This window comes from Dermacentor andersoni, chromosome 2 (genome assembly GCF_023375885.2).
Source record: "Dermacentor andersoni chromosome 2, qqDerAnde1_hic_scaffold, whole genome shotgun sequence".
NCBI lineage: Eukaryota > Metazoa > Arthropoda > Arachnida > Ixodida > Ixodidae > Dermacentor > Dermacentor andersoni.
Genome location: NC_092815.1, coordinates 30,873,045 through 31,161,402, shown reverse-complemented (window position 1 = coordinate 31,161,402; position 288,358 = coordinate 30,873,045). Strand labels below are relative to the sequence as shown.

The window sequence follows — 288,358 nt, the reverse complement described above, 5'->3', positions numbered from 1 at the left end:
TCTGGGCCGAGGTATAGATCAGTTCTGAAATCTCAAATACCACTTCGTATGGTGTGCGCCGCAGGGCTGATAGCAAAGACTGCAGTGGTGCCTTCGAGTCGCTCAATATCGACCACCTTCGAGGTTGTTTTTGGCTGACGAGACGAAATACTGCTCGAAGAGCTGCAAGTTACGCAACCGACCATGTCGTGGAGTGGCATGTCTTGAAGCTGATGGTGGTGGCTCTTGCTGGGAAAAACCACGACTCCAGAGGAACACTGGAGAGCTGCCGATCGATACGGCTATAAAGGGCACGGGAAATGTGCTTTTATTTTTTTGCATGTCATGGTTCAACGCACGTCTTGCGCCTCCAAGCAGAGTACAATGCTCTTCAATTTCTGCAATTCATTCGTGGGGTACAATATGAGGGATTTGCATATTATTGTTTGCGCTTAGTCAGCGCAAGACTGCGCCCCGTGCAGTTGCGCAGGAAATAGCGTCTCGGTGCTTAGCAGAAACTGTCCTTGTCCATGGTTCTGACGCATCAATGTCGTCATCTGCTTTTATTAAGAAAAAAAAGTAGAAGACTCAGCGAGATGTCACTTGCTGGCTTTTTTCTTTCTTACAGAAGTTTGGGGTTGTAATCTATGTATTACAATGTAAATCTGCGCTTTGTCACAGTTCGTTCACCACCAGTTCAGGAATAATTGCTCGAAGCAAAATAAAAATTATATATTTAGGCTACTGTCAAGGCGTGGAAGCTAAGCCGACCCCACGAAGACACGGGGCATTCTCACTAATTAGCTCTGTCTTTCATATGCGCATTAACAATTTCTCCCTATCTGTGCAATCCATGGGTAGACTGCGCGTTGTTGAGAAAAGCGACATTACTAATTCCTATCGTGGTGCCTCGGCTGCTTTTCGATAGCTCATTTTCAATAACACGATCGATAGAATCACGGTGATGGCGGCAACGTGACAAGATTATATGAGCGGTGCACACTGTGCTTCGAAAGAGCGTACAAAAACAAGGGACTCAGCATGAAACCACATGCGGCCGCTGTTGGTGTTGTCGGCATCTCAACTCCCGGATCTAAGCCGTATCCTGAAGGCCAATGAGCCAGGCATTCGTTACTGCTTTCGTCTATCGCAGTTAACTTAGGCATCACGTTACTTTAGGCTGTCTTACGCAGAACTCAGGTCCTCTTCTATAACACTTAACAAGGCAAATTTTGCGAGCGTGCCGTACAGCGTCAGCAAGATGTTGACACGTGTACATGTTTATCTTTATCGGGTGACCACGTTTCGCCGCCTCACAAATGTTATCGCACAGCGCAGGACGCGTCTGCATGTATAAGAAGTTTCTGGAATGTTATCGATGGTTCCATTCGCAGTCTGTCACCGAACCTTGTGCAATCTGATTGCATGTATGCGCGACGTGATTAGTGTAGAACTTTGTGGAAGACACGCGGGTCCCAGCGATTACTCTGGAACATTCGACGAATGATGTATAAAAGCCGACATGCTTGACTCGCTGATCAAATTTTGACAATCGCCGACTGTGTTCGCCGTTGTCGCCGTTCTTTAAGTGTAGCCTGTTTTTGTGGGCACAGGTTCGCCCAATAAAAGTTAGTTTCGTCTTTCACAGTATTGCTACTGTGTTCTTAGACGTCACTACCACGTGACAATATTTGTAAAATCGAGGTTCAACATGTATCGAGGTTGCAAACATGTAAAGCGAGTAAGGGAACAGCAATGTAACGGGCTAATGCAACGTATAGGCCGCTTGATGAGACCGTATGGCTTTTTTATCCAGCAGGACCTGGTGCAACGCCCTCTCTGTAATCAATCGAGACGGAAAGTAGTAGTGATCAACTGTTTTGGTCTTCTAGGGTGTCTTAGGTAGCGCAGCACTGCAAGTTCTGTCGACTACATGCTAACGATTACAAGCAACCGTTTCATACGTTTCTGCATCCATTTTAATAATAATTTTGGGGAATACGCCATGTTTACTGAACCAGACAAGAAAAGTCAAGCGTACTAAACACGGCACGAGCAGAGGATGCAATAAGTGAAAAGTACTGTTTGCAGGTCAAGTCTCTGCGATTTTGTGTATAAAACGAACACGGACAAATTCCGATCTTTTTCTGTACAAAACATAGATTTACAGTCCACAGTGTTTACGACATCTTCAACAGATACTTTAAATTGTGTGTACATTTTGAGAGATATAGTATCCGGCGATGCTAATAAGAAAGTACTAAGCGGAGTGAAAAACATAGAAAAAGCAAAGATAAGAAAAAGACTACTTCAGCACATTTTGATATACAAAAAAGTGAGGGGGCTGTAGTTTAGTTGAGTTCAGTTTATTACCTTAACAGTCCCCCGCAGGGGCATTACATAAGGGGTGGGGTTTTATAATATAGCGAAAACATCGTGAGAAATAATTGTTTAAGAAAATGGTTGGTTACAAGTTCTGTGAACGAAGATGGTTAATGTGGTCACAGAGGAGTCGCCTTTACCTCAGCTTGAACCTACCAACACCACATCATTTTCGAATCTTTAAACGTATCGCCAGAGGCAGGCCAGTGAATTCCCTTGTCACTATCTCCCTCTCTCCGAGGAAAGGTAACAAAGATAAGAAAAGGTTCCCGTGCCCCAGTGTTCGTGTTTTTCACCGAGATCGTTTGAAGTAAACTAAAGAGGTTTAAAACTCTGACACAAAAGTAAATAAATGGTGGGAGAACAGCGTCCTAATGGATACAGTGGTCATTTCACATTGCGGTTAAGGAGGTGCGTGTTTACATACGTGAATCAAAACAAAAGTGTGTGCCGCCACACTAGTTGTAAGCGTACGTTCGAGTATCGATGTAGTTAATGGTGTCCTTGCGAGGATGATAAGACGACGGAAGTGCAGGTTTCGATGGAAGATATTACAGTCTGCATAAATAAAGAAGGGAGCCGAGGAAGAGAACTTTTGCTGTGTCTGTAGCTTTATGCTGGAGAAAACACACCACAACAGCCTCCTTCGATGATATTTATTGGTCATGAACGAGGTTCGGAAGGAGAGAGAGCGGTGAAGAGGTTTAAAAGGAAAAACAATATAAGCGCGAGCACTCTGCGCATGACAAGAAAAATCGTGCGGGCCTGTCTGCAGGGCATCTCTTCGCGTGAGAAAGCTTGTTTGTTTCAAAGTCCTTGGTATCAGTCTGAACACCTTTCTAACAATGCTTTCGGTCTCAATGGGTCCACGTTCTTTGAATTGGCATTACAGTGTTGTTTGGTTTACGGGCACGCCGCAGAAGCTTTCCTATGGCCTTTGCTGACCGTGGACTGCTGCTTTGTTGCAAACCATCAAAAATACCCGCCTCTGGGACTCATGACAATTCTTCATAAATTTTCATACAAACTTTTCAACTCCACTGCACAGCATTTTTTACTTCACGACAGATGTGCGCTCTCTCTCTCTCTATTGCTTTCATCTTTGAGGTTCTGCACCCTGCCTCGCGAAGGCAGTTCGTACGGAAAAGCGACCTCCGACCGCAGGCTGAAGCAAATTGTGGTAGGCAAGTCGATAACAAGCAAGGTTTCGGCCAACAAGGGAGCTGTTATTGCGGTGAAAAAAAAAAAAACATTGCGAAAGAAAGAAAGAAAGAAAGAAAGACGCCCCTTCTTCAAACAGACGCGCAGAATTTATTCGATAGGAGCTGGCCTTGCGCGGAAACGTACCGGCAAAAACCTGCCTGTCGTAGTCGCCCAGGTAGGCGTACTTGGCCACGTACTCCTTGGGCGCCTGGAGCGAATCGTTCAGCCCGCCGCAGTGAACAGCCGTCGGGGCGAAGTATAGGAAGAAAGGCTGCGGACAAAACCAGGCGGGCTGCTTTAGATGCCTGCATCGCAGGTAACCTTATTTTGCGACGGTTCTTTTCGTCTCCGTACCCTTCTTTTTTTAAATTCTTTCTTCATCATTAGCTTGCAAGAAACCACGCTCCCGCTATCACCCCAATTGGCCGCTCGCCGGAGCGGACGATAAGAAATTAACCACAAACAAAGAAACCTTTGCACGTTAGATGTAGCGGCCATGCTTTCTCAGGGGATTGCATTTTCTTGTTGGATACAAGCTGCTATCTGCGACTGAGATTCACATAGCCGACTCATTTATTTATAGGAATGCTTCGTGCTTACAGGAATCAGGTGCAGGCATAATTTTATTTCTTATAGAAAACAGAACTTTACCATGAGCAGGACTTCAAACAGTGCATGATCTGCTTAATTATTGTTTAGGGACAGTATGAACTATACAGGAGGCAGTCCTTGTATTCCGTTCTGTGATTAAATAACCGGACCGTTTGAGAGCACATTGAAGCAAACTATGTGCTTATATAAATATTTATGCAAATCCCAGAACTCTGGGAGCCGAAGTTATGCGAAGCAATTTGTGGCGTCAACCATGCGGTGGTCTACCTCGACTAGCTCTTTATTTACTCTTACGATGAGCTCGAGCAAGCGTTCATTGTGGACCTCGGACGCACTGAGGGCGAGAAAGAGCGTGGGCTTGCCCAGCAACTCGATCTCTTCCTTTGCGCCCAGTAGTAGCACAGTAGTGCGCCATTCTCTAGTTGATCAAGTAAACGACTGAGGAAATCAAAGACCGATTTGACGCACTCTTTTGACAAATCTGCGACCCTCGAAGAGTTTCTTTGTTAGCGTCAAAAGCCAAAATCATCGATATGAGTTGCTGTAATGAGGCTGCCATGATGGGTTCGGCGCAGCACTATTGTACCCAGCCTCCACGTACAGCACGAAATAGCAAGCAGCGATGCTTGATTAAATGTCCCGCTAAATGATTTGGTGGACGCTTAAGCTTCGCTTTCAAGAGTGGAACGCGATAGCATTCAAAGATCCCTGACTGCTGCTCACGCTTCCCGGCAACTGCAGAGTATGTAACCGTAAGGTTTACCGGCCGATGCTCGCGGTGAACGCTACGCACGAAGGCAGGTTTTCTCGTAGAAACGCGGTTTCTTGCTGGGCCGTGATGCGGCGGAGGCGAGCGCCATCTAAAAGTGTTTCAAGGACGTGGGCGCGCAGCTCCGTGGACTCTGACATATTTACGCGCCGGCGTGCGCAAATGGCGGCCGCCGTCTCCGGTCTATGCATTGTATAAACGCTGGAAAAGTTTCTTTGAGTTTTCGCATAACATAATTATGTTTTCTCGTATATTCAAATTACAATCCGAGAGCTATGATTCTGTAGGTTGTGTGTAAGTCGTAGTTTACGATTTCCTTGCGTATTTTAGCTTGAGATATTCAATTAGTTCAGTAAATTTCTTGCGTCACGTGGAAAACTTGGGTATGCATGGTACGAAAATCTTTTTGCTGAAACGACGTCCAATGCAGGGCGTGGGACGCCGTCGCCGGTTTTTCGGCGACATCGCCTCGTTAACGCTTTCGCGTTAATGCGAGGGGCTCCGCGAAAGCCCGCTGCGGGTGTGGGGAGGAACGAACATGCGGCGCGTTGCTGTCCGGAGACTGGAAATAAACGCACGGGGGAAACTTGCATTTGGATCGCTATTCGTAGGGAGGAAATAACCATCCAGTGTTCTGCAGCCGAGAAGCCCGAATCTTCTTATGCACGCCACTTGGCTCGAATTACGACGCTCGAATGTGGTAGAATTAAGTCACTATAGATGAATTATTTGCCGAAGCTGACATCATTTCCAAGGAAAACCAGAGCAATCCATCGTTTAATTAAGCTACGTACATTAATTCACGTCTTAGTAACAAAGCTTATCATCATCATCATCATCATCATCATTTATTGACCCTAAAAGACCCCTGTTGGGGTATTACATAAGGGGGGAGCATACATAAAAAAAAGAAAGGTTCAAACAGTCATGACTGAAGTAAGGAACAATAACAATAACATTCATAAGGGGTAAAGAAGGTGTAATCAGATGAATGTCAAACACAAAAAGTAATAACCAATGCACTAAAAAATGTGTGATGTAGTACAAATAAGTCAAATCCATTAAGCATCAATACTCAGAAAGTTCGTTAGTATGTTTCGAAACTTGATAGGGTTACGTTCGATTACTACGCGGTCCGGTAAACTATTCCATTCTGCAATAGCTACCGGCAAGAAAGAGCTGTTGGAGGATTCAGTAGAGCCGTGAAGACGTTGAATACTGAGGTTGTTTGAGAGACGGCGTGAAGTACGGTTGGGTGGCAAAAGAAGTGTGTCGCGTAAATGCGGCAAATTGTAATAGAGCTTTTGAAAGAGGCATAAGCATGAGATTTTTCGACGATGTGCTAATGATTGGATGTGGAGGGATGATTTGATGTTTCTAACACTTAGCCGATAGTCGTACTGGGATGTAATAAACCGGGCCGCGCGATTTTGGACGGCTTCCAGTAGCTCAACAAGGTACGCTTGATGGGGATTCCATATTGCCGACTCGAATTCCAGTTTAGTACGGATAAATGTTTCATATGCTAGTTGACGGATCACAGGGGGTGATGATGATAGTGACCGTCTTATGAATCCCAGGGATCGATTAGTGGCAGTAACCAGATTTCGGATATGTTCTTACCATGTAAGCTTGCTAGTGAAGGTGATACCAAGGTACCTGTATGATTCAACCAGCTCAATAGGAAAGGAATGCAAAGAGTAAAAGTATGACATGAAAGAGTGTTTCCGCGACATGCGCATGAACTTAAAGTTTTTGACGTTTAGCTGCACGAGCCACTCTGTGCATCATTTTTGAATTGTAGTGAGGTCACGCTGTAAAAGCAACTGATCATTGTATGAGTTATACGGCGGTACAGCACGCAGTCATCGGCAAAGAGCCGGATGGATGACGAAATACCAGAGGGGAGATCATTAATGAAAATTAAAAACAAAAGGGGTCCAAGGACTGAACCTTGCGGCACTCCAGATTATACTTCGGTGACTGTGGAGGCACGGTGTCCAATCACTGTAAACTGTGGTCGGCCAATTAGGAAGCACATGTTTGTACTAGAAAAGTAAAGGGAATCGTCACAGAAGTCTAGTTCCGTGTTGCTAGATTTCAACACGGCCATGTAGACCGAAAATAATTGCAGGACGCTTAAGCTTCGGCTTTAAGAGTGGCACCCGACAGCATTCAAAGATCCCTGACTGCTTCTCACGCGTCCCGGCAACTACAACTTATGTAACCGCAATGTGTACTGGGAAACGCTTGCGGCGAACGCGATGCATGAAGACGCGCTTTCTGGTAGAAACGCGGCCTCTTGCGTGGATCGATCCTGGAGGTAGTGCACAGTCGCGCCAAAAAAACTGCATGATTTTCAGGCTTCTATTATTGTTTCTCACTGTTGATACCTAAATCTGAGAAGATTTAACATACGTGAAAGCCATGCGCTGACGGTGTGTTGTTTCGTGACATTTGTTTGTTGGCGGTCATTCTCAAAATTCCGAGGAATAACTTCGTCAAGAATGTAAAACAAGGTATGAGCAGCTTTATTTATAGAATGGTGTGGCAATATAACCCGCATACAGCGCGTGTCATATAGCAAGGCGCGGCATTCACGTATACCAATATATATATATATATATATATATATATGTATATATATATATATATATATATATATATATATATACGAAAATTTTCGCTCACGGACAACTCCACCGCCGACGCCTACACCGGAGTTTCTGCGACACGGGTACCTTAACGCTATCAAGTTAAAACTGGCGTCACCGTTTCGTTCACTTAACCTGATTGCGCACGCGGCGCCGCCAAGTACGACATTCTGTCCTACTCCTTTGTCGCATAGAAACGCGGCGTAAAATGGAGCTGTCATCGCACTTCACACGAACCTTTTTCGATTGGCGCAGCGCGCAAGTGCCGATCGGATGTGTTGTCGCCTGAGCAGCAGTAGCGAGACGGAGCGCTTTATGGCGCCGTATAGCCAAGCTACGCTGCCCTATAATGTCACAGCGTAGTTGTACTGCGAGCCGCGCATCGCAGTGCTGCGCGCATAATCGGGTAAATTGAAGGAATAATTGTGTGGCCAGTGATTTCCGTTTACATGGCAATTTCGAAAGGTGCAAAAGCATGGTTAAAGACGTTTATGAGCCAAATTTCTAACATAAACATATGCCGTAAGTCTACTTGTGTGCCCTTCCGGGCACACATGTATATTTTGCTGACGTGTACGAATGAACTGTGTGTTTTTTTTTATTCAAACTTCTTCGCACTGAAAAAGTATTAATAATAATAATAATAAATTGATGTAAATAGAGGCCACACTTGACCTGTGAGTTTCACCCGATGACTGTGCTTGCCAATATTGATGCAATATGAGTGCTCCTGGTGTTCCTGGGCGCTAGTTTGCTAAAACCCTTGACTCATAAATTGTAATGCGCTAATATAATAAACGTGTGAAAGTTATATATTCTATTCTAAGGTGCCGCAGGCTCAATTGAAAGAAAGTCACGATGGTATAATACTACTTTTGGGCTTTTCTTAGTGAGGCCTTACAATTACCGATATAATAAATCTTGATAGAGTGCGTATTCAGCCCCTTCGCCTTTGTTGCGTACAATTTCAATCACTGACTCAAAGATAGGAAAAACGACTTCTTCGCTATACAACAGGTCGGGCAGGGCGCGTCGAACATCACGTCAAACTTGGTAGAGCCTTTTGTAAAGTGGTCGTGTGTGGCATAACTCTGCCGTCTGAAGTGAACTGGAGTAATAGTGGATTAACAGAAGTTTTAGTTAGTTGACCCGTAGTTCAATAACCATGTTTTGTTTTTCTTCTCGCCATTACTGCACAGAACTGGTAAAAGCAAACCACATGCACAAATATGAGTGGTTTCTTTCTTTTTCTTTAGTGGCGCGCGCATTGAGTGGCACTCTTTTTTCGTGCGCAGGATTTCCGGTTCACCTCCTGAGACGACTGGGGACGAAAGTCAAAATAATTCAGAAAGAAATAGAAAGGAGTTATAGAGTACAATATCTATGAGTTTCATTATAGATACGATATGATATGAGAGCATAAGTTTAGTTACAAGTTGATTTACTGAAGTGTCTGGAATAATTAGAAATAATTAGTAATCGCTCATTACCGTACATCAATATACAGAATCGTAGACTTCAGAGACCCGCCATGTGAGCACGACTCTGGCGAAATTGCTGGAAACCCAAAAGCAGAAAGCGGAAGTAATCACCTCACTAATGACGTCACACGCAAGAAGGTGGCATGAGAGTAAACCGGCCAAATAATGGAAAACAGTTGTCTGGCACAGACTGAACATCTGTCTAGCAGAGCGTATGTGACGTCACTACCTCCTCTCTCGCTTCTCCTCTCCCTGCGCGCACCTGTTCGCTCGCTCGCTTGCTCGCAACAGCTCTGCGTGCGCGGTTGTTACGTGCTCTGACGTCAGCACCGGAGAGGGTGCATAAGGTGCGCTTCGTGCGCCGCTCGCTAGGGGGCTACGCCCCGCAAGGCTGTTCGCACTTCGCTTCCTCCTCATTCCCCCCCCCCCCCCCCTCGCTCCTCACCCGCATATCGTGTCAAGGGAAAGACGTTCGCGCGCTTAACGTAAAGAACACCAATGCCGAGGTGCGAGTTCCACTAAGAGACACTTAAGCCAAAGATTACGGTCGCCAACCATTTTGTTATATACACCAAATTAAACAAAAATTGCCTGTGGCAGGTAGCACTATTACCACCCTTGATTACTCCATAATTACTCCATAAGGAGGCCACTCCTTCTCCGATAAATCAAAATGCCTAACTGAATAATTAACAAAATTGCACTAATTATTTTTTAACTAACTAAACTATGATACATGTTTCATTCTACGAACTCTAGCTCGTGAGCTTGCAAAACATACCGACTTGGAACAAATTCTGAGGGTGGCACCAGCTTGGAGATACGCGCCGCCAAAGTTAGAGCGAAACGCATGGTTGTTCCGCTTACTTAGTTAAGAAAACGCATTTTTTATGCATTGAAGTATAAACTTACCTGGAGCACCAATGAACTTCGTCGGACAACTTGAATATTCATATCTCGAAACTGGCGTAGTCCTGAGAATTCATTCTATGTGGATATGGCTTGCGAACTCACCGGCTACAATTAGCAGACTGATATATGTACCGTAAGTTAATTAATGTAATATGTTAATTAGCGTAATAATGTTAAGTATTAAATTAAGCATTTTAATTTCTCGTAGAAGTAATGGCCTCCTCCTCCAGTAATTTAGACCAAGGGATAGAATTATACTAACGGCCACAGGCAATTTTCAAAAATTTGGTGCAGCTGAAGAAAAGACCAGCGTGTGTATTGTGACGAGGTTAAATATGCAGATTTTAACTCACAATTTTATCAGCATTTGGTTCTTCACCATCAATGCAACGTCAAGATATAAGTGACGACTATAGACGCTTGCGTAAGAAATTAAAGATACTTGCGTAAGCCCGTATTGGCAAAGGAGTTCGCATGTAAGAGTCGTTGTCAAGAACAGGCGCCGGCTAAGACTCAAAGCCAACACGTCGTTAGACAAAGCCGGCTGGCCAGTGGCAGATAATTTTTACGAATAAAAAGCTTAGTTTTTCTCACTGTAATCCTTATATCTACTGACGAATGCCTGAGTGACGATTTTTGTTTACCTTACTGCTTTTCTGGCTTCCAATTATTGCAGCCGCTTCTTTGACAAAGAGAGCGGTGAGGTAGCGGCCCATTTCTTCGAGCAGTGGCCTCCGATTCGCCTTCAGCGCGTGCCCAGACATGTCCAGCGACGGCTGAACAGAGTTCAATATAAAATAAAAGCGACGCCACTGGCATCAATATGCGCGTATTGTATCACAAGCATCCACAGAAATGGCATGCAATGGTGATTTGAATAAAATAATAACGCGTATATAGCCCAGTAACATTCAGTCACTTTCAGAGCCTTTCAGTTAAACCTTATAGAAGTTCAAAATGACATTGCGTAAGCTTCTTTTAATGCTACATTTCCTTCTGGAGCGTGCTCAGTGACACGTGGAAGATCATGGACTACGTCTAAATAATGAGACAGCTTGTCGAAAAGAAGTGCTAGCTATATACTCCAAAAGCGGCGCTTAAGACGGCTTCGGGAGTTTTCAATGGCATTTATTTATTTATTCATTTATTTATTTAATTATTTACTTATCGAGGCTGAATCAGGAAATGCAGGGACCGTGACAGGGAAAACCACGCACATGGTATGCACATGATAATTTTATGTTTTGAAATACCTAATATTTCAAGACAATTTTATGCGCGAACTTTAAAGAATTTGCCAGAAGTGAAAGACTAAGATTTTACTAGAAAAATTGAAGATTTTAAAAACTACTGCCAATCATATCGGTTCCAATATTACACTTACCGAACACCTAATTAATGAACCTTTAAATCTCAGCCTTGTTGCGAAATTCAGTTCGTCCTCGATGTGCATTATCATGTTGGACTCTACTACAAATACGCAACGCAAGAAGGCATCGTAACATACAACTTTCGACAGGAAGGTTGAAGGGACAAACACACGTCTCTGCTGAAGTGGGTCCAGTAATCCACTTCGCCATTGTAAACTCCGTAGAACGTGTCAAAGCCCCGGCTAGTCGGCGTGTATTCGTCTTTGCTAAATCCCAGGTGCCACTGCGATATGACAATTAGCCGTTAGTTAGATTCAGAAGAGAGATGCAATCAATCAATCAATCAATCGATCAATCAATCAATGAATCAATCAATCAATCCCCCGTGAGTACTCCGGAAGTTATGCTGTTTCACGCCTATAAGGGCTTTCGGATATGGCCCGGCCGCTTAATTACACACATGGCCTCTGGGATTGGGAGACAAGCTAGAAACTTTGAAGTCAATTATCTAAACATCAACCATGGTATGAGAGCTGGCTAGTTGCTGCACCGTTGCGTGAGGTATTATGACGACGTGGGGCCATGACTAAAATGAACAAACACTGGCGCTAAGTTGGCACATTTATGTTATTGAAGGAAAAAGTTACGATATTACCCTAAGGATGGAAGTACAAGTGACAACGTACGCGAACAAGACCACAAAACGCAAGCGAGGACAACCACGAAATCATAATCATATCATGCCCATTTCAGCACTACTGCATACAACGTGCGCATTCAACCTCCAGAATAAAATTCTTTTGCGATACGTCACACTCTTAAACAAATGTACACCCTTCAGGATGTGTATTTGCCACACAATGATAATCGTTATCTGTCTTGCTTGCGGTTCCTTCCTTCAAAACGCAGCGCTCGCTACTTTCCTGTCGAGAATGCTCTGTCACGCTGATAATGCGTATGCCGTTCATGACTTGGAAGTACCGGGCTCGCAGCGTTAAAGAAAGGAAATGCGGACAAGACAGATGATTATAATCGTTGTGTGGCAAGATACAACCCAAAGGGTGTAATTTTGTTTAAGAGTGCAGCTGGGGCACCATTTTTACATCGTTTTTGCGCACTTTGAACTGCTTTTACTTCCACAATTTAGTGCGCTAGTTGTGCACCATAGACACGCATACACGTTTGTCATGTGGTATGTTGTTGAGTGAGTTGTGTATGTCAGTTTTCAGCGCAACAGTGGCGAAGATAACGACTACGAAAGCGCAGTGCTCTACCTCCAACTATGTATTTCGGAATAAATTTACATGATCTTACAAAAAGGCATCACGGGTAAAAGCAATAAAAAAGAACAGCACAAGAATGCGCAAAGTGTATTCGCAGGAGCCGGGTGCGTACATGACGAAGTTCTATTATCGCTTCTGGTCAAAGAACATTCACTCATCTTCACAAAGTGCTATCGATGGTACTCTGATACACATACCGCCTGCCTTTGCATCTCATATGCGTCTCTCAACTTGCGGGTGATTACGCCATGACATTTTTCAATAACTGATTGATTGATGGTTAGGTTTAACGACCCCAAGGAACAACTGTGCTTTGAGAAACGCCGTAAAGGGCTCTGGATTAATTTTGAACCCCCTGGGGTTTTTTTACCATGCCCCCAAAATTTTAGTACATGCGTGTACAATCTAAGTACAATCTAAGTTGTCAGGTCTCGCGCCCATCTAAATGCGGTCGCTGCAGACGGGTATTGAACCCACGACCGAGCGCTCTGCAGCAGTACGCAATAGCCAATGTGCCATCGGGACGGATTCATTCAAGAATTATGGCGTTTGATAAGATCGACATGCATGCGTACTGTTTAGAGTGATAATGCAAATACATACCCGCTTTCTTTTTTTTTTCAGCGAAAAAATTGTGCGCCCTCGAGCGATCATTTACACACCGGTCGGAATGAACATTGTATATACGTCCGCACCTGAGCGGGATCTGTTACACCACACTGGAGGCACAATCCACAATCTTGCTCATGTGTTGTTGTTATTTTGTCGCAGGTTTCTTTCTTCTTCTTTTTATTGCCACTCTTCGCGCACACGCCAGATAGCTTTCGGTACGCAGAAAATAACCACAACCTAAAGAAGATGACCAATAGATGTAAAGTACGCTATAGTCTTTTCTGGATCCCGTCACATATTTTTTTCTCGATATCACATAGCGCTTGCTACCTGTTACGTTGTACATTTATCATTTCCATTTCACGTCTCATGTGTCAGCTAGAAGCGAGGCCCATATACAGGCCTCGCTTAAGCTAGAGAGCGGCATTTTGCTTCAAAGACCCAATTGAAGACAGCACTGCCCTCTGTAATTAGGGCCACTAAACAAACGTGTCGCGTGAGCGAGTAGTGTTTTATGGCTGCTACTTCTCACCTTGCCAACCATATGGGTTGAGTAGCCTAGGTCTTTGAGGTATTCAGGCAGCAGCTTTAAGTCAGGGTCTAGTCCTGCAGGTTCTGCGCTGCGAAAACTCGAGTGCTGTGTCCCTGCGAGAATTATGCAGCCATACGGGATAAAAAAATTGCGCCACACGTGGGTAGCAAGCGTACATTTTATGCCATCGCCGCCTTAGATGTACCGTTGCGCCTGAATCTGGTGTTGGCGCATGATAGTCGTGGCGGCTGCTACTTCAACAAAAAAAAAAAAAGAAAGAAAGAAAAAGAAAAACGCACTCACTTGCCTAGAAAACATGTGCTTAACTTATTCTCGGAAACTAGCAGAGCAGCATCAGTCACCGTTACTACAAAGCTTGAGTGCCACAATGAATGCGTCATGCAGTCTAAAACAAAGGTTAAGTTAAAGGTCACGTGAACACTATCTGATTTGATTCAGGCAACTTCGTCTCTCTTTGTGATCTAATGCACCTTATTCAAAAGTAAACACTCGCGGAACATACTATAATGAAGTTGCCAGAAAGCATTGCAAAAGACGCTGAATAAAGCGCAAAAAATGGAAAGCTGCAGGCTTATTCAAACATTGCAAGATTTAAACCAGAAGGTGGTTATTAAAGGGTTCAACTTGATCAGCGATGAGTGTGCGATATATTTCGAGATCACATTTTTAATTGTGTTTAGTTTAATTTTGAAGAATTTATTTATTGTTTATTTTCCCCATTCTGGTAGAAAGTGATGATAGTGGTAGCTATAATGAACATTTGGGTGTTCTATACGGGAAATGTGCTTTAACAAAATTTAATCGGTGGTCTAATCAGAAGTGCTAGCCATACTGTGCGTATTAGGTGATACTGAAAACGCTGAAACATAAATAACTGATACCATGCATTGGTTCCTGTCCTTTCTATTTTTTAGAAAGAATTAACAGTCACTCATTTATTTAGTTAGTTATCAGTTGTCACCGCACGACATTTTGTTGCAGCTGTATATGTTAGTATTAGCTGACATTTATTACAATGAATTAACGTCGCGCTCTGATATTTTTTTCTTTAATATGTTACACCTTAAAGCAGCATGGTCGAGTCGCTTCGCTGAGCCAATTTGATCAATACCGCGGCGGTAGCTCAATTGGTAGAGTATCGCAGGTGTAATGCGAAGACGTGGGATCGTTCCGAACCTGCGGCAAGCTGTTTTTTTATGCATTTTCATTTCCTACAATTTATCATTTCTTTAATTCAATCAGTAAGTAGAAGTAATTTCCCCTATGTTGTCCTTGGTGTCATTGTTTGTTGGCTTCTTACGGTGCTCGTAAGAGAGAGTATTATTGCTCAAAGCCAGTAAAACGAAGTCTCTCGGGTCAGCATTTAAGAAAAAAAAATTGTTCGGGAGACAGATAACGTACAGGTCGAATGGAGTGGTCCTAGAAGTGAGATCGCGAAGCCGACGGTTGACTGCGTAACAGCGTTTGGCCACCGCCGGTCGACTCATCCTACAGCAGCTGAATGCGACAGAACACGTGGAACACGCAGGCCACCTCTTTCATCGCATTGGCTCTATCCCATCGTTTATGTTTTTTATTATTTACGCTGATTTCCTGATTGAATTAGTGTTTGGAGGCAGGACACGCTCTTGTCGCTCGCTCTTATTGCAGCACGTTTAATAAGGCGTCTGCAAAAAAGTACATATCAGGTATTGAGGTCGATCGACCGTGTTACCTAAGGGTGGAAGATTGGGCAAGTTGGTGCGGGATGATCTTGTCTTCTCTTTAGTGCAACTCAGGTTGAGTGCAAAGGAAAAGAGAAGAAGACAAACAAGAAACGATGAGAGGCTGTGCGCTGAAACTACGTTTCATCTCTTCACAAAGGGCCTCGCCTGGCGGGTAAAGCTGTTGGGTGGAACATTGATTCGGCATTTCTTGTGAGGCTGTTCAAAACGGAGAACGTGGACAGACGGTGTTGCACAGGATGGATTTTACATGCGTGAAAAAGACATATCGGTCTGTTATGAAAGCACACGCCTGCAGTGATGGTGGATATCTAGGACTTTCCTACATTAACCTAAATGTCACACATATATTGCTTATTTGGCTGAAGTACTACATAGCATAACAACTTTTTCTTAAGCACTACATTTCATACACGCTATAAGAAGTGTGTGCTTGTTTTATGAAGCGTCACTGATGGAGTTTTGAAATATGAACTTACGTCATGCCTTTCTAGCAAGATACGACGTGGTGCGATTAAGACCTCGCTTTGAGAGCATAGTTTGTCAATGACGAAATGACCGAAAAGGACTTCGGTATATATTTTATATTTTTCAGTGTTCGTGTGTCGGGGAAAATGTGCGACATGGAACGTTGGCTATATATATATATATATATATATAGTACCTTATTGCGTCAAATTTCCGCCGTTGCGATGACTGCGCAACCAACGAATTTTGTCGAAAACTGCATCGCGCGTATGTTGGTGCCCAGTTATACCATGGCAATTTGACTCACTCAATACATTACATCGAAGTAATATGCGTCGAGGGTAAAACTTGATATACAACACTTACATGGCTGTGTTTCTCTGCCGTTGCAAAACTCCCGTTCAGCAAACTACTTATATACAGCCCTACTGGGATGTCGAAACTTGTGCTATCCCAGGAGGTAAAAGTTCTCTGAATACTTCAGTAAAACGTGTTCTTGAGCGAGTTGGTCACTTATTGCAGGCATAACTGCAGTGCATAAAAAAACACACAAAAAAGAAAGGAACACTGACAGACATGGACAATCGCTGCACTCACAACTGACTGAGTTGTGAGTGCAGCGATTGTCCATGTCTGTCAGTGTTCCTTTCTCTTGTGTGTTTTTTTTTTGGCGCTGCTGTTATGCGTTAAACTTTCTGGATACAAGGTGCTGGCGTAAGAAGGACTGCGGTGCGAACATCGTATCAAGTTACCATGCCAGGAAGAACGCGTAACGGCGAAATGGCTCAGAGGGAGCTATGCTACGATGGAGTTCAGTCCCAGATCGTTCCAGATTTACGTGCTCCTGATCGGGCACTTAAATTAAAGTACACGAGCGAATTTGCATCCCAACACCATCGGAATGTGGCCGCTGTGGTCTGGAAATGAACCTGCAACCTCGTGATTAGACGCATTAGACGCGACAGAGAGTCCTCGCGATATGGTCACCAAAGACAGACAGACAGAAAAACTTTATTCATAGCAAGTGAGTTTGGACTCCTCTGGGTCCCTGGACCACCGCACGGTCCCGCACTATGTCGAAACGTTCATGCTCCTTTTGTTCATGACGTCGGCAGCCCGAGCCACCGCAGTAACCTGCGATGTCGGGTCCGTCGACGAGAGCAGGACCTCCCAGTCCTCCCAGCTTGAGATGGCGGGCTGTCCCTGCGGGGGAGGATCGGCAGGGCAGCCAAAAAGGATGTGGGAGAGTGTGGCGTGAGGGTCTCCGCATAGGGAGCATGTAGGGGAGATGCCACAGTAGTGGGATAGCAGCTGAGGGGATGGGAGAGAGCGGGTCTGGAGGCGTCTCCAGAGGATCTGTTGGGAGTGCGTCAGGGAGGGGTGGGGAGGAGGGTAAGTCCGACGGTCCAAACGGGGTATTTGCGTGAGCTCCGCAAAGCTGTGTACCCGCTCCCTCGAGAAACCCGGATCGAGGCTGTCCTGAGCCCGGCAAATTAAACCTCGGGCCAATTTATCGGCAGCCTCGTTTCCGGGGTTCCCAGAGTGAGCCGGCACCCACCGGAGCTCAACCCTGCGTGGTAAATTCTGGGTGGGGATGTTCAACAAGTTCCAGGCAGGGCTGTGAATTCTGCCTCTGGCAAAGTTGGACAAAGCAGTCTTTGAATCGCTAAAGATGTATTCAGCATCCGAAAGGGCAAGGGCTAAGGCGATGGCGGTCTCCTCTGCTTCCTCAGGTGTAGAGCCCGAGGGAAGATGGTGAGTTAGGGGTCGGGGTAAGGTTGGGTTGTAAGCAACTGCTACAGCTTTATGCGTTGTACATGCGGCGTCCACCCAGATGGCTTTCTCGACTTGTCCGTAATACTTGTGGAGGGCATTTGCGCGAGCTACGCGGCGAGAGATGTGATATTGGGGATGGACGTTTCGAGGAAGGGGTTTCACTACAAGGGGTGTATGAATGTGTCGAGGAATGGCTATAAGGGTTGACTGATTAGCGGGTATGTTGATGCGAAGGGAGGCGAGGATATGGCGGCCAGTGGCGCTCGCGGCAAGTCTTAAATACTGCGTCTGAAGGTGCGCCTCAACTAGTTCAGGAAGCGTGTTATGCATGCCTAGTGCAAGGAGTTTCGCTGTGCTAGTGCTGCGAGGCAGGTTGAGGGCTGCCTTAGTTGCAAGGCGGATCATGGCGTTCACGCGCTCGGTTTCCGTGCAGTTCAGCTTGAGATATGGAGTGGCGTACAGAATGCGGCTAAGCGTAAAAGCATGTACAACTTTCATGTTGTCTGCTTCGTCTAAACCCTTGTGCAGGGAAGATACGCGGCGTAGAAGCTGCAACACTGATTGCGTGGAGGCCTTCAGTGTTTTAAGGGTATGGTCATTGCGTCCGGAATCCTGCAGGTAGAGGCCAAGGATGCGCATGGTGGGAGTGATGGGGATAGGGGATCCTTGTAAAGTGATTTGGATGGGTGAGTTAGCGGCAGATTTTGGTCTAATTAGGAGGAGCGCGGACTTAGAGGGGGAACATTCGAGTCCGATAGATGATACGTGAGCGGAGATCGTGTCGACTGCTAATTGTAGAGTTTCCTCAATTTCCCCGTCTGAGCCATGAGTGGTCCATGCGGTAATATCATCAGCGTACAGAGTATGTTTTAGGTGTGGGATGAGATTGAGCTTCTGGGCTAAGGGGATGAGAGCAATGTTAAATAAAAGGGGGGAGAGGACCGCGCCTTGCGGGGTTCCAAATTCACCGAGTGTATAAGAGGGTGTGCTGAGCTGATCAATGTGCAAGGAGGCAGTGCGGCCAGAGAGGAAGGCGCGAACGTAGTTGTAGGTCTTAGGGCCTACCTGTAGTTCCTGTAGTTCCCGTAAGATGGCAGCGTGTCGAATTCTGTCAAATGCCTTAATGAGGTCAACCGCCAGGATGGCTTTAGTAAGATGGGGGATGGTATCATCAAGCACATCGTGCGTAATTTGAAGTAGGGCATCCTGCGCAGATAGATGCGCACGAAAGCCGACCATACTGTGGGGGAAAAGGTGATTTTCTTCCATGTACGTTGTCAGTCGGGCAAGGATTATGTGCTCAAAGGTCTTGCCGAGGCAAGATGTAAGAGAAATGGGGCGGATGTTCTCGAGGGTGATGGGCTTGTGAGGTTTTGGGATAAATATAATTTTTCCATGCTTCCAGGGGGCAGGGAGGGTACCTGCCTCCCAGCACTCGTTAAAGTAGGTAACGAGGTGTGATATGGAGACATCATCAAGATTTCGGATGGCAGCATTCGTAATTTGATCTTCCCCGGGTGTGGTATTGCGCAATTTCAATAGGGCTGCGCGAAATTCAGATTCTGTAATAGGAGCGTCAAGCTGTGGTTGGGGTGAGCCCGTGTACTCGGGATGTTTGCAAGGAGGACCTGGGGTGGTATAGGTGCATTTCACCTGCGCGAGGAAGGCGTCGGTGTCCTGCCGATGATTATGAGTGAGGCGGCGAATGCTAAGACGCGTCTGAGTTTTAGATTGCGTGGGATCGAGCATATGGCGTAACAGGTGCCAAGCACGGGTTGTGGAGAGATTGCCTCGGAGGCCGTCACAAACCTGAGCCCAGTTAGCTTTGCAAAGAGTGGCACTATGTTGCTCTATTTGGGATTGAAGCTGGGTGAGTTTGAGTTTTAGTTTCCTGTTGTGCTTTTGAGTTCTCCACCTTCGCGTTATGTTCTCTTGAGCTTCAAGAAGGTGGGCGAGCTTACTGTCGATAACGGGGGTGTCTGGGGTAGTATCGAGCGTTTGGGTATGTTGGCGAATGTCTTTCTGTAACTGAGTAGTCCAGGTGTCTAGGTCGAAGGGGCCCTGTGCTAGCTGCGCTTGCCTAAATTTACGGAGCTGATCCCAATTAGTGTGCCTAGCGGTAAATTTGCGCTGAGGTCGGCGATAGTTCACCGCTATGCGAATCATGTGGTGGTCGCTGCCTAGTGTGGCTTGCGTTCTTTCCCACTGTAGGTGAGCCAAGTTTCTACCAAGCGTGAGGTCTGGGCTAGTATCGGCAGTAACACTGTTACCAACCCGCGTAGGTAGGCTAAAATCATTAAAGATGGTCAGGTGAAGTAATAGCGTATTATTGTATAAAACTGTGCCTCTGTGGTTGGTGCGTCGATAGCCCCAGTCCACGTGAGCGCAGTTAAAGTCACCGGCAACCAGTAGGGGGTTTGATCCGGCCATTTGGGTTACGGATTTGAGGAGTGGAGCAAGTAGGTGAATCGGCTGTCGTGGGAGAAGATAGCAGTTAAGCATGAACAGGGGAGATTGTGCAGGGGTGTGGGGTAAAATTTCGATGAAGGTGTGAGCAATAGGAGAGGTAACGTCGTGCTTCGCGTAATGCAAGGTGTTACAGACGTATGTAACCACCCGAGGAAGATCAGTGGAGTCAGAGGGGATAACAGTGTATCCTGGCAGTTGCCTGCAAACATTGGCATCCTGGATAGCGATAATGTCTGGTGGGGACAAAGAATTGGCGATAATCTGCTGCAGAGGGTCGCGCTTTCGCCGAAAGCCCCTGCAATTCCATTGAATAATTTGTAAGGAATTATGGTGCCTCGGAGGAGCCATGTTGAAGGGTGGCGGGGCGAAGGAGGAGTGCAGAAGGCGGGACTGCGGGAGGAGAGGCCGCTGACAGTCCAGATATAAGGTTAGCTAAACGCTCCTCAACCTTGGCCATGATGCTAGATATGACCCTATCTATTATACCGGTAATGGTAGCTTCAATCATAGTCTGGCACTGTGCAGTGACCTGCGCAGTAATGCGCTCTGTGAACTTGGATTCTAGGTTTTGGGCGAGGTCCTGAAATTTGGCTTCCAGGTCTATAGGTTGGACTGGGCTCTCATCAGGCCTCCTCTTTTTCTGAGGAGGTTGGTCGGACGGGTTGGATGAGGAAGATGGGGATGGTGGAGTGGGGGGTAGAGCAGGGGTGGAGGTAGAGAGGGCTGCCTTGAGCTGCCTTACCTCATCCCGCAGAGCCTTCACGTCCAAGTCCTGGGAAGTCATGATGTTCGTCTTGGCAACCTTGGAAGCCCATGTAGAGGTAGACGGGAGGGTCGTGCTAAGCGGGGGAAAGTCCTTCTTGGTAGGGAACTTTGACTTCTGGGGCGGTGGGCTAAGTCGTTTGGTGGCGGTATTTCTTGCCTTGCACGAGCCTGTGCCCGTGAGGTGCTGCCCCCCACAGAGAATGCAGATCGGGATGCAGGAGGGAACATCTTGCAGCTCATGCTTGTCCCCGCACCGCGGGCAGAGACCACTCTTGGGGTGGGGGCACACGTCGTGTCTGTGGCCCGGTCGACGACAGTTTGTGCACGCGTCTGGACTTCCCTTGTACGCCGTGCATCTATGCACTACACTCATGTAGCGTATGGTGTGAGGGACTGGGCCATGCGCAAATGTAATCAATATGGAAAGGGTCCTACCCATTCTGCGGGCTGCGATGATATCAGCTTCCGGGTTGCGAGTCTGGAGGTCTTGTAGCATCTCTTCCGGTGTTTCCGCCCAGTAGGCTTGCGAGATGACTCCGCGCGCAGCAGCGGGCGGCGGTGCGATGTAGGCGGCGACGGGGTAACTGGTTTCTTGAAGGATCACTTCCTTGATTTGGACGAGGTGAAGGGCCGTTGACTCGTGAGGTGTAGCGACCGTGAAGGTGTTATTCGTCGGGTGAATCCGGAGGTGAAACTCTCCTAGGTCCCGGTCAGCGGCGGTGACTCGCAGAGCTTTCATGAGTGGCTGCGCCATGGCCCCGTTCAAAGCGAGGCCTCCTCTTGGTCGGAAGATTACCCTTATGGTGCCGGGAGGGAGTGAAGCAAGTTGCTTACTTCGCAATGCGATTGCGTGCGTCACGCGCAGCTGTTGTTGTTGAGCACGGTATGTCGGCTTGAAGGTCGCAGGGGCAGTGTCGGCCGGAGCACCGACGGCGGGCGCGGCAGGCTTATCTCGAACAGGGGCTGCATGAGGAGGCACAACCAGCGTTTCCGGGCTTGGTTTGCCTCCCTTGTACGCGCGGAGTATCGTGGTCCACTCACTGGGTCTGAACGTTGTCGGGTCGAGGTCTTCGCCTTGCGATTGCACCTCCATGGCTGTTGGGGGTGGGTGCGCTACCAGTGATTGGCCTAGCCTCTAGCGAGGCAATACCCAGTGCGGCGGCTGGCCAGGAGCAGACTTTCCGACATCGATACGGTCCAAAAAAGTTCGGATGTAGGTTTAGCGGTCGGCAGCGGCGCAAACGGAGGGGATTCGTGCGTATTCCGTGGTGACTGGCACACACAGCGCACGGCACCTCCTCACCAAAGAGTGTTCATACGGGGTGATGCACTGTTGCAACAAGCCTGAAATATACGCCTATCTCTATAGGGTGTCCCAGCTAACTTTAGCCAAGCTGTTCAACGCAAGAAAAAAAGATTTAAAAGTCAAGTTGCAAGATACTCAATAGTCAGTGGTCTGACGAGTAAACACCTCAGGTATTAAAATCGTATCGTGGAACGTGTTTGTTAAATATATTTTCTTTTCGTTGAACAGCTTGGCTAACGTTAGCTGGGTCACCCTGCATACTATAGGGTCAAACGCGGTGTCGCCAGTTTTTGTCTTTTCATGTCTTCCGAGGAATCTCGTACTGTTCTTCTTTCCTAGCGACAGCTCATCCCATTTTCTGATTTAAAGGTAACCTCGGCACTATTTTACCTTAAATAATGTTCACAACCACGCTAGTTTGGGCGTAGATCCCCCTGTGGTCAAAATTATTCCGGAGACCCCCACTACGGCGTGCCTCATAATCAAATTATGGTTTTAGGCCGTTAATCGCCAGAATTCATATTGGCCACTTTTCGCCAGGACCTGAAATATGAAAGGGGACAATCATTTAAGCGGCGAACTGCAGATCAATGCGGCGCCAAGACTCACGTATAACAGGCACAACGTGTAATGTAATGCATAAGGTATATCATGCCGCACGCAGTAGTTGCCTTTATAAATTTAATTGCCTCTATAATTTATAATTTGCAATGCATAACTGAGGTGATTCATCACCTCGGTTATGAATCGCAATCGCACCCCTCTCTCTCTTTCTCACGCGCGTACACACACACACACACACACACACACCCACACACACACACACACACACGCAAATGCGCGTGCGTGTAAAAAAGAACGCGCATACACACGCCAAGCCCTTTGTCAAGTGTTCCAGAGGAGTGTTTTTTGTCTCACAGTCATGTCATGCGGTAAATTTTATATCCGGCCAAACCGGTAATTATTTTTAAAGGCTTGCGCTGGAAGCCTATTTTATCAAAAATAACAGACTGTTGTCTAAGCCGTGAATTGCACTGCACGCATAAGGAAATAATTTTTTTCAGCCTCCATCTTTAATGTACATGCGTCATGGCGCGATATTACCGTATACTTCTTGTGCGCATGCGTTGGATTATGTATGCATACGTAAAACTCCTCCTGCTAATAAACAGTTGTCGTCTCCCCTACTCGTGTGCGCGCCCTTTTTTCTTTCCGCAAGTCCCTTTTAACACCAATACGAGACCAACTAACCCAACAGTTAGCCCTTCTGTACTACTATAAGCTGAAACACAAGCAAAACGCTTCTCTAAAAGGCTTCTTGGAATAACGAGTCGAGGCTGACGGCTCTTGGTATGACACGTGTGTGGCCTGTTGGGGCACAAAATTGCGTATACAAAAGAGTAAAGGAACGGGGAAAACAACATCCACACAAGAAACCTATTCGTCCCTGTCAAGTTACCGTCTTTAGGTGGCGAAGAAACAAAAGAGGATGCAATTGCGTTGCGCACAGGGCAAAGACCTTTCGCGCCCACGCGAACCTTGGCGAGGAATCCGAGCGCATAAGCAAGAGTGTGTCTTATACTGCTGGCGCTAATGAGCGCCTCTGGGACTGCGGACCACTGAAGCCGAGAAAGATTCTACGTCGCTGCCGATAGGAATCTCTAGGGAAGCTTAGTGCACGAACCTGAGATTGGGATTTTTGCAGGTGCGCCTCAGCCGACATGAGAAAATTTCGTTAATGGAGAAACGTGTCGGGGTATCCTCTGTCGAGAAATTGTGCAATATGTAGTGCCTCTGCATGAAAATATGAATGTTAGCCCTGTAATTTGAAACTCCCTTTTACGTCGGATCCCTTCCTTGCTTTATTCAAAAGTGCATCTGCAAATTGAGCTATTGCACAATGTACTTCGAAGACAACCTATGTTGAAACCAGCCTCCATATTATCTGATTTAAGGAATGTCTCGTTAAGAAAAGTAATTCCGTACAAAGTATAATAACTGTATGTTAAATATATACAGTATATAAATCCGCTTTAGGTGTAAAATCAAGAGACAAGGTGTCATTTATGGAATTCATTCGCACATGTGAGCGCCCTCTTCAACCGTTTTTATCCGCTCGACGTTTGTGCTTTGATATTTTTCCTCGTTCGACTAAAAACAGTTATTATGAAGCACCAGTCAGACCATAGTAATAGTTTCTGCGGCCAACTGTTACCTGGCATGGAGGTTTGATGTGCATTGTTTTGTCGTTTTTTTTTTCATTGCAACATACAGCAACAAGAATATGCGCACCAGTACAAAAGAAAAAAGAAGGTTAGTTAGCTTTCAAAGCATCAAGATACATAAAATATACACAAAATTATGAGGCGTGCACTGCCGATCGCTAAACGAACACATCTTATTGGTTTGGGCGACCGGCTATGCCTAATAAAAAGCTCTCCTCGTTTACAAGAGGTTACTTTTGTTTAGTTTCAAAGCGAATAGTCTTGCCTACTGTGGCAAGTTTTTTTTTATTTAATTGGCTGAGGAGAGGCGAGGAGCGCAAAGCAAGGAGAGTGTTTCGGTAGGGCCGAGCAAGGACAGTGAAAGCAGATGACCAGGTGAGGATAGTGGTGCCCCCTTCTCCGATCGACCCGCTTCCCATTGCTTGGCTTGCGGTGGAGTGCAAAGGGGCGCTAAAAGTACGTCCAGAACGGATGCTCGGGGGAGACTTTGCAGACAGATGTCGTATACGTCCCTCAAAGGCTCGACAACCTTATGCTAACTTAAATATTTTATTATACGGGAAGAAATCAATTCTCGCCGGCAGCTCCGAGTAGCCTGCGCCAAAGAAATCGGTGGACAGCCACCTCCTATTCTTTTCGAAACGGGCCAGTCTCCGGCTATTCTAAAGAGAAATCCAGTTTCGATCGGCTTGTCAATACATCTTTAGTACGTACACGTTACTTTGACGTCATGATTTTCGTCGGTTTTATGAAGGTGCATGACAGACACGCAATGGAGACTTGGCGAGATAACGTTTTGATCAATCCTGCGGAAGGCTAACGGAGAAAAAAAGCGTAGAATAGGCAATAAATGTTGCGGTTACCATGACGTCTACACTTTCAAAAATGTTTACACCCTTGGGGCTTATGTTGTCCCCAAACAATTATCGTCATCTGCCTTGCTTGCGTTTCCTCTCTTGAAAATTCGGCGCCCGCTACTTTCCTGTCGAGAATACTGTGTGAAGCTGATAACGAGCAAGCCATTGGTGAGTAGGAAGTACCGGGCTCGCAGCGTTAAAGAAATTAAATTCGGGCAAGACAGATGACGATTATTGTTTGGGGACAAAATACAACCCAAGGGGTATAAACGTTTCTTAGAGTGTAGTGACAGTCCAGTGAAGTGGGATTGGCCCCAAAATTTTTGATGAATCGTGGAGGGCTAATGAAGAAAATGGAATAGAAAGACATTGGAATAACTTTACATTTCAGTGCCCGTGTTCTCGTTACCCAAGTGCTGAAACAACTTTAAAGAAAGTTGTGGAGCTTAAAAGAAAATGTTGAGTTAAAAAGAAAACTGGGAATCGCAGTGTCGGTTAGGCGAAAATTTATTATTTCCGTCTATTGTTGTCACAATTGACAATCGAAGTAATAAAATATAAAAGGATATTTGAACACCAAGTTCATAACTATGTAAGTCGAAAACAGTAGCGCATATTTTACTTATTTAAGGAGATGGTTCACAGATAACCCAATGCTGATAAATATAGCGTTTACCATTTGAAGACAAACACAGAACTGCTGTACGCGCGCTCTGCAAGATTTTTGCGTCCGTAATAGCGGTATTTTTGTAGAACAGAAATTTTGTTCACATTGGATTTTTTAAAAGCTAGATTCCCTATCTTTATGAATTTGAGTATATGTTTTGGATTCAGATGAAGCAGTTTGAAACGTGGTGCTTCGTTTTTTTCCTAAAAATTTTGTGCTTCTCATTAAGTAAAAAAGAAAAATATCCTGAGAGCCTAAATAGAATATCTGCTCCTGACAATCAGTCTAATTTGATTATCTTGAAATGCAACAAGTCATACCAATAGAGCTGATGCATTTGTGCTGTCTACATGTACTTGAATAAGTACAGTGAGCAGTAGTAATTTTTTTAAAAGGAGTCCTGAACCACCCCTCGGGCGTGGTGAAAAATATTGGCTGCGGCTTAATTCTTGTAAACCTAGTTACCACGAGCAAAAGCTCTGTTTGGCTTGGTTTTGGAAAGACTACGTACACAGTGTTTCATTAATGTTAGGCCACGGTCTTTCACACATGTTACACACGCTGCCGAATGGGTTGTCTGAGAAGTCGGGGTGAAACCTGGCCGCCGATGTCGAGCTTGCCGCCAGCCGAAGGGTGAGGTTTGTCAAATGTTCGTTGTGGGTGCCGTTGCTTGTATCCACGGCTTCGTCGCTTTCTCCTTGCTGTTCGTGTTGCTGAACGACGGCGGCGGTTGCAGTAGCTTCGATCTTGGCACGCTTCCGCGCTTGATAAGCTTCTCTATAACGTGCTAATCTGGCCTCCTTTGCTCTGGTGTTTCAGCAGGCAACTTTGCCTTTGTTGAGATTTCGCCGCCTGCCGTCTAGCTATATCTACTGGATGACCGGATTCAGCCTGTCGCTTGCGCTGAAGCGCTCGCACAGACGGCCCAGCCGGCGCGCCATCCATGGCGAGTCAGAGCGACCAAGCGCTCGCGAAGCAGGCGTTAAACTCTCGCCTAGCCACGTGGTACCGCAGCGGCTAGGCTCCGAGCGAGCGCAGCTGCGACGCCTATCCACAGCAGAACACGTGGCGGGACGTCACACCGGTCACAGTTGCGCTCTAGCCGCTCAAGATCATTGTAACGCGATGAATGACCTTGCAAGAAATGACGTAGTAGAGCTTTCGCTCGTAGAGTCCGCGGCCGGATAGCATATACGCGGCTGTGAACCACTCAGCCAAGTTTTGCAGTCGTGCGCGGCGCGTGGAGCTCGCAAGTGGAGCGCGAAGTCACCTTTCTTTCAAACGCTTTCTTTTCCACAAAAGCCCGCTCGTCACTCTTTCTGGACGATTTATTTCGTAATACAGCAGATTCACACATGCGGCTACTATTGGCCAATAGATGACATCAATCAAGAAGGGTGTTTGGATCAGTGCGCTTCTTCTTACTATTTGTGTGTATATTTACTGATGGATGGATGGATGGATGGATGGATGGATGGATGGATGGATGCAAAACTTTAATAAGGTCCTGAGGTACGCGAATCAGTGCGCTGCGGGCTGTTGAAGTTTAATAAACAGGTTGAAGCAGGCGAAAATTTACTTTCGAATGTCGATAATGATTGCTTACTTCCGGAATAAACCTACGATCGTCCGCTGACGATCGGCCACTGCTGCCCTCGTAGGAACTAAATTTTGGCCAGTCTCCTTATTGGTGTCGTCGCTCTAGGGTCTCACTAATTTCGATTAGTTTGGACACTCAACTAGTTTCAAACCACGTGAAACCTAAGGTCAGGCCGCACGCACGCTTGCCAGTGTGCGCGAACTCCTGCCTAAATGCCTTGGCAGACTTCGCTGCGTATTGACCTATTGCCAGCACTTAAAGAAAAACGCTAGTTGGATGTGGCTACTATCTGTCGGTCAAGCTGGTGCAGGACAAAGCCGGTCCACACCACGCAGCATGGCCAGTCTGGAGCATGCGAGCGCGAGCACATGCTGAAGCGCTGTCGCGCACAAAGCAAACGCTTCGCATGCGCACTACATTCGCATGTAGCTGCGGTACGCTACATAGCGTAGATACCACGGCCACCGCGGGGCACCGCGACGAGTCCGCTGGCTGAACGCACTACGGCTCGATGAGGACAACCGTGTCTGGTTTATGTTTGGCGCGCCGTAGGTGCCAAAATCGAAAGTAGTGGCGTCTACGTGAACATCGGAAATCAAATGAGCTGCGCGCCACGGTGACGTTCGGGAGGCGGAGCGTTGTGGGCCCACCTCCCTTCTCAGTAGCTTTCACAGTGCAAAGTATTGAAGACAGAGCGGAAGCACCGCGAAGTTGGGGTTTGATCACCAATAACTCCACATCTGTTGAACGCATTCAAGTACTTTTTGGGGCAAAGTATTTCTGAAATAGTCTGTTTTAACTTTAAATGCACTTCTGCACTTCGATAAAAAGTGGTTCAGGGCCCCTTTAAAAACGATTCAGCCAAACATATAAACAGAAATACCTCTTTCAATGAGAAAGAAATGAGTGAATTAATGAATGAATGACTTGCGGCAACACGCCTGCGTAGTGATGAGTAATTTCCAGAGTGGAAGCCTAAATGACTGGGTGAGTTCGTTGATGTGGCTTGTATTCGGCCCTTCTCTGACATGGTCCGTACGTTCACGAATAAGGCTGACCTTGCATGGCACAGTAAAGTGAGGGCGTGCGCAGATGATTATGACAGCTTGGCTTTGACAGCCTACATGAGTAACTGTGTAAGTGCTCCGTCATGTGCAGCTGACTCGACCTTGGTTATACGTATATACGCCAAAGTGGTCGAAGTAGCGCAAATTTACTGACCACGGGTAAAAAAACTTCCCGTAATTCGTACGCACCCGCAGCCAGTAATCGAGTACATACGGAGCGTATGAGGAGAGCCCTTCCACGGGCTTCAACTGTGTTGTCTCCGTCTTCTCGCTCTTACATAATTTCGCTCCTTCAAACACATATACAAAGAAGAGAGAGAAAAGGCTCCGAAAAGAACAGCGGTCAAAAAGTTGAACCTTAAAGGCACACTGAAGAGCAAATTACGTTTAGCCGTATTAGTGAAGTCGAGGTCTTGACGGAAGCCCGTCTAGTCGGGAGGCGTCATGAAGAAGAGTAAAAAGAGGGACACCGACCACTGAAAGAATACAAGACGTTTCGGCTCCCCTGAGGGCAGCCTTGTTCACAATGTAATCAATGACGCTCGATACTAATGAAGTCGAGGTTTTGAAGGAAGTTCGTCTGCCGTATTAGTAAATTACGATTATGAAATACCAACTAAAGCCACTTTTACTATGATGGTAGACTTAGTAAACCAGAAAATACGTAAAAAGGAAAGACTGATGATGACGCCGCTTGGAAGTTCCCGCACCAGCACAACGTGATATCATTATTTACGCAGTGTCCGCTTAGGCCCAACTTTACTTTTTTTTATCGGTAAAGGTGGATTACAATGCGGTATTTAAGGTAGCCAAAAACCGAACCTGGGAAGTTTCGAACACTTTTACTATGCCACAGCAGCCCGAATATGAGAAAATAGTACACTGATATCCATGACCTCACACTAACAGCACTGAGGTTACAGTGAAGAAAAAAAAAAGAGCAACGGGACATTTACCTGTTGTCTCTACTAGTAAGCGATCGCTTACTGTGAAAGTAACGAAAACAGAGTTTTTAATGAATATTTTATCAGTCTAAACTCAGTTAATAGTGTTTATCTAGCGCCCCTTTAAGTATCGGACGATGAGCAAAACGAGAACAAGATAAAAGCGGGAGCCAACGTTTCGGCAAGTGGACTTGTCTTTTTCAAGGCGACACATGCTTTCCTCGGCTTAGTATACAGGATGCGGCAGGTATTCGAGAACACACATTTCGTGACCCCCATCCTCTACGTACATATTAGCTGCAAACACTTTTTTTGCTGCAGGTAACCATGGCAGAACTTCAGCTAACTCAGCAAATGAAGAGGCATGCAGTTATCGTGTCCTTGGCCGCAGGGTACCCTGATTCAGAGATTGCAAGATTAATGAAGATTGCCCGATCATTCGCGTTCAAAGTTCGGAAAGAACTGGAGGCTGCCAAGGGTGATGTGGACGCTGTTTCACAAAGGAAACGACATTGTCAGCGTCCTGACACACTTAGGACACCAGAATTCATTAGTCGCGTCCAAGGTATCACTGATGAAAGCCCCGGCAAGTCGATAAGAGCCCTCGCCAAGGAGGTGGAGGTTGACGAAGCCACTGTCAGACGTGTGATTCATGAGGACCTTCGCTACAGGTCTTATGCTATGCGGAGATGACAGTCCTTGTCTGAGAAAACCAAGGAGAACCGCCTGACCAGAGCTAAGTTCTCCTGACCAAACTGAAACACCCAGAGGAGCCTGGAATGTTGTGGTTTTTCTCCGATGAAAAAAACTTCGTCCAGGACCAGAAGCTGAACCGCTAAAATGATCGGTGGCTGTTCAAAAACTCCGAGGATGTTCCAATTGTTATGCGCACAAAATTTCCAGCATCAGTGATTGTCCTGGGTGTCGTGAGCAATGAAGGAGACGTGATGCCTCCGCATTTTTTTCTCCAAGGTGCCAAAGTTAACGCTATTGCTTACACTGGAACATGGTTGTGAAGCCCTGGATTGCTGCTGTAGCATGTGAGAGGCCGCATGTTTTCCAACAAGACTCTGCACCATCCCACACAGCCCATACCATACAAGAATAGATGGCTAAAAACCTCCATGACCACGTTACTCCAAGCATGTGGCCTCCCAGCTCCCCAGATCTCAACCCAATGGACTACTTCGTATGAGGCGTAGTTTAGAGGGAGTCCAATGGGCACCTACACAGCACCCTTGAGGCTCTCAGGGGAGCTATTGTTGATGCAATGGTGAATGTTCCGAAGACACACTTCATCACAGCCTGCGGTCGATTTCGGCAGCGTGTGGAGTCTGTGATTGTTGCTCTCGTCGGTTTCATTGAATGATGACATTGATTGCATGCATGGCAACCTATGACCAACGTTAAATAATGGTGAATTATCTGTATCCAGTATCTGGGTCTGTTTGCACCTGGGCGTAACTTTGTTCTCAAATACCTGCAGCACCCGGTTATAAGTAGGGTTCTTCTAAAAAGGGAGAGAGAGTAAGGCGGGTGGGTGAGGCAATGACAGAGGTTGCGTTACCGAGGTTAATGACCGAGGTTGTGTTAGCGGCGAGGGTGTAGAATTGAAAAGAAAGGTATGCTAATCAACGTCGGTGAAGGAAGGTGAGGTAGCGCCCTGTGTAAGCCGGCCGCGTGTCAGCCGGCCGGGTGTTTTTTCCTGGAAGAGGCCTGGACGATGGGGACGAAATAGAGCCTTGTGGGGTGATGTCTGCTTACAGAATAAAGAATTTGGCCCTGTTATTGTAACGCTAGGTTAATTAGAAAATAAGAGCTGGTTGTCCCCAACGAAAATATTAAATTCCTCTGAAAATTGATGGCTTCTCCCAAATGCAATATGCCAGGATATTCAGATTTTCCACTAAAACCAGTAATGCAGAGATACATATAGATAAGTATCTGTCTGGTAAAATAAGCCATGATTAACTAAGGAGGTTCATGAACTCATGGGAAGTGTGCGAAAAGCGCTTCTGCCCTATATTTATCGTTTATTTAGAGTTTTATCGTTGTTATAATCGACCTGTTAAATGTGATAGACATTTAGGCGTACGTTCCCACGACAAGGATGATTTTCCTCGTCTAAGAAAAGGCTGTTACGGTAAGCATGGACCTCGACCTGTCAAGTGTGAGAAGCGTTCAAACAGGCATCCCCATGTCAACATAATTGCACTCTTCTCTGAGACGGCGTCACCCGTTCCCCACTAGCTGACACAAAAGGATGGACGATGAAAGCACTAATACTTCCACAGGCTTCCGAAGAAGACGCCGGCAACCACAGGACCACCAGGGATTATTTAAGGCCATGCTGGGCCCTGTGTTAATCAGAACCGCTCGAGACTCGGATTAGAGTCACATCCATGTACCAATAAAGTGAATACAAACTTTTCTAATTTTTTTTTATCATCACGATGCCCAGCTTCGTGGTCGTTTCCTGATTCTTGCGGTGAAGCCTCACCTCACCCGGTCGATGCTGTAACAACTGGTTTGCAGCGACGGGATACTCCACCCCTCGTCCTGGCTTCGGCAGAGTGGTGAGCGCTTGACTTTTTTTGAGAATTTGCCAAGTTTTAGGTCGTGTGTTTTCTAAAGCTGCAAATTATTTTATGTGCGTGCAGTCTGCTGTGGAAAGCTTCCTCACGTGCCAGCAGAGTACGAAAGTCCTCGTTCGGGATTGACTACGGATTTAAGCAAACGGAAAAAAAGCCGGAGTTGTTATTACTATGTGAAGAGCTGGGAATTGAGGTCGGAAAAAGTCAGAGAGAGCGGCAGCTTGTTGAGGCGATCGAGAAGTGCGGGGCTCCTGAGGACGAAATTTCAGAAGCATGGGAAGAAATAGAGAAGCGAGCTTAGAAATCTGAACAGAAAACTGTAGAAGAAAGGCAAGGAGCTGCAGAGGAAAGCCAAAAAGCTGATCAAAGGGAAGCTGCAGAAAGTGAGGAACGAGAGCAGCAGACTGCTGTGCAGAAGAATTGCAGAAAGCTCACAAACTAAAATTAAAAGAACAAGACGTGCAGCGGGATCTGGCTATGCAATCGGCAAATACCATATCAATAAATGAAAGACGTTCAGGTGAAGGAGGAGTGAAGATAAGGGATCTCATGCCGACGTACATGGTAAACAATGATACGGGATTGTTTCTCGTTAGTATTGAACGAACTTACGAGAAAAATGGATTGGCACTCGATAGTTGGCCACAGCAGATTGTGACCGTCCTTCCTGGCGAAGCAACCGAAATAATTGCAAGGCTAACGACAGACGACGCAGATGACTATCAGAAAGTAAAAACTGCTTTACAAAGCAAATACCGGCTCTCAGCGGAGGCTTTCCGTCATAGTTTTCGAGAGGCAGCTAGAGCACCGGGCGAATCTTTTCAAGATTTCACTTACAAGCTGAAAGCCAATTTAATTGAGTGGCTAAAAGAGGAAGACGCGTGCGGTTGTCACGACAAAGTTGTTAAGTTAATCTGCCTGGAGCAGTTCTATGGGTCTTTGAGCGAAGAGATGCGCCTGTGGATTCAAGATAGGTCGGGCGAAAAGGACTTGGAACGTGCTGCAGTTCTAGCAGATGAATTCGCTGCACGTCGCGAATCCGAGAAAATGCGCATCAGGCCGGTTCACTAAATTTAGCAAAGAGGAAAACAGGCGCCCCATTCACCACAAGAAAGCTGGAGGAGGGACAAAAGACGCGCAGCCCGATAATTCAGGAGAGAATAACACCGCAGTAAAAGACGAAAGAAAAACAGAAGAAGCGTTTGATGCTAGAAAACCGGTCGTCTGTTTCCATTGCCAGCAGCCTGGACACCTTGCGATCGGCTGTCGGACGCCTAGAATTGTTTTTTCTTTCGTGAAAGACGGCGATGACAACTTGGCCCTCTTAGAACTGTACCTCCACGACCTAGTATTGAATGGAATGCCGTGTAGAGTATTTAGGGACTGAGCTGCGACAATGAACATTGTCCACCCTGCGTTTGTGAAACCTGAGGATCTTACCGGGGAAGATGCGTGGATCCGGCAGGTAGTCGAGAAGAATAGTGGTTGCCCGCCCGTAGCCAGTGATGATTGAAGGGCCGTTTGGACTATTGCTAACTGAAGCAACAGTATCGCCAAATCTGTCGAAGCACTATCCCTACTTATTTAAAATTTACATGGAAATGATGTTGAAGAAAAAGGCCCGAGTTTTGGCGACCATACGGCCCAAACTCTAACGCGCTTCAAGGCTCGAGATATCGCGGCTGAGATAGATCATGGCAACGAGGCTAAACACATACCTAGTGACGGAAACACTCAGTGAGCATAGAACATAGCTAGTGAAATCAGTGAAAAAGGCGCTAGCGAGGAGGCATCCGGGACACTGAGAATACCGCAGCAAGGACTAGCAGAGGAATTAGAGATTAATTTGGTAATGACACATTCGGAAAGTTCTTTAGATCTACTGAAGGTTGTTCAAGAAGGAATCGCGGCGGAAGAAGAGAGCAATTACGCCGCGAAAGTAGAAACAAGGACTATCCCGGAGGACGTTCCTTGCGGAGACAAGGCCAGTTTAAACAGCCCCAAAAGATTCAAGGAGGCGCTGAAAACTCCCTCGTACCTCCGCACCTGGATGACTTTCCAGAATCGTCAAAAGGAGAGGAGAATGCCAGGGCGGTCCAGCAGGGCGGGAACCTGAAGCTCGGGAATTTCAGAGGCGCATTAGGCGACCGCCTGGCATAGCGAAAATTGGTTAAACAGCGCGAAATCAAGAAAGTCACCGCACCGCAGTCCGTAAGACAAGAGAACAGGCCATCACGCAGACCTTCAAAAGTCTCGTTGGGGCGGGTGAGAAAAAGGAGGTGTCAACAAATCAGAACGCGCCTCTGTGAGTAGGGTGCGGCTGAAAGGTTCAACCAGGCTGAGATATGCGTGTACGAACAGAGCCAGCCAGAGTGTCCCTGCAGAAGAATCCGCCACGAGAGGAGGGAAAAAAAAAGGCTGGCAATTCTTCCCGCGTCTGCGGCCTGCTTTTAAGGGACGAAAAAGCAAGCCGGGGGCACACAAAGTGGCAGGCGACGACAGAGGGCGGCCTATGCCTAGCGCCCTTTGTTGCCTTCGGCGAGGCCCGAAGGCCTTCAGACAGCGATCCAATCGTGTGCGCATTAAGAGGTAATAATTGTCGAATTAGACGCATCCGTAAGTTTCTTGTTAGTTGTAAAGGGCCCCTTCTCGTTCTTTCCTTTTCTTCGAAGGCGTCTTGTTTGTGCGTTTTGAATTCATGATTAACGCTATTATTGCCGGGTTTCAGCACGTTCTCTGACTCTCAACGACCGTGGCTTTCTCGAAAAAGGAAACACAAAAACATTAGTCATTAGGCTGGTTGAAATACGCACTGCAGTCTGGTTTTCTCCGTTGTTAAGTTTTCAGAAATCTCAAACGAGGCCTGCAGGTGCGATTCTGATAGGGTTTTATGTGAAGAACGTGTGAACTTGGCAGTCCTCGTGGTTAGTTAGGTGCTCTCTGCTTGTTGTGCCTTGGGCTTGGCGTGGTTCATTTCCAGAAGGTGTCACCAGGCAGGTCTTGGAACGATGGGCGAAACTAAGAAAGGGGCACGAGGTCTACCGGTCTCTTCGAGGCGCTTGGATACTGCAGCCTCTTCGAAACCTCCTGTGGCGGCGGACGTGCTGTTATGATCGACCTGTCAAATGTGATAGACGACAAGATGATTTTCCGCGTCCCAGAAAAGGCTGTTACGGTAAAACTGGACCTCGACCTGTCAAGTGTGAGAAGGGTTCAAACGGGCATCCCCATGTCAACATAATCGCCCTCTTCTCCGAGACGGCGTCACCCGTTCCCCTCGAGCTGACGCAAAAGGACGGACGAAGAAACACAAACCAGAGCTCAAGACGGCATCACCCATTTCTCCCCGAGCTGACACAAAAGGATAGACGTCGAAAGCACTAATACTTCCATAGGCTCCCGAAGAAGTCGTCGGCAACCTCAGGAGCGCCAGGGATTATTTAAGGCCGTGCTGGCCTCCGTGTTAATCTTAATCGCTCGAGACTCAGATGAGAGTCACATCTATAGAATAAATTGTCACGGCCTATGGTGAAACAACTGTATTTACATTATTTACAGTAATTAGATCGAATGCAATCCATGATGGACGCTGTCTTTTCTTCTACCTTGTCATCTTCTACGTGCGCCTGCGCTCTCGCATGCTGTGCAGTTGGCTTCTTTTTCTCTAGCCCTTCGAAGAAAGATAAATATTCAATAACATCCATGTACCAATGAAGTGAATGCAAACTTTTCTACTTTTTTTTTTCACCGTCACCGGCTTCGTCGTCGTTTCCTGATTCTTGCGGTGAAGCCACACTTCACCTGGTCTAGACTCTAACATCGTGCCCTTCCTGTGCGGGACATAGTTTCCACTCCAACAGTTTTTTTTTAACCTCTTTGGCGGGAACACTACAACAAACCGTGCACTTTTACGTGCAATCACGTGGGGAGCCACCAGATTTGGCTTCAATGGCGTTGTGGTGCATGCTCCCTCCTATCTTTTTTCTTCCTCCATGATTGGAACAGACACTGCTTTAGGGTTCGAATCTGGACATTCCGCCATTTTCTTCGAGGCGTGACGTAGACGCGACGCGTTCGAAATGGCGCTGATGGCCCCGTTTTGCTTTCGTAACGTGACGCAAACTTGACGTTTTGTCTAAGAAACTTAAATGAAGGCACCGAACCTAACGTTCTTGGTAAAGCAAAACGGTTTTTCTCCTCAGTAAAAAATAAAGCAGCTAGCTCAAAGCCTACGATTACTCCGTCGAAAACGCTTCTCGCTTCCGTCGTATGCTGTGTACAAGCCGTCGTCTGCTTCATTAGCTAGGATGCCTGTACTCGGAAAACGGAATGAGTCATCGTACGTTGACGACAACGCGCTTGTTTTCTACTTTGAGTCAACACACGCGACCTACCAATGGTGATGAGCGCACGTTCTACGCCACGTTATCCCTCTCTCGCGAAACGCAAGTGACTCAGCCCGACTCGAATGGCTGAGAAACGGCCGAATATCACCTTGCGCGTGCCAGAGGTATCCGCTTACACGACGCAAGGGCCGGCGCTGCAATCTCTTGTTCAGTTCGCTGTTTACTCGCACCGCGTTAGGAAACTTCAAGGCGCCGCCTTGCGTACATTCCTTTTTATAAATTAAAAAGACGCCGTTGACATAATTTCTGATTCTGCAAAGAGGCATGAATCTTGCTTACAATTCAAACGCGGCCGTGAAAAGTGGACAACGTTGCAAAAAGTTTGCTAAGTTCAACAAATATTATTTCATATAAACGCGTTGTTTTGAAAATTATGGCCCAAAAGACAAATGCCAACATCACCCGAGAGCGATGCAAATTCTACGAGCACGCGTTATGAAGAAAAAATTTTCATAGTGCTAAACGACAGGGAAAATATGCTTCAGCCCCCCTCCCCCCCCACTGAAATATTTTCGTGCTGTCCATGCACCGCCGACCAAAGCAACCGCCGGCGCCTTAAACCATTCCGGATTTTGTCTAGAATGTCTTTTTCCCGCTCGAAAAGCCATTTCACCGCGAACATTGCGAACTCGGGCTGGATTTAGCGGCAACGCCCATGCCCCGGGAGTCACATAACGCAAGCAGCCCCATCCGAGCACAAAGTTTTAAAGGCGTTTTGATGGCGAACGGGCTCGTCGCGGTATTTCGCGGAGGCTGCGGAATCTACGGAGCGCATGGATGTCAATTCCGAAACTTTATGGGTATAAAGTTCTCATCAACTTTTCATGCGAAAGGTGCATTGACATTTCCAAAGTTGTGCTTCAGATTTTCAATTGCGGAACTTTGTGGGTTTAATGTTATTATAAATATTTGACGCCAAAGGTGCATTGACCTTCTTAAAGTCTTACATCGGAACATACAACGAGTCAAGCCAAACCAATACACTATCAGACAGGTTGACAAAGCAAGCAGCGAGGACTGATGAGACGAAGCGTTGTGGTGGTACATTTGTGCCGTCATGTCACATAAAAAAATATCAATTTTTTTTTTCACCTATAGGCCAAAGCATCCATGCCAAGACACTAAAGCCAGCCAAGGTAACTTCGTTCTTATTTATTTTTTCGACTTTGACTTTTATTAGCGAGGACATATTGAGCCTCTTCAATTCGTTTGTTCTCGCTACCCTACCCGCGGGCTGCCAGAGTCAGCCAGAGCGCATGCGTTTTTCTCGTGTTGCCACGACCACCACGCAGCGCGCTTCGGTGCGCGTTCTGTTTTTCCTGGCCGAGTGGATTTTCGCCTGACAGAGTTTTGGACGCTTTCTGGCTAGCAGACGAGAAAAGGAAACAATGGTCGCTCACCGACATCACTGTCGGCACTCGACGGATTGCACCGCATTCGCTTGAGCGCAACCTCTGGGGAAAGTCTTGTCTCGCCGGTGTAGGACACCGAGCAGTATGCATATGGTTCTCGGTGGACCAAGTGTCTCACGTTTTCTTCGATATTCCTTCGGTAGCCACATTAGGTGCCCAAAGTAGGCATTCGATTGTGGCTAACATACTTTCCTTTGCGTTTTTTTATTATTTCGGAGCCCCCGCCCCACAAAAGGGGGAAAAAATACATTGTTGCGGCGCAGCGAATTGTGGCATGGTGAAAGTTCGATTTTGTTACTTCTTTTGCGAAAAGTAATTAGCCACGGGACGCTTCAGTTGCCGGATACTCTTATTATGTTATTGCTATAGCAATTATATGGACACTCCAGGCGCATTCCTGCCGTCGCCGTCGCCCTCATGTTCCGTATAAAGTCCAAAGGCGATAACATCGTCACTTGAACATCGTGACCGCGCGCCGCATGCTGTATGTGCGAGTGAAAGCGTAGGGAGGGAGTGGAATGGGTGAGGCGACGATGGTGAAGTCTTGTGTGCGCAAAGGAGAAAAGCGGGGAGCAAGCACGCCGCCTTCCGTGGCGCGCGATACATCGGGGGGAGTGTAGGGAGGGGGGTGGTCCCTTAGGGTTCTGTGCTCTCTGAATCTGTGATTGCGCAACATGTTTATTTGCCTTGTTTGACGCGTTATACACATTGACGTTTTCTTAGATACGTAGATTTATTGGAGACTTATACGTATAGTTCAATATCTTGTTGCGAGGTTGGGTGCATACGTGCCGTGAACTTTGTTTCCAGTGACATTTTTTTGCCCTTCATCAAGCTGTATCTTCGCATTTATATATTCCATTGTATATTACATTGCATCTTCGCATTTCTAATGTACGAGGGCGAGTCAAATGAAATTGAGCCTACCCACCCCGCGCAATAATGGTTCGGTTCATTATCTGCGAGGCATGCGCGTAGCACAGAGGCATCTCTCATTTACAAAAGTGACTCGCAGGTATGAGGATAAATGTTCTTTAATGCTCTCATACACTGTGTTGAACATAATTGCGCGACGTAATGGACGCTCCAGAAGTTGAGCAGCGAGGTGCCGTGAGGTTTTTGACAGCTGAAGGCGTTTCCCAAAAAGAAATTAGTCGCCGTAACGCTGCCGTCTACGTTGAACATTGCATTTCATTGGCCACTGTGAAGCGCTGGAGCAAATGGTTCAAAGAAGGACGTGAAAGTTACAAAGACGATCCAAGATCGGGCCAAAGCCATCGTGAAATCACCCCCACCAAAATTGCAAAGGTTTATGAGCTGATGAGACAAGAACGGAGGATAAGCATCGATTAACTGCCAGAGCGTGTGGACATCAGTGACGGTTCAATTCACAGAATAATGCATGAACAGCTCGGTTATCGGCTCTTGTGCGCGCAATGGATGTCCAAGATTTTGAACCACCGGCAGAAGACGGAGAAGTTCGGCGCTACCTTGGCTCATATGATCCGGTATCGCAATGTGGGTGACGACTTCTTGTCTGCAATTGTGATCGGGGCGAACCATGATGCCGCTACTATATGAGCGTGAAACACGACGGCAAAGCTTACGGTGGGAACATTAGAATTCACCACCCCCAAAGAAAGCAAAGGCCGTAATTTCCGACGGAAGGGTGTTGTTGACTTCTTTTCTTTGACTTCGCTCGTCAGGGGCCATTACTGATAGAATTTGCTAAATCTTGAGATACTATCGAGTATGTCCGATATTGTGAAACGCCGGTTCGGCTGCGTGTCGCAATCAAGAACAAACGACGTGGAAAATTGACGAATGGGGTCATCTTGTTCCACGACAATGCACGTCCCTACGTCGCTGATGTGGTTAATACAAAACTGGCAAAGTTCAAGTGGGAAACGCTGCAACATCCGCCATACAGCTCAGACCTGTCGCCTTGCGACTTCCACATTTTGGGGCAACTGAAAGAAACAGCTCAAGGGAACCAGATTTGTGTCGGACGATGACATGAAAGAGTCAGTTGCAGGCTTTTGAAGCAGCAACTTAAGGAGTTTTATAAGACGACGGAATCACACGACTAGTCAGTCAGTTGGACAAATGTCTAAGTGCTCATGGAGACTACTTTTAAATAAAGTACCCCGTTTGTAATATACTTGCATTGGCTCACTTTCATTTTACTCGCGCTCGTATATTTTGCAGAACTCCTGCTTTTTATACGTGCTCTCTGTTGCGACTATAATTTCGGTGCAATCACTCACGATACACGACCGGTGACAGCTGCTCCTGCGTAATACATTCGAACAAATGATAGCGTCATTGCGATTTCTCACTGGCCGTTGCATATGTACAAGAATGTGCACAAGGTTCTTGAATGACAAAGTTTCATTAACTTATTTGTCCTGAACTTGTCCATTTCTCGGCCTTTACATTTTTCATATCAGCGGCATGCACTGCTTTGCTGGTTTCGAACTGCTATAGCTCTAAAGATCGTGTGATATTTACTTTAATTATTAAATAGACAAAAAACATGGAAGAACTGATATCAGGTATTTTGGGCACAATTTTTGGCACATACGAGTATATTCTTTTATGAAAAGATACATATTTTACTTGTTTTGACAGTGCGTAGCGTTCAAGAATTCATTTGCAGCATCGTTGGCAATGGCAATGCAGTTATTATTCACGTATTTGATCCCTCGACAAATTGTTTAAGAGGAAGCTTTAGCTCGGGCCCAACTCCGAGGTGGCCTATTCAAGTACATGTAAACGCAGGAACGCTGTTCTGAGATAACCCCTGGATTGTTTTTATTGAACTTTGTTGCATTTGAGAGAGAAAGTTAAATTATAGTGTCTGTTGGAAGCGGAATTTCGATTTAGGGCCTGAATTTTGTTTAAATATTTTGAAAAATGGGTAAGTTCTGAAAAATAGAAGCACGACGTTTAAAAACTAATAGCTCTGCATCAAGAACAGATATCACGGTTCAGTAAACGGCATCTATTATAACAATCAAAGCGGACACATATTGTGAATTGGTTACGTTGTGTACAAGGGTTCTGCAAAAGCCGTATTTCCATAATACTAAATTTTTTTGAAATTCATGTGGAACATATCAATTTTGTCCGCTGTAGATGTACTATCAGATGCAATTCACAGAATTGTGACATTACATTTTATTGTTGAGCTACAGAGCTTTAAACTTGATACTTCCGTTTTCTGAAAATTTGCGATGTTTTTAAAATATTTAATAAAGAATTGACAACCTAAATGAAAAATTCGATACAAAAGGTAAGTAGAATTTAAGTTTTTCTTTTGATTGGAACAAACCTCGTCAAATTTGGTGCAGTGGTTGCCGAGAAAAACGAATTCTCCTTCTACATGTATTTAGATAGGGGCACCCGAGCTAAAGCTTCCTCTTAAGGAGGAGGCCGAGCTGCAATGTGAGCCCCTCCAAACGAAATTTCTGGCTACGCTACTGCGGTGTGCCTCATAATCAGATCGTGGTTTTGGCACGTTAAACTCCCTAATTTATTTATTTTTAACCAAAACCGCTTTTAGGAAAGAATAGCTTCGTGAAATCGACCTCTGGCACAGCGTTCACAAAGGGAAAAAATCCTTCTTCCGACATAAAACTGTTCACAAAGGAGCAGATTCCAGCCGATAGTCATGTTCGACATAATATTACCCCAGTTTATCGAGTAATTGCGAACAGCACCTGCGAAAGAAAAGCTTTGTGAATTTCACCATTCGGGTCAAATTTATATATGAAGTTTCTAGTTCGTAAGATTTTTTTTTTCCTTCACCGGCCACTTCCGATACGAATGTGTCCAGCGTCACGAAAGAATAGATATTGGGTTTTTAAAAAAAGTCGCAGTTTCACCCGAAAGGCAACGCATTAATAGCAATGACAAAATATTACGGCTATTAATTTTAGCATTAATTATGTATTAATTCCGGAAGTTTGCGGATAAATGCGTTGGCCTTCCAGTTATTGTCTTAACAAAATGTCGTTTTATGCATTCTAGCACAAAAGTAACTCAAACGCCAATGCATTCTTCTGATAAGTTCGGGAATTGATATATCGGAACTGGTGTAATCCTGAGAATTCGTTCCAAGTGGATCCGCCTTGCAAACTATAAATTGTGAATTGCAAAATGGGGATACAGTAATTAGCGGTGAAGTTAATGAGCGACTTTTTGTTAATTAGTCGATCGGTCATTTCAATTCTTATGCAAGTAGTGTGCACCGCTTCGAGTAGACCAACCCATGAACGTGTTCACGGAATACACTGTATATATATATATATATATATATATATATATATATATATATATATATATATATATATATAATGAAGAAGAAGAGTATGACGTACGTTCAAGAAGCAAAGAAGCACAGTATATTTGACTGTCGTTCCGGCTGGTGGACCAGCCTTTGTCAAAGTATATATATATATATATATATATATATATATATATATATATATATATATATATATATATATATATATATATATATATATTGTAGTCGGTGTATTTGAAAGGCATTTCCACTATGCCTTGCAAACACACCGGCTACCAGTTTTATACTGCAATGTGTGCCGCAATGAAGAAGTTATTTAGGGAATTTTTTCAAATTGACGATGGGTTTCAATTGCTCGTGCACCTAATGTCGGCCGCTATGAATAACTTAGCGCAAGAACTGGAATTATGTCATCCTACAACATGCGATATTAAAGAATTCCGTGAAACTTAAATGTTATCACGCCGCATATGCTGTAAGCGTAGGATATGCACCGAGTGCATAGAACAAAGGCGCAACCTATACACCTATGCGTATTTTCATCTTGGAGAGTATTATTTGAGCGTAGACGTAATATAGTAAGGCAAAACAGGTATACAGTGATGTAGCAAAGGCTCTCTCTAAACAGATAGTTAGAGCTACTCTGTTCGTATAGAGGCTCTAATGGTCTCACCGGTGTGTATGGGGTAGTAGCCCGTGAGCAGCGCCGCCCGAGACGGAGTGCAGAGGGGCTGGACGTAGTTATTGGCCAGCACAACGCCGTCCATGGCGAGCACGTCGATGTTGGGCGTCGGGATCTGGTCCGAGCCGTGGTAACTCACGTCGTGCCAACCCTGCGCCGCCGGGCCGTGCCGGGAACAGCCACGCCCGAACAAAGGCCAAGGTTGTACATATACGCATGGCGGAAATGCGCGTCGCTGTGCTCGATGCCAACGCAGCGGAGAATCAAATTACACTAATTTGGTAACACATCATTATTATTACTTTTGCTTTGTTCCAGACAAGCGACATGCGTAGTTCTCAGTTTAGCTCATTTGTTGAGAGATCCTGCAGTGTTTTACCCACCAGCCGGGTAGCTTTGTCTGGTGCGTACGCGTGGAAGACGTGAGGGAATCGCTGTAGCAAGCAACGAACATGGGCCCGTGTTCACGAAGGCGTTCGCGCAGTACAGCGCCTCAAATAAGCAGCGGCAAATGATAAAGAATTCTAACAAACGGAAAGCTTGGTGAATATAAGCTGTAGTCCAGTATCCACGATATGCTCGCTCTAGGACGATAAGCGATAGGTGACACCAGTCAATCGAGGTAGCGAGTGCACAGTTTTCTAAGGCAGCCGTTCGACGACAGGAAATTTCTACGAATGTAAAGACTTTTGAATGTATCCGTAAAGCCCGAGTTCACAAGAGCCTTCGTTCGTAACAGCGTGATGCCAGTGTTAGGCGACCACGGCATATTATGCTGGTTATCACGATTGGTAATATTCCTTTGGTAATACGGGCACTTATTTTAATGGTAGTTCACGAACCAGTGGGGACTGTTGTTTCCATGTAGCGTATTTTGAATAGAAATATTAAACCACACACACACACATACATACACACATTCACACAGACACACACACGCGCGCGCACACGAAATGAAAACATTGATTAGCTGGATAATGAAGCACAATTATCGCCTGCTGGCAAAGCGAAAGAACAGGGTGGAACGCGAAGCTTCACTTCGAAGCACCGAGAATAGTCTAACCGGAATGATCGACAGCCTCGCAAAGAAACAATTATTGTACACTCCAGGCGAATTTCCGCCGTCGTCATCGTCATCGCTGGCGGCGTTACCGTGATGTTCCGTATAAAGTTCAAGAGCGATAATATCGCGACCACGCGCCGTATGCTGCAGGTGTGAGGCAAAGTTCGCGAGAGTATTCGCGGCGGCGCCTTCTCGCGCGCGTGAGCTAGGTGGGGAGGGTGAGCGCCGTTTTCTCAGGCGCACAAAAGGGAAGCGGGCAGATGTGCTTGCGCTAAGAGGGAGAGGGGAATGTAAGTGCGCCTCTCCTCTTATACTCCAGCTGAGGTACTTTCATCGCACTGGGCCAGCAATGGCGGTCGGAGCGCGCTGGAGAGCAAAAATATACGAAAGTGCGACGCGTACTTCCACGTGACCCGGATTGGCCAATGTGGGAGAGGAGGAGGCGAGGGCGACGCTAGGCTTGGAGGAGGAAACGCCGGGGATGGCGGGCTGGCGTAAAGATCTAATGGCGCAAGTTTCGGAAAATTGAGGGGCTTTAGGCTGAGGTGGCTGAGCGCACCCTATGGGGGAGATGTTCCGGCTTAGATTAGATTAGTACTTATATTTAGGTGCGCGTTAAAGAAGACCAGGTGGTCCACATTTCCGGAGTTCCCCACTACGGCGTACCTAATAATCAGATTGTGGTTCTGGCATGTAAAACTCCATAATTTATTTATTTTTAACCAGAAACGGTTTTAGGAAAGAATAGTTGCGTGAAATCTACCTCTGGCCCAGCTTGCCATGTTAATTCTTTGCGGGAGGTAATCTGCTGTGGGTTAGATGGCTAAGCGACCCGATAGAGCTGATGGCTTCGTGTGCGCTTTGTTCTCGCCCGCCTAGTCCGCGTTTAAGCTAGAGCATCACGAAGGGGAACTTGCCCGCCGCAGCTGCCGTTCTTCATCCCGCCAGTGTTCTGACGGCGAGTATCCACGGTCACGTGTGAGATGTGCTTCTGCTTGCCTGTGCATGCGGGGCAATGTGCTTGTTATTTTAGTTGATAAACGAATGTTTACAGCAATTTATTGAACTGATAAGACTGCTAACATTACTGCGTAATGTTGCCTAATATTTTGGCATCGCAATTAGTGTTCTGCCGTTCGTGCAGAACTGCGATTCTTTCTTTGTCTGATTCGTTTAGATTTGTTTTTTTTTTTTGTCGTCTTCAAGGCCGTCGCCCGCATTATGTCAATTATCGGCTAGTGCAATGGTTCTCAGTTTACCGCATGCGCATTATTGACGCCCGTTATACACCGCATATTGAAATTACACAAGCTGCCTCTATACTGAAGTATCTGCGTTCGTATCAGTTAATTGCATTCATGCCTAATGGTGGTAAACATGATGCTACTGTTCATTGGGTCACAGAGCCTATACATCACTTCACCTTCATAGCAGTGACGTTATGTTCAGATATTCACTGGTTGAATCCCCCGCGTACACCCTTCGCAGCGCAGCGATGCCTAGCTTGAGCGTTTAAAGGGGTCATCAGTTTAGCTGAAGGTTTTACCACATGAGCAAGATGACCCTGTCCGACAGGGAATGAATGTCTCTTTTCTTTTTGAGACGAAAGCATCAAATGGCCCGTTGAGCGATAAAGCCGGCTTCTGTGGCAGCGAAACGGCACCTAAATTCCTGCTGACTGCGACGCCACGTCACGTGGACGCATCGACAGAGCATAGTGAGGGCAGAGGCCATCGCCACGACGCCATGTCAGCTTCGCTAACGTAAGTCTGTGTTATCCGCGAGTTATTGACCGATGATACCTTCTTCCCTCCCTCTCCTTTCTTTTCTTCCCTTAAACCTCTTCCCCTGTGTAAGGTAGCATACAGGATGTGCGTCTGGTTGGTCTCCCTACCTTTCCGTTTCCTTCCTTCCTTCTCCATCTCCTCCTTAGAACTGAGGTTAAACAGCGCGAAAAAGACGAGGACAAAAGGAAAAAAATACCACAGACAAGCGCTGACTGCCAACTCGAAGTGTATTTGAAGTTCACCGGACATTTATACCTATTTTCAGCATAGGCATGCGCACATCAGTCACAAGAACATCTGCTAATCAACAACACTACAATCTTTCTTCCAAAAATGTGATTTCTTTTCCCGACAAGGCAAGAGAGGGAGTGCTTACACATTTATCTCCTTCCTTTCTAATTTGAAAGGCCTCTACTATTTCCCTTTCCCTCTTACACTTTCCTTTTCCTGTGAATTTTGTCTTTTCAAATATGGGGGTGCTGTGACACTTGTTAGTGTCCGGCTAAATGACTCCCATAGCCATTGTTTAGGTTACTGCAGTGCTGACGAGCTCTTTCATTGAAGCTCTGTCCCGTTTGACCTATATAAGATTTTGCACAGCTGAGCGGTATCTGATAGATAACGTTGCGCCTGCACTCAGTGAAACGAGTTTTATGATTTGTGGCGCACAGGTGTCTGTCACGCTGGTTCATGCGATTACATATCGAGGACAACTTACACGGGGCACTGAAAACCAAATGAATATTATGTGTATTGGAAACTTTCTTCAGATTGTGTGACAACTTGTGTAGGTATGGCACCACGTGCGCTTGTCTTTTGTCTTTCTTTTCTTTTTGGGAAGTTTCGGAACTTCTTTTCTATTTCAGCAAAATGGCTTCGCATACTGAAGTGATCACATATCGCTTCAGTATGTTTTTGCGACTGATGTGCGCATGCCTATGCTGAAAAAAGGTATAAATGTCCGGTGAATTTCAAATAAACTTCCAGTTGCCAGTCAGCGCTTGTCTGTGGTATTTGTTTCCTTGTGTCCGCGTCTTTTTCGCGCTGTTTAACCCCAGTTCTAAGTATGAACCAACTAGCCCTCATCAAGATTTTACTAATCTCCTCCTTGTCCGCGCAATCTCTAACCTGCGTTGTAACTCCCCCCCCCCCCCCATAATCGCTATAAAGAAATTATTGTATAATAAACAGAATAAATTCGAAAAGAAAAGAAGTTCGACGATTGCGATACTCCCTAACGCAATTTTGAGGGAAGCTGTTTAGGTGTTTGAAGTTCATGATCTAGGTGGCAAAAGAATTTGGTTCTGAACAACAGGGTCCTCTCAGCGGCGGCGCTGAGCCTGTGCTCAGGTAGCTCGTTTAGCAGCCACGGTAGACGAAGCATTTTTGCCAGCTGCGTCGCTCATTGTTCAGAAAGAAAGCGCGAACACGGGAACGCGTGATTAGCATGGAGCACATTCTATAGCGGTGGCGACGCAGACAAAGTAGCGCATGCGCAGTGAGTCTGAAGCACACGCCAGTGCTTTGTTTTCATTTATGGTATCGGCGGATGCGCTCGCCGCGCGCCTGGTCGCCGCCGTGAAGCGCGTCTCGTGCGACACTCCGCGTTCCTCCTCACCCTTTCGCCATACTCTCCTTTTCCGTTTTTCTCCTCGTGCGTCCGCTGCACCCTCTTCCTCCGCTCTCCTACTCGCGCTTTCTTCGCTCTCGCCGTCTTTCATCCCCCGCTGCGCTCCGCGTTCGCTCTTTCGTCCTTCGCTGTGCTCGTTCGCTCGCTTACGCCAACGCTGACGCTAAACGCAGGAGCGGGCGCCTAAGGGTACGTCCACACTAGCGAAAAAAACGCGCGCGACACACCGTGCGCGGCGAGCAGTGCTGTCGCACGCAGCAAGATTCATGAAAAGCGGCAGCAACGCGCGGCAGACGCGCGAATGGCTGCGAGACCTATTCTTTTGCGGCAGCTGCAAAACGAGCACGAATAAGAAGCGAGCCGCGCTGTTGTGGCGCAACCTGTCGCATAAGCAAAAAACCATAATCTATGGGCTCTGAGATTGAACAGTGACACGCACGCTGTAAAATCTCAGAGGCCATTTCCAGTCAAGGGGGCTGTTTTTGTTAAGCCTTCCCACACCGCCACCGAGACGTCGACGAAGAAGTCGACTCGCAATTGAGGCGTTTTTGGAAACCGTTCGCGGATATGCATGCCTCTATGACAAATCGAACGTCGATTGAAAGGACAAGGAGCTGCGCACCAACCGCTGGCACAATATTGGACAGCAGTTTGGCATGACAGGTGAGTAATTGGTGAAATTTTTTGAATGTTGCGGGAACATGTGCGAGCATGTCATTGTGTTTGTACATACCATGCAGGCGAGCAGGCAGCGGGCAATTTAAGAACTTCCGTGACCGCTGGCTCAAAATGGCCCTGGATGGAACACGCATTCGGCAGAACGGAGAACGCGTTGTCACAAGAACTATCGAATGGAATGAGACAACGCGGGACTCCAAGTGCTGTTGCCGCGTGCCGCAAAACGCGACTGCGGACTTGCACTCGCGCGTCTGCCGCGTGGGCGCTTGCCGCGTGCGGCGTGTCGTGCGCGTTTTTGTCGCTAGTGTGGCCGTAACTTAAGAGATGCGCTCTGAAACATTCGCGGTAGCGAGTTGCGAACCTACGACTCCACGCTGAGAAGCCCAGTGTATCACCCACAGTGCTAAACTTAGCCAATCGCCTCAACACGCTCACTTGCCCGCAAGGAGTTCATAACTCGAAGTACCGCTCAGCGGCATTCAATCGGGCGCTAATGCTTTCGCATTCACGACTCATAAGAAGTACTTAGGTGCCCTCAGATTTATTCATTTCTGCAGCAGCTAAATACGGATTGATACAAGCCGGGCTTTGAAATCCAACACGCTGTGCATGGCTCATGCTGGCCACAAGGCTAAGTTTTGATCCTTGTACTGACGCCTTTCTCAGTTGCTTGTAAGATATTGCTAAGATTGTTTAATTTCACCCAATATTTATAAAATTATATTTTAAATACTTAAACTTTCGTTACGGTTGTGCCGCTTGCCACCGGTGATTACCCCAGTTTGCGAAAACGTAAGTTGACCAGAGCAAGATCTCTCCAGCTAGCCCGCAACCTTGCTAACAGTAGGTGTCATTTTGCGGTTGGTACTCAGCGGTGCTGGAAGTACTGAATGCGCATCGTAATTATACTATCGAGGAAATAAATATTTTGTAAACTTTCGCTATTAATATAGGCATTGTGCAGTTACTTCATTCTAAATACGGAGCAGATATATGGATGTTATCCCCTCATATTGTCATATACACTTTCCATTTACACTTGATGACGCTTAGCTTTAACCGCGCCATCAATGTTACCATGCTTTTTTCAATTAAATCAACGCTTTGATTTAGTTCTCACCCGAAACACTCTAACGGCATTGACCTCTTATTGCGATCAGCCTGTCATGATTAGATGTACTTGATGCGAGTCGTATATTCCCGAATTGTCGCTGTGACTGCCGCCTTGTATAGAAAGCACAATGACGCACTTAAAGCATGACTTATTGTTAGCGTGATCGTTGGATGTGACGAATGTGACATAGCTGTTAGTATGACAGCAGCCACTCCCCCAGTTATACTTTTCTCAGAAGGCACAAGTTCACCCAATAAATTTTTTCCTTTTTAGAGTTTATAGTGATTTACACGCCCGCATGGGCCAAACACTTCGATTTTGCAATGCAGCGTTAGTGGCGAAAAGTCTTATTTGTGCTAACATAACCTTCCGATTCACAGGAATGACTACAAATGTCGCACTGTGTGCACGATTCTCTATCGCGCATAAATGTGCTGACGGCCGAATTACCACGCCATCTCCCAATACCTCGCTTTTGTTTCGAGAGCTGTTTACGCGTCCTCTACTGTGAAGGCAAACACGCATTTGTTCCGTTTTCCAATTGTGTTGATTTACGCTGCTCTTCTAGAGACCTATTCCTAGCGGTGGGTAGCGCAACCAGGACTAAGGACCGCTAGGAAAATGTTCAGTTATCCACTAGCCCAGATTTCTGTGTTAATTCAGCTCATTTCTTCTAGAGATATTTCAAGAGAGTTACTGGAGACAAAGTATACAGCGTCCAGACGGTGGTTCCTCCACCTAGAGTGCTACATTTTTCATTACATAGCACATTGCCACTTATATTGGAGATCGCACGCAGCCCATGCAATCTTAAAGTAATTGTCCAGAACAACAGTGAAATACTTAATAGCTTGCCACACCTTAAATGTAAGAACAAAGGTACTAAAAAATAGCTCATCGTCCAAACTTCGTTCCTTCAGTATCACATACATCAGAACTAGTTAGAGCCGGAGTGTTGGTAACTTACACTAAAAAAACAACAACTTTATTTGAGTTCGAATGTCACGTTCTTTCCTAAAAATATCCCCGAATGAAAATATTGACACGTGTACTTATCTTTATCGGGCGACCACGTTTCGCCGCTTAACAACTGTAATCGCACAGCGAGGGACGCGCCTGCATGTATCCGACGTTTCTGGAAAGTTATCGATACTTCTACCCGGCTGTCTGTTGTCGCCGAACCTTGTGTTATCTGATTTCATCGCGTGACGCGAATGGTGTAGGACTTTGTGGAAGGCACGCGGGTCCGAATGATTAGTCTGGAACATTCGACGACTGTTGTATAAAAGCCGACGCGCTTGACCCGCTGATCAGATTTTCGACGATCGCCGACTGTGTTCGCCGCTATCGTTGTGCTTTAAGTGTAGCCTGTTTTGTGGGCACAGGTTCGCCCAATAAAAGCTAGTTTTGTCTTTCACAGTACTGCTACTGTGTTCTTTGGCGTCACTACCACGTGACAATATCTCGAAATCAATTTCACCTTTCTTTTTTGTGGTCGAAATTGCTTGGTTGGACAGTATATTTTGCCCATAATTTGCTCGTTCTTGTGCACCCATTTGTGCTCGCTTTATTATCGCACCCAGCATGAGGCCTTTTCATATTTCTACACCGAGATGATCGATTTACTTCATTTTGAATAACGTTAAACAACAAATCTGATTCACTGCTTGCATGCTAGTTTGCATAAATATGGGACAGGAGCAGCCTAAATCTTTTTGACAATTTTCTTCATAGCAGAGTACTTTCTTTTCAGGACTTTGAGGTTGGCATAATGTGCCTTTCTCTTTTTGCAACTTCTGTGTACCTCCGTAGCACGCCTTAGCAATGTTTCGTAAAAGTTCTGAATAAAAAGAAAAAAAGAGAAAAGAATGTTAAGTAGTTATTTTATGGCACATCGGGCAGATTGCATAGTTGTTTTCACTCACCTGACGGGCGCGAGAAAGTTCTGTAATGTGATGACTTTGTAGATTACAAGCCAAAGTTTGCTTAAATAATTAGAAAGCGTGCTATTCTTTTTTCGTTTTATGTGCTATCCTTTGTATGTGAGCCTTGCTTTGTCATTTGCTCAATTGTGTGATGAGTGAAATTTTCGTGATGTTCAACTGTAAGTTTAAGCATGCATGACAACGTTTATTTTGCGAGTATTTAGGCCTAGTGATGAAAAAAAAAGGACATTCCCGTCATTCGCTTAGACAATTATTTCAGGGGAAGTCGGTGCCAGAATCGCATGATTTTATATAACTAAGAAATGGCAAAGAGTCCGAAATGATGTCCTGCAAAGTCCTTCGTATTACGCTAAATAATGTTGAAGGGGAATGTTTGTTCGGTCTTGTAAACGATCTGTAACGAGGTCCAAAGCAATATATACAGCCTACGCCGTACTGACGTAGCTCGCTTAGAAATACATCATGCTGACTCGAGCCAAATTAATATAAACTTTCTTTTTCTCCGTACGCACTTTCCTCTTATAAACCGAAGTCGTCATGGCGATAGTTAGCTGTTTTATAAATATGCCACTCGCACGGCATTTCGTTGGCATCATATTAAGAATGTATGAAAGAGCAGCTGATATAAGGCCAGAGACTAGCTTTAACTCAGGGAAGTACGTCTAGTGAATGACTTCTAAGGGATAATTTTTGTTTGTTTAAGAAATGTTTGTTTGAAAGCGCGAATGCAAAACGCGTGCGCGGTACCACTATGATCAATGCATCTGCTAAGGAGTTCAAAGCACTTTTTCCATGAATAGAGATCAGTGAAAGCTTAAGTAGAAGACGGTGTGTGAACATTTACCACGGTCACGAAGAGCCACAGGGACCACCTGAATTGGGACATGGTATTGTGGATAAATATATCTATACTATCCCACATCTATCGCTGCCAACAGGAGCGAATCTCGAAGGCAGCGAAGAGTCTGACAAAGCATTGGTGTCGTAATGTATTGTCACTGCTATTGCTGTAAAGTGAGATACACAAGCTCTATACTTAGATGTTTTCACATATCAATGAAAGAGCAATTTTCTTGAACACATATCACTAATGACTAGCTGGCGCCGTCCAGGCGCTGTCTTTTGTAGATTTTCCCAAACCTTTCTTCACGCATGCGTTAAAGTTTACAAAGCGACCGAAATAGATCTGTAGTTAGTGACTTTGCAAACAGCGCACTAGCAAATTATAAGATTGCTTTCCTCAGCGCGATTATTGCAGACGGTTTCATTAGTAGATAAACTTAGTGCTGCATATAGAAGCGTAAGCAGCGCGAGTAAACAAATAAAGAAATAACTAGTGAGCTTCGCTTGCTATTATTTATGTTGCATCGGCGAACACCAGTTAAAAAAAGACTATCGATATTCTAGGCTCGTGGAGGCAGAGAAAACAGCATACTAGCAAATTATCAGATTACATTCCTCAGCGCGATTATTCAGATGGCCTCATTAGAGGCCAACTTCTCTATACAGACAAAAATAACTAAAGATCCTTGCTTACTATAATTTATGCTGCATCAGCGAACGCCAGCTAACTAATACTATCGATAACCTGAGCTCATAGAAGAGCGGAAAACAGTGTACTAGCAAACAAAAAGATTGCATTCCCTAGCGCGAATACTCCAGATGGCCTCATTACTGGCTAAATTTAGTGGTATATACAGACAAGGAAATAACTACTTAGCATTGCTTACTAGTGCGTATACTTTATCAATGTACACCAGTTAACTCAGACTGCCGATAACCTAAACTCACGGAGGCAGGGAAACAATTGATTTCTAAGGCATCATGATGATGCTCCTTAAAGAGCGTTACTCAAAATTGTGCTGAAATAGTGTTTTGTCTGCGGAAAATTATAATGTTTCGTGTCATAAGTTATTAAGTCTGTCCTGCACTGTAATGTATATACATTAATGAAGTTTTGAGTCGGGGTAGAAGCAGGTAATTAAGGATCTTCAAGCGCCGTTTACCCAGACACTTAATATAGAATGAAAGAGCCTAGCGGAGTATTATTCTTTCTTTCTTTCGAGCGTCGGTGTGGGACGGTAGAAATCTTCACGCAGAAGTGTGTTGCTAAAGATCGCTCGCCGCTAACAAAAAAGGATAGCCAACTTAGTTTGTTTGCGTTTGCCTGAACATACACCTCCATCCCTATGATTATTAAATTACGGTTTTGTATATGTATAGCTACTGAAATGACATGCTTAGCTACTAGAACGTTGTCTTGGCGGACTTAACATTTCCAGGAATATTTGTGCATTCTGCTGAACTGTCTACAGAAAAAGCAGAAAAGAAAATGGTAATTACGAAAAAGCAAATATGAGTAAGTTTTTAACCAGGCTCTCACAGCGCCATCTGTAGTCTGACGTCGGGTTCTTTTTTACGCGGCGAGAAAAACATTGCCAATTCCTGCATCAGTCAGCGATTAGTGCTTATGGGTCCGTGTCGGACTACCGTGCAGCACGGAGGGTGATCTCCTATTTCCCGCAGCCCCCGCCTCCATCGCCAAGAGAGCGCTTGCTGCCCTCCTTGGCTTTTGTGACGAGACTCAGCTGAGAGCGCGGCTGTAAGCCCCGCTTTGCTTCTTCTTTAACCTTCTTGGTTTTCTTTTGTTTTTTTCCGCTCTCTTTCATTCTCTCTCTAATCTTTTTCTCCCCACTCCCCTTACCCCGTGCAGTGCTGTTGAGGTGCCCTCCCTTGAGAGACAGTTACGGCACTGCACTTTTCTCTTCTTTTCATCTTAAAATCACTACTACTAGTGCTTATGGGAGAGGATAGGTTACTGCTGTCGTTTCCTTCCTCGGCACAAACTAGGTGCATAATTCCGCCCCTTAATATAACATTTATTCGGTAAAAACCAGGCAAATGCGATGTTGTAACGTAACCACTCAGAATCAATGACGCAAAGTCTAGTCACCAATTGCAGTCCTAATTACCGCCAGTCTACACGGAAATGCCTATTCTTCATGGAGGGAATTCACAGCCTTTCGTTCGTGTTCTTTGCCTCTGGCTGGTCACTTTTGCTGACATTATGGCGAACAGCGGAATTGACTAGAATGATCTCTTACGAACGATTCTAACGTAAAAGCATTTTGTGAATACGGGCCCAGAGGTTGCTAGAGCGAAGCAGTACAAGCGTCCTTGTGATAAGCAGACATCAGAGTAAAAACCTACATCTTAGAAACACAGTGCAACCAGACATGCGGGCAAGAAAATCGCGGCTGTCTGGTCACATCTTTCTTGTCCGTGTATCTGCACTGTAGGTGCCAACTTGCATGAACGCCAGCTATGTTAAAAGCCCACGGACACGCGCAGGTAATCGTTGTCGTCGACGTGCGCTGCATCCACGCACGCGTTGCTTACCAGATCGTCAGCGAGAATCATCACGATGTTGGGATGCTGCGCTGCTCGTGTCAAGGGCAGCAGCAGCGCGACGCAGGCGGTCCACCACTGTAGCCTGCGGGGCATGGTTGGCTGCCGGTAGCGAGATGCGAACCGATGCATACGGTATCCGTTACAAGACCCTTTACGTTGCCCTGTCAATGTTACTCATATTCAATAATATTTAGCATACTTTGTTTTGCTAGTTAAGGGGTTGTGAGGAATTATCTGAAATGGTTCACAAAAATCACTTCTCAAAGAGATGCAAGACGCCGATGTCAGAAGCAATGAACATTGTTCCTTATTCTGAGTAGCACTACCGTCCTGCGCGTAAACATTGTAATAGTGCAAACCACGAACAAGGAAAACATCCCGTCAAGCCGGCGCGTACGCTACTGTTGAAACACTTGTGTCCAAGATTAATTCGACAAAGCTGCTCCAGTCTTCAATTCTTTTTTTATAGGTTGACTAAAAATATCTAGAGAACACGGAAAATGACTGTACGTTAGAAACAATCTTCAACCGTTATTTCTACAGCGCAAAGTACGAATAACTAGTGGAGACAGACAAACCACAGGACCTCGATGTAGTCTTCGTGTTATGCGGGGAAAAAATAAGGAAGGAACACCAACTGAGCCAGTTTACCATTCTGGCAAGGTTTGACCATTTGCAGGCTTCCCCCTGCAGCCAAAGTTCCAGTCGTCTCTCGCTTTTAGATACTTTTACTTGAGGAAAATCAAGTTTATCGAGCAGCGGCACGTAGCTTATTACGAAGTACTAAGCTGACATCGATCATGTTAGCCTGAATATTGGTGGAAAAGAGTAAAAAGAGCAAAAGAGTCAAGTTTCTGTGGAAGCCAGTATATTAACGTACCTTCAGTTGCACCCCTACCGGTTTCTTCTTCTTCTATCTTCTTTTTTTTTACTCTTCATGGTCAAATTCATTAAAGGGACACTAAAGGCAAACATTGAGTCAAGCGAAGGTTATAGATTAGTGCTCGAGAATCGCTAAGGCGTCAATATTATCGCAAAAAGAGGCCTAATAATCGAGAAAGTAAGGTAAATGCAGGACATGATTAGAGGCTCCCCCGGGGCATTCAAGTAGTTGCCCGATGACGAAAGCACCCAATTAAATTCTGTCACTGGTACTCAACGATTCGTTGCAAAAAACATACTTGTGTTCTATTATAAGACGAAATAAAATGATACTTGCGCATTTCTATTTCATTTGTAGAAAAAAGAACTAATCGAAATTAAACTTGACAACGACGCGGGCGATAAAGATTTCGTTCCCGCTCGACTTTGCGCTTCCCACGCTTTCGCGTTTCAGTATTTTCGTTATCGCATAGTGCTGCACTGGTCTTGCTGGCTTGCGAAACTCGCACAAACTGCAAGTAGCAGAGAATTCATTTTCCATGGGATGTCGCGGGATGCCCGAACGGTCTACGCCACTTGACCAAAAAGCAGCTGCAGTGGCCATTCCACAGCTCTGGATCGATGTTATGAGCGTCCACTTTGGAACGGGGCGGTGGGTTGCGCCACCTAGCTCTTGCTATTATACTGCCTAATGTCCTACCTAGGTTAAAAAATAATAATAATAATAAAAAAAACCATGATGAATTTCCATAACCAAATTTTCTAAATCGACTGCTGGGCAGATATCTTCACGATATCTTCACATTCTAATAAAACATACTACATCGTTTTCCTAGCTTTACCGCAGCAAGCACATGTTTCTTCTTCCTTCTTATGTCTCGCCTTATAGGTGCTTGTTCTAAGATATCCTGATCTCGCTTCGAAAAGCAATGAGCTTCCCTTTGAGTTATCATAAATCATTTATTTCCTGATTTCGTTTGTTCCTCTTAAGCTCTTAAGTAGATTTCTACGTGTATATATATATATATATATATCATTTTGTGTGGCACTTTAAATTTCTATTGTTACTTAATTTAGTTCGTCCACTCTTGTATACTAGATCTACACTTGCGTTCAGGTTCAGTCAACCTGATAGTGATCTTAATAATCCCAAACGGTACCATAGTTACCAAGGCCTAAACTACAGTTTTAATGATAACTTAAGTAAAGCGAACTGCAGCTGAACTACCGCATATAAAAGAAAAAGAAGAGGAACATTCTTCAAAGTGGGGAAATGCTATAAAAATGCCATAATGCCGTAAAAAGTTAATAAATAAATATAAAATTTGGGAGAACTCATCTCACGATGACTGTCAGCGGTAATGCGTTTGACATTGAATCAATATAGCGACACAATTTGCTGCCGCTGTTGAAACTAATTATGTATCAGGCGTGTACTGCAGCAGTATTCCCCTATCGTACTTCTCCGAGAGCGCCCGGCGCCATCTAGCGCCGCTGCCGTGAAGCCTGGGCGTTGCCTCGGATATGCATGGCGCGCCGGTGAGTGCGAACGCTGAGGAACGCGTCATGCGCCCACTGGACTCCTCTCTCGCTTTTATTTCTGGACACGCTGCGCCATCTCGTGGCACTGCCGACAAGTCTGCGCGTAGCATCCGAGACGAGGACGGTGGCGCACCGGGGTCAGCGAACGCTGGGAATTGTTCCCTCGCTTGTCGCACACTCAGTGCCACATACTCAGTCACTCAAATTGGCGGGTGGTTTGTTGAAGAGCGACACATACCCATTGTATTCATGGCGTAGCTCGCTAAAGCGCTGGCGTGAAGGTATTTCATCGAAAAGCTGCACATACACAGTGGATTTGTGGCGCAGTATACTAATGCACCAAGTTGCTGTTCCTGAAAAATTGTTGTGACGTGGGTCCGATTCTGCTCAACATTGAATAAACTTAAGGGATCTTTTTCGTGATTGTAGAGCAGCACGTTTCCAGTGGCACATACCTAGTTAGCCAAGTTTGCGTTAAAGACGTTCATTGAAGAGCGGCACGCACTGACAAGGCACATAACGCGATTAGCATTCATTGTGAACTTCACGCCGTTTGGACTCTATGTCTGTGGGTATGAAGTGATGCTCAATGAACGAATAAAGCCTTTATTTTAAGGAAGGAGACGGCTCTAGGCCGCTGTTGGGGATTAGGTGGGGAAGAGATGTGGGTTCCCGGATTGTTGGCTGAAGCACATCTTCATCTCAGTCTTTGATCTTCCGCTTTATGCAGACTCAGGTGCATGTTCAGTTCCGCCGCTCTCGCATGGGCTGGTCGACCCCTTCTACACTACTCGAAAAAAGTCACTTTGTCTGCCATATGTCGCAATGTTTATGCTCAATAAAAGTTTATTTGATTTGATGTAGGGGCCGCGAAAGCCATATTGAGCAGGTTTTAAAAGAAAGCTTATCCTAGCTGCGGAGAGCATGGGCCACTATACGCCGCAGGGCGGGATCTTGGCGTTAACGAGGACAGCATGTGGGATTCCAAGTGTGCTCGACGGCCACTTTCTGTGGGGGAGACGCCTTTGAAAAGAGACTCTGTTTCGACAGTGCAACCGACGAGGGAGGCAAAGACTAAAGCGTCAATGCATTTATCACCCTGGATAATTTTATAAAATTTTCTCTGTTTCAAGATTCTCCAGAACTGACAATTTGAGTAATAGACTTTAACCATTTGGTTTTCCCATAGGACAATCAATGGTGCCTTACACGTAAACCGGAAATCTCCTCACAAAATAGCGCTGCCGTATTGTGATGTGTCTACGTGCCTGAGCACGCGAGATAGTAGTGCCATTAAACAGTCGCCGCGGGAAAGCAAGCGGTTCATCTGAGGCTCGCCGCTCAGAGCAGCGCGTAGATCGCCGATATCTGCTTTGTCACAGAAAGAACACGCATTCTGCTAAAGTCACTGCTCGGCTCAGTAACAGATGAAGAGCTAGCTTTTCCATTGATACTGTTTGTTGGCGCTGCTATTCCGTGCGGGCGGGTGAGTCAGATAAATACGTTTAATTAACGAATTGCATGTCAAGGATTAAAAGTATACTGGCGGAATTGCGCTTACTCCGAACAACATGCACATTGTCTTGTTCGCTCAGTATGATCCGTCTCTTTCTTAAAGCTCGGTGCACGATAGCTATTAAAGTCTTATAAGTGCCATGTGCCAACCGAGGCCAATTTGTGTAGTTCGCAAAGGGCACTAACCCAAAAGCGGCTTCAGTTACGTTCGAGTCTTTTACGGTCCCTTTGCCTTTTTTTTCCATAATAAGCACATATTTTAATAAGGCTCGCTCGCTGCGACGATTCTACCTAACTTTGTTGAACGAGCGGCTTACATCGCACATCGCGTTTTATTTCATTACTTGTGAGTTGCTCGGGTGAGAATAAAGCAGATTAGATGGTATTAGTGTCCTGATTATTAATCCGTAACCTGCAACCTGAATTGAACAACACACAGGCTGTTCCGAATCGAGATGTTTTCCATCAGTTAGTTGGCATTGGTGCGAGAGATTAGGCTTTAAGTCTGTGCTGCCGATTTACTTTCTTGCAACGTGGAACTTTGCTGTCGTTGCATTGGCTGCCTTAAGACAGCAGCAAGAAACGGCATGCTCTTCGAACTTTTTGTGATATGATAAAAACAAGAACAAAACAATTAAAAAGCACGAGAAGTCCTACTGACAATTGTTTTGTGATCAACTGCTTGTGACAATGTGTTCTCTAAAGGAACCGTCTTTCTATACCACGTTAAAGCTAACGACTTGCAACATATCTGGTTAATTCAGGAATTGCAGCACACATTCATTCTAACTGAACTTTCTCCGCAGTGTTCTTTAGGACGTTATCTGGAAATACGAGTTGCTATTAGAAACAGCGTAATAAGCATACAATCACTTAATTAAATCCTTTGAGATGACAGGATCTTGGGGCAGTAAGTGTACGTATCAGCATGTCTAAAAGATTGGAGAACTGAACTCTTAGAGCAGCGTCGAATCGCCATTCTGCCTCATGGTCCGCTGTCTTCGGTTGCCATGGTTGTATGTGGAAACACCGGGTGTGAAAGGACTACGCTATATACAAAAGAACATTTAAACACAGCCGCAAAGCCATGCGAATAATTCGGCAATTAGCTATTGCATAGATGCAGAACAAGTGTGACATTTGCACATGGCGATTGTACCCATATCTAGTTTTGCCTAGCGGTTAAATGGGGCATGACGTACAGATATACGACAGTGCTAAAGCTGTAATAACAAACGCTGACAGCATCTGAATATGCCGCTCCGCTGTTTAAGGGCTGTAAGATACGAGAGAAAACAGCAAGATCTCTTATAGGGCATAATCAGGTAGTCCTAAGAACATTATTTTCGATAACATAAACTTGTACTGTTCCCTTTATTTTATTGAGATGAAAATAAATACATGACTTGTTGGCCGTTTGCTCGCGACCAGCTAGTCATTTACTTGATTATTACGCAATAAAATATAAAAAATATATAAAGAACAAATTTTTTGGATTAGCTCATGCTGAAATAGAACAATATGATGTGATTCTAACGGTTGAATTCTCGCACGAAACTTTTAGTACAAATACAATCCCCGAATCGCAGATGCGCATATTTACGAATGAGACACCCACACTTGCACAGGGTGTCGTGGAGTCAATGGACACACCACATATGTCAGTCTGTTCAAGGAAGAAGCATTGACGTTCTCTCATTGTTTTGCTATGCACTGCTCTTGAAGGTCACGGACCTAACACCTTCGTAAGTAAGAAAAGCCAGTGTCAGTCAAGTAACTGGAGTTGTTCGAGGCGCTGTCTATCTGTATCGTACTTTGAACAGCCTATGAGTAGGTGGTATACGTCCTCGTCGTCGTTGCCGCAACAACGGTATGCCAGGACACGCACCTAATTCGAACTAAAGAAGTGCTTGGTGAAAGCAAGTCAGAGGTTCAGGTGATGTAAGAGGTTGTCAATATCTCGTGAGAGCTGACGATCCAGTTGGTAATCAAGATGTTGGTCAACTGTATGCAACATTGATTCCGTTGCGTTTTCTGTGAACCAATTCGACACAGGCAGGCAGTTCTCTTTTAAGGCCTCGTAAGATGCGGTGTTTGTCTCATTGGAACATTAGGATAAGACGGGTTTCCGAGCTGTCAAGAGCTGCGTTTGGCATCACGTCCGACATTTCATTTCGTCGATCAAATGGCTTATAACCTATAGATGGCCACATGCTGTTATAACATTGCACCTTGAGCAAGCTCTTACAGGAAAGTGTAGGTCACATTTGGGTCTGTTAGGCCCCATAGTGGTATTTTCCATAGAAGAGTCGCCAAAGCACTTCAGATGGCGACCCATCTTCGTGGTGTTTTTGATAGTTCGGTAAAGCCGATGACCAGTAAACTAGCTACAATCTCCGATATGTTGTCGACAACAAAAGATGTCCAATCCGGCATGCATATTTTTCTCGTAACTTTGGGATGTCGAATGCTGATGTTGAACTTTCTGTGAATGGTGACGGAGCTGTCATATGAAACCTTGGCCTCTGTCCAACCGATGTAGTTACAAGTATGAAGTCTTGTAATATGTCAAACCGATGATGTGAAGTAACTGCATTGCTGCGACTTTTCGAACCTAATTTTTACTGTTCAGGCATTGTATGATGTTTAGGTTGTTGGTTGTTCCAGAAGTCAGGGCGTGTGATTTAAATCTGTATGCCAGAAAGTGCACGTTGCAAGCGGTGAAATGTATTGCGGTGGTACAAAATTTTGTGTGTTCTGGGATGACTCTGTTTGTAAAATGAGTGGTTGTGAACAATGTTGGGTGACCAGCCCAAAAAGTTAGCGACACACTTCCACGTTACTGATCCCGTTAAAGTTAGTTCTTGCGTTTCTGCTAGTGCAAGTTTGCCGTATTAATGTTGCCTGTGGAACTCCGACACACGTTCAGGCAGAGTGCTTGTAGCTGCTGGAGTGGGTGAAGAAAAGTCTTGGATATGCTGTGAAGAACTTCTGCAGATTAGACAATCTTTTTGTCGAATAAGGGCACAGTAGACGCGGGGTGTCCATTACAGCCTATGGTATGTTAGGAGAGCAGTGACCAGCTAGAGCAGTCGGACTTGAAATGAAACAGCAAAACCTCTCTTATAGGGCGCAGTCAGGAAGTCTTAAAAGCATTATTACCGATAAAATTGCCTTGTATCCTTTCTTATTAAACGATGTATTAGCACATAAGTGACCAAAGATTTACCACTGCTTAAGCGAACACCCCTTGACAACTGTGCCTCTATAGTACATTGCACGTCGATGAATCCCTGGAACTGAGCGCAGTGTCATGATTTGAAAAAGAAAGGTAAAATAAATAGTGGTATTAGTTGTAACACGATGAGAAGCCATATGACAATGCGCGCATGAGGCAGGTTCCGCCTTTATTTATGCTATTTCAAATGCTTTTTTGCTCCTATTCTTATTTTTTGTCACAAAATAATGCAACCGAATTCGTTGAACAGCCAGCTTAGGTAGCGTGTCGCAAGTGCAGAAACAATGCTACATTGGAATGATTTCACAGATTCACAGACAACATGCATTTGGCAGCAAGAACGTTACAACTTACGTCGAGCTGAGATGTCCAGAAGGAGCTGCTTCTTATTGAATAAAAGCCACAACAGGAATTGCGATCACATTTTAATATGACTACAGATTTGTAACATCTAACGCGAAGTATTATTGTGGACCTGAGATCATATTGTCATCTGTCATTCTACAGCTTGCAAACTACTGCGAAATTACAGATGCAATAAATAAGAACTGCGGAACAAAGTGCCTAAGAGGAAGGAAGATCTGTGCTTATTACGATCCCCAACTCTTGTGCTCAGTTCACGCTCACTGCAAGAACGGCTGTTTATTAAACAATATATTTTTCTTAAATGTCATTTTCAAAAGCAAGATATTCTCATGTGCGCAGGCAAGACGCTTAAAGACCTTCAAGATTTTATCCACGAGACAAATGCTTGAGTTCTAAAAGTGAAGGAAAAGGAGGGTTTTGAATGTTACAAGTGAGCACTAAAATCATGCACCTCATTTACTGAGGCAGACCTCTAGAGCACCTCGAAGTGGCAAAAGCGAAAAGTGACAAAGGCCCCGTCGGGTGCGATGCTCTACGTTGAATGGAACAATATAGCGTGAACTTGATGTTTTCTAAATGGCGTTATCTGACTGGCCGAAGTGTGGTCACGATGATGTCACTGAAGTCTAAGATGGAAGAGTTGCGCCATGTGCACAAGCACTTGATGATGTTTGTAGCTTGTTTTTGAAATGCAGCCCCTGGCTGTTTTTCTTCATGATGCACCCATTACAATGCAGCTTGCACTGCTAGAGTGCACCGTTCTTCAAGGCGATATTTCCTTTTTCAGTTTGGCAATCACCTGAAAGGAATCAACACGTTAACGACTAAATGGCCACCATTTCATCCTTGAACACTTGGCTGCATAATAGGACAGGCAACCTCGCATTTTGTCTTGAAATTTCCGGCAGTATTATCAAAATACAAATGCGTACATGTTTCGATGCCGAGTTTTGCACAATAAAAACGCTACCAACAGTAATATGATATTTATAGTAGTTTGTAGGAACATACCAACGCCCACCGCAATAATACATTTCTTCTGGCAAATTTCGACCCTTAGCAGAAAAACAATCTTGCCTTACATATTGTATTGTCTACATGCCCCAAATTATTCAGCGTCAACGATTGGATGAGCTCCTTAGCACTCATCTGTGACCGAAAAAAAATGTTTTGATATCTTGTTTGGATATATTTCTATATAAGATGTAAAAGCATTAATTTTATCAAACCGGTGCCAGTCAGCCGCGGCCTTTATGTTCGATGATATTTCTTGGTGGTTATGCTACAACATAGGCAAGGGAACCGAGATGTTGAACATTTAGGAGCCAAGTTTAAGAGCCATGTATGCCACGTTGGCTGATGCTATGTTCAGCTGTCTACACGTAGGCTGATAGAGAAGAGTAGTGAGGGAGAAATTATAAAGACTTGTGCAGAAGAGCAACATCATATACATTGCATTTATATAGCTCAGAATTGACTGAAGATAATCGACAAAAAGTCATTCTCAAGCTGCAACAGCGCCCGCTACAAAAAGTACTCACAGATTTAAGCTTGGCGATTTCTTTTGTTTCAGATGCCCTTACTACGTCGTTAGTGATTTGTCTCACGCGCGTAGCGTATCTGCAAAGAAACAAAATCAAATGTAAACGAGCTGTGGGATCCACACGACAAGCAAGTGCACAGGCCCGCCCACTGTCCCCTTCGCCGAAACAGCAGCTTAACTGTTCAGAAACGGAAAAAGCCAGGCTTTTCTCGGCTATGCTAATTGGCATATCTGTTTACGTCACTTTTTGCGAGTACTGTAACATCGCATATTGTCCGCGTTCTCGAAGAGCTCAACAGCGGCGTTGATCAGCCAAACTGTGGCAACACTGTAAATAAGCAGCCCCGAAACTACACTGCACTCACACGCTCACCCATTAGGCGTTTGTTTAAGCGGTGCAGAGAAACACTTTTGCAAGGACTCCACGCTCAAATAGGCAAAGTAGGACCGTGACAACATAGCTGAGTCTTTACCATACACTGACGGGCTAATTTTCTGAGCCCACACACAGATTTGTAAAAATCGCTTTTGCCTTCCGTGTCCACAGATGCATGTAGCTTCAGCGGAGAAATAATCATGCGTATAGGTTGCGTCGGCTACATGAACTAAACGCACGAAATCTTGCCATGCAGATTTTCTGAGTGCTTACTACAGTGTGAAAAAGTGGTCGAGTAGGTGGCTGCGGTCTGCGCGAGCGTCCGCAGTAACTACTTAGCGAAAGCTGCTGGGTTCTAAATATTCGTTTATAGAGCGTGAATCAAGCACGCAGCATGACCATTAGGGGTCTAACCGTGGCATTGGCTTGTGCTTTGTTTTTCGCGAAAGCTGGGGAGCGAAAGGGCCGATCAAGATCTCTAAATAAGCGTGCTTCACACTATATTGCTCTCGAATCACGGAGATTGGCTGTCCAAGAATGTACTGTCCGAATGCTCTACGTTCTTCTTGCGTTGCGCTGCCATAGGAGTTGTCCGTATGGAGTGAGTATGTTGCTTATTTTGGGATACGTTGCGCAGTTTCACAAAGTAGAGAGGATGGCGCCAGCTTTACGTGAAGATATTGGCTGCTCGGTAGCACTCGGCACCAGCAGGATTCTTTGAATATTTTATACTCGTGGTAGAGTGAAGAACAATCGACCATATGAGAGCCGTCATAGGCTGTCGTAATATGCCACAACTGAACAGGTTGAACTCTATGCATCTGGCACAGGATAATGTTGTTTGAATTTTATTTTCATAAGTAGAACGGAAAACTTCATTGATAGTCTTAAAATGTCCGAAAACTCATGTGGGAACTCAAGAATAATAACGTTTTTCTTTCTTTTATTAATCATTTGAGATTCAGAAAAAAAGGCTACAAAGCTGGGCTTACGACGTGCCGAAAAGAGCTTTTCAGAATAATGTAGGAGCAGATGACCAAAAAAAAAAAAAAAGTTTATTTCACCAAGGATTGTGTGCGAAGAAATTAAAAGCAAAAAAAAAACAGAAAAAGAAAGAGGGCTAAGCTTTTCCTTTTTTATCCAGCAATGTTGTTTCTGCTTTCACATTCTACCCTGCGCCCCACGCACTCCACGTCAAAAGATTTTCACTAACCCTGCTGTCAGCCTCGAGGTTCGCCTAATTTATGCTAACATTCATTGCTAATTCGAAATTGCGAAACAATGCACCGCTCCTGCACCATCATCGCCACATACTGAAGAAGGTTGCGGCATAAACAGCAAGATTCGTATGCATGCCAAAACAAGGTCATTCGTACACCAGCGAGTTGACGGTCTCCTCGACGTGTTCGCTACTGGGTGAGACATTGACGAACATGAGCGTTTTGGCGGTGCCGCCCAGGGAGTCCTGCATGAGCATGGTCAGCTTGTTGTTGCGGTACGGCACGTGCGACTGCTGCGTCACCAAGGCCTGGATCACGTCTCCGAGTGCTGAGAGCGACTTGTTGATGCTGTTTGTCTCCTGCAAATGCAGAAAGGTCGCTCGGCGTGTCAAGCTGGGTTTCGATAGTTGGAGTAAACAATTGGTGCCTCTAATCATTACCTCAGCAGTCAGCAGTTTTAGGAAATATCGCTGTAAAGGGATGAGATGGAGGCATGTGGAAAGGTAAGTGCAGATTAGATGGCAGATATTTTTTTACAGCATGGTGTCACGGACTAACAAGCGAGCATGGTCTGTGGATGTGGAAAGGTGGACGGTAGATGAATGTGTTGAGAAGAACCATCGCCGACTTCACCTGATGGTGCCCCTCCCTTCGCCTACCTGTTAGTCGGAGAGCGCAGCTGCACACGTATTCCCCCTATAGTAAAAGTTCGAACGATGCGTGTGCTCCTGCATGGGTGTGAGCCCTGATCACGAACCCGAAAAACGGTCTGAATTCGGCACAAACACAGCTCTATATATATATATTTACCCTTCTAGCTCGTCGTCGTGAGACCCTAAATAGAAACGGGGCCATTAAGCGAGACAAAGCTGCGTTCTAATGTGGCGTGTAGCTGTCTAAGAAAATCCATGTCGGCGTGTTACCACCTTTCACTTTATATTACAGCGAAGTGTGAGTTCTCGTGCATCTGCATTGATTCTTTATTCACGATTATCAAGCTCAGGCTTACCTTTATGTGCTGTCCTTCAAGGCCACTCTTATCCAGTCTTTCACTGCCGGCAAGGTCAACGAGACTTAGCTGCAATATTGAGTCAGAAGAAAATTCGTGTTTAGGCGATACATGTGCGTATACATACATATGGTTGGGAGCAAAATATTCTATGGGGCTTTGATAAGCGTACCGATTTACTGGGCATTGCAGCCTTCGCATGCGGTTCACTGTACGTTCACATAGCAGAGTGTAAATTATTAGGCTTCGCCGCAATCTGCACCTGGGGCACTATAAAGTAAATTTATTCAAATTTGTATCTATATCATTTCCTTCGTTAGCACTTCGTGGTTGGCCATACATTTTCGCGGCAATGCCCACGTCACCAGTTTTAACGAAGAGTCACGAAAACCACGAAAACTCCCCATCTAAATATAACGTGTGGACACTGATTATTCATGGTCAGGCTAAAAAAAACTTTTCATTACGATTCTGTGCTTTTGTTCCCATTAGCATGCTGCGATTTGTGAAAATGTTTTCGGGGTACGCCTAGTTCGCCTGTTTGCCACGCGAAGTCACAAAACCGCGTAAATTCACGGCAATAATGTGACGTGAACGCAGCAAGGACGCTTCTATACCGAACAAAACTGCACTGGTTTTGGAATAGCCAGAGGCTGGCCCCATTCCGAAAGGAAGAGAATATGGCTGTCCACTGATCTCAGCCATGTCTACTCGGCGCTGCCGGAGAGAAATTATTTGCGTATATCAAACATTTCCGATCCATTTCGGCGCATGTAAGACAGTGCTTTGAAAGATGTTCACTGAGCAACCATTATGGTGGTATACTTCACGCCCCCTTGCATGCCTCCGCAATTGTCGACCATCCACTGCAAACTATGCAAGGGAAAGTGGACCAATCGGTGACGCCGGAACCACTCTCCTCAGCCGGTTATCTGCTTTTATTATGCAAATTCGGCTCCACTGACACTCTCGTGTACGCACTTCTCGCCTCTAGTCAACCAATTAGGTAAGGAAGCCCTATCGCGGTAGGCCCTGCTACTCGCTTGAAAAAAAAAATAATCTCCTAAAACGAGGAGAGCGTTTGACTGGGCAGTTGAAAGAACCTTGCGGATAATCAGCCGTGCTTGCGTTGGCGGTTGTAAATTTGACGTCAGGATCGAGATTGGAACGCCAGAATGGAATAACTTTACATTATAGCTCGCCTGGAGTGTAACAGGTGATGGCAATGCACATAGCGTTCTCAGTTACAAATTGACATTACGACATTGTTGTTTTATTACAAATTGACATCATTATTGCCTCACAGAAGCATATAAACATACTACGTAAAAGAGAGAAAAGAAAAACGATTGCAGTTGTTCCCTGAAATGGACCCCACGCCCGCCCACTTAAACAGGAAGAAGCAAAAGGAAACAAGAAGCGAAAGGCAATGCACAGAAGAATACCTCTCACGCAGAAAGACAAGAAGCCCTACAGACCAGGGTAGAATACCGTAGCCGAAAATCATTTTACGAAGAACGCCTTTGTGAAACCCGTGTTCAGATTATCCTTGATCACTTTACATGGCCAACAGCGCATATCACGGGACGTGTGAACGAACAGGAACAGATGCACTGAGGTAAGCGAAGTAGCTCAGTTTAGAAGAAAAGATGGCTTCGCAACAAGACGCTAGAGAACAGAGATTATTAAAGACCAAGCTGCTGAAACTTGCACAGCAGAACAAATAAAAAACTATTGCAAATCAGGATTCGCAAAAAGAACTCAAGGCGCCTCACTGCAGTACCACAAGCCGAGAACGTGGGTCTCGGCGCACGTACTTGCCAGTAAGGTGACCTACGGCAAGTGATTCGGTATCGGGCAACGCAAGACATTACTGTTCACCAAAATCATGACCAATATCCCAATATCTATGTTTCAAAGTGTGCATCGCACAGTTGTTCACCCCGCAGTGACTCAGTGACTACAATATTCTGCTTGTAAGCACGACGGCGATGACTCGATCTCCGGCAGCATTCATACGGGGAAAAAATGCTAAAGCGCACGCTACACTTAGACTTATCTGCACATGGTAAAAAAAAAACAGATGGTCAAAATTATTCCGCTGCCCTTTAGTACGGCATCTCCCAAAGTCACACTGTTCTTTTCGGATGTTAAAAATGAATGAATGAATGAATGAATCTAACATACGTTTTAATAGCGTCACTTGGCTTATAGTGGAAGACTGATTTCCTCTTTCCATCAATGCCAGCTCATTTCTGAAGACGTGCTGGCAGATCACAGCACCACGGGAGAACAAGCATATGGCCCACTCCCGCAAATGTTACAAAACGCAACGTGATCGCAGTGCGAGGGCGATGTGTTAGGCACTTCTGGTTGAGTAGTTGCAGTAGGAAGCACGCATCACACGCGGCGACTTAAGTGCTACTTTGCACGCTTAGGTTTTAAACGTGCACTACATCCTACACCATGCATGATCGAGCTTTGGGCATTGGTACAGAGACTATCACATGGTCACTCACTGTTAAGCTAGGCGGCAGCGTTACTATGTCGACCTTTGTTGAGTGAACATAATGAAATGTTCACAGTGGCGGGCACACCTATGTAGATAAAACAAACACGGCAGATCTCAGCTGGTTTCACAACCTCTCAGTCCTTGCCATCTCGCGGAACAAGCCCCGCAAGTAGGTGGCCTGAAAACATTATTTCTAAATGCCCCCTTACTCCGTCTTTTTCCATAACGTAGGGGTGATTCGACTCCACTTCACCTTCATTTCGACTTTTTCTCCCGGTCACCCATTCCTCTGTACATGTGACCTTTTGTGGCATGTATGCTCTCGCTCAGAGATCAAAGTGGCTTCACTGTGGATGACTCGAGTGCTCGTTACTTCACTCGAGAAGCCACAGAACGCAAGCAATAAACTTGGTGATAGATGATACACGGAGACCGTAAAGCAGTATGAAAAAAAGAAGTATTGGATGAGGTTGGTACGACTTGCTTACTCTGCTGCCAGGTCATTTACTTCCAGCAGCCGCGATTTCATATTGTTCTATTTTTCTATTTGCTTATTCGGCATCTAAATTCGTTCTTGCTGCTTTCGAAGAGCGGCGACCAGTGCTTCTAAATAGGGAGGTTCAAGGCTCGAGAGCGTTTCAGGACTGGCACTTATTCTGCCCTGACTCAATGCTCGTGGCATCGCTGATAAAATGCCGCATTTTATATCCTTACACTATGCCATCGCTGTAGTGACTTCGACAGACTCAGGGACTATTACGAAATGTAGAAGAGCAGAAAGAAAAGCAGCATAATAAAGAAATGGATGCGCATTCTGTTTGAGTTCAGAAGCGCGTGCGACGATAGCCTCAAAGTTTATGAGGACGCTACCTTCTCTACATTTTTCCAGATCATTAATAACAGAGAAGCGCTAAAAATGCGAAAAACGAATGAATAAATATGCAGGCAGCAAGATTATTGACAAACTATAGCCGAAAAGCTTTTCGAACTTCTTTTGTGAGTGACTTCTGCATTACTATGCATGTGACGTCCTCGACGATAGATCATAAACGTACTAAACGGCGTATTAATGCAGAACAAATTCATAAATACATGTTTCCACTGACATGATGCTGCAGTGATTTCTTCCACGGCGTGGCTTTTACCGAGTAGAGAAAGCGAGACAGATAGTGCATAGAACAAAATACATGGTACATATAACAAGCGCCACAAAGTGCACGCGCGGACGCATAACACGCTTTCGCCAATGTCCGCTTCATCCGTTTGTTTTCTTCATGCAGTTCGCCTTGGGATCGACAGCAACGGTCACAGAAATGCATCGCACACTCATGCTCACTGAAACCATAAGTAATTTTGAAGACTGTGCCCAAGAACCAGTGTGCTACAAACGGTGGTGAGACCTGTAACGTGTGGGTATACATCAACGTCACCCACCCAGAATATAACTGCACAGCATTCAACGAATTTCTTCAGTGAGCATTTCGGCTTGCCTGACGTCGGGATCATGCCAAACCGTTTGTTTTCTTCATGCAGGTTAGTGACACTGTCATCTGTCAAATGCAATTACCCGTTTTTTGTCCAGCTGGCGTGCCCACGTAGCCCAAGTAGAGTTGAAGAAACATTGAAAATTTTGGAAGAAAATAGTTTCTTTTGTTTTCATCAATCAGGAAAAAAATAAAAAAAAGATAAAAACAAAGCATCCCCGCAGAAATCTTCTATTGTTTCCAGAAGTTTGGTCAAAAGAAGGAGTTTGGGAATTTGCGAAGCACCTGGGTCCATCCACGTGGTGGCACTTTGCTTCAACCAACCCTTGAGCACCCTCGCCTGTCGCGTACTGCGGATTCCTTTTTCTTTTGAGGCATGTGAAAGAAACGGGTCCGAGTACGGAAATGTGCACAATGTTAGATACGGACCATTGACTAGCATCAGTAAAATTTCCGAACACAACCATTCGTCGTCGCATTCCAATTATGGTGCGCAGGTGCGCGTCGATCATACTATTGGACCCGTCAGACAAGTTGGCTATCCCGCCCTCGTGTGCCGCGCTTGGAGCTTTTGCCTGCCCCCTGTGTGACGCTTCCCGAAAGTGCAACCGGAGGCCGGCCCGGTTCGAAGTAGTTGACCCTGGTCCCGAAAAAAAAAACCTGATTTGCAGCATTGGAAGCTCGTGCAAGGTCGACCAGTCCCCTCTTGCTGAGCTACCAAGCGAGGAGGCAACGCCGGACGGAGGCGAACATCGGAGACCAGAGCCCATTGAATGTCCCCATTGGCCGAACATGACGCCACTTACACGGGCTACGAGTGGATAAAAATGATGATACCTGTACGGATTCGCCGACTGGATAAAAATGACAACACCTGCACAGCCTCGACGACTGGCTGGAAATGACGTGATCGACCGCGAGGAAGTGAAGGATTCATAAACCCGAGAACCATCGGAAAGAGACGTTCTTCTTGCCGCGGGCCGCGGCGTCCGATTTGTTGGTGGCCGTCGATGACTTTTTACTGTTATTTCGCTTTGTTCTATTCATGTAAATAACGTAAATAATCGTCATTTCTCTAAGTCTTCCTCACCGTCAGCCAACTCCCGCACTCAGCGGCAAGATCGAATAACACCAAGCTAAGCTACAGGCTCGCAGGGTATCGGGTGCAAGAACTGTATACGTGCACTCGAACTTCCATGTTTGGAAGGCTTCGTCCGCTGCACAGCGAAGTGCTGACGCGTCAAGCGGAAATGAATAGGACATAGATTGATACAAATGTCGAAGCTTTGATGTGAAATCAAAGCGTTTACGTGAAATCGTGCCTAGATTTTGAACCCGGAAGCTCTGCTGGGACTTTTGTGATGCAATAATGTAGGAATTATATTCTTTTCAGTGTTAGAGAAATAAATGTGTTGGGTTTTTCATAGTTCTGTGCGCTATCGTGTTCTTTTTTAATTTTTCGCCTTGTTCTAAATTTTTTCGTATTTTTCTGAAAAAGAAATGAAAACCAGTTCTTTTCCCGCGCCTCAAAATTTCATGAAATTTTACATCTCTAACTGTCTGAGCATAGTCTGCTCAGCCGGATGCGAATCGGTTCTCTCTTTGGTTATGTTGTGTAGTGATGTCGGGCCTAATACTCGCCCAGAAGTTCAAAAGTTGCTTGCGAAACTCTTAAAAGGTCAGAAAAACATTCGCGAAAAGCTAGATGGTATTGAGATAAAGAAAGTAGAAGTCACTTAAGAGGAAGCTTTAGGCGGGGCCCAACTCCGACGCGGCCTATTCAAATACATGTAAAACGCAAAAACGTTTTTCTAAGATAACCCCTCGACCGATTTTAATGAAATTTGTTGCATTTGAGAGAGAAAGTTAAATTCTAGAGACTGTTGCAAGCGGAATTTCGATTTAGGGCCAGAATTTTGTTTAAAAATGTTTCGAATATTTGACCGTTTGAAAAAATTAGAAGCATGAAGTTTACAAATTCATAGCTCTGCATCAAGAACAGATATTGCGGTTCTGTAAACGGCATCCATTAGATCACTGAAAGCGGACAAATTCGGTGCGTCATTTTACATGTTATATGACTTTGTTACATTGGTTAGAAGGGTTCTGAAAAAGATGTATTTTAATATTACCAAATTTTTTACATTCATGTGTAACACATCAATTTTGTCCGCTTTAGATGTACTATTAGATGCAATCCACAGAATTGTATTATGCTTTTTCGTTATTGAGTTACAGAGTTGTAAACTTGATAGTATTGTTTTCTGAAAATTTTCGAATTTTGCCAATTTTTAATAAAAAATTGACAACCTAACTGAGAAATTCGAAACCAACAGTCACTATATTTAAGGTTTTTCTTTTAAATGCAACAAACCTGGTCAAATTTGGTGCGGTGGTTGCCGAGAAAAATGAATTCTTCTTTTACATGTATTTAGATGGGAGCACTCGAGCTCAAGCTTCCTCTTAAGTTATGACTCAAATAAAGACAGTAAAATATAAGCTGGAAAAAACGGTCGGAAGCTTGTAAAGCAAACTAGTAGATCTTGAAGATAGAAGCAGGCAAAATAACTTGATTGTTTTTCGTACCTCGGAAAAAAAGAGCTGACGAAAGTTTCGATGAGCTCGATGAAAGTGTAATCAAAAGCGTATTTGTTGACATCTTCGGAACGCAAATATCGTCTGCAGAAAGGACTGACAGAATTGGCCGCCAACAAACAAGTAAGCCTCGACTATTAATCCTGAAACTTATTGATCACCGCAATAAAGTAGCTGTGCTAAAAAACGGCTTTAAACTAAAGGGTTCATGTCGATTTCCAAGGCCTTTTCAGAGCGACATGGCGCAAAAGAAGAACCTTTTGGGAGAGCATGGTGGAAAATGGAAGGGCAGGCGAGAAAGTGAAATTAAGCTGAGAAAAAATACGAGTTAATGGCACTGTATTCGTTTGGGATGCAGAGCGCAAAGAAAGAGGGCCAGTTCAAGGGAATGTCGTTAACAAATCGCTCCTATGAACCGAAACAGAGTCACACAAATTACATCGACTTATTCAATTTAATGCCCGCAGTATTATTAATACACTTGATGACTTGGAAAGTACCATATTAGCGCATGCACCCCATGTCATTGCAATAACCTCAACTTGGTTACATTCAGAGATCAATCATGTGGAAATACGACCTCCAGGGTATAGCATATATAGACCTTCCCGTGGTGATGGCGTAGCTGTTCTGTTTAAAAGCTACCTAAATGCGAACAGGTTGCCTGACATAGTTGGCGTTGAGTGTGCCATTATTGAAATATATCTTGAGGAACTGAATCTTGTTGTGGGTGCATTTTAGCGCCTTCCGGAGGCCTATAGAGCTTTCATTGACGAAGTTAACAATTTTCCTTGTACCTGCCATACAAATTCTAGTAATGCACTGTGAATTGGCAATATTAATGTTCCTCACGTTAATTTGGACAAGGACTTGCCGGAGGCACTTTCTAGTGTTGCTGAGACTGGTCGACATTGTCCTTTCCTATGACCCAACGCATCTAGTAAACTCAGCCACCCGTGTTCAAAACAACACGCAATCTATTCTTGATTTTTTTTTCTGGTGAGACAGTGTCCTTTGTTGAAATCATAGTTTCTGCGTCTTTTCTGGTGTATATAATCACTGAATGTTTTCTTTGAGCATTGCACTCCGCACAATGAAAACAGTGAAAAAAGAGCGCATAGTGCCAAATTTCACACGTGCTAATGCCGTCGCCTTTCTTGACTTGTTAGATATATAGTTTTCTGTTTTCCATAGTTTGTACGAGTCACGCACCTGCTCTGTCGACGGTATGTGGGTTCCCTTCAGAAATATTGTAATGAAATGCGTTTCAAGTTATGCTCCCTCAAAGATTATCAGAGTACATTCTTCTCGACCATGGATCCCGACAGAAGTAGTGTGCCCGCGACGAAAGCTAAAGACAGTGCGCAAACAAGTGCGCCAGAACTCATCACCAGCTTCTGCATCGAAACTTACGGATTTGCGTCTACAGTTAAACGAAACTGTAAAAAGCTAAAGACTACTATTTTAATACACCTTTGAAGCATTTTCTGCTTTCGTCTTCCGTGAAGTTCTGGCGACACTTGTCACCTAACAAGTTACAAGCGTATAAGATGCTCGTTGACGGTGAATTAGTCACCTACGAATCACTCCTTGAGTCATCATTTACCCCGTTCTTTTGTTCTATTTAGACGGATGGTCTAGATAGAATATACTGAAATACTGAAATTACTGACATAACGATAACTGAAGAGGACGTTTTTCTTTCACTGCTTCTTAGTACGGATATGAAAAAAAAACGAAACAGCCTAAAATTGACTGTAGACCGAACACATTTCTAGTAGGTACGCCGAATGGCGCTTGAGCTACCTATCTCTTATATTCAAAAAATAATTATCCACTACAGAACTCCCAACAGATTTGAAGCGTGGGAAAACTGTTCCTATCCCTAAAGCTCAAAACCCTTCACTAATTACCTAATGCGGGCCAATATCTTTACTATGTGCCTGTTCAATGATACTGGAATGCATTATTTTTAAGCATGTGTCAAATTTTCTGCAGCAAAATAACGTGATTGGCCGGTGACAACATGGTTTCCATAAGGGTATGTCGACAGTTACCCAACTCCTTGAGACGATACCTGAATTTGCCTTAGCCTTGGACAAACACAGTCAAATAGATATTCTCTTATTGGACTTCCAGTAGGCATTTGATCGTGTCTCACATCAAAAGCTTTTATTAAAATTAAAACCCGTACTAAAAATAATTCTCTGTTGTCATTAACAGAAGCAAACTTATCATCTAGAAGCCAATGTGTATCGGTCGCAAGCTCGTGTTCATGCCGGCACCAGTGAAATAAGGCATTCCGCAAGGGTTGGCCATTGGGCCATTATTTTTTTTTATTATTCGTCAACGACAGCACAAAAAAATACCTGTACAAATCATATTAATGGTCGCTGTCTTACTCAATCATTATATATACCTAGACGTAATAATCATTTCAGATCTCTGATGGAATGACTACATCAATTTTATAGAAAAGACAGCCATGAAAAAAGCTTGGACACCTAAGAAGTTCCCTACGCCAGGCAACTCAAAAATAAAATTATTGGCTAATATAACCTATATTCGCTTAGTTTTGAAATACGCCTCGGTGGGTTGGGATCTGTACAGGAACAAAAATAGCAAAAAACTTGTGAGCGTACCGAGAAAATCCACTCGTCTTATCTTTCGCTCGTGCAATCACTACACCTCAGTTATTGCTCTTCTTTCAGACAGCGAACTTGAAATCCTTATATCTACGACGACATCACCATAGATGAAAATACATGCATTTGCTTTATCATCATAAGCTGGGTATTAACTTGAGTGCATATATAGAAAAGGTTACGCGACAACCCACTCGGGCGTATCATTGAAAAAAATTAAAAAGATTTTCTCGTAGGAGTAACACCTACGAAGATTATTTTTTCCCGCGAATTGTGCACGAGTGGAACAATCTCCTGAGCGATGTTGTGAATGCAGCAACAGTGCCTTGATTTTCACCACAGATGAAAATTTTGTTACAGTTCTTTTGTGACCGTATTTGCTCTTATCCTTTTCTGTTGTTCTGACGTTAGCATGTCTTTCAATATATTTTATTCATTGTGCACTCTTACTTGTACATTGAATTTCACTATGTTCCCAACTGTGTGTTCGGAGTGCTTATTGTGCAACACTTTTCTATATAATTACAGCGCGCTATCATGTATTTTGTTCCATCAGAGAGACATTGTTCCACTGTCCACCCCTGCTGACGGCCTTATTATAAGGACAGCAGAAGCCTTGTAATAAAATAAATTAATATGCTATGGAGACCGAGAATCATTACTAAAAGCATGAGATTTCATTCCTATTTTTGATTGGGAGATATATAATGATGTGCAGGACGAGTAGGAAATCTTTTTTTTTTATTATTTTGATGGTCCTTTGAAGGACCTCCCAGAAGAAAACCCCATCCCATCAGTCAAGAAAATATGCTCTATGTCTCCCTCTTGTTTACATAAAAAGCAGTTGACACCCCAGAGAACGAACGGTACCCTCTCCTGCATCCGCGTTTTGACCATTCAAGTACCATTGTAAACCTTGATGAAGAAGGTCTTTACCCCATGAAGCATAGGCATGTTCTTGACCTTCTTTAAGGCCACGAGCTCACGCATATTTCTGGCGTTCCAAAGCCAGCCAGCTATCTGAAGCACACGGCGCATTCGCTTTGTGAACCTCTGTCGTATTCTTTTACTGCGAAAGCTCGCACTTTAAGGCACCGTTTTAGACTAGCTGATCAATCTCCGGGATCGGCCCATGTACCTCAGTACTCTACTCAGTACGCTCAGTACGCTCAGTACTGTACTCATGTACTCAGTACTCTACTCTCTGTACGCTATTTAAAAACTGCGACGTTGTACCGACTTTATGATCGCCCAAGGTAATTACGTTTTAGCGTTTCTTCGCCGCGGCCCTAATTCCATGGTCGTTTTAACATACACCACATGACATAGCCATAGGTATATGTACGATCTTATAACAAGTAGTCGTTGACGTCGTCACAATTCGTATTAATCTCGCTTACGCTCGTTCATTACCAAAGTAGAACCCAACAATCGCCATGTATACATTCGCGTCAATGGTCGCCCTAGATATAATGCCTTTGCCGCCACACGATCGTCTTCAACGTGGTGCTCGTCGTGATGTTGTCGTCACACACACACGCATAAGCTCGCAACCACAGACACACAACTGCTTAATTTACACAAGCCCGTTGGTCCACCTGGTACCGCTTTACAGAACCCCAAACAGCGTCGGTGCCAGACGCTCGCGCTGACTGGGCGCTAATTAATCGCGGATGGTTTACCGCCGGTCCTATTTTGTGCGCCACGGAAGTATACGACGCCTGCAATGCCACTGGCGGCGCTCATCATGCATGCCTGCAGCGTTGTGAGGCGCTGTCACATCCTCTCAGAGCTTTTCGTGCCTCGTTTGGATACCTTCTGAACGGTGACAAACGGTGCTCGGCGAGATTGCGTGAGTTTGGCGACGCCGGCTATAGTAGCTGACAATGCGTTATGAGTGCGAGACTGCGCGAGACCTGAGCTAGAACACGCTTAATGCTGCCTATAAATTTATCATGTCTGATAGCTCGATGAGCTTTGCAATCACCGTTCATAGAAAGCGCTTTGGCTTTATGACGGATTATGCTGTGGTGAGCCGTGCGAACCGCAGCAGTCACTGACCGCTGACTGCTGTTAGCATACTTACTACCCTGTGTGGACGCTAATTCTGAGGTTCAACCACCGAGAGGATGCCACGACGCATAATTAATAGGCATATTACGTAACAGGCACCTGGTAACGCAGATTTTTCTTCTATGGGTTTATTTTTATATACTACAACCGTCTATGGAGTGTTAAGCATAACAGCAATGTAAACGAGAAGACCTTGCTGTTTACGAGTAAGTTCATCCAACGCGGCGGTATATACATTATGTTGATAGTGCGCATAAGTTATGAGCGGCGCATGGAGACGGCGAGTACCAATAAGTAAATCTAAAGCATGCTGCAATCTCGTTCTGTCAGTCAGTGTCTTGTGGGCTGCTCGAAATGAAAGCATTCCCACTCGAGCGGTTTCCTCTGCGGCACTGCGCTTACGCAACGAAGCTACGGCAGAGTAGATGCACAGTCTCGAAACACCGCGCGCCACATTGCTTACTTGCGCCGTATTTCTACAGGACTACCAGCGCCTATAGTAGTTCATGTGTGTGCGTGTGCGCGCACAAGTTTCCTTAGACACACACGGTGTGCGTACTCTCTCACACACACACACGCACACGCACACACACACGCACGCACACACACACGCACGCACGCACGCACACACACACACAGGCGCGCGCACACGCGCACACGCGCACACGCGCGCGCGCGTTCTACATGACGTACCTTTCCCCTAAGAACGGCTCCGTTCAGGCGGTTGGTGCTGGTGATCTCGACCGTAGCGACGAAGTGCGACCGCGAACTTTGGGCGTTCATGCGTGTGCAAGCGACGCGTCTGTTCCTCAGCGCGCGCGCGAAGCACTCGCACAGCTGCGCCGAGTTGGACACCTCCTCCGTCGTCACACCAGGCACGAACGTGTGGCCGCTCGAGTCCTTGCGAACCTCGAGCTTTTCCTGCAACAGCGGGTGGTTGAAGAGAACTTTGTCATTTGTTGAGCCCACGCTTTCTTTGTCTATATTTGTTGAGCCCAAGCGTTTCCTGGCTAAATAAGATAACCTCCAAGACCTGATCGACAGTTGCTGAGCAAAAGTTGACGCTGGAGCCAGCGTTTCGGTTAGGGGACATGGAACATGGTGGAGGGGAGGGGGCAGTCCTGCGATCTCTCTAGCGACTAGTCTTGGACCATGGCATTCTTGAGACTATGCGAAGAGGCCATTACGTGCAGTGTGAATATTTTTTTCGGGTAACCTTACATCAAGGACTGACAGGGTTGATGCATTTGAATTGTATTATTATTATTATTTACTTACATAAGTATTTATTTACGTATTTATTTATATTTACCTACTTATTAATTATTTACTTATTTATCTTGTACTGAGTGTAGATGCGTTCTAAGTTTATTCTTATTGACGTGCTTTTTAAATCTTGTGCTTAAGCCATCACATGATCCATTAAGTTTTTTTATGTTAATCAGCAATTCATTTTTCGAACCCATGCATAAGCGAAGTGGAGCAGCAGGAAGCACCCAACCCGCATCCCCTAGCTAAGTTCACCTATCTTCGTCCAGATCATGACACGTCTCCTTGTCGAAACATTGGTTCCAGAGACATGTTTCTATCCACTCCTGTCGACTATTTCCATCCGCCATTTTCTTGTTAATCTCATTCTATATGGTCCTTAAGACAGGTTATTCAACAGAGATGTCGGCTGCTGTATTACAGCCCGTAAGGTTTACCTCCGGATTGCTGTTCGCCTTGAGCAGGTCCACAAAGCGCTCGTTGTAGAGTTCGACGAATGTCGCTGTCACCACAAACGACTGCTTCATTCTTCGTGTGTCCGGGAACATGCGAAAGAAGTAGTGGACCACTGTACTTTGCCGCTAGCTTAAATAATCAGATTTATTTTTCTCAGTTTGCTTAGGCTGACATTGTCATTGACAGGAATGCGCCATCGTGCACCAATATCACGTGAACTTACAAGAAAGCCGACCTGCGTATTTATCTCAATTTTCATTATTAGAATCCGAACTGTGGTCACAGGCGGATCTTGCGCCACCTCGAAGCTGGCGGTAAAGAAATTTCTTAATGTCGCAATGACAACTTTGTACTCTCACAGCCGCCGCAAGCACTGTTGCAAAACTGAGATGATACGAAAGGAACAAACGCACAAATAAACAAAACTAGACCTATGTTCTTGTTTATGTGCACAACTGGCAGGCATGAAGTTGCTGCAAAAAAGTGCATTATAACCATACTTATTTGCTCGACAATACGAAAACAGCGAATATTGCCTTATTTCGTCCGAGGCAAGTAATAGAGAAACCAAATGCAAACAGCGTTCTTTGAAGCAAGTCAGCAATGTTTTCCTGTTTTGCTCCCGCGCGTTTGTATGCTTTGGTACTTTGAGAGCTTAGCCGCACTGGGCATTTTTCCATCCCGGGGGCGTTCCAAAAGCGTCCGAATCAGCACATACACTTGTTCTTTGCTCCGAATGGTGTTGCTTCTGTCTGGTTGTTGATCACGCCATTGAGCAGACGTGAGCGTGGGTATGTCGATTTGCCTGCTGAGCTCTCTACGAGAGGGGAAAAGAAGCATCAACACGTAGCACCGAGTAAACGCAGATGTATGGAGAAACGAGTTTTTGCAGAAGAACACGGTACATACGCGGCCATGAATTGCGTAGGCAAATTCTACAGATGGTTACGAGCGACGATAAATGCCACAAGGCTCAGGCACCACGCCGTGCGGTGCCAATTTTGTTATATCCTGTGAAGTTCCAGCTGCAAAGAACCATTGCCATTGAAGGAAATAAGAAAGAAGTAGGTCAATTCAGTATTCTTTTTTTTTCGTGTGCTTAGCTAGGCGCCAGGAGATGTGCCGCTCGAAGCACAAGCGAGAAGTGCAATTTTGTTTCCTTCCAACCCAAGGGAATAAGGCCCCGTAGGAACGGCGCCGTGGAAAAGGGGGGAATGGCTGGGGAGATGGTAAACTGCTTGGCTCCGCCGCCGGCATATCGGACTTAAGCACTGCCACGCTGTCTCTTGTCTACAAAAGGACCCAGCAAAACACCTCTTTCCTTGGCTTGTAAACTCCCAGAAGCTAGTGCTTGACCCATTTCGCCATCTTGTTGAAACACACCGTCACTAACATAGTGCCGAACGCTGGCTTTGAGGTGAGCATGCTTCAGAATGGCTGTTGCATGAAACGCTTGATGGAAAGGGGCCTTTCAAGAATTGCCAACATATTGGGTGATCCAGCTCCTTTAGTTTTCTTCTTTAACATGTTGTACTTTTGAAGTAATATTCAAGAAAAGCGCTGTAAAATATATCGCCTAGTTTGCTCACTCGTTTTCGTTTAGTTCCTAGATATAAAGCTTTTGCCATTCAAGTTGATCTAGAACTACCATAGCAAGCTCAGTTTAGCCCCATGTGAGGCCTATACTCGCGGACAACTTTCTGTGGCAATGCGAGGAAAGCTACGGGCGCGGGGCTGCTGCACATGTTTTACGGCGCCAAGTAGTCCGCAAGCGTTTTACAGTGCTTTTGGTTGCTCGGAACAGACGTTGAATCAACGCAGCTTCACGTGCGACGGTTTCGCGTTTGGCCAGACGCGGAACGGAAAAGCCGCAAAATAGGTAAACTTTTACATTCAGTGCTGTGTTTCATCCTATTTAACTACTGCTAATAAGGTGCTTATGTTTTCTCTTCCCCAGCTTAAACTCACGTGCATGAAAACGCGGGACACTTTTCACAAGCGCTCTCACTTGTGCGCGCTTTGCCTCCGTAGCTTTCCCTTCATTGCCACAGAAAGTTCGGGCAACCAGTTCTGAAATTTCGCGCGCCGACTGCAGCGCCGTAACACACAGCCTGGCGAGCGGTGGGCACAGTTTACAGTAGCGCATGCTACGATTTTGCATCGCCACATTCCCCGGTCATTTTGAAGCACATGCGTCCAGCAAGTGATCTGTCTGGGCACCGACGTGCTAGAACGCAACAGCGCATGTGCTCCTCGCGACTTCATGGCCATGGACAGAACTTGGCTGGGCGGATCGGGCTCGGCAAACGTTGAGAAAGGCGCACGTCTGCTACTGCTAAATATGTCGTGCCGTCTTCGTGTCCTCCCTACCGGAAGGTGTCAGCATATTTTAGTTACACGCTCAAACTACAGTAGGGCCTCCTGGTCAGCGCTGGTTCCCCATAGGTCAAGCCATCAGGCGCACGCGCAGGGCCGCCGAAAGAGAATCGTCTCCTGCCAACAAGAGGCCCCGTACTCTCGCCGAACCCGTAACAACCGAGTTCGCGCAAGATCTGGGAAAACTTATTCTCGTATCGGCATCGCTCGGGATCACAGGTGCAGCAGCGGCGGCGCGCTTTTAATCCCCGCCACCCTGGGGCCAGCATACTCTCCGACACTCACTCGTTCTCCTTGACGAGCTCGAACATCCTGCGGAAGGCACGCGGTGCGATGCCTTCGGCCTGTAGCTGCTCGGTGTTGGAGACTCCGGTGAGCGTGTACGTCTTGCCCGAGCCCGTCTGGCCGTAGGCGAAGATGCACACGTTGTAGCCATCCATAGCACTCTGCACCAAGCTCTGAACGCAGGCAGACAGAATAAATGAAAGCAGAATAAGCGATGAAGCGCCATAACACCAAGAGCTACTACTTTTCGGATCGCTGTACTACTCAGAGCCCTGCCTTGTGCGGCATGATAAAAGAGCTGATTGCCTCCATATCATCACATGAAATGAAGGCCAAAGAACAAGGATAGTGTAACTGATAGAGTTCAGTGGCCATTAGCGGAAAAAACTAAAAATGTCTGTGTCCGACAACGTCTCTTGCGCCTTATATGGCATCATGAAAGACTTGATCTGTCAATGAGGAGTTGTGAAATGACCGAGTGGAAGTAGTGGGTTAGTAGTAACATCTTGACGATGACTAGTTAGTTCATATTCAGAATTGAGGTTTCACATCGCGAATAGAACAAACACACGGAGAAACAAGTGACACAGACAAGCGCTTACTGCGAACAGGAAGTTTATTTGAAGTTCACCCGCCATTCTTGCACCGTTCCAGCATAGGTATGCGAACACCAGTCAAATATACATAAGAAAAATGAGCAAACTATAATGTCTCATGCAAAAAAAAAGCTATTTCTTTTTCCGACCAAGCAAGAAAGCGAGCGCTTACACATTTATCTCCGTCCTTTGGAATATGATATGCATCTATTATTAACCTTTTCTTACTTTTTTCTTTCCCTATGAACTTTGTCTTTTCAATAATTGGGAGTGAATGTGCACTTGTTACATTGCCCCGCCAAATGACTTCTATATCGATTGTTTACATTACTGCAGTACTGATGAGCTCTTTCAGTGAAACACTGTCCCGTTTATCAAATATATGTTTTACACAGCTCAGCGATATTTGATATATAACGTTGCGCGTGCAGTCAGTGAAACAAGTTTTATGATTGGTAGAATGTTTTCATACGATTGCATACCGAGAAGAGCTTGCATGGGGCACCGACAGGTAACTTAACATTACGCCTATTAAGAAGCTTTCTTTAGATTGTGTGACAGCTTGCGCAAGTACGGCACCACGTGCACTGGTCTCTTGTCTTTATTATTTTCTTTGTGTGCTTGTTCAAGACTTATTCATTTTTCTTTCTTCAAGATTGTTTCGCATAATGAAGTGATCACACAATGGAGAAAACCTGCGTTCTGTAGTAATTCCCAACATTTCTTCGACCGCGTCATGAAAATGCATCGACACATCTTTCATCATAACAGTTAAGTAGTCGTCATATGTTACCTAAACATTCGCGTTACAGGCACGTCCACCAACTTGACAGAAATGACATTGTCAACAGAGGATGAAAGTATATCGCCCCAAATGGGGCCTATGGCTGAGCCTATGCATGTGCATTTACACGTTTTGTGTAAAACCTGCCATCGTAAATAATATTGTGGGTTATTGTGTCAGTGGAATAACACGCGCTAGGTGCAGTGAATGGATGGTGCGTGCTAGCACTAAACGCCGTAGGAGACGAGGTAACCAGTACGCAATGCTAAGTAATATATTTCTTCTTTGGATGGTAGGAACGAGAGCTAAAATAGCAGGGACGAGGAAGTACGCAGGACAGGTGCTCATAATTCGTCGTTCCTGTTATTTTTCTGCTCATTTCTACCACCCAAATGCGTACCAACTCGCTTGACAACGCTCATTATTTCCTATGTATATTTCTTATAATATCATTCTTTATTTCTGGCTGCACCGAACTCTTCCATAGTGGAAAGATATGACTTATTGACTGGTAATTTATCCTTGTGATGCGCATGTCTTCGGTGACATGAACATACAGTGCCTAAACTTCACTCCGAGTTTTTGTCAGGCTATCCTTCAACAATGAAAGTTTAGTGGCAGAATAAGCAATAAAAGTGAAAGCATCTTTTGCTAGCTTGAACAAAGGCCGTGCTCTTTTCTTTTCAGCAAAGTGCATTACGCGATAACTTTCATTAAAGGGACAATAGCGTATAATATATACATATATATATATATAGTCATATCATAAGAAGCCAACAAACATTGACACCAAGGACAACATATGGGAAATTACTTGTGCTTAATAAATGAAATAAAGAAACGATAAATTAATGGAAATTAAAGTGGATGAAAACAATTGGTAGAGCATCGCACGCGAAATGCGAAGGCTGTGGGTTCGGTTCCCACCTGAGGCAAGTTGTTTTTTCATCCACTTTAATTTCCATTAATTTATCGTTTCCTTATTTCATTTATTAAGCACAAGTAAGTTCCCTTATGTTGTCCTTGGTGTCAATGTTTGTTGGCTTCTTATGATATTACTAATAAAAATCGGGCACCTCGGTTAACCCCCTTTCTTCTCGTTTGTATATATATATATATATATATATATATATATATATATATATATATATATATATATATATATAGCACTATTTCTTAAGAAAAGAAGAAGCCGGTGCTATATCTGAGTACCAACATCTCCTCTTTCTATCATGTCAATAAAAAATCCTAGGAGATCTAAGTACTTTTTATGAGTTTCGAATGCAAAAGCATTCATGTCGATTTGAACGCCACTGAGTGGTCCTCCGAGTTTTGCGTTGCGAGTAAGGCACCATAGTTGCGCGACGAGAGACCCAGGAAGCATCAGCGGCCACCAAGACACCGGCAGGCGCGCGCAGCAGCTAAACTCAGTGGGGGTGAGGGAGAAAGAGACGCGGTCCGCGCGCTGGCTTCCGAGAACGACAGCGAGGGTGACGTGGCGTCGCGGCGATGCCCTCTCCACTCAAGCAACACCTGCCGCGCCAACGCGGAAGCAGGTGTTGCCTTCCGCCTGCTTTGCTCCATCGAGGACATTACTCGTGACCTTGCGTCGAGCGAGCAGTAAGCTTTCTTCCGCCAAAGAAAATGAATATGGCATTCAAATAATACCTAACTAATTAGTGTTGCCCTTCAGAGTCGATTGATGTGCTTGTGCACAACATTACGCCGTTGTTTCACATTTCCCGAGGGCGAACAACTATAGAAGTCTCATCTCTCTCACCTCGCGCACTGTTGAGGTGCGGAACCTGCAACGAGTGTGACTGCGCTCCTCTCCTCATGCCAGGATTGCGCTGCAGCAGTTGCGTCACGTGCTACGAATACATGTATCTCGAAGCATTCTTGGAAAACGACCTGAGGAGCTTCATTGCAACGTTAAACCTTGATATAACTGAGTTTTTCGTCCTTCGGACAAAAATGCGCAGTTTTCTTAATGTCAATCTGATTACAGGTAATACTTTAATACCTCCCTTGTTTAGGACAAGGAAAGCGGCCTGCGCAGAAAAACTTAGAAGTGATACCCGTATTTTTTTTTTTAATTAGCGCATGGTTGGACTTCTGCGTTGTAACGTTTGTTGCAAAGTCTGTAGACTTGCTGCGCTTATTTCTCATGATAGAAGCGCAAGCCTCTGTTACTTTTGCTGCTGACTAAGTTCATCACTGTATATTGACTATTGGGTACAGAAAATAAAGCGAACGTCATAAGCCAGTCTATGCTGCAAACTGCCGCTTCAACGAGACCTCTGAAAAACCTTGCACTTGTAAATAAAGCACACAATTCGGCAGTCATTAAGCCATATTCATGCTGTCGTCTCATTTTGTATCTTGTTAAGCCGACTGATTCCAAAGCTCTCTTGCGTAAGAGAAGCTTTGTTAATTTTACACCCAATCAAGCGTGCTCAACACGCCTTTTACCAAGACTGCCGTGTCCTGAAAAAATTATGACAGGCTTACCTCCATTATTCCAAGTTTACTAACAAACAACAGCGAAAGAAATAATGTTTTCTTTTTGCATTTGCAGCAGCGACGAACATGTTTTGTTTAAGACTGAGCGCGAGTTCCCGGGGCTTAGCATGCAACCCGAATCAAATGAAACGCCTGTAGAATTTTACTTCCCAGACGAAGCGCAGATCTCGTCTTACGTTTGTTTCTCCAAAGACGTCTTCTTGCGTGTGGTGCGGCATAAACACCCTGTCGAACGTGAACTCCTTGTCCCCTCGCGGTGCGTGCACAACTAGCGTGTAGTCGTCCGTGGCATCAATCACGCTGAGCGCGTCCTGAAACACAGAGCGATTGCGTGAGCACTCGAGGGTAAGGACATTGCCTAACTTATGCAGGCTTAACTGCAAACATGGCGTACCTCTAGAACTATCAAACGAAATGTGCCAATAAATAAATAAACAAATAAATAAATAAATAAATAAATAAATAAATAAACAAACAAATAAATAAATAAATAATATCTTTCAATTTCCTTCGTACTAGCACTGCAATAGCATGACGGCAGTGACGGCCTTTTAGCACCTTGGTGTTCTCTTGCGTCTAGGTTTGTCAACCATTCCGAAATTAGAGGGACAGCCCCGACTTTGGAATAAATGTCTCGAGTCCCGACTTGACTCAGTCAGGATAGTCAAATGTCCCAATTTGGCCTTCTTCCTGAGTAACAATCAATAAACCAGATTTCAATTTTATGATGCCCGAGAGCTCGGTTGCGTATTCCTCTCTTTTGTCTTCTATTGAACTGTCAAATATAAAGCCGGTTTTGTTTTTCTCGTCGTTCTTGTTCCGTTGTAGGCGCTAACCGTTCACAATACTTGTAGCTCTATTAGTAGCTATCTTAGCCAGGCAACAACTGTACATTTCTTGTTGTAAACCGCAATATGGTAGAACTAAAAATATTTCTGCAACTTTGTCGCGACGATTGGCGGTTTCTGGCACTGGCAGGATTGGTCGTCACACAAATATAAAAATACGTGCATTGAAGTTGGTTTTATAGGATTTAATGTACATTGCTTGATTAATGTCTTGCTTCACATAGATACAACATGCGCCTTTGATATGGATATATTTTTATCAAGGTCTTCTCGTATTTGTAGACAAATTGACGCCATAAAGCCAAGGAACGCCGGAAGAAATGATAATTCTTGTGCTGGCATGAAGAAGAAAAAATAACTACAATAACACCAATAGACAAATGACTTACAGCGGATAGCAAAAGCTACAGGTGAACAGGCAAATAGTTATATGTTACACCTCTCCAGACCAGGCAAAGGCGTACCTTGTTCTGTTGATCTGTTGTGAGAGGTTTCACGCGACAGCAGACCCGTATTTTTCCTTTCATGTCTTCAACCATGTTGTAGTACTTTTTCCTCAGCACCTAAAAAAACAGAAAAAGAAGAATGTGACAGGAAGCCTCGAAGATGATTGTCAAAGTCAGCGATATCTTTCGTACGTAACCCGATATATACCTCCATGACACGTGAATCTCGAAACCATCATCATCATCAGGATCATCATCGTCCTCATCATAATCCTACTTTATGTCCACAGCAGGACGAAGGCCTCTCCCTGCGATCTCCAATTACCCCTGTCCTGCGTCAACCGATTCCAACTAGAGTCTGCAAATTTATTAATTCTCCTTCTGTCGTCCTCGACTGCGCTTGCCTTCTCTTTGCACCCATTCTGCAATCATAATGGTCCACCGGTTGTTTAACCTACGCATTACATGACCTGCCAAGCTCCATTTGTTTCTCTTAATGTGAATTACAATATCGGCTATCCTTGTTTGCTCTCTGATCCACACCGTTTTCTTCCTGTGTCATACCGTTACGCCTAACATTCTTCGTTCCATCACTCTTTGCGTGGTCTTTAACTTGTTTTTAAGCTTCTTAGTAAATCTCGAAGTCTCTGCCCCATATGTCAGCACCGATAGAATAGATTGACTTTAAACTTTTCTTTTTAATGATAATGGCAAGCTTCTAGTCAGGATCTGATAATGTCTGCCGAATGCGCTTCAACCCATTTTTATTCTTCTGTAAGTTTCATTCTCATGATCAAGGTCCCCTGTGAGTAATTGACCAAGGTAAGTGTATTCCTTCACAGATTCTAGAGGCTGACTTTTCATCCTGAACTCTTGTGCCCTTGCCTGGCATCATCTTTGTCTTCTGCATATTAATCTTCAACCCCACTCTTACATTCTCTCTGTTAGGGTCCTCAATCACTTGTTGTAACTCGTCCCCAGTGTTGCTGAACAGAAAAATGTCATCTGCAAATCGAAGGCTGCTTAGATATCCGTCATTTATCCTTACAAAAGCCTTCCCAGTTTAATAGCAGGAATACTTCTTCCAAGCACGCAGTGAATAGCCTTGGAGAGATTGTGTCTCCTTGTCTGGCCCCTTTCTTTATAGGTATCTTCCTATTTTTCTTGTGTAGAATTAATGTAGCTGTGGAGTCTCTGTCGAGACTTTCCAAGATATTTACGTAAGCGTCCTGTACTTCTTGATTACCTAATGCCTCTGTGACTGCTGGTACCTCTGCTGAATCAAACGCCCTTTCGTAATCTTATGGACACGTTAGTAGGCACACGAAGTGGCAAAAACTCTCAGCCACCCACTATTCCTAATGATAACACGACACATTGTATCTTGTTGTAATTATTGCGCCCTAGCTGTAATTTCTAGGCTTTTGAATTTCTCTGCAACGTTGCGAGTTGCATTTCGAAGGGCCACTTTTACGACATGTAAATTTCATTGCAATAGCAATTACGTGGACACATCAGGCCAAGTTCCGCCGCCGTCGCCGCCATCATCGGCGTAGCCGTGATGTTTCGTATCAAGTGCAAGTGCGAAAACATCGGGCCGTATGCTGTGTGTGCAAGTGAATGTATGAGAGGGTGAACAGAGGATGATGGATCGATCTCGCGAGCGTGAAGGAGGAAGCGCGCCGCCTTCCATCGTATGCAAGGCACTTATGGGGGAGAGGGGGGGAGAGGGGGGGTGGCGTGCGCGCGTGACACGAAGCTTGTCAATTTAGTGAGTAAGCGAACGCTTACAAGTTTATACGGCCGATAAAACTACTATTCTCACTTCGTATAGCTCTATAATAATTTCCTATCGCAATCGATGTTCGAAAATTCAGCAGGTTGGATATGGCAGATTACATGCAAGAGGTGCGCCGCCCGTGGTACTCGATTAATCATGTGGCGTTGTCCGTGGGCGGAGCAGCAACACTTCATAACTCCAACGGTTTTCTGGAGAGGACTCTCGCTGCCTCGAACGTAGTCATTCGAAGGTCACGATGCCTAGAACGCAACGCAACACCATAAAGGACGGCGAAGGCGTGCAATCTTTGAGACGTGACAACTAGCGCAAAGGCTGGAATCGACTGGAAAGCATGCCGCGTAAAAAAAAGAGGAAACAAGAAAAAAAAACCATGGTAAACATTGTTAGCGTCCTCATTTTATATCGATGCGGTTTTCAACATTCCGGCGCAAAGCCATGGTAAACAAATAAATAACACAAGTGTTTTGTTATCTTAAAGGTGTTTTGTGGCTCCTTCGAGACCGCCATGCGCCTTCGAGAGATCACGTTTCGAGCACGTTTAAGTGTTCTCGTTCACCCGATGAAAAAGCAGCATCATGCATTGATAGGGCACCGGTTTATCTCGTACCTGCGGCCATGTTATGCTCTGCCTTCATAAAGAACTCTCAACTCTCAATGTTGACCGTCTCACTGAAGTAAGCACTTGCTTAGCTAAAGGTGTTTACGTATAATTGCTAAATACGGCAATGCAGCAAAAGGGGAGCAGGGGAATCTTGGAAACTAAGCCTTTCAGCACTGGAATTTTTCCTAACTGCGAGTTTTTCTTTTAGAATTCTTACTCCTCGTAACGTTCGAAATAAGCTTCGAAAACAATGCACAATTTCTCGTCCGACGAAGAACAGCAACATTCTGCTTATACAAATTTAAAGGTACGAAAATTAAGCACATAACTTTTGCAACCTCAAAAAATGTCACGGAAGCTAGGCATAATAGGACATGAATAATCAATATCAGCCATTAGACGAATCCTTATGGGAAACATGAAGTTTGCTCTTCAAGGTTGAAGTATATGCCTAAAGCGCGCATTGTTACTCAACGTGCTGTTCACTTTAAGTGAAATTTACTGCGATGCGCCTGAACAGCGTCAGGCTGACCATCACTTCTTCCTGGTGTCATCAAAGCTGTGAAAAAACGTTGTTGTAGTGATATACTTGATTGAAAAAAACTGAGGCGGTGAAAAAGTTTCACGTAATTGTTTCTATATATGATGTTGTTAAATACAATATAAGATTAAAACAAAATATTTTACATTCACGCTGCTGGCGTTTGCCACGGGCAACGTCATCAATCGCAATTGAGAACGGCCGCTGCGACAGCTGATTTTCATTTAAGTTTTCTGTAGAATATTGTAATTTTCATTGCGATCAGCCTTAGTTTTTGACGATCGTCGCTAACTGCGTGTCAATGCAGGGCGCCGCCACTGTGCTTGAAAAGTATCCCAAAAAGTACCGAAATTAGTTACAATAATGTTAGGGGCCACAGAAAAAGCCAAGTCTTGTCCCATAAGATTCAGTACAGGCGACTTTTCGAGTTTGTCGTTCAAACACACATAAACATAGTAATTTTTATTTCGAGGCTAGGGCCACCTTTTAATAACGGCCTCATTTGACGACGCCAGGGACGACAGTATTTTAAAAGACCGCGAAATAACATTTCAATTTGGCAAATAAGGCAGTCCCTCTCTTGATAGCACCACCATAAATATCAGAGCCATATAGTACCTGTTTTACAATGAGCAAAAATATTTATAGTTCCGCTGAAAATACCTCCTTCGTGAGCGTGCGTGCGTGCGTGCGTGCGACTAATCTGCAACCGGCCCATTCTATCGGATTCATGTCGCGGGAGTATAACTAATCGTCCGCACTAAGATGTTTGAAGTCATCTACTTTGCTTTGTGGGATACATAATGACCGACTTGCACCCACAAACATGTGCGACGGCTGGTCTCAGCCTCTAAGTAGCCGGCTGCGAAACATTATTCATTGTGACAACCACTTCCCCCTCGTTTCCATGGGCTACCCAAGTCACCACATTTAGGCATTGACGCTCTACATCGCTATGTACAGCACCACCACCCACATAAGTCTTACATTGTGAAGGGGTTAACTGCACAGAAGCGACACTGCTTTTCAGGGTACTATGCAACTCGGCCTGCACACTTGTAGCTTCTCCAACTTGAGTTGAGGGATGAGTCGTGGGAGACCTGTGTTGGGCGCAAATGGCTGCTTGGCAACAGAAGACGAGGGTTCCGTCACGCGTTCGCATAACTTTTTCCAGGAAGACTTGTTATAATGATTAAGGGGGTCTCACACATCTACTTACGTTTCTTCAAGACACTGATGTCATGAACACGTGGTTACACACGTCAGTGACACGGAATGAAACGCTCAGCAAGGGCGATTGTCGTTCCAACTTGCCGGGCTAATCTCACATAAAGCAGCGCCGTCTCTAGCATCACCTTATATGGAGGGGCCTCCAAATAAATTTCAAGATTTACCAACGAGCTCAATTTTCAGCCCTTCTATCATCACCTGCTGTGCATAAGTTATATGCACTATGAGCAACTTACAGCCTAAATTTCGATATTTTTTTCAATCTTTGCTCTCAGGAGCATCGCATCAGAAAAATAAAAGACAATAAAGGATTGCCGACAACTTGGATGGAACGCATGAATTCTCAGCATAGAAGACGAATACTGTATTTCTGTACCACGGAAATGTGTTTATTAATATATAAGAATCATTTGCAATACATTTTCAGCAATACAGAGATACAAATTAGATTGGAAATGCGGGGTAAAAACGATCAAAATGGCTAATGGGCACGAGGCTGGCAGGCTACAAATAAAATTCTCGCTTAATTGTCAGAGTTTCACCTATTGTAAGCAACTCAGGCTTCGGGTATTGAGAGTGATATGTTGCTAGAATTCTTGGGACGCCTTCATGAAATCGATGTCCAAATTTTATTTGTTTGCTTATTAAGTGATGATATCGTGCGAAAATAGGCAACCGAAATGAATCACTCCCAGCAATCAAAAACGATATCCAGCAATGAAAGAAAGCACAAGACAAAAGAAATAAAAAAATAGAGTAGGAAGAAAAATAGCGAAGGAACAGACCATCACATTACTCAGGCATAGCCTTCTGCTCAATATGCATAGTGAGAGCACGCTGTATCAGCGGCATGCGTATATCTAGACGCAGCCTGCACTCCAGCACTGTCTCTATCTCTACAGTCATGGCATGAAGACAAAACGAAGCGACAAATAAAACACAAATATTTACTACAAGTTCGCATAAGCGTGGCCGATACTGAGGGTATTCACAATGGATCGCTTTTCAAAGAGGCTCATAAAGTAACTATATATCATAATGTCATGAAAAACTGTGACAGCGTGTCTTATGGCCTTGAATACGCCTTCATAGTGTCTATATTGGGCAAAAATATGCATCAGCGTGACAGACTACCATATTGACAATGGGAATTTTTCGCATACCAAAGAACATAATGGGGTGAAATGGAAATTCCGTCTTTGTTATCAACTGGGAAAAATAATACATACCGGGATCACTCAGCTTCATCACTCAGACTTGCTTCGTTTGCCATGAAAAAAATATAACGGCAGAAAAGTTCCTCCAGAATGTCTGTAATAAATGAGTTCAATTCTGTTTGGCTTTTGAATGGCTTTCTGACTTTGGAATGAACCAGAGGGTCATAATGTGACATACAGTTATTTTTTACAGCTACAGCAATTTTATGGACACACCAGGCGCATTTCTCTCGTCGCCCTCACCGTGATGCTCCGTATAATGTCCGAGGGCGATAACATCGTCGCCGCGCGCCGTGTGCTGCATGTACTGGTGAAAGCGTGAGAGGGTGGAGACGACGATGGTGGCCCAATCTCGCGCGCGCAAGGGAGGAAAACGAGGAGGAAGCGCGCCGTTTTCCTTGGCGCGCAAGGCACTAGGGGGAGGGGAGGGAGAGGTGGGCGGTCTACTTTGGCGGCGGCTGCGTATGGCAGGGCCGCGTGGGCCTTATCTTGAAAGCGATCTGCCAAGTGCGCCAAGTGCGGATAGCTTCGTGTGCGCTGCGTTCCCGCCGCTTAATTCGCGTTGCAGCGAGAGGAAGCACGAAGGTCGATTCACTCGCTGCTGCTGCCGCGCTTCCTCACTCCAGCCTTTTGACAGCGAGCGTGCGCGGTCATCGAGTGAGATGTGTTTATGTTTGCTTGTGGGCGCATCACAGCAATCACACTATGCTTGTTAATTCGTTAGCGAATCTTTAAAAGCTTATACGGACAATAAGATTACTATCCTAACTTCGTATAGCTGTCTAATAATTTGCTATCGCAATCGATTCTTTGCCTCTCGGGCGAGAATACGACTTTATTCAATTGGAACAATTTAGAAACTCTAAGAAATTCGCCTCAATTTAGTCACCAGGGATGAATTATCTGCCCTGACGGACATCACTTGCTACAAAAACCAAACAAATCAATTCACTGGTTAAACGAATTACGCTAATTAACTTTTTAATAACAATCTTTACGGCGCATGTTTATATTAGAAAGTTGAAAAGAATCGTCATGAGTCTACTTCCTTGTTTATAGATTAAATTTTGAAACTGTAATAGACTCTGCCAAGTTAATTTGTCCGAAAGTCATCCTTTCCGAGAAAACGCTTGCGTTAAGCCGTTTAATCCAATATTTGGATCCTAAAGAGACTAACGCAACCACTATGGTTGTTTCGCAACTTGTGCCTCATTTATTTCCTCTTTTGTTTGAAATTGAGTTAGCAGTACGAATAACCGTGGTGGAAATTCTAACTGTCACGCCCTAAGTGCGCGGGTCATAAGCCGATAGCCTCGGCTTGTGGCTATACCGAAGCCGGCCATCATGTAGGTAGAGTGAAGATCCTGCAGTGCCGCCAAATCAGGATGGCGTTATTCAAAATACTCATGTGAGCAGCAATGTCAAGACGAAAAAAATATTTTTTTATGTACAGTGCTATGCAGAGATAGTTTTTGATCTTCTAAGATATTATTACGATATGATCGGTAAATACCCGAGAGACGAGCCGCCATGAGAACGACGACGAAGTGGGTCGGTGCCCTTGGCGCGAGTGAATGTCGGCCTGGCGCTCTGGCTCCATTCTAGTGTAAATAGTCTGTAAATAGCCTCTTTTGTCTGTGTCTTTCTACACGTAACATTCTGGTGGAGGTCAGCGATCCCCGTCCTCGCCACGGAACTCCGGAGTGGTCGGTACGTCGAGCTTGTCACCATGCCTCCCGGTGACGAGCCCGCCTCTGCAACGGCTTCGGCTGGCCCGACTGCTCCCGTCGTCACGGTTGCCCAACATCGCGACCCTGGTGTGTTCTCTGGCCTGGAGGGACAGGACGTTGACGAATGGCTCAAGCTATATCAACATGCCAGCGCTAACAACAGGTGGGACCCAACCATTATGCTCGCCAATGTCATCTTTTATCTTGGCGGCACGCCACGCGTGTGGTACCAGACGCATGACGAAGACATCAGCAGTTGGGACTCTTTCAAACAACAGCTACGGGAACTGTTCGGCGACCCCATTGGCCGCAAGGTTGCCGCGAGAAAGGCTCTTGCGTCTCGCGTTCAGACATCTACAGAGCCGTGCGTTTCCTACATCTTCGACGTCTTGGCTCTATGCCGCAAAGCTGACGATGCTATGTCTGAATCAGATAAAGTGTCACATGTCCTAAAAGGCATCGCCGACGACGCTTTCAATTTGCTTGTTTTCGGCAATGTCTCGACAATCGACGACATCATTAAAGAATGCCGTCGCCTTGAACAAGCCAAGAGCCGTCGTATCACACACCACATCACGCGGCTACCCAACACCGCTGCTACGTCGACATGTGAGGGTCGATCGCGTCAGGCCACCACCTGTGACGACGTCACCCGTATTGTTCGCCGCGAGCTTGAGGCCGCCTGTTCGCCAGCTTTCTCCACGACGCCTCCCGATCCGCCAGCAACCACGATTGCCATGATTCAGGCCGTAGTCCGACAGGAATTTGAGAACATGGGTCTGAACTCCGTGTGTTCAACATCTCAACCCAGCGTTCCCCAGTTCTCCACCGGCCCTCCTCGTCCCCGACAGTCCTTTTCCGCCACATCTCGCCGCAACCCGTCCGATTGGCGTACCCCTGATGACAGACCAATCTGCTTTCACTGCTGTCGCATCGGCCACGTCGCTCGTCACTGCCGCAACCGTTGGCCTCCGCCTCCTCGGACATACGCCGCCACTTACTCCCGCACCTTTGGACCTTCCGTTTCCTATACCACCCGCCATGAATCCACTGCCGCTGATGCTCCTGCTCCGAACCTTCGCTACAGCCGCTCGCCCTCACCTCGACGCCGTCAGTCCCGTTCGCCCCAACCCCGCCGCTTCTCTTCGCCGCCTATCACCTCCCGGGCCCAGCCGGAAAACTAGGCACTGCAGCTTCTGGAGGTGAAGCTGCGTTGTCCACACTGCCCTCAAATCCTCTGCTCACGTTAAACACGAACCAAAACCTTCTTGACGTTGACGTTGATGGCTATCCTGTCACGGCACTCATCGACACAGGGGCACATCTTTCTATTATGAGTGCTGCCTTCCGACGACGACTGAACAAGCTCCTCACTCCAGCGTCGGCACGCGTCGTCCGCGTTGCGGATGGTGGTACTGTGCCTATCATCGGCATGTGTACGGCACGTGTTAGCATCGCCGGCCGCCACACTCCTTTCCTCTTCACCGTGATTGCTCATTGCCCCCACGACCTCATTCTCGGCCTCGATTTTCTCTCCGCGCATTCTGCTCTTATTGACTGCTCTGCCAGTACCCTTCGCCTTGAGTTACCGATTCTCGCAGAACCTTCTGACGCACCCCAGTGCCGCCTACGCCCCACTGGCTTTATTTGCCTGCCGCCAAAATCAATAGCCTATATTGAACTCTTGTCTTCCCCACCAGTCCCTGATGGCGAGTACCTCGTCACTCCTCTGCGCGACATTCCACTACAGTATGACGTTACCGTGCCTCACAGTATACTTACTGTTACTGCAAACCGCACTTTCATGCCTATCTTTAACTTTGGATTGGCGAAGCAAATTCTACCACAAGGTATTTGCCTTGCCAACGTTGATTGTCTCGGCGACCATCACGTGGCAAATTTATCAACCGATCCTTCTTGCGAGCTTAGCAGGCCTCTCGTGCCAGCCTCGGCCGCCGATCCCAAGATAGAGAAAATGGTTGCGACGGACCTGTCTTCTGCGCAGGCTGAAGACCTTTATCGAGTATTATCGGCCTACAGAGATATTTTCGACTTCGACGATCGCCCTTTAGGCCAGACGCTCGCGGTCAAGCATCGGATTCTTACTGGCGATGCTACTCCTATTCACCGACGACCGTACCGAGTTTCTGCGTCGGAACGCCAAGTTATTCAAAGCGAAGTCAACAAAATGCTAGACAAAAACATCATTGAGCCTTCTTCGAGTCCCTGGGCGTCACCTGTAGTGTTGGTTAAGAAGAAGGATGGCACGTGGCGCTTCTGTGTAGACTACCGTCATCTGAACAAAATTACTAAGAAAGACGTCTACCCGCTCCCACGTATAGACGACGCCCTTGACTGCCTCCATGGTTCCAGCTATTTCTCTTCTATTGATCTTCGTTCTGGATACTGGCAGATTGCTGTTGACGATATCGACAGAGAAAAAACCGCGTTCCTCACACCTGATGGCCTATACCAATTTAAAGTAATGCCGTTTGGATTATGCAACGCCCCTGCCACCTTTGAGCGTATGATGGACTCCTTGCTCCGAGGTTTCAAATGGTCCACATGTCTCTGCTACCTCGACGACGTCATCGTCTTCTCACCCACGTTCGACACTCACCTTGAGCGTCTCACAGCTATACTTGATGTATTTCGAAAGGCGAAGCTGCAACTTAACTCGTCCAAATGTCGTTTCGGCCGCCGCCAAATTACTGTTCTGGGCCACCTCGTTGACGCTTCCGGAGTACAGCCTGATCCTGACAAAACTCGCGCTGTCCGAAACTATCCGGTTCCGAAGACAGCCGCCGACGTTCGAAGTTTTGTAGGGCTATGCTCGTACTTTCGTCGTTTTATTCAAGATTTTGCGGCAATTGCTAGACCCCTCACTAATCTTTTGAAGAAAGGCGTACAGTTCTCGTGGGGTACTGCAGAAGCCGCCGCCTTCTCTCGTCTCGTTACTCTTCTCTCCTCACCACCCATCCTCGCCCACTTCGACCCTGATGCCCCTACAGAATTGCGTACAGATGCCAGCGGTCATGGCGTAGGTGCCGTCTTAGCCCAGCGTCAGCGTGGCCAGGATCGCGTTATTGCTTATGCGAGCCGCCTCCTCACACCACCGGAGCGCAACTACTCCATTACGGAACGAGAATGCCTTGCTGTAGTCTGGGCGGTGGCGAAGTTCCGTCCTTACCTTTACGGTCGCCCTTTTTCCGTAGTCACTGACCATCATGCTCTCTGCTGGCTCTCATCGCTAAGAGATCCTACAGGCCGGCTTGGTCGATGGGCTTTGAGGCTACAAGAATTTTCATATTCCGTCGTGTACAAGTCTGGCCGCCTGCACCAAGACGCTGACAGCTTGTCGCGTTACCCTGTTGACGACCCTGACTCCTCCAATATTACCAGTGCAGCTTGCATATTCTCTGTGTCGCAGCTGCTTCATTTCGCCGACGAGCAACGTCGTGACGCCTACATCAGAGCACTCATCGACCGTTTTGAACACACTCCGGCCGACGCCACACTACGCCTCTTCGTCCTCCGCGATGGTACTCTGTACCGTCGTAACCTTCATCCGGACGGCTCTGAGTTCCTACTTGTCGTGCCTAAACACCTTCGCTCAACCGTTTTAGAAGAGCTTCACGACGCACCAACGTCAGGACACCTCGGCGTATCTCGAACCTATGACCGTGTACGTCGCCGTTTTTTCTGGCCGGGCCTTGCCCGTTCCGTGCGACGTTACGTCGCCGCCTGTGAACTTTGCCAACGACGCAAGAAGCCTTCCCAGCTCCCCGCTGGTTACCTACAGCCGCTCGACATCCCTGCCGAGCCCTTCCATCGTGTCGGCTTAGACCTTCTCGGCCCATTTCCGGAATCTACATCAGGAAACAAGTGGGTTGCAGTCGCGGCGGACTACGCGACCCGCTATGCCGTAACACGCGCTCTTCCGACCAGTTGCGCAACTGATGTTGCAGACTTCCTCCTGCATGATATCATTTTGATTCATGGTGCTCCGCGTCAATTGCTAACAGACCGTGGCCGTACGTTCTTAGCCAAAGTAATTGACGACATCATGCGTGCCTGCGCAATACAGCATAAGTTTACCACCTCCTACCACCCTCAAACGAACGGCCTCACTGAGCGTTTGAACCGCACCCTTACAGACATGCTATCCAAATACGTTTCAGACGACCACCGTGACTGGGACCAGGCTCTACCTTACATCACCTTTGCGTATAACTCTTCCCGTCTCGACACTGCTGGCTTTTCTCCTTTTTACCTCTTGTATGGCCGTGAACCGACGCTACCGCTGGACACTGTGCTTCCGTCCAACACAGCATCAACTAGCGCTTATGCCCGTGATGCTATCGCCCATGCTGACCATGCTCGCCAACTTGCGCGCGCTCGGCTACAAGTCTCTCAAGACAAACAAAAGCAGCGCTACGACCTCCGTCACCGTGATGTCACTTTTGTCCCCGGCACCCTCGTGTTACTTTGGTCACCATCGCGTAAAGTTGGCCTTTGTGAGAAACTGCTTTCCTGTTATACCGGCCCATATCGCGTGCTTCGCCAAGTGACAGATGTCACCTACGAAATCGTTCTCGCCACGCCCACTACGTCCTCTGCTGTGACTACCAGTGACATTGTCCACGTCGCCCGACTCAAGCCCTACAACTCTCCACGTGCCTTGGATATTTAACTGCACCGTGACGGCGCTTTTGCCGCCGGGGGGTAGTATTACGATATGATCGGTAAATACCCGAGAGACGAGCCGCCATGAGAACGACGACGAAGTGGGTCGGTGCCCTTGGCGCGAGTGAATGTCGGCCTGGCGCTCTGGCTCCATTCTAGTGTAAATAGTCTGTAAATAGCCTCTTTTGTCTGTGTCTTTCTACACGTAACAATATTCTCAAGGTATTGGGAACTTGGGCAGGCTTCTTCTGCAGGTGACGGCCATTTGCTCGAGGCACTGGCATAGAAGCGGCACGGCATTACATTCACCCCGTTATGTCCAAGAAGTTCTAAAATACGCAGTAAGTAGCTCACTGAATCCATTAGCAACCATGTCGGACCTTGATACATTGTTATAAAAGCAGAGACAATTTTCCCTGATGCGGTTGACACTTTTAACGCCGCAGTTTAACCAATTATGCTCGGCCACGTTTTTAATGTACTGTCAAAGTTCTTCGCTGCAGCAATACTCGCGATATTATTCCATTTTTTACACTCTTTGCACGCAACAAAATTGTATTCACTTCGTTATTGCCATTTAAGAATGTTCGCGATTGTTATGTAGTGGAGCTTGCAGTGAAAGGCGAATCAATTTTCTGCTAGATTCGTTCCATGTTTTGAGTCATTTCGGATTTATTGCCAACCTATGTTCTGTGTTGAAAGTAAGAGGATTACAAAACACCCTGAAATGATTGCAACACTGAGTTTCTATAGGAAAGACAACGAGAGGCTTGAAATGAAAGAGTGGACACTTAAGAGATGCCCACGACGGTATTTATTCAACTGTCTCCCAAGAAGATTGGACGTATAGCAGGAAAATGGCAGACAGTAGCTGGTGCAAACAACTCTCTTTAAAGGGTTTGGACCTGAGCTTGTTGGTACTGCTTCATGATGAAAAAACAGCGGGAGAAAAATGGGGCAAGAAAGACCAGACAGACGTCCCGTCTGGTTTTTCTTGTCCCGCTCTCCTTGCGCTGTTCTCGACCATGAGGAAACTCTTCTCAGTTCAAGCACAAGACGGGGCCGGTAACCTCTGTCGACGAGCCCTCGTTTGTGTTTGTCTTCAAACGAGAGCAGATAGCTTGAGGCTGAAAGAACAAAACTAAAATAAACGCAGTAATGACCTGAAGTTCCAAGTTCCCCGTAACCTCAGCCCGTGACAGATAAGTATGATGGAATGGGGAAAAAAAGACACACTACACGCACTATTCACTGGCAGTACTTGGAACCAAGGGCGAGTATACTTTTCGACCTTTAAACTTTTCTCTGCCTTCAAATTTATTAGGGTCACTGAAAGCAAGTAACCAACAACTGAATAGACTGAGTGAATGAACCAGCGACGTAGCCTTAAGTGCATTCTCTATATGCCGGTCGCCTATGCTATCCCGTTGGACAGCAAGTGAACTTATGATTGCATAGGTCTAAACAAAAGACAGAGGCAGATAGCCGGTCTTGTTTACATTCCTAGGAAATAACGCATCAGTGTCCAATGTATTGCGGTGCTCGCGAGCTTTGTTAAACGTCCACTGTGCATGAGAGGACTGTGCTTCAAAGGTCACCTCTATTTATTTAGTTACACGTACTTTACTTTACATCGAGGCACTCGAATAGCAGCAGCCAAATAGCCCAACAAACATAATTGCTTCTTTGTTGAGTGTCGTCTCTCGATGTTCCGTACGCATCGCATTTCAGCCTCCATGTAGTACTCTCTGGTAGCTCCATTCTGCTTTGTTTAATAGGTAGTTGTCGTAAAACGTTCTATGAAACGCGTTTGGTGATTTCACCCAATGTTCTGATTCTGCACAGATGGAGCTGGGGCGACTGCATCTTGAATGCGCAAGCCTCTCTTTTCCAGATGTGCGCGGTGGACAGTTGGAAATTGTTTTAGCCCTTGCACGTTTCAAACATAGTTTGCTTACATAGGGCTGACACTAGGACATTAGGCTTTTCCGCTTCGAAAGATGAAAAGAGCCGAAACAGAAAACGCCTTCTCAAGAATATCCTAATTGGCTGCTTCTTCAGGCTCTAAAGAATACTTGAAAGAGAAATGTTTCCTTTCGAGCAGCTGCTGGAGATTCAATATTTAAGTTTTAACTATAATATGTTTCTTTGGTTGCAATGGCAAATAAAAGAGCTACAAGTTGCTCGAATAAATCAAATAGGAAAGTAAATACTGCTACGAGTCTAAAAACATTACATTGATCAATTTCTCATAATAAAACAGCAGCAAACTGAAGCAACTAACACTTAGAAGTACATTAAGCTCAATGCCTTGGCAGCAAAGCAGCATGACGCGTCCATTTCTTTTTTTTATTCATGACATTTGTTTTCTAGGCAAGCTTTAGAACACGCTACACACGAAACTTTAGATATTTCTTTCGTCTCATAGCCTCATTAGACCCACCAAGTTCTTAGTGACACACTACACTTTAAAGTCATTTCAGTCAGCTGTATCTTACAAGCCTGAAAAACTACTTTCTTGATGAGATGGCACGCACACATTATTTTTTTATTTATGCAATAGCCGCAGCACCTTTACAGACATTACAGTGGGGGGAAATACAGAACATCAAGCGCATTCGTGCAATACGACTTAGAAATGAACAATACAGTACGAATGGTAAGCAGAATAGTCAAAGAATTATAGACACTGCTCTTATGCAGAAAAAAAAAAGAAAACACAGGTAAAGTCGTATCAATCCAACAAGGCATAAAATGCATCATTCGATATTACATCAACCACTTACGATGGTAGTCTATTCCACTCTCGTATTGTTTTAGGAAAAAAAAGGACATCCTGAATAGTTCCGTGTGGCAAAACATTTCTCGTACTTTATGGGCGTGGTCACCTCGAGCTGATGCATAATAACGTTCAAGCACGTAACGTTGCCTCTCAATACCAATTGTTGTGTGAAAAATACTATGAAAAAGTTTTAAACGAAGTTTTTCCTGCGGTTTTCAAGAGACTGCCATTGTAGATTATTCTTTGCTTGTGTAGCGCTAAACGTAAAACTAATTTCCAGTAACAAATCTTGCAGCTAAATTTTGTACTCTTTCAAGGCGTTCCTTGTCACCAAGCATATCACTGAGTCCCACACCTCGCATGCATATTCTAACACAGACCTGACAAACGTCTTGAACAGTAGCTCTTTAGTAGCCATACTGAAAATTTAGCGTTGCGCCGTAGAAACCCTAATGGCTTTCCTGCACTCGCTATTACATGATCAACGGGACGATGCCATTTAAATCAGTGGTAAAATAAACTCCTAGGTGTTTATATACAGTCACCCGTGACAATGCAATATTACCTAAGGTTTACTAAAACAAACATGATCTTTTTCTTGCTAAATGACATGAAAAGTGTCTTAGCTTGATTAAAGCTCATGTTACAATAAGAACACCACTGAGCAATACGGATGAGATTACACTCTAAAATGCAGCAATCGTCTTCAGAACGAATAGGCTTGTACAAAACACAATCAAGAGCTTACAATATCAAATGTGACAGGACTCCTTCAGTGATATTATTGATAAATAAAAGAAACAAAGGTGGACCCAGAACTGAGCCGTGAGGGATGCCAGAAGTGACGTCTCTTCTTGATGACCCAGTACCATTAAAAACTACGTACTGTTTGCGCAGTCTGAAGTATTCGGCAATCCATCCAATAACTTGTGTGTTAATGTTGTAAGTATGAAGTTTCCCAATTAACAAAGAATGGGATACAGTGTCGAATGCCTTCCTGAAATCTAAAAATATTTAATCTATTGAAAATCTGTCGTGCATAGCGCTGGCAATATCATGTGTGAATTCAATTAATTGTGTTACGCAAGAAAAAGTCTTTCTGAAGCCATGTTGAGAGGGATTGAATAGGCAATAGCGATTCACATGTGCTACAATACTTGTGTATAAAACGTGTTCTAAAACATTACATGCAACACACGTTAAAGAATGCGAATGGTAATTAACTATGTCACGTCGCGGACCAGATTTATGGACTGCACCAATTTTCCAATCATTGGGCAAAGAAGCTTCTGCCACTAATTTTTAAAAGAGTATTTTCAAAGAAGGAGCTATAGGTCGGGCACAAATTTTAAAGAGGTTATTAGTTAAACCATCTAGTCCTCCACCATTAGCAGCGTTCAATTTCAAAAGCAACAGTTCTATGCCACGTCTCCTGATAACGACGTCATCCATATCGCCCATCAGGGCTATCAATTCTCGCGGGGTACTTCTGTGGTCCCTGTCGCTTGGCATCACGCCGTTACCAGAGACGAGTGACGAAATAGGTGTTGCCTCTTTTCCATTTCTTTTCAGGTGCTTCCGAAATTGCTTGGGATCATCTTTGATTCTCCACTGGATAGTTTCACTAAAAGCATTCTTGGATACGCGAATTGCCTTCTTCATTTGTGATATAATTTTTTTCAGCTTCTTCCTGGTATCCCTTGACGGCACTTGGAGAAAATTATGATAAAATCTTTGCCTTTTCTCTGTAAAACTGCGCAACGCTTTCGAAACCCAAGGCTTACTTCTACTTTGTCTTTCATTTAGCACCCTACACGGTATCAAACGATACCGAAATTCTAGGATATTGTTTTTGAGGCAAGTCCATAATTCATCTGTATTTTTATATTCAGCTTTTGTAGCAAATACATCATAATGCCCATCCAAACCTTCATTTATTTTATCAACCTGAGCTTTCGAATAGTTATACAAATGTCTCACCACTGCGTGCGCAGGTTTTACATGTGTAATTTCCATTTCAGATAAAACAGCACTGTGGTCCCTAATTCCAGGAATGACAACCGTACAAATCACCAATTGAGGTTGGTTTATGAAAATAGGATCCAGAACATGATTTCCTCTAGTTGGTTCAGACACTATTTGATATAGTGCGAACAAATCAACAATGTTCATCATTTCCTGTCAGCTGTCTCTTACAAGCCTGAAAAACTACTTTCTTGATGCGATGGCACGTACGCGTTATCGCGTCAGCATGTTGATGTATGTGGATCAAAGGTCAATTTCTCCCGTTTGCTCGAATAAAACAATTTTTTTTCCTAAACATATAGATACTGGCTTAACGTCTCGCGTTCACTTTTCACCCTTGATTGCCGCGTCATTTATTTATTGCCGTCGGTGACGATTCAGCTATAGAAAAAAGGTGAATCGATCGGTGCAACGAGAACAGCGGCGAGTGTGCGGACTCGAGGGGCACATCAAGCCGAGGAGGTGGCCATTGCTCTGGCCATCGCCGACCCCGAGTGCACGACTGTGCTCTGTGATTCTAGGACGGCAGTGAAAAATTACGCCAGAGCAAGGGTGTGTGGTGAAGCCGCGCGTGTGTTGCGTGTGGTCGATCTCGCGAGTGAAAGTCGGTGTGTGGTCATATAGTGGTTTTCGGCCCACATGGGCAGTGGTGTGTCGGATCGCGGCAACGCTAACCACAACGAGATGGCGAACGCGGCGGCGCGAGGACTAACCAACCGTGCCGCTGCTACTACAGCCGACCTGTCGTGGTGGGGGGAAACCAAGGACAAAATAACTTCCTACAACGATATTGTGAAATGGTACTGACTTGAGCGAAGGACTATGCCGCCACCTCAGCCGGGCTTGACCCGTAAGGAGGCGGTTTTATATCGACAACTTATAACGGGGTCGTTATTCACCCCGGTGCTGATGAGGCACGTGTGTCCAAGTGTTTAAGAAAGTGATCTGTGTTGCGTGTGCCGAAAAGAAAGAGCCACTGCAGCTCACGTCCTTTGGGACTGTGCTAAGAATCCGCACGAAACTGCAACGATAACAACAATTCCGCCACGGCTCGAGGCCGCAACGAGGTGCTATGACCAAGATGTCCAAACCCAGGCCGTCCAGCAGATCTCGGCGGCCCTCGAAAGGCAACGACCGAGCGAAACCGGAGGGAGGCTGCCACCCCAAAAGAGGGCCAGGCGCGGTCGACCAAAGGGAATAGTGCGGCCGCGGCCGAAGTAGAGGCGCCACACGCCGCGAAGACGTCATGGCCGCGTCACGGTAACGCCTCCCTAACAGGGGAAGGCTAATCGTTCTGCAGGCATTCACAACAATGTTTCTTCACTCACTCACTCACTCACTCACTCACAACAAGATGATTAAATACATGACCATATGCATGCATCGCATGTTACAGCATGATATATTAGTTTATCGCTGCTGGCTTAAATTTTGAAATCATGAAAACTGTTGTCTACGGGGTGGACGCTGGGTCTGAGGAGGACAAAAATTACGATGACAAATTAGTTCTTAAAGTCGAAGCAGCTTATTTCACTGCAATGCGCCGATTTTTTATTATCTTACCCATTAATACCACTTAATCGCCTCTCCTTTACTCCTTTGCTTTCTTTACCTGCATTTTTGTTCTGTGGGTTTACTGTTTCGCATTTACCTTTCCACGCAAAGTATCATGTATGTACATGGTTACCACCCACCATGGTGGCTTAGTGTCTGTGGTATTAGGCTGCTAAGCACGAGGTTCGGATCGAATCCCGGCCGCGGAGGCCGAATTCCCATGAGGATGCAATGCGAAAACACCCGTGTACTTAGATTTAGGTGCACGTTAAAGAGCCCCAGGTGGTCGAAATTTCCGGAGTACCACCCCTCCCCCTAAGGCATGTCTCACGATCAGGTCGTGGTTTTGGCACGTAAAACCCTATAATTTAATTTTAATTGTATGTGGTTACCAGCGCAATAGCAGATCTCTCTGCTCACTTGAATGGAGAGCCTTCTCTCCATGCCACCCTCGATGGATTCATTGATCCACTGATCAATCGACAGGTCGATCACGAATGTGGTTCTAGACGTGCTTGCAAAGAAGCAAGAAAACCGTGTCGAGATCTCGCTTAAACTCAAGAAAGATGTCGGGCAGCAAAAGACAGGAAGACTTGTGCTTCTTTTGCTGTTCAGTATCTTTCGAGACATTTCAAGGTGGAGGCATACCAACTAGATAAGTACTCTATGCTGCTTCAGTGCTGATTTTGCTTGCCTTTTGTAGCTTAGCTGTTAGTGCGAACAGAAACGGTCGAGAATGTTATTAGCGAGTTTTCACGTTTTATTTGAAGAACTAGATCATTCGCCAAATTAACAATAAATAAAGGTGGGGAAAGGTGAGATATTATCGGTAATGTGGAGGCCAATTTCTAAATGTGTGGGCTAACAGACGCTAAATAAAAATCTATAAAGCCTTTCTTTTGAGACTGTTCAGAGGTTTGGGGAGCATGGTGGCAATGCTATGGCAGACATGTACCGAAAGTTTGAAGTGTGTAGGTTAAATACGAGCGCTGAAAATAACTATTGATACCCGTTTTATCCCTATACGAGGTGTATATATGGCTTTCCTAATATTCTCGGTAAGGTAAACGAGGAACTATGTTAATGTTTGGTTTAAATAAAAAGGATGTGTTTCTATGCTTTACAAGTGTATTTTAGTAACCGCGTTAGAGGCCTGCGCATGTCGTGAATAAAGTCCACGTGCTAGATCATTTACATTTGAACATAATAATAGGAATTCTTTTTATGGCTGTTGGATGTGGGCAAAGTTTCGATAGCGTAAGGTAATTTCGGGCTTTAAAATTTTTTTAAGCAAGTTCTTGAGAGCGTTATATCGACACGTGTACTTATTGACCCTTTTCTCGGGGACTGCATTTCACCCACTAACAAACTTAAAGTTATTGCTCAGCGTAGGACGCGCCTGCATGAGTGGAACTTACTGGAATGTTATCGATGATTCTATGCCTTGTCTGTCGTTCCCAAAGCCTGTGTAACCTGACTGTATACGCGACGCGAATAGTGCAGTACCAGCGATTGCTCTCGAACCTTCGATGACTCATGTATAAAATCCGACGCGCTTGACCTGCTGATGAGATTTCCGCCGATCACCGACTGCATTCGCCGCGCTCGTTGTGCTTTGAGTGTAACTTGCTTTCGTGGGCACAGGTTCGCCCAACAGGAACTTAAGTTATTCTCCGTTTCGCTGCTGTGTTCATCAGCTTCACTACTAAGTGACAATATGGCTGTTATCCGCAATGTTCCCAGAGTCCTATAGGAGATATGTGCGTGACAACGTGTTCGCCTTCGGTGGAAAAATGAGTACTGTTAAGGTGGTTTGTGGAGAAAGTTTAAAATTTCTGGCTAAATGATGAACATTGCGAACATTTACGAAATGCTAATACTCGTTCTCCTTAAATTTTTGTGTCATACGAAGCACTTGGTAGGTTTCCTCAGTGTCCTTGGTAAATTTAACGAAGCACACTGCTAATATTTGGGGAAAATAAGAGGTAGGTTGGGCCTGATGCATAGGCAAAGTTCAAAGTGTGCAGTTCATAGTGAACTTTGCAGTAAATTATTTATGTAAGTGCTCCAGGGAATCATAAGCGTGTTGAAACGCAACGAATTATAAGCGCCGTAAAACGAAACTATATATAGCTGGAATAAAGAAAACTATGACAGCCACCTAGATCAAGTTTGCTGAAAATGGATGACACATTATGGCTGATGGGCATGCGAGGCTAAATATGCCTAACTAAATTACGACCCTTTGCTAAAAAAATTCGCTGAGCAAGGTCTTGAATATGTTATATGTGCGTCACGTTTTCAACATTTGGCTCAACAGGTGAATCATATGTGGGCAACGTTTTAAATTGGGCGATGCCATTACAGGAAACCGAAATCCTTAATGCAACAGCTTCAGTGAAACAGCTTCGCTGGAAATGGTACTGCGATCGCACAAGGTCGCACGAGTGTGCAGTACGTTTTTCTTAGCGGCTGGTACTAATCCTAACCAACCAAATCTGTGTAGTGGTTGCAATATCTGCGAAATTATGATAATCGATTGAATTCTGGAATGATCCATAACGGCCTTTGCAAAAAAAGTGCCCTGACTTGTGGGCAAATTGTCGGTTATTACCAATGCTGATTCTTTCAAGCATGACACACACTCACGGGAGGGATTAGCCACAACAATAACTGAAATAATTAGCTATGTTCAAACAATTGGAAAGTCGCAAAAAAAAAGCGGATTCGACGAAGAATGATAATGACATAAAAAATTAATTATATAAAATAACTTCGGACAGTGAACGCTCGTTCTCCTCGTCTGCTTTCTTGTGCGTAGTCGTTTTTCGCCTTCAGATTGCTTTCATGAGCATGTCTAAAACGAACTGAACACCACACTGTTCGGGCAGTAGTCAGATGCCTAAATAACATCCCCATTTTTACTGAGCAATCCGCAGTGCGTGCAGTACTAGTTCCTCCCGACTAAGCCTTCATGGCAGTGACGTCAGTTGAAGGAAATACAAACCAAAAATTCAAAAATTATGTCACGATGCACCTGCAAATCCTGTTTCAAAGTATTGCTATGGCAGTGTGTTCCGGAAGCGCTGCGTACTTTTAATGTAGAGGTAACCTACTTGAGGAAAATAATATGAATGCAAGACCTGCCTTTTAGTTAAATTACTGTAATTTGTTTTCATGTCTGTTTCGTGGATTTTTAAGACGCGTAATGCCTGTACGCGTGTCTATTTCATGGTTTTTACGGTTGCCACAGTGATTTCGTTTTTTAGTGAAGTTGTGCAGATCCAACGTACATATTATAATCTATGTGAAAGAAAATCTTAGTGAAGTGGCTTTAAACAGGGTATCACACTGAAAAAATTCGGGCTTGGTTTCGGTTATGGTTCAGCTCACTTTGATTTCGCTCCGGTTCAGTTCTGGTGCGGTGAGATAAACATTTATAACGGTTCGCGAAACGGTTCGCAACACTGACCTGGTTCGCAAACCGAGTTGGCGCAGTCCATTTTATTGTGCCCCATGGCGATATATTGCATAGTCATATCGACTTGTCCGCATGGCAGTGCGCAAGTTTCATAAGAGGAGGCATAAATTTACGAATCAAGTCTACCGATACGGGGAAATTTTCATTTGTATATTAAAGACAGGTAAACAGCGAGAATCCTTGCGTCAACGTAAGGTCTGCGTAGCTTCCACACTCATTATTTTGAAAGGCAGCAGAGTCAGTTAGTTTTCGTTTTGCTTCAGGTTTTCACTAACGTTCTGGTGGTGAGCGAACTGTGGCATGTGGTCTATGGCGTCAATTCACATTGGTATTAGATGGATTACAACTTCAAGCTTGTAGTCTGTACAAAGTAGGAAGCCGGCATTTGACGTTTCGCTCATTGGCTACTTTTTTTAGAAGCAGGCGCGGCCATTGAAGCTTCTGAGCGATGAACAAAAATGGTTTGCGCTGAAACATACGTCGATCTTTCTTGCGAATCTGCATGTGAGCACAGTCTTGCGCTGGTTAAGGGCAAACAGAAAAATACTAAAGAACCGTGCGCATTGTACCCCCCGAATAACTTCTACAACTCGAAGAGCGTTGCACTCTGCTCGGCTATACACCAGACGTGCGTTGAACCGTGGCACGTAACATAAGCAGATTTCGCGCGCCGCTTACAGCCCCGGTTACATCTCACTGAGAAAGTTAAGGCACACATTAGCGACCGCAATTATATGGTTACAATAAAGTCATGCATGCGGCTGAACTTGCTGATATCCCTCCTCGAGGGCATCGTGTTTACAGTTATCCGTGTTTAACTAGTTTATCTAGTTCCAGTAACAATTCGGCCTAATGGCCGAAATGGGGGCGTCATCAGAAGTGTTGATTCCGCGGAGCGCCCGGAATAACTTTTCGATCGCGGAACACAACTTCAGAAGTGCAAGCGTCTCTGCCGAGGTGGTCGTGGTTATAAGTACATGCCCACTCTATATCCCCATTCACGCGCACAATGTAACGCGTGTGTAGTAACAATCTTATATTAAGGTGTGTCGAGCGAAGAAGCAGTTATTCGAAGAATCGTGCAAACCACTGAGCACCAGTTGTTGCTTTATATGCTTAAACCTTCCTTGCTGAACCACTAACCGTTCTTATTTTCTCAGTTCAGACTCGATTCGGGTTTAGTCACGTTAAAATATATCGGCTCGGCTTCAGTTCCGCTACAAATTGTGGTTCGGGTACGGTTTTTCATTCGGGTTCGAGATCAGTCATACACCTTGGTTTTAAATGCCATAGAACCACACGAATGTGTTAATTTTCATCCAGTTGAGTATGTTATCGCATGTAATGTTTAAATTTACCACCAGAGAAGTCACAACTATAATATCAAGCATTTTTTATGTTTATGCACTATTGCGTCCCTAAGGTATGCCGAAATGCACAGTTGCACAGTGGGAGACGTCTACATAGTGTTGTCTCGACCACGGGGGCTTTTTATGATGCTTCCTGAAGGACGATGACAGGTGTATGCACAGATAATTGCGACACGTATTAAGCAGAATTTAAGGATTACGTGCCTATTGTGTAAAAGGTGAATATATCCATTCTTGAGAATGATCCCAGACTTGGCATGAACCCCGTGCCACATATCGAATTGCTTAATGGAAGAAAATTAAGTAAAGCAAAGAATCAGTTGAATATAAAGTGATGTTCCAATAAGAAGTCGGTGTGGGTTAGGGACACCTATGAGCGTACATTATATGTAAAGATTATATGTAGGAACTTATTTGTCTATTACACGAAACAAATGCGCTGTTCTTACTGTCTAGAGCTGATCATAGACGTGATATGCCAAAAGGGCGATGTGCATGCAGCATGACAGGTTTCACAGCGTCAAGTTTTTACATAAGACTACGAAGCTGAATTCTCGACTCATTTGCCATAAATTTTTAAAAATACATTTTTTTGCATGTATTACCACGGGGGTACCTAGACGCCTTTTTACAGTTTGGTTATTTGTTCAGAAAAAGAAGGAAATATGTGAAGAGAAGATGGCTGAGGAGAGACAGGGACACATATATCAAAGTTTGATCGGACACATTTTACAATATACTACGGCAACGGTGTAACCATGGACACGAGTGATTTCCATCCTACAGGCATCAGGCCATATTTCCTTTTAATAGAATGTCGAGATGAAAGTTACGTAACGTATTTGCGTTTGTATTTTTTTCTGCACTCGGGCAATGCTATAGTGAGGTTGGTTAAAGAGAGATCTTGTTTAAGGGCTGTGCATGACTGGAAATAGCATAATTATGCCTGGGTACAGCACCCGCTGCCGCCGTTTTCAGTGTCCCACTCAAATTACTTATTTGGTTTCTGTCTCAGTCGCTCCATCCCCGACCACTACATGAGTGCTTTCTTTTATGTTTTTTCCCATTCACATACTCTAGCTCTTTCTTCACTTTATTGTGGTACCATGTTTCTCAATATACGAAGCTGCACTGAAAGAGCCGATTTTGTTGGAAGTAGGCGCAGCGTATGTAAGGCAAGGTTTACATGTGACCTGTGCCAAACTAATCTTAATATTCTCCCGTCACCTTCTAGTACGAAACTCCAGGCACACTTGCGCTGGTAGTATATTTCGATAAGACAACGGTAACAGTCCCGTCGTTCTTGATTGAATCGCACGCTCGGAGCCCTCTTTCTTTTGAACCCCACCAGAACTGCCTGCGCCGTGTGCAGTGCACGAATGAGTAGTTTGCGAGAACGTAATAAAGTTTGGCTTTTGCTGACCCATTTCTATATTTTTATTCTACCAATATGACGAGACGGGACGCTGCTCTAAAAACCCCTAGTAAGGCGAAAAAGGAAGGCTCCTGGGCACTGCAAACAACCAAAACGAACCGACTGGTCCACGAAATAAAAACCCGTTGCGGGGTGTGATTTAATTCTCTGCAACTCAACAGGGGAAGCGTGATGGGTTCTTTTTGCGAAGGGCGCGTCTGCGTCTCCTCCTTTACACGAAAGTTAAAGCCAGTTCTCGCTTTGTTTTCGCAATATTTTTTGTTTGGCAAATGCCCATATTGAGCAGGACATGCGTTAGCGCGTCGACTTTATTTGATTGTTCCTTTCGCATATGTTATGCGGTGTTCACTCAGTGACTGTTAGCGCAGAAGTTCTTGTTAAAGACAGATGTAAGCGCAGACCTGAGCAGCTGCCTCTCGAATATTGATAAGAAACCCGCAGAAATGTGGACTTTCTTTCTTTCTTTATTAGGACATAAAACATACAGTCAAATATTTTCTCAGCCCGCCAAAGCAATGACGCTTTTGAGCGGGACTGGGCAGTGCTCTGGCCCAATCGCACATTCTTGTGCTCTAAGAACAGAGGAACAATAGGAAGGGAGAAAATAAATGTACAATAGCAAATTAAATTTCTTGTATGCACCACACATAGTAACCTGTAGTCCGCGAAAGCACTGATGCTTTTATGCGGACCACTGTGTATTTGCCTTCAACAAGGCACAACACAAGGACACATTTTCGAACCCTTCTCACTTCCATGCCCTCACCCTGTTCCTTCATCGCTCGTCTAATTTCTTGTATTTGTTACTGCACGAGCCATAGTTTAAGCAAATACATATTGTTACGGGATTACAGCAGCAAAATAAATGTACAGCACATCCCTATATTTCATCATATATAGAAGTCAATGTGTTGGAAAAGTAGCAATCGTCAAACACTATTGGAAAGTAAAAAAAAAGAACAACATACACATAGAAAGAACACAATACTCTAGTCTGTCTTATACAATTGCTAGCGAAAGTTCATCGGAAAATTCCTGCCACATATTTTACTTCTGCTATTCCCAGTCACTTGTCAGAACCGTGTGACGCACAAAATCTTTTATTTTCCTGAATGATGATACTTTAGGGACTTGTGTTTTATTGAAGTAGAACGGTATATAAAACGATCGGGTTCTTTTGCCGTAGTTCGTGAATGCTTTAGCCCGAACGAATGTTTCAGTCTTGCGCAGATCGCGGGTTTTGACGTTTTTTATTTTAAATGATTCATCAAAATAATGCTTCGTAAGTATGACGGAGAATAACTCCTGCTGGAGTTATTCTCTTGCATTGTAGCGATAAAAGCTGGAAGGCGTTCACAGTGTCATTACATAGACAGGGATAAACTACATCAGAAAGACTCTCCTACATTTCGATAGGTGAACCTATTTTTGTCCACCTATCGAAGCGTAGGCCAGCATTTCTGAGACATTTTATTCCTGCTTATTTAACCTCTGTGCAACGTTGAGCTGCTCCATGGGTCGGCTCGCTTCTTGATTTTGACTCTACGGTTCGATGAATTTGCTAAAAATGCGAATGATATGATACGTGACTGAAGTTTCGTTTATTGTACTTAGTTATTATAAAGTTTGTATACATAGTCAATTTGTACATTTGAGGTAATATTCTGAATAAAAAGGCGAAAAAGAGAGGGCCCACATATGAAAGTAGCTGCTCCTCAAGACAATACACAATGTGTGGTGAGGCTCACGGAAACGAAATCGAACACGCAGACTAGGCGAAACTTCATCACTAAGTATGAAAAACAAACACCATCACGCCCACCAATTATGAATGGCACACGAAGGTAATGGAGACCGGCACATTGTTGGATAAAGAAAGGGGTGGGTGCAAATAAGTATATGAGCAAAACATCGAACGGATCAGACATGCCTTTTATAACAGACATAACGAGTCTAGGTTTGTTTCTGTAGGGCTTCGTTAAAGACACCGTGTATCGGACAGAGGTGCAGGACGTTACCGACTTCAATCAAAGGATTACTGATGCGGTTGCCACAATTGATGAGGCTATGCTATAGTGGTTATCGCAGCAATCAAATTTCGCCACTACATCCTTCGTGCAATCAATGGCGCTCATATTTAGTTTACTAAGTGATGAAACAAATTTTAATATATGCTGCTAATATTTACTAAATTCCATATATTTAACTACTCATAATTACTCGGAATAACTGCTTGAAACTGTAAAGAGACTTTATGGACACCTTGTAAAGCACGGGCGCTTTAGCCTTAGTGGCGCATCGTTATCAAGTCGAGCGCTTCCTACGCATATTTGCCAGGTAGCATCATGCCACTTCATGTCCATAATTAACAACATACGCCTTTAGGAAACGAAAACTGGGCAGAGCTGCTTTCAAAGTTGATATGAGCCTTATGAACGGCGGTCGATATTTGATACCGACACTGTAGTTTCTAGCCATCTTAGAGTGTTTCGCGGAGTGGACAAATAAGAGCAGCTTACAACATTTGAGTAATGTTCGTAGTGCTTGTTCAGTGCATGCTCGTATAGTAAAGACCATAGGTCGGCTCAGATGGACCCGTGAGGTGGTGTCGGAGTGATCACGGCGGAGCAAACTTCCGGTGAATCTTAGTTCTAGTGTGAACCCTAAGCTAAAAATATATTTTGAGAGTGAGTCTGATTGATTTCAGTTTATTTATTTCCTTGGTAGACACACTGCACATAGCCTTATTAATCCAGGAAAGTGAGGTTCGATTTTTTATATGCTGCTTTCATAGCGCCGTGGTTCTGGCTACTCTGTCTAATTTATTAACATGCAAGAATAAGCTTAAAAGGTAGCAGGTAGCAACGAAAAAAGTTATTGCGCAATTATCGAGTGATTGATAGCTGAAACATCCTTTCTCTTAGCTTTCATTTCCTCTTCGGTTTAGTTATCGTCAGGCGTAAAATTACTGCTGTAGACAGCCCTATGTGGTAGAGACAATTCTTTCTATGTGAAAAAAAATCATGAGCCATTCCACTCTGTGAAGGTAGTTGACCAGCGAAGCTGTTTAGCACACGACACGGGAGTGACACATAATTTTGAACAAAGGTGCGAAATCATTTATTGCCTTGATGAGTGGTCATTGTGACGAAAAGTATGTGCACTCGTTCATTCTCTTGATCGGTGCTCATTATTGCACTCGCAACTGCGATCACATTCTTTGATAATGTCAAATCGATGCCAGTACGCCGCAGGATGGCCGATGGGCCGGATCGGTGTGTCATCGCAAGGGACACGTCTGCAACACGGCACGCGTAAACCGCTCCCTTTTCGGTACCGACACATCCACACTGAAATAACCGACAACGACAGCAGGGGCAGGGTCATCGCAGTTAATTCACGCAAAGTGAGTAGCCATGAACCTTACGGGACTATGAGTCATAGCAATTTTTGCTTGCTTACTAGGGAATGAGCCCTTGCTAACGGGGGTATGAGCCATTGATGATGGCAGTTTTTGACATGCTGTTCTGTATGTTGTGTGCGTGATTAGAAATGATTTAAGCACTGTACGCTTCACTTTACCGAGTGTCTGTAGCCTCTGCCTTACGGGGCTATGAGCCATTGAATTTTCTGCTTGCTTACGGGAGCATGAATGCTTACGGGGGTATGAGCCATTGATGCTGATAATTTTTGTTCACGGAGAACAAAAATGCACGGAACCCTAGCCACATACAGCTTGGCTGTAAAAAAAAGCGACAACAGCAACTCCGTCTCTCATTTCCTTTCGAAGAAAAGGTGCTGTCCTTCTTTACCTATTCAATCTGCAGCAATTGCTGCAAGAAGATCCCCCCTGTTAAGTTCACGGCACTCACCCTCTCGGCGTTGTAGCTGTCCAGCAGCCGCTGATTCTCGGCCTTCAGCGTTTCGATCTGCTCCTGCAGGCCCCTGGCGACGTGCGCGGCGTGCTGCGGCACCAAGCCCTGGAGCGAGTGCTGCAGCAGCTCCTGCAGGTGGTCCCGCTCCTCCTGGAGCAACTTCACCTCGCGGCTCAGGATGCCCAGCGCAGCCTCGCGCTCCGTGATCACGCCGCGCAGGGGCTTGCTGATGCGCGTGCCCCGGCCGGCGTTTGCCGGAAGAGTCTTGCAGGACGACTTGTCCTGGAACACCGCCGCTATGCCGTACCGCATCTGCGTTCACCAGGGCGCGGGAAACGGGATTGCCGGGCTGAGAAGCAATGGCGTCTCGCTCAACATCAACTGCTGCTGCCTTTGTCAGGCTGCAACGTTTCAGTTTAGGGCATGTCGTGGCTCGTCCCGCTCACTGCCGAGGTGCATATACTACCGGGAAGGCTGCGGCGGGTTTCAATAGTTGCACTGGAAGGCGGGATGTAATAGCTGAACTGAAACACGGGACAAATGGGGACAGACAAGGACGTCGCTGAACTGTCAAGTGAGTTTTATCTTCGCGCATGCGGCTCTTCGGTTGAAATGTTTTTGCACAGATATAAAAAAAAACAAGATGTCTGTGACGTACTTATGTTTTGAAGAATCTTCCTTTCCACATTTGAATGCCACTACCTCTGCAATAATTCCCAGACCATATTCATACCTGATTGCGCTTGTATAAATTATTTTGATTGATTTGTTATTGATGATCAGGTTATGCCTTTTAATAACTATGTATAGTTTAATTCGTTCCATTCCTTGTTGCTACAAAAATTATAGTAAACATCCTTATCACATACTTACAACGTGTTACGTGGGCGTTGTATGCAATATGTCCTTGTTATGTTGTATACGCCATCGTGCTATGGTCCCAATAAGGATTGACCGTATAAATAAATTAGTAAATAAATGAATAACTTCAGGCGCACATAATGAAAAAAAATAAAGGATAGTGCCGCATGCGCAAAAATAAAACTCAGACTATGTATTTCATTGACGTCCGTGTATGTCTCCATTCGTACATTATTTCAGCTCAACTGTTAAAACTCGCCTTAGCCATGAACAATCTAGCCCAGTTCAATACCATTCTGACATTGCTCGAAAGATCAGCGCCGATTTCCTGCTCTCGATGACCCTTTTCTCACAGGTACAAAAGAAACAGTGTTTGCATGCTCGTTACCAAATGACAGATGTGTTAAGGAGATGGCGGCTTGCGTTCTATTCAGTCAACTCGCGAAAGGCAGTAGTTACGTTACGCTTATCCGCCTCTTGCTCAGCTCTGAGCTCCGGCCCGATTGCGCTGTTGCTAAGTGGCTGCGCCCCTTTGACTGGAGGCAGACGGGATATACTGATCTGTGCGTAGCAAACTGTACGCACTCAGGAAAAAGTGTCTATTAGACTATCTGATTGCAGAACCCGGAAAGGCAATGATTCATCGTTGATGGTTGCAGAAAAGAAGAGGAGAATAAGTGGTACCGAGACAAAATACAAAAGGGTGAAATAAAATAAAAGAATAATTAGCAAGAATACCAAATAATGTGCAATGCTGTGGTAACAAAGAAACAGTGACAAAAGGAAGAAAACAAGCAGTGCCGTACCAAGAATGAGCACAGATGAACTTCGCGCAGAAGTAGCGCTGCTCCAAAGGCAACTCGGTAGGCTTGAACAACGTCTTCGGGAAACTAAATTGCCCTGAAATTTCTTACAAATATGCAAGCACTATTTCTCTGCTGTTGCATGATGCAATATAAGCATTCGGTATTTGAGTTCGCTGTTGAGTTGTATTTTATTGCCCTAAACGGCGGTGGCTATGAATGTGGATTCTAAAAGAAATATTCATGTTGAACGCAATGCCCATTTGCGTTGATTCGCCTGCAGATTGCGGTAAAACGTGCGGAACGATCGTGTCTTCTTTTCGGTGGTATTTCTTACATTCTCATACGTATGATTGCGAAATAATTGCGACGCCTCATGATAAAGTTCAGTAACATTGTCGACATCCTAATCTCGTGCAATTTTCACAATGTACTTTCGGATAATGAAGAGTACAAAAGCAGGGACATGAGCTGATCACGAATGTTAGGTGTGTCGTCCCATTTGAGGTGACGCCAATACTTTTTGGCGCTTTCAGATTTGTTTTTTACATGCCGAGCGGATCATTTTCAAAACACATGCGATCCGACCTCCTTTCTTCAATCCTTACGTAAGAATTACATGCCTTCTCAGTCCTTACAAGTAGACTGAGAAGGCATATGCAAAACGATGACACACAATCGTGTTGTCCAACTGCAAGGAACGCGTTGAATTGTTGAAATGCAAGGGACGCGTCGTTCACCTGCGTAAATTTTATCACAAGACGCAGTACTAGAGTAGTGAAGCGGGTTTTATAACAAGGGAGCGAGGTGGTCTTGAAACCTGAACATTTGATGCTGGAGCTAAGACCTCACTAGTGATCAAGGCAGAAAGCTAGGCTAGTTGGTGTGTCATGATTATTCAAAAGACTATGGCAAAATAGCAGGGACAAAGACAGAGAAGGCGACAGGACGAGAGCTAAAAGCGCTCGTCCTGTCGTCTTCTCTGTCTTTGTCCCTGCTATTTTGCGCTAGTCTTTTGAATAATGATGACTCACTAGTGACATGCGCTACTGCATGACATTTTTTTTTCTTCTAACACAGGTCTGCTGCTGCAGCTATCTTAGTTTTGGTTTGTTCTGTTCTTTCTTTGTTTTATTGCTATTCAGGGGAGTGGTGCGATGAAGAGAGTTTGCTCTGACATTTGCAGGGGTTTCATAATGATTTCATGATGACATTTCTTGTGTATACCTCTCTTCTCAAACCACTGACTCAGTGATTGGCAAGCTAAGATTACTAGTGCTGCCGCAAGAGGAAAGTTCTCTTATTCGATGCTGGCGGTAATCTATCTGTCAGTATTTAAGTAAATGCTTTGGTCAGCTTGTTTAGAAAGTTTAATCTAAACCATCAACACAATACTGAAGGAGATAGCGAGTGTTGAGTACGTTACCATGTCATCATCATAATTTTTAAGCGTAGCTAGTGAAACATAGTACACAAGCTAGATTATTAAGAGGTGAAAATCATGCCGCATTCTCTGGCGTGGCAACAAAGGATGTGCGCCGGACCAAAGTAACTGAAGAATAGCTATTATACGCTTCAGGATTGAACGAGGACTGAAATGCTAAAATGAAACCGAATGATCCGCATTGCATTCAGCAGAGCTGTTAAGCTTCTTCTTTATGTGTGGTTAAACAAGAAATTGAAGAAAACGTCCCTTTCTTTATTGATGTGTAAATGAAGGAGAGGTAAAGCCTCTTTAATGGCGCCGGCTACGCTTCTTCGTAGGGCAAGCAACCCTAAAAGCACGAGAACACTGATACAGTCAGATATCATAAACATTTGTGAAAGAGACTAAGACACACAGTTCCCTAAACACAGAAGATTTCTAAAACACACACGTAAGTTGACATTCTTGCACGTGGGGCGGCTGACGAATCTGCAGATGTCTACACAAAAAGACACAAACGACACATAACAAGCCTAAGATTCCAAAAATAAAAAGTGCTTCCTAGTAAGAGTAAGAGCTCTTTCAGATGTAACTTTATTAATCTTGAAAAGCCCGCAAAATCTACAACTGCGCGCCTTTCTTTATTGCTTATTGTGTGCATTGAATAAATGTTATCAATTGTGTGAGAGGTTTTCACAATCTACAAGTGTAATGCATATTTTATTTTGTGTGTAAATATAGGTAGCGTCACGCAGTGTGTGATACATTGTGTGGGCTACTGTACAAGTGACACGTTCTCGTAGCTCTAGTAGAATGTAAAATGTCGCGTTGCATATGTTCTCTTGTTCAGCACAATTTACTTTTGAATGTTTTGTAACTGCATCACTACGAACTGTGTGTAGGGTTAAAGGCCTCGTCAGGCACCAACTGCCTTTAGCTTCTGCCCCTGCATCAGGCTTTATATTCTGTCTGCTGCTAAAAAATGAAATAAATAAATAAAAATAAAATAAGTATAGCAAGCTTGGGCCATATAAAATAAAGTAACATTTACACCGCTTAGAGCGCCTAAAGGAATGTGAAAGCCCAGAAACACAAGCATTTGATTGAAAATGCGCGCTCGATTGAATTGCACTGCGCATTTCTCTAACGTTTATGGCACGCCCATCTTTTGCATGCCACACAAAGAGACGTTGAGTACATTGATAGCTTCGCATTCCGACTATCTTCTAAGCGATGATTCGGGATCGGAATGCCATTTCTTGCGTTTATGTCGAATAAAATTGAAATCAATACTATCAAACACAATGGCCTTCCTCAGAGCACAAGGATGTCATATTTATCAGCTTTCAGCAATGTTAAAGAAAATCTGGACAGCCGTGAGTTTTCCTTCGGAATAGTGGCACGCGTATGTATCAGATCAAAGAGCATCATTTACCGAGCAGCATCGTCCCTAACCCTCATACAATTCTAAAATATATTGCACATGGCAGTCTTAAATTACGTGGGTCGAATAGAATTCTAAGATATGCAATTACACTGCCTTTTTCACACATATATAGACCATGGTCTACGCGTTGTTGCATGTGGAAGACCACATAAGCCTTCTGCACTTTTTGAAGGCTACTGGACTGCACGATATCTCCTACCAGTGGACATTCCTCCGTTAATGACTCTGAATGACTGGCTCTTTAATATTCTTCTTTGCTGTCCTAACCATCTATTCTTTCACTTTCTCTCTTCCCAAGTGTCGGGTAGCCAGTCGGGCACGTCCATGGTTAACCTCCCTACCTTTCCCTTTTCGTTTCTTTCGGTCTTTCGCACACACACACATATATAATCCATTCATTGACTTCATAGACGAATAGACACCCAGCTAGTTCTTTCTATTTTATCGCTTTTTTCTTGAAGGCTAAATGTTTCATTCATGCCTGTGTAGTCAAGCTGTTGTATTCTTTTTTCTCGTATGTGTAAATAACCCTTACTATACAAATTAGGAATTCTTGCAGTAGTCCTTACAGCTACATCAACGCGCAAATAAGTGCATCAGTTTCGTTTAGCCTATTTGTTTTCTGATAGTTATAATAGAAAAAGAAAACGGTGCATCCCAAGCCGAGATCTTCTGAATAGTTCGATTCGATTTGAAAGTTTCACTATACACTCCTCAATAACTAATAGTCATGTTCTATTGTGCTCGGTGTGCCAAGATATTCGTATCCATTTACCAAAAACAAAAAATGCTGGCTCTCCAGTAATCGAGAGTAGACGAAAGCAGGAAATGGCTACCGGCAAAGCAGATTGGCTGGCGATGATACTCGCCCCAATCTTAATGTGGGTGTAGTGCTTATTCGCAACGGCACACCCCACCACACCACACAGCCCCACGAAATGCTGTGTACTGGTCCATAGGGATGCAATAGTTTCCTGTTACAGACAGAACCTCATTGCAAGTATCGCTCGGTGAAAGAGCCATCCGCGGTGTGCCGGACGCTACCTGCGCTGTCGGCAAGCTATATGGGTATATGCGGTCGGCACACCGGTCGCGCCGCGTACGTCACGGACCGCCGGCGTTGAAAAGAGCACAGGCAACTCTGTCTCAGCGCAATCAAGTGTATGGTTCCCTGTATCTGCCTTTTGTACGTCGCTATTGGAAATGACAAATAAACCTTCAGCGTAGGCAGTGTCGCGACCGGGGGTTCAATGATGTAGAAATTTGATGCACCATGGTGGAGTCAGAATTGTGGGCCCAGGCCCGACATTCAGGACGTTTTAGAATGCAGCGTTTACATTTACACTTTGTACCGTAGCATAAAGGGATGATGCAGAGAAAGAGATCAAGTTCTAGGGGGCCGATCTCGTCACAAAGCGTCTGCGTCGTCTTTCATTTGTGCAGTTATCCCGGTCACGACACCTTTCGCTAATAAGGTTTCCGGAGGTGGGTGACACCATCTTCAGCCAATTCGGAGGTTTGCGGCCATTTCCCCTCGAGGGGAGCTCACCCCGAAACACATGCACGGCATAGCGCACGAACGTGGCGAGGATCACACATCACGGACGCTAAATTCCCATTGTCGAAGCAATGACTAGAGGGAAAGGCACGACGAGGTCGTTTGAAGGTATGTCGCTTCGCAAGTTCGCATAATACCCTAACCCGTTTGGCGATGTCCAACTGGTTGCCATGAATACCCGTAGTTGAAAATGGCTGTCACTATTGTCGCGTTCTCCGTGAATGACTGGTTGCGCGAGCGCAACGTAGACATCAGAAAGATGGCCGCCGCGTTGGTCTAATTTGCTAGAACCCCACACGCCTAATGTGGAGGATCTAGGTTCGGCTTCCGCCTTCGACTAGTTACCTTTTCGTGCACATTCATTTTCGCTGTTTTCCTGCTTATATCTACATTTCAATTAGGCGTAACAAATAACTTACCCTGCGCTTTTTCCTGGCTTCGTCGTCTTTGTTTTTTACATGGTTGTAACTAAAAAAAAAAAAAAAAATCAGACGCGCTTACCCCCTTGTTTTGCTCGCTCACTGCATAGCGAGGGTCTCGAGCAGCAGCACACGGGGGTTTATTGGCTAGTTGGCTGTTGCTAAATTCGAGGTCTACGTGATGCCAGCGTTTAAAAGGACAGTGTCCCCCCGCCATCGTGGCCGCGAGTGGCATGGCTAACACGCCCAGGGATAGCTCTAGCACATGTACACTTAAGAAAGTGGCCGTAGTGACTGCCGCCAACACCATAACTCAATTGTCAGGGCGTCGCACGTATAATGCGAAAGGTGTGGGCTGAGCTTTTACCGGCGGCAAGCTTTATTTTCATCCACTTTAATTTCCCGTTCCCTTAAGGCACAGTTCATTTTCTTATATATGATTTACTTGACCTCATTGCCTGTTGGCGTAGTATGGTTGTTTCGCCCCTATAAGTATAATGAAACCGGGCGATGGGCGAAGCGCCAATGTGTAGAATTCTGAATTAACGACACCGGAGCCGCAGAGCTAAAGGTTGCGGAAGACGTATTTAAAACATTTTAAGCAAACTACGAATATCCGCATTTGTCCTTTTAAAATATTATGCTTTTCCTGAAATTAATTTGATGTTGCTGAACATAATATGCCATCTATTTTTGCTGCGTCAAATTATTCTTATTGAATCAAATACCTTCCAGGAAAATTGACGTTGCGCCTAGCTCCTCACTCCTAAATTACAGCGACGCTTGAACTGTTCGATCGAAGCAATGAAGTTTCAATAAACGGTTACCAAAAACCAGAATAATTTCACTTACTTCAGTTCGGAAGAGTGCGTCGGTAGCCTTCTTCACGCCTTCGTGTTACGAACGGTCATGTTTCACGAAAGCGCTGCAGTAAACAACACGCATCCTGTAATCTTAGTTCATCGGCGCGTTCTCTATCCTCCGTTCTGTATACCAACTCGTCACCCTCCCCTCTACCCAAACCAACACAATTTATCTGGCAGTACTCGATGTCTAATCCGTCCTACATTCTAAAACTAGCGCGCGGAAATAGAAGATTGATCAAACGCCCCCATTAACTTGGGGCAAAACGCAAAAAGGAACGACGACAACAGAAGAGAACGAAGACACAGCGCTACTAACAACTGAATTTTTATTGCACATGATTACCACATAACAACCATAGGCCGCTACCGCGGTAGGAACAAGATTTCTTTGTTTGACAGCGACACAGACGAGCAACTTACAGAGTTATCATTTCTAATTATTTCGAATGCCTTGATGATTTCCCTAGTGACTTGATCTGGGTTCCTAGATATCACTTTTGATTTGCGAAACAAGGGCTTACAGCCACATCGCGAGCTGTGCGCGGCTAGATGACTAGTCTTTACCAGATTATTAACATAGTTCGAATGTTCCCGTAAGCGATCATTCAGGTACTTTCCCGCCTGACCAATTTATTCCTTCCTGCAGTCTAAAGGAATATGGTACACCACTCCTTCCATGCACGAAAGAAACTCCTCTCGGCGTTTTTTATTGCATTTATGGCGCCTCTTTGTAGTAATGTTAACTTTCGCGCAGAAACTGGACAATTTCAAAGGGGCTGAAAAGACGACGTCAACGCAAACACGCGTCTCAATTTTCTTTGTGTTATGGCTAGCTTGGTGTAAGTACGGCGTAACAACCACTTTTCTGCTTCTGCTCTGTTGGGCAGCGGAATCCATGTGATCGCATTTTCTTAACATGCTGCCGGCCACTACTGTCAGCATTTTCAAGGGGTAGCCAGCTGCGCTTAGGCGCGAAACCTGGTTTTCGAAGCTTCTGTGTACCAGGTGATGGCAGGATTTTAGAAGAGCGCTTTCAACACAAAGATTAATGATGCCTCGCTTAACTAGTTTGGGACCCAGATCTAGGAACCAAGATAAAGTCACTAGGGAGATCATCGAGGCAGTCAAAATGATTAGAAGTGATAACTTTGTGTAAGTTGCCCATCTGTGCCACTGTCAAAAAAAGAAATCTTGTTCCTATCGCGGTATAGCGGCCTATGGTGGATGATTTTTGCCGGAAAGAAACCTACGTTGCGACATTGGCCTGTTGTACGTTATACGCGGTAACCATGCGCAATAAAAATTCAGTTGTTAGTAGCGCTGTGTCTTCGTTCCCTTCTGTTATCGTCATGCTTTTTTGCGCTTTGCCTCAAGTTATGCAGTACCAACTAGCCCACCAGTCTATTCTCTTGAACGCTCCCATTAATATCACGCGCAGTTATGTTCAAGGCATCCTTGATATAAAGAATAGAGCCACGAAATAATGATAGTGTTCTTATAAAAGGGGCTACAATGAAGGTTATTTAGCTGACAAGATGTATCGCTGTTCAAGTTTCATGCTGTTAGGAAGCTCTTGTTGGTGGCATGGTTAGAGACAGCTCTCGTTTATTTTCCGCTAGGATTTATTCTCTTGAGTATAACACTGCAGGTCCCGAAACTGCGTTGAATCCATCCCATGTAGATGCCGTTTTCATCATAGCGTGAAGCTGTTCTGTGCTCAATTTTCAAAATTTACCGCGTGTGCGTGCTGTCAACACCCATGCGTGCAAACTTTTCTTGCGATTTTTGGGACCACCGAGACCGCGTAGCATCGATCGCCTTTTTATTTCTTTTTTCTTTCTTTTCTGACGCCTGGATTCTAGGGTCGGACAAAGAAAGCTATTTTTATCACGACCAGTTGTGTTAGCAAATGCATTAGATAAGATCGCCGGTCAGCCAATGGAGAATAATTTCTACTAATGCAGAGCTCCGCGAATGTGGTGGCTTAAGTGTATGGGTGTATAAAAACAATGACAACGACAATTGACATCATTACCTGAAAGACGCAGAAAGAGAGAATAATTTGTTTGCAGAGAGGTCGACCTGAACTATAGCTGCGCTAACTTGATACTCGGCAATGGGGAAGGAGGCGAGTAAGTAAAGGAGTGATCAATTAATGAGGACTAAGATTAATGAGACTAAGAGGTCTAACAGGGGCACAAGACCACTGCACTGCGACATCACTTCAGCCGTGTGTCTTGAATAGCGGCTTGCAGAAAGGGAAAGACACAATGTTTTATTTAAAACTAAGTTACCATCAAAAATAAGGCGTTCCCGAATCTTTGATCGAGGGTTTTCATTAATTAATGCCACAAAGAAGTGTGCGTGCGTGTGCGTGCGTGCATGCGTGCGTGCGTGCGTGCGTGTGCGTGTGTGTGTGCGTGTGTGTGTGCGCGTGTGCGTGTGTTTGTGCGTGTGTTTGTGTGTGTGGGTGTGTTTGTGTGCGTGTGTGTATGTGTGTGTGTTTGTGCGCGTGTCTGTGAGAGAGAGAGAGAGAGAGAGTGTGTTGTAAGCACAATTCTTTATAAATTGTATGGAAGACAAGCGCAGTGCCTGTTCAGGTGGAATACCTGAGGAACTGGACGTTACTTCAGCGACAACTCACAATTGCGTTTAATTAAAAATATTCACTCTTTAAATTTCTCATCACTTTATTGCGTATGTTCTAGATTGGAAATTGAGGTCGAGCAGTAATGAATAAACGGATGGTTAGCAGAAATACTAAAGCTAGTGCCGCCTTTGAGTTATCCGTCCTTAATATCGGTTAAAAGATCAATTGGCCTTACAGTTAAAGTCATCCCGAACTGCTTGTCGCACGCTTTCTATAAACCTAACTTTAACGCTGCTGTATTTCCCAGCAATCTTTAAGTTAGTTTAAGAGCACTGTTAGATAAATTAAGAGTTGGCTCTGTGTTGGTGCGCGAACGCTTGTGTCGTCAATGACGTGTGGACAGTCATGCATGTCCTGTGGCTCCTGTGAGACACTTGAACACCTTATCTTGGAGTGTCCCGCATTCGTCACTCAACGTGCACTGCTACTGGAATTTGTTGGGCGCGTTGGTAAACCGACTTGGAAAGCATATTTAGCGCCAGCGAACAAGAAAAGAAGGGAGACGACACCACAATTGTGATGTCGTCTCTCTTCTTTTCTTGTTCGCTGGCGCTAAATATGCTTTCCAAGTGCACTGCTAATTAAGGAATATGGACTGATTGGACCCAAGCGTACGTCCCGTGACGATTTCCCGTTTCCGAGAGGGAGTGCTGCTCAACGCGACCAGGCCCATAGAGCCTTGCTAACTTCCATGCAGAAAACTGATGTGGCCTCCCGTTTATAGACATTTTTTCCGTGTTCCTGCTTTCTTTTGTTTGTGTCTCTGTCATTTGTTTATTTCCTATTTTCTTTCCTATTGCCTTTTTTAATATTTTCTTCTCCTCTTCTCTCCTTTTCATTACCTCCTGCCGACAGAGTAGGCAGGCGTTGTGCCCCTCTCGGTGGCAGTTGTCAGCTTGCTCCCTCCCTGCTTCCTTTGTGTGTTTGTATATTTCCATGTCTGATAATAATAATAATAAGTCCAGATATATAGAAAGCGGTGGTAATGTTAGGATCTCTACAAAGCAGACATATATTCCCTACAAAGAAGTGTCCCAAAATGAATCACAGAAACGTTATTTGTGAATATTTCTCAATAATCACCTAACATTGCGATTTGTCGCATAAGTCTCTTGACATTCGTGCACCTCTACCTGAATAGACGTAAGCGCGGCTATCTGACACTGCCTATCTTTAAAAAGCTGTTCGAACTAAAAAAAAGTATGGTATTTAGGGAATAGTAGTCATTTCAAAAATTAATTATGGGGTTTAACGTGCCAAAATCACTTTCTGATTATGAGGCACGCCGTAGTGGAGGACCCCCGAAATTTCGACCACCTGGGGTTCTTCAACGTGCACCTAAATCTAAGTACACGGGTGTTTTCGCATTTCGCCGCCATCGATATGCGGCCGGGATTCGATCCCGCGACCTCGCGCTAAGCAGCCCAGCACCACAGCCACTGAGCAACCACGGCGGATTAGTAGTCATTTAGTTATTGCTCAACGGCAAAGACGCTTTGTCACCCCTGTTTGGTCCCTTCAGAGACAGAGACGACCATTATTAAAATGACTTGAAAAGCACAGTAGTTTTTAAGTGTGCAGGCATTTCTACGCCTGCGCAACGAGGAAGCCCGCTCGTCCCCCCGTCAAGTAAGAAGATCGCTTTCAAGATAGGGCCCACATCAACGAGCGAATTCACCTCTTGCGTCAACGCTAACTAGGCGGCGAAAACACAGCGCACACGAAGCTATCAGCACTCGGCGCATTGTGCCCCCATCGCATGTCGCTTTCAGGATAGGGCCCGCGCATCTCGCTTCAACGCGCGGCGAGAGCACAAGCTCCCGCGGCCGCGCCATACGCAGCCGCCGTCGGAGTATGGTTGATCACGGTTGATAATGGTTCGACGCGGATGGATAAGGCGCTAACGAGCGATAACGGCTCATAATGATCGGTATGTAGTTCGCTTGCGTCATCAATTCACCTTGGGCCACGCGTCCGAAGCAGTTCGTGGCGCCGCAGCGCTGTCATTTATACTGGTCGGACCTAGTTTCATAACATTGACAATGACACCGAGCTGCGTGGAGATGAGCAAGAGGCACAATGCTTACGCATACTTAGACAGCTTCCAAAGGGATTCCTGAGTTCTTCTTTAATTATCAAGTGTGTGTGCAAGAAAGTTTCATCGGTAATGCCCGCTAATCCCTCTATTAGGCAAACAGCGCTTATCAAAAACGGGCCGGATAAAAGAAAGAGACATGAAAAAATAAGACTTAGATAGTTCGCAGAATTTTCTATAGGGAGAAACGTGATCTTAGCACTCCTTGAAACCGGATTAGCAATTCTTACTTTAAGAAATAGAATAATTAATTCGTTCATTATTTTCTGCGCTCTACATGGATCGCTCCGGCAGTGATAACACCTTTTCCACATACGCCAAGTCATAGCTTAGTTTGCGACACTTTAACAAGATATATTTTGTTAGAAACGCTTGTCACGAGTTCGCTTATTTTGTATCTGTAACTTACGGGACGTTTCGGTAATGCAGGACTGTCACGGTGCGGCATTGTTCGAGTCGGCGAAGGACCGATCAAGGGGCGCCAAAGGGTCGTGGGAGTAGGAACCGGTGAGCAAGACGGGTATTGCCGCCTACTCGGGCAAGCGGCCGAAAATGTCGAAGGCAAATTTCGAGAAAATTTGTTTTTGTTGCCACTACCTTGACGTCCCGAGAGTCTTTTGTAGGAAGCCCTGTGGATTCTCTGCCTCGCGCGTGCATTCAGAAGGTTACTACGACGGCAGTCGTTTGCGATTGCCCCGAAATATGTGGTGTATGTGCAATCCCGTGTCCAAGAATTGCTGACAGTGTATGTGTTGTCAGAGGGTTTGGCGCCGTATGGCTGGCTGCCGTTATTTCTTCTGTTTTTTCAACGGACAGTAGAAGTCCGCCACGAACTCGATGGTTTCCGTGTGATGCAATGCAAGGGCACTACCTCTAACAGTAGGGGGGGGGGGGGGAATCCCCCCTTCCCTCGGCCCAAATTAAAAGGGGCACGGCCGAGACCTCGGGAGGAGTCGTGATACAATTGGGCGAACTTCATTGGATAGTCACCAATATGCGTCGTTCCCCAACCCAGAGAACTAGGGAAAGGAGAAGTTGTTTAAACACAGGTTTTAGTCCCAGCTAGACAGTCTGCTGAGAAGCGTCGAGGGGCTAGTGCCGTCCAGTATCACCTAGGCCCTCCTCCGAGTGACTCGTTGACGTAAGAGACGACGAACAAATGTCTACAACGAAGTTCACGGTAGTTCCCCTCAAGTTAGCTCAACCTGCTCGAGGGAAGTCGTCAGGTCTAGACTCCTGGGAAATCCAGCACAGCAAGCGCATCATTCGCAACGAGGTCGGCTCGCCGCACTTCTTCGGGAAAGCTCTGCAGTCGACTCCACGGTTTATGGACTTGCTGATGCTGCCCGGCCATGCGTATGCCATCATTTGTTTTCTTTTCAACTCTGTTTTAGTGCACCACAGTTAAGTGTATTCTGGTGTAGTGTCAGTTTTTATATCCACTATGAGTTGTTCCTTGTATTTCTTTTGTCATCATCATTGATGTATAGTAAGTGCATGTGTGTTAGTGATCTTGTGCTTTTTTTAGTTTGTGTATGGTTGTCGCTCGATAAATATCTTATTTTCCCCTTCCTACCGACTCTGACTCCATCACTGTGTTCGCTTGAGTACGGAACAACAAACCGGCTTGTATACCCCGTCGACAACATCGCGCCCACGGCGAACGGGTGCCAAGCCGTGAGAGGGACACTTTAGGTAGTACGGTAGCTAGCTGGGTGAGTCGGCACATCTGCATTATTATTACTCACAGCGCGCACTATAAACATGGACAAAGAGGAGAGACGAAACACGAGCGCTGACTGACGACTAAAAGTTTATTGCATTCAAACAGCCACATAAGTAGAAAAACTCACACATGCCTACGCCCGCGCACCATACATTCCCTCAACCAAACGTGAAACAAGACAGACGAGCGGTAAAACAAGTAGTGCGATATTTTTAACGATTGGATGCTGCTAAAGAACATTCTTCATGTTGTGCAGTGCGAGTGACGCCTGACTTACGCACCTGTCACCCCATTTATTGATCAGGTAGGCCTCTGTAATGAGGCGGGCCTTTTCATTGTTATATGTCCTGATTACGCGTGTGCGATCAAAAATGGGCTTACAACTGCAATCTGCGCAATGGGTGGCCAAATGTGTTAGACCAGCTTTCTTTTACCTGGAGGAATGTTCTTGCAGCCTTTTGTTTATACGCCTACCCGTTCGGCCGATGTAACAAGATCCGCATCCAAGGGGAATCTCAAACACAACATTGTTGCGGCACGCCACGAACTTTGGCTTATGCTTTACCTGACATGAATTGTGCGCAACCGAATCTCACATTTGTGCTCGTGATTGCTAAAATCTAAAGACTTCTTAGGTTTTGTGGACAGAAAAATTCAGGAGAAGCTGTGTGGTTTGGCGATGAACATACATTTTGTGGATGATTAGTTGTGGTGGATAATTCTGAGTTTAGCCAAGTGTATGTCAACATAATAAAGATTGTTCGCGAAAATGGAATGGGACTGAAGTTTACCACTGAATTACCTCAAGATAATATGCCACACTTTGTAGATCCGAGGCTAAGTTTTTTGCAAAATGAGTTGTGCTGGATGTATAAGCCTCGTTCTGTCAAACCTTTGCTTCCGTACAATTCGGGACACAGTAAATTGATAAAAAAGGGTAGCGCCCTGTCTTGCCTCTGTTCCACCAAAGAAAGTCGTATCAGCACCGCCTTCTGGAAGGGGCTAATGATCAAGTCAACGGGCTAACCATGGCTGGTTACCCCGAACACATAATCAGACGACTGCCGAAAAACTGGCGAAATGATTAAAAAGCAGGGAAAGAGCAAGCGATAGAAATGACACTGGTGATCGCAAAATACCAGCAGTTATTCCCTATGTGCATAGAATGGCACATAACCTCAAAGATGTCGCGAACCGTTATGGTGTTAGAGCTGTTTTTCTTGTCCGACGAAATTATCCGACCTGTGCCAGGCTGTGTAATCAAGAGCACAAATGTGAGATTCGGTTGTGCACAATTCATGTCAAGTAAAGCATAGGCCAAAGTTTGTGGCGTGTCGCAACAATGTTGTGTACGAGATTGCCCTGCCATGTGGATCTTGTTACATAGGCCAAATGGGTAAAAATTAAATTGTGGGGTTTTACGCGCCAAAACCACTTTCTGATTATGAGGCACGCCGTAGTGGGGGACTCCGAAAATTTTGACCACCTGGGGTTCTTTAACGTGGACCTAAATCTAAGTACACGGGTGTTTTCGCATTTCGCCCCCATCGAAATGCGGCCGCCGTGGCCGGGATTCGATCCCGCGACCTCGTGCTCAGCAGCCTAACACCATAGCCACTGAGCAACCACGGCGGGTGCCAAATGGGCAGGCGTATAAACAAAAGGCTGAAAGAACATTCCTCCAGATTAAAGAACGCTGGTCTAACACATTTGGCCACCTATTGCGCAGCTTGCAGTTGCAAGCCCATTTTTGATCGCACACGCGCAATCTGGACACATAACAATGAAAAGGCCCGCCTCATTTCAGAGGCCTACCTAATCAATAAATGTGGTGACAGGTGCGTAAGCCAGTAGTCACTTGCACTACACAAGGAAAATTGTTCTTTAGAAGCATCTAATCGTTAAAAACATAGCACTTCCTGTTTTACGCTCGTCTGTCTTGTTTCGCTTTTGGTTGAGGGAATGTAATAAAATTACTCAAATTATTGGGTTTTACTGGCCAAAACCACGATCTGATTATGAGGCACGCAGTAGTGGGGGCTCCAAAAATTTAGATCACCTGGGGTCCTTTAACTTGCACCTAAATTTAAGCACACGGGTGTTTTCGCCCTCATCGATATGCGGCCGCCGGGGCCAGGATTCGATCCCACGACCTGGTGCTCAGCAGCCCTACACTATAGCCACTAAGCAAGCACGGCGGGTGAGGGAATGTGTGGTGAGTGGGTGTACGCACGTGTGTGTTTTTCTGTGTATATGGCTGTGTGAATGCAATTTCATTTTATGAAATGAAATGAAATAAGCTTTTAGTCATGCTCGTGTTTCGCCTCTCTTCTTTGACCGTGAGTTTAGTGCGCGCTGTAAATAAAAGTAATACCTTAGGTAGTGTACATATACAACATATGAATCAATTGTCAATTCTTTGCGAACTGATTGTTTGCGGTGGCGGACTTCACAAGAAGCATGATGCTCACTAATAGGCCATTATTAACCTCCAACTGGTGTTTATTTATTTACTTTAGAATACATGCCCTAATTGTGATTTAATTTGGCCTTGCGAATCGTAAGCCTCATCGCTAACGCCATTACTTCAGTTAAGCCAGAGTTATAGTACAAAAATTATTTGCATGGATTTTAAGGAAATGGTGATATGGTTAATAATTCTGCAAAAGCGTTCGAGCAAGTGTAGTCCCATATTGCTGCCTGTGCCAAACATCAGAGTGCAAATTATTCTTAATGCATATAGGCCTAAGCAGCTGACTTAAGCTTTCCTTTAATTTCATGAGCTCTATTTATACACAAAGTCAAGGAAACCAAAAATGTACAGGTTTTTACACGGAGTCCCAGGCTAATAATATTGCGAAGCATAGGATTCTCCAAGTGCAGCCTTTTTGTTTGTTTGTTTGTTTGTTTGTGTGTGTGCGTGTGCGTGTGTGTGTTTGTGGGCGGGCGGGCGGGCGGGCGGGCGGGCGGGCGTGGTATCTCACCTATTCGGTGGGCCGGCCCAGGTGATACTGCAGTCTAAAAATATGTGCCATGGGACGACGGGTATCTGCCATTGGATTTTTCTTTGCTTTCAATCTTGTATCATGCCATAACAAACATTATGCATTACTTATTGAAAATATAAGCACCACACAGCATATAAACTCTACACAACCGTTCGCTACGCAGCCGTTTGATTATTCATAAAACTGTTGTCTAGAAATCATGAATGTTACGTAGACGTCAACTACAGTTGAGTCTGCCAGTTATCTTTTTCAATTTACAGAGGTGCGCACACTTCGGCATTGCTCCTTTAGCTGGGCGTTAGCTTTTTCTGTAGCGACGTTATTATGCCATGAAACCGATATTCGAGATAATGTTTGCTTTTCTTGTTTTACATAGCCACTGACACAATTAGCATCGATCTTCATGGTATCTCGGATGGCATTGCATTAAAGTCAACTGTTTCAACTTAGGTAAACGTCTACAAGATTTGTCTAAGGTCCTGATGCTCCGCAAGGAGCTTCTCACGATGCTGTGAAGAAACATTTTATTGTCGCGATATAGCTGTAATAATGTTCAAATTATATAAGTGATAACTAAGTGAAAGGAGCCAATAAGCTAGGCCATTACCGACAGCAACCTCCGGAGAGCGTACAAGCACCGCAGTCACCCATAAAGCCATCAGCGTCTCGCCGTGTGTATACGCTCGCCTGAGATTGCTGCGTGTGATAGACAATCTTATTTGCTTTCTTCACCTAGCTATCACTTATGTCATTTTATTATTAGTTATTAGTGCTTATATTATGTCATTCAAGTGTTTCTTCACGGCACAATTAAAAATTCTTGGTGAAGCATCAGGACGCTCACCGATCTTATGGGCTTCAGTAAAACTTCTGTAGGGGCGAGTTGGTACATATCCAGTGAAATAGCGCAAACCAGGACGACCACGAAATGAGAGGGACACGCACAGAAGCGCTACTACCAACTGCTTTTACTTTCCCGCCGCAACGCACATATATACACCATGGCCACACATGCGCAAACGTAATCAAAATGAGCACATGACTTATGCCAGGCAGTTAACATACACGTGAGCTTAAAAACTGACCATCTGCAGCGTAAAGAGACAAAAAGATGTGTCACTGACACAGTCGTATGCTTTTTTTCTTTATGTGATAAGCTTCTAGTACTAAGCGCGCTTGCTCGCTTTCGCTCCGGCCCAGAATCAAGGCCTCATCAAAGCGCGGTGCACAATTGCGGCACGTATTGGAATGGGACAAAAGATTCGTCCCTCTGTCAGCATTGCTGTTTGTTTTTTGGCGTGTTCCCTGAGTCGCTCGTTGATGCAACGCCCGGTCTGATCCATGCACGTCTTTCCACATGATAAAGGTAGGGCATTAACCACTCTGATTGTGCAGGGAACGTATACGATATGCCACGCCTAATTTGTCAGCCTCGCCTGACAAGCCTGGCACACAGTTTCGCGAGCTTAGTCGGAGCGGAAAAAGCCAGAGAGACGCCGTGCCTGCCTGGCGACGTTCTTAAGGTCGTGTTCTTAAGGCACGGCGTCGCTCTGGTTTCTTCTGCTCCGAATAAGCTCGCAAAACTGTGTGCCCGCACATGCGGTGATAACAGGCGAGGCTGCCAAATTAGGCGTGGCATATCGTATACGTTCGCTGCGCAATCGGAGTGGTTAATGCCCTACCTTTATCATGTGGAAAGACGTGCATCGATCAGACCGGGCGTTGCATCAACGAGCGTCTCAGGGAACAGGCCAGAAAAGCAGACAGCAATGCTGACAGAGGGACGAATCTTGTGTCCCATTCCAATACTTGCCACAATTGTGCACCGCGCTTTGATGAAACCTTGATTCTGGGCCGGAGCGAAAGCGAGCAAGCGCGCTTAGTACTAGAAGTTTATCACATAAAGAAAAAAAGCATACGACTGTGTCAGTGGCACATCCTTTTGTCTCTTTACGCTGCAGATGGTCAGTTTTTAAGCTCACGATATGTTAACTGCCTGACGTAAGTGCTGTGCTCATTTTGATTACGTTTGCGCATGCGTGGCCATGGTGTATATATGTGCATTGCAGCGGGAAAATAAAAGTTGTAAGTAGCGCTTCCGTGTGTGTCCCTCTCATTTCGTGGTCGTCTTGGTTTGCGCTATTTTCTTTCACTGGATCTTATGGACGTCTACAAATTTACACAGGCGACTTCAATCGATTGTAATTCGAAAAGCATGAACATAGAGTAAAATTGTGTCAGTGGATACGTAATACTAGGGCACGCAACACAAAATCATGCGGTGAGTCGCCCACAGTCAATCAACACAAATGTCTCTAGCGCCTAAAAAGAAGCATCAGCTTAATAGCCGTGTTCGCGTACACATGACAGCTTGCGCACTATAACTGCGCAAAACATGTATTTCTACTTTCGAATAAACTGACCGCATTTTAATCCAGAAGAAACTTGTCAACTAGAAGTATAAGACGGAGCTCATGGTACCTACGTATAGGCGAATAATTAATTAATTTCTCACTGTATTTCAATGGACACAAACATTACTGATGAACAGAAGCCAACCATACATATGGATAATGCAATGTAATCAAGGTTCATGGTTAGGGAGACATAACTGCAAATTAACAACGTATATGCGTGCAAAGCATTGATTCCTGAAGACTCGGTTGCTTCAGCCGACCATAAGTAAGCGTTGAAAGTATTCAATGACGAATAAAACGAAACCAATGAGGGAACAATGGTGGATTGTGCATGTACGATTGGTGAAATACTGAGACTATTTATTTATAGTGGCATTAGTACACGGATGAAAATGCAGAGAGAACTCCCATTTCGTGATCTCTCATGATCGAAGGCTAATTTCGAACAGCTGCAGAGAGTATATTTTTTTCGAACAGTCGTACATTTTATTTTAGTCATAGGAACTATGCAGATCCTCGGCTATAGACGTCGTGTAGTTAGATGTCACAAGAAATTTTTCAAGCATGATGTTTTTATTTCACCCGTGTATATTATTCTAGTCCAACAATCTTGCACATGCTTCAATTACGCCTGCCATCTAATTTGAGAAGATGTATAGGGTGTCCTTGTTTTCATAAAGCCTATACGTTTGCTCGTCTTTCTTTCTCTCTCTCCTCCTTACGCTTTCTTTCTCTCTTTATCCCCCTACTGCTTCACCCCGTGTAGGGTAGCCAACCGGAACTTCTTCTGGGGCCGTATTCTGCAACGGTTCGCTTTGGAATCGGTTCGCTCGGGCTGTTACGTCACTCGGAGAAAGAGTGGAACGTTGCGATGCGAGGGAGACCAACGAACAAGCGGCAGCCGCAAGGTCACATCATCATTGTTGTTTTTAATTTCGGAACGATAATAACTGAAGGATGTTTGATAAACAAATATTGGTTTGTATACGACACTTGCATATTTAATTTCCAGCAATAACTGAGGTTCCGCCGCGCACAGATGGTGGCTTAATTTTATCGGCATTGTTTCATTATTTTTGTCGCTAGGTGCTGCGCCATATATACATTAAGCAAGAAAAGTGGTGCTCTGTGTGTAGGCCGCTGCTCTAATAGGATTTCGTTTCACCGGGGCTGAGCTTCTTAGGGTGGACAATTGCGATGAAGCTACCGTCCACACATCCCACAACATTGGAAACCTTGCCGCGGTCAAGGAAACGTTCTTGACTGCGGGTTTCTACTCCACCATGGAGAGACGTCTCAACCCTCCCCCCCCCCCTTTTTTTTTCCCCTTTAATCGTAATGGCTCCAGCGACGGCGGTAATGATGCGGCTGGCTGACGGTTGCGACAACCCAACAGCTTCTACATTCCAGACGCACTGCAAAAAAAAAAAAAAAAAGAAAAAAAAGGAAAGAAAAAGCCGCAGCGTGCAGATCGCTTTCGTCGCAGTGTCAGCTCCACTAGATTTTGCGGTCCGATATATTCTAGCTCGTCACAAATTCATCGCACTGTGTTTCTGGAGAGCCTGAATTCCTTCGGAACTCTGCTTCGCTCATGTCGAACGCGTCGCGTCGTTGTCTCTCGTCCATTCGTTGTCTTAGGCCAACGCTCGCCAGCAACACAACCAAAGAAGCTGTCATCGCTGTCTCGTCGCGCCGGCCAGCGCGAGCATGGAGGAAGGAAAAAGATCGGAAGAAGCATACCGCAACGCGATTGAAGCCAAACCTGTCGGCGCAACACGTGATTGCACGTGAAAGTGCGGGGTTGGTTTTAGTGCCCCCGCTTTGCAGACCGAGCCACGACAGGGCAGCTGAACAAGCGCGCGCCAAATAAAAACTACTGGCATAGCTACTGGGAACCAAATGCCTCAGCAAATCTCGATTCTTGCTCCGTGACCTCGGTGCAAGAGGTCACGTGTTGGGCCCCCAATGTGGCTTCACAGAGCGTTCGCTTGCCCATGCTGGCTGCGGGACGTAATGCTTTGTGCTATATTTTTACTTCCTCCATGAGCGCGAGACTTGCAGACGGCCACGGTTGCCTTAGCAACCCTCGATATCATGATCGCAACCACGCGCGATGCTCTAGGGAACCACTTCTTCGTGATTCCGCTCGTAGCAGATGACGGGTTCGCTTTCCAGATGACTGACAACCTGTGTGACGACAACAGAATCTGTAGTCACGCCCGCCAGAGATGACGACCACGAAGCGCCAACCGATGGCGTTCGTGAGAGCGAACCCGTTCCAAAGCGAGCCGTTACAGAATAGGGTCCCTGGTTAGCCTCTCTGCTTTTCATTGCATCCTTTCTCTCTCTCTCTCTCTCTCCCTAGCACAACAAATTCGGGATATCTACTGGCGACAGACAAGTGTGAAGTAGACGCAACCAAAAGCGTTGTTTTAATTCAGCCGTATAAGGATGCCCGTGCAGTGCCGTCACACAGACGTAGCGCTGTGATCGTTTGCCTGTTCTCAGTGCATATTTCCTTCTTGTCTTCGGACGACCACCTCCCACGGGCTCCAGTGTAAGGTAGCAAAACAGGTAAGGTAATAAACAGATTTTATCTTCTGGTTAACTTCCCGTCCTTTTACCTTTCATCTCCTCCTCTCTTTAGTAAAACCGCAAGCATGGTAGCTTGCTACAAGCTTACTTGAAAATCAAGAAGCACGAACAACAAAGGATAGAGGAAAAGATTCTGGCAGGAACCATCTCAGGGTAACTGTCGATGTTAATACGATAAGAATTGAATCTATTTAGCGACACACGACATTGCCACCACCGAAACGTGTCATGCACGAGACATTACTGCAGCAGAGGTAGTCTGCCGCGATTCCCTCTCGAGACATTGCGCCGTCTAGGGGCGTGGCCACAAAGTCATTGCGTTGCACGTGTGTGATTATATATTCAGCCAAAGTGTGAATATATATGATGTGGGTTCAATTTCGAGCTCTGGAGACGCTATGAAGGATGTTTTTCTTTTCTTCTTCGTCTTTTTTTGTTTTTTTGTAATTGAATAGTGGAACATGCCCAGCGGCTCAAGTTGGCGTCAAAGAGGTTTATACAAATGGACAAACTGATCCCACAAGTGGGAGAATGAAGGGAACATTCCGACTGCTGTTTCCAGTAAAAAGCTTTTGATGCGATTGCCTAATATTTCATGAAATACTTGCAAAGTTCGGCGATTTGGTTTTGTAGAAAGAGGGGGTGGGCAGCGCCGAGTTCGTTGGCCCCAGCTCTGCGCAATTCTTATAATCCGGCCCACCGAGAACCAGCTGCTGAAAGCTTTAGTGCCAACAACACCCCACAGGGAAAGGGGAGTAAAGCCCATTGATTTTTGATCGACTGCTGAATGCGTGCATAATCAACACGCCCCCCCCCCCCCCCCACCTCCTCTTTAACGCCGGGAACTAATAAAGCCTCTTACGCGGTCGCCCCGCCACATCTGGGCTTCTCGCAGGCGTAGTTGATGAACTCTAGGCAAATATGACAGAAAACTGTTTTCCGGCGTACTTAGCACCTCTGCATGGTCCTGCGTTCCGCTACACTGGACGCCCTTTTTCAGAATAGAAAGGTTGCACAAGGCGTCAGCAAAGCATGCCATGTTGCACACTCAGTCACAGGTTCCACAGCGCAAGCCGAAGATAAGCGGATTGGTATAAGGCGGAGCTCTTCCCCGTGGTCGGCTTGATTAAAAATCGCTGCCATTGCATCTTTTGCAGCCATATCTCTCCTCCTTTTTTTTTTTCTTTTCTTTTTGTTGTGATGTGAAGGAGACGTCGACTTGTCGATACGCGCCAGCTTCTTTGTGAATCAGGTGGTATCGGTAATGTATGAAAGTCATTTACAAGACAACAATTATTTCATAACGAAACCACGTTCGACGACAGTACAGCGTCACAAGATAGCGAACATAGCAAGGTATAAGCAGCGTAGCCAATTCAAAGAAAACATTCATACGAAGGGGTAGAAAAACTTATTTACAACGCCGCTATCACAATGTAGTCATGCAACAGTGCCAATAAAGGTATTTCTAGAACATATGCAAAACTTGTCTGTCCAGGCATGTTCAAAGGATGACTGTATATAATGCATGTGCATTCTTTTTACTGTCCAACAATGCAATGAAGGATTAATTAGCGTGTTATTTTCCAACAAACAAAATCGCTAAGAGCAATTAGTGCGACCTATAGGGGTATGACGTGCATGACGCTTTATCGAATAAATTATGACAGCCACTATCCCTCTCTCCCATTTTTCAGGCAGTTAGCACACGTTCAACTTTGATAAAACATAGAAAACATTAAGATCTGAGATAGTCCAATCACTGACTCTTTCCACGCCCATTCTTCTTGGCCGCTTCTCGAGATGACTAGGTCTTGTTTGTTTTTTTATCGCTCTAAATTCAGTTCCGATCATACCAGCCTTCCATAAAGCATCTTGCAAAACTCGTAATTCTCTCGGGCGTTAAACATGCCTGCACGAATAAATAAACAGGGCCAACGGCCTCGAGCAGTACCAAGATGCGAGCTTACCTTGGCTGACAGCTTTGGCCGATCATCGATTGACCTCGCGAGGAGGTTGACCTGGACGCCAATGTCCGAGTTGTGAGCGCCCCGTGTCTGCTGGATGCTGATAACGTGCTGGCATTTTGATTCGCACACTTTGACGCCGGCTCTGTTCTTGCGGAATGTCCGGTTCCATTGCACCGAGCTCAGGCATGGATTCTGCGACGTGTTCTTTGAATTCCGCAGTGCCCTGCATGGAACGATGCAGGTAGGCACAGTTGTTGTTATGTAGTTGGACTATATTATGTTCAACTGATTCTCATTTGAAGGCAATATAGGAGAGCGGCAAGCAAGAAAGCTAGACAAGATAACCACGTATTTATTGATCCTGGTTCCTACAATGCAAGAGCCGAAGGGAAAAAGCGATACGGAGAGAAAAAGGAGACATGTGTAAGAACCAAAAAAAATTTAATCGCGCACACATACGAGAGGTGGCACCCAATCAAAAGTGTATATGCTGGCCCGCAGAAAATGAAGCGATGCACAACAAAAATTAACGCTTTTGTCAGTTTCAATAACGACGATAACTTCCGAATTTTTCAGCACGTTCAGTGTGGTGTGCCTGCAGAATTATACATACAGTGCAACGTGGAAAAGTATAAATCAGATGCGCAATTGTCTCGCAGCCGCCGCGGACGTCACAGTTATGGCTGTACTGTTAAGATAAGAAATTAACAGGGCCTAGCAAGAAGCCAGGAAAACGTACTTCACCATCAGGCCATCACTGAACATATTTTATGCGTGTCATTGGGGTTTGAGTAAACAGACGATCGCGTCCAGCGCGCCAATCTCATTTTACCATAGTGCTTTAGCAAAGCTCTAGCGCAGTAAAAAAGCTCTAGGTAGTAAAAGAAGCTGCGCACGCTGCGCAGTTGGGCCCATACCTAAACGACGTCTGACGTGCGGCAGTAACGGTAATGCAGTAAAGGTGAGCGGAAATCTCTCGGTAATCGGCAAGTGTGCTAAAACGTCGTCACAAATGAGCGACTACTAACAGCATGCTGATTTCGAACGAGCAACTCGTTCCAGTCCATTGAAGTGTACTTTAATTAAAGTAATTTCGCTTTCGGTTCAATAATGTTTCAGTCCACGATCCTGCCGGAGTGGGTGGTGAACATGCGAATCGCTGAGCGCGTATTATGACAAAGACAACTTAGGTCAAAATACGAATCAGGACACTCGATGGTCGCGAGGACGGAAGCAGAAGCGAGAACCGATGGACGCTCTCATTCATGTATACCAGCCGCCCTTCATTGAGCCGTTCATGTTTACCAGCAGTTCTATGCACATTTTGAACATATAGTTTGCGTCAACTGTGTGGACCTTCTGGGCGTCCCAATTCCTGCGTTGTTCTTCCCTCTTTTTTTTTTTGTCATTTTGGCGTTCTACTTTCCAAAACCACGATGCGATTATGAGGCATACCGTAGCGAATGACTTCGGGTTAATTTTGACCACCTTGGTTTCTTTAACGTCTACCCAATGCACGGTAGACGGGTGTTCTCGCACTTCGCCCCCATCGAAAGGCTGCCGCCATGGTCGGGATTTGATCCCACAACCTCGGACATAGCCGCGTTACACTAAAGCCGCTGCGCCAACACTGTGGGTTTCTGCTTCATACGTCTCCCGCAATGCGGTTCCGTACATGGCATGAGTCATGGTGCAAGTTACATAGCTGTAGTACTAGTAATATGAATTTATTCGCAATTAATTTGTACCCAGTAGTATAGCATTGGTGTTGCAACTAGTCTAGTGCGTGGTTTATGACATACATTTTTGAGAATTAATATATTTATATATATATATTTATATATATATGCTGAATAAACCAGAAGGAAAATCGTGGGGCTCGGTTATTGTAAATTGTAACCATGTAAAGCCAATAAACCATGAAGCCAAGGGAAATTAGCTGTGGTTGAAATTGAAATGAACGAAATAATGAAAAAAAAGTCGTTCGTCCACTTTCCTTTTCCCTTTTTTCTCATTATCTTCTACCTTTCAATCTCAACCCGAGCTAATTTCCCCATATACTCTCCTTGACTGTGTGGTCTGTTGAGTTCACATGGTTGTGATTACACACACACACACACGCTCGCGCGTGCGCGCGGGTGTGTGCGTGCGCGCGTGTAGACCGCACTTCACAAGAACGTGATGTTATTGTGACGCCTGCGGCTGAAAGGATGTTCCACATCCGTCGCCAAGGTTTGTGAATGGTGGCGCTGGCTAACACTCCCAGGGTTCTACTAGGAAACATAAACACCCAAGAAAGTGGATGGGGAAACGGCGCCGCGGTAGCTCAATTGGTAGAGCATCGCACGCGAAATGCGAAGGTTGTGGGATCGTTCACTACCTGCGGCAAGTTGTTTTTTCATCTACTTTCATTTCCATTTATTTATCGTTTCTTATTTCATTTATTAAGTACAAGTAATTTCCTGTATGTTGTGCTTGGTGTCATTGTTTGTTGGCTTCTCATGATATGACTAGATATATATCGGTGTTCATTTACTTTTGTGTTTCAACGTACATAAAGGCGTAAGTAGCAGCATCCAGACAAGCGCGTTGCAAATAGAACGTTCCCGCCCCGTTTTCGCGGTCGAGGCTTGGCTCGTCCCGCCAGAGCGCAACTACTCAAGCTGAGGGTTGGCTGTGTGAGCGTGTGCGAACGTTATGCAAACAAGAACGTGTGGCCAGTCTGTCGTGTACGTCTTGCGGTTGCTGCGAGACACTTCAACACTAGTTATTTGAGTGTCCCGCTCTCATTGCGCAGCGTATGTCGCTAGTGAGAGACTATAATATCCTTGGCCTGTGGAGTACGACACTCGACAAATGTTTGTACCCCAGTGGTTGTGCGTCTCGGTCCTCAATGGTCCTCAATTCAGCGCCATTGGTGAATTGGTGAGGGAAGTTAACTAGTGCATTTTTGGTTAATTAGTTGAATGTGTGTTTCTATATCTGGTGTAAGTAACGTGCACTTTACTGAATAATCCTGCTCAAGGACTAGAATTATGTTATCTGCAACAGACAGTTTCTAAAAATTTCGTAAAACTTCACTATGATCACCCAGGATATTCAGCGCGAAATGAAACTCATAAAACGAGAATTTCTCGACAAACTACGGCGTGGTGCATCCGCTAATATTGCCGAACCACTGTCCCCAGAATTTTGTTTTTCAAAGCTATTAAACAGCATTTCTTGCTTGGCCTTTCATGGCCATGGTCCTAGCAATTTCTTTACACTAAATGGTCCTCAATTCAGCGCCATTGGTGACGATTTCATTCGGTATCTCATGACAAGGTATTTCTTGAGAGAGATTACATGCATGTGTATTCGTCCTTATGGCCGCTCTCACTGTGTCGGCTGTCAGCACTCCAAATTGTGTGCAAAAAGTCGCTTAGTGCAGACGCTGCCAGTCTTTTCGATGTTTCTGTTAACGGTACGTGGAATGTTGGATTCAATAAGCATAAGGATGTAAAATTGTCAGTTTATGTATAGAAACATTGAGCGCATTCTAGCGATCATTGGGGAAATGCTGAGATAGCGTATCCTATCGGTCCTTCATGCGAAGGAGACCTAGAAAAAGTGACGAATCTGCGCATGCGCAGCGTCCCTGCCCGGACCCGTTAAGCATGCGAAGTCATTTGCATCAGCTGTTTCTAAAACTGCTTGTTATTGTGCTTAATCACGCGCAATCCACAATGCAAACAAAATGAAAGGTTCGTTGTCTACGTCATTGTGCGCGATGATGAATATTTACCATACTTATTTATTTATTTTTGTTTTGGTACCCCAAGGGTCTCTGGGGAGGAGGTTCTGTAAATGTAGATGATATGCTAGCAGGCTAGTTGGATTCGCATAAATATGTACGTTACAATATATTACTGCATGTGTGTTGGCCTCATTTATAGCATTTTTTCTTTTCTCAAAGTGCGTACCGATTCGGGGGTGGGGGGAGTGGTGGGAAAGGGGGCACCGTGGGTAATCGGGGACGCCGTAGCTGAGGGCTCCGGATAAATTTTGACCCCCTCGGTTACTTATTCTTGCATTGGAACCTTCTGGCATTCCGCTCCCGTCGAGATGCAGCCGCCGCGATCGCGAATCGAACCCGCGACCTCGTTCTCTAGTAGCGCCCCTGTGCGCTGGGTAAAGTGTGCCCCTTAAATTCGTACCACTTCCCGATTCTCCCTCCTCGCGCAACCGCACCGGTTAGCACCGAAAGCGGAACGCACGCCGGCGCGACGTCCACGCACCTGTAGTCTTTGAGCGCCGCCGACGATGAGGAGGAGACGGCGGTCCTGGAGCCCGTGTAGAACCTGAGCCGGTCCAGCACCCGGCCCAGCTCCTGGCGCGTCACGGCGTGCAGCGCCTTCTCGTCACGCAGCGTCGCCTCCGCCGAGCAGCACGCCTGCGCAACCGGCAGCGTGAGAAGGCGAGCCCAACGGGACAGCGCGCCGTTGCGAAACTGTGTCGCTTGCGCACGGCCGCACAATCTCGCGTAGCGCGCCCGGCGACCCGCGGGCAACGCCGAGTTGACGAAGCGTTCGCGTAGACGATGACAGCCGCCCCTTCGACGGGGCTCCGCCGAGCTACCGCTGATCTGCTGCCGTGCTGCCGCTGTTGTACGGTCAGCCGCGTTCCTCACTGACCCGTGCGGGTGTCAGCGTTCACTCTAAAAAAAGTTTGCACCCTTTGGGTTGTATTTTGTCGCCAATCAATAATCATCATCTGTCTTGCCCGCACTTCCTTTCCGGAACGCTGCGAACCCGGCACTTCCTCGTCAAGGACGGCTTGCGCGTTATCGGCTTGACAAAGCATTCTCGACAGGAAAGTAGCGAGCGCAGAGTTCTCAAGAGAGGAAACGCAAGCAAGGCAGATGACAATTTTTGTTTGGGCACAAGATAAGCCCCAAAGGGTGAAAAATTTTTTAGGGTGTCGAAATTTCAGTATCACCACACCACTCTCGGGAATGACCTTTCCAGTTAAGCCTGTTTCATTTTTTTATCTTTCCGGCACATTTTAATTCCTTTTTTTATCTTTTCCTTCTTTATACATGTTTTTTCGCTCTTCGAGATGAGACGCGCAGAATTTGAACTTTCATCGTAGTGTCCAAAGAGCATCCACTGATGTTTTGCTTCTTTGTGGTGGAAAGCATATCCTGGTTCATAAAGCTCCCATTTCGAAAGGAAGCACCCGGCGCTAACACTATTCGTGACGGTTTTTCTGTGCTTCGTTAAACTATTCGTACGAATAAAGGGAACGTACAATATGTACGTCGGTCGTTATTTATATTCATAATGAAGTTCAGTCAGGACACACAAGATACTATCGAGCCTTGGCCATATGAAAGAAATCAGCTGGTTTGAGACAATGTGAACTACAAAAATCTTGATGTGTGCATGTTGGTTCCTGATATAAGAAGTTAAACGTGAAGGGAACTGGGGCGTCTAAGAGCGGAAAACTTTCTAGCGTGCATCTTTCTTGTAATGTCCTTGTTCTGTTAACAGTTAAATCTTTCAATCTGTATACTAAATTAGTCATATTTATTCAGCTAACGACACAAAGCGCTACCATGCGTACCCGCATGACATCGAGTTCCTGGCCGCCACTGCAAAGCTGTTCGTTAGACAACCTTCCTAACCAAACTCCACATCCTAAATCCTGATGCCAGTGTTCGACTTGTCTATGACAGTACTTCGTGGCGCACAAATAATAATAATAATAATAATAATAATAATAATAATAATAATAATAATAATAATAATAATAATAAAGGAGTTCCACACAGCAGCCCGCTACACTGGGCTGCACATAGGCATTCCACTGCCAAGTAAGTTTGGACAATATCCGCTTTTCTGAATACTCCCTAATCCCGCTATCATGACTTGAGTGACTCTGACAAGCTTTAGATCGCATATTAGAGGTACAGAGGAGTAAACATTGCGAAATTCTAAACCCGCGAAAAATTCTCACTTCCGGTCGTTGTCTCGATGTTCTGGCAAGTCCTCGTGGTTATCACGGTGCTCTCGTAGTAGTACTAGTAGTATAAGACTTTTATTCAGCCCTAAATTTAACGCTCTCGCAAAAAAGCTTCACGCTATTTTGCTAGCGAAGAAACGCACGGTGGTAAAGTGGTGCTTCGAATCGACTTTAAGGCACTTCATGCGGTCGTTGACTCCGGATAAGTTTGTCACGATATAACAGAATGCTGCTGTGGATGATACAGTGTTGCGTATACGCAGGAACTCGCCTGCTGCAGCGAGCGGATCTGCGCTTCGTAGCTGCGCAGCTTCAGTCCGGCCTCCCGTCGGCTGGCCTCCAAACGCTGCACGGCGTCCTCCATGAGGGCACACTGGACGCACTCGGTGCATTGCAGACGCTGGGAAAAGGCCAGCGCAGCGCTGACGTCGCCGCTGGTCCGCTGCTCCGGTCCCCGCGCCGACGTCGGCGGGGAGCCCTCGGTCATCGACGACAGCTCAGAACTGTCGTTCTTGCTCTGCGGAAAGACGCAGCAGAGGACCGTGCAATGCTTCCTTCTTCTAACTTACTTCTCAGTATTTTGCAATGAACGACTGTTTATGCCGCAGTCCTCCCCAAAGCTGCCAAGCCGTGTCTCGCAACAACAACAACAGAAAACGTCCATCATGCAGCGAAACATTCTGATCCCCTAGTGCGTTGTACGTGTGACATAAAGTAGTGCAAATCAACACAATCATGAGGGAGGGTGCGAAGTGCTAACTTGCACTGTTTATTCGCCAGCAAGAACCCGCAACATTACTCATGCCCTCCCAACGAAACTACACGTATATAAATGAAAAACAAAACAAATGCGCTGCAACAGGTGTCGAACCCGGGACTTCCTGAATATTGACCATAAAATTTGCTCGCCGTTTACTGATGCGTAAGCTCTGAAAGCTACACAGCACTCTGCGGATTTTTTTTTTTCGATTGCGTAAGTAAAAAGAGAGAAAAGTGCACCAACTGCCCTACATGAGGCACCAACTGGCCCAACAGTCTACGCTTCTGAACTCCATTTCTTCTACAACAGGCTCTTTTCTGTCTTCTCTCCCTCCGTGTGAGCGGAGCTCTGCTTGCTGCAAATTTAACGCCAAGTGTCCTGTCCACTCCGTTTCTTCCCGCCTGTATTTTGCGCTCAAGAACGCTACCTCGAAATAAGTCTTTCTTATGTACCGAAATCCTTCCAATTTGGCATTCGCCCGGCGCGGACACACACTCGGTGCCCTGTCGTGTCAGCAGCTCAAGTTCGCAGGCAACATTGGCCTCTGAGCTCCCTGGCAAGCATTTGTGTAACATACGCAAAAGCTACTTCACGCGAGCCTATGGCGCAAATGGTTGGCTCCCACGTAGCCCCTTTGCCGACACCACAGTCGAAGAAACAGTTTGCAACTTCACAGTTAAATCCCCAAAAAGTAATGTAGCGACCGTTTAGGAAAAAATGCAGTTTCGCCCAAAGGTCGAACCAAGACTCGTAAATTTATGGGCAGTTTATACTGCCGCAAGAACTCGCCTATTAACACGCCTGTTCTCACGCGTACAAAGACACACACGGAGAAGGGTGTTATAATGTTAGGATTGCTTTCGTTTGATTCTATTCTATTTATTCTCATCCACCGTTCACAGCCGGCCGATCCCGATGTTAACGCGGGCGGGTCACCGCTATAAAACCACTGGCCACGCGTAAAACGCTAATAGCATTAGAATCAAATCCCTCGAGTATCCCGGGGTTCATTCGATGAGCGCGAGCACTCGTGGACACAAAGTTGGCGCGAGGAGCAGCGCCTGCGGTGGGGATCGCACGGGCTTGTCCCAAGGCGAACGTTCCGTGCTGCCGTTCCTTTCACCCTTTCAACTGCGCCGCACCTACGAAATTCAGCACATTGCGTGAACTCCAACATTGCATTGGCACGCGGAAAGACAGCGCGTATCAAGGCACGAGCCATCTCGTCTCACTCTCTCGGGCTCGCCCAGGCGACCACAGTAGACCACGTGATTTTCGACGCAGGGCGCGGAGACGCCGTATGCACCGTCGCCCCGAGACAGGACGGCAACTGCAACAGCGGGAACACGCCTCGAGTGTCCTCATACTTGCTATCGCAGCAAGAACAAAAGATTCGCGCAGAGTTATTTCTAAACACTGGTTGTTTGTGTTCTGTCAGAGTGTTGCGCGTATTAAAACTGTTCAAACGGAAGACGAATTGCATACGCAGATGTGCACTGTTGCATGTTTGAATATTTAAATTGTTTGAACAATTTGCATGTTCACACAATTTACATGTTTAAACGATGCCCGAATCACCAGCGGATGTCTGCGCGCTAACAGCAATCGTTGTGTCGTGCAACGTGCAACGTGCGTGTTTGAACTACTACTGCGTGCGTGTTTGAACTACCGATGTGCAGCGTGTCCCAACTATCATGCACCAAGATGTAAAAATATCCGAATGCCACGTAGCTGGACAGAACCATGGTAATATTTTTGCCGTCGCTTGGAGAGAGACTATTTTTTGAATTCCGTCTATAATTACATAATTAGTCTTAATTATTAACCAAATTCTCAAGTGCACCATCACGAATTAGGTTCTTTAATTAATTACGTTATGTGCATATTGCAATTTATGAATTTGTCCCATGAGTTGCAAGCCATATCCACTTAAAACAAATTCTGAGAATTAAACCAGTTTCGAGATGCACACAAAATTGCCGCGCGACAGGCCGCTCGAGGCACTTTGCGAGTATTCGCGGGTTTCTTCGACTTTCGGTAAAACACTTTTATGCAGAACCTATTGAGTAACAGAAAGCTATATCGGGAGCTTTTCATGTTGCTCTACAATTTTCTCATTGACACTGTTAACCTAACTATATAATATTTCAGAAATTGATTAATTCGTTAGGATCAATTATGGAATTAGGCAGGCTGACAAAAATAATCTGAGTATCTCGAAGCGACGCCGAACAACATTACCTCGGTTCTGTCCAGCTAGGTACCATTAGCTTATTCTTTAAAGTTTGGCTACACCCTGTGCATACAGGATGTTTCAGGTAACTTGAACCAATGATCTTAAAAAAGTGGCTAACCACAGCTGAATGAAACCAACGATCGTTTGCCGTCGTGTGGCGCTCTTTAGAGTATCTTTATATTCCTCTTGATTAGTTAATTAATTAAGAATAATTATGCTACATTTTTAATATTCACTTTAGAGCCAGGTGCGTTTCTTTGCGTTGTAGAGGGGTTCAGAAAGGACCGATACAATTTTTTGTGACAACGTACGTGCTACACAGCAATCTTACTTTTTTTTTCGGCGTTTAAAGAAAGCCCGCGAAATATGAAATGAAACCACGTGGCTACGCTCGAGCACTGTCTTATTGCCGCGCTCTCAACCATGTGTCGAGCCTATCGCTAATCAGGGACGACGGCGCTTCCTTTCCATGTGCCACCGCCAAAGATGCTGACGCACTGTGTAGCCCTTGTCTAGAGCGGCGGCCTCTCACTTCGCCATGGTCGGCGCACACGGTTCTTCTCTGCAATACGATAGCGAATGAGCGGAGTCACATGGTCTACATGGGCTGGGACATGTTATTTGCAAACACACAACAGATTTTCTTGAGTTGAACAACATTCTAACTAATGTTCAGCATGGCTTTAGACGTGGTTTCACTACTATCACGCAGTTAACCAACTTCACCCATGACATTGCTTATCAATTGGATATCGGTAAACAGATCGACGCTATCTTCAATTATTTTTTTAAAGCTTTCGATTCATTACGTCATTCGCACCTCTGGCAAAATTAAATACGATACTAAAAAAATGCCCGTTTGGTCGATTGGATTGATATTTCCTTTCCAACCGGTCCCAATACGTCGACTTTAGTTCTGCAAGGTCATACATTCTTGAAGTAGGCTCTGGGGTTTCTCAAGGATCCGTCCTGGGTCCTTTATTGTTTTCAATTTATGTCAATGACCTCCCCAAACATGTTTCTTCCAGCATTCGTCTTTATGCTGACGATTACGTCTTATACTACGTGATTGACTCTGTGACTAGCTATAAGCGAGTGAACGATTCCTTTGCCACTTTCGGTGCTTGGTGTGAAAAATGGAAAATGAACATTAACTTTAAAATTAACGGTTGTTTTGTCCTTCAAGAAAAGGGCGGCACCTGTCATTGCGACATATTCCTTGAATGGATCATCTTTAACCAGATTTCGACAACACAAATAGCTTGGCGTAACATTTACTCACAATCTCTCATGGGCTACACACATTGGCAAAACATGTTCGAAGGCCCTAAAACAACTTGGCTACCTACATCTTGCTATGCAAAAGGGTCCGAAGGCAACTAAACTTTTAATGTATAAAACTCTTGCTCGCCCCGCTATCGATTATGCCGCCACAGTCTGGTCACCCCATAACCGAAATAACATAATCAAACGAGAAGCAGTTCAGAAAAAAAAAAGCCGTTCGTTTCATTTTTCACTGGTATGACCGCTATTTTTCCCCCTCGTCTGCCCTCCCTGCGCTGAAACTAACTTTACTTTCAGTACGTTGTGATGTGGAATCATGAAAATGTTTGCACAACACCTATCATACTTCAACGCAGTTTGCATATCTTTAACCAAGCCTTCTTGCACGCTATCTTCCACGAGCTTAATCTCAACCCTTTTTATACCCGTACAAATACTTTCAAGTAAAGCTTCTTTCCCCGCACTATAGCAATATGGAATTCCTTACCTGACTGCCTTCGATCACTCCTGATAAGCGAATTCGAAAGTGCTCTCTATAAAAACCAGTGTGAGTAACTGACTAAATTAGGTTTACTTTATACTTTATGTGTATGCATTTCGCTGATTCGCTGCTCTATAGAATCGATGAAAACGATTTTCCAGTTCTTTGACTGTCGTACAAATGTTGCAAGAGTCATTGTTGATTGCACTTTATTTTTTCTTCACCGCTGCTTTTATCCACTCCTGCAATTGCAGGAGTGCATAGTAGGGCTATCAATAGCCCTCCTATGGGGCTGCAGTATGTAGAAACAAGTTATGCATATATATATATATATATATATATATATATATATATATATATATATATATATATATATATATATATATATATATATATATATAAGAGAGAGACCTTGTGTCCGCTTGATAGGTATTGATCACGGTATATTGAGAATGACCGACGAAGCAAGAAAAACGAAATGCGCGCGTGCGCTCGAAATCGCTGCTGCAATTCAGGCCGGCTATTTCCTCCGTATCGTAGACATGTTACATAACCTTAGTTCCAGGCATCCTTGGTATGAACTAATCAAGCTAAGCCTCTCCCCGCCCTGGGCCCGCAGGGTAAGTAACAAGAGTGCATATACTTGAGACGTAGCATACCCCGATACAAGCAGTTAAGCTTGCCCGAGACACGGGGAAACGTTCAGGTTGAGTGGCTCACATGAAGGATACTTTGAACAGAGGCTACGCCACAGGACCTCGACACAGAGGAAAGGCCTGGCCTGATTTGCTGCGGTGTTTATGCGCACAAGCGAGTATTTTGTTTCGTTTCTCGCAATGCCGATTATTGTCACAATCGCAAGCAATAGCATATTGCAGAACGCGCTTTTGAACACGAGGAAGTATGTATATCCGCATGGAGTGCCTGGGTCTATAAAACACTAAAGGGAGATCGGGCGCTGTTGTTAGGCAACCCTGAAAGTGATGGGCAGGAGATTGATTTTTCCTTTCTCCGATTTGGCATGGATTCGTTGAGAGAGAGGGAGAGTCAACTTTTATTATTGCCAGCAATCATGAGGGCGGACGCAGCCTCTTCCGCCTAGCAGACGGCCGAGATCCCCCGTGTCTCAGCGGCTGCTTCGGCCAGCTGGACGGCCCAGACCTGGTCTCGCTGGTTTGAGCTGAGTAGCATGGTCTCCCGCTGCTGCCGGTTTTGAATTTTGCAGCCCTCGAGAGGTGCCGCGTTAGAACAGGTCCATAGAATATGTGACAGATCCGCCCTTCTCATACATAATTTACACTGATCATTGTATTGCCCTGCATAGAATCTGATGCAGGCCATCGGGTTACGATACATGTTTGTCTGCAGGAGGCACCAGTCTACCGCTTGTTTCTTGGTGAGCTCCTAAGAAATGGAGCTTGTTCAGTGACTCCAAGGCTGCTCTTCATTGTTTGATTTCTGCCTTACGCTGCGGACCTCACGAACAACTAGTTCTAGAAATCATACTGCTGCTTCACTACCTCATCGAGCATGGACACGACATCACGTTGCAGTGGATTTAAAGCCACTGTGGCATAATGGACAACGAACATGCCGATGCAGCAGCACGATTTGCACGCGAGGAGGGCTTGCAAGACTCGATTCTATTCTAAAGAACAGACGCAGCAAAGAAAATTCGTGTGCTTGCAAATTAAGCCATATTATCTTTATGGAACACACCACGCTTGAACCACACACGTCTACATCGACTGGACCCGTCTTTTCGACTTCGACTCCTATCTGGACCCTCTCGACTTGAGACAGCAGTACTTTGCCGACTGTGGCTTGGTATCGCTTTCACAAGATCTTTCGCCTTCCGAGTCGGTATGGATGAGAGCGCGGCTTGCAGTCACTGTGACGGCGAGAAGACTATAGAAGACGTACGTTTCCATTCTCCTCGATAAAGCACGCACCGGCTATCACAAGCGGCCGTGTTGGCACGCCTTGACGACAGTCGTCTTTCAGAACAGAGTCTTGGAATGAAGAGATGAACTGCCGTCGCACCGAAAGTCGGTCAAGACTTTGCTGACCTTTTTACGTGGCAGTTCCCTATTAGAAAGACTACAATAATCCCATCCCGCCCGCTTCTTTTTTTTTTTTCACGCCTTTCTTTTGTCCCTGCTCTTCCTTCCGTCTTTACTTCCCCTTTTATTTCCCCTGTGCAGGGTAGCAAACCGGAGGCTTTAACTATGGTTAACCTCCCTGCCTATCATTTGCATCTCTCTCTCCTGGTGACCTCTGGATGAGGTGAGAAAATTAACTGTAGCGTCCTTTGTGAATTAGCTGTGTTGTGCGTGCTGTTCGCACACGATTTGCTTACTTGCAGCGGTAGTGTTTTACGTTTACAGGTACCTATCACTGCGTTATGTAATCTTGAGCACGTAACTAATTCTTGTCTAAGTGTGTGGCTAGATTTGGATGGCTTTCGGGTAGTGCCCCTTCCCCTCGGTGGTTATATTAGATATATTTAAGCGTCTGGGTATGGGTAATATTCTGAAAGGAGTACGACAGTATCAGTTTGAAAGTAAATGAGGTTTATGACTGCCATATAGCAAACTTGAGGTGACAATTATTGGTTGAAAGAAGTCACTAGAAGGTTGTTGGAAGCAAAAGGGGCAGAGTTTAGCGATGTCTGTGCATGCTAGTGATTATTTACAGGGCGAATAAAGTGTCGTAGCGGCGGCACATTCACACAAGTACCTGGTTGACCTGTAGTATATTCAGCGTGAAACTATGCATACAGGAACTTTCGTTCGAGCCTCGATTTCTCTATATTCATTGTGGTGTGCTGCTTCTGGTCGCTGCAGGCTGCAAGGACCGCTTTCCCTGAGCGTGAATAAATGCCAGTTTAGATAAAGGGCTATAAAAGCACGTTCGCCAGTAGTTTGTGATTGCTGGCCAAGGTTCACAAATGTATTATAATCTGAGAGTTCAAGTTCGCCTACAAACTTGCCTTGAAACTTCCCACTAGAAACTTCACTCGCTAAACTTTCTTCATGTGTAACTATATATTTTAAATATAGAGGCCTCTTCAAATGGACAGTATAGAAATAAACGTAAACTAGCAAGTTTTGCACTCCCCCACTCGGCCTTATTTCATTCTCCTCGACATAATTGCGATATTTGTGAGCGACACTGAAACACTTATTAGGTTTTCTTTTTTTTACTGCGCTCTATCATGTCGTTCACTTACTGACGCTTTATCTCGCCTGAGGATCATTGCCGTCGTTGTATTTGACCCAAATTACTTAATGTCAGTCAGCCGGTTGCGCCAACATAAACTGCCTTAGATAAAAATTCGAAGCTGCAATAAGCGGCTTCATGTCCATTGAAGTCCTAACAAAAAGATAGGTATATGCGTCTAAACATTGAACCGGCCTGCTGAAGCATTTAACGCTTAACTGGTTCAATTCGGGGTTCTCGCTCTATGGACTCTATTTGACATGAAAGAAACAGGTCCGGAGTTTAACGACGCAGTCTCGAGGAATCGAAGGCATGGAATAACGAATTAGAAACAGCGATTGGCCTTGCAACAAAAAAAAAAATTATTTGAAGCAATTCTGCAACATTTATTTCAATCCATAACCATACTATAAAAGCTTATATGCAAAAGCATGAAGGTAGGCAGAACAGGTTGCAAGCTTAGTCAGTCTGCTTGAAATTTACACACGTACTTTATTATCTTCACTCAGCTTTGGTTCTGTTGCATGCATTAATAAGTGCCATTATATCTCGCCCTAAGAGACAACATTTATCTCGAATTTAGCGATGGCGTAGTCGTGAGCTGACACTTCGGCTGCTTTCTCGTCGTCGTGGAGACCCGTCGTGATTGCTCTACAACTATGGCGTTCTGCTGCCGAGCCTGAGGTCGCAGGCTCGATCCCCGGAGACGGCGCCGCATTCCGATGGAAGCGGATTGTAAAAACAGCTCGGATACTTAAATCTGAGTGCACGTAAGAGAACCCCAAGTTATCAAAATTATTCCAGAGGCCCTTACAACCTACTGCTCCGTTTCGGGACATTAATGCGCATTATTTGATTTGATCTCCATAGCCGAGACACAGTCTGGTCATCCATATACTATTTCGGCCGTGGCCATTAGAATGCTCTCATTTCTACAAGAGACCGTTTTAACATTGACCAAGTTAGATGCTTCAATTCAGCTTCACTCTCAAACTTCAGTTGGCATACATTTCGTCATACCCAGGTCCCTGTGCGTCTTTAACGACGGCAGCTGAGACGCAACGTTGCCAACAGTGAGCTTCCATACACCTGCTTTAGAACCATTTTTATTGATCTTTCGTGATACTATCGTAAGTATAACTTAATATTATCCCCACACTTAATGCAGAGTAGAAAATCCGCGAACATATGCACTCCGGCAATAGTCTCCGCTGTCCGATTAAGAGCTTCTATCTCGCGTCCTCTATCTAGCAGGTTGCTGAAATTAGACTCGCAACTAGTAAAAGAGATGAGGTTGACTACACGCACGTGAGTTTGGATTTGTACTAGCACAGTAAGGAATGCCTCTTCCTCGAAAAACAACACTGTATTCGGCGAAATTATAAGCCCCACCATGGCAAATATCTAGCAGGGATGTTCACTGGAAGGCCACCGGAACCATTCAGACATAAAATGTAAACACAGCACGCTCACCCATAAGCGCTGCCGCTAGATCGCTTCCAAATGGACGCCACCAGTGAATGGCAGTGCACATCCACACCGCGCACTGCAGGCATGCCCGTCGGCCAGCGCAGTCCAGTTAGGACGACTGTGCGCTACGGCTCGCGTGATACCAGCACGACCTTGAGAGAAAAACTGGGACAGCCGCTACTATATTTATTCGCGCGTGGAGCGTAGCGGCGAGGGAACGCAACAATCCGCCCCCGCTTGAAGTGGTCACGTGGCTCATTGCGTCATGGGGGCTGCGTTCTCCCTCGCCGAAACGTCCGTTCAAGTTGACTGACTTTACGGGCTAGAGAAGACAATGTAAGCCACCGCTTTTTTTTTTCTCTTCTTTAGAAATAAAGAAAGAGTGCAGAGTACACTTAAACAATGTGTTCGTTCACGGCTCCCTGCTCTCGCGTTCTTTTCGCACTCTTCCTATTCAGCGCAGTGGTAACGTGTTACTGAACTTCGTGGAAACTCGAACACAGAAAGGGCCGCATCAGTAAACGTTCCCATGGAAGGTGTCAACAAGTGCGGATGGTGGCATTGAGGGTGAAACAAGAAACGCAGTTCACTTTCTTTGTAACGAAGTGAGTTCTATACAGTCTTGAAACGTTTCAGGATTGTTGTTTTGTTTTTTCGAGGATTGCATAAGGCTGTTGCATCTGTTACTACGACCCCTCTCAGGAAGCTTTAATTATATTTGTAAGATTTAACTAAGTGTCACAGTACCTTCAAGGACCTTTTGGACAGATCTTGAGCTGCAACATGTACTTAGTCCATGGACTAGTGCCGCCTATACGTAGCGCGCTATTTGCGAACGCACGTTCTGTGAGATACTCAATGCTGTAATTTAATTATGCATGTTTTGTGTACCATGTGTCTGTCGCATGCAGGTTCGTTTGTCCTATGTGAATCATTTCATTTATCGTCGCAATTCTCGGTAGTGGTATACCAGGCGTGCCACTAGGCAAACCTCACCAGTTTTCATCAAAGAACCTCGCTCTCACCTTTTGACTAGAAAACTAAACAAGCGAACGGCAAACAGGAACTAGCATGTTTTCAGTGCGAAGTTAAAAGGCAAAAGCGCCCGTGCTTGGCTTGCATAAAGTTAATTATCTCCATGACCTTGAATCTTGCAACCATGGCCACGTGGTGTGCTTCAGAGCGCATTATTTGGGGTCCCCACGCACACTATTTTTCTTTTACGTAACATCATGGATCAAAAAGATTGGCTTTCGCCTACGAGAGGCTACATTGAAATCTTATCAAGGCACTTGTGCTTCTTGTTTCATATACGCGGTGAACATATTCTGGGTACATACTAATTCCGCATTAAGCAAGAAGCGCTTGGTATTTCTCTCTATTTTTTCTACGAGATATAGTGTTGAAAACTTGTACATATATGCAAAGTTATAGGCTGATTTTGAATATGCGGTCCATTTTTTTATATAAGCTCCCCTTAAGTAAATTAAATATTTGGAAGATATCAATTCCTGCAGTTCGGCTAAATAAGGTATGAATGGCGACTGTATGATTTAAAGAATGCCATAAGACTAACATGATCACTCTGCCTTACCTAGAAGAAGAGTAGCGAGACTTCAAAGCTAAGCGCCAGAAAAACACTCATACGAGTTTCAACTACAAAACTTGCCAACTCGTGTTCTACGTAACGCAGAACAATGAGGTTGGCCTTACGGCATTCTTTAAATCATACGGGAACGATTGATGCCCTATTTGACAAAATCTAAAGAACGATATCTTGCGAATGGTCGCATAATATAAATAAAGGAAGCTTGCATGAAATTAGAACCAAAGAAGAAAAACAAACAATGGACCTCATTATCAATATAAGCAGATAACGTTACATATATGTACAACTTTTCAGCCTCATACATCGAAGAATAATGATTATTAAAATTCGTGGTCTCAGACCTACATATCCTCTTAAATAAAGAACGGCCGTGCAGAGCCGGTATAAGGAAGTGAGAGAAGTAAGGAACCGAAAGGAAGTTAACAAGACTATCCTTCTGTTAGGTGTCCTACAAATGAGGAAATTAACTTAAGGGAGTGATTTCACAAGTGAAACGTTAAGTGTTCAATAGGCAATACAATAAATGCAAGAAAGCAAAATAAGAAAGCTTTGAAAAGGTTTGTTGTTCGCAGTGCCTTAGAGTACTAATTTTCTTGTCTTTAAACGTTTTTCAGGCTTTTTATTTTAAAGCGTGTTAAAACAGAGCCCTTTAATTGCACACTCTTCTTCCAGGAACCTTTCATTTGACCCACCAGCCACGTGTGCTATCGGTTAAGACATTATGCAGTCATAAGTTCTCTGTCTTAGTTCATAATATTCTGCACCTAAACAAATATTCCAGTTCCTCGAAATCGCGTCTCTACACCAGCTCTGAATACGAGATGCACTTGAAACGGCATCTTTAACCTGCGTTATCGCTACCACATATATTGTAAATGTAACTGCATTCGTCGGCTCAACAATTTGGAATATGTTACCCCTCGGGGTTAACTCATCAATGTTTTCCACCGACCGATTGACCGATTGATTGATTGGTTTATTTATTTATTTATTTATTTATTTATTTATTTATTTATTTATTTATTTATTATTTCATCGATTGAGCGAGCTACCGACAAGCAAGCAATTGACAATGAGTGAGTGAGTTAAGGTCACATGTCACGGTCGTACACGGTTATCGCCAACGAAGCACCACTCACCTGGTAATCGGAATCACTGCGGCTGCCCTGCTGACTAGCGCTGCTGTCGACAGATGTCGACTCAGAACCAATGCGAACTGTAAGAAATGTGCACCACATATTGTGATCACTCATTATTTACTTAATCTCTTTAGCTACCAAATTTTAACAAATACCAGCAAGGAAAAACGCGATGTAAGCGAGGGCGATTAATAGGTATCGGACGCCTTTTCAAGAGATAGTTATTACGCCATAATTTAGCTACAACACCTATACCTTTATATTTTTGCGCAACAACAATATTTATTATGTTGTCGTTGAGCTGCATTGCGACTGTAAGTGCTATAGCTTAACCTTGTGTTAAGAAATATGAATCTTTAATTGGGAAGGTAAACAAGGCTAAATAAACTTTCTTGTGACTGACGCAACGAAAAGAAGTACTCGTAAAATCCTCTGCACGTATAGCTATGTCGTATAGCACCAATAAACCCGATTTAATTACCTCAACTAAAGAAATGAACATTATTTTACATAAGCAAAGAAGGCCTCGAAAGGCCTTAGGAAGTGTATGAATCGACATTCCCCCAAGCCAACGTAACTTTATAAATGACAGTTTTCACGGGAAACATTATGGGCGCCTCCTAGTGGCCCTCTTGTTGTATAAAATGCACAGCATTCACCATATTATTTTCGTTCACATCAAAATAAAAATATAATTTATTACTCATGAAAGCAAGCTTTATTGAATGTTGCAAAATCTGTGCATAAAGAAATGTTTATCCCAAGGGTAACGATAAGATTACTTGGGATGCTGCTTTGCGGAGTGGAGAAAAGCTTTGTTATAAAAGAAAGAAAAAAATAATATTTTACACATCTGACCTTATTAAAAAAAAAAAAAATATCAGACATGGTATATGAACACCTGCCGTACATGCATACTGTGTATTGTGAGAATGCAATGTAGGTCGTATCAACGTAAAACATGCTCACTGAACTTGTATAAGTAACATATTTTGCACAACACCAAAAGCAAGCTGCTTAGCATGAATACGAATACAGCGTACTCAATGCTTACCTATTGATCGTTGTCCCGAACAGGTAAGAATCACGATGTTCTGGAGGATGGAACAAAGTATAAAAAGAAACAGAGGTGACAGGAAATTAGTTGCCGTGTTATTTAATAAAAACTAAGCCCCAAATTCTCACAATCTCACTGCATGCGAGACCTACTGGCAGCCTTGCTAATATTAACGTTTTTTCTTGCCCATATGGATAAGGTATTTAGTCCTTTAGCGCGCAAAAGAAGACAGGTACAGTACGACAGACGTACACACTGTCATACTGTCTCTATCTTTTGTGGACGCTAAAACGCTAAAATAAAATACCAACATGCCCAAACTTGCGTTCTCTCATCTAAATAAGTCAAACACGCTTAATATTAAGGTCATCTCCCACGAATAGGTTAAACACATTCAGTATATAACTGAATTACGCTAAAGCAGCTCTCAAAAAGTTAAAAAAAGATTAATAGGAATGCGCACTGCACTTATGCACCGAATGGGTAATGGCGGCGCAGCCATAGGTTCGGGAACGAAAATCTGTGCAGACTATGCATCGCAAGGGAGAGCGGAGGGAGAGGAGCGGAAGTGCTTATATAGCTGGACCTCGTTGAGCGATACCCCTCAACTCGATCCACGGGCCCAAACCCATCTTATTCGGCCCAGCAAGGTTCGGAGGCTAGAGGAAAGAACAAGTCAAAAGCGAACTCCAAATTTGAGGATTAGATTCCAGACGCCTCTCGTATTTCTTGGGATTTCCAGGATTCGCTCTCGCGAGACTACGTGTTTACCTCCCCCCCCCCCTCCCCCGGTCCCTCCCTAGCTAGCTTCGGTCGTGATTTTTCTTTTTCTTTTTTTCGGACACCACAAAGAGCTTTATTCGACAATTGCGAGAGGGTCCACAGCTGCTGATTTTGGTAGCTGAAAGGAAAGCAGGAGCAAAGGAAGCCTTCGACTGTCACGTCGTGACAAGCAGATATCCGTAGTTTTTTCATTCTTAGTGTTTACATGAAGACAAGAAGCAGTGTTAAAGATAGGGCGCTTCTACATACGTCAAGTCATATGGCCACAATAGTGACGAAGATAAAAGATTGAAGTAATTTTAGCGCGTTCCTCTTTCATTTCCTTTACTTTTTCTTATTAGCGTTGTCAATCACTCAACATATAATGCACTTAAGCAAGAAACAAACGTATAAAGACGCAAGCTAGACAAACATTACGTACACAGGTCGATTATTGCTTAACATTGCTTGCAAAGCATTAAGACAGACAGACAGACAGACAGACAGACAGACAGACAGACAGACAGACAGACAGACAGACAGACAGACAGACAGACAGACAGACAGACAGACAGACAGACAGACGGACGGACGGACGGACGGACAGACAGACAGACAGACAGACAGACAGACAGACAGATAGACAGACAGACAGACAGACACACACACAGAGAGAGAGAGAGACATACATACAGACAGACAGACAGACAGACAGACAGACAGACAGACAGACAGACAGACAGACAGACAGACAGACAGACAGACAGACAGACAGACAGCGAGCTTCTGATCCTGAGGAGCTACTGTCAGGACCCCTAACGGGAATCACTATACTTTTTTAAGTTCTGGTGACGATATAAAGCCAACAAAAATGCAATAGGAATTTTCAATTAGCCTTCACGTCGTTTCTGTTCCACCCGATGTTGCGATAAAGAAATCGTCCCATTCAGCACAATAATTTCAAACATGTTTGCGTAGATTTATTAAGGCAAAAGCCTTTCTATGTTCATGGTGAAGTTTGTGTCAACAGACGTGAGCGCCGGATTGTCCACCGAAGCGCCATCACGCCATATGAAGACAGATTAAAGAATGAAAAATGATTGATAGTGACAGTTATAGTGAATGATAACGTTATAACAGAGATTGGTAGAGGTTAATAATGACTAGTAATGACTAATAATGACTACTAATGACTTGTAATCACTACTAATGACTCCGAAATGGTCAATATGCCTAACGACAACTTGTAACGACTACAATTCATTAGAAATGACTAAATACGCTTAGTGATGACCAGTAACGACTACTAATGACTATGGTGTGACCAACATGTCTAACGACGGCTTGTAATGGCCACAATTGATTACGAATGACTAAAATTGCTTAGTAGTGAGCAGTAATGGCTAACAGAAAGAAGAGAAAGAGAAGAGGCAAAGAGAACGAGGCGAATGATAAGAGGAGGAAGAGTAGGCTTTCACCGTTCACCTCTTAAGAGAGATCTTAAGAGACCCTGTAATATTTTTCAACATAACACATGTCTTGGTGGGAATCAAATGAATTCTGCAAGAATTAGTTGTCGGCAGCGGCTTTTGTAATATCAAACAGAAAATGACCGATTTTTTTTTTTTGTTGTAAGTATCCTTATAGTCACAGCCACTCTGTGAATATTTAGGGGTTTGTTTCTATTAAGTGGCAGTGGTGTAGTGTAAATTGGCATTTCTTCAGACGAAAGTAGTCAAACCGAAAACGTTTTTCTATTTTTCTTATGGAATTTTGGAACTGTTCAAACGAAGGCGGTTAAAACATGAACGCTCTTTTTTTTATAGAGTTTCTATGGAATACCGCGATTTCACACTAAATAAAAAGCTTTCCCTGTCAGGAAATCACCTACACGTGGTCTCGGGCTTATTGAAATAAACTTCATTGTTTTCGTGAAAACACACGTTCCTTCCTCTGACCACACTTGCGCAAGAAATGCATTCATGCTTTCATCCGAGTCGAGGGTTTAATGCCAGCTGTGAAAGAGTCGGGATGAGTGAGAGAGGCAGGGATGCAGGCTTTCAATAGAACGCAGATGACTACCTGCTAATTTGGTCTCTCATGAGTCTACAAACAAAAGGTACAAGAAAGCGCAGCAGATGCCAGTGAACACACAGCCATAGAAGGATATAGAGGCCTCTTTTTGCGTTCCCAAGCTTCTAAGACTCTTTGAAGCTCTCTGATGAGTGCTCGCTCACAGTGTCTCGGTTCGCAGCACATGATTGAGGCTCTAACACAAATACTTTGCAAAATACATCAGTACGCAGTACGTCGTGCCTACCAGTCCTAATCCAGAGTAGAAAACCTCTGCGCTCCTTCCGGAGACCGCCTACGTAGGATAGACGAGCGCTCGATGGTGTCTTGACGATACCTGCGAAACTACTTCCTGTGCCAGCTGCTCGTTAAGCTTCGCGAATGCATGCGCCGCAGGACGCCATTTCTTTTTGATTCTTTACTGAAGGTGACAAAACGATAAATTACTGAGCAACGACACTACACGCTTAAAGGGCTTCCTTTCGGGGCATTCCTTATCTTACCGCCGGGTCCCCGGAGCGATGATATTTGCCGCGTTACGTTTAGTCAACCGAGCGTGACAGAAGCGCAAGCTGCACCTGCGTCGTTATTCTCGCACTAGAGTTTCTTTATTTTAGACTTGTTGTCTGTCTATTTATTCATGCTATTACATTTTCTTGCTTGCAGAGGCTTGCTAGACGAGTCAGTGGTGCGTATACGCGCAAGTCGCTTTTGTAATTTGCAGTAATGGAGAAGTAGTGGAGTTGCATATATATATTGTGCAGTAATAGAAATGGACCATCCACCAGAACGCCTGTTCTCACTTCATCGTCTTCTACCTGCGCTCGCTATCCCAGTGCCCAAAGTTAAGTGCAGCTTTTCTTACTCACTAACACTCCCAGGACTAGTTCTAGTAGTAACACATAAATACCCCGGAAAGCGGACGGGAAGACGGCGCCTTGGTAGCTCAATCGGTAGAACATCGCACGCGTAATGCGAAGACGTGCGATCATTCCCCACCCTGCGGCAAGTTGTTTTTTCATTCACTTTCAATTCCATGAGTTTATCACTTTCCTTAATTCAATTAGTAAGTACAAGTAACTTCCCCTGCGTTGTCCTTGGTGTCTCTGTCTGTTGGCTTCTTTTGATACGATTAATAAAAATGGGGCTCCTCGGTTAACTATATATATATATATATATATATATATATATATATATATATATATATATATATATATATATATATATATATATATATATATAAATATATACAGAGAGAGAGAGAGAGAAGGCGCGCAAAGCTGCCGCAATGGCGGCTGGACGCGTCTTTATCATCCATTCCAAGCCATGAAACGGCAGCGTTCGCCGAGGGGGCGTCGCATAGCGAGAGGAACTCGCCAAATTAATCGCGCACAGAAAGCATAATAGGATAATCCGCCGCAGGGCCTTCCAGAAATGTATCCGGCAAACCATGTGGGCCTTCCTCTTTCGCTTGCTCAGCGCCTGCTGCTGGTCGATAAAGTACGTCGCCACTGCGCGTAAATCTTTCTGGCAACTGCTCTCAGCTGTCGTGTCGTATTCTTTACTAGATGAAATTGTGCTCCGAATAACGAACTGATGTGAAATGAAAACGGGCTTTTAAGCGGCTACGGAGCAGGAGACAGATGCTGCGAAGAAGGGTCTGAGCTTCTTTTTTTCAGCGCTCCCCCGAGAAGCGAAACGAGTTTCCGAGCTGCAAACGGCAGGCTCGTCGCGTGTTGAGCTGGAGCCTGAAGGGATGAGAGCGCGCACAATCGCCGGAGCGAATGGACTGCGAAACATTCAAGTCGGTTGGGCAGGAAGCGTGAAATAAATTGTGTACCCCAAAGCGCAGCGCCGTTTCACGTTATAATCTAGCGCCAATGCTTTTTGCGAGTGAGTGGTTGGCTGTCTTCGGGCATTGCGAAGTAGAAATTATTTGCCAAGGGAGCACTTCGGAGTATACATCGCCTGCATATACGGGGAAAGCAATTGCAACATCTGCAATGCGCACACATATATCTGTGTCTGTGCGTGTTTTCAGGTGAAACACAAAGTGCGCTGAGTGGCCCGCACAGAGGACATCCTCAACACCTCAAGCATGCGTCTGACTGGTCTGGCGGCGCAGATTTAACTGTGAGGCAGTTGACGTGTCCCATCATGCTTAACCAGGGCTATATAATAGCACAGTGGTTAGCACTTCTGGCTTTCTACTAAACATTGCTGCATTCTCTTTCTTTCTGTTATTGCTATAAAAAATAAAGCAAAAGGAAAGCATAGCAACAAGCGCTACACCCACGCGAAAACATTTTTTGTTAAACAACAACATTGTTTGCAACCGTGCACTATAAGGAAGCGATAAGCGGGAAAGAAGAAAAAATGACAACACGTAAATGCACTCGGAAACTTACAAGCATGAGTGTTTCCCTTGCAAGCAATCAAATGATGTTTAACTATCTAGCCTTATTCAGAAACAGCAGCAGCGCTCGTTTACTTTTGTGCATAGATGACGCCCGAGGTGAGAGCCTCCGTGGATTTGGCTCCGAAGACGGCAGATCGCCCAACGATATTGCGCTAGCACGCACAGAGACAAGGCAGAGAACCCACAGAGAATGTGCTGCATAAAGAATGCCACTGAACCTCTCCATTATGTAATGAATGGATGGATCGATGGATGTTACGAGCGTTCCCTTTCGAACGGGGCGATGGGCTGCGCCACCAAACTCTTCCTATTATACTGTCTAATGTCCTACTTAGGTCAAAACAGAAAAAGAAAAGAAAAAGGAAAAAAAAAACACTCAATGAATTCACATAACCAAATTTTCTGACCTCCTATCGTCAACTTTGCTTTTGTACATCTACGTGTTTTTTTTTTTTGTCGTTTCCCTACTTCCACCAATCTTCGAATCGCCTCTTACTAATCTCCCCCCCCCCCCCCCATTGTGGACATGTTTACTTTCCCCCTGCTCTCGCTGAACCCAAGGGCTTCAAGGAGTCCAGTGGTGCCTAAATTGACCGCTGGGCAGATATCTACACATTCTAATAAAACATGCTATATTTTGTCCCTAGCCTTACCGCAGCAAGCACATCCTTCTTCTTCCTCCTTATACCTCGCTTTATAGGGGCTTACTAAGCACCTGTAAATCACCTATATAAGCACCTTTATAGTTGCGTACTAGGCACGCCTCACTCCTCTTCAGAAGTGACCCCAAGAGTTTCCTTGGATGGTAGCTCTTCCAATGTGGTAGACGCCTCCAACGTTGCAGGCGCTTCGCTGACATCCTGTCCTAGTGGTTAACTCTATATAGCTCTGTTTATCACTCTGTTTATCACTGCTGTGTGTGTGTGTGTGTGTGTGTGTGTGTGTGTGTGTGTGTGTGTGTGTGTGTGTGTGTGTGTGTGTGTGTGTGTGTGTGTGTGTGTGTGTGTGTGTGTGTGTGTGTGTGTGTGTGTGTGTGTGTGTGTGTGTGTGTGTGTGTGTGTGTGTGTGTGTGTGTGTGTGTGTGTGTGTGTGTGTGTGTGTGTGTGTGTGTGTGTGTGTGTGTGTGTGTGTGTGTGTGTGTGTGTGTGTGTGTGTGTGTGTGTGTGTGTGTGTGTGTGTGTGTGTGTGTGTGTGTGTGTGTGTGTGTGTGTGTGTGTGTGTGTGTGTGTGTGTGTGTGTGTGTGTGTGTGTGTGTGTGTGTGTGTGTGTGTGTGTGTGTGTGTGTGTGTGTGTGTGTGTGTGTGTGTGTGTGTGTGTGTGTGTGTGTGTGTGTGTGTGTGTGTGTGTGTGTGTGTGTGTGTGTGTGTGTGTGTGTGTGTGTGTGTGTGTGTGTGTGTGTGTGTGTGTGTGTGTGTGTGTGTGTGTGTGTGTGTGTGTGTGTGTGTGTGTGTGTGTGTGTGTGTGTGTGTGTGTGTGTGTGTGTGTGTGTGTGTGTGTGTGTGTGTGTGTGTGTGTGTGTGTGTGTGTGTGTGTGTGTGTGTGTGTGTGTGTGTGTGTGTGTGTGTGTGTGTGTGTGTGTGTGTGTGTGTGTGTGTGTGTGTGTGTGTGTGTGTGTGTGTGTGTGTGTGTGTGTGTGTGTGTGTGTGTGTGTGTGTGTGTGTGTGTGTGTGTGTGTGTGTGTGTGTGTGTGTGTGTGTGTGTGTGTGTGTGTGTGTGTGTGTGTGTGTGTGTGTGTGTGTGTGTGTGTGTGTGTGTGTGTGTGTGTGTGTGTGTGTGTGTGTGTGTGTGTGTGTGTGTGTGTGTGTGTGTGTGTGTGTGTGTGTGTGTGTGTGTGTGTGTGTGTGTGTGTGTGTGTGTGTGTGTGTGTGTGTGTGTGTGTGTGTGTGTGTGTGTGTGTGTGTGTGTGTGTGTGTGTGTGTGTGTGTGTGTGTGTGTGTGTGTGTGTGTGTGTGTGTGTGTGTGTGTGTGTGTGTGTGTGTGTGTGTGTGTGTGTGTGTGTGTGTGTGTGTGTGTGTGTGTGTGTGTGTGTGTGTGTGTGTGTGTGTGTGTGTGTGTGTGTGTGTGTGTGTGTGTGTGTGTGTGTGTGTGTTTCCATATGAGCACCACATATAACTTGACTGCTGAGCACCACATATAATTCAGGGTGAAGCCAGTGGCGCTGAATGCCGGCTAGTTCAGGGGAGCCGAAACAAAGCAAATGGTACAGTCCGCTGCCTACCACCTTATTCGAGGCACCATGTCGATCGAGACCGTAGGAAGCCTAACTTCGGAGTGCCTCGCGTAAGACAGCGAGAGTACCATGTTGCACAGGCTACTGTCTCGGTGGACCATCACGGTGGGCCTATTACGAAGGCCTTATAAAGCTAATCTTCTTTCTCTTCTCGTGGTGGCACTCTGCTACTTGCGCGGTTCTTGCAGGTTCTTCTCGTTTGCTCCAAGTTGCTGTTCTTGTGCGCTTTCTTTGCGACGTCTTCACTACTCATCTCCCTCCCTCATTTTCCCTTGGGAATTATCGTGGAATGGTTGCCTTTTTCACCCATTTCCACGATCGTTTCTCGCATTTCTTTACGTCCACTATGACAGCAGACTTATAGTCGCTTCAGGAGTTAGTATATTCACTATATTTGCTCTAAAGATACCTCTCTTTTTGTCGGAATATGTGATTATTAATGTCTATAGCGCTATGCAAAGAGAAAACAACCGCAAGTTTCCTCCTATTTCTGTTAAGTTTATAGCCTTAACAAACAATTTCTTTAAGTGCAGAAAGAAAATTCAGGGGATCCGATGTTGCAGACACATTCTGTAAAGATGCGCGAAATAGGCGGGCAGCAGAATACCCAATAAAGGAAACAAGAGGTTCTACCATTACCATTCGGTGCAGGTTCGTAATTACTTCAGTATCTGAACCCGAAATCAAGATTTTGGCCCACACATTTGCCAGGGATCCTAAACATGGCTGGACATTGTTGCAAAAACAAATATAAAATATTTCGTGTCATGATAGGTGGAAGACAAAATCTAACAAAATATGCAGGAAATATTCTTTCATGGATACCTTTAAAGATAGAAAACCAGCGCACCGTAGCAACCCGGTTACACTGCAACTTGAAGTTTCCGGCTGGTTATTACAGCCCGATCCCTTTACACAGAGAGCATTTTAGGTGCAGGTTATATAGCGATAGGCTATTTTTATCTTTGAAAAGTGAAGCAGCCCGACACAGGAATTTGGTACACCGCAACAATTTCATTTGTGTGCGATGCTTTTCGCACACTTAAATATACAGTATATGCGTGATGTGTCAGATGGCTTGATTCAGTAGACGCACGTATAAAGAAGCTTGAGTTCTGCCGTCGAACGTTACCGAAATTTGGAAGAGGCATTTTTAACTTCAACGTGACATTAAAAAATTAAAAAATACTTAAGAAAAAACTTTTTCAAAAATAAGAACAACGGATATTACTGAAACGCTTTTTTTTTCTTCACTGAGAATACTTCTATAAGGTGCCTAGTGAGCTGAACAGTAAAAGAAGTAACATAAATCATAAAATTTTATGTATGATAGGAGTGTCGAATCAGCAGTTGCGCAGTATTCGTCAGAAAAGACATATCGCACTTAATTGTCCGCATCAACTTACCTTTCAGGCTGTTCTCTTACGGGGACTTACGAAAGCGAAATATTGAAAAATTGTGTCCCCATACGTACGCTCTGCCACGTGCAGTGCTTTCTAACATGTTTTCGTCAGATGGGCTTTGCTCGTTGGTGCTAGACGACTTCCTACCAGTGCAGCCACTGTGTAGCTGTCGTGTCTGCGGAACTGATACACCGAAAAGTGACTGAGAATGTAGTGAGGACGTGGCGCCCTATGCTGGACCCCCCAGGTCTTGCGCCATTTTCTGAGGTTATCTATTAACAAATAGAAAGTTATATATAGTCTTCAGACGGCTGGTCGAATAGACAAATGGGTCGCAGACCTAGTCAAAATAAAAATTTTGACTTTTCAACATTCATCACCCTTGTTGACAAATGGAAAGAGTATACGGGGAAATCTTCTTACATATCCTCTAGGATACGACGATGTGAATTTCTGTAGTTACTATTTAATAGGACAGCGGCTCAGTGACAATGATACTATGCTTCAGAGAAAGGTGCGTGGGTTCAAGTCAAAGTCGCGGCGGTCGCATTTCGATGAAGACGAAACGCGCAAAACGAACGTGCTCAATGCTTTTGAGTGCCGGTTAAAGGGACACTAAAGGCAAATGTTAACTCAAGCTAAGGTGATAGATTAATAGTCGAGAATCTTTAAGACGTCAATATTATCGTGAACACAGCCTTTGTAATCGAGAAATTGAGGTATATGCAGAATACAATTAAAGACTCTCCCGCGACATTCAAGTACTTGCCCGAAGACGAAGGCACTCCTCATATATATTCTGTCACTAGTACTCAACCACCCGTTATAAAAAGACATCATTGTATTACATTATGAGACGAAAAAAAAATGCTACTTGTCCAGTTCTATTTCATTTTTAGAAGAAAAAACTCATTGATCCTTGAAGAACCATGACAACGACGTGGGCGGCCGAAGAGTTTCGTTTTCGCTCGACTCTGCGCAGCCCGCGCTTTCGTGTTTCAGTAGTTTCGTTATTGCGTAGTGATGGGCTAGTTTTGCTGGCTCGCGAAACTCACACGGTCTGCCTCGTCCATGTGATGTCGCGGGATGCCCGAATGGTCCACGCCACTTGACAAAAAACAGCTGCAGGGGCGAATCCACCGCTCTCTCTGGGCTCGGTTTACCCGTGGCCGCGCGTTTTCGTTTTGCGCAGAAACCCGCAGCGCCGTCTGTCGGACACCCTTTTACTCACCGACGGCAGCAAGGGGCGTTGATGGCGTATGCAACGTGACCACACCCCGGTTGGGTGGCGGGATACTTGAATTGCGATAAAGGTATGCGGACTCTTCAGACGCTATTTTCTCGTAAACTGTCTTTTCTTTGCAGAAAACAAGGACTTCGAGTTTTCTAGAATATTTATACAGTCCACGTCGACTTAGTCATAGCGTTTAGTGTCCATTTAAAGAGCCCCAGGTGGTAAAATTACTTCGAAGCCCTTGTGTAGAGTGTGCTCGATAAACCAATGTGCAGCTTACGCCCCCCCCCCCCCCCCCCCCAACCAATGCAGGGTAGCAAACCGGAAACTCTCGTATGCTTAGTCCTCTTACCTTCCCGCTTTTAATATCTCTCTTTGGACACGAAAACCCACCATTTACTTGTTCTACATGTATAATCGATTCAAATGACACTTTTGTATTCGACATTCGATACGTTGCGCCACGGGGTGGCCACACAACACACATACATAAGCCTAGAAATGCTAAATAACTTCTCACTTTCAGCTTGAATACTTCACAATAAAACCTCTTACGTCACATATACAATTGCGTAACTGAAGCTAGTTAGCTCTCAAGGAGCGTATATACTGGGTATAGAAGTCGCTAGGCTAGCAGCGCCCCCTGCATCCCCCACTATGCACAGCACAGAACATATCTTGAGAAATGGACCTTCACCAATGTTATACATAGTTCTTTTTTTTTGTTATAGCTATTTGTTCTGAATAACAAGTGATGACTTGCCGGGAAGTGAATAAGAAACCTGTGGAATGTATTTTTGCCGCACATTTTTAGCACGTTTTTACGACCAGGCCCGTTTGAGTCTCCTTATGTCTACTCAGTAGACAAAGTCTGAGGATTTAGTTGCTCTAATTATACAACCCCAATATTTCCTTTAAATTTATGAATAAAAAGGTAAATTTACCGAAATAAATTCAGCGCAATACCTAATTATGACGAACAACCTCATTTCTGACGGTCAAAGTAAGAAATAATCTCGGGCCAAAAACGTATCATGCACGTGTACTGCGCTGTTATTACGCTGCCATTACCCACGCTATAGAAAGCCGCGCATTGACTACTTTGTGCATTCGTTCAGAAGGACCAGCTGTTCATTTAAATTGCTAACGGTGTTGCCAGCATTACTTCTCCATGGCTAATTCGCGCCGCCATCTTAATTTGCGGCGCGGAAGTACGTCACTACAGGTTGTCGTACTTACACAGTATTGTAAACTTAACTTAATTAGGCTTCAATTCGCAACTTAATTCGCATATTCAAGGCGGACTTTGAAACAAGCGTGTATTGGGGTCGTTGGGATTTATACTAAACACTGTTGTCATGGTTAAAGAAGACTGATATGACAACGAGGGTTGAAGTCGTTGTCAAAAGAAAACTAGGTCAGCCCACGAGAAGAGTGCGACGCACTGTCGAGGAGCTTTTTGACGATAAACAGGTAGGAACAGCCGAATGATTGGGCGGAAAGAAATAAATAAATGTTAATAAATGCCTCTGCCCTCATCAAGAAATGGGACAGAGATGGTACGAAAAAAAATGGATGCCTGCTCAAGTTTACTTCACTTCTTTTTTTTCTTTTTTCCCCCGTTTTCCTTAATGCGCCCGCTGCAGGAGGGTTTTACGAGTCGCGAGAAGTAAATGCTTACCGGGACGGAGTCTCCGCTGGACGACGACTGATTGTCCTCCTGCGAGGACACGTTGGCGTAATTCGAGTCCACGGAGGAACAGTTGCTCGCGCTGCGCCGGTGCACGTGGGTGGCGGTGCACTCCGCGGTGATCACCGTGGTCGGTGACGTTTCCGACGAGGGAGGCTGGAACAGGTGACCACCACCGACGGTCGCGTGCCGGCGCCCCTTGATGGGCTCGACACGCGCCCAGATGACGTCGTCGCGCCACTGCAGCGGGCGGATGACGCGGCCGGGGAGCGCGAAGTGCACCGTCTTCTTCTTGGACGAGCGGCATCCGAGCGCCGCCGCCGCCGACGAGCTCATCAGCGGCTCGAGAAGCGCGCTGCTGGGGACGGTCAGCCACACCCGCACCTCGTCGTCGCCTGCGCGGAGTGCACGCTCCAGTTAGAAAAGCAATCGCGCAGCAAGAAGTGGCAACAAAGAAAGAAAGAAAGAAAGAAAGAAAGAAAGAAAGAAAGAAAGAAAGAAAGAAAGAAAGAAAGAAAACAGACAGGCAGGCAGAAAAGGACTATTTCCCTCGTTGAACCAAGTCATTGCCGGTGGAAGTACATTTGCCCAATATTTGACTTCATTTCGGAGAGTCCTCGCATATCTTCGACGATGCGCGTTCCTACATTCAGGGGAGAGATATGCTGACTATAAAGAAACATTTAAAACAAACACTTAATCGTTTCAAATTGATAGAGCAGTAATTCGAAACTTCATTACAGCTAACTTGCTGGTGAGAATTTGATTATTAGAAGGGTGAAGGTCAAAGATGGATTTCTCGAACTTCGCGCCGATATGTCAGCACCGGTGCGTCAATGTGTCGTTACGGATTTCGAAGTATCTTGTATTTGATTGATTGATTGATTGATTGATTGATTGATTGATTGATTGATTGATTGATTGATTGATTGATTGATTGATTGATTGATTGATTGATTGATTGGTCACATATACATATGATGGGAGGCGAAGGGAAAAGCCATTCAAGGATGGCTTGAGGGAGTCCTTCCCCCCATACTGGCAAAGACAGCAGCAGAGGCACACACATTTTGTTGACATGGTCGTACACTTTCACAAAGCCATCATATTCAACACAACATTGTCATACACTTTGACAACACCTTACAATGAAACACAACACTAGTTAGTGCCCTACACAGGGCATCACGCGTTAACATGTTACTTCGCTTCAGCATCGAACGCCAGCACAAGACTTCATAGCAACGTATGCGCAGTAATACTGGCATTAAAACAATATAATTCAATGCAAATCATAAACAGCTCTAGAGGTCAATGTTAGACTAGAAATAACGCGTACAAGTCAGGTGATTCTACTTCGCGAATATAGATTTGTTTTTCATTATAGTCATTTAGTAGGTGTGGAAGTTTGTTGTGAAGCATTTGCCGACCATAGCCCATGCGATCATACGGCGTAGTTTGGCACATTATGGCTCCTACCTGGCAAATTTAAAATAAGCTGCCGTCTAAATTCACTGATTACAAAAAAACTAGAGCCGAGCAGGTGCCGTCAACATTCACGACCATCATCGTGAGCTAGCGCGGGAATTTGAAGGCTTTTTTTTTTTTTCTTTATTGCCGGTCTTCGACATACACATACGGCATAAACAGATACACTTCATAATGGTAAAAGCAATGACCGTCTTGGGCCGTTGCGAATAGTTAAAAACACTTGATTACCGCTAGTTCATCCTATATATGCATCCATTCGGGTGGTTCTGTTCTCGTTTTACAAGCTTCACGCAGATATAGCACGCTTTCAATGAAATGCTCTCTCGCAGGATGAATAACAAGCCTCTCATGACGCTCATCCATTCTTGTTTTCCACAGGCTATGTAAACATATTGCCATAAACATGTCACATGGCATATCTGCGTTCTCAGTTGGCAAGAAGCGGATGCCGTACGGTGTTATCGGTAATTCCTTTTTCAACGTTCTTTGTAGGATGTCCCACAAGAACATTGCATCTGAACAATCAAGAAAGATATGCTCAATCGTCTCTGGTTGCCTGCATCTTGAGCAGTTTACGGACCACGGCACAAAGATTCCCCTTTCTCTTAGCCATGGCTTCACTGGGAGCGTTCCACTGTGTAAATGAAAGAAAAAGGTTTTTGTGGATGACCGTATCGGCATCCGCTTCACTCGCTTGAGCACGTTTCTTCCTCTGGATTCAACGCGGTACATAGAACGATAGACAGGCACAGGCAATGATACATCAAGTAAATCTTTGTACAGTCTTTTGCGTTTAACAGATGCAAGGTAATTCAATGAAAAGCGCGTATGTAGGAAGTCAAAGGCCAATACGACTTCTCGCAGGAAGCCTCTGAGCCTAGGTCCTGTGCTGTAATCGGAGGACACAACGAATTGAGGCAACGCGTTGCTCAAACGTCTTTGAAGGACTGTGCACAAGAATGTATCTTTCTGATCACGTAGGAACAAGATTCTCGACACGACTTGTCTTAAAAAGAGATGAACCAACCCTAGGCCTCCACTTTACACTGTTCTGAACAAATTAGTGCGACTAGAGCGCTCCCAAACGGAACCCCAAATGAAGATGGCAAACTGCCGGTGTATTCTTTGTATGCTGACTCTTGATGCGCACAATGCTTCACCCGTCCTTTCTTCTTGCGTCGTATCTGGCTTATACCTAACCTCTTCACACACTGAGAGCGCATTTGTTGATATTGCATAGAAGTGTAATAGTCCGATAGAGTCCATACTTAGTTTTATTCTGCAGTGTCACTTTAGCAAAAGGCTGGAGATGTTTTGCAAAAGAATATAATTTTGGGCGATTTGGTAAGCTAACATATTCTTGGTTTGTAGCGCGAAGCGGCGCACAAACAGAGACTAGTCACACACAGCGCTCGTCCCGTCTTCTTCTAGTACGTGTGTGTGTCACTTTGCGCTACAAACCAAGGTGATGTTACCTGGAGATATTTGTCTGACTGATAGCCTAGCGTGCTACTACAAATGCTAGGCTATAACTAGGACCTACGCAGTGGTCGACACAAGCACACAAAGATCAAATGCGTCCAAATGTTACTCTTGGTGTTTGGTGGAAAACGTCACAAACTCAGTGATAGAACAAAGCATACAAACGACACATTCTGTGGAACGCGTGCATCTGACTGCGTCTGAGTAAAACGAATGCATCAAACAGGGCTGCATGCATTTATCTGACGCCATTTGATCATTTTTTGTAGATATGTTTCGCGGCGAGCTTATTGGAAAAAAAGAGAAGAAAAGGCATTGCTACCGCCGTGGTTGCTCAGGGGCTATGGTGTTAGGCTGCTGAGCACGAGGTCGCGGGATCGAATCCCGGCCACGGCGGCCGCATTTCGATGGGGGCGAAATGCGAAAACACCCGTGTACTTAGATTTAGGTGCACGTTAAAGAACCCCAGGTGGTCGAAATTTCCGGAGTCCTCCACTACGGCGTGCCTCATAATCAGGAAGTGGTTGTGGCACGTAAAACCCCATAATTTTAAAAGACATTGCGCGTTATCAGTATAGTATGAGAACTTCTGGAAACTGACTCAAATATGGTAGAATATGTCAATTCTTCAAATTGAGCTGTGATTCGCTTTATTCTGAGGGTGTTGGCGGCAACATTTGGAAGGAACATTTGGTTTATGTTATCCACTATGGAAATGCTCGCACAGCCGCCAAGCCAAGGTCTGCGCGGATTGAAGAGTGAGTCGTTTCCTATTTGAAACAACGAAGCGGAGGAAAACGGAGCCACAGCCAATGTAACTGGTAGCACTAGGCCCCTGTTTATTTCCGTGACTTCTTCGTTAATAACTGATCGAGCGTTTCAAATCAGCAACAAAACCTTCATTTCCTTTTCTACAAAATCTAGTGTTGTGACACAATTCTTGTATCCTAAAGTGCGACATGGGGAGAATGTTCGATAGGACAAAGCTGATTTTATGTGTAGCATCTGTATATCTCAATCTGTCTCTCCGTTTTTTTTCTTTTTTTCTTTTTATTATTCTTCATCATTCCGCGCATCTACGTCGGAAAGCAAGATAATGAAGCAAAATTTTTTTCTTTCGTTTCTGACCCATGACGGAAATCGGAACAAAATTGCACGTGATCAGGCCCATCGCGCCCTACTTACCTTTCTAGAGTTAACTAACTTAGGTTCACGTTTGTAGCGTGAACATTCAACATTCTGTAGTAGCGTGAGCTTCAGTGACCGGCACTACTATGTGTGATCTGTACTGTCTTCTACTTTAGATTTGTCCTATTGCTCTTCCTTTCCTCCACTCCTTCCTATCTTCCATTTCTGAATTGAATTTGAATTATGGGGTTTTACGTGCCAAAACCACTTTCTGATTATGAGGCACGCCGTAGTGGAGGACTCCGGAAAATTTCGACCCCCTGGGGTTCTTTAACGTGCACCTAAATCTAAGTACACGGGTGTTTTCGCATTTCGCCCCCATTGAAATGCGGCCGCCGTGGCCGGGATTCGATCCCGCGACCTCGTGCTCAGCAGCCTAACACCATAGCCACTGAGCAACCACGGCGGGTCTATCTTCCATTTCTGTGTTGCGGTCACCTACCTTCAGAAGAGTAGGCAGGCGTTGTGCCCCTTCCGGTGGTAGTTGCCAGCCTGCTCCTCGCTTTCCCTTTCCTGTTAACTGTGTATATGTGTTCAAAACAAATAATAATAATAATAATAATAATAATAATAATAATAATAATAATAATAATAATAATAATAATAATAATAATAATAATAATAATAATAAAATAATAATAATGTGACCGAAAAGTTCGCAAGGCTTTAAATCGACTTCATGCTTGTCTTTTCTTTATTGCTCTCAGATAAAGACACGCCAAAATACTGCAAGTTGGCTTGCTCCAACGCCTTGGGCGGCGTAGCTACCCGCGCACATCTGTTCCCTGCCATTTTGTGCCAGCTGTTGCCTCCTTGCGGATGTTGGCCGAGAATAGCGTGTGTCAACCGTCGAACGCGAACAGCATCACCGGGTGCTCGTCCACGGCCCATGCGTTTTGCGTCCGGCTAAATATATTTGCGTTCATGCGCGTCCTCCGTCATTCATTACGTTACATCCGGTCTCTGGCGCAGTGGCGTCCGGGGACTTCCGGTGGCCGGAGATGGCGTGCGCGGTCACGTGAACCCGGCGGCACGGATGGGCGCACTTGGGTGCCCACCTCGCTCGATGAATGTGCGTCTCCATCGGACACGTGCAGCGCGGAGAGTGAGTTGGCGGTGACGTCATCATCATGCGAACTGCGTCTAGGGTGTCGGATGCGCGGATAGCCTAGCGGAAACCCCTTTGTAGTTTCTGGTGAAGCATTGGCACGGCTGAAGTCCTGCACTATGCAGCGAATGTTACAGCGGATTAGTTTTTTCATTGTCACTGAGACAACCGGGCAAGGACCGGTGTATTGTTCACCTCACGCGATAACGTTGTAACAGTGGTTAACCGGCGAAACACGGTCACCGTCAAAAAAGAAAACTATACGTGTCATAATATGAAATACAAGACGATGGTACAATGAGGTGTTGTCGAATCGCGAAACTTAAAAAAAAAAAAGAAAGATTTGCCAACAGTGTCGATGGTGGAGCTCGCTTCTTCAATGCTAGTTAAAACTTATTGCTGTGTTCGGTCACAGGTTTTCCGAGGTTGTGAAAGATTTTCCAACAAGTTTTTAATATTGTATTTCTGCTCTGTTTATTCCCAACACATTCAAATATCTGTTTTTTTATGAATATATAACAAGGGAGGAAAGACGATGGCAATTACGAAATTGAACCTCAAACAACCGATGTACTTAAATTTGTTTTCATTCCGCACATACGCATTTTTTCGCATATTCAAAAAATGAATGCGCGAAGAGCCGACATTAGCGTCATGTCTTGGGATGCCCAAACTCGCAAGCTCAGAGTCTCAAAACGCAGAAGTGCCAGGTGTAGGAGCTAAATGACGCAAGGACCATTGTACTTGGGATGATGAAAATATATGGTCAATCAATCAATCAATCAATCAATCAATCAATCAATCAATCAATCAATCAATCAATCAATCAATCAATCAATCAATCAATCAATCAATCAATCAATCAATTATTATTATTATTATTATTATTATTATTATTAGTAGTAGTAGTAGTAGTAGTAGTAGTAGTAGTAGTAGTAGTAGTAGTAGTAGTAGTAGTAGTAGTAGTAGTAGTAGTAGTAAGTAGTAGTAGTAGTAGTAGTAGTAGTAGTAGTTCATTATTGAAAAGTGCGCCTATAAAAGTTGGAACGATGGGTAACCCACCGCTTAGTTACCGGTCCAAAACAAACTGCATACATAAGCGAGCCGTAGGGAAAAATTAACGTAACGCAATTTGAATAAAATAAAAAAGAAACTTGAGATAAATGTTGCATCAACGCGGAGAGTTTTGAATACCACGTTGAATGAGAACTAAAGACTTTTCTTGAAGACAGCGGCATTGTTGGACGTTATTAGCGCTTTCATTGTTCTGTTCATTTCAATGTCACTCTATATATGCACCTCTTTGAGAATTATGTTATGTTGACTGCTCTGTTGTGACTGTATGTGATAATAGATTTACACGATGTATGTAACACCCGCTGACTAGACAATGTGTTATTAGGCGACAGTATCGTTTGTACTTTTGAGACTTTCGACTACATAAGTGTGGAGACATTTACCATGTATATTGTATGTACCATGTGTTCCTTACGTCATAGTCTTCCTGTGGAAACGTTGCGTGATAAGTCCTGGTGCTTGTGCGAAAAGATTATTTGATATGTAACCTTGAACCCTGAATAATGTATGACGGAACCACCCAAGAGATAAGGAGTAGCCGGCGCCTTAAATTGCGCGCCAACAACTCCTTATATCATATCAATAAAAAAAAAAGGCATTGGGAATACTCTCCAATCAAGTGTCATTAATACAGCTTGCGATACGCTAGTTACTACTACTTTATCTGTCTCGCTGAAAAAAAATATCGTTTTTAAATGCATAAGCATTTCTCTGCCTATCCAACGAGAAATTTGTCTACCCGTCATGAAATACGAATGCAATGGCTCATGCACCCCTAAACGACGGCTCATACCTCCTCAAGCAAGCAAAAAAAAAAAATGCAGAGGCTCATACCAACGTAAGGCTGAGGCTACAAGCGCTCAGCAAAGTAAAGCGAACAGTGCATACATTCATCGAAATCACCCATACAACACACATAACAGCGTACGTTTCAATAAAGAACAATCTCAAAACAAGCGTCCTAACTATTAATAAAGCATTGCATGCTCTTCTAAGGAAATGTAGTGGTGGTTTTGGAACAGCTTCGCTGAACGCGCAGGTTGATAAGGACCGATAAAGCTTGATAAGTGTCGGATCCTGTTTGATAAGGTTGATAACACTGATGAGGGTCGATAAGGCTTTGTGCTGGTCGAATCAAGTTTCATAACATTGATAATGACACCGGGCGGCGTGGAAAACAGCAAGTGGTACGATGCTTACGTCTACTTAGACAACTCCAGAGAAGTTCCTGCGTGACTTTTTTTTTCGCTTTAGATGAACTTTCAGATTTCCAGCACATTCTTATTGCTGTGTACCTGTTCCATGCTACCATCTTTGAAAACAAAATGGCTGAACACGGAGTTACGACCACTTTCCGCACCTTTTTATTCGTTATATTTCATGACACATGGAGCACGCACCTCTGTATTGTTTGACTATACTAATATTTTTCAGAGCAGCCCGAAATACACGTGATGATCAGCAACAGAGAATGTGTTGTACGCAAAAAAACAAACATGAAAAGAAAAGCAACAGCTGCATAACAGACATGGTAGAACAGAAACCAAAAGAGAGACACAGTGAGCCAGCGTTTCCCTATTGTTAATAATATTCTATGGCACCGTTAGTCATCAACTACCCGCTCACTTTCTCATTAGGTTCTAAGCCGCTAACCTCTCTCAGGCGAGCCATGTGTGTAAAGGTTCTGGTGGGACTGCAATGAAGAAATATGTCTCTAACGTCTGTAGGACTACCCTGCCAAGTTCTTAATTTGTTTACTTTTCTCTTATCTCGATTCTCATGAGTTGCCTGAACGTAAACAAATTTATCTCAAATCCAACTTGTGCTCAGGGTTTTACAATATGCTTCGATTCGAATTAGTTTGCGCCTTGCTTTATTTATTGGCCGCCCGCCCTCAAGCTTCTTAGCTTCGAAATACCGCCCCGTGTCGAGTCGCAATACGGACGCGCGTCTGGTTGACCTCCCGACCTTAGCTTCCTTCTTTTCCTGATAGCTTAGAAATCTATGTTGGTAGGGACTCGCTTTTCTCGCTCCTCGAGTGCCTCATTCTTCATTGCTCTTTCACTGATGCACTTTTCGTCTATTGCCGTTAGGTGGCCAAACTATCTCCGCCTTCTCTCTTGAACCTTAGCTTCTATGTGTGCAAAGTAAAACTTAATGCGCAAGACAAATCATAGTAAGAAAATGAAGAACAACAAGAAGTATAACAAAGTGCGATTACTAGTAGTGGAGAAAGTTCGCAAGTGAATACTTTGTAGATTAGAATAGTTGGCCGCAGTGGCTTAAAGCAAATAGATAGAGCTACACGAGCTAGCCCTGTGGTCATCGCCGACTGTTCATTGCCTGATCGTAAGGGGAGTTTCAGTACATCCTAAGGGAAAACATTTGCGGCTTTGCGGTTTTCGCCTGAAAGCGTTCTTCTGCTTCGCTCACTCTTCTGCGCCAAGCACTCGAGTTAGGCTTAGCTGGCGCCTTACCGCGAACTTGCAGTGCTTTGGAGTTGCCGTAATGAGAAACTAATATTTTGAGAGCGGGGCAAGTCGTCTCTTTACCAGAGCGTGAAGCTCAATAACATGGTGCAAGAGAAAAAATACTATACCAGAACTTAGTTTTGGTGGCTAGTTATATAAAGTGAGCCATGGCACGCTTGAGACAACGCGATTCCCACTGAGGGGTATGCCTCAAAATTTGCAAAGTTGACGAAAACAAGACAATTAATAGACACATATTATTACGCATACTTCGCCACACAGCTAATGTCGTTTGACTATCAACGAGAAGGGGATTAGGTTAATTTGTTAGCAAGGGTAGACAAAAAAAGAAAGGACCTCAGAAATGAGGAAATTTTTCATGTTAGAATTGCTGTTTCAAAGGAAAATATTTTTATTTTGTACACTGTTCCCTATTAATGGATGCGTTTCTACATATTGCGTAGCTTAAAGCTGGGCGAACTTCCGGAAATTCATCTCTCCCCGTCGTCTGCATCGTGCATGTAACGGGAAGTAATGTTGTGATAGCCGCTTATACAGTAGCTAAAGACGCTTAGAGACACGCTTTCGCCCAATGCAAATAGTGAATACACGACGGAGCCGATAAACGGAATTTCCACAGCGCAACCAGCAGCGCCCGAAGTTTCACGCAGCCTCTGGAATTCCTTAGCAGGCCTCAGCGGAACAGCGCAGCGAGAGGGAATCCCAGTGGCGACTAAGGTTCGTGGGACACAGCACGGCGCAGCACGGAATTTTATCGAATCGTGGCGAAACGCTACAGGTTTCTATTCAACTCCCTCCCACCTCTAATCCACGTCGACTGTACAGCAGGTCATGGTAAGCGAAAAAAAAAACGGCTTTCGACGTGTAATGTTATAGGTCACGCCTCGAGCGTCTACGAGGGTGAGCTTGATACGGGCCGGTGAAAACCGAGAACGAACGACCTCACGCACGGACGAGCGCTTCTAAGGGCAGAAAAATTATCGACGCAGCAGCGAACTGTGTAGCCACTGAATCCGTTTACTTGTGCAGTACTCACCTCTTATTTTTATTTTTTGATATTGATTTGTTCTGTTCCATTCTTCCTCTGGAGACGAAAAAAAAAAGATCAAGCACAAACGGAGTCAGCAGTCAACGGTGCTTGAAGTGGGCAAGGTTGCGTATAAGCTAATTAGAGCACTCACGGAAAATTCGCGCTCCAGCAGTTGCCCACTTCGCCCGACCTGCCACTGCAGAGCTGCCAGTAAAGAGGAGATCGAGTTTACGAAACAAGAGAGTTTTACCTCGCAGACGGGGGTAATGACCTGCAAGGATTTCCTGAACCGTATGTTAACTCAAGTTCTTACTGAATCAGTCGAGGGCCATTAGCTGTGCCAACACTATAAAAAGCTGCATATCTAAGTTAAAGAAGGGATGTGCTGGACTAGAGCGTAGTTCACCGTTTGGAGAGTCATTTAATGCGCTTTCTTTCTTTCTTCTTTTTTTGATAAGCTGGTTGAATTTTCGATGGAAGCCGAGCCCCGAAATAAAAAAAAAAAAGAGACGTACAAGTACGGAAGGTTTACATAAGCACACAATTTAAACAGGAATGAAAAGCAGCACACAGGACAAGATCTTTCTTTTCATAGTTGTTCAAAGTGTGCGCTCGTTCAACACGGAAACATGAAGCGATCAGCTTAGTGGCGCATGTAAGGAAGTTTTGGTGAGCTAAGAGTACATGGCGGCAATAACATCACTGACGGTGGAATGGTTGAGCGTGAGAGGAATACTTCGAGACGTGGTGACGTTTTACCTTTAGCCTGTGATCGCTTTCTCCAAATTGGCACGCCTATAACGTTATCGCATACGCACCTCCTGTACCAGCATATTCGCGAAGGCTGTCACTTGGATAGTGAGATGGCTCAATCATAATCGAATTGCACGCAAGCCATGAACACAGTCTCATACTTATTCAAAACAACACAAGATCCGGGGCTGCTCTGGAAGGTAACATGCCACGCGTGTCATTTCAAGAGGACGTACTCATACTCATCAGTGTTATTCGATTATATGACTACTGATCGTGCTTGCCGTTATCGCTGTCCGTTAAGTGCTAATTTTTACTGAGGACACCAATTCGCGCAACAAAATATTTTATTCTTTACATTCGTCGATCGTTTCTCTCAGTGCACAATACCTTTTTCGAGGCAACATTAATTAGGAACGGATACCTTGACTCCAAGTACACAGGTTTCTTTTATGCCTTTCCCGATGCTTGGGCAAGTAGTAAGACAGAATAAAGGAAAACCCAGGAAGGTGAGAAATACACACAAACATTGCATCTTATGTCCACTGGGTTTAATATATACAGTGTGACCTGCTACACTATGGAAGTGCGAAGTGCGTATCTACGCTATGTAGGTATACGATAAGAACAATCTGTTTACTGATGCAGACTGCAATTACAATAAACGTAGTGTTCAACACCAGATTAGTATTTGACATATACTTCGGCCACGCATGCACTGCGCACGAGACAATCTATAAGTCACCGGTATATTCAAGAGGTGTGAATAGTGCATGTGTCAGTGAGCGAGAGAAGAAGAGGAACTGAGGGGCTCGATTGTGTTAATCATGACCACACCGAGCCCACATGCAATGAAGCCAAGGAAAGTATCGCGGAAATTATATGTGGTTTTAAATTGGGGATGTAGAAAATAATGAACAAAAAGGAAATGAAAGAGGGCGAAAAGATAACGTGACGCCGGTGGGGGCCTCCGCATTGCGCGTGCGTTGCACTACTAATTGTGCTACGGCGACGGCTATCAAACCATCCACTAACTTGGGTATTTATGTTTTACTATATCTAGCCCTAGCAGTGTTAGCCAGCGCCACTCAGAGCCATGGCGGGATAATGTGGATTACCCTGTTTTGCCCGATGCGGGTTCTTCGGTTCCGACCAGCGAAAAGCAATCTATTCATCCACTTGCATTTCCAGTTTTTTTCATGAAACCACAGTTAATTTCCCGATAGTTTCCTTGGCTTCATTGTCTGTTGGCTTTATGTAGTGTCAGTAAGGTAGCTCGTGGGTCGTCAAACGAATGCTTTGATCGCGTCTATCACTCTAATGCCCGGATGACTGAAAAGAATGCTCTTGCAAGCAGACAAAGGCCGTTCCTGCTAAAGACCAAAACTTGTGTAGGAACGACGCTTCATTTTTGGCTTCTTGGCTCGTCGGTGCCTTAGTGTACTGCGACTACGGCGACGCAAGAAGAAGAAAAAGAAAGATACAGCGCACTGTCCTTAAGACCTTCGCGCCGTTTCCTTATACCGCTATAGAAGCCTCCTAAACAACAATGCTTCCAGGAAAATACCATTTCACTTGAGTGTCTTACCGTTACTGCTAAGCATATGACCTTGGGCTGCTAGACCCTGCAAGATTGTAGTATGTTCAGATAAAGACTGAAGTAAAGGCATCAGTATAAGTGGGCCAGCAAACGCCCGCAGTTCGGCATACGGGAGCCCCAGCTGGCCGAAAGGCTCGAAGAACTTGTCCTTGAGCCCACAGCCCTATGATCTGCAAGCGCTCTCATCCATATGGGACATTATTCGTTTATCGTAATGCTGGCCGCAGCTCTAAACGCTAAGACAGCGTGCAATGAAAGCTAAGGGCATTGCCCAAAGCACTACCCTTTCTGTTTAGGCGGAGTTTCTCTCTACTAACCAATGTAATAATAAGCAAACTGTGGTTTTCTAGAGCAAACTGCTCATTCCTGCATGCATATGTGCCCTGTATGTAAAGCTGAAGCAAACTCTGCCACAAGAAACGTGTATTATTGCAGCAAAGTAACATGGGAGCAGGACGATACTTGGCTTTGAGTGGATTAGCTGTGTTTAAGCTACAAACACGAACAAGATTTATATATATATATATATATATATATATATATATAGCGACGGTGTCGAGTCTGGCAGCCTTGATGTCATTAGGTGCATGCGAAGGTTTATTAGCCCCGTGCCTAACCGCCTAAGATAACGTGTGACGTGACGCCATCGGGGTAAAAAAGATGTTCCACTCCACCCACCATGGCTCTGAGTGGCGCTGACTAACACTCCTAGGGCCAGATTGGGTAAACATATATACCAAAAATAGTAGACAGATTGACCGCCCTCGCAGTAGCACAATTGGCAGTGCAGCGCACATTTAATGCAGAGGTTGTAGGTTGGGCTCCGGCCGGCGACAAGTTATCGTTTCGTCCACTTTCATTTCTCTTTTCTTCATATATATATATATATATATATATATGTATATACGTATTGTTACTAAGGGGAAGCCCGACCAACAAATGCATTTACCACTATTTACATGGGGAAAAGTTAGTGGTAACCGCGCAGGCTGGTGCAAAGGTTACAGCTCCAGAAGACAGTCTACGACTTCCTCCTCATTTTCCTCTTGCGCGCGCGGTCCTGTACAGATGCCCCGTAACAATGTATATAGTAACTGGATCTTTCAATGGGCCAAACGTATTGAGAAAGATGAGAAGCACCACTTCATCGACGGTTATCTTAGGTTTATGTACCCAACACATTGTTGGGTAAATAAACCAAAGATAAGCACGAAGTCGCGCTTTTCATCCTCTCTCTCTCTCTCTCTCTCTCTCTCTCTCTATATATATATATATATATATATATATATATATATATATATATATATATGCTTTGTGAAAGTAAGCCTACATTTGCAATTTATTCTTACGTTTTATTTACTTTTTTGGGTTGTTTTCTTTGCCTGAACACTTATATGTACACCGTTCAAAATGTCTTGTGGTGCCCACTACATTGCTCATCGATTCAGGCACGCTTTCGCTAAGTTCTCATCATTGCGCCCGTACGTGTGTACATAGGTTGTTATTTGTTCACTTGTTCATGTCACTTCTCTATCTGAATTAAACAATCAAATGTTGCGGAAAAGCCAGTGATGAAAGTAGCGTAGATTTGTAATATCATGAAATAAACCTGACAACGGCTCCAGTCCGTTGTGATTTCAGCACAGCTATAGAATTAGTAACGATGATTCCCGTTTTCATGATGCATGCTTTAGCTGACAACATAAGTTACTAACAAATCACTGCGTTCGAAAACGGCCACCTAGATATTACCAGTGTGCAGCCATCTTTCGCCTTCCGTGCATAGGTGCCCAGTACGTCGTCCATTACAGTGGCACGGCGCCCTCTACATACTCTGCTACCTGAAATTTCTAAAAACTAAACACGTAAAACGTTTGCAGTAAAACGGACTACATACCGCATATATTATAACACAGTAGTACGGCTCGCTCATTGCCCCTAGCTAAATAGATAGCAATCATGGCGTACAGTGTCTTTGGAATAATTACTGGGAAATGAGACACCCACTCATTCGTAGCAATTGCTCCACCTTGCGGGTTTCCTCAGAACTATTACGTCAGTGTCTTTGTATGATCGTACGCCCCACAAGTCAAGCCCTGCTCAGAAACATTTGCAGAAATGCGTAAGGTCGTATTCCATGTCATTCTTTCTTATAGGCTTATAGGAATTTGCTTTTACCACTTTTGTAATCGGATGCTTCCTTATTTAGCTTGCGCTAAATAGAAAAATAGAATAGAATAGAAATAGAAGAGGAAAAAGAAAACAAGTCCAGCTCAATTTGGCGTCGAATGACGGCATTCCGCGAGAAGTGATGCCGACGCTTTCATCTTCTATGCGACAGATTCTGCAGCCACGCGGCGCATTCAATTCACTGGTTTCCCGCTCACGTAGGATCGGTCGAGGGTGCTCCCCCGAACCTCAATGAGTCTGCCCACGAGGCTGCGCGTGACCTCACCGACCGCGCTTCCTCTATAAGGAGCACTGACTCCCCTCCTCTCTACGGTCACAGGGACGCTCCCGCTACTCACAATGAGATTATTAAATAGTTCTACATGTCCAGAAGGGTCTTTCCACCCCCTCACCCCAAGTTGAATAGGGCGCAAGCCGTTTCACTTAGGCTCCTACAGACCAGGACATATCCATGTCTGTCCGCTCTCCACGAGGCTTACCCCGACGTGTATCGCGACGACGCCTGCCCGTCCTGCGGCCAGACCTCCACTCTACCTCACATGCTCTGGGAGTGCGGGTCGACATACCCCAAGTTCATCAAGGAGGAGTGGGACTCGCTTTTGCGTAGCCCCGCTCTAGAAAAGCAAATCCTGGCCGTCCGGCGTGCCCGCGACCGGGCCGGTGGGCTAGACCTGCCGGTCCCGACGTGGGACTAGCCGGGTGCGCGACGAGTTCGCGTCCTCGCCGGACCTACAATAAAGTTTATTCACTCACTCACTCACCCTCACATGACATATGATTCGACTCCATGTCCCCAAATATCTACGGTCTGTTTTATAATTGTTGTGTACTACGTGCGGACGGGGACGCGCCCAGGCGCGCAGCGTGACGAGCAAGAAGACCAGCGGGCTCCGGAACAGAGAATGCTTTATTCGGAACAGCGCGTGCTTCTTATACACGCTGGCGGTTGCTTATCCGCTTCTGATAACAAACACTGAACGACGCCTGTCGGCGCTATCACAATAATAATAAACTTGCGAAAGGTTTTTGATGTCGTACCGGTTGTCGCAAGCCGATTAAAAACAACTCTTTGTAGGACCCGGAAGATGAAATAAACTAACATGTCGCGAAGCCGTGCTCCATACCGAATTGTAGTAATTTAGCCCGACTTTTGAAACATTTCTCTTTCCAGAACCATATATATATATATATATATATATATATATATATATAAATATATATATATATATATATATATATACTGTGGGAATTTATAAGCTATTCTTTGTCATCTGTACATGATCATCATCATATGGGGTTCTATGGGGTTCTTGTGGGGCTGGCTCTCGTGTGTGCTCCGTGCTGTGGGCGTGGTCGGTTCGCCTAATCTTTTGACGCGGAATAAACGCCGTGATAACTGCTGCATCACAAGTGGTGGAGTGTGCTCTTCCGTCCCCCGTCCTCTGACTCCCCGCTCAACCTCCTGGAGCTTCGATCGGGTCGCCGATTGTGCCAGCTGACCGCCAGCATGTCGCAGGACGAGCCAACAGGCACTTCTGCTTCCACCATCTCGGCCTCGGCTACCCCAGCCTCTCCGTATTGGGTTGTCAGTGGCCACCAGCGTGATCCCCATCTGTTTGCTGGACTTCGCGGTGAAGACGTCGAGGATTGGCTGGACGACTATGACCGAGTGAGTTCGGCTAACCGTTGGGACGATGCGTCCAAGCTACGTCACGTCGCCTTTTATCTGACAGGAGTAGCGAAGACTTGGTTTTTCAACCGTGAGGTTGATTTCACGAACTGGGGAGCTTTCAAACAGCAGCGCCGCCAAATCTTCGGCACACCGGCTGTTCGTTCCGCCCTCGCAAAAAAGACGCTCGACACTCGCAAGCAACAACCCGGTGAATTTTATACGTCGTATACATCGAGGATGTGCTTGCTCTTTGTCGACGCGTGAACACGGCCATGACCGAATCAGACAGGGTTCGCCACATCCACAAAGGCATCGGAGCTATTGCTTTCAATGCTTTAGCCATCCAGAACCCCGCTACCGTCGCTGATATCGTCGCTACTTGCCAGCGCCTTGACGAACTCGAATCAGTACGGTTGCAGCCAGACACCACTGCAAACACTACCGCCGACGACTCTACGTTACGAACAATGATACGCGCAATAATTCGAGAAGAGCTCCAGTATCTTGGCTTAGCCGCAGGGCCTATGCCTTCTCATGCCTCCGATACCAATCTGCGAGACGTCATCAAGGAGGAATTGGCATCCATGGCTGGTGCAGCGTACACGGACCCTCTAATCCCTAGGGCCCCATCAACGTACGCACAAGTAGCCGCAGCTACTCCAGTGATCGTCCCACCGATGCCTCCAAAACCAACACCAGCTCACATCGCTTCCATGACTACCAGCGCGCCTACCCAAACCAGCTATCCGCAGTGGCGTCCTCCTCGTCCCATCTGCTACTACTGCGGCTATCGTGGCCACATAGCGCGTTTTTGCCGCAAGCGCCAGCAAGACGAGGGTCGCGGATATGACGTATACGAACGGGATGACTTTTCGCCCGGAGCTATACTTTCCAACGTCTAGGGAGCTTCCATGACCAACGCCGTCCTTATGGTCCACCGCGCGGACGCTCTGCATCGCCTACTGTAGCATCCGAGACGGCTTACCGTCCTGCGAGACGCCGCTCGCCGTCACCCCTTCGCCGCTCTACGTCCCCACTGAGACCTGCTTCTCAATTCGCCGAGCGTCGTCCGGAAAACTGAATTATGCAGCTTTTGGAGGAAAAGCTGCATCGAACGACAGGACAAATTCCTCCATCGCGTCCGTGCAATGTGATATTGGTTGTAGTAGAAGGTGTACAAGTAGAAGCTTTAATAGACACTGGTGCTAGTATTTCAGTCATTCACCGTGAATTGTGTTCGCGACTTCGGGAAGTTACGACCCCCTATGATGGACCTACGCTACTTTCTGCTCAAGGGGCCTTCATTCGACCTATCGCTATGTGCACAGCTCGTATTTCCATCGATGGACTTCTAGATCACGTACAATTTGCAGTGCTAAGTTCGTGTACCCAGCACCTCCACCACTTGTGACGCAGCAGTTATCACGGCGTTTATTCCACGTCAAAAGATCAGGCGAACCGACCACGCCCACAGCACGGAGCACACACGAGAGGCAGCCCCACAAGCGATGATGAAGAAGAACCCCATATGAACCCCATATGATGATGATCATGTACAGATGACAAAGAATAGCTTATCCCGGATCACAGAAACTGAGACGCAATTTTACCATTCGTGACCTTTGCATATAATACCGCCGTTCAACGCACGACCGGTTACTCGCCATTCTACCTTGTCTATGGTTGTTCGCCCTCTTCCTGTCTTGACGTCTCTTTCTTCGCGCCAACTGTCCATCAATGTCCTTCCTCCTGCGAAGAATATGTGTCCCGCATCTGCGTTGTCGCCAGCTCGCCCGCATCAACACCGAAGCACGGCAACAGGACCGCAAGCAGCATTACGACGCCTCTCATCGCGTCGTGTGCTTCCGCCCTGGCGAGGAAGTGCTACTCCGGACACCAGTTCGTACTCCTGGCTTGTGTGACAAATTTCAACTTCGGTTCATCGGCCCCTACAAAGTCTTGGAGCAGACTTCTCCAGTGAACTATCGCGTGGAACCAGTTATTGTTCCAAATGACCGCCGCTGCCGCGCCGCTGAGATTGTTCACGTTTCCCGTATGAAGCCTTTCACGAGACGTTCACCGCCCCTTTGAATTGCGGCCAGGATGGCCGCTCTCGCGCGAGGGGACATTAGTGTGGGAATTTATAAGCTATTCTTTGTCATCTGTACATGATCATCATCATATGGGGTTCATATGGGGTTCTTCTTCATCATCGCTTGTGGGGCTGGCTCTCGTGTGTGCTCCGTGCTGTGGGCGTGGTCGGTTCGCCTAATCTTTTGACGCGGAATAAACGCCGCGATAACTGCGGCGTCACAATATATATATATATATATATATATATTATATATATATTTAAGCGAGAAGAAAGGGGGTTAATCGAGGGGCCCCAGTTTTATTAGTCATATCATAAGAAGCCAACAAACACTGACACCAAGGACAACATAGGGGAAAATACTTGTGCTTAATATATGAAAATAAAGAAACGACAGATTAATGGAAATGCAAGTGGTTGAAAAAACAACTTGCCGGAGGGGAACGATCCCACAACCTTCGCATTTCGCGTGCGATGCACTACCAATTGAGCTGCCGCGGCGCCGTTTCCCCATCCACTTTCTTGGGTATTTATGTTTCCTAGTAGAACCCTGGAGTGTTAATTAGCCAGCGCCAACACTCAGAGACCTTGGCGGCGGATGTGGAACATCCATTCTGCCGCAGGCGTCACAAGAACGTGATCTTTTTGGTTGAAGGCAACGGTCAGTAAGCTCACACATGCTACTTGTATACATCAATGTTGCCACATTCGAGACCCTCGTTATGTAATAAACGAGAAGAAAGGGGGTTAACCGAGGGGCCCGAGCTGTATTAGTCATATCATAAAAAGGCAACAAACGCTGAGACCAAGGACAACATAGGGGAAATTACTTGTGCTTAATAAATGAAATAAAGAAACGATAAATTAATGGAAATGAAAGTGGATGAAAAACCAACTTGCCGCAGGTGGGGAACGATCCCATACCCTTTGAATTTCGCGTGCGATGCTCTACGAATTGTTCTACCGAAGGTTGTGGGGTCGTTCCCCACCTGTGACAAGTTGTTTCTTGATCGACTTTCATTTCCATTAATTTATCGTTTCTTTATTTCATTTATTAAGCACAAGTAATTTCCCGTTTGTTGGCTGCTTGTGATATGACTAATATATATATATATATATATATATATATACCTACTTAGGAGCACAGTAGTCATGTGGTGCTTTCAGCGGAAAATAAATGGGCAAGAATGTGGGCAGTTCACGAGCGCAGAGAGAAAGGTGGGTGAAGCGTCTTGGTAAAACATGCCTACAAATTTGACCCGCACGCGATAGGAGTAATCGGCTCTATTCCCTTCATAAGCAGTCAGGTGTACATGAGGCTGATTGGCTGTTGCATCGACAAACACCTAAAAGAGCATCACAATGCACCCAGACGGCCAGTTTGTGCATCCCGCTTGGCCATCCATTGCCGCGACAACACCATGGCTGTGTGGCAAATTTTGGGCACACAACTGTTTCTTTGACCCGAGGCAACCAATTTAGCGGGCCGGTAAGTGACCCGTACGGTGTAGCGAAGGACGGGAGGTGATGTGTGAGCCAGCATACCTTACCATTGCGTGAGAAGCAGATGTCTTTGGCAGATGACAAGAAGAAGCTAGTTTACAACAATGAAGAGTCTTGAATTCGCTCTAGGGTCTATTCATTGACCATATTCTTCTTTACAGATTACAAGGAAGGCATTGCGAATTGTGGCCAATTTTTATGTATAATGAAACTTTGTATTGACGTAGCGCCTATGTTTATGCGTTCGAATTTTATTTTTTTTCAGTTCATTATGTTTACTTTGCACTGACTGCATGTGCATTCGAGATTTATTTTTGTTTGTTTAACCTCGGGCTAAAGTGGTACTTCGTGTCACCCACATTTTTTCTTTCATTTCCTTGTTTCATGTTATTCAGTATATTTTATAAGTACTTTTCGTCTCTCATAGCGCCTTAGCTCATGCATCAGTGAAGTAGCAGGAAGCACGTGTTTGCAACCTCTCCACCTGATTTTCTCACTATATCTTTTTAACGACGAATAACAGTCAGCTCTTTCTTGTATATATTTTTTCCCAATTAAACTGCTCAATATGTTTATACTTCTGTAAGGCAACGCGTGTTCTTTCACTGTAAAGCTTCCGCGCAGTGCAAGTGAGCATCAATTTCAATTTCAGTTTAGAGTTCATTAAATAGAGTGTAAGTGCACTACCGGCAACATGCAGGTGAGGGTCTCGAAGACAGATACTGCAATGGGACGGTTGATTAACAACAAATATGTTGAAAAATACAAAAAACACAGCTAACTGCAAAAAAAATCATGGTAAGCGAGAACTAAAAGAACAAGAAAGAAGAACAAACACTATCGTGGGATATACATCGTGACAGAAGTGCTCCAAATCAGAAGTCAAATACAGTGGTGTATAGCCGCATAATAAGAAAGCCTAGCTCAATACATACATATATCACAAGGCAATATAACGAGGAACGTTTAGTTATACAGGTAATAATGCTTCAGCTGAAATTTAAATGCTTAGGAAAATGAAAAAGATTTGAGAGTATGAGACAAACTATTGCACAGTTCTATGGCCGCGAATGAAGATGTCACTTTTTCACAACTAGAATGAACTTCCGGCAGTTAGAAATTCCAGTTACATGCAAATAGTCTTAGCTTTAATAAGCAAATTAGAATCAATGAATTTGTGGGAGCCTGCTCAACGTCCTTCTTTTTTACCTTAACTCACTCTTCCGAACTACACGTTTAGCTGTTAGTCAGCACTCATGTCCGGCGGTCTCCCTCTCCGTATTTGTGACTTGCCTACCTCTAGCGCTGAAACTTCGATATTAATACCTACAAGCTCGATCAGTTCATCCTCTTAAGTGAACAGGGTTTACGGCCGCAGTAAGCGTCTCGCAACCACCGGCCTTTGTTTTACTATTTTGGTAGCTTTTTTCAATGTGTTTCAAATCGTTCTTTGTGAGACTTGTTAATGAAAACTGGAGAGGATTGCCTGGCCGAACGCCCACTATGATCCTCCAGATGAAGATGATAAATGAAATGATGCACACAAGATGCACGGCACTTAACCCGCCCTTCCCCTCCTACCCCGTCGCCAGACGAATACACATAACGTGCATATAACACAATATAAAAATACTACAATATCTCGTTGACACTTATGTCTGAGAAAAGTTAAGCGCGCATTCGTAGCATGGGCGTGAGCAAGTGGCATTGTTCCACGGTTCAATTAGCTGCTATAGCTCAAGGTGTGAACCCTCAGCGGAATTCAGTATGGTCTGCAGGACAGTCTTTTGGACTAAAGATAGGCCACTAATGCAGAATAAGTGTGTTATTGTTCGTTGCTTTTCTGTAGTTAGTATACCTTTCGTTATGTACTAAGCCGAAACACGCGGTTAAAAGCAAAAATGACGTTGCGTTCAAATATAATCTGAGCGAGGAGTTAGTCGTGCGGCTTATTCTCACGGTAAATGAATGACGGCTACCTGCCCAAGGCCTGTGCGCGCTAAATAATTGTTGATATATTTGGATTGTGAAACGAGGTCGTTGCTCTGGAAAAATGTACAGCCCTCATCGCGCAGCCGTCATTGTGTTTCGTGCCTCAGAGGAATACCTAACCCGACCACTGACATATAGCAGATGCGCCCATTTTTCTCAAGATAAAGTAACAGCACGGTTCTTGCCACATGTCCCAGCCTCGTGGAGCCTATATGTGTATGTGTGCACTTACTAAATTTACGAAGAAAAAAGATAGCAATACAAAGGGGGCGTCAAAAATGAAAACGTGACCAACTATCCCAGAACTATTCTCGGCTAAAGTATGGCGAAACAGACCTCCATATATTTTTGAAAGAAAGAAGGAAACAAATAAAGAAAGGAAGAAGGGGAAGAGAATGATTACTGAGTATATTTCGCAACACTTTTGAGCTGAAGGGAACTATTCCACGAATTTTGCAACACTTGATATTTTTTTTTTACTTAGAACACTGCATTCGAATATACGCTGGATTTTCGAATGATCTGGTTCATTTCCGCCAACTTGACAGTAAGGTCTCCGTGTGATGAACTCTTGCGCATACGGAGGTATATGAGGTAGTTGTTCACTCGGTAAGGAATAAACAGTCAGAAAAATAAATGCGGGGGAAGCGCGCCCGCGAGGCTATACTTGCCTCGGTGCGTTTGGCTTGCCACATGCACATCGCATTCACATCGCATCCTCTGGCGCGTCGTTTCGAAGGCTCCCAAGAAGTGAACAACAATGCGACGGTGATAAGAACAGAAAAAAGAAATTCGGGAAAATGCAGCTGCAAAATGAACACGAGAAGAGACGGCAGTCTCTTCTTGTGTTACCGACACGCTTGTCTTGCCGGTCATTCCTCATCATTATTTTGCTCAACGGCTTCTGCAGTTCGTTGGAATGGTTCGTAAGAGCGAAAGGCAGATTGTTTTTTCGTGCTCCTCTGCGAGCATATCGCTCTACAGCAGTCCTCTACGCAATGCGCGAAACTCTGGGAATCCATTTCTTATGCCTTATAGGTACTGTAACGAACAACGGCTGCTGTCCAAATATAGTGAGGCTTCATCGGAGGCCAAAGAGAGAGGAAACAAGAGGTGAAAAACAGAGAAGTTAACCAGATTAAGTGTCCATTTGGCTACTCGGCACAGGGGGGACTTGGCTACTCTGCACAAGGGGTTGGGGTAAGGGCAAAAAATACGCGAAGACTAAAAAAAAAAAAACAGCATTTCTTAAAACGCTTTTTTGAACCATGGCCAGCAGCAATTTTTTGTAAACGTTACAGAAATTGGATGATACCAGTGATATTGCAGACCAGTGACACTGCTGACCAGTCACATTCCCGACTAATGCTAGATTAGACAGCATTTGTAATGCCATTGTTCGTTGAGGGTAGCATAGAATGTGATATTTCATTTTTATTTTGAAGCATTGTATTGCGGCATTTAGTCGCTCTGAGCGTTTGGTGTGTTATGTCATTTTATTATATGTTTATTTTCCGGATGTCCCCTTTGGGATGTTCGTTGACTCGTTATACATTTCCATGTTTCTCATGTAAAAAGGAATATCCCATATAGTCGCTTGGTGCTAAGTCAGAAATTTAGTCAAGAAAAAAGACAAAGATGCGAAACACATTGAAATACTTCCAGCCCCCCCCCCCCCCCCCATTTATACCAATATTGTTCAAAACTACCAGGTATTTCACATCTCAATATGACATACAGGATCGTTTTATTTTGGCAATATTCTTTTCTGCGAATATGAGAGGCACCATTTCCTGGTAGCGCTCCCACCCTTTCACATGGCAAGTAGTTTTCAGAGGACAGAAGATACACGGACGCCTAGACAGGGACTACGTTTCTCTCCAGGTACGTCACACAAAGAAACAGACAGGTAGATAAATAAAGAAGCGTTTTGTTTCTCTCCAGCTACGATAAACAAAACGATCTTGTTTACTCTGGCACCTGTCACGTGCCCAGACGAACAAGAGCGAAAGACGACAAAACTGTTTTGTTACATGTAATAGTAGCAGCTAGAGTTTCACGATGCAGTGGCAACTCAGGCTATAATGCGCCCTGTTACAAGGCCGTACCTAGAGTAAATAGAGAGTTTTAGAAGAGGGGCCCCAATAGTTTGGGGCCCCAAAGAGCTTTGCGGGTGTCAGCGTTGGGGCACGCAGGAGTGAAGAGCTTTAGAATAGGGCTTTGCGATTGCGGATAGCGTGTTGCGCTGACAGCGCCACTACGACGTCAAAAAAAAAAAAAAAAAAGCCATTAGAAATAATTAAATAAAATATGCAATTTTATGATAGGAATAGTGATTTTGACATGCGTCTATTCGCGTTTAATTACAATTTAGAGGTTATTCTGTAAGCAACAAAAGAATTAGTCGCGCTTAGTTTTGAGCAAACCAACTTTACGTGCCTTCACCAGCCAAGCTTAGCCGTCTTAGGCCTACGAGCAATAAAATCCACAATCCATTTCGCAATTAGCGGCGTCTAATTACTCAATCTTCATAACACACGCTAGTAGAGAGAAAGCGATAACCGCAGTCACTTCTCTTAGGTTGCGAACTTCACGCGTTACCACGAATCGAACCCAGTTTGGTGCTAGGTTAGAGCCGTCGCTTCGATGTGTGCCGCCATGTTTGCTGACGCAAAACTTTTGAGGCAGCTATTTGGGCTCCCGCTAAATCGGTGACATAGCGTTCCCAACGCAAAACCCAAACGCAGTTCTTGTCTCGCGCATGCGCAGTGGCTTCGACGCTATATCTATGGGGCCCCAAAACGTTTGGTGTCCCTATTCTAAAACTCTCTAATAATTCATTAATTTTAGATTAACTTCCGAGGTTTTACATCTAAGTGCCGGAGCGTTTTCGCGCTTCACCCCCATCGAAATGCGGCCGCCGCGACTGGGAGCAACGTTATTAGACTAGGTTCAGTTTCCAAACTCCCGTGACTGCGTGGACCCACCACCGATCCTCGCCTCTCGTGGCGCTGCTGTCGCACTTTGCTCGGTCAGCACGGCGCGCACGCGCACTAAGCACTGTACGTTTATTTATTTTCGCGCGTTGTAAACATGCCTGTTTTGCTGCAGTCTCGGTGCATTTTCGCGACACTCTTGTGCGTTTTAAATGCAGTGTGCGTTTTGAAGATTTACGGGCCGTGTCATCCAATTTCATTTGGTGACGCGAATGCATATTTATGCTCTGTTCCTCCAGCGAGAACCTACTTTGAATGTGCAAGTCCGCTCGCAAGCGAGCAAAGCTCACGTAGGTTTCAACATTGCACTTGTGGATGTGGTGCTCTGATGAAAGAAATAGTGCTAGCTTCATTTTTTTTCAACCTGAAATGAAGTGCTGAGAGAGTGTATATACCGTGTGTCCCAGCTAACTTCAGCCAGAGCTTTAAAATATGCGAATGCCGCGTAGCTGGACACAACCAAGGTAATGTTGTTTGCCGTCGCTTAGAGATATTCAAATTATTTTTAATCCGCCTAGTTAGGTAATGCGTAATATATTAATTAATCATTGCCTAATCAATGTTCCCTTAATAAATAATTGACGAATTAATTAAATAATTCGCCAAGTCAGGTAATTCATTTCCACCACCAAAGGTCGAGGCTTCAACTGTCACCAACGACCGCGGTTTCGAGTGCCCTAATTAACTATACATTAATTAACTTCGCCTTAATTACCACGAAAGTAAGTGGGTTCGACTTCCAATGCTCGTGGGTTCGAGTGTCGTAATGAACTCTATCGTAATTAAACCTGTGCCTTAATTATATCTACCTTGATTAACTTCGCCTTAATGAACACCAAAGGTCGTGGTTTCGAGTGCCTTAACTATATCTTAGAAACTGGGTCTTAATTAACATCGCCCTAATTGACGCCAACGGTCGCGGGCTCGTAAGGTTCCCCCAATGGTCGTGTGTTCGAGTGCCTCAACTCTATCTTAATTAACTGTGCCTTAATTAACTTCGCCTAATTCACTCTGCCTTAACTGGCGTCGTGAACTGCCTCAATTGGTTCGCTTGGGTTCCCGTGACATTTTTTTGGACCATCGTGTGGTCGCGCTAACATCGCCTCATGAGTCATACCATGCGTTCGCATTAATAATTAACTAGTACTAAGTAGCAACAGCTGATTACAACTACTACTCAGCTACTTACAGCTACTCGTCAGCAGCAGCTGATTAATATAGAGCACAGTGGACGGCCGCGGCTGCTGCGGCCCTGGACTAAGGACTCCACAACGCACTCTGGGGCAGCGCCGCAGCATTTTCATAGCTACGTAAAGTTTTTTAGTCAATCTCCTAAATATACAAACATTTAAAAACGCATCGATGAAAACACTTGCTGAGTACGTAAGTTGCGAAGTCGGAGGACCCGAGCCGCTTCGCCAACGTACAGCTGCGCCCACGTAGAGCTACCCGCGGCGCTCCCGCCCTCTGGCGGCAAGTCAAGACACGGGGGCACCCGTAACGTACGGCGCCTACGGAGAGTTTTACAACTGAACCTAGTCTAGTAACGTTAGCTGGGAGAGAACGCGCCATCTTGAGCTCTGAAGCACAACGCCATAAGGCGGGTAGTAACTTTTGTAGGATTATATTGGTAACGTGTATTCTTTTCTCCGTGCTGAGCTGTGTGCTTGTAATCTTTAAATACTATTCTGTATTTTCTGCACGTGAATATTTCTGCATCTCTTGAGGTGAATGTTTTCCTAGAGGGGTTGGGGTGTATGTGAGACAGGGCGAGGATTAAGGGGAGCTGAATCCCTTTCAAGTGTAGACGAAGGCTCAGTGCAACTTGTCTGGTTTAGTGTAGCGCTGATTTGCAGCTAATCCTTTCCACAAAGAAGACGACCGTCTGCAACGCGCCTGTAATCACCTTTCGCGCACATCCCCTTGTCTTGAAGTTTAATGAATGAAGGTGGGCTATTTGGTTCAGTGTAATCAAGGAACTAGTATGCTAAGCCGTGGCAACTGGAACGCCTGGTCCAGGCATTCGTTGGAAGCTGCACGGTGCGCGTTGTCCTATGCTAGAACTTGAAAAAGCCTTGTATCAAGCACCTAGACATCATTCACTGGAAAAACGACAAGCAATATTTAAGCTTGTAACTGTTTGCCTCTGCCAAAAGACTACTGCAACTGGACGTCCATAACACATTCGCGGAGCTCAACGAAACCCACCTCACAGCCCAAACAATGTGGCAAGCACTCTAAAAAGAAGAGAAGTCATCCACGACATAAAATTTGAAAACCCATACATCATGGATAAATGAGTCATATTCCAAAAGCCTGCAGTGCAAACGAAGCCCGATGCCCAAAAACATTCACCCAAGCTACCATGAGTAAAGAAGAAAAGGTAAAGCAAAAGCAATCCGCACAGTCTATTTCGATATTGCGGATCATATCAATGGCATTGCCACAGTAGCAGTTGTAAACGAAAATATAAAGGTATAAGCAACCGGACAACCATCAAAAACAGTACCCTGACGGTAGCAGAGGAGGTAGCTATCGCTCTAGCGAGGACCCATCGTGCCTCACAATTCATCCTAACAAATTAACAAACCGCATTCAAGAATTACATCAACGGCAGAATCATGCCATTATCGGCTAAGTTTCTCGGCACCTCAAAGGCAGAAGCCCACGTCTAGCATCTTATTTGGGTACCAGGACATATTGGTGTACGAGTGTGCACACATTGCCACCCGAGCTTTTGATACATAGCAAGCTTTGACTAGGTGCCGGTGGTCATTTCATGCTCCGTTCCCTGCGTTCGTGTCCCCAAAAGCCCCTTGCGTCTAGGTTTTAATTGTAGACTTTCTGTGAATACACAAACTCCAACGCTTACCGCCATCTATACTTGTGGACGCAGGTGCCTCCAACATGATACCTTGTCAGAAGAAAGGCGCCAGGAGCCGACACACATCCGCCCATAGCCATGCGCCGACATCCGCTGGATGAATCAAAGAGTTTTCTAAACGCTATGGTGAAGGCAGCGTAGGAATAATGGTTAACACATGGATTTGCATAAACTTCATCCTCTGGTTTGAAATGGCTTCGTAAACTCATCCCTTTAAACAAAGTACAGTATTGTAAATAATTAAATAAACGTAAATAAAATTATCCAACGGAAGGATTCGATTACAGGATGTCTAGTACAGAAGTAGCCTACTGAAACCATCACGCCACGTACGCATATAGAGACAAGCGGCATGGAACACCCTTATGAAGTCCTCGCGGGAAAGCGAGTGTGTTAAGACGCTTGGCACGTTTCAACTGAACACTTCGACAGGCTGGACCACTGCAATTAGTAGCGATAATGCGTGCTGATGGAATTAGCAAGCGCGTGATTGAAGTAATTGGAGATCTCTTGAAGAAGCCTTCGTCCTGCAGTGGACATAAACAAATGGGATGATGATGACAGTCATGATAATGATGCGTGTTCATGGGGTCTTCTGCATTTATACAAGTATAAATTGCTTTAAAATTTCAGACAATGAAGGCCGATGGAGCTTCATGAACAAAGCGACAAGGATGTATCAAGCCTCAAATACGACGACGAGACGAATCCATGTACTAACCACACTCCCATAGTGGCTGAATGATAGCAGCGCCACAGATACCTCTAATTTTATTGTAAGAAATTCTATGTCCAAACTATTGATAGAAATTTCTCGACACATGACCGGCGCACTCGACAGCCGGGGACCTGCGTCGCATCACATCTAAGGCCAGAAATAATGCAGCAGATCCAACGAGTTGGAATCTATACACAGCAAAACTTTGCGCGCGCGCACGCACGCACGCACATACAGACAGGATTGGGAGGCAGCTCTTTGCAGCTCAAACCTCGAGAGCCAACAATATCTGATCGAAAGAGCACGGGTCAACGAAGTCCCGGACTAGGGATCACAACCACATCATCCATCAACGCAAAAGGTGTCACTAAAAATGTTCATCGTCATCCCCATTGTATTTGTGTATCGGTGAATAACTTGGTAAATATGCCATAAATAAACAACCAGCCGTGTGATTGCGGATCGTCTCATTCGCAGAGATAATAAGAGGGTTCATGCCTTCTCCAAGTTATAGAATCTAGAGACCTTTTTCGTTCTCTTTGTTTCACAGGAGGTTAAGAAAAAGTAATCTTCTCGGCACTTCGGTTAAGCTAATTTGCCAATGTCGGGTACTGTAGGCCGGAGAGAGACATCGGCTACCTGATAAAGTCGGATCTCGCTGTCTGGAAACTGATAGAAGCCTCTCGTATTTGTCAATGACATATAGCGGGTCGCGGTCAGCAAAATTCTTTGCTTACATTACCTTGCTGTATTATGCTCTTCCTCTTCCCCACGTTCGGCTAGCAGCGTCAAGCAATAATAAAATAAAACGTTGGAGACGGCAATTATTCTATTTTGCGTCTGTGACACACAAATGTCACGGAGAAAAGACCGGCCGCACTTCAGGAGCAGACTGCGAAACAATAATAATACGGGCGAAGGTGAGTAAACAAAGAAGGTAAATTGTTTGACAAATCGCTGATAAGGCTTAAGACCAGCTGCCGCCCGTGGCAGTAATGGTATAAGTTAGTTTCCTGGAGTTGGGGAGGGGGGGGGGATAATCTCTTCGGGCTTAACGATTTAGCACTCTCTTTAAAGAAAGTTCAAAGTGTTTTTGTGTCAAGAAATGTCGTACATGTCACATTTCGTGGTACGCCTCTTTTGTCGTTGCACAAAAAAATACAAGACAATATAAATATGGTGACAGCACGTACACACACAAACACATACATACACAATGGATACCTCCGCGTGTCGCTTTCCTTCCAAACTAAATTTAACATCTCGCTCGTAACTGCCTTTTGAAACTGAATATAGAACCTACAATCTTGCAACAAAATGCAGCGGAGTTAAGTTAAACGCGGCTTATGCTTCGAAAATAAATCATTCGAGAAACCTGCAATGGTTTGAAGTAAGGATTATAAAATTTGGTTTCACCAGAACTACATAAAGTTTTTGTTTGATTCAACAGGTGTGCACAGAGTTGTCAGTGCGCTGTGCCATCCTTAGGACAATCTAAAAACATCGCAGCGAGTTCCCCGACATTGAAAACGATTAACGGGAGCTTTCTGGGCGGAAATATGTTTTTGCTTATTTTTGTTTTCTGAGATTGTCTTTTGTGTTTGGGAATTCATTTCTGGCGTAGCAGAAGAACAAAGTAACTAAAGTACAAGAGCAATATCACTGCACAATTGGAATGAATAAAATCAGTGTAAAATATTGTGCTATTAAACTCATTGATCATCATCATCAATGTACAATTTACAATCCTCGCTCTGATTGATGATGTTGCAATGGCTTCCTACATCATCATCACCACCATCATCATCACCATCATTATCAGCCTGTTTTACTTCCACTGCAGGACGAAGGCCTCTTCTTGCGATCTCCAATTACCCCTGTCCTGCGCCAACCGATTCCAAGTAGCGTTCGCGAATTTTCTAATTTCATCGCTCCAACTAGTCTTTTGCCGCCCTCGACTGCATTTCCCTTCTCCTGGTACCCATTCTGTAACCCTAACGGTACAATGGTTATCTAACCGGCGCATTACATGACGTGCCCAGCTCCATTTCTTGATGTCAATTAGAATATCATCTATACTCGTTTTCTCTCTGATCCAAACCGCTCTCTTTCGGTCTCTTAAAGTTATGCCTAGCAACTTTCGTGCCATCGCTCTTTGCGCGGTCCATAACTTGTTCTCAAGCTTCTTTGTCCGTCTCCAAGTCTCTGCCCCATAAGTCAGCATTGGTAAAATGCACTGATTGTACACCTTCCATTTCAATGATAATCGTAAGCTTGCAGTCAGGAGCTGACATGGTCTGCTGTATGCGATCCAACCCATTCTCATTCTTCTATGAATTTCCTTCTCATGATGAGGGTTCCATGTGATTAATTGACCTAGGTAAACGTACTCCTTCACAGACTCTAGAGGCTGACTGGCGAACCTGAACTCTTGTTTCCTTGCCCGGCTATTCAATATTATCTTTGTCTTCTGCATATTAATCTTCAGCCCCACTCTTACACTCTCTATGTTAAGGTCGTCATTCATCTGTTGTAATTAATCTGCATTGTTGCTGAGTAGAACAATGTCATCGGCAAGCCTAAGGTTGCTGAGGTATTCAACGTCGATCCTAACTCCTAAGCCTTCCCAGTTCCCTACGCTTCCTACGCTTTTGGTTTTTCACGTAGTTGTCGCTTAAGTTATTTCTGCCCATTTTGTTGCCTTCCTATGCCATTTATGCTTCCCAGAAAAAAGAACTCATTTGGTGTACCAGGCCACGCATGACTGATGCGCTGATTTCTCTTTTTCTAGACGTGAAGAAACCTCACTGTGTCGTGTATACGAAATCAATGTATTGCAGATAGTGCCAATATTGCATAAGAAAACACGTTGCATAGAGGACACATTAAAACCACTCCTGTGCGACTGTCCATAACAGGCATATTAGTGGCTTGTCCTTCGGACAACTTTAGGATGCTTAGATGACGGTACTTTTGCAGTTGAAAAAGTCCTGCCCGTGACCTCATGTGCCTGCGGTGCGAAAAGTCACAGAAGCGCTGCTGCGCTTCTTCCAATGCGTCAGTCGCTTTGTGACGTACTGTATGTTAAACGCTTTCTTGCGTGTGAGCGCGTGCATAGGGTGAGCGTCTCTACTTTCACTTGTCTTTCTCTTCTCCAACGCAGGTTAATCAACCCGGCTCAGTTTGGGCAACCTTTCTGCCTTTGCTTCATCATCATCATCTCTCTCTCTCTCTCTTCGTCGAAAGGGATGCGTAATCGATACGAAAGTACAAGAGCACTAAACATATGCTCGGACTTTGCCTTTGCCATTGCTTTTACATTTTCGCCAGAGCTGTCAGTGATCGTCTAAACAAGTAATCGATAAGGCAGAAGATTTTGATACCCTAACTCTCAGCGTTCTTAAATTTTATTATGAAAGACGTAGGCCCCGGGAACCTTAGTAGTGCCAATAAAGCCTTCAACGCAAAGTTTCTTTGGGAGCACTGGCGTAGAGATTTTCGTTGTGATAGCGGACTTTTGAATAATTAATCCAGCACTCTGCGCATCACTTGCTCCTCGGCACTACAGCGCACTAGACACGGATAATGTGTGTGCGCATTTCACCACAGTTGCATGTGTCGCACGTGGGGTGGTTGGCCATTCCAATAAGGAAGGTATAATAGTATGTAAATGCGACTTCTAGCCACAAACGGTACAGCATGGTCTGTTCACGTCGTGGTAACCCAGGCGGTAAAGATGCCTGCATATGCGGAGACAAGGAACGTAAACAGCCCATGGTGCAAACGTTCACGCCCTACAGACGCAATGTGCGTTCATGGTACATCAATCGCAATCCAGCCGCAGTGTCTGTTCACGTAACTGGAATCCGAACACAATGGACCGCTTTCATGTGCAGGCAGAGAGGCTTCATCGGCGCGGTCATTCCCACTGACGTTGCAGTGTCGCAGAAGCGATTGGAAGAATATATCATATCCCTTGCCATAGCTGCGATGATATGTTTGTCGAATTTTTTAGGACAGTTGTTTATTGGGTCCGTGGTGCATTGGGCTTTGTATGCATTGAAGAGCTGCCTTGGAATCATAGAAAACTGACTATTGTTGCAGTGGCTCCAGATTAATGAAATGAAGTGCAGCACGGAATGCAGCAAACTCTTCAACCGTCGATATTGTCACACAATATGTTTTAATTTGGTTTCTTCAGATTTCGCTGGGATGATCACTGCAGCAGCAGAGCTGTTGAGTTTTACCGAACCATCTGCCTGATTCTTAGCACGCTGTAAAAGTGTTCCAAGGTTACTTGCTGTAGAACTTGCAACTATGTTCCAGCTTTCTTTTCGATGCCTGGAATTGCCAGTTGTACTTGCGGCCGGTGCAGACACAACAAATGTACTGACATTGTTGTAGCAGGCTTGAGTTGTGTTGGAAAATAGGACTGATGTCTTACAATACTTTTGGCAAATGTTTATTATGGCCTCTTTTCAGACGGGCAAGCTACATTGTGTGAAGTAACCAGAGTCAGGTGTCGGATGTGTGCTCACAGGACATCTGTAGCAATGTAGATGGCAATATTAAAATATATGGCAATGACCACTGTCGCGATTTTTGGGCGACCTACACACGTTCTGAGTGCTTGGGCTTGCACACTTTGAAGTCTGTGAATATTTTCGACAAGCATTTCCCTGTATAAGTAAACTGTACCGTAGGAAGCCCAAAAATAGTGCGTTATATGATTGCAACATTAATGGTAGTGTAGCGCCCCAAGACTATCACCCAAGAAACCTGAGAAGTTCTACAATAGCGGCCAAAATCTTTGTCGTGTGCAATACGCTAGGGCTCAAAGAATAGTCTCTGTTGACCATGACACCAAAAAGTCGGTGCATTCGTGTGTTTGGTGCAATTTGGCCATCGATCAGCAATGCATACGGGGCCATTACTGTGCAAGTAAAAGCAACGAGCGCAGCTTCTCCGTTGAAAACTCCGGGCCTTGCCTTCAGAAATATGTTGACGCTGCCGTTAAAGCTTCCTGAAGTTGTGCGCAAACTTGTATGTGCGTCACTCCCCATGCCCATATTCATAATGTCGACAGCATATAAAGAGAGCTATCTGATTTGCGACTATGATTTAGCGAGACCAACAAGCATGAGGTTTAATAGTGTAGGGCTAAGTACTCCATCCTGCAGTACACCATGACAGGTGTAACTAGACGGCGTTGGTCCGTCTTAAGGCAAAATATATTTCATTCAAATAGCTGCGTAGTCAGCGAAAGACATGTCCATCAATCTGAACAGCTCCTGAGGCGCCCAGAATCGCATGATGAACTACATTGTTGTAGGCGCCTTTAGCATCAAGGAATAACTCAGCAGTGATTTGTTTCTGTTTTTCTGCTGCTATACATACGTTACAAAAACAAGAACGATATGTTTGACGAGCGTTTGCGTCGAAAGTCAGCCATTACTTCTGGATGCACGTTGTAAAATTCTAAGTACCATTCTAACCGTGTGGGGATCATTCTCTCCATCACCTTGCTGAAGCAGCTGGCCAGTACTGTTAATCTCCAAAATGACAATTCCAAGAGACCTTTGCCAGACTCGAAGAGGGGTCAAGGCAACTGCATTTTCATGTGGTAGGGACCAGGCCATCACGCCATGATGCGTTGTATAGGGTGAGTGAATCTCTGGCCTCTTGACCAAGGATTGCAAGTGCATAGTATGTGGTACCGTCAGGCACGGGTGACAAGGAACGCCTGCAAGCCGCGTGCGTAGCTGCCAGTTTGTCAATGGAGAAATTACCGTCGATATGCCGATCTCGGGAGCCAGGGTTCACAATAGGGATAGATGTGCAAAGCTGGAACGTCAGGCCCGCATTGCTTGCGAACAATATTTTGCTATGTCGACTTCCCGGTGTCCTTGATGGAAGGCTAGATATTTAAATGGATGGCGCTGCTGAAAAGTGCTCGATGTCCGCAGACTGTTATCCAAACAACCGACACATATGTACACCAATCGAGAGGTTCACAAAAACATTTCCAGCGTTGATTTTGTAGCACAGCAATGCGACGCTGAATTTTCTTTTGAATGCGGCTGGCCTCTCTAAGGTCGTAAATTATTTCATCCGTCTGTATCATTGCTCCGCTCGCCGACGGATTGCGCAGAGTCGCTGTATTTTCCCTTGTAAATCCGTATATTTCGCCAATGGGCGAAATGAACGCATAGCATTTTGCAGTGTGGATTGCAGCGTGGACAAAAAGCATTGATGGCATGCTTCTTCCACGAGTGATTTAAACAGGGACAAATATATTGTTTGTTGAAGATTTGATGAAGCCGATTTGGCTAGGCCGTTTATCTTCGCCTAGGTATGATAGAGGTCGCTTCCGTGGGTTTCTATATCTGCGAGCTAGTGGACGCTGCCAGTAAGGCATCGCGAGACGAATGCTAAGTCTAAACCACGGTGTAATAATGTTCTTACACCGTGGTCTAAACAACTGCTGTACATCCGGCCGCACAATAAGGTGAGAACACCATTGTTCAGGCACTAAAGTTCATGGTCACATGCAATGAAAACTAGGCTTCTTCCTTTGGAACTTACCTTGGTGCCTCCGCAAAGCGAATAAAGTCCCCAGCAGCAATCCATGGACCAGGAGTCCTAGATAACATGTCTCTCATTTTCTTTCTGTCGAAACGACTTGATTGAGCAAGGCAAGCACCCACTCGAGTAAACGCAAGTCTATGTTTTTAGAGCGCAGCTCTCCGGCGCCCGTTGCTGCGGCGAGCGTCAGCGTCGCTGTCGGCGGAGTTGGCGGCGGCGTAACCGAGGGAACGAACACAGCGAAAGATGAAAAAGCGAACGCGGAGGGGGATATGAAAGACGCGAGACGCTATTGATGTGCGCGCGGGAAACTGGTGCCGTGCGGACCCACCCAACCACTAGACGCGTACTCGTAACCGGTATAGGCCCGGACCGCTCGTTTCGTACTATTGTCTATCCGCTCGCGTCAGCTCTCGCTCGCTCTTGTTTGGTTTGCTTAGTTTGTTCTCGTTCACGGCTTGTTTCAAGTGTCATGACTTACGATAGTTTTGTAGTCTGATTGTATACGCGACGCGAATTGTAGCACTTTCTGGAAGCAACGCGGCAACCATCGATTATACTGGAACCTTTGACGAGTCATGTATGAAAGCCGACGCGCTTGCCCTGCAGATAAGATTTTCGACGATCACCGACTCTGCTGCATGACTCTCTCAAATTCTTTGCCTCAATATATCGCGAAATGAAAACACGTATAAAGCTGCGCTCAAATTTCGCATTAGGGAATATAGTAATCGTCCGTGAATTTTTGACGGTCAAACAGACATGCTGGTTACTGTCATGAGGCTGCACTGGATGAAGGACATAAGCCAGTTTAGACCGTATGTAGATGATAACCTTGCTAATCTCATTAAAAGTCCATGACGCATAAGGTACATAGCCTGAGAGCTGGACGGGTTTTTGTAGGTTTGGTTCACAGACAAATATGGGGTATCAAGTGGGGAATATTTATTCTTTCGTGCAGTAAGAACTTTGATCGCTAGCCGGCGCCCTATCTTTGGTGTGCCCATGATGCTCTATCTGTGGTCCTCAGCGCCTAACTCAGCCTCGACGTTGTGGTTTGATTTCAAATGTCCTTACTTTATACCTTTTCGTGATGTTGCCGTTCTCTGCCCCATCTATCCCGCCACCTCTTTGTGATACGTCTCCTTGTCCAGCAGAGTGGCTTGTTTGGATATCTGCATTTCATTTTTTCAATTTATTTCTTTAATTCTTTGGTTCTTTGATACTCTTTCCTAATTAAAGTACATGAGTTGTTTTTCGAAGTTTGGCACAAGTTATTATTGCTTGTGCTAACGTTAAACGATGCACAGCATTTCGGCAATTTCCGTCTCACGAAGACAAAACGGTCCGCTTACTCTACTTTTAATACTATAGCTATGCAGGAGGCTCCTACATAAAAATCAACAAGTACAAAAAAAAAAACTACGAACGATAATGAAAAACAGGGGGACAAATGATGGAGAAACTTTAGTGCCCTTGCGCAGAACGGAGCAATATCAGGAGATTCTAAAGGAGATCAATCGTTTTATTTTCTTCCTTTCCTCTCACTTTTTGGCAAAGATAAAGACACGCTTTCGACGAGGCTGCTTCCTTGTTCTTCTCATCTTCGTGACTCAACGCCTGCACCCCCCCCCCTTTTTCTTTCTTTTTGTTTTGGTCGCTGTCCATTCTTAAAAACAATATTGCAGAAGACATCTCGCGCAGTTCAGCCGAAGGGCTCCCGCTTCAAGAGCCCATTTCAAGGATCGGACTCACTGAGAAAACACTTCCACTTTGCAGTCACCGGAACAGAAAGCAAGTGACACCGCGCACGCAAAATTGGATTGAAGTGGGGCCCCTCGAAAAGCCAATTACCTACAATGCACTACCTTGCAGCTTATACGCTGCTACACACAGTCCGAAGCAGGTCAATAAGACGTAACCTATGTTGTTGTACACTTATCCGCGCAGAACGGATCCACGTGGCTAAGCGTATCTCACGCTAGTCAAATTTCCCATGCTATGCTTTAGGGCACGTGGAAAATGGATATTTCTTGAAATATATGACGTAAAGGATGACGTTGAACACAGTTCCGCAAGAGGCAGGTGAAGGTTTCACTACATGGCGATTTCCTGAAATGCTGCCAAACTCGATTTGTTTCGTAGGAACAAAAACAGCTCTGTTTACGCAAGGAGCGTTAGGTTGTATACATGGAGGCCTAACCAGCAGGAAAGCGATGCAGGCATTCGAACTGTTGTGGAACAAGGCCACTTGCTTCATGCTTTTTTGTTCCGTTCAGCCCTATTTTTTGGCGATCACTTGCGCAAAAGCGTTAGAATCACTAATTTCCATAGTCAATAGCATTTCGATGCACGAACTCATCATAAAATAAATCCTGAAAATGTACTCATAGACTTGTTTTTTACCGAAATCGAGCCGAGAAACAGCGACATTATGAGCTGTGTCAAATCGATGCAAGCCTTGGAATTATAGGATCAGTGAACTTATCTTGTTCTCTTTCTGCTTTGTCTTAGTAGTCTGTTCAAAAACCTTTTGCGAAGTGTTGAATAGGCAGGCGAGGTGGGCGAGATTGGCAAGGAGGCGAGGTGGTTGATTACCTTCGGAATGCTTGATTCCTTATCAACACAATGTTTCAATAGCACTTGCGAAACACTTTTTCTTCATGCATAACATATAACTGTTGTAGTATATCTGACGTCCTTCGAATACTGTTTTACCATTCGGCGCTCAAGTAGGTTGTCATAAGACCATTTTAACATTCGTTGTACCTGGATGGCCAGAGACAAAACAGTTATAAAGTTGCATCAAGTCATTACCACTGTTCAGCACGATGAGTCGTCTGCGAAATCAGAAACACGAGTGGGTGGTTTATTATGTGGGTACAAATTTTATAAACAAAACGTTAGACGCTCGACATTACACTGAAGAGATTCTTAGTATCTTTTCTTTATTTCTGTTGTTATTTACTCTCGTCGAATACTACCCAACTGAAATACATTGTCTCGCAGCGGGACGGGTGTTCCGCCCACTCTCCAGTAACGTGTAACATGTTCTCTCTTATCGAGGACTGTAATTTCTACTTTCACGAAAACGCCCGCCGTCCAAAATCCCCACCTTTCCCCGTTGCCTCGGCATTTGAACTCTGACGGGCATTTTATTTTAATCAACTGAAAAAAAAGTATAAAGCAACTAGTCTACAAGAGGCAGGCAGATTCCCAAAGTGGCTCGGCGGCTGCTAGTGAATGTCCAGGAAAACTGGGCCGCGAAAAAACACACGTCTTCCGCGTCGCGCGTCTGTATACGAAAGTAAGATAGCGAAAGCACAAAAATGTGAATTGTGGGGGCGGCGGGAGGATTCGTCGCTCACCCTCTCGTTCGCACGCCGGCACCCCACTCTCCCCTTACAACGTGCTCGCGCTAGTCCGTAGCCTATAGAGAGCGCGTAGCGAGCAGCTCCAAGTGGAGCGGCTTCGGTGGATAAGCCAGGAGCGGTCTTTGTTGCCGCTCAGTAGATTGGAACAGCGCGTTGGTGTGCAATTACGTGCTTTCTCGGCGCCTGCTGCCACGCGCCACCGACAACAACGGAGTGGGGCCGGTGGAGCACCCACATTTTCTTCCTCTTTTCCAGCGGCTCGAACTGGTGCAGCCAGACGGCACCTTCAGGAGCTAGTTGGTGAGGCGACGTTTGCGATCGCGGCGGCGACCATGCCAGCGCCCTGACTCTTTATCTATAGCTGCCTCTCGACTTCTCTTTTTGAATCTCTGCAGAAATGATAGGTGCGTGCGTGCGTGCGTGCGTGCACACCACGAACCAATTTTTTCTCATCTTGGCGTACCTTGAGAGGCAGCATATTGCAGTTAGAAAAGCAGTGGTCCAACTCATGACCAATGGCGAAGTGCCAGATGTACTTCTAAGCACACCTAATGATTCATTCACCCTAATGTGTAAAATACTAGAGAGCTGAACAGTTTCATTGTTTGTTTTTTTTTCTACAGAAGAGGTGTCAGTTTTCTTTTTCTAGCAGTAACCACACTCTCAGATTCATTTTACTCACTTTGAGAAGAATGCTTTCATAGGACCACAACAAAGTGGCCGTAACATTGGGTGGCTTCATTGACAGCGATGGGCTGTTTATTCAGGAGTTAACGCTGATGGTAGGGCAAGTAGCCCCGAAAGAGAATGTTTAAGGACTCACTCCCTGAACTGAGACTAGCTAGATAATTTATTTGAAAGAAGGCAGAGAGGTCGGCCTGAGCCAATGCGCTCTAGCCTGCTACTATTTGGTTCTTAGAAAACCCACACCGATTTTCTTTTTAGATACATGCATATTTCAAATGGATGCCAACTTTAAAGTATTGGAGCCTATACGAAATAACAAGCTAAACTGGAATTGACAGTTTCTCGTTTACTTTCTATGGGGAGTCTAAAATTAAAAAGCATCGAAAGAACAATGTACCAAGTCGCCATATCAACGACAACGCCGATGCGTACAGAGCACACAATGTTTTCAACTTGACTCTGGCTTGAAAGTTATTTCGCGTATCTGCCATGTGATAGTGGCATTAGTAGAAACGATGCCCTTTGATCGAGCACATATTGTCGAGTCGTACATGTTCGATGACTTCGCTGCAAACGCAGCTTCTGCTGTTCCTCCCATAATACATATCTTACTGTCCTTGAAGCCAGGAGCCATCATATATAAGTCACACTGGCGTGTCATGTTGGAGTACTAAGCGCATGGTCAAAGGCACACCCCTTAATAAGATCTAATTGTTTCCAAGTTTCTACAGCACAGATACTTGGAAAGAGCGCTTAAGTTAGCGCTATTACGTGTAAGGTCTCAAATATGTGTAACGTATGAATCTTAAATCCACTCCTGTGTCGTTCATTATGTGAAACACATTTTTGGAACGGACAGTACGCGTGCGATGATTCAGCTGAGAAAGATTGTGCTCATATAAAAACAGCCGGATGCCGAACTGAAAGAGAGAAAGTAAGGAGAGGAAAGGTAGGGAGGTTGTGCCCTTCTTGTTGTTATGTTGTGTGCCCTTCTTATGTTGTGCCCTTTTTCCAGAGCATGGTGGTGTACTTCTCTAATGTTGGATGTCATCTGCTCGTATTTTCTGTGATGTAAGACAGACTTGACACCGTGAAGCTGCCTTACAGTCACAAAATATGACCCATTTCTGTCCCGGCTCTTCGGCGACGTAGCTCATAGCAGCATGGATGGCTCCAAGTTCTGCCACCGCGGATGTAGCAATGCGTGGTACTTTGAATGACATATTTTTTAATGAGCTTATAATCAACCCACCGCTTCATCTCGTGGTTATGGCGTTACTGTGCTGAGCTTGGGGTCGCGGGTTCGATCCGGGCCGGGCATGGCAGCCGCATTTCGATAAAGGCGAAATTCAAGAACACTCGCGTATATAAACTTGGGTTTGCGTTAACCAAACTCCGGTGGTCAAAATTAATCCAGCATTCACCACTACGGCCTGTTTCATAATCGCATCGTGACAACTAGACATGTAGAAACTATAATTGAATACTACAAGCTTATACCTCTTCGCAAGTCATCTACTTCGCTGACAAACAGGGCACGAGTGATTGCTTTCGCCCGAGCAACAATGATGTTTGTCTTGCTTTGGCATGAGAATGAAATTTGAAGATGAACACCGCAGATACATGAGAAAGAAGTGTGTCACTGGATCTTGCATATATCGAGTCGTTCTTAACGTAAAAAGGCGACAAGTACGCGCTGGGAAAAGAAAATCGGCATTACGTCAATTAATGCCATTCTATCAAAATAATTTTATTGCTTAGAACAAACCATGCAGTGTTAAGGTGCATTAACTTTCGGACGAGCAGCGAAACGGAATCCGCACCAAAACTCCCGTGATGACCGTGGGGTGCACCCATCTTTGAAAGCGCGTGTAGCGTGGGCCGCTTAAAAGCTGCCTGGACAGAATGGGATGCATGAGCCTGACGGCCTTAGCGGCTGATCTGAGGTCGTTAAGGAGGATTTATCGCAATTAAAATTCGATGACTTTTGACTAGACGATGACCGAACGAACAGCGAAGTACTCCTCCGTTATAGTTACGAGCCATTGTGCTGAACTGTTTTGAGCCTGTTATTGGCGGCAGGGACGCCCGTGATGCTTTCTTTCGGATTCGCTTATTTGTGCGTTGAAGAATTTGTTCGGCTGGAGTCGTCACGTGTACGCTCATTAGGGAATCGTCGCCGACATTGGCGCTCCCGTTTTTCATTTCTTTTTTGCGCGCGAAAAGCGGGAATCTTCTCCGTCGCAATAAATGCGAGCATTAAGACTGGTATAGCAAGTAGGAAAAAAAAATAATTCCGCTTCTAGGTTGGAGTCTTAAGCTCCTTTATTGCAGCTTAGCGTAGCGTATCTGTTTCACGACAATAAAGACTTCCCGGTGCAGGTTTACGTTGGCCGCTTTCCAGTATGCATACCGACACGTGGAGTTGTTTATCTTTTTCGGGTGAGCGCTTTCGCCGTCTAACAAATGTTATCACGCAGCGCGGGACGTGCCTGCATGTATCAGAAGTTTCTGAGATGTACGGTGACAGTGCGTAAGACTGTAGGACTGTACGGTGACACTGCGTAAGACTAGGAATGCCTTTGCGGGCTGCGTGACAGTGCCCACAGAAATAGTTCGTGTGTACGTGCGTGTGTGTGCTTAGGTTTTTTTTTTTATCCTTCTTTCTTTCACACCTATTGCATCCCCTTTCCCCTCCCCCAGTACAGGGTAGCCAACCGGAGATAATCTCTGGTTAACCTCCCTGTCTTTCCTTTGCCTTTCTTTCTCTCTCTCTCTTCTGGGATGTTATTGATTGTTCCATCTGCTGTCTACTGTCACCGTACCTTGTGTAATCTGATTGCATGTATGCGCGACGCGAATGGTGTAACACTTACTGGAAGACACACAGGCACCAGCGATTACTCTGCAACGTTCGATAACAGCCCACGCGCTTGATCGGCAGATCAGATTCAGACGATCGCCGACTGTGTTCACCGCTACCGTTGTGCTTTAAGTGTAGCCTGTTTTTGTGGTCACAGGTTTGCCCAATAAAAGTTAGTTTCATCGCTCACATGTAGTATTGCTACTGTGATCGTTACCTCACTACTACGTCACACTATAGTTATTTGCTATAACAGCGCTACAACGCAATAAGGTTTGTCCCGTTTGTTACATCAACTCATTCTTTAGTATTAATGTTTCCTAAGAATGCTTTACAAGAAGACATACCTTAGAAATAAGGTGGTTAATACGGGTACGGGTAAAGAGGAGAAAGGAAAACATTCAGACGACTACACAGTTGATTCACGATAACTGAAGCTCGGACAATTACCGGATAATCCAAACAAAGTTTTGATAGGCCCGCCACGTATTCTAATTATCTTCGAACTGCTCCAGTCAAACAGAGCTCAAGCTAAATTCATTCTTCTTTCTCGAAGTCAAGCGGCCTTGGCTGCATGCAGGCGATCGTCATCACCAGGTCCGGATGGGGTTACCTACGCTGCCTTAAAGCACCTAGGTTCTACAGCAAAATGTTATCTTCTGGGTATATTCAATAAATCTTGACGTGACGGCTTATTCCCCAATGGTTGTAAGTGTAACCGACTGGTGCCTCTACTGAAGCCTGGGAAGTCTGCGCTGGACCTTACATCGTACCGGCCAAGTGCAGCTGCAAGTTGCATCGGTAAGGTCAATGGCTGATTTTCGACAAGGACGGTCTTTGATTGACAGCGCCTTTGATCTCGCGACCTCCGTGCAGTAACAAAAAGCTATGAAGCGCCTCTCTGTGGCATGCTTATTAGATTTAAAAGGTGCTTACGACAAGGTAACCCATGAAGCCATTCTCCAAGCTCTTGGGGATGCAGAACTTGAAGGCCACATGTTTAGTTGGATTAGGAGCTATCTCTCACGGAGATCTCTGTTTGTCCTTACAGAGGATGGCCCGACAAGTAGATATATCTCCAGTCGTGCTGTCCCACAAGGTGGAGTGTTTAGCCCCACTCTTTTCAATCTCGCTCTAGTGGGACTTGCCGAAACGCTACCACAGACTGCTAATGTCTCCCTCTGCGCTGACGATATTTGCATCTGGGTGTCCAGCGTGACAAGGCCACAAGTTCGCGCCAAAATACAGAACGTTGCAACTCTGACAGCGGCATACCTTCGCCGACAAGTTCTGACGATTTATACAGAAAAATATGCATAGAGGCATTTACATAAAAACTGATGCCTTTCTACCCGGTGTGTATCGAGGGCCAATCAATTGCGTACAAGGAAGCTCACAGGTTCTTAGGCGTTATTGTGGATCGTGACCTCACCTGGAATCCGCACGTCTCACACATGAAGAAAAATCTCATTTGTATTGCGAATATGTTCAAATTCGTAGCTGGAAAATCGTGGGGATCGTACGTGCACTCCATGTTGCAGCTATACACGACATTTTTACTCGGATTTCTGCTATATAGTCTTTCCGTTTCGTCCAGCACATGAAAGATGTGCTCGGTAGTGCATCCTTGCACTACCGAGCGTACAAGACCAAGCAGTTCGGATTGTCTTGGCCTCCCGAGATATTCTTCGACAGCTGCAACGATCGTCATTGCACATAAGAATCCAATCACCACTCATTCGTCGGTGAGACGCTAAGAGCGCTCATTCGACACCTTTCTCGGCTACCATCCCACCCCTTAGCCAATTTGCCAGTGCGAAGGCCACAGGCTACATTATGTGTTATTGTGACGAGACACCATGACTCAATACCATCCGGCTTCAAACCTGCGAAACGCCAAACATCGGCATTGTGGTGTCTCCGGCAAATTCACGTGTGCCACTCAATTCCTGGGATTGCTAAGAAGGCAGACTTGTCATTGCTAGCCTTGAAGCAGTTGTCTCTGCTTCTCCTCAACGAGTCTTATTTTGACCGCATACACATTTACACGGATGGTTCCACCAACTCAAACAGCTCTACCTGAGCAGCAGTTGTCCCATGAAACGCCATCTTTTTGCAGTTTAAATATTCGCACAATCCTACGTCGACAGCAACAGAACTTGCGGCTCTACCAGGTGCACTCAAGTACGTGCTCCGGCAGCCACCAAATCGTTGGGCCATATTCTGCGATTCCAAAGCAGCCTCTCTCTCTTTTCTCGAACTGAAGAAACAGCGCTGCGTCGCTTACACCTGGGCGATTAATCTCATTGATGGAACTTTTGGCATCGTAACATAACGACGTAAAATTATTTCGGCAGTATGTCAGTCGGAACACTTTACTGACCGCTCGCCTTATGAAACACACAAGAGGATATTGCTGCTTTTACGTATCTGCCAGCGCAATATTTTAAATATTAATTATTGAATGCACTGAAGTAAACAACCAACGAAGAATAAAACAAGAGTAACGTCTAACAAGCAGTTGAGAAACAGCGTGGCTCCCCTTGCATAAGACCTCTTCTTGTAATGTTTACATGGCGTAACGATTCCACGTTGGTCAATATTCAGCCGATAATAAAAAAAACATTTTGTCTTTGTACTAAATACATTGCGTATTAGTACGAATATCCTACTGCATGTAAATCTCTGCTTTTCATTTTTCATGTTTTTATTCAATATCAAGGAAACCATTCTCGATTTTGTCCCTATAGTATGCACTTCGAAGGATTAAAGACTGGAACCCAAAATATAACGGTCAACAGCTTTTGATAAAATGCCTTAACACCTATAGCGTCGCAATAGTGGAAAATAAGTGCGCCAGCTCACCTACCGGTGCGTTTGAATGGTCACAAAGGCATAGAGTCACTGACCAAGATTGACGCGACACATACGCCAAAGTCGCGCACCGGTAATCGAAAACCGCCTCAAAGACCAGCGTGTTGAAAGGTAGGCTAGCACGCAACGCCGTAACAATGATGTCTTTTGCGGGTTGCTCTTTGTCAGCGGAGACTGTGTGAAAGGAATATTTAACAAACTAGTGCATCTCATCCAAAAAAAAAAAAATAACCAAGGGAAAAAAAGTCATCCTAAGCGACGGTTCTGGCAACAGCTGTGGTCAAAGCTCCTAGTACTTGCCTTACTTTTTCACTTTGTTGTCTTGATTACTATAGCTTTTGTCTGTGACTCAATAGGATGAAGCCACAATATAGTAAATTAGAAGAATTTATTTGTTATATCCATCGGCCCTGCGCTTCCAATTGTCGATAAATTCTTCTTCGTCCTGCAGCGGTGTGCTATAGCTCCCTTCCCTAGTTAGCTCTGATGGGAGAGAGACCACGCCGAAAAGGCGTTCATCCCGATTTTCTTTGCCCAATACCAGGACGAATTTTCCATTCAACTGCGAAGCTTTCTTTACGAGAAAGCACTGTGAGTTTTCTTTGAGGCTTCGTGCTACTATGGGGAAGATGACAATTCGTTCCTTTCACGAAACTTGTTTCAGCTTGCGTATTTCTGGGTAACTCATTTACCAGTGCCTAGAAAGAGCCCTCGTATCAACTGCACAAATTGAGTCTGCAACCAGTCCATCCGAGCTCCAGCAATTACAAGCCCTAGATGAACGCAATTGCAGCATGACCCGAGAGATACCGGTATACACTGATGCGGCCGCAAGGGCCGATGCCACCATGATGCCGAAAGTAACCTTTCTGGTACCTCATGCGCTCGTCATCCCTTATCATCAGGCACGTGGTACACCTTGCGAATGAGAGGAAACGCAAGCTGAGTCATTTTTGCAGAGCAAAATATTCAGTTTCAATATCCTCGCAGCACAAGCGCACATTCGAAAAGCATGGATATGCATGGGTTATGTCGTGGCTACGACATGCGCCCCATGTCGTTAACGTAAAAATCTATGGCCAATTTGCTGAGCTAAACTGCGACAAGCGAAAGCCTATCTATGAGTCGCCTCTGTTACTGTTGTCGGAACTGTTCTGCGAACGGACGGCACAGTGGCCGCGAGCGTGGCATGCAATCACAGCCATATGGCTGCAAGGTTCGTCGCCGATGTGCGCGCACCCCCACGTGCATGTCCGCGCTCGCCCACGCGCCCATTCGCACAGCGCTACTGGCATAGCGCCTCCTCTCCTTGCTCCCCTCGCCGGTGATCACCGCCTTCCTGCGTCCACCACGGCCTGCGCCCGGACACTCAGGAGCCACTTAAGACTTTCGACTTAATATAAGCGTCGGTGACGAATAGTTCAATCTGTTTTGCCCACCACGTATTGCAGCACGCAATGAGCATCACTTAACGCGCTTGCGCAACGTCAGGCGCTTCTCTATCATAAGTTGGCTGCTCCTGGTTTGAGCACAATGCAATTACTTGGGAAGTCCGACCAGAAAATTCGAGTTAACGCGTGCGTGCGTGCGTGCGTGCGTGCGTGCGCGCGCGTGTGTGTGTGTGTGTGTGTGTGTGTGTGTATGTGTGTGCGTGCGTCTGTGTGTGCGTGCGTGCGTGCGTGCGTGCGCGTGCGCGTCCTCCGGCACGATGTCGAAGATTACGCACTCTCGGGGTGTCTAATCACAAGCGCAACAGCAGCGAGATCCGTAATTGCCGATGCCGCGCGGATCGGGCCGTTAGGTTCTGGCTAATACGCGAATACCATGCAAAGAAGAGTCTCGAGGTCACGGGCCGCTAACCAACGTAACTACGTGGCTGATTACGCAGCAGTCGCCACGCGCTGACTTCCACAAAGTCAGGGTAAGAAGATTAAGGTATGATGTATGATAAGAAGCGTAAGAAGATTGCCGCAGAACACCGGGTGCTGGCTCGAGGCCTGCTCTTTCATGCTGTACTTGGCTAAAGCTATGGCACACAAATACTGGTCTTCTCCCAACCTCCCGAAGTGTCATCTTCATAGGCTGGATCCATCCTTAAAGCTACAAGTGCCATCAGAAATTTACCGGTCTGAGGCGACAGTATTGTGCCGCCTCTGGCTCGGGGTGGCATTTACGAACGCCTACTCGTTCCGCATAGGAATGGAGGATACGCCCATGTGTGACTCTTGCGAAACCACAGAAACGATTGAACACATCCTATGTATCTCTCCCCAATACGACGTCGAGCCGGAAGTTCTCCGGACAGCACTGAACCAGCTGCACTCTACACCATTTTCCATAATGAAAATTCTTAGACCCTGGCCGTACTCGTCGATGGCACAGAAAGCTAAGAAAGCGCTCCTCAAGTGCTTCAAGTCGACAGCTCTTGGGAACCGCTTGTAGACTCGGTGCAAACTTTCCACTGTGGGCGAAACTGTGCTCTCTCTCTCTTCATCCACATAGCCCCTTCCCCCAATGCAGGGTAGCATGCCGGACATGCGTCTGGTTAACCCCGCTGCCTTTCGGAAGTTCACCTACTGTCTATAATATTGTTACGTAGGAAGACGCAGACGAAAAGCTATGTACAAATATATTTACAAGGAAAATACGCTGCGCTTGGCCAAGAGGCAACAGCCCGCGCTAGCTTCTAATCGTCGTCGTCGTCTTCACACTGCTGGCCTTTCGTGATCGCGCATATTGTGCCGTAACACTACCCCCGGCTGCAAAAGCGCCGTCCCGGAGCGACTAAAGATCGGACTCGGAAGCAGTGTAGTAGGCCTTGAGCCTACTGACGTGTACGACATCACTAGATGCCACAGGAGAGGACGAGGTTGAGGCCACAGGAGCAATTTCGTAAGTCACAGGCGTCACCTGGCGCAGCACGCGGTAGGGCCCTGTGTATCGCGAAAGGAGCTTCTCTGAAAGTCCGACGTGACGAGAGGGCGACCACAGGAGCACGAGCGCACCAGGTGAAAACTGTACGTCACGATGGCGGGCGTTGTACTGACACTGCTGAGTGGTCTGTGAGGCCGTCAGTCGAGCACGGGAAAGCTGGCGTGCATGGTCAGCGAGGGCGATGGCGTCGCGCGCATACTCGCTTGTTGAGACCGCAGCAGGAGGAAGTGCCGTGTCTAGGGGCAAGGTAGGTTCGCGACCGTACAGTAGATAAAAGGGAGAAAATCCGGCGGTGTCGTGCCGGGAAGAATTGTACGCAAATGTTACGTAAGGAAGGGCAATGTCCCAGTCGTGGTGGTCCTTGGAAACGTACTTGGCCAGCATATCGGTAAGAGTACGGTTTAACCGCTCTGTCAGGCCATTGGTTTGAGGATGGTATGAAGTAGTCAGTTTGTGTTGAATGGAACAGGAACGCACGATGTCAGCGATAACTTTCGAGAGGAAGTTTCGACCACGGTCAGTCAGCAGCTGTCGCGGGGCGCCATGAAGCAAGATAATGTCACGCAAGAGAAAGTCCGCGACGTCAGTGGCGCAGCTGGTAGGGAGAGCCCGAGTGATAGCGTATCGGGTGGCGTAATCAGTCGCGACGGCTACCCATTTGTTCCCAGAAAATGACGTGGGAAAGGAACCGAGCAGGTCTAATCCAACACGAAAGAACGGTTCCACAGGGACGGTGATCGGCTGGAGATGACCGGCAGGTAGCACCTGAGGTGTCTTCCGACGCTGGCAGGGATCACAGGCAGCAACATAGTGTCGAACGGAGCGAGCGAGACCAGGCCAATAGAAGCGGCGGCGGACGCGGTCGTACGTGCGGGTTACCCCAAGATGTCCTGAAGTGGGTGCGTCATGCATCTCAAAGAGCACAGTCTGTCGTAGCTGTTTTGGCACGACAAGAAGAAGGTCAGAGCCGTCAGGGAGGAAGTTCCTTCGATACAGAATGCCACCCTGGAGGACATATCGGCGAACGGATGCGTCGGTAGGTGTAGAGCGCAGACGCTCGATAAGTGCTCGCAGCGATAGGTCTCGGTACTGCTCATCGGCGATGTTACCGAAGGCAGAGACAGAGAAAATGCCGTTGGCGCTACTACTGTCGGCGTCGTCAGGCTCGTCGACCGGGTAGCGAGACAGGCAGTCAGCGTCCTTGTGTAGTCGGCCAGATTTATAGGTGACAGTATACGAATATTCTTGGAGGCGTAAGGCCCAGCGACCAAGTCTTCCTGTAGGATCTTTCAGTGAGCATAACCAGCAAAGCGCGTGATGGTCTGTGACAACGGAAAAGGATCGGCCATATAAGTATGGGCGGAATTTCGCAACCGCCCAAACTAGGGCCAGACACTCACGCTCAGTGATGGAATAGTTGCGCTCCGCGGGTGAGAGGAGCCTGCTGGCGTAAGCGATAACACGGTCGTGGCCACGCTGGCGTTGTGCCAGTACTGCTCCAATTCCGTGACCGCTGGCATCAGTACGGACTTCGGTAGGCGCAGAAGGATCGAAATGGGCCAAAACGGGAGGCGTTGTGAGAATGTCGATTAGATGAGAGAATGCAGAGGCCTCGTTATCGCCCCACTGGAAAGGAGCGTCTTTTTTCAAAAGGTCGGTTAGTGGTCGTGCTATGGCGGCGAAATTTCTCACGAAACGGCGGAAGTACGAACAAAGGCCGATGAAGCTGCGCACATCCTTGACACACTTCGGAACAGGGAAGTGCGTAACAGCATGGATCTTGCCTGGGTCCGGTTGCACTCCGTTCGCGTCAACGAGATGTCCAAGGACGGTAATCTGGCGACGGCCGAATTGGCACTTCGATGCGTTGAGTTGCAGACCGGCTCGCCGAAAAACGTCCAGGACTGCTGAGAGGCGTTCGAGGTGCGTAGCGAACGTTGGGGAGAATACGATAACGTCGTCCAAGTAGCACAGGCACGTGGACCATTTGAAACCGTGAAGAAGGGAGTCCATCATGCGTTCAAAAGTGGCAGGGGCGTTACATAGACCGAACGGCATCACTTTGAATTGATAAAGACCGTCGGGTGTGACAAAAGCAGTCTTCTCGCGGTCGAGATCGTCCACGGCAATCTGCCAGTAGCCGGAGCGAAGGTCAATAGAAGAGAAATAGCGAGCACCGTGGAGGCAGTCAAGGGCGTCATCAATCCGAGGTAGGGGATACACGTCCTTTTTGGTAACCCTGTTAAGGTGCCGATAATCCACGCAAAAGCGCCATGAGCCATCCTTCTTTTTGACCAGTACTACAGGTGACGCCCATGGACTATATGATGGTTCAATAATGTTCTTGGCAAGCATTTTGCGAACTTCTGCGTGAATAACTTGACGCTCAGCTGGTGACACTCGATACGGGCGGCGATGAATAGGAGGGGCATCGCCGGTATTAATGCGATGTTTGACAGCTGTAGTTTGGGCTAAAGGACGATCGTTAAAGTCAAAAATATCGTGGTAGGAAAACAGAACGCGGTAGAGTTCACGAGCGTGCTCGGAGGGCAAGTCGGGGGCAATCATTTTCCGTAAGTCAGCGATGGTACAATTTGCCGACTGCGATGGTAGAGGAGTATCGGATGAAGTGTCGTCTACTGCAATGGATGCTACTGAGTGATCCTCGAATGAACAAAGCTGGGCCAAAGACATCCCACGTGGCAGCACTTGTGTCGTCAAGCCAAAGTTGACCACTGGCAGGCAGACGCAATTCGCCGTAATAGATAAAACTGTATGGGGTACTGTGATCCCATGTGTAAGGAGGACGTCTTGCATAGGAGCCGCGATGTAGTGACCGTCGGGGACTGGTGGGGATGACACTAGGTCAACGTAAGTCAGTGCCGAAGGTGGCAAGCGAACGAAGTCGGCGGAACTGAGGCGACTGGGGTGTGGTTCAGCAGGATCCAGAACAGGCAGGTCAAGGCGGAGAGTACTGGCGGAACAATCGATGAGAGCAGAATGTGCGGAAAGGAAGTCTAAGCCGAGGATGATGTCGTGGGGACAGTGGGCGATGACTGTGAATAGCACGATTGTTGAGCGATCGGCGAAGGAGACGCGGGCGGTACACATACCAATTACGGGGGCTGTTCCGCCATCGGCGACACGGACAACAGGCGTCGTGGCGGGCGTGATAATTTTCTTGAGCCGGTTACGAAGGTCAGCGCTCATTACGGACAAATGCGCCCCAGTGTCTATGAGAGCAGACACAGAAACACCGTCGACTTGCACGTCAAGAAGGTTCAGATGAGTAGGCAAAGTCAGTAGAGGATTTGGCGGCGTAGGGAGCAATGCAGCGTCACCTCGAGGCGCTGCATCGTCTAGTTTTCCGGCTGGGAGCGGCGTCCGAAGGGAGTCGGCGAATAGGAGCGACGGGGCTGGGGAGAGCGAGATTGTCGTCGTTGGGGCGAAGGCGAACGAGAATAGGGGCGGTTCGTTGCAGGAGAATCCGTGGCGGCATTATCGGAGCGTGCGGCATAGGGACGAGAAGGGCCACCTGAGGGGCGAGAGTAGGCAGTATAAGTAGGCCGGCTCGGGTAACTCCAGCGACTACGACAGTGCCGAGAAATGTGCCCGATTCGATGGCAGTGGAAACAAATAGGCTTGTCGTCAGCAGTGCGCCATTCAGATGGGTTGCGGAAACGTGGTGGGTAAGAAGATGCGGGACGGGGCGAAATCGAAGAAGCCGGGCGGGTATTAGGGCGATGGGCCGAGCAGATGGTGTGAAGACCCATGTTTTCAAACTCCTGGCGGACAACTGCCTGGATCAGTGAGACCGTGACTGCAGATGTGTTGGTGGGACTGGAGTCGAAGGCAGCCGGATAGGCGGCCTCGATCTCACGCCGGACGATCCTGGTAACATCGGCAGTGTTGTTGGGACGAGGAGCGTCGGCACAGGAAGATGTCGCTGGGGTGTTGGGCAGACGGGCAAACTGCTGGTCAATACGTCGGCTTTTGGCGAGTTCCAGGCGGCGGCACTCTCTTATAACAGCATCCACCGTCGCTACGTTGTTGCAAACGAGCAAGTTGAAGGCGTCATCGGCAATGCCTTTGAGGATGTGGGAAACCTTGTCTGACTCAGTCATGTGGGTGCCAACTTTGCGGCACAGAGCCAAGACGTCCTGAATGTACGTGACATAGGGCTCTGTTGACGTCTGCACACGGCCGGAAAGCGCCTTCTGCGCGGCAAGTTGTTGACCGTAGGGGTTGCCGAACAAGTCTCGAAGCTGTGTCTTAAGTGAATCCCAACTGGTGAGCTCATCTTCGTGCGTGCGATACCAAACTCGAGGTGTGCCACCGAGGTAAAAGACTACGTTGGCGAGCATAATAGTAGGGTCCCACCGGTTATTGCGGCTGACGTGTTCATACAGGCTGATCCAGTCATCGACGTCTTCCCCATCTTGGCCCGAGAATACGCCAGGATCACGGGGAGCGGGGAGAGTGATGTAGGTCGTCGAAGTGGCAGCAGGTGTCGGAGCCGGCGGAGTCGGGTTGTCGTCGCCGGGAGCCATGAAGGAAGGCGCGACGTACCGTCCACTGCGAAGCTCCGTGACGAGGTACAGGGAACGTCCACCTCCACCAGATATGTTACGTAGGAAGACGCAGACGAAAAGCTATGTACAAATATATTTACAAGGAAAATACGCTGCGCTTGGCCAAGAGGCAACAGCCCGCGCTAGCTTCTAATCGTCGTCGTCGTCTTCACACTGCTGGCCTTTCGTGATCGCGCATATTGTGCCGTAACAATATATATATACATATATATATATATATATATATATATATATATATATATATATATATATATATATATATATATATATATATGGTCTATTGTTGAGTAGCCTTTACGGAATCCTGCCTGGTTCTTTGGGTGACAGAAGTCTAAGGTGTTCCTGATTCTATTTGCGATTACCTTAGTAAATACTTTGTAGGCAACGGACAGTAAGGTGATCGGTCTATAATTTTTCAAGTCTTTGGCGTCCCCTTTCTTATGGATTGGGATTATGTTAGCGTTCTTCCAAGATTCCAGTACGCTCGAGGTCATGAGGCATTGTGCATATAGGGTGGCCAGTCTTTCTAGAACAATGTTCCCACCATCCTTCAACAAATCTGCTGTTACTTGATCCTCCCCAGAGCTGCCTTCCCCCTTTGCATAACTCCCAAGACGTTCTTTACTTCTTCCGGCGTTAATTGTGGGATTTCAAATTCCTCTAGATTATTCTCTCGCACATTATCGTCCTGGGTGCTACTGGTACTGTATAAATCTCTATAGAACTCCTCAGCCACTTCAACTATCTCATCCATATTAATAACGATATTGCAGGCTTTATCTCTTAACGCATACATCTGGTTCTTGCCTATTCCTAGTTTCTTCTTCACTGCTTTTAGGCTTCCTCCGTTCCTGAGAGCCTGTTCAATTCTATCAATAATATAGTTGCTTATGTCAGCTGTCTTACGCTTGTTAATTAACTTAGAAAGTTCTGCCAGTTCTATTCTAGCTGTAGGGTTAGAGGCTTTCATACATTGGCATTTCTTGATCAGATCTTTCGTCTCCTGCGATAGCTTACTGGTATCCTGTCTAACGGAGTTACCACCCACTTCTATTGCACACTCCTTAATGATACCCATAAGATTGTCGTTCATTGCTTCAACACTAAGGTCCTCTTCCTCAGTTAAAGCCGAATACCTGTTCTGTAGCTTGATCCAGAATTCCTCTAGTTTCCCTCTTACCGCTAACTCATTGATTGGCTTATTATGTACCAGTTTCTTCCGTTCCCTCCTCAAGTCTAGGCTAATTCGTGTTCTTACCATCCTATGGTCACTGCAGCGCACCTTGCCGAGCACGTCCACATCTTGTATGATGCCAGGGTTAGCGCAGAGTATGAAGTTTATTTCATTTCTAGTCTCGCCATTTGGGCTCCTCCACGTCCACTTTCGGCTAACCCGCTTGCGGAAGAAGGTATTCATTATCCGCATATTATTCTGTTCTGCAAATTCTACTAATACCTCCCCCCTGCTATTCCTAGAGCCTATGCCATATTCCCCTGCTGACTTGTCTCCAGCCTGCTTCTTGCCTACCTTGGCATTGAAGTCGCCCATCAGTATAGTGTATTTTGTTTTGACTTTACCCATCGCTGATTCCACGTCATCATAAAAGCTTTCGACTTCCTGGTCATCATGACTGAATGTAGACCTGTACTTCCTTCAATTTGTACCTTTTATTAAGTTTCACAACAAGACCTGCCACCCTCTCGTTAATGCTATAGAATTCCTGTATGTTACCAGCTATATCCTTATTAGTCAGGAATCCGACTCCTAATTCTCGTCTCTCCGCTAAGCCCCGGTAGCACAGTACGTGCCCGCTTTTTAGCATATATATATATCTGTTATACTGCAGGCCCTTCACGGCTTGTGCAGGAGTGGTACAGAAATGCAATGATAAAAAAATTATGGTGGCTAGTCACTACATTGAATGCGGTATTGCAACACACAATATCGTTAGTTAACTTGTTCCACTGGGAAATGGCCGACGGAAAAAGGGACTGTTTGTGAACGTTAACACGACTTGGGGGAAGATAGATTGTTTTGGAATGATTTAGTCTGGTTGAGCGTTTTGGAGCATCTTACAGGTAATGAGAACGAGCTATCTGGAAATGACCATGGTATAATTAGTAGATATATTTTAGTCGCGAAATTGCTCTTCTCTGCGAGAAGGATTTTAGGTTTGCCCTTGCTAGCAGACCTGAGATACTAGACTGCCTTTTGTAATCTGAATATACAAACCTAATTGCTAATTTTTGTATACGTTCTATTTTTTTTTGTAAGGCATTTGATGAGGGCTCCACATTAGATCAGCGTATTCTAGGCATGGTCTTATTAGTGTTTTGTACGCATTTAGTCTGAGGTGTGGTGGTGCTGCGCGCAGTTTCCTTTTTAAATAGGATAGTTTGCCTATGGCTTTATGACACATGGTCAAAATATGAGGCTCCCAGTTAAGGTTAGGCGTGAGTTCAATGCCTAGGTATTTTACCTGGTCGTTTTTATTGATTGTTGACCTTCCGATCGAATATGTAAAGTTAAGCGGGAGTTTTTTATTTGTGAAAGACTTGTAATATGTTTTTGATGTGTTCAGTTTCGTGCCCCAAGTGTTGCACCAAGGGTAAATTGTTTGCAGTGAATTATGAAGTTCTATCTGGTCTTCTGAGTTGTGTACGACTGTGTACACAACACAGTCATCAGCAAACAGGCGCATCTGAATTGAGTTTTTAATGGAAAACTGGATGTCGTTAATGTAAATCAAGAACAAAAGTGGTGCCAGAACTGATCCTTGAGGTACCACGGAGTAGACATCGAGTGGTTGTGAAATATGATTATCGATTGCAACGCTCTGGTTACGATTGGTTAGAAAACTGTTGATCCAGGATATTATTTTATTACTAATACCAAAGGCCGATAATTTGGTGCGGAACTACGTCAAATGCTTTAGAAAAGTCTAAAAAAACTGCATCTAATTGGCAATCATTATTAAGTACGTTAGCTATGTCATGAGTTAACTCAGCTAGTTGGGTTATATTTGACAGGCTTGATCTGAAACCGTGTTGTTGTTTATATAGAAGTTCGTTTGTTTCTAGGTGAGTTATTATGGCCTTAAATATTACGTGTTCTAGACCACGAGAATCGGAAACAGCGTCTCCAGGTACACAAACCCCGATCTTACCTTTACTGCGGACGTCCCATGGGTAGAGTGGAGTCGACTCCAGGAAACCTTAGGTAGCGATCACCATATTCTCCAGTTAGATGTAGCACACACCAGTAAACACACCACCGGAATTGCACGGCTAACCGATTGGAAATTCTTCAGGGACAAGCTAGATTCCAGAGCAAGCATAACTGACATTGACGAGTGGCTCAAAAATGTATTAGACGCAGCAGAACGTCACACCAAGATCATACAACTCTATGCCGATACACCCGCGGTCGACGCGCACCTCCTACATCTCTGGGAGGCAAGAAGTGGCCTCCTGAAGAGATGGAAGCGACAAAAGCTTAACAGAAAGCTAAAAACACGTATCGCTCTCCTTACCAAGAAGGCTCAAGACCATGCGGACCACCTCGTCAGGCAGAACTGGCACGCTTTCTGTGACAAGCTACAGGGGACTCTGAGCACGAAGAGGACCTGGCACCTCCTACGCGCACTCCTGGCCACTGAACCCAACAAAACGAAACAGAAGCAACATCTTCACAGTCTTCACAGTCTTATCCACAACCACGCCGGATCAGAAGAACACCTCCTGCGAGAACTACAAAAGAAACTATGCGGAGACGCACCCTCTACCGCGTCAACTCGCAGCAAAGAATACTCTGAAAAACCGAACCCAGAACTCGACCGACCCTTTACGCAGGCCGAAATCCACGTAGCCCTATCCAAGCTGAGTAGAAATACTAGCCCTGGTAAAGACAGGATCGTTAACAAACACCTACGCAACCTACCGCAGCAGGCCACCGAGGCTCTCCTCCGTTACTACAATGAGTGCTGGGAGAAAGGAGAACTGCCTGCTGTGTGGAAAAACTCGGACATCCCCATGATCCCCAAGGCCAACAAACCTCTCAGCTTGGAGAACCTATACGACCGATTTCCCCTCACCTCGCGCGCGGGAAAGCTTCTCGAACATATGGTGCACGACCGCATTACCCAGTACCTGGAAGACAACGACCACCTACCAGACACCATGTTCGGCTTCAGGCAGCACCTCTCAACGCACGATGTACTCTTACAACTAAAACAAGGCCTTCTAGATCACCTAAACAATCGAAGCAAATACTCCATAGTGGCAATAGACACGTCAAGGGAGCCTTTGATAACGTTAGCCACGACGCGATCCTCAACAATCTCGAAGGCACCGGCTGCGGCACTAGGACCTACGCATACGTCAGAAACTTTCTGATGGACCGCACGGCAACAGTCGGAATCTGCAACATCCGCAGTGAAAGCTTCCTACGTCCAAACAGAGGCACCCCGCAAGGGTCGGTCATTTCACCGCTACTCTTTAACGTAGCTGTGATCAAGCTACCGCCACTCCTCGAGACCATACCAGATCTGCGTCACGCGATGTATGCTGATGACATCACGCTCTCGACCAGAGCTAGGAACGTTATAAGGCAAGAAAGTAGCTTACAAGAAGCCATCGACACCATCGAAAGCTATCTCCGAAATTGCGGCCTCCGCTGCGCCCCAGAGAAGTTTGAGCACCTCGTCCTGAAAGCAAGAACGAGAGGCCGACCACCCAACTACGAAGAGCCCTACCCCAGCATCACACTCAACGGGACAACAATCCCGAAAGTCGACAACATGCGAATACTTGGATTGCACATCCACAAAGACGAATCGGGAGCTGCCAGCCTACCGAGACTAGAACGCACCCTTTCGCAACTAACGCACCTCGTCAAGAGGATCTCAAGCCAAAGAAGTGGGCTCAAGGAGCAAGACACTCTAAGAATAATACAAGCGCTCCTCACCAGCCGCATCACATACGGCAGGTCGTACCTGGCTTTAAAGAACGCTGAAATAGAAAAGCTGAACATCATGATAAGGAAGGCAATCAAAGTCGCCCTGGGACTCCCCGCCATGGCCTCTACATCACGTCTCCTTTAGATGGGCGTGTACAACACGAGGCAAGAGTTCGCCGAAGCGCACAAGAACAGCCTGCTGGAATGACTCAAGCTCACGCCCACAGGGAAATCAGTACTCCGACACCTAAACTACAGTGAGACGTATGTCGCAGACACGGACAAGAAAGAGCGAATAACACCGGACGTTCGAGAGTGCATTTGCATCGCACGTGTCCCGCGCAATATGCATCTCCACATATCACAAGAGTAGAAGACAGGCTAGAGCCAACGCCATCAAACGAAGTTTCAAGCCGAATGCCCACTACACCGACGCGGCCAAGTATCCGCATCGAAACGCGTACGCTCTGAGCGTCGTAGACTCCCAAGGCTCCGAGCTAGCATCGGCAACCATCAAGGCGCGCAACCCGGAAACGGCTGAAGAAGCGGCAATCGCTCTCGCCACCGGCACATGCACAGACGCAGCGGTTATATTCACCGACTCTCAGGCCGCCTGCAGAAACTTCTTGAGAGGCCGCATCTCGGCCGATGCACTCAAGATACTAAAAAGACGAAGCACTCCACTCCCGTACACCTGCGTAACGTGAGTACCCGAACACGAGGGACTAGAGGGGAACGAAGCGGCCCACGCCGCTGCCCGCGAGCATGTCAGCCGGGCTACCCTCTCCCCACGCGCTCTCGGACCCGTGACAGAAGAGGCGGAGGCCGTACCCACCAACTATTCGGCCATATTGCAACATTACAGGCTAGAGCGTCGAGTGTACCCTCTACCGCACCCTAAACTGGACAGAGAAGAAAGCCTGATCCTTAGACGCCTGCAAAGTAACACGTACACGCACGGAGCGATAATGCATCGCCTCTACCCAACGCTCCACGGCTACCTCTGCCCACTTTGCAACGTACCCGACACTCTGGCACACCACACTTGCTCCTCGAATGCCCGTGGCAGGAAGGCAGCGAAATGCAACCAGAAACGCACGCAAAACAAGCAATAGAAGCAAACGACCTATTCGAAACGTGGGAGGCCAAGCTAACCCTCGGGGACCTGGAAGACCAACGACAACTCGTCGCCAGGGCCAAGAGGGCAGTCGAAGCCCTCTTCGACTAAGGAGCCTTCCCACCTTAGGGCGATACCCGGCCTCGCTCGGGACACTGTTTCGTTGAATAAACGTTTCTCTCTCTCTCTCTTCCATTATTTTATAGCATGAGCTTGTTAATGACACTGGGCGGTAGCTATTTAAATCTAATTTCGAGCCCGATTTATGTACTGGAATTATTGCAGCCTTGCGCCAATCGTCTGGTAACACTGATGTTTGAAGAGAAAGAGTGAATATTTTAATTAGATACTTTGATGTCCAGCTTGCGTATCGACTTAAAAATGAGTTAAAAATCTGATCGGGGCCGGTAGATTTTTTAAGATCCAACGTATGCAATAGAGACAGTATGCCCTCTTCACTTACAGTTAATTCTTCGACTGGTATTTTGACATCGTAAGGTGTTAAAGCAGCATGTTTCGTAAAAACTGCCTGAAAGAAGTTATTCATCTCTTTAGCAATGTGTTCAGGATACTGAATAACATCATCCGAAATTTTTATTTGCGTTAGTTTTTTCTCGTTCATCTGACAAATTTCGCCAGAATTTGTGAGGGTCATGCGCCATAAACGAAGGTAATGTAGTGCCAAAGAAACGGGCTTTTGCTTCCGATATTTTTTGTTTAAATGTACCGATAAGATCGTCTAACGTGCACTTGGTTCCCATTTTCCGCCGTCGTTTTATTTTTATTTTTAGTTGGATTATTGCACGTGTTATCCACGGGTATTCTCGGTTAACGCGTTTCTTTCTATTTGGAATGAAGGTGTTTTCGCGATACTTAACAATATTTCTAAGACGCGTCCAGAGTTTTTGTACATTTGTTAGTTCACTGAATGAATGAAACTGGAATTCTAGGGAACCTAGTACAGCAGGATTATTTGCGCGTGTATAATCCTTAAAGTATGCAGGTTGCGGTTTTTTGTATTTTCGCGTCGTTAAAATGGGACAGGTTAGAATAAGCGCTTGGTGGTCTGAAATGCCATTATCGATGGACACGGAAGATCCTTCTAATGTACCGCTTATAAGAACTAAGTCAAGTAAAGATGATATATATATATATATATATATATATAGGCTGCGTACGACAGCGCTGCGCCGAATCCAGCATGGCAGCTTGATTACAGCGACTAAGATTGATGACCTCGGCTTTTGACGCTAACAAAGACGCTCTTAGAGGGCCGCAGCTATGTCAGAAAGTGCGTCAAATGAGACTTTGTTTTCTTGGGGAGTTTGCTTGAGCAACTAGAGAATGGCGTGCAACTATTGTACTACTGGGCGCCAAGGAAGAGGAACTCGCTCGCAATGATCGAGCAGTTGGGAAAGCCCACGCTCTTTCTCACCTTTAGCGTAGCAGAGGTCCGTAACGAATGCCATCTCGAACTGATCGAGAGAGTGATATAGCTGGTCGTGGCAAACCAGCGCAAGGTTTACGCCAGAGCCAGTTACCTGCAAAATGCTTCGCATAACTTCGATTCCCAAAGTATATGAGATCTGCATAATTTTTCTTCATTAGTAGTACTTTTCCTTCTTTCCTTCTTGTTGTGAGCGCTGCTATGAGCCGGCGTCATTGACTTGGTTGTGTATTCGCGGTTCTAACAAGCCGGATACGCGTACGCAGTGATTCTCATTTCTTCGTCATGGAGCCAAGCGCATCCCGGCTGCTACCTCAAAAACGAACAATACAACAACCCGTGCTTACTTGAATTCTAGGAATTTTAATGTGTTTAACACGATTTCCGGGTGTAGAATATGTATGTATGTATGTATGTATGTATGTATGTATGTATGTATGTATGTATGTATGTATGTATGTATGTATGTATGTATGTATGCAACTGTTTTCCCGCCTACCTGGATCACTGAGTAGTCAGCGGTCGCGAATCTGTAGCGCCTCAAACTGCTGTTCTGAGGGAACAGGACTCGAAACCAAGCATCGTACCAATTAGCGCCACTGACAATGAGTATCTGACAATGTGTACATATGTGCCGATCTTCAAAGATCCTCTTACACGCCGATCTGAGTCACCATAGATAGGGGACTGGCTAGGAATCTCTGTGTGAAGAAACTCTGCCACCGATTTGGAGCATTGGGTATGTGCCACTCGGTCTGTGCTGCTCTTTGACGTCAAGTTGAACGTCTTTGCCAAAGTGAACGTATCTACTACGTATCAACCACTGAAATTGTGCCGCTGCTCAATGAAAAAAAAATATCCCTTAAATTTTTTTGATGCTGAGCGGTATAGAACCTAGGTCACAAGTGTTCCTCAAGGACAGCAACCTGGTGCTGTAGAAGGCTGCACCACAAATGCACTGGCTATGTGCCGCCTATCAATGAAGACCTCGCCAACTAGAGTCCCTGAGTATGTGCCACTGAGTATGCTGCATGCGAGGGAACAATTCTCAGTGTTTCGCAGGGTACTGGCGCGCATGCTTCTCGTCTCGGAGGCCATGTACGGACTTCTCGGCAGCGCCACTAGATGTCGCAGCACGTCTAGAAACAAACGCGAGAGAGGGGCCCCGGTTGGCGCAATGCGCCTTATCAGCTTTCGCCTACGCAGCGGCACGACATACATATCAGAGTCCAGGCGCAGTCTTCGCGGCGACGGCGCTAGATGGTGCCAAGCGCTCTTAGAGAAGCGCGAAATAGGAATCCCGCTGCAGCACAAAAGTCGTTTCGACAATGGCAATATGTTCTGTCGCTGTATTAATTCAATGCTAAACGCATTATCGTCGACAGTCATAGTGAGCTGGGCTCTGGGGAATTTTTTTTTACTAAGGAAGGTAATTCCCTAGGAACGACAGCCATGAGCAGATCAATCTGTCTCATACGTCATCCTCGTTAATCCACCTAGATACACCCCCTCTTATGACCCGCTTCCACTTCTAGAGGAGGGCGGAAAGCTGAAAGTCTAATTGTCTTTTAAAGCACGTTTTAAAAAACAAGGCCAGACTAATCCTGTGTAGAATGTCATGGGTGTGTATCCTTGTATGATGACTCAGTTTCACCTTCCAATGTATATTTCGCAAATTCTGACAACTCAGGCAAAACTCATTGTCTCTGCAAGTTAGACTTAACGTTTTGACATATTCGAGCAATCCCCAATAACGATGAAGTTTCCAGCTGGAAATTCGTTTAACCATGCGCTGATAAGAAAGTTGTGTCGGCAGGAAAACAACAAAAACTTACCCTGGTAGGAAGGGTTACGCGATGCAGCCAATGAGAAGTGACGATGGCAGGCTCTTAGCCCCGAGAAGCCGAGGAAAGAGAGGGTGATTGAAAGGCCAGAACGGAAGAAATTGATCAAGAACACAAAAAAGTGGGGCGTAGTTGTCCGGAGACCAATTCATTGCCCAGCACAGCCGCTAAATATGTCTTCGCTGAATAACTCCGCGATGAGTTTTCTTCAAGAGGTGCAGTTGGAATAAGATACTTAGCTAATCGTTAGGAAGCGCTATATTCTCGAACGTATTGTTATACGACTTGAAATACTTCCCAAGTAACAATTAATTATATTCAACAGAACATCAGCAAGTTTCACAATGTTACTAGCAAGGCATCCTCAGTGAACAGCATCTCAATATACTACTGTCCACAAAATATGGTTATTTACTAATTGCGAAGTACACGAAGTCTGGCTGCTTAGGATCAGACTATTCTAAAGTTGTAGCTACAAACAAACAAACGAACAAACAAACAAACAATGAGGTAGATATGCAGACATACAGGCAAATAATCAAACAAGCAAGCAAACAAAACAACCTAACTGAGAGCACCATCTCAGTAGATAAATAGAAATATATAATTCAAAGCTTTTAGAATCGGTTAGAGTGAAAGAAACACACTACATGCATACCACGTTCTAGGGGCTCGGCATTAAGTTGTAATTATATACAAAACATACGTAATGAGAAGACAACTCACAAACATGACCAGGCTCTCCTCGTGTTCAACCAGAGTGTTTTATTTGAAAAATGCCCCAGACCAACACATACAGTTCGTACAAGCTCAGTAGCACAACGGAGGTCATTTGTATCATTCTGAACTTTCATCAGTTCTTTACCCATAGAAACTCGTGAAAGCTTGAAAGGCTTTCGAACTTTCGCAATAAGCTGCGACTATTTCAACTTTGGAGCCACAACCGGCCGGGGTAAGAAGATTCACCGAGCGGACATAGTGCAGAAGGGTGAGGTTTGCCCGAAAGCGAGTTTACCTCTACCAGCATGCTGATTTTTTCTTTGTTGATAAGTCCTTCTACATCCTGCTTATCCGCAACCGTTAACCAGCCATGCGGGAAATTCTTTCTTCAGTCACATTTCGAAATCATTGGTCCTTTGTTCTTTTTCCTCTTTCTGAGCTTACAAACTGTCTTCTCCTTTCGAACATCCCACCCGTTTCTCCCGTCTTCCTCGGCGCGCTGCGTGGCCTTTGACTGCGCACAAAGCGGGATTGCAGCGCGCTCTCGAACGTGCGCCCTATCTCGTTCCGCTGGAGTGCCGCGTGTTCCCAGAAACGCATGCGTCTCGCCAGAGAACGGAGCTACTGCGGTTTTCCCAAGAGGCCGCAGAGGCGGCGTTCCGTTCAGTTCATCCGTGAAAGAAAAACACCGGCGGACATGAGCGGGTCGCGTGATCGCGGTGGTTGTGGGCGGACTGCCGGTCAGTCGCCTGCGATCGGAACGAGAAATCGCGTGACCATTGGCGAAAACGACGTGTTTTTGAGCGCAAGTGCAAAAACATGCGCCTGGGTCTAGGCCACGCGGATAGTGTGTCACTACGGTCACAGAGATCGTTGAAGCTTACGATCGATTAAAAGAAACGAAAACAATAACAGGAGGTTGATCGTGGGATGGGGGACTCTTACAGCTACGTCACGCGCGTTTACATAGCAGGGACACGGTCACAGAAACGTAGCAAAAAGAAAGTGAATGGTAGATGAGAAACGTATGTGAAACGATGTCTGCTTGTTGCTTCAAAGTACGTAATAGTAACTGCCATTCAATACACTGTAACCAAAATTCTATTTCATGATTGCAGTACAAACGAAAGAAAAATAAGTGACAGTACACGATAAATGTTGTTTCATCCCAATTCGTGGCACTTTAGTTAGTTTCTTCGTTCGAAGCGCAGTGGCGTAAGACGCTATGGGTGATGAGCCCAGAAATGGGCTCGGTCGAGAGTATAGAAACACGTAGAGCGAATTATAAATTATGACAGAAAAAAGAGAACATGAGGCATTCAGTTCGTTCCATAGAAGATTCAAGAGACGAACTGAAGAGAGATGAAGGAAGGAAGGAAAATAAGAGGTGTAAGGCAGAAAGGGATTGTATATTATTAATTGTACCTAGGCAACAAAAATATTGTAGTCGTAAAAGTTGGTTTCGCGTTTCTTTTCGGTACCACGTCCATTTTTACCTCGCACTGCGCGTTCTTGCAACGAAATGATATTTTGTTCTCCCAAGGACAGTGGATATTTAGGAGAGAGGTGCTTCTGTTCCTCCTGAAGTAGCTGTTTGGCACAGTGTTAAAAATGAACGGTTAGCCGTGTGGGTCGTCGTGGTGGGGACAACCCGCAATGCATTGGGCTCTCCGTCAACTTTTTAATGATATCTGGTGTTGTTATCTGCACTACAAAATGTTTGAGACCATACGTATCGTATTTCATGGGTGATGTTCAGGCGGAGTAATTGCCGTGAACTTTTGCGAGGCTAGGTCCACCTGCAGTAAGGACAGGATAGGATATCCTTCAACGAAGGCGCATACCAATACAGGGGCCAAGACTTAGGTGGTATTAGGAAGATGTTGGTAGTAAAAAAGTTGGTAAAAGTGTCAGGTGCAAATGGATAAAAATACCAACTGAATAATTTAAAAGAATCACCTTTACGTAACTATGAATTCCTCTACGGCTGAGCAAACTTCCCTGTGGTAGTTTCCTAGAGGAAGAATATCTAGCATTGAAAAATTTAAACTAAGTTGCCCTAACGTTGATTCTAAAATGTCTTTCCTTAAGAACGACAACCGGTGCAAGAATAAGAAAAAATAATCTATGGTCTTGTCTTATGTTCAGATTGGGCACAGAGGGGAGGGCGCCCGACCAGCCCTGTGACGATAAAAATTTATTTCGGGTGTTCGACAGGCATAATCGAGTAAAAATTACTTGAGTTTTTCTGGTGTGAAAGTAGTTCTTGTGCCAAGGGACTAAGAGGTGTCGATATGCTGAAAATTTGTCATCGCTTGGTTCAAAGAGTCTTGAGCAATTGCATATCCCTTGAATCTAGCAGTAGTTAGGTAGGCTGATGTAGCAAGTAATCATAGTACCTGGCCATTGAGGGCCGCTCTCGTTAGACTGTCACCGATTTCGTTCATGTATCATCCCCTATGTCCTGGCACCCAAAGTGATCTAATTATGTTTATCTGAGCATGGACTAGAAAATGAAGTGTACGTAAAAGGCTATTTGTTATGAGTTATGTACATAAAGATAAAGAATCCGTAATTATGACTACAATTGATATTAATTTATTTTTATTTATTTTATTTACATTACCCCTAAGGGCCCTCATGCGAGGGTATTGCATAGGGGGGGGGGGGGGTGAATAAAACTACATGAAATAAACACCACACACAAGGAACATAAAATAAATAGATATGAACGGGGGGTATATGCACTAATTCATGAAATCACAAGAGCTTTTTTACACAATATGTTAATATGTACATATAACAATAAGTAATAACTAATCTGCTACCACTAACCGTTTTCTTGCAACAAGGTTTGGAAAGAAGGTAAGTTAACTTCAGTAGCTATGCGTGATGGTAGGTTATTCCATTCTATTATTGTGCGAGGAATAAATGATTTTGCGTAGAGAGATGAGCGGCGCGTTATGCGTTTTACTTTGTTAGTGTGGTTACGGCGCGGGAAGACTGCAGGGGGTGGTGAAAAGAAGTCATCGTGACGCGTGAAATGGTGATAAAGTTTATGAAATAAGGTTAGGCGAGCAAACTGGCGTCGACGTAATAGTGATTCCAACTCGGCAGGTTGTTTTAACGATGTGACGCTGGTGAAACGTGAATAATCGGAAAAGATGAAGCCAACAGCACGGTTTTGCAGAGATTCAATGTTGCTGATAATGTATGCCTGAACGGGATCCCATATGGCAGAAGCATATTCAATTTTTGGGCAGATCAGCGTGATATAAGCAAGTATTTTTAAGTGTGAAGGTGCGTGCTTGAGGTCACCTTTAAGAAGACCGAGTTCTCGGTTAGCTGATGCTAAGACGGTGTTAATATGGTAATGCCAAGTGAAGTCAGACTGAAGATGAAAACCAAGATACTTGTAAGTTGGCGCAAGTTCTACGCTAGCATTATTGAGAAAGTAGGCGGTAGAAAGTCGTGTGGAATGGTTGGCAAATGACATTAGCTTGGTTTTAGATGTATTTAAAGACATTAACCACGAGGAGCACCAAGCGGTCACCGCATCTAGATCAGTTTGTAGGGAAAGTCGGTCAGCGTCATTACTAATGTTACGATATATAACGCAATCATCTGCGAATAATAGAATTCGAGATGAGACACATTTGGGTAGATAATTAATAAAAATTAAGAAAAGTAAGGGACCAAGTACGCTGCCCTGGGGGACTCCAGATGTTAAAGAAAGAGAAGAAGAGTTTAGTTTGCGTAAGGCTCACACTACAGCTAGAACTTAAGCGAGAAATACGGATAAGTAGTCCGGAATGCTGAGTGAAAATCGCCAGTCTAAAGCGGGAGCGAAAATGCAGATTCCATATTTTTTCTCCCCACTGTGAAGTGGCTGTTGCAATGACTGCATTTATAGATAAATTCAATGTATGGTCTTGTAATAGGCGATTTAGTATATTATGGGAGAGAAGTTTGCATTGCTTGGGTTGATGTCATCTTAGATGATTCGGAGACTCTCTCGCACATCACAAACAGGTGGCACCTCCCAGATACATATATTTAAGGAATTAATCTATGTTTATACAAAGATTACCTGTGGTGTAGGAGGCCGGGGTCAGTGTACTCCAAAGAATAATGCCGGCTGGGAAATTGGCAATCTTCTAATAGGAGTTTTGTACATATTTAAGAATGTTTGCACCGTCAGCAAACAAAATCTGCACAATATTTAGGGCAACCTGGCTTCTTGACGTAATACTTTATGAGCAACAAAGTTCGGTATTCCGCCGCACAATCGCAGGGTTTCCCGCTCAAGCAAAAGAAGGAGGCGTAATTTACAAGCTGGCGCACCAGAAAATAGCACACATCCAAATTCTAGAATGGGCCATGCATACATTTTATATATCATTAGTAGTGGGCCTCTCCGCATTCCCGACCGACTGTTGCATAGCTTACGTAGCATGCCAACCGCTGTCACCAATTTTCTTTTATTATATAGCGCTTAGGAGATGTTGTGGCCTTTAGTTGGCACCGGCTACTCCCTTTAACACAGGGATTAAAACAAAGGATAAACCATAACAAAATAACAATGAAATCATACTAACACAAATTCCAGTCATATAAGTGTACTGATGTCACAATATAACTGAAACTCAACTCAGAAACACCGCAACACAAATTCCAGTCATATATGTGCACTAAAGTAAAGACAAAGTCCGGTCACATAACTAAACGAAACTCATGGCACATAAGAAAGCACGGATTAGATTCATATGAAGGTACATAAAACGAGGCATTGAATTTGCCAAAGTCGGGCCAAAAGCAAACATAATATGCGCTTATTACATTTAAACATTCTACTCAATAGTTTCCGAGAATATTTCTCGCTTCTTTTTTAACTATATGGTCAACATGACCAAGCCAACTGAGAGAACCGTAGGCTACACCTAAGTACTTCACCGACTCTACTTGAGTTATAGTCTCGAGATGGTAGGATAGCGATATGTTAATCGGATTATTAAAAGAAAAAGAAATCAATATCAAGCACTTTCGAACGTTAAGGCGAATCTTGTTTAACCAGGTTTCTATTACGTAGAGATAATTCTTTAGTCGATAATATAGGGAGTGAACATCATAGTCAGATCCAAAGAAAGCAATACCGTCTGCGTTTACATATGTTTGCACATCTTGATGCCGAGGAATAGAACTCACCAGAACGTTAAATAACAATTGCGAAGTGACAGCTCCTTGAAGAACACATCATAATTGATTATGTAAGCTCCAAGAAAAGCCTCTTAGAAAGCAGTAGAATTCCCTCCCATGTAAAAATTCGCATATGCAGTTTATCAAATAATTTGGAAACTCTACATTTCGTAGTATATCCAATACAATTACGTATTCTACACTATCATAGGATTTGGGGATCTCTAGTGTCACAATAGAACCTATTTGTCATTGACGCCGGGCTAAACTTATTTTACTTTCTAAGTCCACGTAACCATGCCAGATTGAACATGATGGGCGGAATCCAATTTGGCAGGGATTAAGTAAGTCCTTGTCCTCTACAAATTTAAGCATACAGGTATATAGGATCATTTCAATTAATTTCACCATATTTGAGGTTAGCGCAATTGGTCTAATGTTATCTAGTGTATATGCTTCCCCATGATTTTTAAGAATTGGAGTTATTTTAGCAATTTTCCAAGCAGATGCAATCCATGAAAATCTAATTGAGTGATTCATAATAGTTAAAAAGGTCAACAGGAGCTTTCTTAAATAACATTTTGACCATGGCAGAGGTAACGCAGTTCGCACGGGGAGCTGAATCTGGCCGTTGCTCCACGAGTTCAGCTAATTCTAACATAGTAACTTCTTCAAAATCTTCTGACGCACTTCGTAAGCTAGAACAATCTGGCAGAACTGAAGAGAATCGTATTTGCAATCCCTTCACGATTTCTTCTAGTGATTGGCTCATTTCATTGCTAATTACGACTGTAGAATCAATATTAATTGGACGCGGAAGAACTTTACTACTGCAGAGAAAATTGAGCAACACACGTTTATTTTTATTGTTCGATAGGAAATTGAAATGCTTGCCGCAGTAGTCGTCTTTAGCTTTTATAACTGTATGTTTAAAGACGGCTGCAAAAAAAATTATAATCGCGCCAATTTTCGGGACTCTGATTATGGAATAATTTTTCCCAAGCGGCTTTTCTCTTTCTGTTATCACGAGTGCATTCTTCATTCCACCAAGAGGTCTATAAATTTCTGTTATCCAGACGAATTTCAAATTCAGGCTTTTTGGAGTAAGCAACAGCCACCCTATTGCTCCTCCAGCAAGGAGACCATAAACTGAATTTTGGGCAGAACATCTTAAGGACCGCAAGCCGCGCTGCCCGTACCGAGGAGATTCGATGTGGTGCCTGCTCCCGGTATGAACTGAGTCGGCAGAAAGCGTGACAGTGATTAGGGGGCGAATAGGCCCCGTAGAGGCGAATCTAAAATTTACTCAGCGCGGGTTTAAAATTTACCCGTACAGAGCGCGTACTTTGAGAAGAAGAAAAAAAAGTAAAGGCAATGACAATTTCGAGACATGGATTTTTTTTTTCCATTATGAGGATGGAAGCAGTGGCCGTCAGTGCAGTCTTACTTTATTGACAAACATAGCTCCCAAACAGTTTTCGACGTCAACGATCTCCTTGCCGGGCCAAATCCGCGTTTCAACAATCGCCATAGCAGTTTCTCACATTTCATTTCTCCATTCCGCCCTATCTTTATCTTTTCTTCTCGTACATAATTAAGGACGCCCATTCCTTTCCTTTACTGCTTCGTCGAAGTGCCTAGAGCGTTACCAACAATGTACCTACTGGTTTCTGAATTTACGAACGTTAACCGAGACATCTACAATTGATGACACGTGGAGCAGCGATGCTTCGTGTTTTCCTGTATTGTTTTTTTCTTTCTCATAGTCATTATCGTCACGCTGCAATTCTGGAAAGCACCGAGGGGAACGTACAGAAACAAATACGCGGCGGACGTGTAATATATTGTAACGTGGCGAAGAGCAATAGATAGAAGAAGAGGAGGACGAAAAGTAGAAGGAAGGACGTAGGCAGTCTATTACGCCGTCAATACGCGGGAGCAGGTACACATCCTTCTTGGTAATCGCATTCAGTCGCCTATAATCAACACAAAATCTCGACGAGCCGTCTTTTTTCTTCAGCAGGATGACAGGTGCGGCCCACGGGCTTGATGATTCTTGAACGACATTTTTCCTCAGCATCTCTTTTGTGCCTGGTCCGCAATAATCTTGCACTCTAATGAAGACACTCGGTAAGGCTTCTGCCGGAGAGGATGTGCTGATCCTGTGTCGATGCGATGACGAGTACGCGAGGATGGAATAGTTGTAACGTGCTCATCTTGAGAGGAGTCGAACACAGAAGCATGCTGGAATAGCATTTGCACTAAGGTGTCCCTTTGAAGTGAAGGCAAAGACTTGCTGACCATGCGTAGGATTTTCTGCTCGTAAGGGCAGGCGGTTCGTCCTTCAGTGGAATCCTCGACCCTGACGACCATCGATTAACTGCACGTGACATCGTTGAAGACAGCAATCTTCATGTGTTCGAGAACACGCACCGGGACGGTAGAACAATTTAACGCCCACAAAAACGCCCCACCATAGTTCACAGATGCGATAATATTAGGTATACCAATAGGTTTTTCTACCCACAGGAATCGCCAAAGGGTTGCACCACGGCATGAAATGAAGCGTCTGTACAAGATGCGATGACAGATACCGGTGCTGAAGACCCCGGAGGTAGCGTTCCTCGCTCAGCAACGGCAAATGTATTTTGTCCATGCTCTGGGCTTGCCCAGCACTAAACGGTCTATATGGAAATAAAGAGTCATGGGAATCCTCCCTCCGTAGCCAGGAAGAACAAGTCCAAAAACAACTCATCGGTAAAGCCCAGGCCGCCGCCGGAGGCCAACTAATTCCGACCGACGTCTAGGGGGGAGGTACACGGTGAAAGGGCAGCTGCGTCTCAGCCCGATCACCCATACTCCCTGTCGGGTGCAAATAAAGTGCTTTCTCTCTCTCTCTCTCTCCAGCGGGTCGTTCATCCACGAGTTGTGATAATAAGGGATCCTGACAGGCATCGACTCCAGATTTTCCGATATATTTATCGAAAGCTCGCCGGCACCACAATTGACTGAAACCCCGCAGTTCTGCAGAAAGTCTATCCCTAGTCTAACATTGCGAGTGCAGAGTTCTAAAATCACAAACTCGGTTAGGTAACATTTGTCCGCCAATAACACATTCACAACACAAACACCAAGGGGACGCAATATTTCACCGATTACTCCACAGAATTTATCATGCGTGTAGAGCGAAAACATCCCTTTGCGTCGAAGACGGTTCTTGCAAGAAAGGCCCACAACTGCTCCCATAGCCCCGGTGTCCACCAACGCCATTGCGCATATCAATAAATTCTGCATTTAAAATAACGCTTAAGAGGCAGCGCCGCTTTTGTTCATAGAAAACGCGTATTATATAAGTGGGACAGCGCCTAGTCATAGACTTTCGTCGAACGTTGCGTTTGCAACTATTCTAATCAGTAACGAACACTTTACAGGCGTAAAGAATGCAAAGCTGCTTGTTTTCTAACGCATTTTTACGTAATTATACTAAACCTGTTATGTTCAGCCGAGGGCCAATGTCTGAAAGCCACAAATGCCGCGCAATCTTTTTTTGTTTTGTTTATCGCACTTTAGGCGTGCAGGCTTCTCGTATTCGTAGAAGCAAGCTGGAGGAGTTTCACCCAAGGCCAACCCGCTTGGCCTTTCCTGTCATGAAACTAACTTCTACAACCTTCCTGAATTGCCTGACGCTAGTTTTTATTACCATATTACCATTCAAGCATTTAGATTAAAAAGGAAGAAGTATAAATTAACAAAGTGGAAGAATAAAATGAACTAACTAAAGGAATAGTAATAATAATAATAATAATAATAATAATAATAATAATAATAATAATAATAATAATAATTATTATTATTATTATTATTATTATTATTATTATTATTATTATTATTATTATTATTATTATTATTATTATTATTATTATTTATTGTACAAATGAATACAGAGTACAAGGAACGGGCCATTCAACGTCACCAGCAGCTTGAGGGGCTTGGCCTGGCAAAATCAGTAAACAAAATAATGCAGCAGGACTAACAGTTGGGGCCAAACAATGAAATCCTCCTTACCCAGGTAGGAAGCCTTCATTGCGGTGAGGCTACCTTATGTCACTACTACGAAGGCTTCGAGGGGCTGTGTAACATATTTTAAAATCACTGAACCAAAATCACAGTTTGTACGAACAGGGTCTAGAAGTATGGAAGCCCAAGCGCTGAGAAGACGTTACGATTTTTTGATTGACGGAGTGTTGTAGGCTATGTTTTTAGTAAGTTTTTTAACAAAGAATCAACTCGGTTTTGTCATCGGGTGGGGCCAAGGCAAAAATGGTAATCCGAGATTGAAGAGTACTGTAAACGAAAATATGCGCAATACTTTTTGTTACTTGAAATGGAACGATAGACTTAATTTGAAAGAATAACCACGCAGCGCTCCTAAGCTTGGGCCCTATAACGTAATACTATTCCAATATGTTTTTATTCCAATCTCCTCACGTCTAATTTTCGTAACCACCGACGCAAGCATCGGGCGGTCGCCCGCAGGGTTGTCTCAACAGACCAATCAAAAGCTTTCCTCGTTCATAGGAGGTCACTTTTGTTTGCTTTAAAAACGAATAACATTGCCAACACTGAGTGGCTTGTCTTACCTAATTGGCTCACAAGAGGCGAGGAGCACGCTTAAGTGGAGAGAGATTCGAGGGGGCAGAGCCACTGCACGGAAACTCGATAACCGGATTAAGAGGGTGATGCAGGCGTCTGCGATTGGTCCGCTTTCTCTCACTTAGCTTGCGGTGACTCGTCGACAATCGCGGCGGCATGCAACGGAAGCTTCAGAATGACGCTAAAACGGATCCTCATCAAAGAAGAGTTGATAGAACGAGGTCGTAAACGTGCCGTAAGTGCTCGAAAACGTTACACGGCCACGCAAAAAGTTTTATTACACGCAAATAAACCCAAGCTCTCGGGTAGGTGCGAGTAGTCAGTGCCTCAGCGATTGGCGCAGACATCTTTCATTCCTTTCGGAACGGGGCAACCTGCGGCTATTCAGAAGAAAATTCAGTTTTGTTTGGCATAATAATGCATTAATGCGTACACGTCACTTTGACGCGGTGAGTATTTGCGGTTTTGCGGCGTCATGTGACAAGCAGGTGAAGTGGGCGCAGCCCGGAAACTCTTGACCAATAGTCGAGGGCTATTGGCGAAAAGATGTCGAATCAAAAATAACTATTTTTCTTTTGTTTGGTCAAATCATGCATAATCAGCGTGTACACGTCATATCAGACGGGGAGCTATTGTGGTTTTCGTGACGTCGCTTGACAGGCAGGTAAAGGAGGGGTGGTCCAAAAAGTTTTTGACCAATTGCGGAGGGCTGATTGCAGAATTGGAATAGAAATGTTTGGAATAGTTTTACGTTATAGCGCCCCTTATCTCAAATGTGTGACGGTTGACTATGCCACGACATAAAGCTGTCGAAGAATACTCCTAGGTACTTTACTGAGTTCACGTAGTTAACCGGCACGCATCGGCATGAATGACAGTTGGTACTGTGAAGGAATATTGGTGCGTCCATTATTGTTCGTTTTAAAGGGGATCTGAAGCAAAAAAGTTGTCTTCTGAGGCGTTAACCTTTAACAGTTATCAGCGAAGAAAGTCATTGTGTTGTCTACATTATTCTGAAGATTCGAGATTGCCAGGGTGTAAGAAAAATCTTTTGAGAGCAACACAGTGTCGTCAGCGTACTGAAATATTAAACATTTGAAACAACCCGAGAAAGATCATTAATGAATATATTGAAATGTAGAGGTGTAATAATAATAATAATAATAATAATAATAATAATAATAATAATAATAATAATAATAATAATAATAATAATAATTCTTATTATTATATTATTATTTCTTTTTATTATTATTATTATTATTATTATATATTTATTAACAAGTCTCGCAATTACGATTACAGAAATCAGGTTTGCCTAAGCCATCACGGTGGCTTGTCACCCGAAACCTGACAGTTAGCAACAAAACTCAGCCACAAAAACTGACTACTTCACAAAGAAAAAAAAGAAAGAAAGAGAAAAAGAGTGACACTGAAACCTATTTGTAAAGATAAAATACAAGGCACAAAAAGAGGTAGAAACCTAAGGCACGATTTATAATAACGCAAATAGGAAAACATGACGCCCATAATCATTCCAAGTATAATTCTTTTTTTTTTTGCGAATATCGCGTATAGATTCACTAGAAGTAATTTCGTAGGGAAGAACATTGAGTATGTCGGGAACGTAATAGGCTCGAGTATATCTATCAAATCTGGTACGTATGTGAGGTACTCAAAAAGCGAGTGTATGACGTAAAGGACGGCAAGACACAGTGGGGACTGTATATGTATCGGTCCAGCAATGTTTGAGTACCACACTTGAACAAAAAGTGATGGTAAATTCGGCAATCTTAGTATCTGAGACAGGTTCACATCGTGTGGGCTACATACGTCCTAAGTAACACTCGTTAATATACATTTTACATGCAAAGCACCAGAACAATGAACAAATGCTGTAATTCCACACCTGAGTACACTGTAGGCTAACGAGTGAAACAAAAGTTTTCTAACACACAGAAGTAGAAAGACGTTGATGCAACCCAATAAACAGACGACTTTGCGGAGTTCGGCGCATATGTGAGATAAGTGAATCGAAAAACGCAGACCGGGATCAAACCATATATCCGAATACTTTACTGAATCAGAAAAAAATTATTGGAGGACGAGAACAATTGACACACCGAGAAGTGTCAAATAAAGTGAGTAAGAAAGTAATACACTCTTGAGTGGGCTATGGAAGCTAACCAACCTTGATTTAGAATGGTTAATGTCAATCACATTTAATCAAACCAGTCCATTAATTTTCCGACATCATTACGAAGCATTGAGAATGCATTTGAAAAATTCACGTGAGTGTGGTTGCAAGTGTAGTACCATCTGCATATTGAAATAATTTGCAAGTGGATAGCGCATTGCCCATGTCCTTAACGTACACGTTAAAAAGTAAAGGAGACAATATGTAAAATTGTGCCACCGGCCTTCAGAAAAGCGCCGGAGCTGTAAATGCTTGCAATGGAAACAAGCTGGGGAACGATCTGTCAGGAAATCGCTCAACGATAGAAAAAAGAAGAGCCAGCAAAGCCTAAATATTACAGTTTATCTAGCAATATAGCATGGCACACCGTATCAAACACTTTTGCAACATGTAAAAAAATGTGCACAAGATACAAGATTTTCTTTTTCAAGTAAGAAAATAAATGCTCACTCATTTCTTCTAATAATGCATGAGTGCCCCTTTTTTTCAATAAAACCATATTCACATTCAAGAAACTCCCTTGTTTATAAATAAAGTTGTTCATTACTAAGAATATATGTTTTTCTAGAACTTTTGCTAAACTAGGCAGGATAGAAAAGGGGCGATAATTATGCACACATTTAACATCACTACCTATAAGAAGCGGCCGAACTACGGGTGTTTTTAGCCACGTAGGAATAATAATAATAATAATAATAATAATAATAATAATAATAATAATAATAATAATAATAATAATAATAATTGAACAGTGAAGTAAGAATGGCCTGCGAACTATCCCCGATTATCCCTCCCTCTGGTGCATGGTTGTTCTTGCCCGGGGAAGTTCGTAAGAACTCCATCTAAACACAAATGTTTGCCTGTGTCGATTCAGAGAACTAACGCTGAACAAAAGTTTGATCTCAAACGCCTTCACTTCGTATATGTCCTGGCTGTGTCAGCAATAAAGAAAGCATTGAAACAGAAAGCTTGTACTCCGGCGAATCTTTTGTCCCCCTACTTGAGTTGCTTCGAACAGTAGCACCCGGCTTTTCGAGTACACCTGGCCCACATGGAAACCTTTGCGGGAACTCCAGCGTTAACTCTAGAGCTCCCGCACAAGGCACAAACTCTACTGCAATGTGAAGGGTCCTTCTAAGACGGATAAACGTTAAATGTACTCAAGTTAGAGAAGTGAAAAAGGAGTGTTGCAGCTAGCAAGAGGTGGACCTTCAGCCTTGTGCATACTGCCGGCAATTTCTCCGCCTGAGTGCAAAGGGAATATTGAAACTGCTAAGCTTGCATGGGGGCGTCTGCACTATCAAACAGAAACAACAAACAACAGACAGGACAACAGCAGCTTCATTTTTTTTTCTTTTTTGGCCCGTGTACAACGTGACGCTCGTTAAAGGTCCCCAGATGGGTGAAATTCTTCGTAGACCTGCAATACGATGTCAACGCGACGTGAAGCTGCCATTGGCTATCGAACATGTGATATATTGCTTCACTTGTCGTGTTTCCACATCTAAATAGGGGGGAGAAAGAAAGAAACAGAGATGACGGCGTTGAACAGGCTGCTATAGCTTTCGCAAGACCAGTCTTGTACCATCATCTGGAGTTTACGCTGACCCAAGCGTATGTGAAGTTAGAGGACGCCTTCATTTCTTAGAAATCCCTTAATCACGCAGGGTTTGGGTGGCCGCGAGCAACAAGCCATGTCAACCCGTTGAAACAGCCTGTTTCTCGCGTCTTAGAAAGCCTTCCTCGCTCGCCTAAAGCCCAATTGCAAGCATGCGACGCTGTCAGCAGCCTCGTTCTATTCTTCATCAGTATGATGTAGCCCCTGGAGAAAGACGGTACATCCAATGGGCCGCAATTCTGTAATTCTGCGCAATGAACAATGAATGTCCTTGTGAAGTCTGCTATTCTCGTGGTAATGGGTGCAGTTCAGCCTTGGTGTCGGAAAGCAGAACGAAGGGATGACACTGTCAGCACTACAGCGTCCGCAAGTCGGACTTCGATAGCACTACTTTCACGAGCCATAGAGGACACGAAGCAGTGAATTATGGAAACGTATGACACTTTCTGGTGCCAGAATAACATATGTTGTCGTACTAGCTTCACTTCTCTTGTCAACAGAAACGTCGATGAATAAATGAATATGAGAATATGATAGCCACATATTACATGAATGTTCGAGCACCACAAGTGTCGCTTCCTCCACACTCAGAAGACGCATGGTGAAAATGTTAAGAACCTTAGAATGGCCATTGTACATTCTTGTTTGACTGCGAATTCCACAGTATCCAAGAATTCTAGTTTTGCAGTAAACTGCAGACCAAACACGCGAAGAGTGTTAAGTGCTACAAACAATAGCGGGACGTTCGGACTGACTTCAAAGTCTCCAGCGGTGACCTCTCCCTCAATGTGCCTCACTGTGGCGGCACAACTGCAAGAACACTGGTCAAGATGCAAGGAGATGGAGGGATTACTTCAGTGACCTGTGAATAACTTTTTAACTGACAGCTGTTTTTGTTTCGCCAACAGTTATCTTGAGGCCTTTTCAATACGACTCGAGGCTATCGTACTGCGATTGGATGGTGAACTAAAAGAAAGAGAAAAACCGCGCGATTCACAACCAGTGCTTAATGCGACTTTAACACCGAGGAAGGGTGATTTTTCCAACGTGTGCAGCAGCCATTCTTAGCACTGGTGACGCGTAGTTAAGGTGTCAAAGCGAAGGAGTATCCAGCAGGCCACCGTTACTCCCTGAATGTAGGGCGCCAGGAAACCCAAAGTGATTAGTTAATTGGATTGATGCGCTTACAGTGTACTAATATTCACACACATTGTTCTTAGTCACAGTCCAGGAAATATCACAAGGACGACACCTTTCCGCTGCGATGGCTAAACTTGTTAAAACTGCCGACGCAAGAGGCTTGCGCAGACAGAAGGCTTCGATGTGCTATCACTGCCGAGTGCTTCGGATGACTTAAGGATAACAAACGCAGATTTCATCTGCGTCCATTTACACTAGTGCTCTCTTGTGTTTACTCATCAGGCAATGGGTAAACCAGCCATGATGTACTGCAAACCCATTTACACCCTTAAGGATCCGTAACGGTGCAAATTAGTCTATTAACGCAGAAACTTGGGCTAGTTGGTGTTGACGCATTTCCTGCGACCTAGTTACAAGCGCTAACAAGACTAACGGAAAAAAAAAAGTTGGTGCAGAAGAGAAGCCAGAGCTGCATACATTGAAAAAACGCACGGCGACAAACCAAACTCACAACACCACTATCGTGGAAGCAGAAGAAATCGCAATAGCCCTTGCTATCAAAGCGACGGAACCAAACCAACAACAAATAACCATCCTATCAGACTCTCAAGCGGCATGCAGAAGCTACCTCAGGGGACGAGTATGTACCGCAGCCTATAGGATTATACGAGATATAAAAACCCGAGCCAGATTTCACCTTATATGGTTACCCAGTCATGAGGGAATCAAGGGAAACGAAGAGGCTGACAGAGTAGCTCGTGCGCATGCTACACACCACGGGTGCTCACAGGACGCCTCTGAAGAGCTGATCCGATTGACCAGAACTACTCTGCAATTTTAAACTACCACAGAGGAAATAGAATGAAACTACCACCCCCCGATAAGAACCTCAGTAAGGAAGAACAGGTTATATGGAGAAAGCTACAAACGTATACATATAACAACCTGCACATTCTCCATAAAATTCACCCTGAAAGATATGCGGACACATGCCCATGCATGCGGAGCTACGCCAACCTTAGACCACATCTCATGGGCATGCACGGCATATATACAAAAAAACACAGAAATTACGGATCATACACAATGGGAGGCGGCGCTGTCCAGCTCACAGGAAGAGGTCCAAAGGGCCATCATCCGACAAGCAAGACGACGTGCGGAAGCCAGTGGGGCCCTTGTCTAGGGGCTCCAACCATTGAGCGTTTTATTCTTCAATAAAGTTGTTCTATCTACAGAGCAGAGCACTTTGTCCTGTCCCAACTTTTTTTATGTTAGTCTTGTTAGCGCTAGTAACTAGGTCGCAGCAAATTGGTCTATAACTCACACGCTTACACCTGTAACAGTGTAGGCGTGCGAGTTATAGGCAGAAAGTACCACTAAGGGTGTAAATGCATGTACAGTGTAACGTTAAACAGCACGGAATATACACTGCCCTCTACACTGCAAATAAATATGCCATTTGACGCACATAATGCGGCAAGAACGGGCAGTCGTTTCCCAATAAAATCATGAAATACAGACGAAACACACATAAAAGAACGAAACATTGCCCTGTCTTGCATTGCATGGACATTTCGTCTGTTATTACGCAAAACAGAAAAAGATCTGTTTTCCTAGCACGGACGTGCGTTCTCTCTGTATATCTGATAACTGAATCTGTCAGTTTCACGAAGGCACGCATGGAATGCATAGCAAGCATCAAATGCATGGAACATTAGCGACTCTCTATATGTCAAGTAGTGTGCACGAGGAGCATGCGCACATGTCGAGCATGAACACGTCGAGGTAATCCAAATGCCAGAGTGCCAAGCTCCAAGCACTGCCCGTGGTGAATCGACACGGTGATTATATGCAGCGCAGGTATACGTACACCTATAGCGCTGTACAAATAACCAAATAAAAACAATAAAAGAAAGAAAATTCCTATTTTTACAACAATAACCTTATTTCACCACTATTTACAGAGATTTCTTCATTCACTTCTTTTTCTGTTTATGTTCAAACAATTTTTCTTTATTTTCTCAGAATTCGTCATGATTCTTGTCATAAATCAATACTGGAGCGACACTATTTTTGTTGGGTTCACCATCCTCAATTGACAGGTTTTTTCCAACGTTGCCACCTATGTAAGTGTAAGCAGGCAGATATCAGATGCCCTAGCCAATTGGTCTTAATTCCTCAAAAAAGAAGAAAAAAAAAAAGGTGCACTGCAGACCGAGCCAGTCAATGCCGCTCAGAGAACAGATATAGATACTTGTAGGGCTACTCTGTGGTATGTCCTCTGAAGTACAGTGTGTCGTTCGGTTTCTCATACGTACTACGTAGCGTGGTTATCTGTACTTGTATGATCTCTTACATCCACATTGCAGCATATGATGCTTTTATGAACTTTTGAAGCAGTAAAATTTATTTGTGGGAGAGCTTATTTGTGCGAGCAAGCAATAACTGAAGAAGAAGGGAAGGGAGTAGGGAAGAACAGAACAGGCGCTAAACTTCAACTGTTTATTCGGAGAGCGAAGTGGGAGGAATACAGATGCGCATGCGCTCAGCCGTTAAGCAAGAAATAAAAAGAAAAGCAAAAGAAAACGAAATCACATCAAAGTGTCAAATGCAGTTGGGGCAGTTGCCATAAAAATAAACAGAAGTGTCATTGGTGCAGTTTGAGTCTCTTTCTTGAACCTGATAAATTTTAAACAGCTCTTGTACCAGGCAGATACGTGTCAAAATTTCTGCCAGGGTGTACGCAGAAATAGTGACACGTTGGAATGGAAGCGAGTTGAATGAATGGAAGAACAAACGAAATGAGCGCAATTACCGGGCCATCGTCTAGATAATTACTTTACTAGCTCATTACTGTTGTTTGCTGTAAAGGATCAAACATAACTCTACTACAAGGGTGGTTCGTCTCAGTGCACAGAAACTATTGCTTGCATTCGTAATAACTCCCCTCATCGATCAATCAGAGCCGGCGTGCATAATTCTGAGTGTCAGCCTCACCAGCCATTTTAGCAGAACGTAATAAAGCGCGCTAATGCAGTTCTTGGCTTCATTATGTACGTCTTATGTGCACGCTCTTGAAACACTTATGAGTATGTTTCAAGAAATCCTGTGCTCTGGTTCTCTTCCTAATTATCTATGTTTTGCAGTGTAAGACAAAAAGTCTTATTTTATTTTCTGACTGACAGCCTTGCCTTCCCGCTCTCCACGCAGAGCTGGGCACGGCAACATAAATCGCTGGGAGAACATTCTTCTTTTTTTCTGTGTCTCTTACTTCTTTTCTGTTATCTTTTCCCATATCAGCTGGATTAGCATGCCAAGCCTGTCATTAGGCTAACCTCTCCAGGTGCCACTGAACTTTCTCCTTGTCTCTCCCCTTAAGTGGAAAGCGCTGGATGCTCGTATTTATGCCATGCTTAATTCTCTTTAACCGCTTACCCCAGTACAGTGTTACAAGTCAGCGTGTCCACTGCCAAACTTTTGTGCCTTTTCTTCTCTTCCTTTCGTATTTTATCCTAGATCAGAAGGATCATTAAAGAGAAAACCGTCCTTTTGGTGCACCTTCTCTTTCGCAATGTATGAGTGACAGCGCCCTTATATAGGCCAATTTCTTACTACTGCGACATCAAAAGAAACGCTGTTGCGTCCATGGTATAACATTGATGCCATAAATAGAGTTTGGCGAGTACGGCTAGTTGCTTGAAATTCATCAGCAGTACTTTAAAACGCAACAATAGACACAAACACAAAAACTGCTACAGTACAGGCACTAAGCTCGCAACTGAATTTTTTTGTTTGCATTTAATAATAATAATAATAATAATAATAATAATAATAATAATAATAATAATAATAATAATAATAATAGTAGTAGTAATAATAATAATAATAATAATAATAATAATAATAATAATATAATCATAATACCTTTATTTCCAACAATGAAATCAGTACATTCATACAGGCCTGCCAAAGCCTTTGAAGGCTTGAGCGGCAGAGCCTGGCAGGCAGCAAAACCATACACGGTACATAATAGATTATAAGCAGCGAACTCGAGTATAGCATACCAAAAAAAAAGTTATTAAATTTTATACAGTGTCTAACAGAAGAATTTTCATCATTCTCATTCTCATTCATCTAAAACTTTTGTTTAAACTTTCTTTAACTTTTTTTTAAGTTTACAATTTAATTCTCATTTAAAAACTCAAATACATAATACTAATAAAAATGAAAGCAGGGGGCACTGCGACTCAAAACAACTACCTGATAAACTCTACTACGTATTGAGGATTGTGTTCCGCTTCCCAAACCTTGAAGTAAAACGCGCGGTATAAAATTATTGGTCGCCATTTTTTTAGTTTTTTTTTACCATTACCGATGCGTATATTTCGCAGTTCCTCTAGACATTCGATTTTTTGTTCTAATCACGGAATTTCAACCTCCAGACGAAAGACGTGATTAGGCGCAGACAAAAATCATCGTTATTTACGTTGCCAACTAAGGACTGCCCGTAACCCTTTAGCGTCCCCTGACAAAAAGAGAGACAGACTGCTCTTATCCGCCCAAACGAGAGCAATATTTTGTTTTATGGAAAGGGGGGGTGCGGGCAAATCTTTCGAAATGGCTGTAGCAGGTGTTGTTAAGGGCACCTATTGCTTTACTGATGATTGCTCACTTTTTGCCGGCTCGGTCCGCTAGTTTAACTTCAATCACTGGTGAACTAAGACAAAGTATAACTAACCTTTCGACTGCGTGCTCTATAGTCGGTTAGTATCGTAGCTAACCAAGAAAGACGGCGTGGACTACTGCCACTGTGTCCTCGCAGTTGAAAAGGGCAATACACAAGATACCTTTCTTATTCAGAAAGCGCTCGGCAAATTGTGACTACGAAGACGGTAAATGAGCAGCGCATGCCTCAAAGCACTGAAGCTGTTGCGGACACTTACCCGTGTGCAGCGAACGGCGACTTGCGTTGACCCACCTGCTCACTCGACTCCGATGGCCGTTACAGTTCGCTACCTGCCAATGCGTCGCTTATGACGTGAAGCTAGAATAACACTCACTCTTTCAAGGTTACTGCTGCGATGCCATCGCCGACGATCTTAACAGTAATCGATAAACCTGCACTTCACTAGCACACTCGTTTGCGCATGCGCAATTGAGCGAGTGAGTGAGTGAGTGAGTGAGTGAGTGAGTGAGTGAGTGAGTGAGTGAGTGAGTGAGTGAGTGAGTGAGTGAGTGAGTGAATGAGTGAGTGAGTGAGTGAGTGAGTGAGTGAGTGAGTGAGTGAGTGAGTGAGTGAGTGAGTGAGTGAGTGAGTGAGTGAGTGAGTGAGTGAGTGAGTGAGTGAGTGAGTGAGTTATGTAAGTACTTACTGATTGAAAGAATAAGCTTCCGGATAATACTAAGCGATAGCCCTTTCATGTTCAGTTTCGTCACCGCATTCAGCTTAGGGTACATAAGCGCATTGCTAGAACAGATTTACAATAAATTAAGGAAGGATACACAGAAACAGCTTCAAGGTGAAGTTTATCATTGCATTAGCTAGAATCATATGCCTTATGTCTTTATCACACTCATGAAAAATTGATGTATGCCTGGAAAATTGCACACTGGCAAATTCCGGAGATATGTTGAAAATGTGGATAGGCAGATTCGATCGACGCGCCTACTGCAGAAGTGATCTCGTGGAACGCATACCAAGTGTTGTCCAGATATCAATGTACGCCGATGAAATATGCGTGTTGACATCAGGTGTAACACGTCCTCAGGTGCGCGCGTGGCTTCAAAAATCCGCGATTTCAATATCGGCGTATCTTGGCGAACGAGGTCTCCAGATTTCACCTGAAAAAATGTGCGCTGGTAGCGTTTACGCAGAAGCCAATGACGTCCTACGCCATATTTATCAATCGGAAAAATCTATGTTACGCCAGAACGCACAGATTCTTAACGGTGATCATTGATCCAAGACATCAGCTGGTGTCCCCATGTGGCCTACCTAAAGAAACGCCTAACGGCCATTTCACACCTTTTCAAGTTTCTTGGAGGGAAAATGTGGGGTAGGTCCGTACACGCGATGTTACAACTATACAGGATGCTGTTTCTGGGGTATCTAAGGTACAGCTTACGTGTACTAAGCAATCACTGCAGAAGTAACATCCGCACAATCGAGAGTGCACAGGTGAAGGCACTCAGGGTCTGTCTTGGATTGCCGCGGTGCACATCAACAGCGGATACAATTAGGTTAGCTCAAGCTTACCCAGTCACAACTCATCTGACACTGGCATTGGAAGGGCTCAGAGCACGCATCAAGCATGTTGCCCGCGCCCTTTTCCACCATCTCACCGTGTTACCGAAAGACCAGCCCAGTGCCTCTTTTTGCTAGGAGATATCAGCGAACCATGACTGCCTCCATAGACATTGTACGCCTGCCGAGAGGCTTCTTGCACGTCCTTGGTGTTTGGCACGCCCACAAGTTCGACTTTCAGTACCGGGAATTCGAACGAAAGCAGAACTTTGGTCACCAGCTCTCAAGCAGCGATCTCTAGTCATGATGCACGAGACATAAAAAGACCGTCTCCAGATTTACACTGATGGCTCGACAACTGTGGACAGATCTACAGGAGCTGTGATCTGTCCCGAAAAAGCCGTGACCAATCAGTTTAAAACATCTCACCGCACAACGTCCCTGCTGCGGAGCTTGCTGCACTTCGCAGCGCACTTCGCATGATCCATGAAGACCTACCTCGAAGATGGAGCACATTCAGTGACCCGAAGGCAGCACGGCATTGTTTGCTATCCGCTCTACGTCGTGGACCACAAGACCAACTTGTGCTAGAAATAAGGCAGTTATATCACCAGCTGGCAGAGAAACAACATCAAATCACTTTTCAGTGGCTCCCAGCCCAGTGCGGCATCAAGGGCAACGGAAACGCCGATGAAGCTGCTAGGAGGGCTTACAAAAATGCCGTGAACGAACCATCCCCCTATCAAGAACTTACGCAGCAGCAAATATTCGCATACTAGCGCGTTATGCCACACGATCCATGTAGAACACGCCAGGTATCCGACATACTCAACTGCACCACCTCGATACATCCCTCCGACTACGCATTCCATCTGGACTATCCCGAATCAAGGCTATTCTCTGCTGACTATAGCTAGGCGTGTGTCTTTCACAAATGCATTTGCTTGCTGCATCGAAATGACTTACAGTGCTACCTGTGATAGTTGCGGCAACGAGGAAACAATCGGACATATCCTCTGGCATTGCCCTCGATACAGCTCCCAGAGACAGTCACTCGTGAGGGCGTTGGCACTACTCGATGACCGGCCGTTATCTGAGCAGACAATATTGGAATACCGGCTGATGCGACCTTCACATCAGAAGGCCGTGAAGCCCTACTGAGGTTTCTCTGGTCAAATGACCTGCTTGAACGACTGTGACACTCCTGCGCTCCTTCGTGTGCATGTGTTTTTTTTTGTCTTTTTTTATTTCCTTTCCTGCTCTTTTCATATGTGTGCTTTTTTTTTAAATCTTTCGGTCTCCCCTTACCCCTTCCCCAGCGCAGGATAGCAAAGTGGATATCTATATTCCGGTTAACCTCCCCCCTGCCTTTTTCCTTTCTTTTACCCCCCTCTCTCTTCCTCTACTGCGAAATTCATCATCAGCCTGGGTACGCCCACTGCAGGGCAAAGGCCTCTCCCATACTTCTCCAACTAACCCGGTCATGTGCATATTGTGGCCCTGTTGTCCCTGCAAACTTTTTAATCTCATCCGCCCACCTAACTTTCTGCCACCACCTGCAACGCTTCCCTCCTCTTGGAATCCAGTCCGTAACCGTTAATGACCATCGGTTATCTTCCCTCATCATTACATGTCCTGCCCATGTCCATTTCTTTTTCTTGATTTCAACTAAGATGTCATTAACTCGCGTTCCTTCCCTCACCCAATCTGCTCTTTTCTTATCCCTTAACGTTACACCCACCCTTCTTCGTTCTATAGCTCGTTGCGTCTTCCTCAATTTAAGTAGAACCCTTTTCGTAAGCCTCCAGGTTCCTGCTCCGTGGGTGAGTACTGGGAACACACAGCTGTTCTGCACTTTTCCTTTGAGGGATAACGGCAACCTGCTGTTCCTGATCTGAGAATGCCTGTCAAACGCACCCCAGCCCATTCTTATTGTTCTGATTCTTTCAGCCTCATGACCCGGATCCGTGGTCTCTACCTGCCCTAAGTAAATGTATTCTCTTACCATTTCCAGTGCCTCGCTACCTATCGTAAACTGCTGTTCTCTTCCGAGAATGTTAAACATTCCTTTAGTTTTCTGCAGATTAATTTTTAGACCAACCCTTCTGCTTTGCCGCTCCAGGTCAGTGAGCATGCATTGCAATTGGTCCCCTGAGTTACTAAGCAAGGCAATATCATCAGCGAATCGTAAGTCACTAAGGTATTCTCCGTCAATTCTTATCCCCAATTCTTCCCAATCCAGGTCTCTGAATACCTCCTGTAAACACGCTGTGAATAGCATTAGAGAGGTCGTATCTCCCTGCCTGACGCCCTTCTTTATTGGGATTTTGTTGCTTTCTTTATGGAGGACTACGGTGGCTTTGGAGCCGCTATATATATCTTTCAGTATTTTTACATACCGCTCGTCTACACCCCGATTCCGTATTGCCTGCATGACTGCTGAGGTTTCTGCAACTACTGCAAAAGTAACGCCAGTTTATAGCGACCATACCACCGCATCGGTGAGCTTTTCGCAGCTCTCAAATCAATCCTATATGCTCTACCGGAAGCAAGCAACCTATCAGAAATGAAAGCCTTGTTGCCTCTGGAATCACTATTGTGTCAACAATCCAGGCCCAAACTGTGGCGAGCAGTACCTGAATAACCGCAACAAAACTGTCTCTATATTTCAGTGGAATGCCAACAGTCTTCGAAGGAAGCGTGCTGGCTTTCGTAAACTGCTTGTACAATACAACTTTCCCGTGCTTTGCATTCAAGAGGCGGGAATCAGTGACGATTTTCGCCTATCGAATTGTGCGATGTACAACACGTCTCGTCAAGGTGCTGTTAGCAGAGTGCTCCTCTGCGTCAGAAATGACTTGCAATCTTATCAAATTCAGTCCAGTGATTCAGACTTTCCGGAATTCATTGCACGTGAAGTATCCTTTGGTAATCTGTGCATAACAGTGCTTAATCTTTATCTGCAACATTCAGACCATATTTCAGTGGAAGCGCTAATGAATATTTTCAAAATAGCTCATTCTAATGTATTTATTTGTGAAGACTTCAATGCACACAACATTATCCGGGGCAATTATCATTCTTATATACGTGATGATGCTATTGAGTGCGCCATAGACAAAGGCAACTGGACTATTTTAAATGATGTATCGCCAACATTTCTTCGTGGATATAATTATTGAAGCTGCATAGATGCCACCTGTGTTTACAAGATCTAGTAAATGGTGTGGGATGGATAACGGATGTGGAAATGCGTGGAAGTGATCACTTTGCCATCCTTGTAAATCACCCTAGCATGTACAAGGATATCAGGTGTTACAGCAGACCAGCCAACTGGAAAGGGAGGGGAGGAGGAGGAAAGAGAAAAGTAGAAGGCAGGGAGGTTAACCAGAATAACGTCCGGTTGGCTACCCTACACCGGGGGAATGGGAAAGGGGAAAACAAAGATCACAGGGAGAGAGAGGAGGGAAGGAAAGAAGAAAATTGCGGCGAGTTCGCTGACGCGTGTGGTCTTACAGAAATCGCGTTAATAGTCACAGATGGTCGCACAAACCCGTAGTCCTTAAGAAACACAAGAGCGCCTTCACCGCTTTATGGGCCGACGGGCGATGAGGGCGGTGTTCTAGCTGCACCTGCACAGAAAGCGGCCGATTGTCCAGTTTTTGGAAAGCTTTGGCAAGTTCTTGTCTCTCTGGGGCATATCTTGGACAGTGGCACAGCAGGTGGTCGATGTTTTCTTCGGTGCCACAGACCTCGCATGCTGCACTGTCAGTCACTCCAATTAATGTAGAGTATGCCTTTGTGAAGGCCACTCCTAACCAAAGGCGGCAGAGAAGCGCAGCTTCACGTCGAGGAAGTCCGAGTGTCGGTCGGAGTTGCAGGGAGGGGTTTAGTCGATGCAGTCGCGTAAGTCGTAGGTTTGGCGAGTTCCACTCGGTCACTGTGAGACTGCGTGCCAGGTGTCGAAGCTGCCTTGCAGCGTCAGTCCTCGAAAGCGGAATTGAAACGCTGTGCTCTCCTTGATGTGCTGTGCGAGCAGCGTTATCGGCGGAATCATTGCCACTGATTCCACAGTGACCAGGTATCCATTGAAAAACGACCTCGTGACCTTTTTGTTCGACATCATGGTAAAGTTTCACGACTTCGTATGTCAATTGGTCATGGCATCCGTGTCGGAGAACTGACTGCGTGCACTGTAATGCCGGTTTTGAACCGCAGAACACAGCCCATTTTCTAGGTCTTTCAGAATCAATGAATTCCAGTGCTCGACGCAGGACCGTTAGTTCTGCCGCCGTTGAGGTCGTGACATGCGATGTCTTGAACCGCAGTGTCATTCCTCGCGTTGGTATAACCACGGCACCACCAGAACTGCACGACGTAGTCGATCCATCGGTATAGATGTGCACGTGGTTGCTGTACTTTTCATGCAGAAGAAGTAAGCTCAGCTGTTTTAGAGCAGGGGCCGGTAGATCTGTCTTCTTCTGTAGTCCCGGAATCATGAGATCCACAATCATGGTCCACAAGCCAACTAGAAAGCTTTTCAATGCCGCCTAAGGGGTCAAATTAATCAACCTACAACGGTTGAAAAATTTACTACATTTTAGTAGGATAATGTGAACATATGCACAAAGAAGGTGTCAATTGATGAAGAGTATGAACACCTAAGAGCCATCAGACGCCGATGCTAAAGAGCGTACCGACGGAGTGGAAGTATAGAAGCATACAAAAACGGTAAAAAAAAATCACAATGTAATGCGCAGACCCATGGAAAATTTAGGCAAATCCGCTGGCGTAATTTCTGTTGCACGCTGTCTCCTCACACGACTGTCCCAACAATTTTTCTATTAATTCGTTCTTTAAGCGGACCTGTAACACAGAGCTTCCCATTTCGTGCTCTCGCTGTATAGCCCGGGACAAGTGTGAGATGATAGTTGCAGATGAATTTTGTGAGCTTATTCCCAGACCTGCTTTTTCATCACAATGTGCAGAATTTGATAATTCAATAGTGTTAGCTAAACAAAATTAATGCTTGCTATTGGGCACAACATTCTCAATTAGAGCCTGCTTTTACACGAAGCAAGCTTCAATGTGCAATTGCATCATGTCGCCAAAAGTCTGCTGCTGGGCCGGACGGCATTACATACAATATACAATATGCTAAGAAACCTCGGGCCCTGGCACGTACCCAAGGGGGGGCCCGGGGGCGCCCGCTTACCCTTCCCCCTCCCCGGCATACTCCCTCTACTAAGGCAGAGAGCCGAGGCAACAACCAGACATAAAGGAAAAGCGAAAATTCCCAAATTTAACAGTTGGTTGTGAAAATATTTATGGGTCCACATCTTTTTATTTAAAAGAAAAGCAGAGAAAACGGGGCCGGAAGTGGAGAATGATTCCGTGTGTTTTAAATGACTTTCCTACAGATATCAGTCGAGCCGCCTGACGTAGCCACTTCTCTGCTGTGCTTATGTGGGTCTCTTTCCAACCTTCCGCTATGGGCGCAGTACATCTAGAACAGCAGCATCCTGCGCTCTACGTGGTTGTACGGGACTGGCGGGCACGCATCGTTACGCAACTTTGCAAATAACAATACGGTTTGGTTTTGGCACTTGGTAGAGCAATAAACGAGGGATCCAAGAAAACTGTGATTTTTCTCCAAATATATATTTCTCTAGAATTCTTCCAGAGCAAATTCAAGAAAGCTACTAGAAATCTTTATTTTACATTTTCGCTTGTTCACTTCTTGGCAGTGTTGGTCCTGTGCTTAATCTTTCCTGCGCGAGTTCGTTCGACTTGGTTGCTTGTTTGTCAAGTAAAAGAGAGGTGTATCTCACAGCTATGCTATTCAGATACACGTTATTTCATTTATCTTTTGCGGGTTTATGCGTGTTTATGGCGAACGATGGACATTATTCCCATTTGTACTAGTAAAAGTACCGCCCCCCCCCCTCATTTGCATAGAAATGTGACCTTAGGTTGCCCCCTCTCCCGAAATATTATCCTGGGTACGTGCCTGCTCGGGCCGATAGGTACAAATGCTCGCTTAGACATCTATAATAACCTGTGTATAGAAGAAACTATACTTGACTATACTTGACTCTTCAAAAGTCGCTCGAATCATCCCCATTTTAAAACCGGGTAAGACGCCCAACAACATTTCCAACAACAGGGCACAACATTCTCAATTAGAGCCTGCTTTTACATGAACCAAGCTTAAATGTGCAATTGCATCATGTCGCCAAATGTCTGCTGCTGGGCCGGACGGCATTACATGCACTGTACAATATGCTAAGAAACCTCGGGCCCAGGCATGTACCAAAGGGGGGGCCTGGGGGCACCCGCTTACCCCCCCCTCTCCGAAATTAAGCGGCATACCCCCTCTCCCCCCTCCCCTTCCGCCCGCCCACGCCACGGTTTCTCACACACATCCCCGTAGCGCTGGCAAATCAATCTTGAGACTTTCCCATTTGTACTGGTAAAGGTACCGTCCCCCTCTCATTTGCATAGAAAGGTGACCTTAGGTAGCCCCCCCCCCCCCCTCCCGAAATATAATCCTGGGTACGTTCCTGCTCGGGCCGATAGGTAGAAATGCTCGCTTAGACATCTTTAATAATCTGTGTATAGAAAAATTATACTTGACTCTTTAAAAGTAACTCGAATCATCCCAATATTAAAACCGGGTAAGACGCCCTGTGCCTTGACTTCTCTCGCCTCGTTAGTTTGACAAGTTGTTTATGCAAAGTATTGGAGAAAATGATTGACGCGCGATTTCAATGGTGGTGTAACGAAACGGATGTGTTGTCCAACTACTTAGTAGGTTTTTGAAAACAGAGATGCACAATGCATGCAATATTGGACACAGTATCCTGTGTGGAATACGAACGTGCATGTGGAAACTTGACGATAACAGTATTCCTAGACATCAAAAAGGCATTTGGCACTGTTGGTGAGGTTCATGTTCTGTAAGTATGTTAGAACTTGGATTGTCTGGCAGGCCCTTGCGGTGGATTTCTGAAGTTTTATTAGGTCGCGAAACATTTGTTCAGACGGGTGAAGGAAAGAGTGCTGAACTTCTTGTCAAACAGGGAGTACCACAGGGAAGCGTACTCACCCCTTTTCTTTTTAACTGCATCATGGCTGATTAAACACGAATACTGCCATCACAGTTAAAATTCTCACTGTATGCACATGATGTGTGCGTTTGGACATCTGGGTCTAATGTACAATTACTACTAAAGCTCAATTACTTCAGATGGCATTGCAAGATGGCGTAAACATCATTAACCAATTTTTGAAAAACAGGTGAATGGTTCCATCACACTGAAGGACAGCTGTACTGCCCTTCACCTGGAGGCAATAAATAATTTTCACTCTTAACGCCGAGTACGACGGCGTCACAAACGAGAAACTGGACGCGGAATTTAGCGAATCGGAAATTCGGTTAGTCTTGTTCGAACTCAACACTCGATCGGCGCCCGGCCCGGACCGGGTTACCAACAAGACTGTCCGCAACCTAGACGACGAGTCAGTCTCCCGACTCGCGGCCTACGTCGATGAGTGCTGGCGAGAGGGTTCCCTTCCCGAAGCGTGGAAACGGGCCCGCGTTATCATGATTCCTAAACCTGGCAAGCAAGTTACGCTCGATAAGCTAAGACCGATTTCGCTTACGTCTTGCGTCGGCAAAGTCATGGAACACGCAGTTCTCACCCGCGTGACCGACTTTCTCGAAGATCATGACGCGTTCCCGCACACCATGCTAGGATTCCGCCGCAACCTCTCCGCACAGGACGTATTGCTTCAGCTTAAACACCAGATCGTAGATGACACTACCAGCTCCACTAAGGCAATTCTAGGCTTAGATAATAAAAAGGCCTTTGACAACGTTAAGCACGAAGCGATCTTAAAAACAATTTGAACATTAGGACAAGGCCAAAGAATGTATAATTACGTTAGAGATTTCCTCGCGGGCAGGCGCGCATGCGTCGTCGTCGGCGACGAGGAATCGCCGGAATTTCAGACGGTTCCGTGCGGCACGCCGCAAGGATCCGTCATATCCCCATTACTCTTTAATTTAGTTCTACTTCGTCTACCCGAGAAATTAACAGAAATAGAAGGATCACATCACAGTCTCTACGCGGATTTAATCACCCTCTGGGTTCCCGGGGGAGGATGTGACGGTCACGTCGAGCGAACGCTACAGGCAGGAGTAGATGCGGTTCAGAATTACTTGCGTGGAACGGGCCTCGAGTGCTCGGCTACCAAGTCCGAACTCTTACTCTACAAACCCACAAGGAGAGGTCGTAAAACCCTGCGGGAAGAGGAACGGGAATATTCCAAAATACGCATTACATTGGCAGATGGTACTCCCGTACCGCACGTAGAGAAAATCAGAATCCTAGGGTTACACCTGCAGGCAAACGGCCATAACGGAGAGACGGTGCGAATACTTCGTCGTTCGGTAGATGACACGATCCGACTCTTTAGTCGCATCACGAATAGACGCAATGGTATGCGTGAAGAGTGCGCGATCCGTCTCGTGCAGGCGTACGCGATAAGCCGCATAACGTATGTTGCCCCCTACCTGAGGTGGATCGGGTCCGAAAAAAACAAAGTCGAATGCATGATCCGAAAGGCCTTCAAGAGGGCGGTCGGCGTTCCACTCAACGCGAGCACCGACAAGTTTCTAGAGCTCGGAGTTCACAACTCCCTTAACGAGTTAATCGAGGCGCACGACATTGCGCAATACGAACGATTGTCGAGGTCAAAAGCAGGTCGATGCATCCTCGAGTCGCTCAGCATCGCGTACCACACTCAGCATGGAGAAAAGACGGCGGTTCCCGCCTCTGTTCGCGACCGCCTGATCATCCCGCCGCTTCCCAAGAACATGCACCCGACGCACCACGCCGGGAGACGCAACAAACGAGCAAGCGACCTTCCGAAGAAGTTTGGCAACAGCAGCGAGGTGGTGTACGTAGACGCGGCGCGATATAGAGGAGGGAGAAGCGCACACGCGATAGCGGTTGTAGACCGCTCGGGTAAGTGCCTCGCGAGCGCCACGGTGACCACGGGACACACGGAGGCGGATGAAGAAGCCACGATAGCCCTAGCACTCGTCGCGGTGCCGAACGCTGCGATCGTGATCAGCGACTCGCAGGCTGCAATCCGCGGCTTCGCGCGCGGTCGTGTCTCGCGGGAAGCGGCCCGCATACTCCAAATTTCTGAGGACGGCGACTCGTCATCGCCCTCGCAACCCCAAAATTCTACGGTCTTGCTCCTCTGGACCCCGGCGCACACCGATGTTCCGCTCGCGGGCAACGAGGCGGCCCACGCCACGGCTCGAGGTCTCACACGCCGAGCCGCCGCTGATTATGTGGCCGCCTCCGCCCCCGAGAGCGGGGCATCGGATCTGCCGGATCGGGACACTACAACAGAAACGCCGCAACAAGAAACACACTGGGCGTGGGGCGATCGCCTAACTACATTCAGAGACCTCACCCAACACTACAGACTCGAAAGACGCACATTCCCGCCACCGCACGATAAATTGAACAGGAACGAGGCCGTAACTTTACGCTTGCTCCAGACACACACCTACCCTAGCCCCGCTATCTTACATCACTGCTATGCGCGTTTGTATCCAACAGACACGTGTAAAACATGCGGACAGAGAGCAATGCTGCGACACATGCTCTGGGAGTGTGCCGGCAACAACAGTAATCAAACCAGCTCCGTTGGCGACGCGTCCATAATCGCAGCCGTTGCCAGAGTAGGAGAAGGCTCGAGCTCGCTTCTTCCCGATGCCGCCCCGGATGCGGGAGCCGCCGGGGACCTTCTCCGTAGGCGTCGCCGCCGCTGGGAGGCGGCTATCAGAAGTTCAGAGCTGGCAGACCAGCTCAGGGCCCTCCGGCAAGCCGAAGGTGCCGCTCGAGTCCAAGGACTTCGAGCCGTCACCTGAGGCCACCACATCAAGGACTGCCAGACTATTCTTTACTAAAGTTTCTTCTTCTTTTTCTTCTTCTTCTGAATCTGGAAGGACAACCTCTAGTGATTGTCACACACCATCGATTTCTTGGTATAAAACTTGGTAGGCAGCTATCCTGGGCACCCCACATAAAAAAAAAAAAACTCGGAAATGAAGTCAGTGCGATAATGACTGTACTTCGGAGACTTGTAGGCACATCATGGGGCGGATCAGTATCGCCCATACTGACTGTTCACAATGCATTAATACGACAAAAATTGCGTGTTCAGCGCGCATCTTACACGCACTTTCCAACACGTAAGAAGTTCGAGTTCAAAGACTTGTAGCTAGAGGAACACGCATATGGCTAGGAGTTCCACTAGCGACTTCTAGCTGTCTTGTAATGGCAGAGGCTCGCGAATCACCGTTTCCTACTATCAGAACTACACAAACATGCCGACATTACTTTCGTCTTCAAACACAGCATAAAAGCCCCCCCCCCCCCCCCATTAGCTCTAGACATAAAGAAACGAGATAGAAGTTATGTTCATAAATAAATTCAAGAAAGTCTCCATATATTTTTAAGAAATGAATTTTGAAACTCATACGTCGAATATAACCCATGGCTGCTTACACTTCCAAAAATCAATTGTCAGTAGACGGGGGTATTCAGAAAAGGAGGCATGTACATTCAAGCTGCTCAACAACTAGCATTTCACCAGATATATATGCAATATTCAGAATACTGACACGCCTAAAAAGACGGCTCCAGTACAGCGACCTCTTCAACTTCATCATTCATTATACCGCACCTCAACAAACAAGAATCATTTAAGTTAGCTCGTCCGACTTCGTCCACAACGGCTGAACTGTTCGCAATCCTATGTGCGATAAAATTTATATTGTCAGTAAGAGATGCCCAAAAATGGGTAATTTTCAGCGATTCACAGGCGGCTCTAACATCACTCTGCAGCACAAAAGGGAAAACATTAAGTGATAGTATAATATACGAGACACTTAAAAGCCTCAAAAAGGCAAGCGCAGCGATACATAAAATAGCATTTCAGTGGATACCAGGGCATTTTAACATTCCTGGCAACACAGCAGCCGATGAAGCAGCACGACAAGCACACCTAAAAGATGATGCGGTTCTGCTCCCAATATCAAAGAATGAATTACGCTGCGTTATAAGGACAACGTCTTTCAAAATGTGTAGAAACACTTGGTTTGACCAGAATTCTAAGAGCTCCGACTAATACCATATTGATCCGTTTATTGAATTCAAATTTTCGTTGTCATTAGACAGGACTATGGAAACCCTTATTCATCGATTAAGGCTAGGCACTGCCTACACAAAGCATTTCTTACATAGAATTGGACTTGTGGGAACCCCCGAATATAACTGTGGATTTGTAGATTGAGATATACATCGCCTCCTTCTAGATTGCCCACATGACGACACACCAGGACGCCGACTTAAATCAACCCTAACGACCTTAGACCACAGACCTTTCAGTTTAAAAAAACTTTTGGGCCCTTGGCCAACAACGGCCTTGCAGAAGATCACTTTAAAAGCATTAAAAACTTTTCTCGAAGACAGCGGCATTGTTGGCCGTTATAAACACCTTTAATGTTCCTTTTATTTCAATGTCGCTCTGTATGTGTTCGTGGATTATATTATGTTGACTGTTCTGTTCTGACTATATGTGATAATGCATTTACAAGATGTATGCACCACCCACTGAGTAGAGGCTGTATTGTTAGGTGACAGTATTATTTGCATTTGCACGACCTATGCACCACCCGCTGACTATAGACTGTATTATTGGGTGGCAGTACCATTTCTATTTTTGAGCCTTCTTCTACAGGGCTGTGGAGTCATTTAACTTGCATATTGTATTTAACTTGTATTTTTTTATGTCGTAGTGTTACTGCGAAAACGTTGTTTGACAAGTTCTGGTGCTTGTATGAGAAGGTTCGTTGATATGTAATCTTGAACCATGCATATTGAAGGTTAGACCCATTCAAGAGTAGCGGGTGCCTTAACTGGTGCGCCAATATCTCCTTATATCCTATCAATAAAAAAAAAAACAGCCCTCAAACCAGGTTTAACATGAGTCGCCGTTTTTGAAAGCGAGCCAGGTGGCTATACATTACTGCCGAAATTTTATGCCGCGATGATGGACATGTACTTTTCAAATTTCGTTGGCACTCCTACCAATTTGCGTGGTAAGATTTCCGCGGGTGAAATAATTCAGGTTCAGTTTCTGTAAGCGCTCCTGCAGTTGCAATGCGATCAGTATCACTCACCTAAATGAGTACCACCATTTACATTCATGGAACCTTTGGCATCGTAACATAACGACGTAAAATTATTTCGGCGGTATGTCAGCCGGAACACTTTACTGACCGCAGGCTTTATGAAACACACAAGAGGATTTGGCTGCTCTGACGTATCTGTCGGCGCAATTCTTTTTAATATTAATTATTAATTGCATTGAAGGAAAGATTCAACGAAGAATAAAACAAGAGCAACTTATAACAAGCAGTTCAAAAACAGCGTGGCTCCGCTTGCACAAACGTCTTCTTGCAATGTTTACACGGCGTAATGATTACACGTCTGTCAATATGAAGTTGATAATTAAAAAAAAACTTGTGTCTATTGTATTAAATAAATTACATTTTAGTGCGAATATCCTACTGCATGAAAATCTCTGCTTTTCATTTTTCAATTTCTTTTTCAATATCAAAGGAACCATTCTCGATTTTGTCGCTGTAGTACGCAATTGGAATGATTAAACTCCGGAACGCAATAACTAACGGTCACCAGCTTTTCATAAAATGCCTTACCACCTATAGCGTCGCAATAGCGGCAAATAAGTGCGCCAGCTTACCTACCGGTGTGTCTGAACGGTCACAAAGGCACAGAGTCATTGTTCAAGATTGACGCGACACATACGCAAAAATCGCGTACTGGTAATTGAAAACCGCCTCAAAGACCAGCGTGTTGAAAGATAGGCCAGCACGCTACGCAGAAACAATGATGCCTTTTACGGGTTGCTCTTTGTCGGCGGAGACTGTGCAAAAGGAATATTTAACAACTAGTGCATCTGTTCCAGAAAAAAAAATAACCAAGGAAAAAAAGAAAGTCATCCTAAGCGACGGTTCTGGCAACAGCTGTGGTCAAAGCTTCTGGTACTTGCCGTATCTTTTGATTTTTTTGTCTTGATTACTATAGCTTTTGTCTGTCACTCAATAGCATGAAGCCACAATGTAGTAAATTCGAAGAACTCATTTGTTATATCCATTGGCCCTGCGCTTCCAGTTGTCGATAAATTTTTCTTCGTCCTGCAGCGGTGTGCTATAGCACCCTTCCCTAGTTAGCTCTGATGGGAGAGAGACCACGCCGGAAAGGCGTTCGTCTCGATTTTCTTTGCCTAATACCAGGACGAAGTTTCCATTCAACTGCGAAGCTTTCTTTCTGAGAAAGCACTGTGAGTTTTCTTTGAGGCTTCGTGCTACTATGGGGAAGATGACAATTTGTTCCTTTCATGAAACTTCTTTCAGCGTGCGTATTTCTGGGTAACTCATTTACCAGTGCCTAGAAGGAGCCCTCGTATCAACTGCGAAAATTGAGTCTGCAACGAGTCCATCCGAGCTCCAGCAATTACAAGCCCTAGAAGAGCGCAATTTCAGCATAATCCGAGAGATGTCGGTATACGCTGATGTGGCTGCAAGGGCCGGTGCAACCATGATGCCGGAATGTAAGCTTTCTGATACTTCATGGGCTCGTCATCCCTTATCATCAGGCACGTGGTACACCTTGCGAATGACCGGCCATGGTTGCTCAGTGGCTATGGTGTTGGGCTGCTAAGCAGGAGGTCGCGGGATCGAATCCCGACAGTGGCGGCCGAATTTCGATGGAGTCGAAATGCGAAAACACCCGTGTACTTAGATTTAGGTGCACCTTAAAGAATCCCAGGTGCTCAAAATTTTCGGAGTCCTCCACTACGGCGTGCCTCACAATCAGAAAGTGTTTTTGGCACGTAAAACCCCATTTTTTAATTAATTTTAACACCTTGCGAATGAGCTGAAACGCAAGCTCAGTAATTTTTGCAGAGCAAGACATTCAGTTCCAATATCGTCGCAGCGCAAGCGCACATTCGAAAAACATGGGTTAGCATGTGCTATGTCTTGGCTACGACATGCGCCTCATGTCGTTAACGTAATACCAGCGTTGGTGACGAATAGTCCAATCTGTTTTACCCACCACGTATTGCAGCACGTAATGGGTGTCACTTAACGCGCTCATCAAGCGCTTCTCTAGCATAAGTTGGCTGCTCCTGGTTTGAGCACAAAGCAATTACTTCGGAAGTCCGATAAGAAAACTCGAGTTATAAACAACGCTCCAATATATATATATATATATATATATATATATATGCATGTGTGTGTGTGTGTGTGTGTGTGTGTGTGTGTGTGTGTGTGTGTGTGTGTGTGTGTGTGTGTGTGTGTGTGTGTGTGTGTGTGTGTGTGTGTGTGTGTGTGTGTGTGTGTGTGTGTGTGTGTGTGTGTGTGTGTGTGTGTGTGTGTGTGTGTGTGTGTGTGTGTGTGTGTGTGTGTGTGTGTGTGTGTGTGTGTGTGTGTGTGTGTGTGTGTGTGTGTGTGTGTGTGTGTGTGTGTGTGTGTGTGTGTGTGTGTGTGTGTGTGTGTGTGCGTGTGGGCAACACTGTGTCCTCCGGCACGATGTCGAAGATTACGCACTCTCGGCATGTCTAATCCCCCAAGCACGGCAGCAGCGCGAGCCGTAATTGCCGATGCCGCGCGGGCCGGGCCGTTAGGTTCCGGCCAATGCGAGAATACCACGCAAAGAAGGAGTCTCGCGGTCGAGGGCCGCTTACCAACGCAGCCACGTTTCTGATTACGCAGCAGTCGCCACGCGCTGACTCCCACAAAGTCAGGGTCGTCATTATCGCCAACGCAGCCGCCAGTATGGTTCACTCCTGGGTAGCTGTACAGCTCAGGTACATTCCTGCCCCAACAGGAAAACTTGCATTCATTCTGCATTGCAGCGATTTCTGCCAGCGTGCAAGTGAGAACGTCAACCGCTGCTACGGTGTCCTGACGCGGAACACGGAAGTCGCAGCTTCGTTTCCCGGCCGCGACGGCTGCTTTACGCTGGGGGCCGAGTGCAAAAGTGCTCGTGCATTGGTGCACGTCAGAGACATCCACTACGTTAAAAATTATTCCAAGCTCACCCTCTTTAGCGTCTGTCATAGCCTGATTGTTGGTTTCGGATGTTAAATTAATTAATTAATTAATTAATTAATTAATTAATAGTTAAATAAGTTTTACGTGTAATGTTGTTCTCAAGTTGACGAAATCCCTCATGAGAGAACTTACCTTCGATGCTGGAACAAGCAGAGCATTCGCTTCAAGCGAAAATCTGGTCCTACCTCACAAATTGGGGGGACAGCGTCAGATGAAGTTGCCTCGGGCAACCTTTGTAGGGTCAACTTCAGGCCCTTCTATTGGCAAAGATGGGCGCCAATGACAGGTAGTCTTCGACACTTGATGCACCTCTTTTGTCGAACAAAAGGGTCGCTGGCTATTCTCTGTGTAGAGGTGCCCGCTGAACGTCTCCATTTGTGATGCGTCTGTTCTATAGCACTGAAACTGCCACAGTTTTTAATTCACGATGACGATGTTCACGATCAGATCACGTAAAGGAAAAAAAAATGTACTTTCAGACAATGCTCCGAGCTCTGAAAAGTATTTCTTTTCATGCCAGGGTTGATGCCCTCAATGTTATACATTCATTTAATGAATGCGTGCCAGCCAGCTCCACGCAGAAACTGCAAAAACAGAGAGAAAGTGACTATCGATGATTAACCGCCCACAGTCTTAGAGCTCGTATTTTCGAGTCCCGGCAGCTATAAACGTTCTCTACCATGTGTCCTACCTCCGTGGGCACATTCGTGGCAGATTGTGAGCCTCCACTGCGCACGCGCAGGCAGAGAGCACTCGGGTAACTCGCAAGGGTAACTTCAGGTAACTTCGAGTAACTTCGGTGCAAAAGACCGTAGGCTCGGGCAACAAAATGTGTAAGCGCTACCCCAGCCTGCAGTCTCGAAAAAGAGACTTCTACCACCTTAATGAGATTATATACATTAGAAGGATTGCTTACATTACAAACAATAACAAGTCTGGCATTTAGTCTTTCACTGACCCTTTTTTTCTTTTCCTCATGGACAGCAGTCCTTTTGCAGCGTTAGCTTCAATATCGCGGCTTATAGCTCAATAAGAAAAATTTGAACCTTCTGGGGCTTATCTTCTCCACCAACAATATTTGTTATCTATCGTACCTGTATTTTCTTCCTTCAGCACCACGCTCGGGTTTGTTCGAGATCGACAGTGACATGCGTGCATCAGCGTTACATAGCGTTCCTGATAGTAAAGCAGTGACTACAGCGTTAAATTTCTTTCTCGCGATATATCACTGGAATATGCTACCAAATGAAATCGTATCAGCGCTAAGTCATGATGATTTCCTAGCAAAACTCAAACACTATTTTAACGTACTAATATATTATACTCTCACTCATTTGTTATAGGCATCACTCTGTTATTGCGTTCTTTTTTCTTATTTTACTCTTACTGTACCTTTTTTTTCCCTCACAATATTTTGATGTTCCTTGCGCAAATGGTTTCGTTCTAGGTTAGCACAGGGTCACCTGTACTGCATAAAATCTTATCTGCTTGTGCGTTTCATTGTTTCATGCAGTATCTGCTGGTATGTGTACCTTTTTAGCAAGCATCTTTCCTTGTATGAAGTGACCAAGTTACGTTGATCTTGTGTAACAGCCATTTTAAATCTATAGGTATCTTCAACGTTTAGGACGTGTCGTTGTATTGCTCGTACTGTTCTTTCTTTCCTGTTTTCCCGTTTGTGTTCTTTTTATTGTAGCATGCATTATCTGTTTAAATGCGTATACTGTATCTATCACTAATTTATTGTAACACCCCTATGTAATGCCCGCATGAGTCTTTAGGGTACTTGAACAAAAAAAAAAGAATACTGCATAAGCTTAGACGATTGTTTTAGGGCAACAAGGTCAGCCCTGATGGGTGTAAAATTTTATTGCAGTGCACACTTGCGTGAGGCCGAATGACCGTTGGCTGTAAGGATTGCGAAGATGCTTCTTACGGGCTAAAAGCAAATGCAAACGCGGTGGCTTACACGCTCACTTCCTGTTCAGACGCGCTGAAAGGCATCGAAGGGGGCTCTCTAAGTGCTGATACACGAACCCACCACTCGCGCCCGGCCTGACCGTTGATTTCCCTTTCCAGGACTCGTGTGCCGGTGCGCGGAAGTGCCGGTGCCCTAATCGTGAATCCGTGTTTCTGCAAAGTCATTTGCCACCCAGGCATTTACGACAACTGGGCTAACGTGCACTGTTGCTGGTCAAATTCTCGTTAACAGAGGCAGCCAGAAGATGAAGCGAAAAAAAAATATAGAGGTTAAATAGACAAGCTCATCAGTTGACTTCCGTGTACAAGAGAAAGAAGAAAAAAATTTACTCGCCGTACAGGCCCTGCGAAAGTGGAATTACTACCAGCGAAGATGTTGAAAACCACCACTACAACTGTTGAGGGCCGTTACAACTCCGGCCCGTTATTCAGCCACAGGAGAATGCGGACGTGCGGACTTAACCCGTGCTGGAATTCCACGATACCGCTTCTTTTTCCTTTGCCCCTCCTCGTGCTCATGCTACGCCGCGGGAGTTATAACTAGGCGTTGCCTACCCATAGCTGTGCTGCAACAACAATGAAATCAGTTCCTAGGCTGCTTCATGCATATATGAAAGCCTAGTGACGTCCCTCCCCACGGCGCAAGCAGCCGTCGACAAGGCAGCTTGCGCGACAGTAATCTTTGCCGAGAAATGTACGCGGGGAGCGCTATGTGCTTCGCATTGTTAGCGGGAGCGCCTTGTCATCAATTATGTGGTTTGGATGCCTGTTTTGCTTTTGTTCTTTATTGGAAAAAATGCTGTGCTATGCGTTGTGTGCGTGATGCCAAATAATGTATGCACTTCTCCCCTCAATCGTCGGAGGTTCTTTCTTTTGTTTATTTTCGTGAGGACACCGTCGTGAGAAATCCCGACCAACTATAGGGTAGCAGTTTCGCTGTAAAAAAACTTAGTAATTTATAAAGTGATAACAGAACAGGACAAAGATAAATACTAATACATTCTGTACCATTACGTGTGAGAATCAAGAAATGATTATGGGACACGCTGGGGACTCTGGATTAATTTTGGCCGCTGTAGATGCTGCGTAGATGCTGTAGCAGCCCACATTGTGCAACTAATAGGGGTCTTCAGGTGTGAGAGTCGAGGCTCAGGTGCCACCTGTATCTCTCAAATTGCACCGGCGTCAATATCAGTTTGTCCAGGCCAGCAAAATCATGAGTTCATTTCAGTCGTTTTTCTTTGAGTCGTCCCAAAACACGTTTCTTATACGTGAGATATCAGCAGTAGCGATGATAACGCGCTTAGAATGTGTAAAGAGCAACTCATGATAAAATACTTGCCAGGAAAGCAGTTCTCAGTTTCACTGCAGCGTAATGTAGAAGGAGAAAGACCGGTTGCGCACAAAAGCGAGTCAGCAGAGAGTTCTGCTGAAGCGCGCACGCAGCCGAAAGAGAGCTTGTAGAACGTTAATCAATTGCACTTTCAAAGACGTCTCGAAATTCTCTAGAAGAAGAGCAAATAAAGAACGCAACTGCCTGCGAAAGGAAAACTAGAGCGCCTTACACCGCGAATGCTGTGTGAAATAAGTCTTGTAATGGTCTAAGGGAGGAAAGGCAGCCCACGTGCTAGGAATCCAGACAGAGTGGCATTTCGAAACATTTTTTTTCTTCTAAGCCACCGCTCTCTTTAGACTTTTTTTTTCTTTTAGATGACCCTTATAAGCGTTTCGTCAAAATAAAGGCCACCGCCCACCTCCGCCTCCCTGGCCAACGCACACACACACATCCATGGTTTTAACGGCTGTTGGTTTCGAAAGCGAGGCGCTTACGACAGTGAAAAACAAGCCGCTATATTTGCCCTTTTGAGTACGCTCTTCACGAATGTTGACACTGGCTACGCTGCTGTGTCGAAAAACAATATAATCTGTATTCGTCACACCTTGTCTGGCGTAAACACCATTTTCGTAAAGGCTCCTTCTTTCTCACAGTTCTCATGGTGGAAATCGTATTTGGTGGTTTATATACATATATATCTTTCGACGTATAACTATGGGGACCTACCGCGCTGTCTAATGACGTATACGCTTGTCTTCCCGAAGTTCGAGCGCCTATCGACAGCCCTTCGACGAGCTTGCCCTCAGTGTGGAGCCAGTATACATGCACGCTGCAGCAACCAGTGGACGCTGCGGCTCTTTTAACTTCTCACACCAGCGTCTTCCGCACCAGCCGCTAGTCCTGTGGATAAAAATCCTACGACCTTCCAAACCCCGAGTGACGCTTATCTGAGTGTTACACGCCGAGGTTTGACCACTCCAGAGACCAGGCTTGGGAATGCCGGTGATGCCGTGTTCGAGCGCAACCCTTGCCTCGCGGTAGGGGTTCTTTCGAAAGTGTCATATAGCAAATCTGAATCGCGTCTCTCAAACATTCGCTTCTTGCGCTCGCTAGTCTCTGTGTTCTCGCAGCGCTGTCAACTGTTGGAAAGCTTCAGCGCAACTTGCGTATATTGCTCGCGCGCGAGATATTCCCGCTAAGACTCTCTGCACTCATGAAGAAGACGTAATTATACCAACGCGCCAAAATAAGGAACTCACGTGCTGTTGATGCGGGGCCACCGCGGACCGACCGCGTGGTGGTTTCGAAACGAACGAGTCACCTCACGACTTGACCACGCCGCTCGTGACTCAGCGCCGTCTCTGTCACGTCTTTCACGAAGGAAACGGAGAGATAAGCGAGAGGGAGATAAAATAAGGCTCCTTTTTTCTCGCGTGACTAACCCGCCCTCGTGACGTGGCGCGTATACCTCCTTGCTCGTGTCGCGTATTTTCTGCTAATAACGCGGCATTTCGTCTTTCTTCTTGTTTCTCCCCCTCTCTGCGTCTCGTTTCTGCCGTCTTTCCGTACGAGGCATGTCCAAAGGACGGGCGAAAGTACGAGCCTGCTCGGGGAATCGTTCGCGCCTCCGATCTCAAAGAAAGGAGGAGTTGCGGGCAAGACGCTGGGCTCGGCGCTCCTCTAGCTGACCGTGACCTCGACTCTTTGCATGCGGCGAAACCGCGGATGCAGCAACGCGACGCGTTTGTTTTCTTTTTTTTCTCAAAGCTGCCCCAAAATAGCAAAACAGAATTTAATCGTCCACACTTTCTTCGCACGCTTTTGTGCACTAGTGCCTCCTCTTGCCCGTAAATGCGTCTGTAAAAAAAAAAAAAAGTTCGCTGTCTGCTTACACCGTTCTGACATGCTTTCTTGTGAACGTGTTCTGCTTTCGCTGAAGAGATTATATTCACGGAGGCCTGAGAAAGCACAAGGAAGCCTTCATAAATGACATCTATTGAAATCGAGTCGTTTCCTTCTTCCCTTTTTCGTTTTTATTTTTACCTTTATCCTGGGTGAAAGGAGACACATGCTGACATAGCGGGGGAAGTTAAATTAAGGAATGGCAAATATTTTGGGCTCTTATACATGTGCAAATGGTGCTTGGTTTAGACAAACGTTAACAACAGCGCCAGATATATATATATATATATATATATATATATAGAGAGAGAGAGAGAGATGTGATTAGGAAATTTACCGGCATAACATAGGTTCGGTTGACGCAGATCAAGGGTAATGCGAGATGACTCGGACAGTCCTTCGCCCTAAGGCGGAATTCAAATATTATTATGATAAAGATGATGAATACTATAATGATGATGCAACTACTATGCTCTTTCTGAATCTCTCATGTGAAGTGCAAGGGAAGCAAAAACAAGAAAAGGGTCTAAAAGCGTGTCTTACGCAGAAGAAAGATACTGCTATACCTAACGCACACCTCAACAAAATTGTGAGAACACGGGCTCATTTTCTCGAAACTAACGATTACAAAACAAACAAAAGACGCGGAATGTCGCGTTAAAGACTACGAGATAAAAGCACATGCAGAACAATACTAGATTCGGAATATTGCGGCACATTGTTATACTGCTTTAGATGAGTCAACATGGATTCGCCAGAACATATGTACTTGCACATGCACCACTTCTGACAACAGAGTTAATTCCTGTCTGTATCTCTGAAGGGAGGCGCAAAGTTCCAGCTTGAACGTGAGCTGTTTCAGTGCTATAACATTTGCTTTCGGGATCGCCGTGCACTTCACAGCGAAGCTTCAAACTAGGCCTTCGAGCACACGCTTTCACTCCCACAGCACCACCTACTACATCCTTCTTGTTTGCACGTTCTTCAGTAACATTCCAGAAAGCCCCCAATTTCCGGGCCGAATAAATTTACCGTTTCATTCAGTAGAGTGGATCTAATATATGGGTAGCCCTGAGTCCGAATTCACAGCTTTATGGTTCGTAGCAATACGTCATTCATTCGCTAGCTGCAGTGCTCATAACTGTTCGCTATCACAATTGACCAGACCCTTTTCTTGCGCGAACGGCTTTGAACATAACGAATTGCTTTGTGAATACCAACTTGGATGAAGCGCAAATCTGAAATGGTCAAAGATGCTCCTTAAGGACGTCCGGTTAATGTAGATACCATCGAAAGACATTAATGACATATCACATTTTTTGGAACTCTTCGCAACTGCCTTCTCTCATTCACAGCAGCACGCAGTTAAACCTGTACGTCGCGGCCATTTGCGCAGAGTGGTTTGACTGACCATAACAACATTGTGGACGTCAGCGTCTACAGTAAGCGTTGAAGAAAGCTGCGTGATGAAAACATGAAATACGATTGGGGTATGCATGAGCTAAGACTAAGCGCTACTGCCATTCGATATTTAATGTTACTTTGTGTGGTAATCGAGAAATTCTCCAACATATTCTAAGCGTCCGCATGCCTATAGAATAGAAAGCATGTAATATGTGACCCTTATTAACAGTTGGCATAGCCATTAATAAGACTCATGAAGACCTGGTACCATTAATCCTGAGAATCGAGGCATGCGAGATTTTTTTGTTCAATATATCCGGCAGTTTAAGCTAAACGATTTTGCAAAAAGAATAGTACGCGTATAACTTACCCAATTGACAATCTACGCAGGAGTCGCGATGTTTTTGTGTGCAACATGCTGTAGGCTCCGTAGTACCGGCTCATTATTTTGTCGTATAATTAAAAGTTTTCCCCGAAATGATTTGATGCTACGTGTGTTTCGGCTGTTCCACTTCCGCGAATTTCAGAGCTGGCTATCGTGTGTGCGCTAATTGGAGCTCAAATGAATCTAAAGAGTTGCATAAGCCTAGGTAGCCTAAATTAATCTCGAACGTTGGTTAAGCCTACGCGCAAATAGGAATCTTGCAATGAGCTTAGTCGGCAGTCAAGATTGCGCGAAGTGAAACATGGAAGTGCCGTTAATTGGCTATTATTCTTCGGCCTTCACCAAACAAGGTTATTCGAAGGCATAATAATCTGTACATCGTTGCGGAAGATGTACAAGTGCACCGGCAAATGAAGAGTCAGTTGCCTTACGATTGACGCCGATTTGATAATCAGGAGCCTGAGGCGTTTCCCGAAGAGCTCTTGGCCGCGATCGAAGAGACGCCAACAGCGCTCACGCTTTGCACACCTAGTATATTTCGCCCACCCAAAACCCTGTCTCGATCTCTCTGGAACATATCGCAGTGCGGCTCAACGGAAGCTATATGTGTCATATACGAGGTCCGACACGTGGCGCGATAGAATGGAGTTCCAGACACCTGATCTGAAGTAACCTAGGTGAGCGAAAGCTTGCATACGCGATGAATGCATCCTCGGTGTCTCCGCATTATAGTAAGGGAACAGTGCCCATTGTTAATTCATCAATGTCCTTGTCTAGCACGGCTGCTTCTAGCCTTTCGTGATTTCTGCTTAGTCGCTCGCGGAAGATGTCACCATGTTGGTGGCTGCTTATCAATTAGTCGTGAGAACAGCACAACAGGCAAAAAGATAATTGGTGGGAGAAACCCCGACGCCGGACATCCGCGTCCAGACGACAAAACGTTTTTCTTACGCGGCTGGCACAAAGAAGCACAACAGCTTTCCGCAACTGGCTGCTGCTAACGAAGGCTCTCGGGAAGACTCTCTTCGCAATACTTTTATGCGCGCAGGGCTGTTGGGTTTTCTTTCGTTCCTTCTGACAGAACTGCGCTATAAGTCGTTTGACTTGCTTATCGTGGTACTATGTTGCAATCGAAGCACAGGGAACATTGGTTCAGCAGTTGACAGAATGTCAGAAATTCCCTAGAACGTTATTAGGGGGCATTATTGAAAGCCGAGTAAGTCAAGGCTATTGTTTGCCCCACTAGCGCTTCATTAGGTTTGCCGTACTTCTGAATCGATAAAAATGTAGACAATGTCAAGTATATTTTATCACTGCTGGTGAGTGTTTGTGTGCGCTTGCTAGTGCACGCGTGTATGTATAACAAGTATTAACGTCGGTTGGGAAGCATAGAATTCGTTGTAGCAAGCTTCATCTCGAGGAATCAATCTGCTCTTTATTATCTTCCTTCTTTACTTCTTTCTTTCCTCCTATGTGAGGTACAGCAAGAAGAAGATTGCTACAGCAAACATCGCGCGTAAATAAAAGATGTACGCTGACATTATACCGACCTCCGTAAGACATAACATTGTAGCATGGAATGATCTGTGAGTCGAAGTTGATTGACAGAAGATTGACAGATCAGATTGTATTATAGAAATGTTTTAGGTTTCATAAAAGAGATCAGAGAAGTATATTTTAACATAAATGTTGCCAGTTCTGAGTATCGAATGCTTTTAAATTCACGGAAGGTTGTAAATAGACATATTGTTTACTAGATTGCCTAGATCAAGTCGCTTTGTGCGGACTCCCTGGAGGCTCGCTCTAAAGCGGCCCGCGATGAAAATGGCAAAAGCCACTTTCAGTTGTAGTCGGCGTCATCATTATTATTTGTTATTTATGCTTAAGGACCCTTCACTTGCTCAATAAATAATAGGGGGGAGTGGGAGCAAAACTATGTGAAATATAGATAAAACTACGTCAATAGTTTAGAGACTAAAATTGTGTCACCGAAATAATTACTCATGACGCCGAGGATGGCTAGGCTATAATTACAAACGATGGGTCCTCATATTGAACGTTCGCTATCTTGACGTAAATAACTAAGCGTGACTTATATTGATACATTTCGGAGATACAGGCAGTGTAATTATTCCATATTTGCCCGTTTTGTAACTGATTAGCACTGGCCAACACCACATCACATCACAGTACTTACTAGCACTTAAAGGCCCTCCTGCGCTGTGCTAGAGATCTTTCAGGCAACTTAACGCTTCTGTTCTGACTTATAAAAATTAATAAAAAATAAAGCAGAGTTTCCTTTTTTGAATTTGACGAATTTGACACTTACTTAGCGCCACATATATCTCCGGCGACCGCGATGGCAGCTGCGTGGAGACGCCAGTTTCGACGTACTGCGAAGCCGAAGATGTCGCACCTTCCGTCACACAAGCAACGTGATCAAGCACACCCTCCTTAAAAGCGCCGGTCGACGATGAGTATCCAAGAAGTCACACGGCACCGGCCCGTATCTTCCGAACCTCGCGGGGGAACCACACCACACAAACTGCGCGCGCGCTCTCCAGTCCAGGAGCACGCTCGAGAACACAGTCCAAGCAGGGTGACGAAACCCGAACTTCGCTTGGACAAGCAGCGGCGTTCAGCGGGAGGGCATGCACCAGCGAACGCGGCTCTCGGTCGGCAAATGCGTTACGCGAGGAGCACGCGTTTTTTCGCCTTCGTCCGGGCGTCCGTCCGTGGCTCAGCGGCGGGCTACTCGCCGAGCGCGGAGACGGACGGAGAGGAGGCGAGCGGCCGTGGAAAGTGCGCGCTCCAAACAAAAGCGCGGCGGAGAGGGTGGAGCGGGGGAGAGGGATTCGCCTGCGAAGCCTTTTCCTCTCCGCGGTCAACCATCCGCTAAGTCCACCGCCACCCGAAGAGGCGCCAAAGGAAATAAATAAGGCGAAAACGCAAACGAAAGCAACGACGGCCACACAGGCACGCGCGTACCCGCAGGAAGAACATAAAAGTAAGACACGGCAGTCGGCGTAGCCAGACCGGGGACGCGGTGATTCAGCGCGCGCTACACAGGGGGCGGCCGGGCACCGAGTAGCCTAGCGGTCGTATAGCATACACGAAGTGCGTTGCTTTCGTCTGTCTTTTCCTTTCGCCGTGATTATATAGAGCCTGAGGGTATAGCTCTCAACGGCTTCTTCGCGGCGACAAACTGCCGGTCTTGCCCAGACATACGCGAGTCCCGCTGCCATCCATTTCGAGACCGAAGAGCGGCTGTTCGAGCAGGGGCAACCGAGACGCGAAGTCCAGCAGGGGCGTTTTTTTTTTTTTTTCTTGGGCTCTTCATCGCGTAGGCGAACGTTGCGGACGGTTTGCGACACCTCTTTCTTTCTTTCTTTCTTGCTTTTCTCTCATTTTTTTTTTTTTTTTTTTTTTTGCTGCGCACTGCCACGGTTGCCCTTCATTATTCGCTTCTTGAGTTCCGACGTAGGCGACAAGGGAGGGCTCCTGAGAGTAGCGGATTCGCCACATCGCAGCTATCGAGCAGTATACCGCGCTCGTCTATATATATCATGGAGAACGTGATTTCAGGTATGCAATATATGGTCGTGGCACGAAATGGCGCGGTATGATTTTCTTAAGGTAAGCGTTTGTTCGTTAAATTTATCTGCTTCATTTATTTATGTTTTTAACAGCGCCATCCTCCACTGAAGTCAGAGGCGATGCGATCCCCATTAGTCGGCCTCGTGAATTTTACACGCAGGCGGATCTTGTGCATAGCTGCTACGTTGAAAAGCTGCTGCCTTATTTGAAATAAGACAGTTTGACTTACGTGATCTTTTATACCTTCGATTGTATTTTTCTTCCTGTCTTTGCAATCCTTTTCTTTTCCGGATTCATTTTTTCACAATTCTTGGTCATTTCAGTTTATATTTTATGGTTGTGGGAAACCCGATGGCTTATTTTCCTAAGATCGCACCATTGTATAAGAGCTGTTCGCGTGGTTTTAAAGTTCTGAACAGACATTTATAAAAGTACGTCTCAAAATTCTGAGGCTACTATAGCCGGGACAAGTGTAATTTATATCGTTGCGAAAATGCTGCGAACGTTACCCCCCCCCCCCCCCCCCAACCCTCTTCTACCCTTTATTTAACACATAGCATCCAGAACAAGAAGTAAAATTTCCTAAGGCTGGCTGCACATTGCGTTTTGACAGCAATGTACTAATTTCTAGGTGTTTTATTACTTGCAACAAACAACGATGTAGCGATAGATGTGGCAAATGTGTGAATGAAAGCGCACGTGTGGTCTCATATCAAAATAATGCAGCATAAGAGTGTAAAATGTAAGAAAGAGGCGACAAATTCAACTAAACATTCCCACCTGTTCTCATTTTTACTGAGTGTAGAACTGGTAGACAAAATGAACATTTTAAGGTCCTAATTCTTCGTATCGTTAGGCTCACTCACTTCCGTTCATTGAATGCAATTGTTAACATCATGTAGTTTCAACTGATCTCTTTCTGAAAACAAAATCCTTCTTACTTCTATGAAGGACTTTATACTCCAATAAACGGCTCCCTTTTATGCTAACATTTCACATCTTTAATTTGTAATGTTCATTTCTAATGGTCGTTCGCAACACGTGTTAAGGCATCTCTAGATGTACTCATTAGAAAATACCTCAAAGTATTCAGCGGTGACATTCCTTTCTCGCGCGAAGTACAGTTTGCCCGCTCACTTTTGCAGTAAGCGAACGACGTATGCTTTTTTCCAGAGCATGCAAAAATTACCATTTAATTGTTCTCTTATCTTTACGTCCAACATACGAGCTTTTTCCACGTGGAAACAGTGGTAAGGAAAAAAGAACGAATTACATCAATGCATGAAGCGGGAAACTCAGAAAGTAAACGTCAGGCTAGTGGGAAAACCAGGATGGTCACAATGTGACCAGATTGTGACCAATAATGTAAACAAAATCAACAGAAGAATTAAAGTTGCATCTCTACTATGTGTCAGTGTGTCAGAGTTTAGGCGTAGACTGCCATCATCGATCCCCTGGTGAATTGCAGTGAAGCCTACCGAAAAATAAACGTTTAAAAATACAATTAAAAATTTGTTTGACACAATCGACTTTCGTAATCCTGGCTGAATTTAGGCACCTTGGACATGCGATGCAGTATATAATAGTGGTATTTTATAAACGATAACAGCTACAAGTTACATCGTCAAAAAGAAGAATGCGCTACATACTTTTCTGGCTCTCGTTTCCGGTACTCGTTCTATTCAAGTAATCAAAAGTTAAACGACAATATCCGACAATCAATCCGACTGAAACAAATAAGCTCAGGCACGACTCACAGGCAAACGTGCAGCGACCATCGCACGGCACGCGCGTTTTGTTGAGCGAAGAGAAGCAATCTTCAAAATGGGGTCACATTTGTGAACCTTGAGTGAAAGGGAACCACAAGCTCCCTCGTAATACAAGCGCACAGTGTATTCAAATTATCGCGCTTCTTTGTACCATCCGCTGTCTCCGACAAACAAGGTCGTTAATCAGAAACAGGCAAACCGCATCAGCGGGAGCAGCGCCGAATGAAGGGACTTCTTACCCGCAGCGCCGTCATCGGGGCAAACAAAGGGTGCCCCCCCCCCCCCCGCTCCCCCCCGTGTCCCGGAAACGATTCGTACTTCGAATCCCCTTCACCGTTCACCGAAACACACTTGTCGCCGCCTTCTCGAGAGCGGCTCGCTTCTAGCTTCCTATTTGCTCTGCCGTGGCAGTCGGTGACGGCGGCGAAGGTCACGCAACCAAAGCAACTCGCTGCCAGACAGGCTAGCGAGACTTCGTTCCATTCGATACTTATGTTTCCGCGGTTGCACGTTCGGTTATTCCCGCTAGCATGAAAAGAAAAGAAGGAAAAATGAAGGAAGGAAGGCAAGCGGCATGGTATAGCCCGAATGCGTAGCTGAATGTTTCGGGTTCAGGTCGCGGAAGTCTCTGCATTGCTGACGGCGTTGGCGAATACGAGCCTTTTTCTTGCCGGAGCCTTTTCTTACACGAGCCGGTGAGAAGCTGTGAATGGTTGTGCACACACTCACAGAGAAGCTGATGCCGGGATGGAGGCGGCACAATAACGGCCCCAGTTCACGCTCCAACTCTTCGGCAACCACGCGAACTCTTTTCGCCATCAAAAAAAAAGAAAAGGAAAACAAAGCTGAATAAAGAATAAGCAGTTCGCCGCCCACGCTCCCAGAGGCGGCGTGGCGCCCCTGCCCCCCCCCCCCCCCCCCCCCCCCTTCTCGGGGGCTCTGCGCACTTCTCTCCTACCCACATCGCCGATCGGATCGCGCGCAGACGGTGGCTTGGTGGGCGCTCAGGCGCCGCGATGCGCGTTCATAATTCGCTTGCTTCCGCTTTCGTAGGTTGCGCGTGGCTCGGGCTCCTGCGAGTCCACCTTGAATTCTTTGTCCTTTCACCTCTTGTACTCTGTGTGCGCGCTCAGCTTGCGTGGCGAGTACATACGCAGACGAGGAAGCGGACACTACTTCGTTGCTATAGGCAAGTGTAATATATAAGCCATCCAGAAATGAGGAACTTCTGGTTTATCAGTGGCCGCACGGTAGATGGGACAGATTCTGAGATCTTTTCGTACTGGCACTTTGCTCGACTCTGTTTGGTTAACATTGTTAAAACTTACCAGTACTTTATGGTTGGATGGATGGATGGATGGATGGATGGATGGATGGATGGATGGATGTTATGAGCGTCCCCTTTGGAACGGAGTGGGGGGTTGCGCCACCAAGCTCTTGCTATTATACTGCCTAATGTCCTACCTAGGTTAAACAATAAAAAAAGAAAAAAAAACACCATGAACTCCCACGAGCCTAAACAAGGGGCTGGGTTGCCTCACTGACCGTCCGACAGTTCGAGATTCCGCGACCCCCTGCGCAACAACCGAACGCCATGGCCACTAAACTACCTAGGCAGTGGTGCTGCTCTTCTTTTATAGATGATGTGATACAATCTTTATCGAGAAAAAAAGAAACGTTTGTTCATTCTGCACCTCGTTCACCAATGCCAGTCGTAGCTTCTGCAGTATTGCATGTTTGAAGGATTGAGACAGCGCACATTCTGTCACCAGCCAACTCAGGCGCAGAAAATGATAACGATGTATTGTCTTTGCGTTCCAGCGTGCATGACATTTTCTTGTAACCAGGAGGGCAAACCACACTTTTGCAGCACCGGTGTTCCTTTACTCACTTCGAAGGATGGAAACGTGAAATGCTGAAGTAACAGGAAACGCTTCGTTCAAGGAATAGAGAAGGCAGATTTACAGACAATGTAGGAACTAATTGCTTACCGCAGGAAAACGTCGCTGCCCTTCTCGCGAAAGGGGATGTTTATTACAGAGAGAGGCAGATGTGATACAACAGAACAACTCCGCGTATACAAATCGAACTTATTATGCACCCCTGGATACTCCGACGAGACAGTTGCCGAGTCTGCTCGAATTTAAGATAGGCAACTTTTTAAGTCCAGTAGCGAATTTAATTTCTGTCTGATTTGGCAACCTCCTCAAAAGAAGCTAGAGAACATAACTTCTTTGTCACCTTATAACATTAAAGGCTGTCATTGCCCGGTAGGTCGCATTAAGCCGCTGTTGATACATTCTGCAACTGAATGCTCAAAGGTGCTTGCAGGTAACAGCCTCTCTAAAGCATTCGATTCGATTATATTCTGGGGCGGCGGGCATTACGGCACTTTCAAAGAGCTCTACATGGCAACCCTCGTCAAATATTTTAGGGATTTGGAGTTTAGAACTTCGTCGTTGAGATGCATTGTTGGAGGCAGGGCGCTATAACATAAAACTATTCCAATCAGTTTTTTTATTCCGATCTCCTGACGTCAAATTTACACAACTGCCGACGCAAGCATCGGAAGGTGACCCGCCGCTTTGTTTGGAGAGCGCAATGAAACGGTATCCTTGTTTATAGGAGGCCACTTGTGTTTTCTTTTAAAGCGAATGCCATTGCCCATCTTGACAGCTTCCTCTTCTATAATTGCCTGACAGCAGGCGAGCAACATGCACAAATGGAGAGGGTTTCTTTGCGGCAGAGCTAGCGCAGCGGAACTAGATAACCGGATGAGGAGGGTGGTGGCGGCGTCTGCTATTGGCCCGCTTCCCCTATACTTAGCATGCCATGCCCTGTCGAAAATCGCGGTAGCGGGCAACGGAAAGATGAAAAATGCCGCCTAAATCGGATTCCCAGAGAAGAAGAGCTGGCAGAATCTTGTCATATGCGTGTTCTAAAGTTTATACTGCCACGCAAAACGAAAAAATTATGCGCAAAAAAACAAAGAAATGCTGTAGCTGGAGACTCCGAGCAACTAGCGCCAGGACAATCGCTGGGCAGCGCGCGCCTTCTTCTATTTCTCTCGGAATGAGGGCAGTCGCCGTATACTTTAAAAAGAAAAAGAAAACAGAAAAAAAGAAAAACCTTGTTTTGGCATAAGACGGCGTCTTTAATGCGTATACGTCTCTTGGACGTGGTGAGCTCTTGCGGTTTTCCGCTGTTTTTCGCGGACTCCGCTGTAGAACACTTCAGACGGCGGGTCAGAAAAAGAAGTATGTAGAGAATCCAGGCACCAGATGCCATAAGAAAAGAAATCATAAACTGCTGGAAGAGACTTTTCGTGAGCCCATTGCAGAGACTGGACTTGAGTGACAGTTACAAAAGGCTTTCAGTGTCGGCAATAATTGTGTTCAAGGAAGAGTAGCACATTTCACGCATTATGTGCCGCTGTCTCTCCCGTCACAATCGCCTTATAGCGTAGTTGAAGAAGACGGTTATTGTTCGCTCAACGCTTTGTTTTTCTCTCTTCCGGCGAAATGCGCACGCATAAACCTAAACAGTTTTCTGTGTTCGAAACCAGGAACGTTAGTTTTAAATGTGTTCAGCGGCGCCACCACATCAACACTCTTTTTGCACTAAACTGCAATTACCGGGGCCAGTCACAAAAGCGTCGGGACGCCGTGGTAGTTTCCCGGAGGCTGGAGGCCTGAAGGCTTACAAGTTGCACTTAATCCGACAACTCCAGCTAACTCCGTGACAAAAACGAAATTGAGAAACTCAGTTCATTGGGAGCGGATATCAAGTGGAACAACCGGCTACTAAAGTCGAAGGTCAAGAACAAATTTCTGTAGTTTTCAAAGGACACTTTTATTTTTGTCAATTGAACATCAAATAACTGTTTTAAAGTGAAGCTTTCTATGTCTCACTGATTCATCCGTGAGCGCCGAAAAAGCACTGCAGGAAAGCCAACTTACACATCTGTGTATAACACTACAGTCTACATTCGCAGTACCGCGCCAGCATCGACTGGCTGGCCGGTCAGTGCCTGATAACAGCGCGAAGCGACGAGCTCGGCAAGAGCAGCGCATGCGCACAGAGTTCACTGGAAGCGCAAGTTGCGTCTGCTAAGCATGACACCACCCCTGTGGCGATTAACTGAGCTTCCCTGCTTATCGCAGACAAGTGCACGTGAACAGGGGCTCGTCTTACGATCTGGAAAATACAATCCTACACAAGCAATCAAATCTCATATGCATAGCATGGGATCGCTCAGCATTTCTTGGGCTCGCTGCATGGTCGTTGGCAATAGATACAAACCTAAGCAAGCAATCAAAGCACATATGCGTAGCATCGCGTCGCTCAGCATTTCTTGGGTTTGTTGCTTCGCGTTCAACCACCTTTCTTTAAAAAATGGCCTTTGATTTATTTTTTGTCAAATGCGCATTGCTGTTGACAGCTTGGACAGGGACTCTTTGATAACGTTTAATTTCCTGATTTTAGTCTGGGAAGAATATTTTCCATAGTGTCAGGTAGGGACAACCGGAGGACGCAACGTCCCTGCAAATGTTGTTCGCCCTCCACGCTATACTGGACTACACTGACTGCAAATGTCACTCCAGCGTACACGCTATATTGTGTCTGTAAGTCAAATATGTCCTTTAAAAGTTTGCCGCCCTTCCACTACTGCGAAGAGGGGTGCAAGTGAAGGTCGGGATCCGCGGCCCTATGCTGTCGTAACGCCTTGGCTTCGCGCTCCCTCACGGAGAGGTCGGCACGTCGACGACGAGCCCTTTCTCGAGCGAGGTCCCGGCAGCGTTCATCAAACGCCGTCTGTTCTTCGGCCGAACGCATGACGTGCGACCCGCTCCCGCTGCCGTTCCTTCAACGCATCCTGCTCTTCGGCAAAACGAACCAAACGGGGCTTCCCCATCTGATTGCCGGGTCTGAACTGGTGGGAAACGGCAGGCGTGAGGCGAGCGAACACGCGATCACACCCTTTCCCTCCTTAGGAGGGAGGGGGCGCCTGTGATTGGCTCGTTCCTTGCGTTGCGTCTACTTCTAAAAGCCCCGCTTTAAAGGGCGCGTATGATGAACCGACCGTGGCTAAAAACACATTCAAAAGCCAGGCAAACACGCGCAAGTGTCCTATAAAGGCATCCAGTTCGGCGCTGTTTCTTTTGCAGCATACACACTACGAACGTAGGCAACATAATCCAGAAAAGCATGAGTCATTCCACTCTGGAAAGGTGGTTGACCAGCGAAGCTCTTTAGCACACGACACCGAGGTGACACATAATTTTGAACAAGGGTACGAACTCATTTATTGTCTTGATCGGTGCTCATTATTTTACTCGCAATTGCAATCACATTCTTTGATTATGTCTAATCGATGCACATACGCCACTGGGTGATCGGTTGGGCTGAATCGGAGTGGCATCGCAAGGGATATATTTGCAACAGGGAACGCGTTAACCGCAGCTCTCTTTTCGGTGCCGACACACCCCCATTGAAATTACCGACAACAACAGGGGTATTGTCATCGCAGCTAATTCACAGAAAGTGAATAGCCATGAGCCTTATGAGTCACTGCATATTTTACTTGCTATGCTCCTTCCTTTCCTTATCTCTACTTTGTTACCACTTTCCCTCCCCCTCCCCTCTCCCCCCAGCGTAGGGTAGCCAAACGGATCTCTTTCTCTGGTTAACCTCCCTGCCTTTCCCCTTTCCTCTCTCTCTCTCTCTCTCTCTACTTGCTTACGGGGGCATGAGCCCTTGCTAACGGGGGTATGAGCCACTGATGATGACAGTTTTCGACATGCTGTTCTGTATTTTGTATGCGTGATTAGAAAGAATTTAAGCACTGTTCGCTTCACTTGCTGAGTGCTTGTAGCCGCTGCCTTACGGGGCTATGAAACAGCATTTTTTGCTTGCATACGGGAGCATGAATGCTTACGAGGGTATAAGCCATTGATGACGATAGTTTTTGTTCACGGAGAACAAAAATGCGCGGAACCTTAGCCATATACAGCTCCGCTGTAAAAAACAACCGAGTGCTTCACGGTGGTTCACCGTGCCTGTCACACATTCTACTGCGCGAAGTACCATAAACATGTCATATGGTGGGTCACAGGGATCTTTAAAAGTAGGAAACGAATTGTGTATGGCGTGACATCTAAATCCTTTTTAAGCGTTCTTTGGAGAATGTCCCAGAAGAACACAGCATCTCTACAAACTACAGAACAGTGATAAATAGTTTCAGCATGTGGACACAAGCAGTACTTTGTCGACCACGGCACGAAACAGCCCCTTTTTTTTTAACCAGTCGCCTTAAATTTCTCTGGCGCTTTGCTTTTATTATTTTGTTGAAGAGCCTGCTCCCATATATTAAAGAAAATAAAACCGACAGTTGCTGAATTGGCTAGCGTGATGGTCTTACAACTCGTAGGTCGGGGACTGGAATCCGCAGCCCGACAAGCAATTTTTATTTTTGCGCGGCTTGCGTTTTTTTTTTTTGTACGGTGACACCAACACCGACGCCGACACAAATGAGGCAATACAAGCTTCCCTTCAAAAGAAGGAAGCTAAAACGAAGCAAGCCGGTAAGTCCTTGACTCTACGAGGCAAACCTCAAACGGCAGCGGACCAGCAAGCGGTAATACTGCGTTTTGAACTCTATGCCATTACATCCACTTCGTGTATCTATGTGTCAGAGACACGCGAGCATCCCAGGCGAACAAGCATTACCTCGGAAAATGCGCCGGCTCTTCCAGAACGAGACAGCAAAAGAAGCCATCAGAGTCAAAGGGCGGAGCGGCTGCACAAAAGCGGAAGACCGAGTCGAAATAGAAGAGATGGCGGCCCGAGTGGGACGGTTCGTAAGTATAAGGCTTATTCGAAAGAACCTGCGCGCACGCCTGGCGCGGTGGT

General features: G+C 45.3%; 2 protein-coding genes across 2 annotated transcripts; both read right to left on the bottom strand.

Moving 5' to 3' along the window:
* Nucleotides 1–62,295: 62,295 nt before the first annotated feature.
* Nucleotides 62,296–144,131, bottom strand: LOC126542485 (uncharacterized). The gene is made up of 12 exons (XM_050189572.2): nucleotides 143,740–144,131; nucleotides 139,463–139,685; nucleotides 115,619–115,933; nucleotides 87,312–87,410; nucleotides 86,176–86,310; nucleotides 82,097–82,269; nucleotides 79,417–79,507; nucleotides 78,404–78,631; nucleotides 66,402–66,470; nucleotides 65,549–65,751; nucleotides 63,795–63,873; nucleotides 62,296–63,052 (listed from the first exon to the last, which is right to left on the bottom strand). Exons 3-12 carry the CDS (start codon nucleotides 115,931–115,933, stop codon nucleotides 63,017–63,019), a joined length of 1,428 nt encoding a protein of 475 aa, XP_050045529.2. The 5' UTR covers nucleotides 139,463–139,685; nucleotides 143,740–144,131; the 3' UTR covers nucleotides 62,296–63,016.
* Nucleotides 144,132–145,676: 1,545 nt separating this feature from the next.
* LOC129387822 (uncharacterized) lies at nucleotides 145,677–278,782 on the bottom strand. Its single transcript, XM_055077406.1, has 5 exons — nucleotides 278,410–278,782; nucleotides 170,526–170,929; nucleotides 158,721–158,760; nucleotides 157,667–157,743; nucleotides 145,677–145,982 (listed from the first exon to the last, which is right to left on the bottom strand). Exons 2-5 carry the CDS (start codon nucleotides 170,868–170,870, stop codon nucleotides 145,677–145,679), a joined length of 768 nt encoding a protein of 255 aa, XP_054933381.1. The 5' UTR covers nucleotides 170,871–170,929; nucleotides 278,410–278,782.
* Between the last annotated feature and the right edge of the window lie 9,576 nt (nucleotides 278,783–288,358).

Bases quoted from the DNA above. Each gene is read 5' to 3' on its own strand.
- LOC129387822 (XM_055077406.1), bottom strand. From the start codon at position 170,870: ATGAGCTCGTCGGCGGCGGCGGCGCTCGGATGCCGCTCGTCCAAGAAG. The intron at 158,761-170,525 runs GTAAGCATTTAC...TCCATCCTCCAG, and splicing joins CCAGCGGAGACTCCGTCCCG to AACATCGTGATTCTTACCTG. The intron at 145,983-157,666 runs GTGAGTGGTGCT...GTCTTTCCGCAG, and splicing joins GCAGTGATTCCGATTACCAG to AGCAAGAACGACAGTTCTGA.
- LOC126542485 (XM_050189572.2), bottom strand. From the start codon at position 115,933: ATGCGGTACGGCATAGCGGCGGTGTTCCAGGACAAGTCGTCCTGCAAG. The intron at 82,270-86,175 runs GTAAGACGAGAT...GCCTGCGTTCAG, and splicing joins ACGTCTTTGGAGAAACAAAC to AGCTTGGTGCAGAGTGCTAT. The intron at 65,752-66,401 runs GTAAGCCTGAGC...CTGCATTTGCAG, and splicing joins TTGAAGGACAGCACATAAAG to GAGACAAACAGCATCAACAA.